The sequence below is a fragment of the Hippocampus zosterae genome, chromosome 2, assembly GCF_025434085.1.
Source record: "Hippocampus zosterae strain Florida chromosome 2, ASM2543408v3, whole genome shotgun sequence".
Taxonomy (NCBI): Eukaryota; Metazoa; Chordata; class Actinopteri; order Syngnathiformes; family Syngnathidae; genus Hippocampus; species Hippocampus zosterae.
This window is the reverse complement of record NC_067452.1, coordinates 12,328,449-12,586,979: the sequence shown is the minus strand read 5'-3', so window position 1 is coordinate 12,586,979 and position 258,531 is coordinate 12,328,449. Positions and strand designations below refer to the sequence as shown.

General features: G+C 43.7%; 8 protein-coding genes and 1 long non-coding RNA gene across 20 annotated transcripts; 4 read left to right on the top strand and 5 right to left on the bottom strand.

Annotated features, from left to right (window-relative positions):
- Nucleotides 1-4,932: 4,932 nt before the first annotated feature.
- tspy (testis specific protein Y-linked) lies at nt 4,933-13,438 on the bottom strand. 3 transcript variants are annotated; one of them, XM_052058070.1, is made up of 9 exons: nt 12,260-12,403; nt 12,048-12,191; nt 11,863-11,940; nt 11,031-11,142; nt 9,969-10,123; nt 9,533-9,609; nt 8,391-8,593; nt 7,840-7,884; nt 4,933-7,745 (listed from the first exon to the last, which is right to left on the bottom strand). In XM_052058070.1, the coding sequence occupies exons 1-9, from the start codon at nt 12,362-12,364 to the stop codon at nt 7,708-7,710; spliced, it is 957 nt and encodes a 318-aa protein (XP_051914030.1). In that variant the 5' UTR covers nt 12,365-12,403; the 3' UTR covers nt 4,933-7,707. The 3 variants fall into 3 exon arrangements, with proteins under 3 accessions (XP_051914030.1, XP_051914028.1, XP_051914029.1); XM_052058068.1 differs by having other exon boundaries at nt 12,048-13,438; XM_052058069.1 differs by having other exon boundaries at nt 8,391-8,578; nt 12,048-13,435.
- A 2,084-nt stretch (nt 13,439-15,522) lies between these two features.
- LOC127596024 (protein phosphatase 1 regulatory subunit 3A-like) lies at nt 15,523-22,379 on the top strand. Of its 2 annotated transcripts, none has more exons than XM_052058161.1 (4): nt 15,523-16,050; nt 16,326-17,123; nt 21,704-21,738; nt 21,814-22,379. In XM_052058161.1, exons 1-4 carry the CDS (start codon nt 15,845-15,847, stop codon nt 21,852-21,854), a joined length of 1,080 nt encoding a protein of 359 aa, XP_051914121.1. In that variant the 5' UTR covers nt 15,523-15,844; the 3' UTR covers nt 21,855-22,379. The 2 variants fall into 2 exon arrangements, with proteins under 2 accessions (XP_051914121.1, XP_051914122.1); XM_052058162.1 differs by having other exon boundaries at nt 15,525-16,050; nt 21,817-22,379.
- A 154-nt stretch (nt 22,380-22,533) lies between these two features.
- zgc:56699 (uncharacterized protein LOC405758 homolog) lies at nt 22,534-28,164 on the bottom strand. Of its 2 annotated transcripts, none has more exons than XM_052058230.1 (7): nt 27,779-28,164; nt 26,512-26,606; nt 26,331-26,437; nt 24,964-25,090; nt 24,825-24,899; nt 22,835-22,889; nt 22,534-22,759 (listed from the first exon to the last, which is right to left on the bottom strand). In XM_052058230.1, exons 2-7 carry the CDS (start codon nt 26,591-26,593, stop codon nt 22,693-22,695), a joined length of 513 nt encoding a protein of 170 aa, XP_051914190.1. In that variant the 5' UTR covers nt 26,594-26,606; nt 27,779-28,164; the 3' UTR covers nt 22,534-22,692. The 2 variants fall into 2 exon arrangements, with proteins under 2 accessions (XP_051914190.1, XP_051914191.1); XM_052058231.1 differs by having other exon boundaries at nt 22,838-22,889; nt 27,779-28,159.
- A 2,246-nt stretch (nt 28,165-30,410) lies between these two features.
- On the bottom strand, nt 30,411-43,471 carry LOC127595932 (protein SOGA1-like). Of its 2 annotated transcripts, none has more exons than XM_052057964.1 (9): nt 42,687-43,471; nt 40,343-40,567; nt 38,769-38,927; nt 37,062-37,133; nt 35,713-36,813; nt 34,493-34,606; nt 33,119-33,168; nt 31,692-32,841; nt 30,411-31,425 (listed from the first exon to the last, which is right to left on the bottom strand). In XM_052057964.1, the coding sequence occupies exons 1-9, from the start codon at nt 43,311-43,313 to the stop codon at nt 31,291-31,293; spliced, it is 3,633 nt and encodes a 1,210-aa protein (XP_051913924.1). In that variant the 5' UTR covers nt 43,314-43,471; the 3' UTR covers nt 30,411-31,290. The 2 variants fall into 2 exon arrangements, with proteins under 2 accessions (XP_051913924.1, XP_051913925.1); XM_052057965.1 differs by lacking the exon at nt 42,687-43,471 and adding an exon at nt 41,172-41,606 and having other exon boundaries at nt 40,343-40,640.
- Nucleotides 42,747-72,240, top strand: LOC127595998 (oxysterol-binding protein-related protein 2-like). Of its 2 annotated transcripts, none has more exons than XM_052058128.1 (14): nt 42,747-42,893; nt 44,408-44,548; nt 47,982-48,096; nt 52,290-52,365; nt 52,831-52,965; nt 58,640-58,737; nt 58,830-59,012; nt 64,260-64,367; nt 64,457-64,546; nt 64,629-64,752; nt 67,994-68,098; nt 68,169-68,292; nt 68,365-68,455; nt 70,905-72,240. In XM_052058128.1, the coding sequence occupies exons 2-14, from the start codon at nt 44,512-44,514 to the stop codon at nt 71,005-71,007; spliced, it is 1,389 nt and encodes a 462-aa protein (XP_051914088.1). In that variant the 5' UTR covers nt 42,747-42,893; nt 44,408-44,511; the 3' UTR covers nt 71,008-72,240. The 2 variants fall into 2 exon arrangements, with proteins under 2 accessions (XP_051914088.1, XP_051914087.1); XM_052058127.1 differs by lacking the exon at nt 42,747-42,893 and adding an exon at nt 44,032-44,178.
- A 1,713-nt stretch (nt 72,241-73,953) lies between these two features.
- Nucleotides 73,954-84,244, top strand: adrm1 (ADRM1 26S proteasome ubiquitin receptor). The gene is made up of 9 exons (XM_052058143.1): nt 73,954-74,198; nt 75,225-75,341; nt 75,415-75,538; nt 77,528-77,614; nt 77,696-77,792; nt 77,865-78,118; nt 82,105-82,262; nt 83,562-83,664; nt 83,831-84,244. Exons 1-9 carry the CDS (start codon nt 73,989-73,991, stop codon nt 83,932-83,934), a joined length of 1,254 nt encoding a protein of 417 aa, XP_051914103.1. The 5' UTR covers nt 73,954-73,988; the 3' UTR covers nt 83,935-84,244.
- A 4,387-nt stretch (nt 84,245-88,631) lies between these two features.
- dock3 (dedicator of cytokinesis 3) lies at nt 88,632-164,923 on the top strand. Of its 4 annotated transcripts, none has more exons than XM_052057917.1 (55): nt 88,632-89,240; nt 98,795-98,878; nt 106,297-106,337; nt 110,432-110,487; nt 111,176-111,232; nt 112,947-113,043; nt 117,109-117,257; nt 120,482-120,566; nt 122,142-122,183; nt 123,028-123,182; nt 123,256-123,337; nt 123,444-123,504; nt 123,801-123,948; nt 125,205-125,293; nt 132,441-132,566; nt 133,413-133,537; nt 133,657-133,819; nt 133,929-134,035; nt 135,159-135,330; nt 135,425-135,522; nt 136,376-136,459; nt 136,564-136,664; nt 136,747-136,828; nt 139,568-139,738; nt 140,278-140,470; nt 140,567-140,694; nt 141,217-141,363; nt 141,455-141,553; nt 141,628-141,722; nt 141,930-142,005; nt 142,081-142,181; nt 143,092-143,150; nt 143,273-143,421; nt 143,514-143,599; nt 144,442-144,468; nt 144,548-144,643; nt 144,989-145,049; nt 145,336-145,429; nt 146,386-146,534; nt 149,055-149,141; nt 149,234-149,338; nt 149,700-149,841; nt 151,797-151,963; nt 153,063-153,149; nt 153,365-153,544; nt 153,611-153,694; nt 154,950-155,066; nt 155,866-156,008; nt 157,116-157,257; nt 158,420-158,501; nt 161,049-161,164; nt 161,266-161,350; nt 161,425-161,505; nt 161,744-161,826; nt 162,466-164,923. In XM_052057917.1, exons 1-55 carry the CDS (start codon nt 89,204-89,206, stop codon nt 163,090-163,092), a joined length of 6,300 nt encoding a protein of 2,099 aa, XP_051913877.1. In that variant the 5' UTR covers nt 88,632-89,203; the 3' UTR covers nt 163,093-164,923. The 4 variants fall into 4 exon arrangements, with proteins under 4 accessions (XP_051913877.1, XP_051913876.1, XP_051913875.1 ...); XM_052057916.1 differs by having other exon boundaries at nt 88,633-89,240; nt 155,884-156,008; nt 161,425-161,547; XM_052057915.1 differs by having other exon boundaries at nt 88,634-89,240; nt 161,425-161,547.
- Nucleotides 89,750-93,155, bottom strand: LOC127596107 (uncharacterized). Its single transcript, XR_007961394.1, has 2 exons — nt 93,099-93,155; nt 89,750-92,832 (listed from the first exon to the last, which is right to left on the bottom strand). It is a non-coding gene; the product is annotated as an uncharacterized LOC127596107 (long non-coding RNA).
- Nucleotides 164,924-167,336: 2,413 nt separating the features above from the next.
- Nucleotides 167,337-235,770, bottom strand: pcbp4 (poly(rC) binding protein 4). 3 transcript variants are annotated; one of them, XM_052058110.1, is made up of 14 exons: nt 235,575-235,770; nt 208,473-208,641; nt 207,288-207,311; nt 202,179-202,211; nt 195,485-195,601; nt 187,173-187,304; nt 185,137-185,265; nt 183,744-183,818; nt 181,817-181,888; nt 178,497-178,538; nt 178,341-178,416; nt 177,129-177,178; nt 170,518-170,729; nt 167,337-168,271 (listed from the first exon to the last, which is right to left on the bottom strand). In XM_052058110.1, exons 2-14 carry the CDS (start codon nt 208,578-208,580, stop codon nt 167,926-167,928), a joined length of 1,416 nt encoding a protein of 471 aa, XP_051914070.1. In that variant the 5' UTR covers nt 208,581-208,641; nt 235,575-235,770; the 3' UTR covers nt 167,337-167,925. The 3 variants fall into 3 exon arrangements, with proteins under 3 accessions (XP_051914070.1, XP_051914071.1, XP_051914072.1); XM_052058111.1 differs by having other exon boundaries at nt 208,473-208,636; XM_052058112.1 differs by having other exon boundaries at nt 170,518-170,687; nt 235,575-235,769.
- Between the last annotated feature and the right edge of the window lie 22,761 nt (nt 235,771-258,531).

The window sequence follows — 258,531 nt, the reverse complement described above, 5'->3', positions numbered from 1 at the left end:
GATACCTTAAAGTGAATTCATTTTGTTTCTAAATTTATCGCATGGCTGAAATCGTGAAAATACTCCAGACCAACGTATGGTGCTCAGCTGTGGACAAAGTATTCAACTGTCTTTCACCGTGTCTGTTTTCTTGATTTTTTTGGGGGGGGCCCGAGCGAAAATTGAGCCGTGTCTGAAGAACTTGAACGCCTTCATTGTCATCACTGGTTTTCCCACACAGACATGATATCCAGGTTGCCTATACACCCGGGATATGTGGTTTCCCTTGAGTAATGATGTGGCCACTTTAGAGTGCCTTGTTGTCAGTCAAGTGTCCCACACAAAGCAGAAGAGCGGAGGTGATTTTGAAACAAAAAGTCCAACTTGCCAAGCAGTGTGAGGATCGCGGATTTGGGCTGGCATTGGAGCACCTTGTTGCAAGCTGTGAGTGCACACGCGTGAGGTCATAAACGTCTGACAAGACAGGGACTTTGACGTGGCCAGCTTAGAGCACCTGGCGTGTAAAATTCCAAAGACATTTTTCTTTTTCTTCCCGGGGACTGAAAAGGTTTGTGCAGATGAGGAGAGAAGACTGGCCTGAAATGTCCCTATATGATGGATGAATGTTGGCTTCTTGTTATTTATCCCTGTAGGCCGACTGCAAGCTGCGGCTGGATCTCGCGCCACCGGACCCATCAATCACTCGAGGCACACATTTGTCCCCTTAAGGGAGAAAAAGGAGAAAAAAAAATCATGACAGTCAATTTTCTATTGACAAATTGCAAAGTGTCTACTCATGCCCAATGGAGGAGAAAGGCAACAAGTGCATGCTGGGAAAGCCGGGTGACCCAATGAGCAAATCACAGGGTAGAGAAAAGATACCGGCTGTTTTCTATCACAACAAACACGGCAAAATTCTTCCTCTAACTTTTATTATCTTACGTGTGAGAAAACATCAACATAAAAATACAAAAGCAGGTGCTTGCTAATATCCTTGAACTTTGGTACACCAACAATTCCGAAAGTAGGGCCAAGTCTTTAACATACGGACGAGACACACCGTCTCGGCCGCTCTCCTCATGTCATATACCGGAGCCGAGATAATTCTTTTTGCAGAGAAAGAATGCATCTTTCCCCCTGAGATGAAGCAGCGTTTGAGTCTCCATATGTCCGCGGGGCCCGCCGCCATCTGCCGACGACACCAGACTGGCACTCTTCCTCCCTTTCCTCTCTGTAAAATGCTTCCAGGAGAAGCAACAGCTGTTGAAGAAGAGTACCGTACAAATAATGACGGGTTAGAGGAAGCTGCTTACTGCACATGAAAAGGAGGGCAGGGAGGATGCGAGTAAAGTTCATCCGACAGCACTCTTGCACAAGTTGCCCACTGCAATGTACGTCCACAACCAAAGGTGGAAGAAGGCCTCGCCTCACATTTTTCACAGAATGCCACGAACGGAGCTGCCTCTTCTGTGACACACCAAAGAAGAAGAGCAGCGAAAGTACGAACATCGCCAGTCAATCAGGTGCCCGGTGGTTGTTTCAATCTTTGGCCAATGCTAAATGCTATTGCGATCTTGTAGTAATGAAAAAAAAAAATCAATTTGAACAGGGAAATCGATTTTGATTTAAAAGATGTGAGTGCTTTGAATCACACCGAATCGTTTCACTTTAAAATGTCCGGTCTTTGAATTTGTTTGGCGCTCTGGATCAAGAATTTTTCCCTCAAAACAACATATAAATCATAGAAAGACATGAATGATGATGTTTGGGAGCTTTTCTTCAGATTTTTGTAGCTTCATCACATACACTGGTGCGTTCTCCTCTGCTGTGTGCCAAATCCTCTGGGCGCAGGCAGCCCAGCCACTTTGCCCTGCCTGTCATGATCGTTGCCTACTAACGCGCTAGTTATTATTATAATTATTTTTATTATAGTACAAGTGGTTAGCGTGCCGACCTCATAGTGCAGAGGTCGTGGGTTCGATCCTAGCTCCTGTGTGGAGTTTACATGTTCTCCTCGGGCCTGTGTGGCTTTTCTCCGGGTACTCCGGTTTCCTCCCACATTCCAAAAACATGCATGGCAGGTTAATGGAACGCTCTAAATTGTCCCCAGGTGTAAGTGTGAGCTTGGTGGTTGTTCGTTTCTGTGTGCCCTGCGATTGGCTGGCAAGCGGTTCAGGGTGTCCCCCGCCTCCTACTCAAAGACAGCTGGGATAGGCTCCAGTACGCCCCATGACCTTATAAAGCAGTTCAGAAAATAGATGGATGGATGGATGGATGGATAGATGGATGGATAGTAAAGGTGTCCCCAGACAGGCTATGTTTAATTTACAGCACTTAATATGCATACAACAGCGTATGCTCCAGTTCTGGCTATTAGGTTTTTCATAATTGTTAAAAGTGTTAAAGTACAAATGTTGGTTTAATCTACAGCCATATTTGATAGCCTGTAGGCTATGCTCAGGTTCAGTCTATTTCAATCTACAACAAAAATAACAATGTTCATTGCTAATAAAGCACCTCCTAATACGTTAGAATGCTTTCTTGACTTGTCCTTCCTCACTGACCACCACGTGACCACAGACCCCGAGGTTCATATGACATATTAAATACCGTCAATGAAATCAAAGCATTTTGTTTTTTCATGGAAAAAAAATGCATGTGTTTCTACGCATTTCGGGGGTTTGTAGAGCCAAACCCTCCAATTTCTTTCGGCCGCGTGGTTTTGCCGCGACGCCGTGAGGGGTGTGCCTTATTTCCAGCTCTGAAAGGTGTCAATCCTACGTTTTGCGCCAAACATGTCTTTTGGAATCATGCCACAAAGTTAAACCTTGGTTTCACACTGGACAGAACAAGTTTTTTCGGAATGTGCCTTGAGACCTGCTTCATATGGAATGTGTTTTGAGATTACCTGTGGTGAATGGGTGAAATTGGAATGAAATTGACGTGATTGAAGAAAAGTAAAAGGATCATGGAAATGAAAAAATAAAATAAAATCCTGAAATATTAAAATACACCTGCATGTGTGTGGACATTGTTGAGGTGTAATTCACTGTCAAATTGGGGGAAGGGGTAAAGGTAACAAATTCTGCAATCTGTTCCTTTCTGTGTGTGTACTCACACGTGATTGGTGGGTGGGTGGATTGTGGAGTGTGTGTGGAGGTGGGGGGGGGGGGGGGGTGTTCGTCAGGAGTGCAGTCATCTGTCTGGTGTGATCGTCTGTAACGGGGCCCAGGCTCAAGCATGCACTCTGCGATCTCCCAGATAAGAGTCATCCATCTGCTGTGTGCGCGCGTTGGGGCCCAGTCAGCTCCTCTTATCATTGCACTGGTCCATTTACTATTTTCCCTCTGCCTTTCCCCCCTCCCCCGACCTCTTTCATCACCTCCCACCCCTATCACCTAGCCTGCAATGCTGCTCTTTATCTTGATTAGAGGACGAGCACACAATCAGGAAAATATGTGCTGCAAATTTGTAAATCTGGGGGGAAAAAATTGCCTGGAGCCTCAAGCCAAAGGGGACACCAAGAAACAGTTGAATTTGGATCGTATCAATGACAACATAACGGCACAACTGCGATTTATTGGGAATCCTCCATGTAGGGCCCCTTTACTGTTACTGGCTGGTGGCTTGTAGCGGGGGCCCTCGAGAGATGGCTCATATCGGTCTATATCAGCAACACAAGACGTCAACATGAGAGTAAGATAGCAGCCAGTGTTTGCAAACTTACCTTTGAAATTAGATGAGGGGTAAAACTGATGCAGTTTGAGCATGTAAAGTGTGTGGTGGTGGTGGTGGGGGGGAGGGGGGTTCTGAGATAATGTAGCGTTTAAGTACCTTCAATATCAGAAAATTATTTTTGTGGATCCACGTGATTTATTACACATTATTTTTTCATTATTTAGGACCGTGTCTGGTGAATCATAGGCTTCTGCAATAAATACATGACTTAATTTTATGGCTTGTAACACATCTTAACAAGAGTTGCCAATAACTATGGAGGGCACCGTACGTGTACTTTGATTCAATTATTGCTTTCAGGTACCGGTATTTTGTACAAGACTGATGCAGCGGGCTTCCAAACAAACAGATGGCGGGCCACAACTGGCCCCCTGGATGTAGCTTGGACACTTCCCCCCCAACACACACACACAGTTATGCTGTTGCCATCCCTGCAGTCATTGGAACAAACTTATGTCCCAATCGATATTGTGCAAGAATTAAGCCTGTTATTAATTTATGATCATAATACGTGGCTGCTCTGTGGTTGGTGGGGGTTGCTGAACGTGGAAGCAAAATACCTCATTTCACATGGTGTAATGAGTTTCCAACATTAGTATTAATAGTATGTGCCCATCGTAGGCTGCATTCCCTGAGTGCTGCTGGGCCTCCAGCAGGACAGATTTTTGTGAGTGGAATATTTATAGCTGTGCATTAAAAGTGGAATCAAGGGTTTAAGTGTACCATTGCAACACTGCTGCCGTTCCTTTGTCTGGGCCTGTCCAAAAATGCCTCGCCGGGAGCTATTTACAGTGGCAGTTTGAAAATGGGAGTGATATCACACACGCATGCCGCTGCACTGGCAGTGAAATCCATTAAAGTGTCACTCTGTTGCTTTTGTTTGATCTCTCTTCAAGAGTGGGGAAGGTGACTTGTGACTTAAATGTCAAAAAGTCATGTCGACAGCATTCATTCAAGAACTCAAGTGTGACAAAAACAGATCTTTATTATGGTTTACTAGATTAGCATTGAAAATTTTAATCTAAAACCTGAAATACTTCAGGTTTTAGATCATCACACCATCACACTCTGATATGTGATACAGAAGGACTTTATTTAAATCAGCACAACAAAGGTGACAAATTACACCACACTGACATCTTGTGGCGACAAGAAATAGACATACTAGTGTCGGGTGCAAATGTAAGTGTAACAACAAAACGGTCAACAGCAAAGTCAAACAACTTCCTACTTTATTGGGTCTGACGCAAAAGGTGGACATGTCGCCCCTAACAAAATGAAAGTAACCAAAGCAACAAAGGACTACAATTTTCTAGAAAAGCACATGTGAAGGTACAGCGCTATGGGAGAAAAATTTTCATGAGCAAACGTGTTCCAGTGCACCCTGAAAATAAGACGCGAGTTTAACACAAACTGTTGCAATGTTTGTGAACACATGGCCTTGTGAGCATATGAGGTGTGACAAAGAAACGAGATGTTCATGATTCAATGCAGATTGGGTAACTGCTTAGATCAGTCTTGCGCAACATTGACATCATTCACCCGCCATTCCCAGCCTCCAATTTTAAAATTGAGACGAGATTATTTTTTCACTGGGGCCTTGACAAACCAGTGACCTGACTTCGAAATTTCGAGATATGAGCCGTCGTTGGGCTGTGGGTTTGTTTTAGTTTTTTTTTTTTGTTGCTTTGAACAACAATTGGAGATACAAATGCCAAATTGTGGCAGTTAACTCACTTGACAACGATCTGCCATGGCAGACGGCAAAGAAATCTTTAAAAAGTAGCTTCAACCTGTGTAATTCACTCCCAGGTCAAAATAAAACAAAAAAGACAGATGCTACAACAATACTCAAAGGCAGACAGCTTTTATCCTCTGCAAAAAACAAAGAAACAAATAACGGTATTCCTGCAAATGACTAAAACAGTGGAGTTGAGTGAAACTCTTCTTCGTTTTTCTGTGCAACAGTGTTATACTGACGTCTGGTGGCCGAGTCGTGAACATTAGAAGGAGCTGCGATGAATCAATCATGATGCAAAAACCAGTTCTTTAACCATCCATCGGCCGAACGGTTTATTCTATTTAATTGGTATTACGTTGTTTTCATTAAAAAAAAATTGGGTGTGAGACTGGGATAAATTAATGGTCTTCCCATTCATTGAAGAAAATTAAAATAAAAATGGGACAATTACTATTTTGGGTTACAAGAGTGGTCACGGCAGAAATTGAACGTGTATACTTTGTTTGATTCTTTGTCAGACTTGTACACAGTTGACAGTTACTGGCTGCCCAAGTTTGAGCACGTTATCATGGTCCGTGGTCTTTCCAGTCTTTAAAAAAAAAAAAAAAAAAGCCAATTCGCCGGGAAAAGCCCACGCTCTTCTGTGTAGCAAAGTCTCAAGTGTTCTCCGACGGTGTCACTAGTAAACAAACGCTCGCATGTCTTCTGACCAAGGCAGAGCCACTGCGAAAACAGGGCTAAAAGCTTGAAGGATGATTTTAGCCTTCATCTCTACTGCCGTTTGAATGTGTCAAGTGTCAGTCAAAGATGATGTTCCGTGATATGAACTGCTGAAGGAATACCCCACGTCGCCCATCATTTACGTTTCAACAGCTGTATAGATTAAAAAGTAGACGACATTGAAATTCAGACATATCAAACATGATGATTAAGAGACCAGATAATTAATTCAGGAGACAAAAATTAATTACATTCCGACTGGATCGCTTCGGGACAGCGCTATCACTAAGGGTGGGTACCGAAGGCAGATACTTTTTGGGGTCTGGACCGATTTGGGTCGGTACTTCTGAGCACCGATTCACGTCAAATCAAACTGAGCCATGTTTAGATTCCAAAGCGCATCTTTCAGATGTAACTGTGCGGGAGCAGAAGAGTTGTCAATTTTCCATGGCGCATTCAAACGCAGCGCATGCTTGCACACCGCCATAATGATGTCACCCACCCCGCAGGCTTTCACACACACTAAAAATAAAAGTTCCGTGTTTGAAGCAAGTGGGACTCGCCTGCTGCCAAGCCAAACAAATACAGTTTATGAATGATATTGTAGTGATGGGAGAAAGCAGTTCAGAAAATGAATGGGTGAACGGGTGAAACCTTGGACTTCCCAGTATGATTTGGTTGAGCATAAATGTACCACAAATTACTACCATGGAGTACCGGGAACAATTTCCATGGACCAAGAATCTAAACCTAACAGGTTGAAATGTCAAAGTACCCATAAGCAAAAACACATAATTGTGCCATCAGAACGCTGATGCTAACATGAATGCCACGGTGTGTACAAAAATGTCAAATTCCACAGAGAAACCCTTAACGCAGGCTGTGAAAACTGCTGTGAACCAACTAAAAAGACAAAATTGCACCTACGGCAGACGCTGATCAAAGTACAACTGGCAATGTCACACTGTGATTGAGTGGCATGTTTGCTGCATTTTATATACCGTGTGGAGGGGGGGGGGGGGACCACGCTGGTGAAAACATTATCTGCTTTTCTTGACTACAGTAGAGTACACATTTTCGTCTTCACAATGCCGAATTGTGAAATCAAGTGTGGGGGGTGGGAGTAAGGGTGAGGGGCATCCCTGAGAACACATTTTGGTTCAGTTCGAAGTGTTCCTGAAATGTGGTGATGATGTGGTCAACATAATTGAATAGATTAGAACAGGAAAAAGAGCCCAAAGGATAACGGCTGCTTCCCATGCCTGTGAGATTCTTGTCGTTTGTGTACTTTGCTAAAAGTCGGCTGCAGAACAACGTTGTCTAAAAGCGATCCTTTTGGGCAGTGTACTGTATTCGAATACACCATAGAAAATCATAAGTCACCTTGCCTTGGCTTTATTAAGTTAACCCTGATTTCAAAAGTAGAGATCATATTTTGGTATATTACAAAAATATGACATTTTGTGCATAACATAACTAACATCCGGAAGATGCTCAGGCATACCCGCTGCTCTTCCTGACTTCCCGTTTCAGGCCGCCTCATCTTCCTGGTCGCTGTCATCCGAGCCTGCCAGGTAAAAGCCAGACACACTATGTCAGTACGGTATTTGGCTTCACCTTGTAAATGAAAGTCTCAAATGAACAGACGACAGAACACTTACCGTCAATCACAATTTCTCCACCTTCACCTTCTTCCTGGCTCTCATCTGAGGAGGATAACGTTTGGAGTTTTGATGAGGAAAACTGAAAGCACTCATTCCACAGTTCCTACAACTGAAGGCATGTTCAATTTAAGGCTTTTGAATTCTGTTTTATATTCAACTTGGGACCAACTTCTCAATGTTCTCAATGTCCCCATGTTGCCAAAATTGCTCAAGTCTAAGTGATGTGCATCTGCTCTTATGAGCACCGCCTCGGGGCGCAACAATAAATCAATAACTAAGCACTTATCAAATTAATTAGATATTTATTTTCATCGTCTAATTATTGAGAGACCTAGTTTAATTTTTAAATGTCCAAATCTCAGATAGATAGATAAACAGAGACAAATAGGTAGATCATATTCGACATGCGTACACGTTTCTTTCTTTTAGTTTATCGACAAATAACTTGGCCATTGGTCTAATGTAAAAATCGGTTATGTCCCTCGAGCACTAAAGTTTGACCACTGCTTCTCTGGTGCTTGTGTGCTCTAAATCAAAAAGTAACCGACCTGCACTCGGTGCCCCTTCCTCCTCCTCTTCTTCTTCTTCTTCTTCTCTTCCTCCTTCTTTTTCCTCCTCTTCTTCCTCTCCACCACTGTGGCCTGGCTCCGGCTCACCAGCTTCCTCGTCCGAGTCAGAGATTACCACACAGTCGTCGCCATTGCTGTGGTCAGCTGCTGTGGCGCCGTCGCCATCACTGGAGGACAACACGCTCAGGTTTATAAGGGGGGGGGGGGGGGGGACCCCACTCAACTGCACAAGTAAATCAGATGGGATTTCTGAACTATGGTGCGCTGCGTGTGAATATCCACTATAATGTAGAATGCAAACTAGGGTATTGTGAGAGACCCTACTTCACTTTATTTACAACACATAATGAAGATCTTTGTATATCTATCTATGGGAATGATATAGAGTGTGAGGCATTGACACTGCATAGAGTAGCAAGTGTAAAATAGGACAGCGGAGACCCCAGACTCTTGACCAGCTGAAGCTGTACATCAAGCGAGAAAGGAGGAAGAATTCCAGCTACAAAACTTCAACAATTAGCCACCTCCGTTGCCAAACGTTTATGGAATGTTCTTAAAAGAAAAGGTGATGCAACACTGTCGTAATAATGAGCCTGTCCCATCCTTTTGGAAATGTGTTGCAGGCATACAATTCAAAGTTGATGATGATTTGCTAAAAACAAAGTCTATCTGTTTGAACAATAAATATCTTGTCTTCACAGGGTATGCAATTTAATATGCATATTGTCATACTCCGTTTTTATTTATGTATAATACCATGTCCCAACTTCATTGGAATTGGGTTTGTCGAAGTTAATTAGATTCTGAAGGCAGGACAATGACATCCTATTCCACACAATAGCAGAAGGTACATACAAATCATCCACCCATCTGTTGCGATTCTTACAACAACTGCGTTCAACTACACAGGACCATGTTTCACACGGAGCAAGTAAAGTGAGAGAAGATTATCATTAAGTTTCAAAAGAACAGTTTTAAACACGCTGAAGAATGCTCTGCGCTTGCCGATATTGTGGGAGACACAAGTTTTGGCCCATGGAAACATTGTGGACACCAAAACGACTCAAATTCCAGTATATGCTCTACGGATGGATGCAGTAAACATTGGGAATGCGACCTACCTGCCGTTCTCTCTGGGCTGCCAGAGAGGCGTGAGGTAGTATCTCAAAGGGTCCCTGTATAGGTCGTCCTTCAGGATCTAGACAATCGCAAAAAGATCAGAGAAAAAGTTCAACCAAGTGAGCCTCCTGAAATGTTTATTCATAAAATGACTTGAGGCACCTGGAATTTACAGATACCTGTACATCCATTTGTTTTTATCAACAATTTCTTTTACATTTGTTCATGCTTAATCAATGCAAATTTTGAAGAATTGTTTTATGACCAGGACGACCACTCAAATCATTGTCCCCAATTTGAATCTGCCAGTCATCCGCCTTCCCAAACATTCCCAAATGGTACTTTATACAAACAAAGTCTAATAACAAGTGACAGGTCATTTTCTTTGTGTTTGCATGCACGACACTATTTGTGAGTGTTGCCAGTTGGCGACCATACCTGCGCGACATCGTCTTGTCCGGGATTACTGTGGTCGCCAAACCAGCTGAAAAAGGTCTGGTAGACGCCACGTGACATCTTCCTGGGTTCGCTGTGGGCCGTCAAGTTGTGACCGCGATTCCACAGGATGGTGTTGGACAAGGACGTTGGAGTTACTGCCAAAATGACATTTTGGGGTGCGGGGGTTAGACAAAATAATAATGGTAAAAGTTGAAATCATTTTAGAAAACAAACTGATGAAGTTAACAATGATTTTACAAATTAATGACTTTAATTTGTTCCATGACCACCAGGGCTGGACAATTATGGAAAAAATTATCATCAGAATTATTTTGACTGCGATCGAAATCGGGATTGATACATCTATTATACAAAACGATTCTGTAACTTCAAAACTTTATTCCACTATGAAACTGAACTACACAAAACATCATCATGGTCTCGTGCTCATTCACCTCGAGATGTTGAACACTATTCTCAAGCACGCTGTTCTTTTTGTCAAGGACAAAATGACTTTGTAAATATCATCTGACTCTCAAACCTTTCGTATTTCCATTCTGCTACATCCACAAACAAACGAAAATTAACCACGTCAAAACAAGATACCTTTGACTTCTATATTGGGCAAAGGAAAAAAATGAACCAAATCGTTGCAGTTCAGGTCAGGCTGTGTGTGTGTCTACTTTTTGTATCTTATGAATCACAACTGCTTCATACACTATTAGAGAATATACAACATATTTGAAAGAAAAAAATGACTTGACTGACTTCCAAATGAAATATTTTTTTAATACAGCAAATAAACAAGTGAGTGAAATAATCATTCTGCTCCATTTGTGATCAGATCGGTGATTGTTTTGTTTTTCTTTTTAACTTGCTGATCAGCCCCAAAACTCTTGATCTCGCAAAGCCTAAATAATACATCTGTGGACACTGTCAAACAATGCTGAACATGATCTTTTTTTGCATGGCATCTTCTTCAATGACGCTGGTGTACCGAATTTTGTGACTCCTTCATTAATTGCCCAGTAAAATTAAAAGCAATCCCGTGTTTATTTGTACCTCCCAGTCCAAGTTGCAGCTCCTTCATGATGATGTTGTTTTGGAAGTAAGGGTTCCGTCTGAAGTGGAAGCGGATCTGGAAACCCACTTTGTTGTTCTTGAAAGTTTCAATCTGATGGAGGTGAAATGTTTTCAGAATAATTGACCAGTGAGTCCCAACTACCTTGTGTCACTTGGGAAATGACTCAATTTCAATTAATTGGGCTGAAAACTGTAAAACATTTCATTTCTGACGCACAGCGTATATTTCTTCTTAACTTTTTACGCCAGGCACCACTTCTAAAAATACTGTAATGATCAACATTAAAATTCCGGAACTTAGCCTGAAGTGGCATCAAAAATGATGTCGAGGTTACAGTCCATAAAAGGCTACTAAAGGTCTATAACAAGCCAAAGTAACATGCACAGTTTGAACATCAACGCTGTAAACAAATGTAGATGAAAAGGGGGGAAAAATGGTCAAAGTGTGTTGCACAAAACAAATAAATAAATAAAAAAGACAGTTCTTGAAGATTATATGTTCGTGATCTTTTAAGTTCTACAGTAATTAAAAGTTCAAAACTAGTGAACCTTACAAACAAAATATCTTCTCGCCCATTTACTTCTGCTATGTGGGGAAGGCCTTTACTGACTGGCTGAAAAGTTTCAATACACGTTATCCACTAATAAGCTTGTACAGCTCGAAAATTCTGAGGGAGCCCCCCCAAGTTGACATGTCAAAATTACCGTGATGCTTCAAACTCTATCACTTGCCCAAAAATAGGTTAATTTTGTGTGCCACTAGTGGTACGTACTTGTATAGGCTGTTCCACAAGAGAACTGTTTCACCTACCTCCAGATCAGTCATGTAGCTGAGAGCATCCTCGTCTGTCTCGTCAATGTGAGCCGAGAGGTGCGGGTGGTTCAGCAGCTGAGGCCTCGGAGTCAAGGTAAAGCATAAACATGTTCACTTACAGAAGGAATTCTCTCAAAGTTGAGCATGCAAGGAGAGAGGGATGGTCTTGGGCGAAAGGATACAGCGGTCACCCAAAAACCGGGGATGTTTTTTGTGATGGAGCGGCGTTGGTCGAGATGGGGCCGCCGCATGCGGCCCATCTTCAGCTCCAGGCGCTGGTGGAGCCAGGCGCTTTTCTTCTCGAGAGCTTCCAGTCTCATCTGAACCTGCGCCAGGAGAGCCACTGACTGTCTCATCTCGGGAGCCATCTTAACAGACACAATGGCACACTCACCGTCCTCATTCTCCTCATTCTCGGACGGGAAAGAGGAGCTCGGTGTGGAAGAAGATCTAGACAAGGATTCATCACCTTCACCCTCGTTTGCGGCATCATCCGCATCTTCTCTGTCTGCTTTGTGTGAGCTCGTGGAACTGTCAGCGGCAGCTGCCCGCGTTTTAGAATGACCTCTGAGAACTTGCTGGTCCCCACGCCGATTGGCTTTGCTCCCCTGTTTGGCTCTATTAGAGGAGCACGGAGTCTCTCGGCTGTCTTCGGCGTCTCCCCCCGTGAGGCTTGCGAGAGCTTCGGCGGCTGCTATTGCCGCCGGGTCAGAATCAGACTGGTCCAAAAGATTGCAGGGATCGGGTCCTGTGCTTGCATCTGCATCGTCCTTCGAATCAGCACATGTGTGCGCCTCGGCCGACTGGGCTTCCTTGGATTTATGCTCAGCCGAAATGGAGTTGTTGACAGGTGCAGAAGTAGGGGTGTGCTGTACACAGTGCGAACTTTCTGCTTCCTCTTCATGCTCCGAATGTTTTTCTTGCCCAGCTACCTCTGTGCTCTCGCCGTTTTTGCATCGCTCCGCGGCATCCTGCACGTCACGACACGCGTCGTCCACTTTCGAGGACTTGCTAGGAATAGAGCCTCCGTCATCCCGGTCCGGTGAAGGACACCTTTTCCTCGATTCGGAGTCGGCGCTCTGCTTGCAGTCCGTCAATTCACTCATGCTGGCGAGCTAGCCAAAGCAGCTAACAAGCTAGGTAGCCCGCGAACACAATTACGTGAAATTTCAACGTACCCACCAACACTCGACTCAACACCACGGATAAGCGTCGTGGTTTCGCGATTGACTTATTTGTCTCTTGACGTAATTTACATCCTCAATGACGTCTGGACAGGATGCAGCTCGCTCGCGGCCTACGGGAAACGACAAGAAGAAGCAGTTACATGCTAAAGCTACTTAGCTCGACGTTACCCATGTCGTGTAACCTCAGTCGGAGGCGACACATTTCCAAGAAAAGGGAAGACGCGCAAGACAAAGACCAGAAAAATAAGATAACTCGCCTAACTATGGTATAATTCCAACGCACGTTCTTAGTTCTGTTTCTTAATCCTTCATTTTAATATCCGCGTTATCGCCGTAAGGGAAAAAACAATGCTGTGATTGGTTCCAGCACGTCGCGCTAAAAGCTCTTGACCAATCGGATTCAAGGGTGTGTTTACTGCCTGATAACCGTGCAGAAGGGGTGTGCGATATTGCAACGTTGGGGATCGCACCTATGTCGATACTTTTCATCATTAACGTGACGCTTCATCACATTGTTAAAACTAAATAGTACATTTTCATTTATTACGTGTTTTGTGACATATTTTCCTTCACCGATGACTATAATCCTGTTTAGAGATTGGGCGAAATGTATACATATAGGTGAATTGAAAGTACTGTACTGCATAATAGTAAACAAACAAATTTCCCCACATTGCCACGTCTGAAATGTATCCTTAAAAATTACAAAGTGCACAAAATTGTCAAACGTAAATAATAATTTTCAACAAGTTCACTAAAAAGGTGTTGTACATTTTTTAATTCTTTACATTTTATTTCTGGTGTACAAAATCATCACTGCACATCAATAAATAAATAAATAAAACAAGCCTTTTTGGGGCCAAGTAGGAGGTGTGTTCAGGATACAACATAACAATAATACATAAGTTCTGCTCTTTAGAGCACCTCTTGAATGGCTTCGAGGAAAAGCTTAGAACTAATTGTAATTGTTCAAATACAATGACAAAAAATTAACGATAACCGAAGGACCCCAAAGCCCTCAGCACAAATAAATGTGATCATATTATAGTATAAGAGTATACAGTATACTAGGGGTGTAATTGATGCATCCATTTAATGGATGTATTGATGTGTCTGTCCTGCAATCTGGGTACATCTATAGGCGCTGGACAACTTTACATCAATACTGGCCACACATCGACACAACATCCTTTTTATTAGTTATTTATCAACTGAATAAATATAATTTTAAAAAATTATAATAATTTCTCAAAATTCCTCCTACATTTATATTTTTTATTGAATTCTCAATGTTATTTTTAATCATCTCTTTTTACGGTAGTTTTTTACTTGTATGTGTTATTTTCAGTTGGGGCCGGCGATTTACATCAAGCATGCAACGTCAGTCATGGAAGCACGGAAGAGTAGAGTTAAGATGAAACAATGCGTAAATTTCCATGGAAACACTTTAGATCTTGCAAGATCGACTTGACAAGACAGTTGTGTATAGCATTTTGCAAATGTCACGTGATATATTTGTCAATGCATTAGAAACAGCAAGAAACTTTATCATTATCTACAACAGCGTGCTGTGCAAGGTACCGTGACAGACCAAAAAAGTTTTCGCTGCCTGATTCATTCAAAAGCTCAGTCCAATATCCTGCTCAAATTATTATTTATTATGACTGAGTGGGTAGAAAAAAGTATTGATGCCGAACCATGTAGAGTAGCTGATAGTTTTGAAAAAGATATGCAAGTTTTGGGGAAAAATGTTACAGCACGCTTACAGTTTTTCTTTATACAGAAAAAAAATCACAGCAGAAGGTTATTATAATGAATGTGAAAATATACAAGTTTAAAAATGTATATTTTTATGTTCCATGAAAGAGAATGTTTAATATTGTTCAGATATCTGAGGCACTTTATCAAAAGGGTTTGTTTACATTGATATTTTAATGCAGAAAAATTGCAATTCAAAAATTACTTTTGAGAATAAGTTAGTGTACAGTAATCCCTCGTTTGTAGCAGTTAATGGAGACCAAAACCACCCGCGATAAACAAAAATCCGTGAAGTAGCGACCAATAAACATGGAGGTCCGCATTTTAAGTCTGCAAAAAGTCCGCAAATGGTCCGTGAGAAGCTGAAAAACACAGAACTAGTTTGTTCTGGTGCACTTTGTTTATGTGAGAATATTTTTTTAAAAACAACTTGTTCTGATATCAATGTTTTTACATTTTTATTTTTTTTTACATTTTGGCATGAGTAAAGCAGAGCGGTTTTTGAAATAAAATCTAATGAACTGATTTATATTGTCTTTATTTGGAGTGACCTTTAATTTGTATAGGTTTATTTCCAGAAAAAAAACATAGTTACTGTACATCATATCATAATCACCTGTATCTATGTATTGAATGGTATTGTAACAAAAGAGGTACAGGTATACAGTAATCCTTCGTTAATTAAGTATTATTACCGTCATGGGTTTTATGTAAGTCATGTCTGTATTTTAGTGATGTCTGTCTTCTGTGTTGGTGAGCCAAAGACTAGTCTAGTACTGGGATCAATATGGTGCTGTTTAAGGGATTGAAACCATGAGATGACTTGCACGCTATCAAAACGTTTCCATTGTTTTGCTAACCGGAGTAACAAGCAATGCTAAATAAGATGATGACAAATGTGAAAAAAATAGTTAGTGGGACCATTTTGAACATGCTGCTGGTGTTTTGTGGCTTGCACAAGACAACGCACTCACAAGTCACATCTCATTTTAGTAGTCAACCGCATTAAAGATTGATCTTAAATAAGGCAGAGAATGGGGAATACTCTATATCACTTCTGCAAATCCGTTGCCATTCTCTGCTCCCTGTTGTTGATGATCCGTTACGGCTGCTGTTCTATTAGTTTTCCACCTCAAAAGGGAGGGAGGGAGACTGAGGGGAGCGGTGGTGCTGGGTGCAGGTTGGGGCGGGGGGCGGGGATCATACCAACTCGAAGACACATTGGCAGCATGGAGATCCGGTAGGTCAATGCTAAAATTAGAGTCCGACAGCGGCCAAAGTTTGATGTTTTAGCGGGGGATACACGATCACAAGGGCTGACAGGACAAGTTTCCCATGTGTGACATTTAACGGCGGACGTTAACCTAGGAGACTGTGTGTTATGAGTCGCCAGTGCGGACCAGTGCCTTTGCTGCTCGATGTGTTATTCTTCTCGAGGGTCCTCGCATGAGCAGAAATGTCTTTTCTAACCATACCGAGTCAAGAGTGTCTTTTCACTCCCATCAAAACTGGTAGGTCACCTGACGATGCACAGGGGCATTTGGCGGATGATGACGACGACGACGACGACGACATTGATGAGGGAAGCGAGGACGTGCGCCTGATCCCAAGATGCTCGCCGGTGCCCAGGAGGCGAGGCGCGTCCATCCACGACGAGACAGCCGAGTACCTGCGTATCCAAGCTTTTTTGTCCCCCGGAAAGCGAGTGTCGTTCGCCGACACCACGGGCGGAGACCTGGTAGACGTCCGCGAGTTCGTAACCTTCGACTCGGATGACGAAGAGGACTCAGGGAGGTGGGACGAAGAGCTGGCAAAGTATGGACCGGCTGAGCGAGAGCCGGTGTTTCATGTGCACCCGGACTTTGAGCCCCGGAGCGGAGGCGAGCTGCTGCGGGTGGTGCGCGCGCAAAAAGTGTGCATCGAGCACGTCGGCCCTGTGGAAGATGAGCCCCTCGCCTTCAGTGGCCTCGTGCGGGTGCTTAATGTGTCCTTCCACAAAGCGGTCTACATCAGGTCCACCATGGACAACTGGGAGACATACTTCGATCACCCCGCAGAGTATGTCCACGGATCCCATGACGGGGACACGGATAAGTTCTCCTTCAAGCTGTCTTTTGCGTCCCCTTACGTCACCCACGGCTCTCGCATTGAGTTCGTTGTCCGCTATGAAACCACTGAGGGGGATCACTGGGACAATAACTCTCATATGAACTACGCAGTGTCTCTGCTTCTGTCCTATAAAGAGGAATTACAGGAGACAGACGGCGAGCAGCAAGAAGTTAAAGGGATCTTGAGACCGCCGAAACATTACAGGTCAGTCAGCCACCACTGATCATTAAAAAAAATTGGCACACATCTCTAATCGGATGTCAATGAAATGAATTGAAGTGCAGTCCAGATGTCTCGGCCTCACAGATAAATAAATAATTAAGGGCGTGCGTTTTTAATGAGGAAAATAGCACTCTGCAATACTGTATAACACAATTAAAAGTAATCTAAAGAAATGAACACTGTGCATCATAATGTAATGCTTCAATTCAATACAGTACTCTGTGGTGCACTTTCTGGTGTGCCCACTAAGGCCACAGGTGGCAGTACAATACAGTCCAAGACCCACTATTGAAGTAGAGTCATCAGCAGTCAAGCTGTTTCTCAATTTGCATTCTTGTCCATTCTTATGTCCTTGTGACCTTATGAAATGTCATCAGTCACGGCCCAAGTCCTGTTCCAACTGAAAGTACACAGAAACCAGCAATGCACAGAATACCTGGAGGTGGTTCATGAGTGGGTACGACAATAATCGAATATAGCTTTGTGAATGTATGACGGGTGGCACAGTGGTCGACTGGTTAGCACATTGGCATCAGTGTAGAGGTGTAGGGTTCGATGCTGAAACCGGCCTTCTCGTGTGGAGTTAGCATGTTCTCGCCGTGCCTGTGTGTGTTTTCTCTGGGTACTCCGGTTTCCTCCCAATTCCAAAAGCATGCATGGTAAGCCAAAGGAACACTCCAATTTGTCCTTAGGTGTGAGCGTGAATGGTTTTTCGCCAACATGTGCTTTGCGATTGGCTGGCAAACAGTTCAGGGTGTACCCCGCCTGCTGCCCGAAGACAGTGTGGATAGGCTCCAGCACATCTGCGACCCTTGTTAGGATAAAAGGATGAAAAATATCGATGCATGGATGAAATGTATGATGAAGATAAAGCACTATATCAGTGCAGTCCATTCACTATTTGAGAAAATCTGGCCCGCTAATGTCAAAATAAAATTTGGATGTGCGTGCGTGCGTGTGTGTGTTCTACCTGGATTAGGTATGCGACAACTGACTCGTTGTTGCCATTTTCGTGCGATCACCTCCGCAGGTCTGTTTTGCACTCCTTTAAAAAAAAAAAAAACCTGGCTTGTTTTATATATATATACATATATACGTACTGTACATACATACATATATATAGATATATACATACATACACACACACGTATATATATATTAGATAGATAGATATATATTAGATAGATAGATAGATAGATAGATAGATAGATAGATAGATAGATAGATAGATAGATAGATAGATAGATAGATAGATAGATAGATAGATAGATAGATAGATAGATAGATAGATAGATAGATAGATAGATAGATAGATAGATAGATAGATAGATAGATAGATAGATAGATAGATAGATAGATAGATAGATAGATAGATAGATAGATAGATAGATAGATAGATATGATGTACGGTGGATTGTCATCTGTCTGTTATTGAACTGAACATGAAATCTTAGGATGTGTCCAAATTGATAGGCTGCGTTGTGATGTCATTTTCAGGGCTCATCTCATTGCTCTAAAATTGATGTTCATTGGTCTTAGCTCCTCTTTTTACATGCGATCATCTCGCAACAAAAATTCCATCAAGGAGGGAGGAGATTGACACAGGATTGAGGTGGGAGGTTCCTTCCTTGTACCTCATCAATCTCAAGTTGTGACAGCAGTTGCCGTTTGTGGATGTTGGAACACTGAGCTACTAGTTGTTTCGTGGTCAACCAGGGTTGCTTGAGTAGTAGCATTCCAACAGAGCCATTATCACATCTCGCCCATGTTATCGCATCTCGCCCATCTCCCCTTTGTTCCAGTAGCCCATTTTTCATCAAGGTGCTCTGGTTCCCCAGCACCTGACGCAGACCTTGTTTGGCCGGGCATCGCACAGTACTGCTTTTATTGTCCATAGAGGGCAAAAAATAAGAGGAAAAAAATAAGAACTACTGTATATGTATAGCGCTGATGCCACTGAACATTTTGAGTGGTTGAAATGTTTGCATGGGCTTCCTCGCATGCAGCCTATGTGCGAAAGTTTTAAGCGAGTTATGAAGCCAAAGGACACGCCCCTGAAAACGACAGTCATCCAGTGGTGAGAGAGGACAGTCAAAACAAGAAAAGGGCAGGTGTCAGTTTCAGCCTCTGCGTTCCCCTTTGCAAAAATGCACCTCTGAACTTTTCCAACTGTCAGCTGTCATTCAAGGATATCAATGCAAGCAGATGGTGAGGAGTGCCAAGCACATAGACTACTCACAGTAAGTTTGAGACTATCGGCTTTTGGGGTGGGAATTTCAGCACGTACTTAAAATGCACATTTCCATTAATTCTAAACTGGAGGGGTTTTTTTTGTTTTTGTTTTTTTAATGCATGGGGCCAACTGTTTCTGTTTCAGTACTTTTTACAAAACTTGCATTTCTAAGAATGTGCTGTGAATGGCAACATTCAAAATGGGTCCAGTCCTTGAATAGACCAGTGAAATTCCCAGTTCAATTAGAATATATATTTAAAAATCTCCCCTTCGTCACTCTGATCAGGTTTTGGCATCACGAGACCAAGACGACAACACCTGACAATTGATCAAGGATTTTCTTGTAAGGGACTGGCCACTGAGGTGAGAGGAACTTCAGTAGCCTTCAACAGAAAAGGGGAAAAGTATTTCAAACAACCACATAGCTTCCTTTGCCTTGGGAAAGTCCATCTTAAAGTTAAAAAAACAATGCCAAACTCTATGGCCAAATTAACAAATCGCCTCAGTGTTTCAGGTGTTGTTGGCATTTAAGCAACACATTTGAACAAACACAAGACCACCAGTCAGGGACATATTCATTATTCTTTGCAAAACATGAATATTAGTGGAGCTTACAGGGCTTCATGGTGGCTGTCTCCATCTACGGTGGACCCTCACATACTGTACTCTGTTCTACCATTCACTGTCACAGACTGGTGGGGTAGGTGATTGGGGGGGTCACCCTTATTTTCAAGGACAATACTTGTTGGGCTAACGATTAGCCCAGTGGTTCTCAATTATTTTCTGTCATGCCCCCCCAAGGAAGAGGAAAACATATCGCGCCCCCCCCCCATGACTATAAATAGTATCATTTGTCTATAAAATTGTTATAAGTACACCTTTGCATAACACTGTATCCTTATTAACGTATAAGATTATAAAAAAACAAAGAAATATGGACCAACTATATGGACCAACTTACAACAAAGAATAGCTTTAGTAACTAGAGCAGAAAAGATTTAAAGTGCATCTGAAATTCAACAATAACATTAAATCCTTAATTTAACAAATATTGTTTGACTGACCATGTCAAACCATATGATACTGAAAAATAAAATTCCATAAAGTCAATAACTAATAATGCATTCGAACTAATCACCAACATTATCTCAGGAGCACAATATTAAAAAGAAAACGTTAACCAGCAAAACAAAAATATATAAAATAATTTGTGCTTTAAAAAAAATCAATCAAAGATGATGTCTGGATTATTGGCTACAATGAGCACGTTTTGTAATGCACGCCTTTTCAAAGCGAGGTTTGAATCAGGACACAGCAACTCCCGGCTCCTGCTCAATGTCGGGAGTCCGGAACCTGTATTTTAGTTTACTGAAGTGGCAGTCACAAAGCGGCATGATTGTTGGCAATATTTGGCACGTTTTCGCTGAAAAAAACTCAAGCAGTTTATGAGCGTGATTGGGATGTCATGTCTAAGTGACGCCTTAATATTTTTTGGCTTCATGCTGTCCGCTACCAAAATTTTTAGACACAGTAAACACATCAATACGCCCCGTCATATTTCCTCCCTGAGAATGCTCCCTGCGCAAACTCTGCCAATGAGAGCGCCACTGCATAGTGGAGATGCAACTGAATGTTATTTTAGGACAGTAAAAAATGAAAAAAAGCATGTTCCCCGAGGTCAAACGCTCCCCCCTTGACGGAGCCTTGCGCCCCCCCAGGGGGCGCGCCCCACTATTTGAGAAACACTGGGTTAGCCCAACAAGTATTGTTTACCTGTTTTTCCACCAATGCATTAATCGTGGGCGTCAATTATAAAGATACACTATATTTTCGCAATTCGCTGGCCCACCCGGTCCCCATCCGTCAATAGCGGGGTTCACTGTATTTCTGTGTTATACTGCCCCCAGGTGGCTAGGGTGCACACAACTGCAGCAATCAGTGGTTTATCAAATGGATGATAGCTAAACTCCATCATCATCGAGTGCTGTTTTCCTTTATTATTATTTTTTAAGTGAACAGATTGACCTCTTTAATTGATTTCAATCGGGAGAGATTTGAAACGTGAGCTTTAAGGTACAAATGTAACCATGAAAATACATAATTTGAAAGCACCACTGGAATGCATTTGTGGTTTATATTGGAATTTGACAATAGCCAAACAATTTTATGAATAGTACAATACATGAATGTAAATTAGTGAAGTTGTATTGTCCGGCTCGGTAAACTCACTTTTTTTTAAAAGTCTAAACATTCATCAAGCCTTGCGTATTGTATTGAAAGTTGTAAAGCATATTTTGCTTTATTGTCTTAATTTGTCTTTTCTTTTTAGTGCGTGCATTGATTTAGACTCAGCCAACGATGAAGGTAAAAGTCCAACTGGTATTTTTTTTGACTGATGAATCTGTGGGGAAAAACCATCTGATGGTGTTTTTTGTGAAGCAGGCGAAAGCAAGAAGACCTGGGAAGCAAGTGAGGCATGAAGGGCCGTGCCCAATTGTCAGACGACCCGACAGCGACAAGGAGGGTAGACCCATCTTTGAAAAAGTGGATATCTTTAGGGACAAATAGTCCTCCCCAAACTTATTTGGATTATGTTGAAATGATCTAAAATTGCATCCACGTGTTTGTCATTCAAGTGTACAGTAGAAGCAGTATGTGCTTTCATTAACATCCCGTTCATTGTCCTTTTGTGTAATACTGAGAGTCTTTTTCCCCATGAGACTTTTTCCCCATGTGTTTACCTGTTGATTTTGCAACCATTTAAATTTAATTAATTGACAAGATTGTTAAACGGCATGAAATCACTGCATCCGCAAGATTGTGACTGAGTGAAAACGTACCAAATAAAAGATTAATTCTCCTAGCAATCAGATCAACCCTTGAATCCCCTATTAGCAGGCAAGGGTTGCCATCTAGTGGTTATTCAATGACAACTGATTTCTTTCATTTAAGCGCCAAACGCGCGCGCGCATGCGCCCACAAATAAATGTATTACTAAATCGTAAGGAATTGCTTCATTTTTTTTGGCCGAATCTGGCAGTCAAACTTATCACGTTATGTAATACCTATAACTTGTTTTTTTCTGATGTAGCAGCAATAAGCTTATGCAAATATATTCATTTTACAGTCAGTGAGGATTAATGATTTCACGATCGCGGATGCCATACAAGATATTTTTAATATAGGAAAAAAAAACACTACAAATGTCAGAGACCAAACAACATTTTAAAAGCAACTGCTTAAAAAGACTTGCAACGATGGAAAAAAAGTGAAAAGTCCACAAACTGGTCTCAAAAGCAACCTATAAAAAAATTCTATCTACCACGGGAGGGATGTGGGTCCACGGAAATTGGCTCCAACAGTCTTGAAGGCCTGAGCTTCTGTTCTATTGGAGCGAGGCAAACGACAATGGCAAATGAAAAACACAACTTTCCCACAACCGGCCATGTGAATGACTTACGACTTTTGAACGACTGTTTGGCCCCAAATAAACGGAGGGGCTGCTTCGTCCAGCTCTGCATAACAAAAAGAATCAAGTCAAAGTCTGAGTGGAATCACATAGCATGTACAGAAAGGCAAAGGCAGTGACTTGAGAATGGAGTTGCATCATGTTTTCTGATTCTTAATTGTATTCCCAACCATCACCATAAAAAAATATCCATATTAGTGTACTATATAAAGGGTGGTTGACTGGTTAACACATCCAGCTCAGAGTGCAGAAGTGCAATGTTCGATTCCGGCTCTGGCCTCCCTGTGTGGAGCTTGCAAGTTGTCCCCGCGCCTGCGTGGGTTTTCCACAGGTACTCCGGTTTCCTTCCACATTCAAAAACCATGCATGGCAGCTTCATGGAATACGCTAAAAATTGTCCCTCGGTGTGAGTGTGAGGGTGGATGGTTGTTCGTCTGTGTGACCTGCGATTGGCTGGCAACCAGTTCAGGTTGTCCCCCCCGCCTACTGCCCGAAGACAGCTGGGATAGGCTGCAGCATGCCCCGCGACCCTCGTGAGCATAAGCAAATCAAAAAATGGATGGATGGACTTTAGAAAACAATCCATTAAACAGAATTCAAAAAACGTTTTTGCCACACGGCATGACCTGAATGGCCATTGTGCTCCACCTGGATCCAGTATAGAACCGACAGATGGACATATTTTGTAGTTCATTTAGACACCAACTCCTCTCAGCTCACCAGTAGAGCACTAATATCAGTCTTTTATACATATAGTATAGCCTCCTGGCTACCAGTAGTTCAAATTTGTCCTCTATAGAGGACATTTGTGAACCTAAATATCTCACCCCAGTGCATCCAATCGCATTAACTCCTTTTGTTACTCTAAAGAGGACATTCAGTGGTTTCCAATGATACCAAATTTGTAGGGGTTAGAAAAAGTAAGAATATGACTTCCCTCAGTGCAAGCACTTTTTATGGGAAGAGGAAAAGTAATACTTTTTATGAAACACGTTTTGTCTTGAAATGCTGTTGGCATTTTATTTAAAAGACTTTTATGAACACGTTAAAGTGTTGTTTGAGTTGTTTTAAGTGTATTTGAGCCTTCTATTCAAGTGTTTAAAAAATGTAGTGGAATTTCAAAAAAAATTTGATTGGACAACATTTTTTTTCCCTGGTAGTTAGGAGGATAGGATTAAGGTCATGATTGACTCGGGAACATGCGGTCATTGCAGACAGAGCATGTCAAGAGCTAAAAAAAAAGTCTAGACCAATAATTGAATCCTTAAAATAGCTGAATTTGTGTATTGCCTGTTGAAATACGCGGACGAGATGGGAAGAAGTCTTGCGCCCTAAGAAAATCAGTGAGCAAGAAAAAAAAAGTGTTACAAATCATTATGCCAATACAAATCTCATCAAGAGTTATATTTGCCAATCTCTAACATTTTCTCACCGCTGAATATCTCACTCCAAGGGAGAAATAGTGACATTTCTTGTTTCACACAAATTTAGGCTTTTAGAAGGCAAACTAGCTTGCTGACCTAAGCGGGGCCAGAAAGAGGATGGACATGTTTCCACTTTTGTCCAACGTTTTGGGAAACTTCCCTCAAGTGAAGATTTTAGGTCAACAAGTTCATTTGCATCTGCGGTTTTCAACATAAAGTGTAACTCTCTGTTTTATGCTTAGTTTGACAGTGAACTTCAACTGGGAGTGGCAACAAACGTCTTAAAGCTTCTTTATGAAAATGTGGTCACTATCGGCCAAAAGTTACGTTCACTGCCACTACATAGCACCTGTGTCGACAATTTTTACTCCCAAATCAAAGTAAAAAAATCTGCCAAATGACAGCTTGCATCTCAAAAATAAGTCTAAAAGAGATCATGAGAGGCATCCCTAACTCGGAAAAACCCACAAGTTGGGGTGATGCATAAGCAACTTACAGTACAACTGCTGTTTACATGCGTGTCATTGAAAAGTGATTGGAACCGTTTTCAATCTTACCATTTTCCCAGTCTTCGGTCACGGCTGCGCTGAACTGGGATCTGACCGGAACGTCCCATTTCCGTTCAGCTCCAACTGCGAGCAAAACGGACATTAAGTCAAAAGCCACACGCCAAACAACACAAAGTTGTCATCTTACCATCCTTTACGCCCACAGAAATCCTGTTGGGGCAGGTTTCAGTGTGGCGAGCCAGCTCATGCCTGGGGAGCAGGTGGCAGGCGTTAAAGGGGCAGGTTTTGAGCTCCTTGGCCAGTTTCGGATGGTTCTGCATCAGTAAGAGATGAGTCGCGGTTAACCTACAATCAACTGTGCATTCAGGCTGATGTCTTTGTGAGGAGAGTAGACGGGCATCTAAAACTTTAAATATCTAGAACAAAACCCTAAACATGAATAATATTCAGACCCACGATAGCAGTTTTACCTTCTTTTCACCTGTCATCTGAGCTTTAATGACACACTTTAGTTGACACATGGTTGTTTGGGATTTTGGCCGACAGTGCCACAAGTCTAGGAAATGAAAAGAATGTCCCACGTACCCCCTGCAATGTGCTCGCGTACCCCTGGTTGGGAAACACTGCATTATAGAACACCCAAGAAAGGGAAAATGGTATTGAACATACTTCAATGCTTTCAAATTCACATTACTGTCTGAGGGAGTTGCATCATCGTTTTCAGCACACCGACGACTCACATGTCCGTAAACAGCAAGAGGAAGGGGAGAGAGAGAGAGAGAGATGCATTTTCAAGATGCAAGTACTGTTATAGTACTACTAGTTTGAGTTTGTGTCAGCTAAAAACCAAAATAAGGTTTGTTGCACACACACTGCGATGTTAGAGTGTGATTGATGTAGCTTCAATAACAGTGCCAAAACGGATTGCGGGGAAGTATGCATTCAAAGTCAACACCAGATTATGTGACGGCAGGAGGTCCCCAAATGTAATCGGCATATTTATAAACAATGTACATGACAAATGGTGAGTTTTGCCACTACGGCATTAGTTGAGTAAAAAAAAAGAAAAAAGAAAAAAACTAGGAATGTTTTTTAAAAAATGCATTTTTGTGGAGTGAAGCCTAAAAAGCCATTTTTTTAATTCAAAAACCAAGTAGCAAATTTCTGAGACTGAGACACCCCACATGCTCTTTTTTTGATTAGGTTTCCTGTTCTATTGTCTGATAACGAGCTTCCGAATTATAAACGAAGGCTTCTTACATACACTGCTTTTCTTGCGCGTGCATTGAACGTCACTCGAGTCGAACCACCGCACCCGAGGAGCAGTGAAGAGCCCTTCTAAATCCGATCAGAAATATTTCGGCTTTAAAAATCATGACTTCAAAGGGCAAGTCACTGATGTCTCAGCAGCGCACACAAGAAAATGAACAGTAAAACAGAATGTTCGGAGAGCAAAAAACGGTAAATACATCGGACACATGTTGTTTGATGTTCATTCCTCAGTGAAAGAATACATCAATACCAACATGTGACTCAAGGAAAAAAACAACTCACCTGCTTGCATTTCAAAAGGTGATAGGAAAGGCGACAAGCCCGGATCTGGTGACTTTTATCGAATGGACACTGCTGAAGTTGATCCGGATCAAAGTTTGTCTTTTCAACTTTAACATGACAACAAATGATCACATTATGTTCACTGTGAATGATGCAGTCGAAGTTGTGCCGTTGTATTTACCGGGGTCTACATCCAAAGTTCTCTTTGATGTGCTGGCCAGCAGAGATGGTCCAGTGCTGCTCCCAAACCTGATGGTGGTCATGTTCCCAGATGGCCTTTGAATTGTAAAATAGTCGGAAATTAGATTTGTTTATGTTGCCAAGATCCCCTGGCAACATTTGTAAGATATTTACCTAGGGTGTAAAGATGTGTTTCTTGACCATTACGTAACTTATTGATATTAAGTTTAAGGATTGGAAAGCGAGTGATGCATCACTTTTTTTTTTAACAATACAATTTGATACATTGGCGATTTTGATCATTATTGATACGGCAACAAGAGCTTTTCTGCAAACAACCCTAAACTAATTGGAGGTAACTCCACATAAACAATGGAATTTTCTTAATTGGATTTTATTTTAAACACAACTCTGCTTTGCCAATACCAAAAAAAAAAAAAAAATCACAAGCGGGTTCTCTCGATATTCCAGCATATAACACTTTTCAGTCGCTCCTCTTTCATCGATAACTGCTTCAGACAACAAAGTGTATACAGGAAAGTACTGAAGATTACACGATTGTCTGTGTCCAAGAAGAAATTTCATCTGTGCTGTATGACATACAGCACATTTCACAATAAAGTTATACTTGACTTGATAGTCTACATTGTCTGGCAGCAAGATAATCCATAGATTTCACCCAACCAACATATCTGTTGAAATTTAAGAAAGTCATAGATACTAATAGCAGTTGTAGTGAATCAAGCGAAACAGGCCATTTGTTTAAACACAAAACCGCTGTGGCATCATTTGACAGAATTTATTACAGATAATATTTACCCCCTATTCTCCCTAGATCTTATTTGGCATTGTTGAATATATTAAAGGTGCCCATGCACAATTTTACTGAGTAGTTAATAATTTTAGTAAAAGTCTACATCTATATACCAAAATACACGCATAATAAACCAAACTCTGTTGATTTTTTCGTATACATCATTTTACAAATTTGTTTGTATGACACGAACATCTCTGAAGATATATAATTATTAAAAATTCTAAAATATAATTAACTTGTTCTCCATATGTTCTTTTTTTACTTCTATTTGATTTTGATACATTTTGTAAACTCCCTGGCGTGTTTTAAGAAGTTCATGATATATAGGTTGGAATATTCTTCAGCATCGTATATTTTGTTCTTGCCAACATCCGTGTCTGTTTGTGAATTTACCTTTCAATAAATTTAAAAAAGCGTCCCCATTTTGAATGGTAAAACGTGCAATACGTACAATCTGATAGTCGACGTGAGAAAATGGGACGAGGTGGCAGAAGTTACCGCTGACACGATGAACGCGACGGACTTTGTTGGATTGTGGCTACACTAATTTAAACAGAAACACGCGAACAATTGATTCCTCTCACAGACTCACAAATTGCACAAAACGATTTGGGTCTTATTCGGTCCGCTTTATGCGGTCCTAAAAGTACATTGCCGCCACCACCTGGACTGGACATGTCACTGCCGTTCCCGTTTTTTATTTTTTCCCCTCCAACCTCAATCCGTTCATTAATCAAGTACCGGTATGTGTACTTCGTCAGTTGACTTAAGTACATATATTCAATTCTCTTATATTTTTTATTTGAGTTAGGGTTACTCTCTCTGTCTCAGGGCGAACCATGAGTAGTCCCCTCGGGCCCCGTCTGCGTGAGGGAAAAGGCATTTAAAAAACGCTCGTCATACTTGCCAATTTTGCTGATTCATGCGAGAGACTCCATATGAATCGTTTTTTTATTTTCATTTTCCGCGAGTGTCACGATTTTACAATGAAAAAAAATTATATTGTGGGGAATGTGAACCGACACCTCTTCGCCAAGTGGGTGGGAGAGTGCTTATTTTCAGCGAAGCCATGAGACAACTCATCCTCAGACGCAGACTGTCAATACAGTACAGTATTTTGAAACAGATTTAACGCCTCCTCGACTGTGTAGTTTTTTTTATTGACCACGGTGACTTCATGTTGTGAACAAATATGCTCTCAATTATTTCACGTTTTACTTTGAAGGATCTGTTCCAACGTCCGGTTTGTCCATTTTATATATATATATATATATATATATATATATATAAAATATATATATATATATCAAGCGGTACAGAAGATGGGTGGATGGATGGATATATATATATATATATATATATATATATATATATATATATATATGTGTGTGTGTGTGTGTGTGTGTGTGTGTGTGTGTGTGTGTGTGTGTGTGTGTGTGTGTGTGTGTGTGTATGCGCGCTGTGTGTGTTATACTTGACTACTGACCAATTCTAATAAAGCAAGAGACTGTCACGCAGATTTTGCCTCCGTTTATCCAGCCGCCTTGAGGGGTGACACGCGGGTATACTGCATAAGCCGCTGACAACACTTCAAAATCCAATGCCACCGCTGGTTGCTATTGAAACCCGGCGTCGTCGTCCCCTGCGTTTCAAATGATTAACATCAACATGAATAGAGCCGCTCTGGTCGCGATATTTGAAGGAATGATGACTCGTAAATATAATCCATTATTTTTCAACACCGCTTATTCTGAATAGGGTTGCGGGGGAGTGCTGGAGCCTCGGGCTGAAGGGGGTCTACACTTTGAACTGGTGGCCAGTCCGTCGCAGAGCACAATAGTGAAACGTTTTCTTTTTTAATACGACGAAATTACAGCATGTGATCTTTCTCTCTCTGTATATATATATATATATATTCCATCATTTGGGACCGCTACATCCACTACAACGGCTATATATATATTCATAGATAAAGGGCAGAGGAAAGCCGTTGTAGTGGATGTAGCGGTCCCAAATGATGGAACATCAGAAAGAAGGAACACGAGAAACTCGAGAAAGACCAAGGGCTCAGAGAGGAGCTGGAGAGAGCCTGGAAGGTAAAGGTGACAGTCGTGCCTGTGGTGGTCGGTGCACTCGGGGCAGTGACCCCCAAACTAGATGAGTGGTTGCAACAGATCCCGGGAACAACATCAGACATCTCAGTCCAGAAATGTGCAGTGCTGGGAACAGCAAGGATACTGCGCAGAACCCTCAAGCTTCCTGGCCTCTGGTAGAGGACCCGAGCTGAATGAGGGACGGACACCACCCAAGGGGTGAGACGAGGATTATATATATATATATTTATATAAAATATAATACTAAAATTGAGCTTCCCCTCCTTGACAGACCAGCATCCGCCACTGATATAGAAAAAATCCTCGTCTCATCCTCGACTTTTGATATTTCGTTTGTGTATTCATGGTGTTCTATTGAACCTTGCCTTTGCAAGTGCTTTTTGTTTTCTGTATCATTTTTCCTGGCTCCTTGTGACCAGCGATTTCAGTTCACACTTTGTCGATGTGATTTTTTCTCAAATAAATATTTCTACAATCACACTTTGTCTGAGCCTGCATTATTCGGGTCAGTCTGAACCTGACAAAGCTCAGGAATATCGAAAATATTAAATGATAAAAACGAGCAGATTTTTTTTCTCCTGTGGATTTTAAAATGATGTCAATCAAATGAACAGACAAAAAGCCTCCCTACTGTGTACATGACTCCCATTGGGCCTCATTAACAATTGTGAATTTTGTGTGTATAATTTGATACACAGATCTGTGATTCGTTAATCAAATGTATGTTCCGACTTGAATTTATTCTTACTCTGCAGACAACTTTATTATTTCTGCATATGCATTGTCTAAAGCGTCAGCGGGGTTTTTTTTTGGGTGCGGGGGTTCAAAAACACATTTTTTTTTAACCTAAGATGGTCAACATATTTAAACAACAGTAATTAAAACGGTAACAAAAATGACTGGAAATGGAAATTTGCTGATTTTACAAAACGTCCATGAGATGGACGCTTCTCCACCATATACAGTATGTACTCACAACCTTGAAGTTTCAATTTAACGCTAAATGTACAATACAACATATGGGCATGTCAGTGAAATAAAACACTCATCTTCACTCATCCATTGCAAGACAATATCAAAAAGGGACCAACAAAATAGAACCTGTAAATGACAGTTTAATGTCATCACTTTAACATTCGTTCCATTCACATATGCCAACGATGACAGAGTTTCTGATTAGAGCCATTTTTCGCTCCTCTTGTGGAGTGAGATCAGGTGTCTTCTTTCAATTTCCTTTTCGTTAGTTATCTTCTCCAATGTCCCTTTCTTTCCATCCAGTTTAATTCAGCCACATTTTTTTTCACAGGAGTCACGGTGCGGATGTCAGGTGACACTACATTGACAGCCTCCGTGATCGAGGCCCAGTTATGGATTTTGTTTGTCATCCACACTCTGGTATAAACCCTTTGAATAAGCGGCATTTTCTTTGCTTACGTCATTGACACAATAACTTCAATTTCCGCCTTGCCGTAATGTCTCTCGTAACTTCAAACCTCCTCGCTGATCTCATTTTGATGCATTAAACGGATGTCCTTATATAGGGGTAGGGTTGATGCAGATCGCAGGCATGAGCCCATCAATTAGAATGAATATGCATGGTGGGGAGAAGAAAATATGCCGCACGTCATGAATCTAATCATGATTTTGCGTGTACACTGAACTTGTGCACAGAGTACCGGTAAGAACATTTCTTTGCATTTGGTCGTAAATGAGGCCCATTGTGAATGAAAGAATTACTCACACCATAAAACAAATCGAACAAAGTCCACCACAACACTCTCACATCAATTCCATCACTTCACCATCTGCCCTCTTCGTTGTGCTGTGAGATCAGCAAACTGATTGTCCTTCACTCACAACTGTGCTCAGCAGTTTGGGATCTTGTGACTTTGCTCTGGTTGGACGTTTGTCGCTGAGTAGATCGAAATGGACGAGCAAAGCAGAAGGTTAGGGTGCTGCCGGAGCTGCAGTCATAATTTCCATCCTGGTTGGAGACACAAAGAGAAGGGATGCGATACTCGTTGAATCTATTTGCTCTGAACCAGCACACGCACACGCAGGTGTGGTCCTGCCTATGGCTCACACTCAGGTGGAGTCGAGTGCACTAACCATCTAGATAAAATGCTCAGGCTGCACCAACTTTTGAGGTGAGGTGAGTGAGGTCAACCAAGGCACATTTGCACAGTGCAAGGGGCATCTATTACAGTGGCACGCAGTAAGGGAGAACTGGGACTATTGTGCTCAACTCACCTCTGCCATGGGAGATCTCAGGCTGTATGTGGCACCATTAATCCTGCTGCTCCGTTTTGGCTCAGTTTCCCTTTGGGCACGATTGACCTCTTCTCTCCGTCTCATGAACCTGTGGTTGACTATCTTGGTGACACCATCGTTCCTCGGCAACGAGGACGCAGAAGCCCTCAAGGGAATGCGCTCTAGGCTGCTTTTCATCTTCTGGGCCGACCCCGGTCGGTCTGCCCGACCACTCACACGGCGTAGAAACTCGGTGACCAAACCCCCTGCAGATTTGTTGGGGGGCTTTAGATTCTGGCCTGGAGGCTCACAAAGACGAGGGCCGAGGTTCATTCCTGCAGCAGGTCTGTGACTCATTTGGCCAGAGTGGCTTTGGTGATTCCACAGCGTTCGATCACGTGTGTGTGCTGTAGTTGTGGAGCTTAAGTTAGAAGATGCACCGGATGCTGATTGACTTCGATACAATTTCGGCGAGGAGGCGGTGAGTCTGGACCTTTCGGTTCTAGTTGTTAGTCTGTCCAGTGAGGTGGAGATGCTACGAGAGCGGGAGGAGACTAGAGCAGAGTTGACCGCCCGAGAGGGGCCGTTTCTCACCGTGACAGGACCCTGGGGTCCTTCGGTCTGCAGGCCGATACTCACCATCAACGGCCTCATATGAGTCTGCGTACCGGAGCAGGCCATATCTACTCCTTGGCCCGCTAATCTTGTTCTGCTCACCTGTGAGCCGCTGTGACTCCCCTGCCTCCAGCCAACAGCCATCTCCTTCATGTCGTCGCTCAGGTTGGCTGAAGAGCCAACACAAAGCATTGAAAAGGAGGTCGGCGGCGTCCACCAGGGAGACTGCGTGTCAGATTCTCTGTCACTTTCGGAGCTTTGCTTAAGCTGAGCTAGCTGGACTCTGCGCTTGGACGGGGGGCTGTAGTAAATGCGCAGAGCTGACTTCTCTGGAGCAGTGTGGCTTTTCTCCATGAACATCTGGTCAAAATCAAGATCAGGGAAGCTAAGTGGCATGATTAGATGGTCCCACGTCTTAACAGGCTGCTCCTGGTCAAGTAGGGCAGCCTGCTGGCTCAGATAACACCAGTTCTTCCTCTTGTAGGCTTGTGGAGAAAACTGGCGCTGAAGTTTCTGCCTTATGGAGCTGCACATTCTGCAAATACAACCAGAGCAATCTCATTGATGTAAATGAAGGGTGTCCAAACTATGGGGGTCACCAAAGCCCCTCTGCCTTTTTTGGAGGGCTGGGAGGGGGGTAGTTAAGAAGAAGCACTTTTCACACAGTCTGTGCTGTTGTTTAAAAACAATTTTCGGTGGGAGGTGTGATCAGTGGGGTTGAGGCATGTTTAATTAATTCCAGGTTAAAAATGTCAAGTGGGAGGAAAAAAACATAGTTTGGACGCCCCAATGTAAATGGAGCAATCACTAACCTGTCAGCGCCAGAGCGTCCCTCAGCAGTGACAACACCAATGACAGCACACTGAGAGGGAGAGAAAAATACATCGTATTGTTAAACATGGAAATGATGTTTTATCCGAGTCAATTTGATTCCCACAAAGCAAGACTGTTCAATACCGAGGACAGGTCATATTGCATTATACATCATAGTAGGTGTTTTTTTAATTGGAAATGGTTACAACAAACTACCCTTATAATGTCCAGATTTGTTATGTCTCTCGAGGTACGTTGTAACGAGGTTCGACTGTATTATAGTAACATAATACAATCGAATGTAAAGAATTAAATGGTTTGCGCATCATCATCATTTCACTGAGACTCATTCTGGTGTCTGCAACTTGGCCACCAAGAGGGATTATTATACAGTCATGAAAAAAAAAAAAGAAGAGTTGCAGTAATACGAGTTGTTTTTTTGAGAGAAAAAAGAATACATTATATGCCTGTTAGTATAGCAGGAAGTGTTGAGGCACCATTTCTACACATTTGAAATTTTACATTTTAGAATTCATTTCAAGTCTTTAAATCTTCCAACGGTCTCACCCCACCTTACCTCTCTGAGCTCCTCCACCTTTAGTTACCTGCCCAGTGCCTCAGATCAGTGACTAAGTGGAGCCTCAGCGGGGATCAAGCTATTGTTTTTCTTTTTGCGCTCAAGGCTCAGATAAACAATCATGGCTGATGTGAAGTTCGCAAGCTGAGCCATGATTGGTCGTCACCTGAGCTTTGAGTACTTGTGATGTCATTTTCAGCCAAAAGCAAATGGCAAAATGTTCATGTTGTTCGTGAAAGATTAACGAAGCTATCAAATTCAGGAGAGCCAAATATGACCTTTTTATTGCCGAAAATGGCAAAATTAGTACAATATCCCTTTAACACTCCGCAGACCAGAAGAAAAAAAGGCTTAGAGTATGAGCACTAGAACAAAAAAAACCCCAAACTTTTAAACAGGAAGTCAACTTAACTTTTCTTTACAATATGTTTTATGCATCCGTGCTACTATAAACACAGCATTTTGATTAACATTGTGTTTGTGGAATATGAATCAAGCATTAAAATCCACCTGTTTTTGTCCATCCCATGGGGCAGCCATTTTGCCACTTGCTGTCGACTGAAAATGACATCACAGTTGCTCCGAGCTCAGGTAAAAACCAATCATAGAGCAAATTGTATTTGAACCCTGCTGGGCTGTTTGGCTGCAGCCACAATAGGAGCTTAGCCCCAATACGCTGGCATACTGTAAGTCCGCTCATGGTGCTTATCGCACTGTCAAGAGGGCGTCCAGCCAGAGAGGCGGATCATCAGCAGGGCTTTCCAATGCATTCCAAAGTGGGAGGAAACGTCCTCACCTCTGTTGCCTTGTTCCGAACACCAATAGCCTGGCCATCATGCGTTTCCTCCTGGAGTTCAACACTGATGCTATGCAACAAATCTTGCAATATGTTCATGCGTTTGGCCTTCACCTAAATCAAATATAGCAGAGCTTTAGCTTATGCTGAACATGTTTAAAGGACAGTTAAACACAAACATTTTTAAAGCAATAATACACAGTATGTACCAGCACTTGTCAAAACACGGTAGCCCGATTAATATTATGTAATAAGAATTAAACAGAATAATTGACTAACTGAAGTGGGGTGCCGTCCTGGACGAATATCAGCAGGAATTACTTTGAACCATTGAATGTCATCTGGAGATGGTGAGAGATTTTGCAGGTGTTAAACGACTGTTTTGTCATCATGCTGTCTGATATTTTTACACAATTAGTTTAATGTACTGAAAATAGCTTGAGAACAATTCTATAATACATATCTGTCACTCTTGAACGCCCCATTGTCGAAGAAGTGTTTACAAAATTACAGCTACGACTACACTGCGGCAGCCGTGCGTGCAGCAAAACTGTCGACTCGGATAGAGTGCCTGGATGTTTTTATCAACAAAACGGGTGAAAAGTAGCTACATTATATACATTTGCGTAAGCGTGTTTTGTTAAAAATTGATCCGTGTAATGCTTTGCTGCACTGAACTATTAGCCACAAAGGTAAGTGGATTCACATTCAGATCCATCTATTAAACTGCTTACGGTAGTCAGTTCATTGTTTTATTTATTGCATCACTCGTCGCTCTAAGACTTTTGAAAAAGAATTTGTGAAGATAACCTAAGCACAGTTGTTTGCTGTTGGAAAGTATCAAACAATTTGGCCGGCATGAGCGCAGAATGACCTGGACGGCTGATGCCTGTGTTATTATCTCATATGAAAGTGTAAAGAAATGTGAGTTGAACAGGTGTGCTGTGATCATCTCAGCACAGAACACCACCACCACAAAGTTCTGTTCCGCCCATCTCGAAATATGTTCGCTGTTGCACAAGTGAAAAGACTTAAAAATGACCTTCGTGAGGATAAGCAGTTGAAAGAACGAGTGGACGGCTGCACTATGCAGATTCATGTAAGCAGCAGGTGATAAATAAGACATGCAATTTAAGAATTGTTGACATGTTGTGATTAGTTCGGTTTGATGGAGAATGGCAGTGTCATATTGAAAAAGCATGCGACGAACCATCCGTTACCTCTTTTGCTTCTAGTTCAGAGTCGTGACACCACTGATGGAGGATCCACAGAATTTTCATGGACAGCTGCGCTCTCAGGTCCCATTTGGACGTCAGCCCTCGTGCTGTTTGTTTTGCTCTTTCATCCACATCGACAGAGAGAACTTGAACGAATTCCTGCTCTTTTGCTGATTCTATGAAACCTTGATTGATAGTGTCCTGGTTGACATATTCTCCACTGAGAGAAGAAAGCATGCAGGAAGCCCATAGGTGACTTTCCTGGCGAGGGGAATTTTTGCCACTTAGAAGCACCTCCATCCTCAAGATAAAAGCCTGCAACATGGCCTGTAGAAGCTCCAGGGCCTCGTTCAAAGGTGCTGGCAAGAATACTGACTGCGTTTTACCATCTGCTGGTGGGGTGAGCGCGCTGGAGGGAGATGAGCAATGGCTGTTTTTTGGTGGCATTTTCATGAGCTGGATGGCGGAACTCAACATGCAGGAATGATCTCGGAGAGCTGCGAGAGTTGCATAATCCACCTTGGTGATTCCTTTCAGGCTGCCGTCAGGTGACTTGTCGCCAACGCTCTCTGATGGGTCCCGCTCGCCCCCTACGGGACCTTCTCTTGTGACGTGACAAGAGGGAAGCTGCCCTTCGGTGTCCACTGCTCCCTTTTCGTCATGCAGACCGCTTGTCATTTTCAAACTCTGACCTCTTTCTTTTCTGTTTTTCCTCAAAGTGGAAGGTGACAGCCGTTCATCCATAACATTCCGATTCACCTCCTCCTCAGCTCCACCTCCGCCATCTCTCTCTCTCAAGTCGTTCATTTCCGCCCGCAGTCCGCGGTTCTCCACCTCCAGCTCGACGATGCGGCGGCTCAATAGCATGGCCTCCTCTTCCACCAGTTTCAAGTGAACTTTGACCTCCGCCTCCCTGGCATAGGCGGACTTTTGTCTGCTCTCAGGCGATTGGGATGCGTCGAGGTCGCCGTAAGCCGAACGGTAGCCGGCTAGCCGCTCGTGCATGACCTCACTCTCAGACACCATTTTGGCAAGTTTCTTGCACATGAGAGCCAATTCTTCCTTGGCGAAGTGGAGTTGGCACTTGAGATCACCGTCTTCCTGCTGTAAAGGCAGGACCATAATCGGAAAGTTTGCTGGCGGGTTACCAAAATATATGACAGCTCCATACATACCAGGGGGGGGCAAAAGTTCATATCACATTTGAGTTTTAAAAGAGACAGATCGACATGACTATATTGTAGACAGAGTTGAAGGAACGGAGCATCCCATATGTGGCCATACTTTGCCCACCTCAGTAGTGTAATTGGATGTTATGCATGTTCTGAAACAAGACAAGAACAAAAACCAACCTCAATCTGTTGAGAGAGCCTTCGCTCGGTTTTACTGGCCGTCGATCTGGTGCTTCGCTTCTTTAAAAAGCTCTAAAATATAAAACAATATGGCGCTGTGATTTTTATGTGATCATTTAATTAATTACATCAAATAAGGCATTCATTAAAATTTCACATTACAATTAAAACAAATCTTTCCAAGTGGCCTGCTTCCCTACACAACCACAATACTGATGCACAAGATGCATTAAGTGACTTGAAATTTATTCTTATCTTTGATCTCTAATGGAAGCAAATTAGGGCACGCTTTTGAGGAAATTATGCAACAAAGACCTGAACAAGTAAATAATATCCACTTGATGCAAAAGAGAGCAAATGTTAGTGTCAACCGCTCCAATACAAAGAAGACTCGTTTGTCACTTAAGCGGTCCCAACAATGATCTTGTACAATTGAAACAGAGTCCTAATTGGAATCTCCTCTCTATGGAGCGCTGGATACGTCTGTGTTCTTTCAAATCGAAGTTCTGCCAACCTGCTGATACATTCTCCACTCAAAAGGTCCAAGTCCCATGACTGAAAACTGAATTTCTATTGTCTCTAATATCTCTATTTTCCAGTCGTCTCAACTACCCAAGTGCGACTTGTCAACGAGAGCGGTTGACGTACGACAACCCTCTCACGATCCAGCCAACGTCACATCACAATACGGGTATGGATCCTGCAATAACAGTGAGTGACAAACAAACAAATGAGAGAATGATGTGGATTTCCATGTGCATGTCAAATTGTTACAAGAGATTTCTGTGTCCCCAGAACTTTTGCCTGCACTACACTTGTATGTACAGTAGACTGTCAATAAAGCTTCCTAAACCTTGAAATGTATTTTGAAATATTTTCATTTTAATAATCCATTTTCATCTTATTCAAGGTAACTCAGCTGAGTAGTTGGGTGTTTTACAGGAATCAATGGCAGAACTCAATGGCAGAGCCAGGAACACATTTTTTCCCTCCAGGACATTTTATTTTGATGTTCGCTGTGATATGACAAAAAGGGTCGCAGATCAGGGTTGCCAATGTTTGAACCGGGTTTGGGGCTCCTAGATGAGGTAGTCTAAGTGGATTTTCCCTGCAAGCAGCTGTCTCAGACTGAGCTCAAGCCAAAGTACAGAATCCTGGATTAAAGAAGACATGTGTCACCAGTGAATAATGGATGCTGACCTCAAGGATGACAACAATGTGGAAACTGCGCCCCTTTTAGGGTCGTAAGAGTTGCCTTTCAGTAAAATAATATTCATTGATGGCTGTAGGTCACTGTGTCAGCATGGCATGCCAACTCCCGCCTTGCTGGATGCCATAATACATGCTGATCCCGATTTAGCCAGTCTTAATAGAAGCAGAAAAGCTCGGGTCTATTTTGGTAATCTCTCACTTGCTTGCACCCTCTACTCGCTTTTTTCTGTCTTCTCGGTTGAGGATGTCAGCTGCGCTCAGAGGTCAGACTTCAGCATACCAGGCGGCTGCACCCACCGGGGCACCAGGCAGCTGCCCCTGCGCTCATATCGAGGCGTCGTCTCATGTGCTTCGGATGAGGGGGGCGGCTGGCTGGGATGGGCGCAGCTGCGAGGGGTCACCATGGGGTTTGTTGCCAGTGACACTTTTTGACTTTGACTGCACACGTCCAGCCAATGCATTGGTTTAGTTGTGCAAAATACAAAAAGGTCTCACCTCTCTGGCTTTTTCCAACTCAGCCTGCAAGACGTGATTGGCCACCTCCAGCTCTTGCGTCTTCTCTCGAAGCATCTCATTCTCCCAGTCCAACTGCCCATTCTTTTTTTGCACTCCTTCCAGTTCGTTGTACAGTCGCAGGGACACGCTCTTTGCAACCTGCATGCAAATCCAATATAGGAAGATTTGGTGTTCCATCAAATAGCTATAAGGAAAAAGTGGAGCTTAGGTGCTTGGTTAGAATTTGCAAGTAAGTCAAAAATGTTGTTGAAAATGTATATGACAGAAGATTAATTAAACTTTCATCGCACAACTGCTTGGTAAAGAATAAAATGCATGTGTTTCATTTCGTTCATTGAGAACCTCATTAGCAACTGACCCAGCTCAACTTCTGCAGATGGCAAGGTGACATAAAAAAAAAAAAACACAGAACAAGCCAACTGCAGTTCAAATCTTGACAGAGTAATTGAATGATTCATGAAAAATGTGCCGTGTCTTGTACCAGCTTGAATTGAATCATTGCTTCTTTTGAAAACGAAAGATCTAATGTGGCAACAAAAAAAAAGTTGTGTGTGTGTGTGAGGGGGGGGGGGGCACATACCCAGGTATGGTGCATTTGTTTTTCCTGCAACGACTCACAAAAGGAAAGATTTAAGATATCCCTTATTTGTCCCACACTGGGGAAATTTACAGTCTCCAGCAGCAAGAATGTGGGTAGAAAGAAGAAAAAACAAACACCGTTCAATTAAGTGCAATATAAATACAAAATGGTTAAATCGCAGTGCTATTTACAATTGTTTTTCACATCATTTAATTATTATTATTGTTGTTATTTTTATTCAGCAGCCTGACAGCAGTCGGTAGGAACGAGCGTCGGTATCTGACAGCAGTCGGTAGGAACGAGCGTCGGTATCTCTCCTTCTTGCAGCGCGGGTGTAACAGTCTCTGGCTGAAGGAGCTACCTAGTGCTGTCATGGCGGGCTGGAGAGGGTGGGAGGGACTGTCCATCATAGCTTTTAGCTTAGTTAGCATCCTTCTGTTGCCCACCTCCTCCAGAGTCCGCACAATTACGCGCAGTAACGGAAGACAAGTGAACTACTGGTGTCTGACCTTAATGGATACTTTCAAAGACACAAAGCATTATATAACTAGCTTCAGTGTGTTTTTGTAAATTTTATAGTGAATCGCAACAGCTGGTTCAAAGAGAATACACAAGTAGTAACTCCAGTCCATCTTGCCAAGAACAAAAGGGGGAGGTGTGAAGTTGACTGCATGCATTTCGGTGGGAGAAAGGGGAGGCAGTGTAATATAATCATGCAGATGCCAACTAAGAAGAATACTGTAGTACTGATACTTCTTTTATCCATCCATTATTCTAACCGCTTTTCCTCATGAGCCACACGGGCGTGCTAGAGCCTATCCTGGCTCTTCTTCTACTACTTTGGGCCACTGGTACCTCAACTCAACTGTATTTACAGAGCAATTTCAAACAGCCATCGCTCAAGGGGCCGATGTATTTGTTGAAGGTATTCTCTATCGGAAAAAGTGATTTTTCTTTTAATCACAGCACCCACCTTGATTTCATGTTCTAGGGTCCTGACCAGCTCCCCGTCCACCTGGCCGGTCTGGGCCACTCTGATGCTGCGTCGCTCGGCCTTGCGGAGACGGTACTGAAGGATGCGGCACGTCTTGTTGGCCTGCTCCAGCTGTTGTCGCAGATCCTGCAGCTGGCGTAACTCCTCCTCCTGGAACATGTCACGTATCTCCAACATCTCGCAGCGCAGCTCCTCCACCTCATCCTGGGATGCACACCATAAGGTGTTTATCTAGCAACACCACTGATAAACAACTGTTGTCAATTTTGCCATTCAGCTTCCTGCTAGAGAACAGCAAGTTTTGCAAAATAAGTACTGAAACCCTGAACAGTTGGACAAACATTCAGTAGTTTAGGCCAAGACAGGTTAAATTGATCTATGACGGTTATAGTAAATTTGAGGTTTATCCTCAAATTTTACCCAGAAGCCAAACATCCTGAGTTTTTGTTGGTATAACAAAAGGGTGATTTGTCAATTAATGGGCGCTGACCCAAAAATGGGTCGCGGACAGCTCATAAAAAAAAAATTACTTGCATTCTTATTTAGATTTTTCTGCTCCAATACAAAGGTGTACAAAGTTTGCACATGGAACACAAACAGGTAAGCGAGAGGTACCTTGTGCTGCCTTGTGATTTAGCGTATAGTTTACTCCATAAGTAAACAGGCAAAGCAGCTTTATTCATGTTTCACGTTTCATCCACAAGGTAACACAATACGCTTCACAAAATTAAAAAGAATAACATTTAAAAGCATTTACAAGCAAAAAGTTTAACCTTCATGGCAAATGCGCCGTCGAACAAGGGTTAACTTGCCATTGTCATAATCCTGTTCTTGTGTTTTTCCAGCAGGTGGCAGAGGAGGGATGTCCACACGTTACCAATGTAATCAGCCTATTATTTCAGGACACCCATATTGTCATGTCTCTGTCGGATAATTCACCTTGCTCACGACTGTCAACAAGTGTTGAATTCGTCAAGACCACAGGTGTCGAACTCCGGTCATGGAGGACCACTGTCCTGCATGTTTTCAAAGTCTCCCTGTTGCAACACACCTGATTCAAATAATCAGATCATCAGCAAGGTCTGTGGAAGCCTGCTATTGAACCTGTTCATTTGAATCAGGTGTGTTGCAACAGAGAGACTTGGAAAACATGCAGGACAGCGGCCCTCCACGACCCGAGTTTGACACCTTTGGTCTAGTCCAGACATGTCCAGCTCAGGGCCTGAAGGGCCATTGTCCTGCCTGTTTTTCAGCACCTGCAACACACCTAATTCAGATGATCAGCTCGCCAGCCAGCTCTGAAGCAGCATTCGAACGATCCTGATGATTTGAATCAGGTGTGTTGCTCCTGGGAGACCTGGAAAACAGGCAGGATAGCGGCCCTTGAGGACTGACTTTGGACAACCCTGGTCTGGACGGTTCATGTTCTTGCTCTTTGTTTTTGTTCCAGACAGGTTTTCTGCACTGGCCATTGGAAGTAGTTTTTTTTCACTGTTGTTATAGTCACGGTTTGTGTATTGTGTGTGAGTTTCTTCTTGGCTATTTATTTCCATATGTTTTTATCCTTTACTTTTTTTTGCAAGCGTTTTTTTGGGGGGTGGCGGCTCATTTTTCTGCTATTGTACCAGTACTCTTTGTTGAACATTTTGGGTCTTGTGAACTATTTTTGTTAATAAACGTTTTTTTGTAAATTCTGAGTTCACATTTCTGGAGTCCAATTCTGTCCGGAGCTTTCTGCAAACCATATAGGTTTTTTAGAATATAGGAGGAAACCGGTGTACCTGGAGAAAACCCACACAGGCACGGGAAGAAACATGCAAACTCTACACAGTGGGCTTGGCATTAAAACCAATGATCGGCATCTCCGTAATATGAGGCGGACATGCAAACAAGTCCACCACTTATCAAATAAATAATCATTTTGATTGACATTGTTTAACATAAACCTGTCTTTATTCTCAGAGTTTCAGCTTCTCAATAGTAAATGTTCTTGGATTTCTACTCTTTGCCTTGATTCAATAATAGATTTGTAAACATTTTCCTTCACTATGGATAGCGGTGATCAACATTTTTGCCAATTTTGTGATGAAAATTACCGACCAAACCAGTAACTGAATCACAACCAATTTGTCTGCTTATTTTCTGCGTTGTCAATTTGAAATAATCCGTTTCTGAAGAAATGAATTGATTTTTTTGTTGTAGATTATTAAAAAAAACACGACTTCCAGCCCTTGAATACAGAGAACAGATGATGCAAGTCAAATGGCTATGTTTCACAAAGAAGAGACAGTGTACTTAATACAACGGAATTGAAGGATCTTACCCGCAAATACTCATTCTCTGACCTCAAATCTTCCACCTCCCTGACCAGGTCATCGGTGGAGTCTACCATCAAGAGGTCCATAACGGCCCCTGAAGAGTTGATCAAAGTGAGGGCTCCTCCAACAGCATCCAGGGGAGGAGAGCAAGCAGTGTGCGCTGTTTTTACGCGCTCTTTGCAGTCGTCTTTGTCGACACAAACCTGCCCCTCGTAAGCTCTCCTGTCTGTCCAGCTTAATTCATTGTCGCTGATGAGACAGTCGCGCTTGTTGCCCTCCCACGTACAATCGGATATTTCCGAGCTGCTGTCGGAGGAGGATTTCCCCGACAAGCAGCCGGAGTCTTTGCTCAGGTCCTCCGACGTGTTGCTGGTGTCGGAGACTTTTCTCGGAGTACCGGAACGTCTCTGGCATTCCGCAACGGCGCTCAGCGGACGTTTCCCCGTTGTTTTCCCCTCTTTCCCAAAGCCACGATAGCCTGTCGATGTTGCTCTTTGCTGGCCACCACCTTGTGTCTCTTCCGAGGCGGGATCATTTTTCCTTCTCTGGACGATTCCCTGTTGGGACACCCTGGATGGCTTCTGGCTCTTAGGCGCATTCTTTCCGCCTCTGTCTCCTTCTCTGTTCATCATGCGACAGTTTTCCCTCTTATTTATTTTATACTAGCAATAGCAGACGACGTTGGCATTATACAAATGCGTTGACACTAATATTGCAAACCGTCACCAATCGCTTTTTGATCGTTAAGACTGAAAACCTGTCACGTTTCCACGTGCTGTATAAGAACGACGGTATTGGTCAAATACGTTTCCGCTTGTTGTTTCAACATTAAAACATTACCCAACTGCAGCAGTGACTACAAAGGTTTATAAAACTAAACTACAACTTTTAACATAATATAAAAACAGTCATTTTGTGTTTGATGACTGTATTTTGTCCCCCTTCAATGTTTGTCCATTGCCGCAGCAAATACAAGCCTTGTTTTTTTCCATTTCATTTCCGGTTTTGTCTTTAAGTAACTTTAACTAAAACTTGACAGTACCGCAACGACTGTACTTAAAAGCTGTACTGTAATGCAAGGTTTTACTTACTATCTCATGATGAAATTCATCCATAACACCGATTGAATAACACAGAAAAATAAGACTACTTTAAGAAAATCAATTTGCCAATCATTTCTACAAAGACCTTGCTTTATTTTCCCGGGAAACTATATGGTAAAGTAAGGCTTTCCTTAACTGTCAACATCAATTATATTACCAAACAGTTTATTGTATCTAGTGAATGTCATATTTACGTTTTGCTTTTTAAATTGACCAACTTAAGACAATAAATAAAAGCACCTTCAAAAGTGTCAACTTTCAGACTACGCTATAATTGGTTAATGCACACGTCAGTCATTGTGTCCTTGCCACCAACTTCCGGCTGTTCAAAGACGTCGATCAAGTGAATTGTCCTCGATTGTTTACCTTTGCGGCTCAGTCATTGGCTAGACAGGTATATTTCAGTAAACTTGATTCCCATTCACCACTCTGGGTTACCTTTTATTTGCTTGGTAATGCGCCGCAAACGTTAGCTAATGTCTCCTGCGCACGTCTAAACTCAGGAGCGCTTGGTGCTATATTGCTAGTTATACTGGACTTGCTATTTTAAAATGATTGTTGGCCGGTAGGCAGCAGTCCCCCTGCCGTCTGTAACAAAAGCGTTGCGTGTGTTTTGTTTACAGTCGCTGTGTTTTGGCTCTCTGCGATGTTCGGAGGGAGTCCAGACTGGGGGGCTCGCTCGCTGGTTTCAACATGACTACTTGAGTGACTGTCCTCTCGACTCACGATGAACAGCGAGGAGGAGTTCTACGATGCCGAGACAGGTGAGGCAAGCTACTCAACAGCTGTCGAGTCATCAAGTTTCTTCAGCACGATACGCTTAATTTCTTCCGCACGTTTTAATGCTCACTAAATTGGGGTAACGCATGTCATGCATACTTCCACCAAATAATTACAATTCAAAATAAGGCAATCAGAATATTCTTTAATGCAGGCAAATATGAACATAACCCCGTTATTCAGTCGTTTGAGGAGTTTAAAATATGTAGTTATCAAAATGATATTTTTGTATGTACAGTGATCCCTCGCTCTAACGCGGTCCACTTCCTGCTGCTTCGCTGTTTCACGGATTTTTTAGTGCAGTTTTGTTCATGCTTTTAAACAGTGAATTGCTTTCTGCAACCTGATTGGCTCAGGCACTGCCCGACGTAAACAGTCTCACACCTCGTCTCTATACAGCTTGTCAAATTTACCTTTGCAAATTTTTAGTCTTTGGTTTATTTGTATCAGTGGTGGATGCTGGTCTGTCAAGGAGGGGAAGCTCAATTTCGGCCTACATCATAAAATGTGCCCGTTTACTTATACGTGAATTCTACTGTCAGTTCCTTTTCAAAAAAATGAAAAAGAAAAGGATGCCTTCACCATAAGATTATTGGCTCATTTCGCTGTCAATCAAAAAGAGCTTCAGCCTCAGAGAGATCATCCAATCGTCATGAAGAAAAGCTGAGCTTCTGCAAGCCCACTGTCCCGAGACTCCCTGAGACGCTGAGCGTCCAATGGGCGGGACAAAACCAGCATTTATCCAATGACTTGTCTCGTTTCAATGCATTGGGACAACCTAATGGGAACTCTTGAGACGCCCAGCGTCCGCGCGATCGACGCTCAGTGTCCACACAGTTTAAAGCACAGCGAAGCTGTGGGAATGAATGCGAACAGTCACGTCGTAACCAGTGATAAGAAGCTGATTTGAACAAAAGTTGAGCGCATTGGAACGCATATTTAGTCAATGACATGTTCACACAATTGTACGTACACACATTAGGGATGTGAATCTCAGCACTGAGGACGATTCGATACACATCACGATCCACTGCCAGCGATGCGATACTTAAACGATACGTGGAATTTTCTGGCGATACGATGCGATACGTTTCACCGTCGTCGCGATGCGATACGATTCGATACAATGCAATTTGTTGCGATATTGTGCAATTAAACATGATGCAAATAAGCAAAGAAAAAAAGCTTTTAAAAAGATGGAATTCAGTATGGTATTACAAAAAGGATACCACTTTATTCCTTATAAACAGTAGAACTTGTAAAACAACTTATTTAAGCCCTTTCACAATTGGGTTTTGTGCAAAGAAAATGTAAACAATTTGGCACCTGAGACTCACAGCTGTTGCTATAGTGTAAACACAAACAGACCATTCTCACTGAGTGTCTTATATGAAATATAATAATATATATATATATGTATATGAATCTATAGCGCAAGATGTCCACCCATCCACTGTAAGTGCAACTCTTTGCGCACTGTTCAGCGACACAGTAATCTCACTTGTCACTTTGTTGTACACATCGGTTATATGTTAGTAAGTGAACACAGACCTGTCTGGCATTTTATACCTGGGTTCCAAAACGTGCACGAGCTGTCTGAAACCCTCGTTGTCCACCACGCTAAGGCTGGAGGTCTTTGCATATGAAATAAGCAGTGGCCTTAGTTATAGCCATTGCGCGGTCACAGTGAGTTGCAAGGGGACTCCCAAAATAAGAGGCAATTTTTTTCTGATCCTGACCTGGTTTACCAAGAGTTTCTCCGGTGTCCGACGAGGAACTGGGCGGGGAAGCGGGAGGGAAACTTGTCGGTGATCTGGTGCCATCGTTTTAAGTGGGTCTGCATATTTGTGGTGCTGCCGTTGTATGGCTTCTTAGTGCGACATTCCTTGCAAATTACGGAGGTTTTATCAAGCTTTCCGTCTTTCTTTTCGAAGCCGTAGTATTTCCAAACATAAGATTTGAATGTTGCGGCTGAATTAAATATAGTAGTTTCCTTGCTGCTGCGTGCGCTAACTTCCATAATGTTTCGCTAGTTGTGTACTGGACTGTATGTGACGCACTGCTACCGTCCGTATACAACACAAAACGCAGAGCAATGATGGTGCATTCATTGCGCCTAGGAAAGGGCAGATGTGACGTTTAACATGAATAAAACGGCGCTTGAATCGGATTTTACCGATACCCATCGATGCATCGTGATGAATCGCGATTTCACCCGTCAATCGCGTCGTACCCAGTGAATGAGCCGATGCACTCGGATCGCGGACGTGCGCATCGATGTATCGATTATTTTCCACACCCTTAACACCTATATTTGATCACTTACTTTTTGACATTTTAGGGGAAGCTTGCAGTCTTAGAGCAATCGCCTCTGCATTGTATACATAGTTCAGTATTGTATAATATCTGTAAAAAAATTAAGCTATCAAGTATAATTTCATTGTCAAATATGCTGCTGTGTGAAATATACAGCACATTTGAAAAGTCGTCCCTCTCACATTTTTTTGCTTTAAAAAAAAATCCTACTTCACGGATTTCACTTATCACTGGTTCTTTTTGGAACGCAATCCCCACAATCAATGAGGGATTACTGTATGTAAAAAAATAAATGCATAAATAAACAACGAAAATATCAGTGAATACTCAGCAACACTTTCAGGCATTGTAACCACTTGCACACACCTCACAACATCTTTAAAATTGCGCTGTATTAAAAAAATATTGTGGCATAAACTGACACTGGACTTTATGAGATTTAAATCACGTCCATTTTCAAATGTAAACGAAGTGATGAACGATATGAGAAGTTTCTACCGATAACCAATAATTTCCTCCTTTGTAGGGCTGATTCCATCCATCCATCCATCCATCCATTTTCTGATCTGCTTTATCCTCACGAGGGTCGCGGGCGTGCTGGAGCCTATCCCAGTTGTTGTCGGGCAGTAGGCAGGATACACCCTGAACTGGTTGCCAAGCAATCGCAGGGCACACACAGACAAACAACCATTCATGCTCTCAACATACTTGGGGACAATACTGTATTGAGTATCCAGTGAACCGAGCATACATGTTTTTGGAATGTGGGAGTTAAACCGGAGTACCTGGAGAAAACCACGCAGGCATGGGGAGAACATGCAAACTCCACACAGGAACGCCCACCATGTCAATCTATCTATCTAGCTTGATATACAAACTGCAAATATATCTACACTCACATTTGAGATTTAATTTAGATTTAGGTCATCATGTAATCTTTATTTCTTGTTTTCTTCTCTGCAAATAAACTTGCCCTGTCTTGCTTTGCTTTGGTGTGATCGGCTTGCTGCCGTTACTTTGTATGCTGCAATGTAGTTCTTCAGAGGCTTGTAAGTGGATATTTGTTGATGTGCCCAAATGAAACGGGTTGTCTTGTCTCAGGGCTTGATTCAGATGATTCCTTGGAGGTCAGTTTCAAGGATGCCCTGGTGTTTGACAGCAGCAATCAAGTCACGGATGGCTGCGCTGCAGACTACGCTACAGTGTGGCGGCGGCGGTGAGGAACCTTGCATGATATCCATCTATCTGGGCTGCAGTTATTGAATATTTCAGTATATCGAAAATTCTATCAAATGATTGGGTACTCTGATAAAAATAAAATATTTTTGCTTGGGGAAAGATATAGAAGACAAAAAAGACCCACAGCCAACTATTTTTCATTTTTGGACAAACACATTTTTCTACTTGAATTCAAACTTTCCTGAGCAGCACACTATTGTCCTCCCTAGACACGGTAGGATTTTAGACAATTCTCTTCATGTTTTGGTCGATAGATTTAGTGACGTCACAACTACAGAAGCGATATTGCCATCTAAAACAGCACATTTGACCAAACCTGGTTTATTTAAAAAGTTACCAGTATGAACCACAACTGAGGCAAAGTCATTGTCACCTATTAAAACCGCCTTTGAAAAGCAATGCACCAACTCTCGTCAGCCTATTTGGGGCACTTGCTTCACGGCTGTCTGTTGTTAAACGCTGCCAACATGCGTCATACAATACAATAAGGGCCGAATTCGAGTTCTTTTGGGTGTCCTTAAGTAGCGATTGAATTTAATTTCAGGACGGCGTCATCTTGTTAATGTCGGTGGATACTGTTTTAATGGCAATATAAAATGGCCTCAACTAAAGTCTGAATGTGAGTGAAGAGACAGCCACAGCCATCAAGCTGCGATGCGCTGCCGGGAAGAACTTCAAAATAAAAGGAACACGAGGAATTGATGTCCATATGTTATTTGGTAAGGTTTATTTTGAAGTTGGCTCTCTCACCACATTGGCTGCATGTTATGATCATGCATAGCATGGGCACTTGTTCCTTGGGTTGGCTTGACTTTTTCCTGACAATGTACACAAAATAAATATATAAATAAATAAACACGTTCCTGTAGCAGAAAAGATGACTTGAGCATTTTTTTGAACTGAGGTAGTCAAATTACTCAAGCATCCATCTATCCATCTTCAACACAGCTTTTTTTTAAATGGCAAAAAAAATCTGCCGATTTTTGCAAAATGTTCTGTTTTGTAGAGAGAATCAGATGCTTAAGTATTGTGATACAGTCAAAATTTCCCCTGTAATGCTTATCTTTGTTATTGTAAGCATGTTGGGACTAAAAAAAACCCACAGGTCTTGAAAGTGTGACCATTATGCTCGCAAATGCTCCGTTTTTTTTTTCATTTTGTGCTCATAAAAATTTCATCCTGTCGCACAGCACCAGTGCATTGCACACACTGCACACAGAATGTGGAACACACGTCAGGTTAAATCCTCCCTTTATCAATTAAATGAATATCCAACTCTGGATGTTTACTTTTCCAAATTAACTGCCATCTAACTTTATCCAGTCCCGTTTGCTTCAAAAAGGACGGCATCCAATTCAGCTCCCTCCTATTCACTGAGGCTTCTACAACCTGTACTGCATTTTGGCAACAGAGATATCGCGCTTGCCTATCTTCACCGGTGCATGTGGAATTGTTGGTACCGGTAATTCTATTGAAAAACACTATGTACATCGATGGTTGGGTCTCAAACTACTCACTTTTATTAAGCATTCGCATGCTTAAACATTCACACCTCTTGCGTTAGGTTAGACGCGAGGTGCACTCAAAACAGAAAAAACAAGTTCCTCGATGCGGTAAATGATAATAGTTACAAATCTCTGAACAATTTGGAATTTCTATCAATCAATAAAAGATGATATACATCAAGAAGACTGATGGGGGTGAGATTACTTTGCTATTTTACTTAATAACAATACATCTTTAGCTAACGCACAAGAGCTGCAGCTGTAAACAAAGGATTCTCTTGAAAATTTACCAGCAAGTAACAATAATTCCACAGAACACAACATAAAATATTGACTGTAATACAACCGTAACAACTATTCCTACAAACGCCTTGTTGGAAGAAGTGGTGACAGATGAAAGATGAGAAAATGAGTCTACATTTACAAGTGGAGCAGAGATGTCATGATCACAGTGTGCATGATGCCACATATGTCTACGACAAGCTAAATTTGAAGGTAAAGAAGAAGCTGTTGCATCCGTTGACGAATGCAGAGATCGGTAGAGTTCTCCTGTCCCGTTTAGATCCACTTCAGTTTCAAGCATCGATGCTGTTCACTTCCAAATACACATCTACACTCCGCACCGACACTCCTCTGCTCATCCTCAGCCCCACCAGCCATCCATCCAGCCTCAGTTTCCCGACTTCCGGAACTACCTTTACATGGTGTCGGGCAAAACGGAGAATCCCCGATCACAGCTACGCAAAGAATTTTTTTTCCTTCTCCCTCTCGGCTCTACTTCAACCCAGAACATATCAGCTCTGAAACGTATCAACAACAACAACCGGCCGCACCAACGTAGACTGTCCAACAGTGTTGACATCTCTAATGAATAAAACGGGGCTATAAAAAATATTGCCCACCACAGGTGCAAAAAACACAAGCCTCACGGCTGTCAAGGGACAACAGCCAAATAACGCAGATATTCCTGCCATCAAAAATCAGTGTTGGAACATGCATGCTGTCGAGAAGGCGCAACTATCAACCATAGAACCCTCTCCTTCGACGAATGTTACACCCAAAACGCTGAGAACAGTCCACAATGGGTCCATATGTAGGACTTCAAACACCGCATGACGTAAACAAATGGAAAAAAAAAACCCTTCAACAAAAATAAGAGCTCTTGAAGACCCGCTGCCAGTTAGGGCACCATCTTGGGAAACACAATGCTTAAGTCACAATTAACAACCATTTATCATAATACCAAATCAAACCAATAAGCTTTCATTCTTACCTCTAGTGGTTGAGATGTCAAATGTTCAATGAGATTTTATATTCCCAATATCTAAATGATAAACTCATATTTTGTGGCCTTTAAGAGAGGAGGGTCCGTCGGGAAGTCGTGCCTCAGATTGAGGGGGAGCAGTGTGGTTTTCGTCCCGGCCGTGGAACAGTGGACCAGCTCTACACCCTTAGCAGGGTCCTCGAGGGTATGTGGGAATTCGCCCAACCAGTCTACATGTGTTTTGTGGACTTCGAGAAGGCGTTTGACCGTGTCCCTCAGGGAGTTCTGTGAGGGGTGCTTCGTGGGTATGGGGTACCGAACCCCCTGATACGGGCTGTTCGGTCACTAAACCACCGATGTCAGAGTTTGGTTCACATTGCCGGCAGTAAGTCGGAATTGTTTCCAGTGAGGGTAGGAGGCTTTGCCCTTTGTCGCCGATTCTGTTCATAACCTTTATGGACAGAATTTCTAGGCGAAGCCGAAGCGTTTAGGGGGTCCGTTTTGGTGGCCTCAGTATTGCATATCTGCTTTTTGCAGATGATGTGGTACTGTTGGCTTCAAGCAGGGCTCTCCAACTCTCACTGGAGCGTTTCGCAGCTGAGTGTGAAGCGGTTGGGATGAAAATCAGCACCTCCAAATCTGAAACAATGGTCCTCAGTCAGAAAAGGGTGGAGTGCCCCCTCCGGGTCGGGGAGGAGATCTTGCCCCAAGTGGAGGAGTTCAAGTATCTTGGGGTCTTGTTCACGAGTGGGGGGAAGGGGGAGCGGGAGATCGACAGGCGGATCGGTGCAGCATCTGCTGTGATGCGGACGTTGTATCGGTCTGTCGTGGTAAAGAAGGAGCTGAGCCAAAGGGCAAAGCTCTCAATTTACCAGTCGATCTACGTTCCAACCCTCATCTATGGTCACGAGCTATGGGTCGTGACCGAAAGAACAAGATCCTAGATACAAGCGTCCGAAATGAGTTTTCTCCGCAGGGTGTCCGGGCTCTCCCTTAGAAATAAGGTGAGAAGCTCGGTCATCCGGGAGGGGCTCAGAGTCGAGCTGCTTCGCCTCCACATCGAGAGGAGCCAGATGAGGTGGCTTGGGCATCTGATTCGGAAGCCTCCTGAACGCCTCCCTGGTGGGGTGTTCCGGACATGTCCCACGTGAAGGAGCCCCCGAGGAAGACCCAGGACACGCTGGAGAGACTATGTCGCCCAGCTGGCCTGGGAACACCTTGAGATACCCCGGGGAGAGCTGGAAGAAGTAGCTAGGGAGAGGGAAGTCTGGGCTTCCCTGCTAAAGCTGTTGCCGCCGCGACCCGGCCCCGGATAAGTGGTATAAGATGGATGGATGGATAGATGGACAAAACATCACATTATTTTTTTTAATTGTATGTATTTATTTATTTTTTAACCAGGGAAACCCTGCCTGCTAAAATGGTCACCAGAAGCAATTTCAGTGTGACAAGCATCTTGAGGAAATGTATTGGCATGGTGAGTAATTGATGTCTACACAAAAAATTTAAACGATCAAAAGCAGTCATAACTTGAATTTTCAACAAGATGTATACCTCGAATAGAATGAAATACATATGCTTATAGTCACCCATCATGCAATTCATTCATTTTGCGAAATGCTGGCTTTTAACCCAACATGCCCAACTGCATCGCTCATACATACTGTATATGTCCCGCAATGACAACAGTTCCTTGCACCTGTTCCTGATTTGTTTCCTCTTGATTGCGTTGTTGAAAATAAACTCTTGGTCTGCTTCTCTGTTCAGTTAGCTATATTTGGGTTGGCTATCACATTTTTGGATCATCAGAAGGACCAAAATAAACGCGAGTAACATTACACAGGAACTGCTCTTTTTCTTTCGGTCCTTTACATTGTACACCGAATAAAAGGGGCAGTATTTCAAAACACTGTCAATGTTGTTTTATGTTGTGTTGCTATAGGAGCTGTCCAAAATAGCCATGCCGATTGTGTTTAATGAGCCACTCAGCTTCCTCCAGAGACTCTCGGAGTACATGGAACATACTCACCTTATCCACAGAGCATGCGCTTTGTCTGACTCCATAGAACGCATGCAGGTATGAACGAATGACTCTAGTGACTGTCAGTTTGTAAACAGTGTTCAGAAAAAAAAGTTAATATCGTGGTGTCTTCAGATACGAGTGACTTGACTTAGTTGTATGAGCTATAAGCCATCATTCATGAGGTTCTACTGTACTTAAAAAAAAGGAATATAAACTGACATTTTTCACCTGACATTTAATTGTTAATGTAATTTAAAAGCATAAGAAAAGTATGTGCATTGTTCATAAATGTAGCTATCAAGTTCGTTTTCATTTAATATTTTTTCCATATCATTTCGCTTTTATTTTTTTGTTTCCGGTAATAGCAAAAGCAACCCACTCAGTGTAATCTTTAAACAAAGACAAAGAGCAAATTGGTAACAAAAGTCAATTTTGCCTGAAAGAGAGTAGGAAGAAGAAAGCTTAATCAATCCCACTCCCATCTATTATAATAATAATAATAATAATACATTTTATTTGAAAGCGCTTTTCATCTCACTCAAAGACACTTTACAAGAGCATAAAAACACAGGATAAAAATGTGCATTTAAAACAAGCATACATAATTTACAAAAGTTCATTTGGATGAACAAAAGAAATATTGGTAAAAAAGATTAAAAGGTATTAAAAGCATAGCGGAACAGGTGAGTTTTTAGGGATGATTTGAAGGATTGGAGGTCAGTACAGTTGCGGATGTGTTGTGGTAGAGCGTTCCAGAGGGTGGGGGCGGCGACAGAGAAGGCTCGGTCCCCCCAGGTTTTGAGCTTGGTCACGGGGATGGCGAGGAGGTTTGTGTTTGAGGAGCGGAGATTGCGGGAAGGAGTGTATTGGTAAAGAAGGTCGGAAAGATAGGAGGGTGCCTGATTGTGAAGGGCTTTATAGGTGAGTAGGAGCAGTTTAAATTGAATACGCTGGGGAACAGGGAGCCAGTGGAGGTTTTTAAGGACGGGGGTGATGTGATCACGAGTGCGGGTGTGGGTGAGTAGGCGGGAGGTGGCATTCTGGATGTAGTGTAGTTTATTGAGGAGTTTGGAGGTTGTACCATAGAGAATGCTATTGCAGTAGTCAAGGCAGGAGGTGATGAAGGCGTGGATGAGGGTTTGAGCAGCGTTGAAAGAAAGTGATGGGCGGAGACGAGCAATGTTTTTGAGGTGGAAGAAAGCAGTTTTGGTGGTTTGGTTGATGTGTTGATCGAAAGAGAGGTTATTATCAAAAAGGACCCAGAGGTTGCGACAGTGAGAGGAGGGGGACAGGGTGAAGTTATCTATAGTGAGGGTAAAGTTGGTGGTTGTTTGGGTGAGGGACAGAGGACCGATTATAAGCAGTTGAGATTTAGTACAGTTAAGAGTGAGAAAGTTTGTTTGAAACCAGGATTTGACATCTGAGAGACAGTTAGACAGGGTGGAGTGGGTTGTTGGGGTAAATGATTTGGTGGATATGTACAATAGGACATCATCAGCGTAGCAGTGGAACTGGAGACCATGATGACGTATGATTTGGCCGAGGGGTAAAAGATAGAGAATGAAGAGAAGAGGACCAAGCACAGAACCCTGGGGGACACCTTGGGACAGTGGGGCAGTGTAGGAAGAGCAGTTGTTTATGTGTATGAATTGTTTCCTGTCTGTGAGATAAGAGTGTAGCCAGGTAAGGACTTTGTCGGTGATGTTTAGGGATTGTAGGCGAGAGAGTAGGATGGAATGGTTGATGGTGTCAAAGGCAGCTGTAAGGTCAAGAAGGATGAGGATGGAGAGTAGGCCGGAGTCAGAGGCGAGGAGGAGATCATTGGTGATTTTAAGGAGGGCTGTTTCAGTGCTGTGTTGTGTGCGGAATCCAGATTGAAATGGTTCAAAAAGCTGGTTGTTGTTTAGGTAGGTTTTAATTTGAGATGTGACTGCACGTTCTATGACTTTGGACAGAAAGGGAAGGTTCGAGATGGGTCGAAAGTTGCTCATAATGTCAGGGTTGAGTCCGGGTTTTTGGATAATGGGGGTTACGGCAGCCAGTTTGAGTGAGGAGGGGACATAGGCAGAGTTGAGGGAGGAGTTGACAATGTTCATGACGAGGTGGGAGATAGTGGGAAAGCAGTGCTTGACGAAGGAAGATGGGATGGGATCCAGTGTGCAGGTGGAGGAGTTCATTGTTGAAATATTTTGGTGAGTTCGGCTATGGAGACAGGTGTGAATTCAGAGAGAGGTGAAGTAGTTGGAGTGATGGATGCTGGTAGGAAGGGAGGGGCGACAGGTGAGGTGGTGAGTGAACTGTAGAGGATGTCGATTTTGGATAGAAAGTGGGATAGGAATGAGTTGCATTTGTCAACGGTGAAAGAGGTTGAAATATTGTCGCTGGGTTTGAGGAGTTTGTTGACGGTGGAGAAGAGAGCCTTTTGGTTGTTGGAGTCGGTGTGGATTAGGTTGGAGTAGTCGGTGGAACGGCTGGAGTTGAGTGCGGTCTTGTATAACTGAAGGTGATCAGTGTAGGCGAGGAGATGAACAGTTAAACGAGATTTTTTATAGAGTCTTTCTAACTGGCGTTTTCGGGTTTTAAGTTTGCGGAGTTCTGGGGTGTACCAGGGGGCTGAGCGAATGAAGGAGACAGATTTGGTTTTGATGGGGGCGAGTTGGTTAAGACAGGAGGAGAGAGTGCTGTTGTAGTAGTTGGTGAGAACAGTGGGGTCATGGGACAGTGGAGGAGGTAGTATGGACAAGTGGTTGAGGACGGAGGTAGAGAAGTCAGTTGGGGAAACGGATTTGAGGTTTCTGAATGATATGGTGCGCTTTACCTTGGGAATGGTGGTAGGGAGGTGGAGGTCCAGAGTGATAGCCAGGTGATCGGAAATGTTGAGGTTGGTGCTAGAGAGTTTTTCAATGGTGAGACCGGTGGAATAGACCAAGTCCAGAGTGTGACCGTGGGTGTGGGTGGGGAAGTTGACATGTTGAGTGAAGTTCAGGCAGTCCAAAAGGTCAAGAAATTCAGAGGCATGTTTTCAGTTGGTATCGTCGATGTGGAAGTTAAAGTCGCCAAGGAGCAGAGTGAAAGGTGAGATAAGTGAAAGCTGTGTGACAAAATCTGAGAAGTCTGATAAAAATGATGGGTTGAATTTTGGGGGACGGTAAATGACAGGAATGACCAGGGGGGAGCGACCAGGGAATTTGAAGGTGATGTGTTCAAAGGACTCAGTGGGTGAGGTGGATATAATGCTGATTTTAAACTCTATTTTATGGACTGATGCCACCCCACCACCTCGGCCAGTGAGGCGGGGCTTGTCGATGTAGGTTTAACCAGGTGGGGTGGCTTGGTTGAGTGAGAAGTAGTCCAGGTGTTTGTGCCAGGTTTCGGTGATAAAGAGGAAGTCCAGGTTATTGTCAGTTATGAATTCGTGTAAGACGAGTGCTTTGTTGTTGAGTGAGCGGGTGTTAAATAGAGCCAGTTGGAGGATTTTGTGGTGTGTGAGTGACAGTGTGGATTGGGGGAGTGGGCGGAGGTTGGTATTTGATATTTTAAAACATTTTCTCTTGTTATCATAGTAGTGCGGGTGTCTGGCTGTGATGATGGATTGAATGGGGTAGATGGCAGCAGGATCAGGATGAGACAGTGATAACTGGGGCCTGTAGAGGGGACTATGGCAAGCTGAAGTGCCGGGTGTTGGTAAAGTGGAGGAAGGGAAGATGCAGGTGTGTGATTTGTGATTAGTCAGCTTGTGGAGTGGTGGACAGCATGCTGGACATTTGCTGCCAGTATTCTGCTGCCTAATTTGTTGGAGTGAAAACCGTCCACCTTTAAAAGGGATGGACGGCGCCAAAATATATCAAAATTGTCAATGAAGCCCACATTATGTGTCCTGTAGGCAGTTTGTAGCCAGGTGTGGAGGCTAAGAATACGGCTGAAAATGCCCACGCCACGGTGCGGAGAGAGTGGGCCGCTAATGAAAATTGATTTCCCGGTCGAGTTAAGGAACTGAAGAAGTTTGTTGAAGTGACCTTTGGTGATTTCTGACTGCCGGTGGGATGCATCAACGCAGCCTACATGTACAATAATTCGATGGACAGATGGTGGGAGTAGATGAAGCAGGCTGGGGAGTTTTGCGAGGATGATGGGAACAGTGGCTCCGGGGAAGCAGTGTGTTGTTGCATTGAAGAATCTGAGGTTTCGGGTTATGGAGTCACCAACAATCAGGGTGGTCGGAGGAAAAAGGGGGCGAAGTGGACAGGCAGGGGTGGGTGAAGGGAGAGTGGATCCTGGCGCAGGTTCAGTCTGTGGCGGTGAAGTGGAGGGGGAAGTGTGGGGGAGTAGACCAGGGACAGTGCGCTGCGGGGCCGGAGTGAACTGAGGGATAGAACTGCGGTGAGCAATGGAGGAGAAAGGGTGGACAGGATTTTCTGACACAGGTTCGTGGGGGGTGGAGCTGGACATGAACCTGGGCTTGGCACCCAGTCGTGCCTAGGTGTCATCTGGATCGACGAGTGGCAGGGAGTCTTCGGGTGCGGGATCAGGAGTGGTGGTCTTGTCAACTGTGGGAGAAGCAGGTTTGGCGGCAGCAGCTGTGTCGGTGAAAGATGGCAACTCTGGTTGTCCAGGACCGAAGATGATTGTGTCCATCTGCAGCTCAGCATCTCGGATATAGTGAAGTGTGGAGATTCTCTGCTCCAGTTCAGCAATCTTTTTGGCAAGGCGGATGCAGCTGCTGCAGCCGGACGTAGAGGCAAGAGGAGGCATGCGTAGAGTATGGTGTAGGTCGACTGGTGTTTTAGCTAGCAGTGGGTGGTCTGGCTAGCAGCGAGTGGTTTGGCTAGCAGCGGGTGGTTTGGCTAGCAGCAGGTTTATTATTCAAATTGCACACATTAGCTACTCTGCTATTATGATACACTGATAAGCAAGTCCCTGGAGAGCAATAACTATTAAATTACCCCTCCCCCACCACACACACACACACACACACACACCCCAAAAAAATTGCTCAGGACTTAGCATGGTGGTGTTAACACTCGAAATTTCAACCAATATCAATAACCAATAATTCCCTGCTGTAAACACACAAGTACATACACAAAATCGCTAAAGAATTAATTGAGTTAAAATGAACTTGGAGCAAACATACCGGTACCCAAGATGGCGACTAAATGAGCATCATCATCTAGTCAAGGCACACTCTCGCTAATATTTTTGTCTCCATATGTCGCTACCACATAGCATGAAAGTTTACCCATCCAGCATTCAGGATGTTTGCCACAAGGAATATTTACCATCATTTTACAACACCAAAGGTGCAATAACCGACAACCCATAGGCCACAATACAACATCAGGTTTTACTTAAGCCTTTTGAATAACTATTATGTTGTTAAAACAATGCGTCAGCAATGCGGCTGCTGATTGTATTAATACGTTTCCAAATAATTGAATGTCTGGCTTTCTAAAATGCTTTGGGAATTGTCTGTTGTAGATAAGTGCCTCTTAAGTCTTCTCTATTTACTATTTAAGGTCAATTTTAAGACCCACTCCTACCCCGAAAATATGTCAGATGAAGTAATGTTTCAATTGGAAATTGTTCACTGATGTCGGCTCAATTGGCAAATTGGGATTTTCGGAGCAAGTCTAGACAGCATCTTGAAGTAAACTGAACATAAACCCCCAACCCCAACCCCATCCCCCCCACCCCACCCCACCCCCAACCCCCGCTCCCATAACAACAGGTTGTTGCTGCCTTTGCGGTTTCAGCTCTAGCATCTCAATGGGAACGGACTGGAAAGCCATTTAATCCGTTATTGGGGGAGACGTTTGAACTCACAAGGTACAAAAGAATGCTTGAGAAGGCTTGTGCTTCCACCTCCCAAAAAGTCAGATTCATTTGGTCTCTTAAATATTTTTTTTTCTTTTTTGAAGAGAGGAAGATGGCTACAGATTGATCTCGGAGCAGGTGAGCCATCACCCTCCCGTCAGTGCCTTCCATGCAGAGTCTTTGAAGCAAGAATTTGCATTCCATGGATCCGTCTACCCCAAACTCACATTCTGGGGCAAAAGTGTGGAGGCCGAACCTAGAGGCACCATGACGCTGGAGTTATTGAAGTGAGAACTTGTTGATATTCGGTTGGAACGATATTACCGCTCTCAGTGATACTGCTTATTGTGCTTTAACGGTATTCTTAATGATCCTCTGTTACCTAAGAAAAACAGTTCTGTGAGCTGAGATGCACATTTTCTATGGGCCATCCTAAGCTGTATATGTTTGTCAAACTTTCTTGTGTTTTCCCTTGACATTTCAATTATTATCTTTGCACCTGTGGCAATGTGTGTTGAGCAGTGACATGTCAATGTATAGTAATCACTTTGTTTTTCTCCAGGCGTGACCACTCAAACCAAGAAGAAGCTAATTTTTGTAGTAGTGTAACGGTTGCATTGAGTGTAAATCCATTAGTCATGCCGAGAGTGCTAACCCAATGTTAAGTACTCCAGCTTGTGCTGCGTGAGTTCATGTTAAGTAGAACCTCTGCAACTTCAAAGCTGTTGATTTAGCGACCTGGGCCGATGACCCGGTGACAGCGTGGCTTTAAAGCCAGAGTTAGTGGGACTCTGACAGCGTAGGAGTTGTCAGCGTTACACCCACACATCAAAATAATGACATTAAAATTATAGGGTTATTTGGCACAATGGACATTTTTATATAATTCTACATATCATATTGCACTGTAATTTGTGGGTTGGTTGACTGTAATGCCAATTCTCCCAGGCCACCAGAGTCTGGGGGCACCACGTTTAGGGAATATTTATCCAGGAAAATGTCAAAAACTCTCTTTGAATCATTCTCACATTTGTGTTTACTAGGTTTGAAATGAGTCCTTAGGTAAATTAAGTACCTCAATATTTAAGAATAGAAAAAAAAAACCCTTTCTGACTCAGGAAATAAATCAAGCCAGCCTCAGCAACACTTCTTCATGGTATTCATGATGATAACATGCCGCCATTGAATTGAGAAGGCTAACATCAAAATAAACCTTACCAAATAATACATCAGAATCAGAATAAGAATCATCTTTATTGGCCAAGTATGTAGAACACACAAGGAATTTGTCTCCGGTATAACACGCTGCATTAGTATTATCGTAAACAAGGACATGACAAATGGGTATGCAAGGACATTTCGTAATGCAAGTGAAACGTAGTGCGGTGGTACCACCCAGTGACAACTGTGAGGCAATGTGCAAAGTATCAAGCAGAGCAAAAGTGAATAGTGGTAGAATACAATACTATGACAGTTTGTACAGTTGGTGCAGAAAATCATTGAACTATTTTAGAGTGACCAGTAGCAGTATTTGTAGTACAATAAGAGTGACTACGTGAGTGACTGTTTAGGGAGTTAATGAGTGGGAGGGAAGAAGCTGTTTAAGTGTCTACTGGATTTGGTGCGCATGGATCTGTAGCGCCTGCCTGAGGGGAGTGGCTGGAAAAGGTGGTGGGCAGGTTGCGGGGGATCCAGGAGGATTTTCCGTGCCCTTGCCTTGATTCTTGCAGTGCGCAAGTCCTCAAGAGTGGGTAGGGCGGTGCCAATGATTTTTTCCGGCGTCCTAACTGTCCATTGAAGTGAACGCTGTGCCTTGGTACACTTTTATTATGAAGTTGTTCCCGGTAGCACAAGGTTGCATTTCTTGACTCACCTTCCTGACTGGAGTTGAGTCCAGTATATTACCATCACAAACTATTGCCACCAACATCAATACAACGCCATCCTGAAGTCATGTTCTGTAGCTAATTAGGGACTTTAAAAAAGCAAATAAATTACCGTGACATGGTGAAGAAATTATTAATGTCATAATGTCATTGGCTGAAGGCAAAACTTCTACCTTTTTGTCTCAGACTGGTTAAACCAAGTCAAGTCAAGTCAACAGTATTTATAGAGCACTTTCAAACAGCCATCGCTGCATACAAAGTGCTGTGCATGGAGCAATTTAACATGCATAATAAACAGTAAGATAAATTGGTAATAAAGACGGTAGAAAGCACCAAACCAGTAAAACCAAGAACAAATCTAAGTCATGCTGAGTCGAATGCCAAAGAATACAAGTGAGTTTTGAGGAGGGCTTTGAAGATGGGCAGCGAGGAGGCTTGCTGAATGTTCAGTGGGAGGTCATTCCAGAGAGAGGGACCAGCAACAGAAAAGGCTCGATCCCCTCTTAGCCTCAGTTTAGTTCTTGGTACTTCTAATAATGTCTGGTCCACAGACCTGAGGCGCCGGGCAGGTGTGTAGGGGCGGATGAGCTCAGAGAGGTAAGGTGGCGCGAGATTATTCTGAGATTTAAAAACAAAGAGGAGGATATTGAAAATCATTCTAAAATGAATGGGGAGCCAGTGAAGGGATGCCAGAGTCGGAGTTATGTGCTCCCTCTTACGAGTACCAGTCAAGAGACGAGCAGCGGCATTCTGGACCAGCTGAAGGCGCTTAATGGAGGACTGGCTGACTCCAAAGTAAAGGGCATTGCAGTAATCAAGCCGGGATGTGACAAACATGAATTACTGTCTCAAAGTGTTCATGTGAGAGGAGAGGTTTTATTTTGGCCAGCTGTCTAAGGTGAAAGAAGCCGGATTTAACAACGGCACCAATTTGCCGATCGAGTTTGAAATCACTGTCCAGTTTAAGGCCCAAGTTTGAGACTGTTGACTTAAGATAAGGAGACAGGGGGCCCAAGTCTACAGGATGCAATGTACAAGGGCCACTGGGACCAAACAATATCACCTCTGTCTTCTTTTCGTTAAATTTCAAGAAATTTTGTGCCATCCAGGTTTTTATTTCTTCCAGACAGGATAGGAGTGGCCTTAATGAGAAGGCGTCTTTCTTGCTCAGTGGGACATAGATCTGGCAGTCATCTGCATAGCAGTGGAAGGGAATACCATGTTTCCTTAAGATGGAACCCAATGGGAGCAGATACAGCGAGAACAGCAGAGGCCCCAGAACACCACATGACAGGGGAGCAGTGCGTGACTCAGAGCAGCCAAGGTTGACACAAGAAGTTCTGTCAGCTAGAAAGGACCTAAACCAATCAAGAGCACTGCCGCCAATGCCCACCAAGTGCTGCAAATGAGTCAGCAGAATAATGTGATCCACTGTATCAAATGCTGCAATTAAGTCCAATAAAACTAGACACACGTGGTCTCCAGAGTAATTTTCCAGGAGGATGGCATTAGAAACGCGTAACAGGGCTGACTCCGTGCTATGCATCGTCTTGAAACCTGACTGGAAGACCTCCAAGATGTTATGTTCATCCAAGAAAAGTTTCAACTGCATGTGCACCACTTTTTCCAGAATTTTGGAAATGAAGGACAGTTTGGAAATGGGGCTGAAACTTGACAGCACATCTGGATCAAGACCAGGTTTCTTGATCAAGGGCTGGACCACAGCATGTTTAAACTGTTGGGGAACTACACCAGAAGAGAGGCTGCTGTTGATGATATCCAAGAAGGATGCGCCAACACTAGGGAGAACCTCCTGAAAGAAGTGCGGGGGAAGAGAGTCGCAAGGGGAGCCAGATGGCTTGGTCTGGCGAACTACATCCTCCAAAAGCGCCAAGGACACAGTTTCAAAATAATTTATTACAGCTGAACATGGAACATGGACAGAGGGGTCAGATGCGTTATTTGAGACCGGAGTCCTAGCTGTAGAGACCTTATCAATGAACAACTGTAGGAATCTGTTGAACATCTCGGGTGAAGAATCCGAGCAAGTAGGCAGAGGGTGTTTGAGTACAGAATCTATCGTTTTAAATAGTGCGCATGGGTTGTGATGGTTAGCTAGAATAAGGTCCGACAGATATTCTCTTTTGGCCTCTTTTACTGTGAGCTGGTAGTTACGCCAACAGTCTTTCCAAATTTGATAAGAGACACGCAATTTGTCTTTTTTCCACTTGCGTTCAGCTTTGCGACACCCCTGCCTAGCTGCGCGGGTAATGTCGTTAAACCATGGCTCGGGTTTAGGTTTTGGGAGCACAGTTTTTGAAGGAGCCACCAAATCCAGGATGGCACTGCATGACGAGTCGAACCAAGAGGTGAGTTCCCCTGTGTTAGACGAGGGTACGCAATGGTTATTAAAGGCATCAGAGAAAGGACTAGCAGTGCGAGGGTTAAAAATTCGGCGTTTACAACTAGGAGCGCCAGATTTCACAGCAGCATGCGATAAAACTATGTCAAATAAAACTGCCATGTGATCAGAAATCACATTTTCAAGGACTTCCAGATTTGACACCGGTAGACCATGAGCAAGGACAAGGTCTAAAATATGTCCTTGTTCATGTGTCGGGCTGGTCACATACTGCACAAAATTAAAAGAGTTGATAAGTCTTTAGAAGTATTTTGCTAGCGGTTTTTCCGGACAGCACACATGGATCTTAAAATCCCCCTTTAGGAGGATATGATCATATCTCAGCCTGATTTCCGCAAGAAAGGTTGAAACGTCGCTTAAAAAGTCTTTGTTGTATTTAGGAGGATGGTAAATGACAGCACAAAGCACCGGGAAAACACGACCAACTTCAAAGAAGGTTGCTTCAAAGCTGGTGGCCGATGTGGTGAATGTTCACCGTTTACAGTTGAAATTGGTCTTAAAGATGCTCACCGTACCTCCACCACGGCCTGATGTCCTCGGGGTATCGAGGAAACCACAGTCAGGTGGCAACAATTCAATCAAAGCGTTGTACTCACCAGTACCTGCCCAAGTCTCCGTCAGACACAGAAAATCCAAGTCATTGGAAAGGAAATACTCTCTCAGAATATGGGTCTTGTTCGTCAGCGAACGGGCGTTTAACAACGCGATCCTTGTGGGAGTAGCAACGGAAGGGATTGGCACTTCCGATCGCCGAGCCCAACCAGGGGTCGCCAACTCCGGTCCTCGAGGGCCCATGTGTTGCATGTTTTAGATCAGGGGTGTCCAAAGTCGGTCCTGGAGGGCCGCTGGCTGCTCTCCCAGGAGCAACACACCTGATTCATATCATCAGGATTGTTCTAAAGCTGCTCCAGAGCTGGTTGATGAGCTGATCATTTGAATCAGGTGTGTTACAGCTGGGAGAGCTGGAAAACAGGCAGGACAGCGGCCCTCCAGGACCGACTTTGGACACCCCTGTTTTAGATGTTTCCCTCCTCCAACACACCTGATTCAAATGATCAAACCATCAGCGAGCTCGGCACAAGCCTGATAACGATCCTGATCATTTGAAGCAGGCATGTTGGAGGATAGAAACATACGGTATGCAGGATAGGGGGCCCTCAAAATCAGTGACACCTGGTTAATCAAACTATCAAAGCATTCTTGAAGATGTTGTGAATTTCTTTCAGACATAAGGAAGCATACACATGGTCCAACCCAATGTGCTGCGTGCATAACGTCATTATAGGAAGGATTTGGATCGAGCAGTACGGAACAGTAGAGATTGTTAACCACAGGTACCATGACAGATATTTTCTTGTAAGCGTGGACGCATTTTCAGCGATTATACTACAGTACTGACATTGTGCTGATGGTGATGATTTAGCACAGGCGAGAAGTGTGTGTTGAACTTCAAACCGGGTGGAATGTTTGGGAAAGAGCTGCACAAAGTGGAGGGTCACATACAAGACAGCAGGTAAGAGCAGTCCAACTTGTTCATGTTCAGTGTGCCAGAAATCTTTAACTGCATCCGGTTTGCATCTGTGCTACTGAACCAGGAAGAAGAAATGCCGCATGATTTATGGCAAATGGACTGAGTGCATGTACAGCGTGGAGCCCAAGGTTTATGAAGCACATAAGAAGTCTAAGAAGGCAGGAGCAGACTCAAAGAAGCTGAAGGAGGTCAGTGTATTTGGAACCGCATTGGCTATATGGAGCTAAAAACACCTATGGTTCCCACGCACACTGGCTACGAGTTTTTATTCGGTGTCGCAACACAGATGTCACGTTCACCTAAAATGCCAATTCTCGTAACAGCCACTATTGTGGCTGCTTTAGAGTGCCTCGTTGGGCGAATGTCATGGAGGGTGGGCGGAAGAGTGAGGGCGATGTGGAGTCTGACGCGATAACCAGTGTTTGGAAACGGACTTCCGGCTGGTATGTCTCCTTTGGAGTGCCTCTTAGTTGCAGCAGTTGTAAGCCATGGATGGCAATTATTATTTATCATATTGCACAAACATTTATACACAAGGTAACAAAAAAATTCTGATGTTCTTGGAAAAAATAGGAAAGACATTTTGTAAATCAATGTCTAAAATACATTAGGGACACACCAAACCATCTCTGATGAAAATTAGTTGTTTTGTGATCAGCTAATTTGTGATCATAAAGCTGTTGACCAGCGTTATGATCAATCATAACGCTGGTCAACAGCTTTATGATTACTCTTCTCAGTAATCGATAGAAAAGCTATTACAGCAATAAACTGCTTCCGATAATTGCTTATCCACTTTTTGCATGTAGTCACTGGTATTTTTGCCCATTTTGCCCATGAGCGTCACCTTTTTCAGGTTGAAGGAATTTCCTTGCCATCACCCTGATGTTGAATTCACTCCACAAATTTGTGTTTGAATTAGAATCAGTCCCTGGGCTGGGCCACTGCAAAGCATTTGTTTTGTGTGCTGACCAGGTTTCTCTGCAGACTACCCAATGTTGTTGAATCTTGATGGACTTCTTGTTTTCATGGTACCATTTACTGTGACTGGGTTACCTGGTCCATGGCTGAAAAAATACTTCCAAAGCATTCCCAGCACCATGTTTTGACAGTGAGGAGTTCCTAGTGTTGAAGGCTTCCGCTTTTTTTACACCAAATGAAGGATTTTTTTTTACGAATAAAAATTAAAATTTTGAATGCGCGAATTCAGTTAATGTGACAAATATCCATGCACTTGAGAATGAGCAATCAATAGCAGAACTCATATCTCCTCTTTTTTCCAATCAGCATATTGAGTTTAAGCATGTGACACAAGCTCTCTGGAACAAAATGTGACCTCCTGAATGACTGAACTTTTTATGAAAACTTTCTTTCACCTTTGATGTACATGCCATGGCGGCCCGGTAACCCAGTGGTTAGCACATCAACCTCACAGTGCAGAGTTACCAGGTTCGATTCCAGTTCTGTGTGGAGTTTTCATGTTCTCCCCATGCCTGCGTGGGTTTTCTCCGGGTACTCCGGTTTCCTCCCACATTCCAAAAACATGCATGGCAGGCTGATTGAACACTCCAAATCAGTGGTTCTGAACCTTCTTAGAGGTACCGAACCCAAGCAGTTCATATGCACGTTCACCGAACCCTTCATTCGTGAAAAACAATGACTTTTTACAAATTCAAGACATAGAAATCACAACAGTCACACATTGCTTACTCAGCAAACTAAATGTCCCGCAGCACTGATTGGACAAGCAATGTAATGTGATCATCTGGAGCCAGTGATGGCCGAGTGGGTGTGTCATAACTAAGACATGTTGAGTCAAGCGTGTCTTAACCCCCATGGCAGAGGCTCCGTCGAACCCCTGGGACCGACCCACCGAACCCCTCAGGCAGGGTGGCCAACCAGTCAGAGACTGAGCCAATTTTTTTTTACTGTTACTGCAAAGAGCCACATCGCGCACGCACTCACACACTCACACACTCACAAGCTCCAGTGGTTACTTACTACTTGGGTCAGCTTGCTACATACTTGACCGAAGATCGACTTTTCAAGCGAAGAACCTCCATGGTCATCGACCCCATTGCGCACGTGCAAGCATATACACAATCACACGCACACGCACGCACACAGGCAGGCACGCACACTGAGATGAGCGACAGCCGGAACTTCATTCATAGAAAGTCCACCTCCCCTCAATTCCTCCTCCCAATGCTCACGCTCGACTTGGGACCAGGCCACTCGGTCCGGGTCGATCGCGATTGACATATCGGTCACACCGACCTTTAATGCTGACTAGCTGAAGCGTTTAGCGCTGAGCACCGTTGTTAGCGCTCGAGCAGTGATTCAGTTGTTATCTGATTGGTTGCCCTGATTGTCAGTCAAGTAACAGGCTCGATGATAGGCTGACGTAGTTAGTTCTGTGAATTTAACACCGTTGTTTGAATGGAAGCGCCACCGCCAAGGCGTTTTCGATGCTTATCATGAGAAAGCCCGGGAGCCGCATTGAACCAGCCAAAGAGCCACATGCGGCTCGCGAGCCGCGGGTTGGCCACCTCTGCCTTAGGGTTCAATGGAACTCAAGTTAAGAACCACTACTCTAAGTTGTCCCGAGGTGTGAGTGTGAGTGTGAGCGTGGATGGTTGTTCGTCCCTGTGTGCCTTGCGATTGGCTGGCAACTTTTTTTTCAGGGTGTTCAGGGTGTCCCCCACCTATAGCCTGAAGACGGCTAGGATAGGCTCCAGCAACACCCCACAACCCTTGTGAGGATAAAGCGGTTTGGAAAGTGGATGGATGAATGGATGTACAAGCCATCAGGTCAGGGATAATTGAAAATTGCTGACTTTTAAATTTAAGAAAGTGTAGGGTAAATTTAGCAATGTATCAAAACCAAGTCCCCTAGTCAGTATGTCTCAATTTCCGATTTATTTGGTACATGACAAAATCAATCATCAGGCGCGTGATAGGAGTCTCAAGCTATAAGTTATTTGATTGTCTAGGCCCATCCGGTCTGGCCGTATCACTCAATGAGCGGTGGACCGCAGCGTCGGACTTGGGAAGACAAAGTCTTTTGCTTTGCTGCCCAAAAATAACATTGCAAAGATTGTTTCTTCTATGACATGTGTTTTTAGTCTTCCATTATGGATTTTGTGGATTCTTTTTTCTTTTCTTTTCTTTTACAATAACATGCAGTGGCATGAGTAGCAGGTAAGGGAAAACATTGTATTTGGTATCTTTAGTGTGCTTCTGCATCCGTTATGTCCTAAGTGTAGTGAGTAGCTCATTGCCAGCACTGATCCATAATGCTTTGCAATGATGTGCATTGTTGCTTGAGAGATCTGTATAATTTGTGGCAAGTGTAGGTGTGTGCCGCTGCTGTTTGCATCAAGTTCTGTCCTTTCATATATGTTATTGTGTGTGGGTGTGGGTATGTAGGGACATAGCTGTGATGGTGAGAATACAGTTCAAGAGACTGTGACTGTGATACCAGGAAGTGCCTTACTCTGGAGGATATCACCACGGCCTCATCACTCGGCACAGGTTAGTGTTACGCACATGCCCACACCATGTAGTTCTCGTGGCTCATGCTAATCCTTGTCATCTCATTCAGATGTACAACTTTACCAGCTTTGCCGTGACCTTAAATGAGCTGGAGCCTGGCATGGAGCGACTACTGGCGCCAACTGACTGCCGGCAGAGGCCTGATATCCGAGCAATGGAGAGTGGAGACTTGGGTAGCATCCGTCTGCAACATCTGGCCAGCTGCGGCTTTTCTTCTGTAGTTCTGACTTTGTGTACTTACACAGACACGGCAAGTGCAGAGAAAGAGCGTCTTGAGGAGAAACAGAGGGCCGCACGTCGAAAGCTATCCAAGGATGAGAAGAAGTTGTCAACCAGGTATCGAACTGTGTGCACTGTGTTGCGTGGATGTCCCTGAATTTCTTAATTTCAATGAAGAGAAGACAGTATTGTGGTGTTTGGTTCCAGTGGCACTTGCACATCCCATCCTGTTGACTGGGGCATCGTATCTTAAAGAGAAGTATCTTAAAATGAACTCTACTTCTCATCTGAAGCCAGCAGTCTCTAACTTGGGTTTTAAATTGGACAGTGATTTTAAATTGGACCAGCAAAGTGGTGCTGTTGTTGAAGCCAGCTTCTTTCATTTTAGGCAGCTGGCTCCTGTATGGTAAAGCCCTTCCTTTCCCAGCAGCACTTCGATCCAATTCATGCCTTCATTAAATCTAGGCCAGATGACTGGAATGCACCTTATTTTGGACTCAGACAGTTTTTCCCCAAGCATCATCTGTTGGTTCAAAATGCTGCTGCTCGCCTCCTAACTGGAGCTCATGAGGATGAGCACATTATCCCAATTCGGTCTTCCCTTAACTGGCTCCCAGCACATCTTAGAGTTCATTTTAAGATACTTCTAATTGTTTTCAAACATTTTAATGGCCTTGGCTTACTTATCTGAGCTCCTCGACCCCTACGCACGTGACCGGTGCCTGAGGTCTGTGGACCAGACGCTACTGTGGAGGTACCGAGGACCAAGCAGAGACTCAGAGGGGATCAAGCTTTTGTTGTTGCCGGTCCTTCCTTCTCTGGAATGACCTTTCATTCAACTTTAGGACAGCCTCCTCCATGTCCATTTTTAAAATCCGTTTAAAGACAAATCTTTATTCTTTGGCTATCGCCCAATATGAGACTGACACTCTTCTATTGTTTTTTTCATGTCTGTTGTATATGTGTTCGTATCATTCATTTGGGTTTGTATTTACTCTTTGCATTTGTTGTTGTTGTATTCTTATGTGATTTGTAAAGTGCTTTGTTACAGCTGTAGCTGTTATAATATGCACTGTATGAATAAAGGTGCATTGTATATTGCATTGGAGTAATAATAATAATATTTGGCTTTACGCCATTTGGATTTTTGGGGCCGATCAGTAAGTTTGTACAAACTGATAATTGATCACCGATTCGATCAGGAGATGCTTCCCAGATTTTGCACTGTATTTATCAAGGGTGCCTCCATTGTCCTCAGGTCTTTACCGGTATATAAATCTGACAAAATAGCAGTAAATCGTTCGGCCAGTCCATCTCATATTCAAAACTTTCTAATGTCATTCTCTGATGGAATATTTTTTAAGCGGAGGTGCCTTGCAGTCGTCGTCACCATATGTCCTCCAGCCACACGACGGTGCCCACTAATGTTCCATTCTGTGGTTCCCTCCACCTCTATGGCCACATACACAATGAATGGGTTTGATGACTGCTAAGTTTAGTGTGAAAAGGGCTTTAAGAGCCGCATTTGGCTTATGAGCCGCGGGTTGGCCAGACCTGATAATAGGCTGTGTTCAAATTCACAGGCTGGGTCCTCCAAAGGCTGCATTTGCTGGTCAGGCAGCATCTCAGCCCGGGACAGAAAGAGACTGGAGCGACTGGTCAGGAAGGCCAGTTCTGTCCTGGGTTGCTCCCTTGACACTCTGGAGGAGGTGGGCAACAGAAGGATGCTAACTAAGCTAAAAGCTATGATGGCCAGTCCCTCCCACCACCTCCAGCCCGCCCTGACAGCACTTGGTAGCTCCTTCAGCCAGAGACTGTTACACCCGCGCTGCAAGAAGTAGAGATACCGACGCTCGTTCCTACCGACTGCTGTCAGGCTGATGAATAAAAATAACAATCATAATAATAATAATAATTAAATTATGTGAAGTAAAATTGTAAATAGTACTGCGATTTATCCATTGTGCTCATATTGTATTTTATTGAAAGATGTTTGTTGTTGTTTTTTTCCTCTTTCTCCTTTCTTCTTTCTACATACATTCTTGCTGCTGGAGGCTGTAAATTTCCCCAGTGTGGGACAAATAAAGGATATCTTATCTTATCTTATCTTATCTTATTTTCGGCAGCATGACGTCAGTTTGGCGTGACTCTACCGCACGTGTTTCCCAAATTCATATGAAGCCTGTCCAAATTCGCCACGGTTTATGCGGTCCACGAATGCGACGTGAGAAGGCGCCTTTCACAGCGATGAAGGACCCAGCCTGCTAATTGTCTTTCTAGAATTTGGAAACCAGGTGCGGTCGAGGTGTGCTGGAACTCAAGTCATGTGGATGAAAATGCAGCCTCCGGAGCCCATTAAATTGGACACAGCCATATAACGTCACACTTCGGTAGCACAGGATGGCTTCAGCGGAGGTTTTCTACGCAGAACAGCCTGATTAAAAACATGAAGTTTAATTTGACTGTTTTTGATAAATGCCAAATAGCTAAGGAGTTTATGAAGCTAGGCGAGGCTGACACACTGACACGAAAATAATTCTCAAACATTTTGCTCACGCCCCTTCAGGTGGTTCCAGCTGGGAGTCAACCCTCACACTGGTGCGGAGGATTGGCTCTACGAGGGCGAATACTTTGACAGGAACTTCGCCGACTGTCCAAACATTTACTGACGGTAGAAGATGTTCTCACTTCATTTCACTCTGCATTTTAAGATAAGTGTGCCGTATTGGACACATCTGTGGTAGCATTTGAACTGATCATGTCCATGCCACCCATGGAAAAGGTTCTCCTAAGTTTACTCTTGTAGATGTTAATCATAATTCCCGCTATACTCGCCTTTGATGTGCTCTCCTAATCATAGCCCACGTGATGTCAATGCTACGCAGCTGTAAAATGATTTGAATCGTAGGACATGCAGTCTGGCCTCCCTTTAAGTTCACACGTGAACCTTCATTGTTACATGTCAACGCACAACCTATTTCTATCAAGTTGCATTCAAATGTCAGGGGTTATTTAAACACATGCTACTTTAATGCGTTACCGAATAAAAAAGCCGACTAACCCGCTCTGAAGACATCATGAGTGTTTTCTCGCAATAGCAAGATGGTTTTCCCCACATTTACGTCCACAGTAAAATGCTATTGTAGGTTGCCACATTCTGATGTAGCTGCTAATGTGTAGATTTTTTTTGCTGAATGCATGGCACTCAAAGCTGATCTTTTACAAATGTCAAAGCCATCAAATATCTTGTGAAATACTGATGTGTTCAGATCAAACTTCAAAACAAAGGGATTCGAAGCATATTGTGTTTTATCCGAAAGCGGTGACTGTATATTTCAGACGTTTTATATTCACACAAGAGCCGTTAATTCTGACGTGAGTGTAAAGACTTCTATCATTTTCTTCCCACAAACAAAGTCCAATGTCAGAATAGGGCTCGAAACTATGCAAGCTGATGCACACAGTTAACCCCTCTGAAATGTGAAAAATTTAATTCCCGTAGGGCTGGATTGAAAAACATTGATGAATCGAATTTCATCTATTTGCTTTTTCATAGTACAATATCAATTCTTAAAAGCCATAAATCAATCCTTTTATTGCGTCTTTTTACTAATAAATTCACATGACTTCTCATGTCATGCAAGATCTTGTCACGAAATATCATAGCAGAATCACTCAAACCAGCTCCAACAAGCTAGAAGGCAGATGTGTGGACGTTTTGGGGGTTTTAAAAAATGTGAAAATAGCCATGAACTTATACTTTGTGAAACGGTCACAAAAAGGTGAATTTCATGACGGTGTTCAACACGTTATTTCCACAGACCGCCCTTGGTGTTGGAATTGATTGAAATTATTTGTTTTGATCAGGTCATGTTCAATAAAGCACACATGATTAATATAAATGCACTGCGTTCTATTCTTCATGTAACTTCTGAAAATGTCATCCATATGAAAGTAAAAATGGTGCCGCGTGAAATCCTTCCTTAACTGAATCGAAAATCAAAGTGAATCGAATTGGGCCTTTGTGTATGTAATCAATTTTGGAGATATGAATCATGAATGCGATACAGCATGCGTATTTACATTGTTTCTGAGCAATAACATTGCTTAAAACGGCAAAGTCAGAGGCTCACTGCCCTTTGCACAGACTGTATTGTTTGATGAGCAACGCTTTCTTGAGTTACACGCACTTTTAACCCTGCAGACACAAGAGGGGCATGATTCATTATGCTTCCTGTTTGCGATGTTGGTTGAATTGAGAATTTATGTTGTCCGTTCAGTGATCATCCCTCTTGACATGACACTCATCCACACACAAACCAGGTATATTTAGGATTAAAAATGTTAATTTAGGATTAATTTTAATGTAAAATATGGACCATGAAAATGAACTGGTCCTGCCGTATGTTGATTACTCTGTATTCTCATAGCAAATAATAAGATGAAAGTGAGAAACATTAATGAACCACTAAAACACAACAAAGCAACACTTAACGTTTTCAGGTACATGTAAAATGTACCTTCTCATATTTTAATTGAAAAAGCATACAAACGTGCGCCTGCGATTTTCTTCATTCTAAGCGTAGTGTATTACTGTATTGAATTTGTGAAATACGTTACAATGAAACATTCGCGATTTTTGAATAATGTGTAGTGATTGAGTTGATCGGAGGGCGGCCCGGTAGTCCAGTGGTTAGCACGTGGCTTCACAGTGCAGAGGTACCGGGTTCGAATCCAGCTCCGGCCTCCCTGTGTGGAGTTTGCATGTTCTCCCCGGGCCTGCGTGGGTTTTCTCCGGGTGCTCCGGTTTCCTCCCACATTCCAAAAATATGCATGGCAGGCTGATTGAACACTCTAAATTGTCCCTAGGTGTGAGTGTGAGCGTGGATGGTTGTTCGTCTATGTGTGCCCTGCGATTGGCTGGCAACCGATTCAGGGTGTCCCCCGCCTACTGCCCGGAGACGGCTGGGATGGGCTCCAGCACCCCCCGCGACCCTAGTGAGGATCAAGCGGTACGGAAGATGAATGAATGAATGAATGAGTTGATCGGAAATCAAAGCACACTTTTTGCACGGTGGAAGTTTGCAGCGCAGTCTCTCAGCCTCACTGAAATGAGAGAAATCGGCAAATCACAATGAAACACGTGACCTTATTCTCCAATCCTACTTCTCCTTGCTCAGCTCGGTGACAGATGTCTCCACCAATCACATTGAAGCATGTGACCATTACAAACCAATCGTAACAAGCTGGCTCGTATCAGCTCTACTTCCGTTTTTGATAAAGCACAGCAAGCAACCGTAAGTAAGAGCCTCTTGGTGTTTTAACACTTGTTTACAAATTTTCTCCACCGAAACGTCGTTTGTTACACTTATAGAATGTAAGATGAATTATAATGCTATATGCTGTCAACATTGAGCTGAGAACAATCGTCTGGTTTCAAAGATGCAGCGTCATCCAGTGCGAGTGCAGTCGAAAAATAGCCAGAATATTTGAAAACAAACAAGCGATCGTACGTACAATACGCGGTAAAGACGTACAAAACGACATTTCTCTCACTTTAATGCTAAAAAAACAGCAATGTTTAGGTCAGTCACGGAAGATCGCCTCTTCGTCTTCTGTACCTTGCAGTAGTCATCATCATCACATCATTATGGCCTCTGGAGCTTTGTTCCCCAGCATGGTGTCCGGCTCTCGCGGCTCCTCCAGTAAGTACCTGGTGGAGTTTCGAGCTGGTAAGATGACCATGAAGGGCAGCACGGTGACGCCCGACAAGCGCAAAGGCCAAGTCTACATCCAGCAGACGGACGACTCCCTCATCCACTTCTGCTGGAAGGATCGCACCACTGGAAATGTGGACGATGTATGTGGCTGTCGGTTTTCTTTAGGGAAGATGTTTGCAAAACGTTTCTTTTAAGAGACACACCTTGCCCTCACGTTTTACTGAAAAAGCACACGCATTCTCTGAGCAAGTAACCTTAGGAAGCAAGCAAGCCAGGATTGGACATAACAGGGAAAGTAACACAAACAAGCACCTATAACAGTGGTCCACAACAAATTTTAATCTTGAGGTGACTGTATGTGTCCCTTATTTTCAACCTGATTCAGAAAACCTCAAGCAGATCAAGTTTCTCAGATATTTTCATTTTATCATTTTTAGGGTTGACCAATAATGTTCAAATACATAGTGATAATAATTAACAATTTAACAAAAATTTGCGAAAACAATTTTTACCATGCGTTGTAATTGATAGCTATAATGTCAAAGGAAAAACAATCCGCCCGTTGCTAAATTCATTCATTCAAGTTAATTCATATCTATTACTAATTTTATAACTATTACATTGTATCATTGTTATTAATATTATGAAAACCTGAGCATCACGGAAAAGCATAAGCAATCAGTGTGTTTGGAGCTGTTCAGACATAGACACGTCCTGTAGAAATTCAATATTAAATTATTAATGTGGTATCAACCTGTCTCGCAAAAATCTGATGGCCTTTGTGAGTGTTCAGATGACAAAAGAGCCATCCAGTTCCAATCCGGACAGGCCAAAAATCAGATTTTGGCTAGCAGTCTGATGACGGTCAAAGTACTATATCATCCCATGCACTGCCACTCACTGGTCAGTCATTGTGATGGCAAACAATTCCTCGAAAGCACATCCCCACATTTTTGTTTACCTGCAACGGTCTCTTAAAATGGAAAGAATGGACAAGGATGGGTGGCACCATAAAGAGGGCACCTGAGCATCTACTCTTGTACCTAATGTAAAGAGACTCATGCAAACAAAACAAGGCTCTAAAGCGGTGTTCCGGACTAGTGACGGTCCAGTCCGGTGGCTACGGTATGAATAGGTTTTCATCTTAACCACATGCTCAAATGCAGGACCTGATCATCTTCCCCGATGACTGCGAATTCAAACGGGTCAGTCAGTGCACCACCGGCCGTGTCTACGTACTGAAGTTCAAAGCTGGCTCCAAAAGGCTTTTCTTCTGGATGCAGGTATACTGGTTGCTGATCTCTCCCCCAACATATCCATAAACACGTGTTGCATACAAGTCTATATTGATTTCAGGAGGCCAAGACTGACAAAGATGAGGAGTACTGTCGCAAAGTGAACGAGTATCTCAACAACCCGCCCATGCCCGGCACTTTGGGTAGCAGCGGCAGTGGCGGACATGATCTGTCCGCTCTTGGAGGTAACGCACAAGTACACACACTTAAACTAACATTGGCTTTGTTGTTGTTATTATTGTTCTGCCCCCCCCCCCTCCCTCCTCCAAAAGAACTATAAATTTTTAATATTGTCCAATCTCAGTTATTGTACAGTCAAACCTCGGTTTTCGTCCATAAACTGTTCCAGAAAACCGAAATTGTTCGAAAACCGAAACCACGCTCTTTTTAAAATAAAAATGTTTTTTGAACACGTCTGCTCACAATGGAAAGCCTCGTGTAAGGAAGGCGAGAGGAGTCAAATGGTGCATTCAAGTGCGCTCAGTTTTTCGAAAATCGAAATTTGTTCGTCATCCGAGGCATAAAAAACTCGAATTTTTTGGTCGAAAACTGAATTGGTCGAGAACCGAGAGGTTTGACTGTAATCTATATATATATATATATATATATATAGATTACAGGGGTTAACTGTGTGCATATATATATATGGACATCCAGGAGTTCTCATCAGGACAAGTTGTGTGTTGTTGTGTAACACAGCTGTGTTGGTAACTAAGCGAATCCTATTCGAGCTAATTTCGTTATACAGTATGTCTTTTATGACTGTTTTGTTGCCATGATTTTTAAACCGCTTATGTGAGTAATTAATGTAGCACTGTTAATAACAGGGGCTCATGCCAACTGGTCATTACTTGTCCAGATATAAGCATGCGGATTAAAGTCCGCTTACTGTTGGAAAGTCACAACAAGGGGTGTTATTTTAGTCAGGCACATTTGTGGGCACCCAGGGGTTCTTATCAGGATGATTTGTATATATATATATATATATATATATTTTGCGCGTCGTCCCGCTCGCAGTCTGTTCTTCCATCTGTCCCTTTTCAAAACGTACCTACTTCACCGCGCCACTGCGCCGTTCAGGCAGTGGCTCACTACGATCGCGCGGGCATCTTAGCGAAAAAATGTTGTCTACCCACAAGCATTGCTATAAAATTGTTAGTTATTTAGTAGAGCTAAATCAGAATCAGAATCATCTTTATTGGCCAAGTATGTAGAACACACAAGGAATTTGTCTCCGGTATAGCACGCTGCACTAGTACATCCTAAACAACAAAATAATTGAACCATTTTAGAGTAACCAGTAGTTTTGTAGTACCATTTTGTGGTGCAAGAAGAGTGACTATGTCAGTGACTGTTTAAGGAGTTAATGGCTAGAGGGAAGAAGCTGTTTAAGTGTCTACTGGATTTGGTGCGCATGGATCTGTAGCGTCTGCCTGAGGGAGTGGCTGAGGGGAGGGTGCGGGGGATCCAGGAGGATTTTCCGTGCCCTTGTCTTGATTCTTGCAGTGTGCAAGTCCTCAAGAGTGGGTAGGGCGGTGCCAACGATTTTTTCTGCCGTCCTAACTGTCCGTTGAAGTCGGATTTTGTCCTTTTTTGTGGCGGCCCCAAACCAAACCGTGATGGAAGAACACAGGATTGATTCGATGACTGCCGTGTAGAACTGTCGAAGCACCTCCTGTGGCAGGCCATGCTTCCTCAGCAGCCTCAGGAAGTACATCCGCTGCCGGGCCCTTTTCAGGATGGAGATGGTGTTGACTTCCCACTTCATCACTTAAACATCTCTTTATTTTCGCGATAAGCAATGAAGATGAACAAAAAGTTGAACCAAGCAACAACACTTTTGTGGGCCGAAGGCCCACCTTACCAGCCTTCTGCAGGAACTAGCTGATGAGCCGCCCGGAGGGCGGCGAACCACCACCTTACCAGCCTTCCGCAGGAACTAGCTGATGAGCCGCCCGGAGGGCGGCGAACCAGCTAGTTATATATAATAACTTCGGAATTTATGTATCTAGAAATGTTTGATGGTATAGGACTTTGAAGACAAAAGCCAAATCTGTGCTACTTTTACTTTTTGAATACCAGTACACATTTCTGTACTTTTAATTCAGTACAGGGTGCGAGTACTTTTGCCACGTTAGCATGCAATGTGTAACATCTTGTGCTTTCATGCAAAGGCGAGGGTGGTCTGCAGAGCCTTCTGGGGAATATGAGCCACAACCAGCTCATGCAGTTGATTGGACCAGCTGGACTTGGCGGCATTGGTATGTCTGATGGAACTTGAGTGATGTCAGAAAAATATTGTGATGTTGAGTTACAAACGAAGCTGTCGGTCCCACTCGCAGGTGGTCTTGGCGCACTTGCCGGCCCAGGGTTAGCAAACCTCTTGGGCAGCAGTAGCAGCAGCAGTAGCGTTCCTGCTGCCAGCAACTCCTCCACAAGGTGTCCAAAGATTACTCATGAATGTGATTAGGCTTCCAGAAGGATGTTAAAAGACTCCCCATTTGCTTTCAGTCCTTCTACTGTGGTCACGCCCACCTCGACCTCCGGCGCCAGTCGCCTCGGTGCCTCCCAGGCATCCACTGCGTCCGTCAATCCCTCAGCCGCCTCTGCAGCATCCCCGCCTGCGAGTACTCCTCCCACGCCCACACCTGCTGCGTCGTCCGCCGCAGCAGGAGCCGTGGCGAGCAACCCAACGCAGCCCATCCAACTTAGAGACCTGCAGAGCATTCTGGCTACCATGAATGTGCCCGCTGGCAGCACAGGAGGTGAGGAGGCCACTGTAGTACTTGAATTCCATCAGCGTTTTCCTGACTCAAATTGAGGTAGAGATAGTGTGTGTACATAGCCCCCCCCCCCACCCCATTGGTCAAGCCAACACTTTTTCTGTGAAGTGGTGAAATGCATTTGAGTGACGAGTGCAGTCCTTTTTGTGTGTGTGTGTGTGTGTTTTAATTTAAATAAATCATAGTAGCCATGTAACGACGCTGCTCTTCCATATTGTCGATAAAATAATAAGGCCAATTGATTAAAAAAAACAAACTGAAGTCAGATTTCAAATTACATACACATGTTGTCAGTGACCTGCATTGGAAGGAATTGCTTTTTGTTATTTTCTGAATGCAGAAGTCAAATATATCTTGTTTTACCATAACTTATCACATTAAAACATGAACCGTGGCATGTACAAATGCAATACTGAAAACTAGGAGGAGAAGCGGCTCGACTCTGAGCCCCTCCCGGATGACCGAGCTTCTCACCTTATCTCTAAGGGAGAGCCCGGACACCCTGCAGAGAAAACTCATTTCGGCCGCTTGTATCCGGGATCTCGTTCTTTCGGTCACGACCCATAGCTCGTGACCATAGGTGAGGGTTGGGACGTAGATCGACCGGTAAATTGAGAGCTTCGCCCTTTGGCTCAGCTCCTTCTTTACCACGACAGACCGATACAACGTCCGCATCACAGCAGATGCTGCACCGATCCGCCTGTCGATCTCCCGCTCCCCCTTGCCCCCACTCGTGAACAAGACCCCAAGATACTTGAACTCCTCCACTTGGGGCAAGATCTCCTCCCCGACCCGGAGGGGGCACTCCACCCTTTTCCGACTGAGGACCATGGTTTCAGATTTGGAGGTGCTGATCTTCATCCCAACCGCTTCACACTCGGCTGCGAAACGCTCCAGTGAGAGTTGGAGAGCCCCGTTTGAAGGAGCCAACAGCACCACATCATCCGCAAAAAGCAGGGATGCAATACTGAGGCCCCCAAAACGGACCCCCTCAACGCTTCGGCTGCGCCTAGAAATTCTGTCCATAAAAGTTATGAACAGAATCGGCGACAAAGGGCAGCCTTGGCGGAGTCCTACCCCCACTGGAAACGATTCCGACTTACTGCCGGCAATGCGAACCAAACTCTGACATCGGTGGTATAGTGACCGAACAGCCCGTATCAGGGGGTTCGGTACCCCATACCCTCGAAGCACCCCCTACAGAACTCCCCGAGGGACACGGTCAAACGCCTTCTCCAAGTCCACAAAACACATGTAGACTGGTTGGGCGAATTCCCACTTACCCTCGAGGACCCTGCTAAGGGTGTAGAGCTGGTCCACTGTTCCACGGCCGGGACGAAAACCACACTGCTCCTCCTCAATCTGAGGCTCGACTTCCCGACGGACCCTCCTCTCCAGCACCCCTGAATAGACCTTACCAGGGAGGCTGAGGAGTGTGATCCCTCTGTAGTTGGAACACACCCTCCGGTCCCCCTTTTTAAAAAGAGGGACTACCACCCCGGTCTGCCAATCCAGAGGCACTCTCCCTGTTGACCACGCGATGTTGCAGAGGCGTGTCAACCAGGACAGTTAAATCGCTCCATGGACAGCACTTTGTATGCAGCGATGGCTGTTTGAAAGTGCTCTATAAATACTGTTGACTTGACTTGACTTGACAACATCCAGAGCCTTGAGGAACTCCGGGCGGATCTCATCCACCCCTGGGGCCTTGCCACCGAGGAGCTTTTTAACCACATCGGTGACTTCAGCCACAGAGATAGGAGAGCCCACCTCAGAGTCCCCAGGCTCTGCTTCCTCTAAGGAAGGCGTGTTGGTGGAGTTGAGGAGGTCTTTGAAGTACTCTGCCCACCGGTTCACAACGTCCCGAGTCGAAGTCAGCAGCGCCCCATCCCCACTGTACACAGTGTTAGTGGTGCACTGCTTCCCCCTCCTGAGACGTCGGATGGTGGACCAGAATTTCCTCAAAGCTGTCCGGAAGTCGGCTTCCATGGCCTCACCAAACTCTTCCCACGCTCTGGTTTTTGCCTCGGCGACCACCGAAGCTGCGTTCCGCTTGGCCAGTCGATACCCGTCAGCTGTCCACCAGCGAGTACCGGGGTTGCCGCCACGACAGGCACCAACCACCTTACGGCCACAACTCAGATTGGCCGCCTCAACAATAGAGGCACGGAACATGGTCCACTCGGGCTCAATGTCCCCCGCCTCCCTCGGAACATGGGAAAAGCTCTGTCGGAGGTGGGAGTTGAAACTCCTTCTGACAGGGGATTCCGCTAGACGCTCCCAACAAACCCTCACAATACGTTTGGGTCTGCCAGGACGGACCGGCATCTTCCCCCACCATCGGAGCCTACTCACCACCAGGTGGTGATCAGTTGACAGCTCCGCCCCTCTCTTCACCCGAGTGTCCAGAACATGCGGCCGCAAATCCGATGATACAACTACGAAGTCGATCATCGAACTGCGGCCTAGGGTGTCCTGGTGCCAAGTGCACATATGGACACCCTTATGTTTGAACAAGGTGTTCGTTATGGACAATCCGTGACGAGCACAGAAGTCCAATAACAAAACACCACTCGGGTTTTGATCGGGGGGGCCGTTCCTCCCAATCACGCCCCTCCAGGTCTCACTGTCATTGCCCACGTGAGCATTGAAGTCCCCCAGCAGAACAAGGGAGTCCCCAGCAGGAGTACTCTCCAGCACACCCTCCAAGGACTCCAAAAAGGGTGGGTATGCTGAGCTGCTGTTTGGTGCATATGCACAAACAACAGTCAGGACCCGTCCACCCACCCGAAGGCGGAGGGAGGCAACCCTCTCGTCTACCGGTGTGAACCCCAATGTACAGGCACTGAGCCGTGGGGCAATGAGTATGCCCACACCTGCTCTGCGCCTTTCACCGTGAGCAACTCCAGAGTGGAAGAGAGTCCAACCCCTCTCGAGAGAACTGGTACCAGAACCCAGGCTGTGTGTGGAGGCAAGTCCGACTATATCCAGTCGGAAATTCTCTGCCTCACACACCAGCTCGGGCTCCTTCCCTGCCAGAGAGGTGACATTCCATGTCCCAAGAGCTAGTTTCTGCAGCCGAGGATCGGACCGCCAGGGTCCCCGCCTTTGGCTGCCGCCCAACTCACATTGCACCCGACCCCTTTGGCCCCTCTCATGGGTGGTGAGCCCATGGGAAGGGGGACCCACGTTGCCTCTTCGGGCTGTGCCCGGCCGGGCCCCATGGGTGTAGGCCCGGCCACCAGGCGCTTGCCAACGAGCCCCACCTCCAGGCCTGGCTCCAGAGGGGGGCCCCGGTGACCCGCGTCCGGGCAAGGGAAACTTCGATCCATTTATTTTAATCTTCATCAGGGGTATTTGAGCCGTGCTTTGTCTGGCCCCTCACCTAGAACCTGTTTGCCATGGGTGACCCTGCCAGGGGCATAAAAGCCCCAGACAACTTAGCTCCTAGGATCATTGGGACACACAAACCCCTCCACCACGGTAAGGTGACGACTCACGGAGGGTTTTCATGTTATTTAGCGAACTACTTCATGTCGAGTTAAAACAATCAAAGTGTATTGTTCGATATTTAAAAATTATACAAGATTGGAACACTGAAGGTGCATGCTGTTATGAAAAAGATTCAGGATCAGCAAAAATTGGGATCAGCAGGTCAAGCTTGTTAAAGATCAGTAAATCAGCCAGAAAATTGTGTGATCGGGGGCAACCTTACTGAAAATGCTATTATAATGCATATTGCTGGTGTTTTGGCTGGAACAACCAAATTTTTTCACAAATCTATACTATTGGTCAGTCAATCCACATGTGTAGGTGCCCCCCCCCCAAAAAATATCCAATCTAAAGTATTGAAAATGGCTTGCTCTCTTTGACGATGCAATGGTAATGGCTGAACGCACGTTCCGTTTTTGGGGTCTCCACAAAAGTGATCATTTTGGAAGCTGTAAGCCTGATGTCTTTCCCCACAGTGGACCTGGCCACTGCCCTGACTCCAGAGGTGATGGCTCCCATCCTGGCCAACCCTGAAGTGCAGCAGAGACTGATGCCCTTCCTGCCCAGTGGGGAGTCGCTGCTCCAGAGCACGGATGAGCTGCAGACCACGCTCAGCTCTCCGCAGTTTCAGCAGGCAAAGTTTTCAATTTGATTTGTTTGTCTGTTTGTTTTAGGAGTTTAGGCAGTCTTAAGGGGTGTTCACACGGCAACTTTTACTCCGGTGTTGCACCGGGGCTGCCCCCCGCAGAGCGTTCTTACGTAAAAAGTTATACCGGTGTAGCCCCTGAACACAGCTTAAACGAATAAAATTAACCCTGCTCAGGAGGTGGTTTAAAAATTTACTCCGGTTTAAATGCTAATTCCTGGGGCATCATCGATATAAAATTGAACATGTGAACGCTACAGGAGTAGACGCGCTATGCGTGAGAAGAGTCTATTACATACGGGTAGAACGCGTTGCTTTCATGCTCTGTTGTACTTCCGTCATCTTTCCTTTCTCTCTCTCATCCTTGTACGATTTCTGATAAACCACAGCGTTGATTTGTCTGGAGAAGTGTAAACCATGGTTTTTCGATATGTCACAAACAAGGCGGGGAAAAGGAAGTACAATTTACTCATGCCCTGCTCAATGTCTCTATGTTTTATTTCCATATTATTACACGTCCGCAGAAACTGCCATGTGAACACAAGTGGGGCTGCACCAGTTAACACGCTTCTCTTTAGTAGGCAGCTTCATATGTGTGAACGCTCCACAAAATTTACACCGGTCGGTGTAAGATATATCACAACAAAATTCATCGTGCAGCACCGAAGCAAATGTTCTTTGGAAATCATACCTGAGAAATTTGAGTGTCTTTTTAAACCGAGGCCAATGTAACCATTCAGTATAGCACCTGGAGAAAACAGGGTTCAGTTTGTGTTTCACCTTTAAGCTGACAATGTGAACAATATTTTCAGTAAGAATAAAAGCAAATCGTTTTCCATTCAGTGTCCTTTCAAATTGTAACATCAAAAATGTATCTTGTGCAAGCAGGGCGTCTCCAATCACAAATCTTGAAGACGGTTTGCTGATTTTCTTACACAAAATTGACAACAGAGGGCAGTGTTTACTTTTCAAATTGCTCACTCAATGACGTCAGGAAAACTACAGTACGACTCGAGTATTCAAACTTCTCATTTGGATACTGTCACATGCTGTGGCATTATTTGCGGACTTTTAAAACTGAAATGTTTCCAGCACTGTTACATCCCTAACTTTTACATATCAACAAATTTGGCTTAAAAAAAAAAATCAAAACAATTATCGCCACACTTGGAAACCTTGAATCAACATGAAATCATGTGCAATTGCTGCCTTGTACATTTCCTCCGTTCCAATTCAACACACATGTTCTCAAGGTAACCTGAAGCTCTTTGGATTTGCTCCCTGCAGGCTATGAGCATGTTTAGCAGCGCCCTAGCATCGGGGCAGTTGGGGCCACTGATGAACCAGTTCGGGTTACCAACAGAGGCTGTGGATGCTGCCAACAATGGAGGTCAGTAGTACACTTCTCGGGACACTGCAATATTAACACTGCATGTGTGCAACTACAAGAAGCATTTTTTCCTCATATAATGCATCTTGACCACTGTCAGCCATAATAAACACTATGATTTTTTTAAAAGTACGATTTATGTTTTGTTTTTCCACTTTGTCTGCAGATCTGGAGGCGTTTGCAAAAGCAATGGAGACCGACACGAAGTCGGATCAGGGCGGAGACACCAATGACAAAAAGGACGATGATGAAGACATGAGTTTGGATTAAACAATAATACAAACGCATTTCTTTAGCGAATGCGATTAGAGTATTACAGCTCCTTCCGTGCATTTAAATAAAGATACAACAATGATTACAATCAGCGTTCTACTTGTATCCTACCCACAAAGAAGCATAAAAGAACACTTGCTGAACAGCAGCACAATGCGGGGAGGTAGGGATAAAGTCAACATGCAATTCTTCCACCTGTGGAAGTAATATTAGAGCTCTGACATTGTTGCATTTAATTATCTGATTGCAGCGAATTCGGGAAATCCAGCAAGTACGGTAGTTCATAAAGTCTGTGCTGAGTGTTTTATGAAACGTGTCGGAGCGTGATTAACTGTAAGCAAATTATGTCACTGTTGATGTATGAAGCCATTCTTTTTTCAGAAGTGCTTCGCATGCTGGTGCAATTCATAAAAATGAAGGTGAAAAAGGTTTACAGGTAAATGGATACAATGTAAACTTTAAAAAAAAGTTGCTGTGTTGGAGCCTGATCAATTGCCTATGCCAAAAATGATTGTTTATCCTTTGTCATTAATCTTCCGAACTGCTTGATCCTCACGAAGGTCACAGGGGGTGCTGGAGCCCATCCCAGTTTTCTTCGGGCAGTAGGGATGTGGGAGGAAACCGGAGTACCCGGAGAAAACCCACGCAGGCACGGGAGAACATGCAAACTCCACTCAGGGAGGCCGGAGCTGGAATTGAATCCGGTATCTGCACTGTGAAGTCGATGTGCGAACCACTGGACAACCGGGCAGCCACTATGATTGTTTAGTTTACTAAAAATATATATTTTTTAAAATGAATATGAAATGTTCTTGATCCCCTGAAGTACGGATAGGTACGTTCATATATCCTCGTCAATACATGAACATGTACATGTAGAACATATTCCGAAAATCACACGATATTCCCTTTTTTTTAACACTGTAATAGTTCAAAACAAACGCACCGTCACATTGGATTTGTGATTTTGTACCACAGCACTAACCACAAATTAAAAACTACACGAATAAACTCCACAAAATATAAAGGCGTCAGCGTTTTGCTGACTGTTTACATGCGGACACTTGAGTACTGAGACTACTTCCACACCAGGAAAAAATACAAACTCAGTATCACATTTTAACGTGATATTATTCACGTTTAACACGACTGCTTATTACAGTACATTTAATTTGGTTAAGTGACTTCTGCCTTCGGAAGAACAAAACAAGTCTAATTCTTTCCAGCTGAGGTCACTCGTGAAGTCCTTTTTGTGTCCTACGAAGCACAAATTTACTCCCTACAACTATGCAGCTTTTCTATCACACTGTACGAGGGTAAGTCCAAAACTACCGCACTTTCTGCTACAGCGCGCTCTTGCGTTTAAATTCGATGCACGTGATTGCGATCAGCTGATATACTGGACTAGCTGGTTCGCCGCCCTCTGGGCAGCTCATCAGCTAGTTCCTGCGGAAGGCTGGTAAGGTGGGCCTTCGGCCCACAAAAGTGTTGTTGCTTGGTTCAACTTTTTGTTCATCTTCATTGCTTATCGCGAAAATAAAGAGATGTTTAGCTCTACTAAATAACTAACAATTTTATTGCAATGCTTGTGGGTAGACAAAAAATTTTCGCTAAGATGCCCGCGCGATCGTAGTGAGCCACTGCCTGAGCGGCGCAGTGGCGGCGCGCAGCGGCGCAGTGGCGGCGCGGTGAAGTAGGTACGTTTTGAAAAGGGACAGACGGAAGGACAGATCGCGTGCGGGACGACGCGCAATATATATATAAGATAGTAGTTGATCGATTATAACAGTCGTTGTAGTACGGGATCGCGCCACACGCAACGCCTCTATGCTTTGTTGTGTCAGTTGATCACTTTTTTCCTTGAACATCTGCATTACACTTTTTGGTTGTTGTCATGGACTCGGTCATAGTGCTCTTCACCCTGGAGAACCCAAGAACCCTTTTCTTCTTTGGAAAATGATGAATCATACATTAAATGATGTTCACGGAACACCCAAATATGTTTTTTCAAATATTCAATGCGTTCCTCCTCGTTTAGGATTAGGGCCAAATTTGACCCTTTGGGATTTCAAATGTTTGTCAAAACTCAATAAGTCTTTCCTCCTTCGGCTGTCCAACAAGCAAATGTCCAAGGCTGGTTTCCTTCTTGGCTGACACCACCACGTTACATGTTACACGTGTTTGTTTCAGTCGATAAAAATGTTTGCTCCACTAGCAGAAGTACCAGTCACGAACAGCGCGCAGTTATCCGATTTTTATGGTCAGAAGGTATGTCTGGGGCTGAAATTCACCAGAGGTTCTGAGCACAATATGGAAACAGGGCGCGATCAAAATGAAGTGTGTACGAGTGGATTGAAAAATTGTCAAGTGGCTGGACCGAGCTTGTTCACGGAGTGGCCATTTAACAATCGATCAAACAAATATGTCACCCGATCGCGATCACCGTTACGCTCAAGTTCCCGCGTGAAGGGAAAATTGCATCAAACTTAAACACAAGCTGTAGCGTAAAGTGCGGATAATTTTTGACTTACCCTCGTAAAAAGCATCACAAGGGCAAGTGTTTAAAAAGATTTAAGATTTAAAAAAATATGCACATAACCTCCTCTCTGAGCAACCACCTTATCGTGTTGTATGGATGGATGGATATTCAGCTTTGCCAGCGACCTCAGTGACAGAAAGAGAAAATAAACGATCCTCTATTAGAATGCAGAAACTAAACTGTATGACTCAAGAGCTAAAAACGGTTTCACTGTTAATGTCCGTTATGTCATTGTTATACTGTCTCTATGTGATCTTACATATAGTGTCCAATAAGGCTCATTCAGGTAGTGTTGAACTGCGGAGACAGAGACACGCGGTCCTCGCACGCGTCTTACTGTTTTAGTATATGATTATTGTTTGTTTGTTAGTGTTTAAAGCGGTTTAAAGCATGAATGGACTCAAGTGGATTACTAACGACCTCAATAAAATACAGTTGATGCGCCTCAGTCAAGAAATGTAGCAAACTACACTAAGATGAACTATATACAATACGTTATTGACATGTGTGACTTTTTTGATTGTCACTGTGTCATGTGATTTTTTTTCAAACGTAAAATATGTGCATTGGCTCACTAAAGGTTGGCAATCACAGCTGTAGTGAATTCCATCTATTCATCCATTTTCTAATAAACACCCTAAGGACCCTTCCAAGGCTGTAGCGATGGTCCACTGCTCCTTCTGAACCTGAGATTCAACTTCTTGATGGAGACTGCTCTCCTTAACAGGGAGGCTGAGGACTGTGATACCCCTGAGTTGGAACACAGCCTCTGGACCACACCCTGTTTTGCCGCATTCGCAGGCACTGGCCCCAATGTTCACACGACGTTGTAAAGGCGTGTCAACCAGCACAGCCCCACAATCGACTCTTTCGGAACTCAGAGCGGATCTCATCCACTCCCAGGACCTTGCCACCGAGGAGCTTTTTAACTACCACAGTGACCTCAAGACCAGAAATAGGAGAACCCAATTCAGAGACTCCAGACCAGGTGTCACCAACATTTTTGAGGGTGAGAGCAACTTCATGTGTACCGATTGTGTGAAGGGCTACCAAATTGATACACGTCTGAAATAACATATTTGTCCAAAATACCTTCAATAATATGAGGATGGGTTATTTTTAATACTTGATGATTTAAATTGTCAGACTTTGATCGTGTTTCGAAATGTCTCACAGTACTGCCAATGTTTGCATTTTTAAATCATAATTTCTACTAGCAAATCACAATGTCCAGGCACTGGCGGGCTACTCAAGTGGTCTTCACGGGCTACCTGGTGCCCGCGGGCACCATGTTGGTGACCACTGCTCCAGACTGTGCTTCTCATAGACACATTGGTGGAACTGAGGAGGTCTTCTCCCCACTGACTCATCTCCTCCCAAAGTCGAGGTCAGCTGTGCCCAATCCCCACTACACCCAGTTTTTGTCCTCCTCCTGAGACACTGAATCATGGACCAGAATTTACTTGAAGCCATCCCAGAAGTTGTTTTCTATCTATCTATCTATCTATCTATCTATCTATCTATCTATCTATCTATCTATCTATCTATCTATCTATCTATCTATCTATCTATCTATCTATCTATCTATCTATCTATCTATCTATCTATCTATCTATCTATCTATCTATCTATCTATCTATCTATCTATCTATCTATCTATCTATCTATCTATCTATCTATCTATCTATCTATCTATCTATCTATCTATCTATCTATCTATCTATCTATCTCTCTCCTGTCTGTCTATCTATCCATCCATCCTTGCAATGCTCTGCTATGCTATACTGTATATGCATGCATATGCTATTCAGATATAGAAGTGGAGGTGGTTTGCACCAATGTCCAAATCACATTACAGCATGACAAAGCATTGTACTGATGGCATGTTGAGGTGACTCAACGGGGGATGTATACCCTCCTCCTACATGAGCGTGGCATGTATAGCACCGACGGGGGGCCGTGGAAGGAGCGGTGCATCCTGGTCTGCGCGCACTGGTTGGAGAGAGCTCGCGCACGCAAACGGGAGGAACTGCAGTTTGTGTGTGTGTGTGTGTGACTGGGGGGTGAGAGAGAGAGAGAGAGAGAGAGAGAGAGAGAGAGAGAGAGAGAGAGAGAGAGAGAGAGAGAGAGAGAGAGAGAGAGAGAGAGAGAGAGAGCGAGCGAGCGCAGATTCGCATCCGCTTGACACATCGGTGTTGACAAAATGAGTCACGTGACCCACACGAAGATGGCGTATCTCACTCTACATTGCCGCCTCCTCTCGATTCCTCTTGCGCCAACTCGGATCTGTTTACGTTGCGACATCGACGTTAACTAGCGTCTTATTCTCCTCCCCTCGCGGCTTACCTTCAGACTCTAGAAGACTTTCTTTCTAAAAATGCCACTGGATGAGAAGATTTTGAAAGCTACCTGCGCTTGACTTGAAATGCAGCTGGAATAACACCTTTGTGGAAACCGCGAGGCACTTGCGCGCGCGCGCGTCCTCAAGCTAGTCACGGAGACTGCATCAGACTGGAGACACGGGCCGGAAAATAATAATTACAAGAAGTGAAGATCAAACGCTGTGTTCTTTGATGCTCCTTGCTCCTCACCACCATTACTGTGCACACCGACGACAGAATTCTAGTGGAGACATGTAGAACATCGTCCTCGTCCTCTTCATCCCATCTTTTTTCTAAACCGACATCATCTGCTGACATCGACACAATGTGGCACAAATAATCAAATATGTGGATTCCTACCGAAGAGGAGAAAATCGGAGTTGGTGAGTCAACTGCACCTTTTATCGTTTATTAGCGACGTTTGTTGTTTTCTAATGGCGTTTCACTAAGATACACCCACCGACACATGCCACTAGTTCATATTAATTCCCTCTGATCAAGCAAATTTCACCCACTGAAAAACAACATCCACTTATAATGGCTGCAGAGCGGGGAGGTGGGGGTGGTATGGGGGTAGATATTGCGTGGGATGATGCAGCCTCCAGTCCGAGCCACCACCTCGGAGATGAGATCTCAGTGTGCTCAGGTGTTGATGGAATGAATCACGCCTGTATTCGCTGCTTGGTTTGGCGGAAATTCGTCCATTTTGCATTTTTACAGCGTTCTATCCACCGGCCAATATGAAGTCGTAAGTGGGTGTATGGTGGCTTTGATTGGCGTTACAACGACCACCAGGGGGCACTCTGACCCTAACAGGTGTACGCGGGGTCTACCTGTAACTTCTCTCCGCTTGGGGCGGGGGGCGTTGCGGGCTTGACCCCGAATCTCTCTCTCTCTCTCTCTCTCTCTCTCTCTCTCTCTCTCTCTCACACACACACACACACACACACACGCACACGCACACGCGCGCGCGCACGCACACACATGCACGCACATATGCTTTCACGCTAAATCGATAGATAGACACACAGATTGACTATTTACCACCTGCACTCACCCACACATGTACAATTTGTTGGTGCAAGATGCTGTAAAAAGCTACAGTCAAAACAAACTCAACAGATTCTGTTATCACTCATGACTGCAATTTATCCAGAGATGAACAATTCATCGAATACATAGCAATGTACTGGAATGCAATTTTAAAATAGAAAAAGTTATTTGAAAAAAAAAAAATCGACAACAAAAATTGCTGCTTCATTTAGGTTGATTGGTAAGGTTTATTTTTTTTATATACAGTGTTCCCTCGCTACTTTGTGGTTCAGTTATTTGTGGTTTTACTCAATCATGGGGTTTTCATTTATGACCATAACTTAATGCAGTGGGGCTTACCTTGCTATTTCATGTTTTAATTTCTAAATTTCTTCCTTCTAAGTGAGACCGGTCAAAATATGTCATTTGTTTTGAGGTTAAATTTGTTTTACAAGAACCTAGATCATGAACATTGGAGCTCGTCGCTCCCCAAATCTCCATTCCCTCATTGTTAATACATTTGAAAATATGCTCATTACTTCACTCAGACCGAATATCAACATTGAATGCCCGTTACCTATGATTCCTCAGGCGACGCTATATTAAAAAAAATCAACAGGAATGTGTAAAGGATATCACCGCATGGGCTCAGGAACACTTTTGAAAACAACTGTCAGTAAACACTGACACAATTGCTGTACATCATGCTTCATCATCAAATATGGGAAAGAATTTCAAATCCAAAGCTTGAACAACTAGTGACCTCAGTTCCCAAGCGTTGATTATTTATTATTAATGGTTGAAAGAAAGGGTGATGTAACAAAGTGATAAATGTTCCCATTTCCCAGCTTTTTTTGGGAGGGGAGCCTGTTGCAGACATAAAATTCTAAGTTTGTGATTATTTGATAAAACAATAAAATTTATCATTTTGAACGTTACATATTTGGAGTGCATTCAATTAAATATAGCTTGAACATTTGGAAATCATTCTATTTTGTTTTTATGAATGTTTAATACAACATCCCGACTTCATTGGTTTGTATTTTGAATACATCTGAGATTGCTGATCGTAATACTGATTATTTTGTTGCTTGTGTTTGATGAAAAAAAATAGACATAGGAAGAGGACCTTTAAAAAATTCTGGCATATTCAATTGTAATTGCAATATTTAAGAAAACAAGAGCAATTTGATTATTTTTCCAAACGTGCAGCTCAAAAATCAACACAGCGGTCTTGACATGTGCCTGCATGTGACCTTTTATGTGCCACCTTTTTTTACTGAAACAAGGCCATGAATTAGATGCCTGTATACAGGTCGCGGCCATGCGCATGTGGCTTATGCACATGATTATGTCACGGCGCATTAAATAATCAAGCAGACTGCTGCGTCACCACTATTTGTAATGGACACTCCGAGGATCAGATGTGATCATGACAGAATGAGCCCTTGCGTTTTGGTGGTAAGCCTAGCTTTCCAAGTAAAGTCTGCATTCACAGTATATATTAAGGGTGTTTTGAGCCGTGGAAAAATTCCAGCTGTTTTTTTGGCGGTCATTTTCGATGATGACACGATTGGTTTTAAAGCATATCATTTGAGTTTTTGAAGATTCATTTTCAGTTCATATTGTCTAATATATTTTTTTTAATTGATGACAGCGGGTGACTGCTTTGCACACCTGTCTCACAGTTTCTAAATTGTGAGTCTCTGGCCTTCTTGCGATGATTTTACGTCTTCCTGAAACTTGTGCATTTTATTTTCCTCCTGCATTCCAAAAACTGTGCATGCTTTGTTCACTGAAGACTCCAAATTGTCCAAAGCAATTTAAGCATGTAAGCCCAGACTTCCTCCACCCCAGCCACTTCGTCCAGCTTGTCCTGGGGGATGCCAAGGTGTTCCCAATCCAGCTTGAAGATATCGTCTCCCTAGCATGTCCTGAATGTTCCTTGAGGCCTCCTCCCAGTGGTACATGCCTGGAACACTTCACCAGGCATGCGTCCAGATGGCATCCAAACAAGATGCCCGAGCCACCTCATCTGGCTCCTCTCAATGCTGAGGAGCTGCGGCTCTACTCTGAGACTCTCTGGATGACCGAGCTTCTCACCTTTTCTCTAAAGGAGAGCCGGGACTCCTTGTAGAGGAAACTCGTTTTGGTCGCTTGTATCCGGGATCTTTTTCTTTCGGTCATGACCCACCACATGTGTGACCATAGGTGAGGTTGGGAACATCATAGATTGACCAGTAAATCAAGAGCTTCGCCTTCTGTCTCTGCTCCCGCGTCACCAAGACGGATCGATACATAGTCCGTATTACTGCAGCCCCCCGTTGATCTCGCGCTCCATCCTCCCCCTTACTCAGGAAATAAACACAATTCATAAAATAAACAAATAAACAAACATGATCCCAAGATGCTTGGACTCCTCCACTCGGGGAAAAATGTCATCCCCAACTCGAAGAGAGCACTCCGCCCTTTTCGATTGAGGAAGGACTGTGGTTTCAGATTTGGCGGTGCTGATTTTCATCCCAATCGCTTCACACTCGGCTGCGAACCGCTCCGCTGAGGATTGAAGATCACCGCTTGAAAAAGCCTACAGTACTACACGATCTGCAAAAAGCAGGACTGTAATTTCAATTTCATCCAACTTAAAACAGTTACAGTTCTGGTGATTTATTCTTGAATAAAATGTTCTCGAACAACAGCAGCCCATTTGTGCGGTTGAAAAGTGTTTTATGTTGGACAGATAGCTTTTTGATATCGCACCTTTTTCTGCATTCCTCCCTTAGGGGCTGTTGTACACTTAGGCAGGAATGTGCCTCATTGGTCTTCAAGCAAGGTCGTTCAGCCACACATTTTAATTTCATGAGCAAGAACAGGGAATCCTTTTTCATGCTACCTCTTCTGATATACAGTGTTCAGGAGAAAATGAATCCTCGTGCTGCAGTCCTGTGGATGAAATTGCATACAGTACATAGTTTAGGGTGCATTGATACAGCAAATTGTTGATGCGGTACTGCAATATAGGAAACTGAAATGTGTTGTCAGAGAAGGCCAACCTGCACCATGAGTTCCAATGTGCAGTAAATGTGACATCAAGGCATTTCAAAATCCCAATAATGTTGTTATTTGCTAATGTGGTGCAGTTGCGCACCTGCAATACTGAACATACCTTAAAACTATGACGCATCAGGTGCATTATTCATCTCAATTACCTGCAATCATCTCATAAAAGGCCCACTGCAACTCTGGGGTGTTCTCGTCACTAATGGATTTCTCTCCACAAAACACACATACGCGCAGACACACACACACACACACACGCACACACACGCACACACACACACACACACACACACACACACACACACACACACACACACACACACACACACCTGTGTAATTCTATTAAATTAAGTCTCTTTCTTTCTTGCATCCTCGCAGGTTTCAAAATAAAGTGTTGTGCATTTTCTCCAGGCTTTAATGGGAATTTCGCCATTGTGATACAAATAAAGGTGTTCTTATCTTATCTTAACATGCTTGATGTCGTTGCTCACCATGTGGTGTCTGAAATCTAAACATTTAGCAGCAAAAAGTACATTTCTGGACAATGTAACCTCTCTTTTTGGGGTCTTTGCACATTAATGCCCACATCAGACTACACGAATGTCGCCTGATTTTGAGCCGACTGACATGTTGCAGACAAAGGAGCCGAATTTGGGTTGTCTTGACAAGTCACAGACTCTGTCGTGTCACATGCTCAATGACAGGCACCTCACGACCAGGACGATGAAAGTCTGGCACGTCACAATTTTTGTTCTTCTGGCCGCATAGTGTGACATGTCCCATGTTGTCCTTTGATTGATCTTTTGTCATAAGTAGGAGGGCAGTAGTGTCTTCCTATTGGTCAGTGCCAAGACTGGACATTACGCATACAATCACAATGTGGTGAACGGTATTCAAAAAGTGACTTGAACAAAAGGGGGGATATTAGAAAGTATACATAGCCTTTCAATTCATGTTAATTTTGCTAAGTGCACAGTAGCTAATTAGCAAACGTGGTGTCATTGAACAAATTTGCTACCCCAAGTTCTTTTTGGGGAACACAAAGTCCACACCGCCCTCTACCCATCATCCAGGAACAGGTCCATAGTCGCGCCTTTTTTATTTTTATTGACCTTTTCTAAACAAAGAAACATGCAAATTACGCCTTCCTCGACATGACTTTGACAGCTGCTTGTCCTGCTTGCCTGATGGACATGTGACGATGGACTGAATCTTAACAGAACCACACGACGATTGGGCGAAGTCTGTTTGGTGAAGGCCTTGTAGTGTAACATCTCGCCCGGTCGCAAGACACAGAATGATATTTATGTGGAAATTTGACAGCCCGACCGTCGTGAATGACAAAAAAAATCATGTTGTTTGAGAAGGCCATAAGTCAAACCTGAAACTCACCTCATCACAAATTTCTGTTTGTCTGAATATTTGCATTGTTTTTTTAGTTTTTTAAATGTGCCTGATAGGAATTGCCTGACTGAGTGTCTGATTACCTGAATGTCACCACCTGCTGAGAGGGCTCTATTTTATTATGCACAACCTTTCTTGCTTCTAAAAGAGAAAATAAGATTTTGAATTAACATATCACTGCAGTGTCAAAGACCTGAGGTCAAATTACACCTGTTCTTGAGACCTGTAGCGCAAAGCACCGGCAGATACTACTAGATATTTGGAATGTTGAAGAAAATTAGAGCCGTGGCGATGTAAGGGTAAGGACGCTTACTTCCTTAGCATCAACACAAGAAACTCAACTTTGCTGTTGTGATGTGATTGGCGCTGCTCCTTTTCGACCAAATGCTTCATACTGCTGTCCTGCTTTTGTTGTTGCCAAAGGCACTGAGAGGGTTAACTAACATTTGCACAGATGCTCTCAAAGTTTTTTCATAACACAGTGAATGACCAGACTTGGGGAACCAAACTAATGTCATAATGTGGTGTTAAGGCTAAACAAATACACAAACAAACAAACAAAACCCCACTCTTGCTTTGTATTTTGAGAAATTCAGCCTTTTTTTGCTGAAGATGATAGCATGTCTAATCCTCCTCAATTCTACCGTTCACGCCTACAGAAAGTGACGTCGATAGGTTCGTTTTATAACGCACTGTATATCTTGGGCCATGATTATTGATGGTTAGATCGACTACTGTGTACAGACGAAAGTTTGTATGATATTTTTGTTTTATCCAATGCACATGCTCTCTCTCAATCCGTTATGTATATATAAATGTGTTCTTACGTTTTAAGTCCTTAAAAATCTGAAGTGGTGAAAATGCGAAACACAGGACTAGGAATTATTTCAGGTGCTACTTCCGTATCACAGCTTTTCTTTATTGGTGTGGGGGTGCGGGTCTGGAGGGGGCATGTTATTTCATTGAATTTCAATACAAATTCAACACAGTAGATTTCCTATTTTTGAACCAAAATTTGGTTTCGTCAATTGGTAAAATGGTGCAGGAGACACCTTGAACCCAATTTTTCAATGCTGCTCACAAAAACGTGATCATGCAACTCAATTGCCGCACAGTCTGCACCAGTACTGCGTGGCAGAGCAAAAGTGCTGTGGTTCTGCGGACTTCCCGGGCATCCTTTAATCAGCGTGATTTGGATGGGCGCTTCGCTGGTTATGTTTAGAGGATATGCTCATGCACTGCAGCTTTAGACACACCGAAAGCATGTTTGCGCAGGTTCTGAGTTTTCTGAGGGAGGCCTCACAAAACATGAATCTCTCATCAATATGCCATCGTCTTTTAATTTTAAAGCGAACCGAACAGACCTCCATCCTTTGACCTTGTAATGGACGCCATGCAGTATGTTGACTTAGGCTCAGCGGTGGCGTGCAGCAGCGAATAGCTTGCCATTTTAAAATATAGTACCCTCATCCTCCAAGCAGTTGCAGTGAAAAGAGCGCTGCAGTTTGTCGCTGGTCTGTTGTCATAGTAACCCTCGACAGAGGAACTGAGCGCTCGTTACTCTGAAACAAGCAGCAGATCCAGCCAGAGCCCCTCCTTATCTTCCTCCCCCTCACTGGGTCCCATGGCTAGTTCATTAGCATAATGATTCACAGCTAGCGGACCTTCAAGGGCCGCCGTTTGTGGGTTTTAACGTTGTCAACGGAGTGCTGTCATTGTTAAACAAGTTTGTTTTCACCGAAGCCTTTCTACTCTGTGTAGCATGCCTCATGTTGCCACTTTACTGTGGCACTTGTTCCCTCAAGAAAAAAACCCAAAACAAAACATGTCCTTAATTTGTGTTTGAATCATTTGTGTGCACGGTCAAGGACTGCATAATGTTGCACATTACAATCAGGTGACACAGAAGACCTATGCAGATGCCTACTCACTATACCCGGGGGTATTATGTAGTACAGTATTTATTTCCTGAAGCCCCATGAGCCTTTGCTTGAACTATGGGCAACACTTTTGGTATGAACCAGAACCGACATTTACTGTACATGTTCACTGGGAACTTTACACGACAGTTGCAGATTTAAGACACACCCGACTCAACATGACAATTAGTTATTACACGCCCACTTGGCCATCTGTGGCTGGTTCATTTTGTGTACAATTTAAAACAACTTACACTGACTGCATGTCTTGAAATTTGATGTCAGTTTTTTTCTGTTTTTAATAAAAGCATTTTTTTTTATTTGTAAAAAAAATTTAAAAATCATATTTTCACGAATGAAGGATTCGGTGAATGTGCACATGAACTGGTTGAGTTCGGTACCTCTAATCAGGTTAAGAACCACTGCTATAGACGGTGGGACAATGAGCAATCTCTAAAGCGCAGAGGCGTATCACTACCTACACAGTGACAAAGTTGCTCGCGTTTATTTACGTCAAAGCAGCCGTCCGTCCCGGCCAAACCGGTAAACGTGTATCAAATTCATAGTTCCCACTTCATGGTAACCACACGAGCTATGTGCTCCAAAAAACAAGTAAAACCGAGTGCATAATAACAGCAGCAACCTTACAGAAGGATCAATATAAAAAACACAGAATTGGTGACCAATTTATTGTGTCTGAAAGTGTTGTCCAACCCCCATACACATGAACTCATATCTAATGTTCTTGTGACACTGCTCTAAAACTTTCAGTGGCACTGCGGTGGTTGTCGCAACGAAAGCGTGAAGTTCGATTCCCGTGTTGTGGCCTTTAGGACCACGCGTACGTTTAGATTTTCCCCCCCCAAAAGATTTTCATCTTAATCCTTCTGTGGTCTTCATCCCTGAGTAGGCGCTAGAAACTGCACCGATTCAACTTCATCTGGTTCTTAGCACAACCGGCAATAGTTATTTATTATTAGTAATACTAATGGCTCCCTGCTACTTCCGTTGTCTTACAGGAAGTCGTTCCTATCATTGTTTCATCATCAGAGTACTTTGGAATAAGGTGCATGAAGCTGTTTGCCCACCCTGCCTGTGTTGGGCTCCAATTTGCCAGCTCAATTAACTAAATATTGCTCACATTACACGCTGTTTAAAAATTAATTACTTATTAAAATGACAACCCACTTCAAGAGTGAGGTTTGTGCCAAGGCAACCTTCTTTCATTGAAAAAATCTTGCGGTACACCACTACCTGAAAATGTGACCCCCCCCCCCCGCTTATTTTAACAATTAACGTGTCATATTGTTACTCTGGCCGTTTTTAACATTGAAGAATGATGTTTCACTGTCGTCCTGCATTCATGCGGCACAAATTCATTTGTCTCTAGTGGTCGAAACACAAAGCAATTGGCTAGCTGTTGCCACCCCTAGCGGCATAGGAGGGTACTACACACGATTACATTCTGGGCGATAGACCACACAGCATACAAATTGGATATTATACAGCGGCACACCTGGCAATGTCTCGCGGCACACCATTGTGCCGCAGCACAGGGTTTGAAAGACACTGCTTTAGACCCTGTCAAGTGAAATCAAAGATTTGTTTCTGAATAAAAAAAAGATCAACGCTGAAAACTTGCCCAGACAGAAAACTTTATTAAACTCGATTGTGGAGATCAAACGGGAAACCGTTTTTTGCCATCTCGGTTTTCCAGATTTTTTTTTTCTTTTGGGGCCGTGGGGTAGGTGGGAGTTAAAACGGCACCCAGTGACATAAACGCGTGAGCATCACTCCTCCCCAACTACATAAAAAAAACTTCAGCACAGAAAGCAAGTGCCACAATTTAAAGAACAACTCAGTGTCTTTATTTAAAATTCCAACCAAGGAGGTGAGGCCGCAATCGAGCCATTCACCCTTCCGCTGGCCAAGTCTCAATACCTGGGGCTTTTCGAGAAGAAAGTCCTCGAGCTGGACACATATGAGAGGAGGGATGCATTAAAAATTGAGCCATAATCCACCAAGAGCATCCTGGTGTTGCACATCTGCTGCTGCTACTGTCGGTTGCTCGGCAGAGATTGGAGAAATTCGATGGCATCTCCTGTGAATCTGTTCAAGCGCTATGCAAACTGGTAGAGGTCCAAGTCTGGAGGGCGATAGGCAGGGACAGTGGTTACTACAGTGGACAGTTTATCATGTTATCAGGTTACAAGGTGCAGGAAAGGGTGAAACAACTTCACTTTGGACTGGCCACCCAGTGCGACACCTCTTTCGTGCATGCATGGCGGCCCATGATGCATTTTACCTCAAACTTGGGGAAAGAATAGACTGCGTGGCGCCGACAGCCATCTGAACTGAACGTAGGACAGGTGGGACTCAATGCTCACTTCATGGTCCATCTGGTCTTTTAGAATTCCCCCCTCTCAAGCACAGAGCTCTGTTACCTGACCTGAAGACAGCAAGGCGGGCTCATCACTCTTTTCTCATCTCTTATTTTGTTTCTCTATTTTTTCCTTTTACAGTTATCTGCAACTTCCGGTCACCGATATGTCAGGCCCTTGTCCTGGAAATCGGGGAGACTGTCCAGATTCTGGAGAAAAGTGAAGGTAAAGTGTTTTCTGCAAGGATATGACAAACAATGGCTCGGCGAATTATGAATTTCTTTGCGTTAAAAGTCAATCTCAGTTTCATCACATCATAAATCATTTTCCCCACATGCTTTTGGTAGATTTTGTGAATGTCACCCTCTAGACACATGGAGGGTGTGGTAGATTGTTGCTTGATCTTGGACACAATCAGGAGCTTCCAGGAATTCCTGCTGCTTGTAATATTGCCGCCAGCGTCTTCTTCGCAGCATCTCTGTCCGCTTTTCTTCTCCTCAATTTTGTGCTACTCCATATGGAAATATTACTTGAATGACAGAACTTAATCAGAGTCGCACTGGCAACAATGCTGTGTAAAACAAACTTAAATGTGATTGGTCAGTCCTGTCTGCAGTTGTCACAAAAGCTGCCATTTTCACAATGGAGAACATGTACTGACTGCACAAGAGACAGTGGAAGGTATTGATTTCAGAGGTGCGGCTATTGAAAATCCTTGGAATCAATTATTTCATCGATTGATTATTGATTAGTCAAGTAATCGATACATTTTCATTTCGCAAGAGAGCTTATTTTTTCCGATTAATCTTTTTGAGCTGATTACAAGTGTTTGTTTGGAATTGTTGAAATGATTGAGGAAACCAAATAAACATCTATTCATCGGAAGGCTTATCCTCACTCGGTTCGTGGGCCAAATACACAACAGCGAAGCTGAAACTCAGAGCTGCTTCTTGGCTGCTGATTCATGCAAACAAAAGGCTGCCAGTTTGATATACGCTTACTAGGCTGGCTCAGGTACAACCACGTCAATTTCAGGTTAGTCATACTACAGTTGGTAATTATATTCATAACACATTAACTTAAGTATTATGCTTTCTGCAGATGATGATTCAGTTACTGCTTTATTCCACATACTGTGTCAGAAAATGAGGACTCATTTTTTGAAGGTTCTTCGACTATTGTAGCTTCTATTCGATGCGCCTAATAATGCAGTGTGCCCGATATATTTAAACCGTTTTAAACTAGGCCATTTATTGAATGTGCACCTTATAATCCAAAGCGCCTCATAGTGCAGAAAAGATGCCATATCTCTCTCTCTCTCTCTCTCTCTCTCTCTCTCTCTATTATATATATATATATATATATATATATATATATATATATATATATATATATATATATATATATATATTCATTTATTCATTCATCTTCTGAACCGCTTCATCCTCATTAGGGTTGCGGGGGTGCTGGAGCCTATCCCAGCTGTCTTCGGGCAGTAGGCGGGGGACACCCTGAGTCGGTTGCCGGCCAATCGCAGGGCACACAGAGATGAACAAAAACAAAAACCCACGCCCACACTTAGGGACAATTTAGAGTGTTCAATCAGCCTGCCATGCATGTTTTTGGAATGTGGGAGGAATCCGGATCACCCGCAGAAAACCCACACAGGCCCAGGGAGAACATGCAAACTCCACACAGGGGGGCCGGAGCTATATATATATATACTACTATATATATATATATATATATAGAGTAGTAGTAGTAGTAGTCCAGTGGTTAGCACGTCGACTTCACAGTGCAGAGGTACCGGGTTCGATATATATATATATAAGTTAGGTGCTGGGGAACCAGAGCACCTTGATGAGAAATGGTCTACTGGAACAAAGCGGAGATGGGCGAGATACGATAACATGGCTCTGTTGGAATGCTACTACTCAAGCAACCCTAGGCAGAGGGGTTACATGCAGAGAATGTGGGCTGAATTGTTACTTCGAAACCCACAGTCATGGTTGACCACGAAACAACTAGTAGCTCAGTGTTCCAACATTCACAAACGGCAACTGCTGTCACAACTTGAGATTGATGAGGTGCAACGCATGTTCCATGGTGAAGGGCCCCAGGCTGCCAGATCAGAGGAGGAGGTCATACCAGAGATTGTGAGGCAAGCCCCAATGAATGCAGATGATGAGATTGGGTGGCCAGCCCCAATGAATGAAATGCTGAGCGAGGCAGCAACTGACCTGAAAGCTAAGATCATGGCGAGAATGAAAGCTGGGCAACCTAGAAACCGATTACAACGGCTATGTGAAGTACCATCTGAAAGTCTCATAGAAAGTGTGAATGCAGCACTGAGGGTGATCCCTACCGTAACGATCACGGAAACCAATGAGCTGATATACGCTTCAGCATCAGTGATCCTTGAGATGCTTGGCTTTAAGAGCAACCATGGAAGCCATGAGATACGTTACCCACCATGGAAAAGACGGTTGGAAGCTAAGATCAAGGCGGCTCGGAAACATGTGAGTCAATTGACGGAGGCCCAGAGAGGTGTGATGAAAAGGCCGATACCTGAGAGGTACATCCAGATGACCATACCTGAAGCACTCGACACTGCCAAACAAAGGCTCCGAGCCTTGTCTAGCCGCCTAAAGCGGTATACGAAAGAGAATGAGGCCAGACGAATAAACAGGCTGTTCGCAACACAACCTGCGAAAGTGTATGCTTAGTGGGAGGGTCCTAACAACAGAGCTGACCCACCAAGACTGGAAACTGAAAGGTACTGGAAAGGCATATGGGAGAAGGAGGTTGCACATAACAGCAGTGCACAATGGCTGGTGAGCCTGAGAGAGGAGCACAGCAACCTCCCTGAACAGAACCCAGTTGCCATAACAGTGGCAGACATACAGGAAAGGGTCTCAGATATGAAGAACTGGACAGCACCAGGCCCGGACATGGTCCATACCTATGGCTAAAGAAACTAACAGCAATCCATGAGCGCCTAGCAGCACAAATGAACCAGCTGCTGAGGGATGGGACTCACTCAGGATGGCTAACCGAAGGGCGAACGATCCTGATCATGAAAGATCCCTCAAAGGGTGCAGTCCCATCCAACTATTGGCCAATAACCTGTCTCTCCACAACATGGAAGCTCATGTCAGCTAAGATAAGTGGAACATGGATCAATACATGAGCGAAGCACAGAAGGGCATTGGTAGAAGTGGAACATGGATCAATACATGAGCGAAGCACAGAAGGGCATTGTTAGAGACACCAGAGGAGCCAAAATTCAGCTCCTGGTTGACAGAACAGTCGCACAAGACTGCAGGTCCCGACTTACCAACCTGTGCACAGCTTGGATTGATTACAAGAAAGCCTATGACTCAATGCCACATACATAGATCACTGAATGCTTGGAGTTGTATAAGGTGAACAGGACCCCAAGAGCCTTCGTTGCGAACTCGATGAGGATGTGGAAAACCACACTTAAAGCCAATGGCAAGCCACTTACCCAAGTGTCCATCAAATGTTGCATATACCAAGGTGATGCACTCTCCCCACTGCTGTTCTGCATAGGACTGAACCCCCTAAGCCAAGTCATCACCAAGACAGGCTATGGATACCGCCTCAGAAATGGAGCTACAATCAGTCACCTCCTCTACATGGATGACATAAAGCTGTATGCTAAGAGCGAAAGGGACATAGACTCCCTGATCCACACAACCAGGATCTACAGCAGCGACATTGGGATGTCATTCGGGCTTGAGAAATGTAGTCGGATGGTGACTAAGAGGGTAAAGGTAGTCCGCACTGAAGGGGTCTCACTCCCTGAAGGAGTTTTTGCAGACATTGGGGACAGCTACAAGTACCTCGGTACACCACAAGCCAATGGGAACCTCGAACTGGCAACAAGGAAAGCGGCTGTGGCCAAATACCTCCAGCGAGTGAGGCAAGTCCTAAGAAGCCAGCTCAGTGGCAAGAATAAGCAATAAACAGCTATGCCCTGCCAGTGATCAGATATCCTGCAGGAATAATAAGGTGGCCAAAGGAAGAGATTCAGACCGCGGACGTTAAGAGCCGAAAGCTCTTAACCATGCATGGAGGGTTCCATCCCAAATCCAGCACCCCGAGACTGTACGCAAGCCGAAAGGAAGGAGGTCGGGGACTAGTGAGTGTAAAGAGCCACTGTCAAGTCAAGTCAAGTCAAGTCAACAGTATTTATAGAGCACTTTCGAACAGCCATCACTGCATACAAAGTGCTGTTAATGGAGCGATTTAACATACACAATAAACAGTAAGACGAATCGGTAATAAAGGCGGTGGAAAGTACCAAGCAGTAAAATCAAGGACAAATCATGCTGAGTCGAACGCCAAAGAATACAAGTGAGTTTTGAGGAGGGCTTTAAAGATGGGCAGAGAGGAGGCTTGCCGAATGTTCAGTGGGAGGTCATTCCAGAGAGAGGGACCCGCAACAGAAAAGGCTCGATCCCCTCTGAGCCTCAGTTTAGCTCTTGGTACCTCTAACAAAGACTGGTCCACAGACCTGAGGCACCGGGCAGGTGTGTAGGGGCGGATGAGCTCAGAGAGGTAAGGTGGCGCGAGATTATTCAGAGATTTGAAAGCAAAGAGGAGGATCTTGAAAATAACTCTAAAATGAATGGGGAGCCAGTGAAGGGATGCCAGAGTGGGAGTTATATGCTCCCTCTTACGAGTACCAGTCAAGAGGCGAGCAGCGGCATTCTGGACCAGCTGAAGGCGCTTAATGGAGGACTGGCTGACTCCAAAGTACAAGGCATTGCAGTAATCCAGCCGGGATGTGACAAAGGCATGAATTACTGTCTCAAAGTGTTCATGTGAGAGGAGAGGTTTTATTTTGGCCAGCTGTCTAAGGTGAAAGAAGCTTGATTTAACAACGGCACCAATTTGCCAATCGAGTTTGAAATCACTGTCCAGTTTAAGGCCCAAGTTTGAGACCGTTGATTTCAGATAAGGAGACAGGGGGCCCAAGTCTACAGGATGGAATGTACAAAGTCCACTGGGACCAAACAATATCACCTCTGTCTTCTTTTCGTTGAATTTCAAGAAATTTTGTGCCATCCAGGTTTTGATTTCTTCCAGACAGGAAAGGAGTGGCCTTAATGAGAAGGCGTCTTTCTTGCTCAGTGGGACATAGATCTGGCAGTCATCTGCATAGCAGTGGAAGGGAATACCATGTTTCCTTAAGATGGAACCCAATGGGAGCAGATACAGCGAGAACAGCAAAGGCCCCAGAATTGAGCCCTGTGGAACACCACATGACAGGGGAGCAGTGCGTGACTCAGAGCAGCCAAGGCTGACACAAAAGGTCCTGTCAGGTAGATAGGACCTAAACCACTCAAGAGCACTGCCGCCAATGCCCACCAAGTGCTGCAAACGAGTCAGCAGAATACTGTGATGCACTGTATCAAATGCTGCAGTTAAGTCCAATAAAACCAGACATACGTGGTCTCCAGAGTCATTTGCCAGGAGGATGTCATTAGAAACGCGTAACAGGGCTGACTCCGTGCTGTGCATCGTCTTGAAACCTGACTGGAAGACCTCCAAGATGTTATGTTCATCCAAGAAAAGTTTCAACTGCATGTGCACCATTTTTTCCAGAATTTTGGAAATGAAAGGCAGTTTGGAAATGGGCCTGTAACTTGACAGCACATCTGTCAAACATTCAAGCTCCATGAATACATCAAGGAGAAGGCTCCAACGGATGACGTACTCAGAGAATGTCTCAGACAATGGGGAATAGAAGATGAGGCGCTGGAAGAGGGACCATCATGGGAGGACAAGCCCCTACACGGGATGTACCACCGGACCATAACTGAGGTGGCCGATCTCAAGAAGTCCTATCAGTGGCTAGAGAGGGCTGGCCTGAGGGATAGCACAGAGGCACTCATCCTGGCTGCTCAGGAGCAGGCCCTGAGCACCAGAGCCATTGAGGCCCAGATATACCACACCAGACAAGACCCAAGGTGTAGGTTGTGCAAAGAGGCACCTGAGACGACCCAACACATAACTGCAGGGTGTAAGATGCTGGCAGGGAAAGCCTACATGGAACACCATAACCAGGTGGCTGGCATAGTCTACTGAAACATCTGTGCGGAGTATGGACTGGAAACCCCAAGGTCAAAATGGGAAACACCTCCGAAGGTGGTGGAGAATGACTGAGCGAAGATCCTGTGGGACTTCCAGATCCAGACTGACAAGATGGTAATGGCGAACCAACCAGATATCGTGATCATAGATAAAGGACATAGGAAAGCCGTTGTAGTGGATGTAGCGGTTCCAAGTGATGGAAACATCAGAAAGAAGGAACACAAGAAACTCGAGAAATACCAAGGGCTCAGAGAGGATCTGATCTGGAGAGAGCCTGGAAGGTAAAGGTGACAGTCGTGCCTGTGGTGGTCAGAGCACTCGGGGCAGTGACCCCCAAACTAGATGAGTGGTTGCAACAGATCCCGGGAACATCGGACATATCAGTCCAGAAATGTGCAGTGCTGGGAACAGCAAGAATACTGCGCAGAACCCTCAAGCTTCCTTGCCTCTGGTAGAGGACCCGAGCTGTGAGGGACGGACACCACCCGAGGGGGAGTGAGATGAGGAATAAAAATTAAAAAATATATATAAATATATACATATATATATATGTATATATATATATATACACACACACACACGTACACACACACACACATACACACACACACAGTGGGCGGCCCTGTAGTCCAGTGGTTAGCACGTCGGCTTCACAGTGTTCAATACTAGCTGCGGCCTTCCTATGCGGAGTTTGCATTTCTCCCTCTGCGTGGGTTTTCTCCGGGTGCTCCGGTTTCCTCCCACATTCCAAAAACATGCATGGCAGACTGATTGGACGCTCTAAATTGTCCCTAGGTGTGAGTGTGGGCGTGAATGGTTGTTCGTCTCTGTGTGCCTTGCGATTGGCTGGCAACTGATTCAGTTGCTGATTCAGGCCTACTGCCTGAAGACGGCTGGGATAGGCTCCACCACCCCCCGCGACCCTAGTGAGGATCAAGCGGTTCGGAAAATGGATGGATGGATATATATATACAATCTCTCTCTCTCTCTCTTTCTCTCTCTCTCTCTCTCTCTCTCTCTCTCTCTCTCTCTCTCTCTATATATATATATATATATATATATATATATATATATATATATATATATACTGTATGTATATATATATTTTTCTTAAACCTTACATTTGTTTCACTTCAAACATTTTTTTGCATACAGATTTGTTTCTTTATCAATTTGAGTCCACATTATAAATCTGTTCAGGTTTTCTGTCGTGACTTTTTTTTCCCAAGCATCTGAATAAGTTGGCATTTTAATAAAACAGAATTTATCGTGTGATGAATGAGAGACAGAATACAATTGGATAAAATATTTTATGGTCCTTTTTTGAAATTCCAGTATGTGCTGTGTTTTTCTGTTAATTTACTTATCTTTCTTTCTTACTGTTATGTTAATTTATAGCTTGTACTTTCTATATGGTTGCACAATAGGTGACCATAGTGCTTTGGTTTAATAACACACCAAAGACAAACCTGTGTGTTTTCGACAGGTTTCACCGTTTTGATTTTTGTCTTGTCCTTCAGGTTGGTACAGAGGCTTTTCAACAAAGAAGCCTTCAATCAAGGTAACTTTTTTTCAAATTGTTATTGTTATTCAGTCAGCAGATGGTGCAGTTGGTGTTCTCATGAAACAGTCTTCAGTCTTCACAGTGTTCTCTCACTTTTTGCGGGAAATAAGTGAATTTCTGCGAAGTAGAGGTTGACGTTTTTCTTTGTATTGATGAGGGCTGTGCATAAATGTGTGGTGACTCGAATTGATTATTGAATTTAGATTTGAAGATCAATGCCGAATTGGAATTTTCCCATTCGAGTCTGAACGGTTCATAGCGTTTGTTGCGTCACAAAGAAATGTTGACCTGCCAAACTCCACGGACGCCTGTGTCACACTCTCACAAACAGACAGTCACGAAAGCCAGTTGGACAGGCAATCAAAGCCTTTGTCTTTAATTGTCGGGCACCGTAGGGTGTCGATGAAACGCTACAGAAATGCACTCGATTTACCCTTATGAACAAATAGGATCTTTCATTTGTTGGATTGTGAGGCATTTTTCAGGAAAAGCATAGTGAGTACCGTAGCCAATTCGAGTTCATACGGTATTTGCTTGTTAACATGAACAGGAATAGCAAACACAGATTCTGGGTGCAAGTTCGAGCTCTCGGAGGTAGTTGTGGCAATGAAGATGATCACGTTGGCCTTTACCGCAAATCTGTGAAGAACCCTGTGAATAATGTGAGGTAAACCCACAAGAGATTATGGTCATCAATGAAAACCCAGCGATAGACTGAAGCCACAATATTTGAACCGTGAAGTAGCATTTCATAGTTAGTTCAACCTGGACTTTGAAGTCAACTGTTGTTCACTTCATCAAACTTAACCGTAACTTTTGTGTGGTGCCCTCGCTTTATTGTTTATTTGTTCAGATCCCCATTAGCTCTTCCCTTTGGCCCCCAAGGCTTAGGCACGGCAAGTCTTTATGCGGTCCGCTTAAAACAACAGTACATACATTTAAAAACATTCATTTGGAAAGTGTCAGAGATTTTCTCGGACAAAGTTAAAGAAATGACTCGGCACACAGGAAAATTGTCTTCAATATCGGCGTAAGCGGATCTCTGAGAGCGAACGATGGTTAGTTGCTCCGCGATCACACTCGCCTCCCTCTCCGCCGGTTCGAACTTTTATTGCAAAATACAAGAAAGACACTGCCCCAGAGATTTGCATAACGCGCCCCCTGGTCCGGCCCCTCGGTAGTGATCTGATCTACCCGAATACGAAAAGTCACAGACTTTGCTGATGACTAATGTCCACCTGGGCGCGACAGTTGTTCCCAAACTGTCTTTTGGTATTCAACAACTCTTTGTTCCCAATTTGTTCATTCCCACTCTGTGATTGAATATAGTGTTCTTCCATCTGTTGGCCCCCCTTGCTTTGATGTGATTACTCAAAAAAAGGCCCGCCGCCCAAACGGCCGACGCCTCTGCGCTGAGTATGTCCGGACATGCCCAAATTAACCGAAACTTTAAACATGATATGATTTTGTTCGTAAATTTCTCTATCAGAAAGAAAATACAAAAACAGTATACATTAAAAAGGAAAGTTGATTTTGAAAAAAAGCAATGGGTATTAAACCCCACATTCCATTTTAACATTTTTTCATAAACAACGGTAAAAATTTCCTTGAACATCCCATAGTTACTTTCCCAAATGTTTCTTTATTGGACTTTTGAATAGTGATTTCACGTGGCAGTTTGATCATTGACAATGGTGTCAAGTATTCCTTCAATCAAGCCCAAATCCAGGAGACTTTGCTTTGAAACAGGGAACTCAATTCCGACATTGTATTTTCCTGTAGGAGCAACTTTTTACAGACCATCTTTATTCAAGATGTGAAGTGGAAAGAAGCAAGGAAGTAGACCAATAGAACAGCATCACCGCGGACCGAAATCAATAACCTGCACTGCAGAAAATACCCAACACATATGAGAGAGTGTTTTCGACAGCTGTAACATTCTTCCATGAGGAATTGCACAGTATACGCTGCAGAGTAGTCTGGAAACCCGACGAACAAGTTGAATCCTGGAAAAGAGAGACAGATGCTTTTGAGGCACGCTCCCCACTGCTTTTAACAGGTGCACGAAGGGCTGAGGCATGATGGGATTCATCTGGGCTTGGTTTAAAGAAATCACAAGAGCTGTCCATTCCCTGGGAATGGACTGTAGGTGTTTGTGACTGCAAGCTGTCCTTGTTCGTTCCCATCAGCTATTTACAGTTCTTACTAATAACCCTCCATTTTGTTGTGCACTCCGCTGCCCACACTGGTTCGCCCCCGTACTCTCCGAGTGCTCACAGACTTAATTTCACTTGCGGTGGCTAATTGCTCACATCTGGCAGATTGGAAAGACAAGCTGCAGAAGTGACATTTGGCACGTCTTTCTCAGCACTATTGTTCTGCGTGTTCATCTTCTGCTTTGTTACCACTTGGAAATGGCAAGAGCCTGATGAAGGCTATTGAAATGGTTTACCAACTCGTTATGTGCACTGCAGTTTGTGAACGGTTTGTTGTGACCTAATAAACTGCTACGAGTCATGAAATAAGAGCGAGAGGGATCCCTCCTTGCCCCCTTTTATTATTTGTGTTATTAGCTAGTAAATTAATAATGACATGTCTTACACTTGACAGTAATTGCCCCTTTCCTAATTATAAATGGTCTCAATTTAGAGCAATCAAATTAAACATACAGTAATCGTGTTTTTTTTTCTAGATTTAGTTTTTCTAGTTTTACTATCTAGAAAAAAAAACAGTGTGTCTAAACAAGTTGTAATGTCATTAGAGTGGATGCTACACGCTATTCATTATTATTAGTGCCAGGCAGATTAACCGGACGGATGATTTAATTGGCTGATTTGAGCTCTTTTTAGCATTGGCAAAAAATAAAATAAAATAAAAAATTGGCCGATTTTTCTCTCTTTTACAAATTAATGTAAAGCAGTCAAATGCTCTGCCTGTAATTCAGATCTTTTTTGTTGCAAGAGATCAGGAGAGAAGTTATTTCATTATTTACATTTTAAAAATGTTATTAGTTTTGGGGGGAATTTGATTCTGCCAAATGTTGGTCTCCCAAAAATTCATATCTGTCATTCCATCTTTCCTATAAATTTAATACATACAATATGTCTGTGTTCAAATACATTTACAATATGTATGAAAAGTTTTAATGTGTCTGAAGCATGTACAAGTGATTTTCGGAGGCTTACACTATCAAAAATGTTTTTAATTTCTTCACGCCATTAATACCGTATTCACGTATGAACTATTTCTATTTTACATTTGCCTTTATGTGCCGTTTGATAAATTAAATGTGTTTAAAGTATGTCTAAGCAATCTTTGTAGACATAAACTATAGATTATTTTCAACAGTATGTGATTCTATAACTCGGTGGTGGCCTCGGCCATCCATTATGGCATTGTCTGCTGGTCAGGCAGCATCTCAGCCCGGGACAGAAAGAGACTGGAGCGACTGGTAAGGAAGGCCAGTTCTGTCCTGGGTTGCTCCCTTGACACTCTGGAGGAGGTGGGCAACAGAAGGATGCTAACTAAGCTAAAAGCTATGATGGCCAGTCCCTCCCACCCCCTCCAGCCCGCCCTGACAGCACTTGGTAGCGCCTTCAGCCGGAGACTGTTACACCCGCGCTGCAAGAAGGAGAGATACCGACGCTCGTTCCTACCGACTGCTGTCAGGCTGTTGAATAAAAAATAACAATAATAATAATAATAATAATAATAATAATAATAATAATAATAATAATAATAATAATTAAATGATGTGAAGGAAAATTGTAAATAGTACTGCGATTTATCCATTTTATGTTCATATTGCATTTAATTGAAGATGTTTGTTGTTTTTTTTTCTCTTTCTTCTTTCTTCTTTCTACATACATTCTTGCTGCTGGAGGCTGTACATTTCCCCAGTGTGGGACGAATAAAGGATATCTTATCTTATTTCTATATCGGGCTTGGAACAGAATTGAAGCAATTAACGGGGATCTTTGTACAGCTTCTATTTTGTAACCCACAACACAGTCACAAATCTGCTCTCCAATCAATCAATAACCTAATCCCGTCACAGTGTGTAACAATTCTGTCCCTGTGTGTGTCCACAGGGTATTTTCCCAGTCAGCTACATTCACTTGAAAAAATCCACAGTGACCAACAGAGGGTAAGCTGCATTTATTTGACAAGATTCTACATGCACGCGTTCCAGTACTAATTGGAGTTTTGCGAAGGTTCATCAACTCAAACCTAAACTGTGGTGTGCTTGCATTCAGTAAAAGTGGTGGAATGAGCCCAAAATATAATGACAACTATTGGACAGGAATTTTCCACTGAAAAACAAGAAGGACACAGCTGCTGGTATACAAGTTATGATCGAGGGCCAGCCTCAGGCAATATTTTATATGACTCCCCTCTCCATTGCCTAGTTATAAGTCTACAAAATAAACTAGTTTGTCATTTTTGGATGCAGCCCACGGATGTTACTCAGCGTCTCCAGAAGTGGGTAGAGTAGCAGTAGAAAATAGCAGCGACTGTATTTAGTGTTTTGCGTGCAAGTGAAAATTTGGCAGAAAGCTCTGCACCAAATTTCCATCTGTGTCGATGCACCTGGTGGAGTGGCAAAGGCAGAGACACATTCTGGGTTCTGCAGTCTTGTGCACGTGGATGCCCGACATATTTCATTGATAAATATGTAAAGAGTGGGCACCAACCCCTCTGAATTATTGTAGAATATGTTCACACCCACAGTGGTGCAAACCTCCATTTTTTAGATATGCCGGCTCGTCCTTGTCTGCGAAATGACCAACAGATTTTGTTTTGTCTAATTACAACTCACTTTTTTTGGCTTACAGTTTGGCCACTAGGTGGCGGCACAGTATTGTTACATCTGAAAGAAGAGGAAAAAACAGGTAGCATCAGCCTTATTTTATTTGAAGAGATTAGAAAGATTATTGAAAGAGCATTTATATCAGGTGTGTCTATATTGTGGGGTGGTGAGCTGGGGTCTGGAAGTAACACCCACAATGGAAGGGGATTTACTGTTCAACTGAACTATATGATAGAGATTCTTTTGTACCAGTGGTGGTCCCACAATTTGAGGATCACTGCTCTTCGAGATTGGCATGGTGGTGGTTGGCTGGTTACCATGTCCACCTCACAGTACAGAGAATCTGGCCCTGGCCTTCCTGCGTGGAGTGCCTGCTCTCCCCGTGCCTGTGTGGTTTTTCTCCAGGTACTCGGTTTCCTCCCACATTCCAAAAACATGCATGGTAGATTGAATGCTCCCAAGTGTCACGAGGTGAGATTGTGAGCATGAATGCCTGTTTGTCTATCTCTGCCTTGCGATGGGCAGGCAACCGGTTCAGGGTATTCCCCGCCTACTGCCCCAAGACAGCTGGGATAGGCTCCAGCGCACCCGCCACACTCGTGAGGATAAAGCAGTTCAGATAAAAGATGGAATTGGTTGGGTGCTATACAAGAATAATGAGGAGTAGGAATGTTTAGTTGCCTTAACTCGTGGAACTTACCAGGAATTCCCTTTCCAGCTGGGTTTCTTCATGTTTGCGCTCAAACAATTAAAAAGTACTGTCGCAACTTTGAAATGTACATGATTCTACTTTTTCGCTCCAGGAGCTGCAATCTGGGAAGTCTGTTTTACTTTCTTGTGGAGTTAATGATGTGATGCATCTATTGCTTTTTCCCAAAGTGTTCCCTGCACTGATAATCACTTAGATTCATGGAGTGAGTGCCTTGCCCCTTGTCATGACAACAGTTGATGCACTGGCCTGCTCCCTACATTTTGGTCTTGATGCTGTGAGAGGGGCACACACTGGTTGTCTCACCACAAAAAAAGTTTCAGGTTCAAATCTCAGGTCAGCTTGACTCAGCTTTCTTGAGTTGACATGTTCTCCTTTTGCTTGCGACTCTGTTTTACTCCAGAGTTGTAACAAGAAAGATGTTCGGTTCGCCTCTGTTGTGACGCTGCGTGAAAAAAGCAAATGGTTTCCAACCAAACCCACAACTTTTCACCTGGAAGCTGTGAATGCATAATTTGCAATTTTCAGTGTCCTAAAATACTTACAGTAAAGACTCATTTTAATACAAGAATCCATTGCAAAGATGGTACAGCACTTTATATGAAGGAGACTGGCTTTGCTCGAGAAGCTCCGCCTCTTTTAGCATTCACAAGTGCATCATAATCAGGTGTGAAATCGCGACGAGCACACAATTTCAGATTGTCATTTTAAGTGGTCATCAGTGCCTCTACTGGACAAAACTAGTAAAGAACACAGTTCCTTTTTTTGAAAAATGGCAGCGACTGTATATTCTGTGCATGGGTCGGACAGGACCCCCGAAAGTTCAGTTCTGGCTTATGAGCCATACCTTTGACACTCACTTGGACTCCATTCCAGTCCTTTGATTGACAGGCAATCAGGGCGGAGCCTAAAGATCTCATAAAACAGACGAAATTGTCATCATCTCCTGACCTGCACACGTGAAATATTTTTGTGAGAATTTGATGACACACTCTCTGCGTCCGGGTGGTTTGACCACTCATCCCTAAATGTGTTTTGTGGTGGTGTGTCTCATGCACCCTCGTCTTCATGCAAATGTTTATGTCAGGTTGTGTGAGACGGCGGTGCCCCTCGAGGACCCCATCATCACCGAGACCACCTCGACACTGCAGGAGTGGGGTGTCCTCTGGAAGCAACTCTATGTGGTGAGTAGCTCTTGATTCATGCTCACATTATCACAAATAGGACAACAAATTCCTCAGCCCTGGCACACACATAACTTACGTCAATTGGGTGGATTTTGCCTTTTCTTGACCAACACCCGACAATCTTAAGTCTTAGAAGATTGTCCTACAAGGTCATCTTCCTGTTTGAGTGTGTCAGTGTCTTGATAATACGGTCCAAAACCAGACCGCCCGACAATCTTATTAACTCTTTCATTTCACAAGACTAAATTAGGCCCCGCCTACCAAGAACGTACTTGTAGGTCTAAGTCTTTTTTTGCGTCATCGAGAGGAGGAGGGTCTGATGCTATCAGTGAATGAGAATAAGCCGTTTGTATTGTAAATCCTGTAAAAAGCGACCAGTAGGTGGCAGTGGTGCCTCACGTGCTTTAAATGCATGCTTTTACAAAAAGCTCTTTTTCTCCGTTTTTTACACAGGAATCACCATTTTCATGAAACATAGCCATTTTGTAATGCCGATTGCTGGAGAATAGAAAAAAGATGTTTATATAGCATTAGAACCAAATATTCTGTGGGCCTTGCAAGATCAGTCAAAACCCAGTAAAACGCTGGGATTGAGGGGGTTGCTCCAGTGAAAATGGCTGGGATTGAATGAGTTAAATATTAGACGTGCTCAGTAGTTCTGACCAAAAAGCGATTGCATGGACTGTGATGGGAACGGAATGCAGCCAATCAAAGAAGTCCTCTAACCGAGTGGTCCCCAACCTTTTTGTGTCGCGGACCAGTTAAGACAAGTACATCAAACAGTGTCATTGTCCTGCACAACAAATGTAGAAGGAAAGAAAATAACAGAGCTCACCATTAAGAAATGGACCAATCAGGAATAGTAATTACGCCTTATAATGTCAACATAACTTTTAAGTTACGCTCCTACATACGACGTTAGCATCATTGCTGCTTGCGAATGTGACTTTCTACTTGAATCATTTGAACAAGTACCACCCAGGTAATCAACAGGTTTCTTGTGTTGCCTTGTTTTTGACGACTTACAATGTGCAACGGCTTCCTCCTGGAGATACCGCTTGGGGAGGAACTTCTCCTTAAAATAGCTTCATCTTGGGAAGTCACGGCTGGCCATCAGCTCTGCATATCGTCGATTTGATACTCATACTTTCTGTACTTACTGCATCTTCTTCCATTGATTGGTGGATTCTGTTTATCTCGTCTTGTAAACCAATGTTAGCAGAGGGACTCGGACTGGCTAGAGTCGTACACACTTCTGCCACATCAGAAAATTTGTTCACAGCCGGCACGTCTGTCTCTGTGTGGCCCCGGTACCCGTCCTCAGAATGGTGGTTGAGGAACCAGTTCTAACCAATGAACAAGAACGCGGCAGTAAATAAAATATATACCCATACCTGATTTCACTTTTTGTCTCAAAGTAGTTTCCCCAGACAGTGCTGTACCTGAAATGATCCAAAGATCACGAACAAGTTTGTATTTCAGGTGATCGAGTGGATTTTGAATCAAATGTATTTTGGCCTGGCCAATGTTTTCTTAGTGAGATCACGGGTGATCACACGAGCTTTCTGTCACCGAGGACTTGTTTCGGAATCGGTGGTGCAAGACAATCTTCATGTGTGTGGTGCTTTGCATTAAGGTAATGGGAGCAGACCGCACACAATATGATCCGAACTGTTACATACCTGATTTTTCATTTTTATATGTGGGGGTGTGTCACTGATCAAGAATCTTTTTAAAATCGCAAAAACCCTCGAATGTAGCAGGCCTGCGCAATAATTGCCAGAGCGGATCTAAGATTGGTGAGCTTTTCTGGGGTGATTTGTAAGCACAACAGTTTTTTTGTTGTTTCGCTTGCATCCGCCGGAGGGGTTTAACGGAAGAGGCTTTTCCAACACGCCGTTCCCCACGCACCCGATCCAACACACATGACCCGGACTCCTGAAAGAGATATTGCCTGAAAGTACAGTACACCTCATTTAGATCAGTCATGACTGTTGCCCTACTTTTTCTTAAGCTATCTATGTGGGACCAGAACTGGGTGCTGGACACAGATAATGGCCCACAGACCTGTCATATCCGATTTCATGCTCTGTCATTCAGGCCCTTGATTGATTTTGGCCTGCTTCACTTACTTCCTGTATCATCTTCACTGACTGGGCAAAAATGATTACTACAAACCTAAAGCATCCTTTATCCAGCTCCAGGGCAGGCGGAATGGATTGAGGCTGAGAGGATACGTTGCTGATATTCTTTTATTTTTTTTAATTGTGAAAGTACATTTTTCTTTTCGGCGACAAAGGAGCCCAACAGAAGGCATCACTACAGTGATTGAACATCCTCCGATGCTCGACGAATGTGAAGCATTTTGTATATAACGCAGGTGTGCCCATTGAGTCGTGGTAGACCGCACACTGATCTCAAGGTGACCGTGAGGTGTGTAGTGAAAAGAAAAATGTCATGACAGGAAGTCAGTGTTGCCAACTTAGCGACTTTGACGCTATATTAGCGAGTACTGTGACCCTCTTGAGCGACTTTTTTCAAAAAAGTGAAAAGAAGTGATTTTCCTTTTTTCTCCGGGGGTAGGCTGATCGAAAAGTAGCCCTTAGGACAAAAAAGGTTGGGCACCCCTGATTTAACGGCACTTGTTTGGCCACCTACCTCCCATGTGACAAAGACCTTGCCATCACAGTTGGTCAGTTTGTGAGATAATACTAGAATGTATCACATATTGAATGTCGATAGACTTTATCTCATTGTTGCCAGTTTGAATTTGCTACATTAGCTTCAGCAATGGGCTCAAGATAACTTTGAAGAATGAACATAATTAGCCCCGCAGACAGGATGCCTGTAAGGGCTCATCAACCCCAAATAAAATCTTCGGCCCTGTGCAGTCTTGGAGAACAAGCAGTATATTATTTAAGCCTTTATAATAAAATATTGTTTCTGGTTTTTATTTCATGAAATGTTGTTTTTTTTTACCTTACAAAATGGAACTGAATATTTAACATTTGACATTTTTAAATCTTGTTTAAGCCTTTCCTCATGGAAGGATTCAAGCAGTGAAAAGATCAGTGATGATTGATCACTTTTGAAGTGTCTAAAACTCTCAAAATTGAAGCTCTAATATGAAAAAAACAACCAGGGGTGGCCGAACACGGTCATGTAGTGGTCTGAGGCCAGCAGGCCACTGTTAATGTAGAGCCCTCCGTGAGTATTGTGGCTCTGCTTAATCTTTGCATTGATGTATAAACAAAATGACAGAGTACTGCAGTTGTATCTTATCATTTGGTAGAACAGGGGCAGATTTATTTGCTTGTCCTTGGTCTGCAAAAAATTAACACCGGCAGGTCGACACCGCAAAGGAATGTTTGTGTTAAAAACCTGTGGGCTGGAATCTCAGTGGCAACACGCAGCCAGTGCGTAGATGTGGCGCCTTTCTCCCTTCGGGCTTCTCAAACCGTTTTCACTCTCTCTCCCCACACGATGACGAGGAGGGATGCTGCCATGGAATGAGTGGAATGAGAGTCATCAGATCATTGAGACTGATGGTGGGGATTCAATGTCCTCCTTTTGATATTAGGGCGTACTTTGTATCGAACCAGATATCGTGAAAATGCTCGATGGCCCCCTAGAGACCATGTAGACTCTTCTCGCCGAAAAGAAGTTAAATGTTACATGCCTGCCAATTTTTTTTTAGATTCAGTGCATCTGAAATTATGCATTCGGGGCAAGTGGAGCAGTGATACACCAGATGCAGCAGATGGTTCTCTAGTGAAAATGCACATGACGTTTTTTGGCTTGTGTTATGGATTTTCATTTAATATGCAGAGTATAAATCATGTTAAAAGTCATGATTTTGCTGTTTTTAATTTAGTCTTTAATTTCTTTTGGTAGCCCTCTGCCTCAAATTGCCCTGACAAACATTTGTCTTGCATTCATTTCAACCATCTTGGCACCTGAAGCGGATTCCAGATAAACCGAATTGAATCGAAGGCTTTGTCGTAGTTCAATTAAAGATTCCCCTCGTGTGTACTAACCGAGACTTTTTGGCTGATTTCACAGAAACATAAGGTTGATCTGTTCCACAAGCTGCGTCACGTGATGAATGAGCTCATCGACCTGCGTCGGCAGCTCATCCAGGGTCACCTTGCTCAGGACCAGACCCGTGAGATCAAGCGGCACATCACTGTACGCCTTGACTGGGGCAATGAGTAAGTCTTACCTTCACTTAGGACATCATTATCACATGTCTTAAAATTCAGTAGATGCATAGATACATTATTCATTCTGTGAGGGAAATTACATTTTCACAGCGGCAATATTCACAATCACACCAATAAAAAAGGAATCATCGCAGAAAAAAAGTGTGTGTGTGGGGCGGGGGGCATGGCGGCAGACGCACCATCGAGCTGGATAATAGAATTATGAGTTCAATTTCAGCTTTCTCACATCATAAAAGCATAATAATCGAGAAAAACAATGTATATGCAAGTTCCTGCATTGTGCAAGCCCCTTGATCGTCCGGGTGTTACTTATAGCAAGCCTGCGACGCATGCATGCACGGCCACGCCCCCCCCCCGCCCCAGTGATCGTGCTTTAAAACGTTTATTAACGCTTCGATCAGAGTTTACTGTCAAATGAACACACGATAAAAAGAATTACACACATTTTATATTTAAATCCAACATGGACTTGGTTTTAGAAACATTGCTGGTTTATTGCTGTCACGTTGCATGGTGGTGGTGGACCCCAAATTAGCAGGCATGAGAGAGGAGCAGGGTGTATTTGAAGAGTTGAATTTAAAACAACAAAACTAAATCCTAAACAAAGTCCAAAGTAACAAACAAAAACCATGGCAGAAACTAAAAACTCTCAATAACAAAAACATGACCAAAACAGGACTGAAGCTATAACATAACATAATGAGCTAAACAAGTAAATATGACTGAAACAAACATGAAAGTAGCAAGAAGCAACAGCAACCAACAGCGCATGACAGTAGCAATAGCAACAATGACCCGACACTGAGTCTTCGGGCAGGAGTCCTTTTATACAACTAATTACCAAATGACCAACAGGTGTGCAGCTGCCGGGCGAGCCCTACAGTGCCACCTGTTGGTCCCTAAACCGAATCATGACAATTGCATGGCAGGAACAGCATGTTGGTCATTCCAGAATTGGGGGACATTTTGCCTTGAACATTTTTGGAAAAAAACGCTTTCCTCTTCTTCTACCATGCCAAAAAGAATAAGATCCCAGGCTTGCGTGCATATCGTGGGATGCATGTTCCATGAGTCAAAATTCTTATTTCAAACATTATGTTCATTAAAACAAACGTTCCCACGGTTTCAAGAGACAGTCATGAAACAATGACTGTCAAAAAATGAAATGAAATCTAAAATTCATTTTCACAGTTATATTTGAGATTTAATTTGGTCATGGAGGTGTGGGGATGGTCGAAGATAAAAATGGCGCTTTATGGCATACTCCAAATTGGCTAGCCATTCTTACATATTATTATTATTACTTTTTTTTTTAGATTTGGTCTCAGGACAAGTAAATTTCCTCAGAAATTTCATGTTTTAATATTTTGTATGTGGATTATTTAAAATCTGTCCTCAAATTCTGGAATGACCGTGAGTTCTATTCTCAACTGTGACAATACAGCATGTATTGTATTGTATTGTTCTATTTTTTGCTGTTGTTTTAATATATTACTAGCTGGTTCGCCGCCCTGCGGGCGGCTCATCAGCTAGTTCCTGCGGAAGGCTGGTAAGGTGGTGGTTCGCCGCCCTCCGGGCGGCTCATCAGCTAGTTCCTGCGGAAGGCTGGTAAGGTGGGCCTTCGGCCCACAAAAGTGTTGTTGCTTGGTTCAACTTTTTGTTCATCTTCATTGCTTATCACGAAAATAAAGAGATGTTTAGCTCTACTAAATAACTAACAATTTCATTGCAATGCTTGTGGGTAGACAGCATTTTTTCGCTAAGATGCCCGCGCGATCGTAGTGAGTCACTGCCTGAGCGGCGCAGTGGCGGCGCGTAGCGGCGCGGTGAAGTAGGTACGTTTTGAAAAGGGACAGACGGAAGGACAGACCGCGTGCGGGACGACGCGCAATATATATATATAGATTACTATGCTTTTTCGAAATTAATTTTCTGGTGGTTCTTTCAAATTATATTTAAAGTTGGAGTTTCGGTCGTTGAATAAATCGCTTTGACATCAATGAATAATCGTGTTTATGAATCATTATTTCAGTATCAATCAAAATACCCAGAATGGTTTTGTTTCATAATTGGACACATCCACATTGCTGTGTTTCACTAGTTATTAAGCAACCCTAAATATGAAACACTTGAGCTCATATACTTTGTACACCATAGTTAAGTTGATTCTTGTAATTATGTTGTTCATCTTCAAACTGATCAAAGGAAGTTACGCTCAAACTCCATGATGAAGCATTAGTCATCTTAGTACATCGAGACTGATGAAGCATTTTCCTCACTGTCTGTCCAAACCCGTTTTCGAGTTGTGTTTATATACGAGCGCGTGTCAAGCAGATTCAAGTCAGGGCACTTCTCCCTGGAGGAACTGGTAGGCCATATTCTGTCTGCTGCCACTTCTCAAATCTCACTGAGCAATGACAGACATCCATAACCCAAATAAAGACTCAAGTGGAGGGGTGCATCTTGATGGAGGCGGAGCTCAATTTAGCAATGCTGGCATTCAGATTTGCCAAATCTGAAAGGAGCGATACTTTGAAATGCATCTTTAGGTTTGGATGACAACATTCAAAATGTTGTCATCAAAGGAGCTAACTGTGGTCGTTAAGGTCAGTGCATTGCAGGGCGCACTTGGCATGAGATTTGGCGTGATCTCATTTCATGGTCAACATATCACAGCTGTTCATTGAGGCTGTACATGATGTCCAAGAATAGGATTGTGTTCGTCAACAAAGCTGCAGTACATGCGCAACTGTGGTGTACTTTCAGAAATGAAACACTGCTTTTCGTCACATTTTGGAAAATTTTCATTATGACATGACAGCACGGTTTATCCAACTTTAAAATGACAACATGCTACGTTATAGTGACACTCCATGACAAACAAGGCCCCTTTTCTGCGATAGCAAGACAGCACAAAGCCACAATTTCTGTTCCTTGATTGGGTTCAGGTGCGGTGATTTGTTGTACAGCACACCCATGTTGCTTCGAGGGGGGTTATCGTGATGTCTGTCATGATTGTTGAGTCCACTGCTAATAAAAAGGAAAATCATTTAATCGCAAACATATTTTGAACATATGAAGGATGTATTTTTGACTTAGACTTGCTTTCTCCGAGTAACACAAAGTGTATTCACGTCCTTTGATCTGCGGCAAAAGTACCTCGGTCATTGCAATGTGACATTGCTGGACTGTCATTATTTCTCTCTCATCAGGCACCTTGGCATAGACCTTGTGCCCAGGAAAGAGTTTGAAATGGTGGACCCCGACCAGATCAGCATATCCGAGCTTTACAAACTGGTATGTTGTCCTGAATTATTCTTGAACCGTTGCATTTTACACAAACCTACCCCATGAATAAGTAAATGCAATAAATTAAATATGTGAATGAGTGCTCTCTAAATTATAAAGTATGCCGTTTGCCTGCAGAATGTATAGACTACGTCTGCAGCATTACTCTGTGCGTGACTGAAGACAGAGTTTACTGTATGTGATGTAGGCTGTGTAAATAAGTGGACCAAATATCAAATCATCCAGAAGAAGGTGACTCATGAGAAGGGGCGCATTTGGCTGTTGGAACAGCCTCCTGTGACCTGTCCTGTATGCTCCTTCCAACACCATATTGAGAGTGTCCTTCACTTGCAGGCACGTGACTTTTGCAAGCCAGCAATGCAGATGTAATGTCAAGTGACAGGAAAATACTACGGCTGAACCATTTTGAAAAAAATGGTTCCCCTGAAGCCTCAATATTCTGATTTCTATTTAATAAGTGAAAATTTTAAAGGTCCTCGTCCCTTGTATATAATTTTTGTTTTGGTCTTAAAGGTTAGGCTTACACCAAAATAAAGGAAAGGGAACCATGAATTAATATGATGGAAATAATATGAAAGCCACTGTATTTATCTACTTTAATTAATCTAACACACACACACACACACACACACACACACGTACGCACAGCCCCCTATCTCTATCTATCTATCTATCTATCTATCTATCTATCTATCTATCTATCTATCTATCTATCTATCTATCTATCTATCTATCTATCTATCTATCTATCTATCTATCTATCTATCTATCTATCTATCTATCTATCTATCTATCTATCTATCTATCTATCTATCTATCTATCTATCTATCTATCTATCTATCTATCTATCTATCAGCGAATAGGGGGCGGGACTATTTGTTACCACAAACACACACACACACACACACACACACACACACGAGCCTTCCAGTTGGGACCAAAACAAAGTCGTTTAATTTCTTTTAACTTCCTGCCTTTGTGATTTAATAATGGCATTGTACTACAATGTCTTCTTTGAACCTGATTAATTGTACAGGACTAGAAGATACTCAAATTAATTGTTTGCTTTCTCAAAATCTACCAAGCGATTTATGTTAAATGGGGTACAAGATATTGACTATCCAGTATCAGGTTAAAAATTGGACTAATAACTTTCTTCTATTTTTTTGGCAAACTATTTATCACCTGCATGCCCCATCAAGAAAGTTTGCAGTATGTCCTTGTGAAAAATGTAATTAATGAGCACAAGCCTGTTTTTGGCAATACTCAATGCTCTGGCACCTTTTTAGGTAGGGGAGAGAGAGAGGCGCTCTTTTGGGCTGCTGTGATGTGTGTGGGCGATAGCGGCATTGTCCTCGTCCCTCCCACACGTCGCTTCTTTTAGCGCTCGCTGCCACTCTGCGCCGTACGTAGGTGACGAACGTCCCAGTTCAAATATAGGCAAAAGCCATGAGCTCGTGCTTGTCTGGACCTGCGATGAGGGAAATACGTTCAAAGCTTTTGCGGGAGGAGACAATGCCTTTCTTGGTCTCGCTTGTGACCTTCACTCTTTTTACTTTTAGCATGTATCCAGCAGACACTGTGGTCAGCAAAGCACAAACCAGGTAAACGCAACTCAACATTTTTTTTTTCATTTGTTGTCCAGCAACGGCAATAGAGGGCCATTTGTGATCGAGTTTTTAAGGCAAGTAGTGCCGTCGGAGCCGTTACTCTGTGGATGTTTTTAGCTGAAACTTGTCAGCCAATCTGACCACGGGTTCCTTGAGTAGCAGACCAAACGAAAGGGCCGAGATGTGCTGAAAAGTGATCAAGGTTTACGCCTTTACCCTCATCTGAAGGTGTTTCCGAAGGCCATTTTTCCGACACTCCGAAACCTTTCATCTGATTATTCAAATTCTTGGTGTGTTGGACTCAAGCTCAAGTGGCCATGCCAGGCAGGCTCATCCCTTTGATAGACTTGTTCTTGTCACATTTCTACTTTGAGTGTCGAATGAATGACTACGGAAAGATTCAAAGCTGCCCTGGCAACCTTCCATTTTTTTCTTGGAGCACCCCCGCTTCACGTATATGCTGTTTACGCCGATGGGGATCACTTGGAGTGTAAACAGCGTGTCATTACAAATAACAGTGCAGTAGAGTGTGGACTGGAGTGGACAGCAACTCGACTCAACAGCTGTAATTTAGATCAGCGCCCAAATGTACGGCGTCACAGCTACCTCTGTTTGAAATCCGTCTCTACGATGGATGCGTAATTCATTCAGGAAATCCAGGAACATATCCAAAAATGACCCTCTTGCAATGTTCAAACATCAAAAACTGCTTCTGGATCCACATCAAAATTTCACGAGCCCCTACTCCATTGATCGCCATTCTACTGGAGCACCACTGAATACAGAGTTTGACTTTACTCGCAGTAGTAGTTCCCTGAGTTTCTCCTTTTCTTGCCAGGCCGATAACGTGAGACAACGCCACGGCGACAGTTGCCGTGTCCCGGTGTCACACCACCTCTTCATCAATCTGAAGAGCTTCACTTACAACAGTATCAGCGAGGACGCTGACGTCTTCTTTTCCCTGTATGACACGCGAGAGGCCAAACAAATCAGGTAGACGCACGCCTGTGGCACATGACTGGATGAGTGCAATGAACACGGATCAGTAAACGTGATGTCTTTGCAGTGAAAAGTTCATGGTGAAACTCAACAAAAATGGAGGACCAAAGAATCCCGAGAAAGTTGATCGTCTTTGTGCACTCTTCACGGTAACGCTTTCCCCTTTCCACCCATTCCATTCAATTCAATTCAGGAGGCTTAGAAGCAACCGTGAATTTTTTGTTTTCACTCTGACTTTTCCATGTTGCTCTGCAGGACCTAAGCAGTAAAGACTTGAAGAGAGACCTGTACATTGTGGCACATGTCATGAGAACTGGTACGGTATTAACCGTGTGTTAGGGCTGCTCAGTTCAACACATTTTAATTAGGATCGTCGTTTTGGCTGCCATTATTCAATGAACTTTTCTGCATATCGTTTAAAAATACAGATGCTGACATTATGAAAAACTTGAATTCATAATCGTGACTATATTCATCAAAATATTTGGGAGCGTTTGTGAATCATTTTGGCCATGATTGCGCTACCCAACCATGTATGCAATTATATTTATTAGTGTCCTCGCAGTGAAGTTCTTTTTTAAATTTATTGTCATTTTTTGTGGCTTTCCTCAGGTCGTATGCTTCTGAACGACTCAAAGAAAGGCCCACCTCATGTGATGTACCGACGGCCGTATGGCTGCGCTGTTCTTGCTATGAGTGACGTTTTCCACACCATCACTGACCTCAAAGAGGAGAAGGACTTTGTGCTCAAAGTTTATACGTGAGTCTCGCAGCACAACGCACACACACTTGTACGTGAACACCATTTCCAATTTCTGAAGAGTCTTGGCATTGCCGCGGAAGACCTAGAATTTGGTGCTATTTCTCGCGCCACATAAACGCCATTGTCTCTGTGCCTCAGGTATCTTTGTTTGTTCCCCAAAGTGGATGCCACATTCCACAATGCAATGCAAAAGCTGCACTGCATTGTGAGAGGATTTGGCCATTTTGAGCTCGTAGGAAAGACACTGCACAGTAATTTGCTCACACACTTGCTGTTATTTGCTCATCTTAAATGTGTTTTCACCTGTTTCTATATTGCACATTTATTTTGAACTACATTGTAATGCAGCTGAAAGGGAATGATTACATTTCCATTCGTTTCTATTGGAAATATGACCTCGTGTGTGAATGTTTCGGAATGAATGATGAGAACGGGGTGACGAAACGAATCAGGTTTGTGACCCGAGGTTCCATTGTGCAATGTATTGTTTCTTTAACATTTTTGGGGGTTTAGTTGTTCCCCGTTACTACTCCGGTGCATTTCCACAATTTTGCACTCCACAGTTCTCAGTCTCTTTTTATGTTTTTCAGCAATCATCTTCAAATATTTATGATGCATTTCCAACCAAATCTCTGTTTTTGCTGGTTGGCAGGGTCTTCAAGAAAGACAAAGGCAGGGCACCCTGCACAGATCGCTGAGCTTGTGTGCCAATCAAAATGATAAAAACAGCTCAGCGTTTTTCATAGTTTCTCAACTGTGACAATATGCCTGCTCTCGGGCAGAGGTCACTGAGACGCGCTATATCAGTCACGTGGTTGCGTTTCAGGGGATTTTGTTTGGAACAAAGGTCTCCAGAACAAAGAGCTGTTTTAGTGGATCCCTCTGCTAAGGCAACGGGTCCTTGCTTTTAAAACGCAAGCCGTGATTCAATGCTGTGCTGCCTCCAAACTGTCGGCTCCTATAAGGCGCCTTCCTATGCGTTTCCCCGTGTCTTTCCCAGGGGCCTACAGGCCCACAGTAATGAAAAAGACTGGTCGAGAGCCGGCTGTCAGCTTTGCTTAGTGCTCGTGAGCGTTGGGGCTGACGTGCTACTTGATAGCAACTCCCCCATGCTGCTACCTTTTCTCCAGGAGGAAATCAGCTCAGGGACACATGCTGTTCGTGCAGTTCCCATGTGCACAATTTCTCCTCGCCCATCTGTTCCGCTAATGGCTTTGCTGCCAACTGCCCTACCTGCCTGTTTTTCTCTCCAGATGTAACAACGAAAACGAGTGGTACCAGGTCCATGAAAACATCATCCGCAAGTCCAACACCAAGTATTCAGCTCCCAGCACCAATTACGGTAAACGCCACGCTTCTGAGTATGCATTGCCTCCATTGTAGATGCCATCACTGTTTTTGCAACATATGGTGTGATCTTCACCATGTGTTTTTTTCTAAACCACATTATGAGTCATTTATACCTCCCTCTGTCACTAGTTGAAATTTAGTTAAAACAATGACATTTGGGATGTATGTACCCATGCCATTTTTTTTCAGATCCAATAGAAGGACTTACATATTAATACTCGCTAGTTCCAAGTGTTGATACTTGATAATATCGCAAGGTTTTGCAGCTGTGATGAAAATGTGTTTTATTGCTATTACGTATGTTTTTTTCAAACATGGAATACGTTTTACTCGGATATAAAACTCCTGAGAGAGTTACTGACGTTTTAACATTCAACAGTTATGTGGTCCATCCATCCATCCATCCATCATCTACCGCTTATCCGGGGCCGGGTCGCGGGGGCAACAGCTTTAGCAGGGAAGCCCAGACTTCCCTCTCCCTAGCTACTTCTTCCAGCTCTCCCCGGGGGATCCCGAGTCGTTCCCAGGCAAGCTGGGTGACATAGTCTCTCCAGCGTGTCCTGGGTCTTCCTCGGGGTCTCCTCCCGGTGGGACATGACCGGAACACCTCACCGGGGAGGCGCTCAGGAGGCATCCGAATCAGATGCCCAAGCCACCTCATCTGGCTCCTCTCGATGTGGAGGAGAAGCGGCTCGACTCTGAGCCCCTCCCGGATGACTGAGCTTCTCACCTTATCTCTAAGGGAGAGCCCGGACACCCTGCGGAGAAAACTCATTTCAGCCGCTTGTATCCGGGATCTCGTTCTTTCGGTCACGACCCATAGCTCGTGACCATAGGTGAGGGTTGGGACGTAGATCGACCGGTAAATTGAGAGCTTCGCCCTTTGGCTCAGCTCCTTCTTCACCACGACAGACCGATACAACGTCCGCATCACAGCAGACGCTGCACCGATCCGCCTGTCGATCTCCCGCTCCCTCCTGCCCTCACTCGTGAACAAGACCCCAAGATACTTAAACTCCTCCACTTGGGGCAAGATCTCCCCCCCGACCCGGAGGGGGCACTCCACCCTTTTTCCGACTGAGGACATTGGTTTTAGATTTGGAGGTGCTGATTTTCATCCCAAAAGCAGGGATGTAATACTGAGGCCCCCAAAACGGACCCCCTCAACGCTTCGGCTGCGCCTAGAAATTCTGTCCAAAAAGGTTATGAACAGAATCGGCGACAAAGGGCAGCCTTGGCGGTGTCCTACCCCCACTGGAAACGATTCCGAGTTACTGGCGGCAATGCGAACCAAACTCTGACATCGGTGGTATAGTGACCGAACAGCCCGTATCAGGGGGTTCGGTACCCTATATCCACGAAGCACCCCCCACAGAACTCCCCGAGGGACACGGTCAAACGCCTTCTCCAAGTCCACAAAACACATGTAGACTGGTTGGGCGAATTCCCACATACCCTCAAGGACCCTGCTAAGGGTGTAGAGCTGGTCCACTGTTCCACGGCCGGGACGAAAACCACACTGCTCCTCCTCAATCTGAGGCTCGACTTCCTGACGGACCCTCCTCTCCAGCACCCCTGAATAGACCTTACCAGGGAGGCTGAGGAGTGTGATCCCTCTGTAGTTGGAACACACCCTCCGGTCCCCCTTTTTAAAAAGAGGGACTACCACCCCGGTCTGCCAATCCAGAGGCACTCTCCCTGTTGTCCACGCAATGTTGCAGAGGCGTGTCAACCAGGACAGCCCCACAACATCCAGAGCCTTGAGGAACTCCGGGCGGATCTCATCCACCCCTGGGGCCTTGCCACCGAGGAGCTTTTTAACCACATCGGTGACTTCAACCACAGAGATAGGAGAGCCCACCTCAGAGTCCCAAGGCTCTGCTTCCTCCAAGGAAGGCGTGTTGGTGGAGTTGAGGAGGTCTTCGAAGTACTCTGCCCACCGGTTCACAACGTCCCGAGTCGAAGTCAGCAGCGCCCCATCCCCACTGTACACAGTGTTAGTGGTGCACTGCTTCCCCCTCCTGAGACGTCGGATGGTGGACCAGAATTTCCTCGAAGCCGTCTGGAAGTCGGCTTCCATGGCCTCACCGAACTCTTCCCACGCTCGGGTTTTTGCCTCGGCGACCACCGAAGCCGCGGCCCGCTTGGCCAATCGATACCCGTCAGCTGCCTCTGTGGTCCCACAGGCCATAAAGGCTCGATAGGACTCCTTCTTCAGCTTGACGGCATCCCTTACGGCTGGTGTCCACCAGCGAGTACGGGGGTTGCCGCCACGACAGGCACCAACCACCTTACGGCCACAACTCAGATTGGCCGCCTCAACAATAGAGGCACGGAACATGGTCCACTCGGGCTCAATGTCCCCCGCCTCCCCCGGAACATGGGAAAAGCTCTGTCGGAGGTGGGAGTTGAAACTCCTTCTGACAGGGGATTCCGCCAGACGCTCCCAACAAACCCTCACAATACGTTTGGGTCTGCCAGGACGGACCGGCATCTTCCCCCACCATCGGAGCCTACTCACCACCAGGTGGTGATCAGTTGACAGCTCCGCCCCTCTCTTCACCCGAGTGTCCAGAACATGCGGCCGCAAATCCGATGATACAACTACAAAGTCGATCATCGAACTGCGGCCTAAGGTGTCCTGGTGCCCAGTGCACATATGGACACTCTTATGTTTGAACAAGGTGTTCGTTATGGACAATCCGTGACGAGCACAGAAGTCCAATAATAAAACACCACTCGGGTTCTGATCGGGGGGCCGTTCCTCCCAATCACGCCCCTCCAGGTCTCACTGTCATTGCCCACGTGAGCATTGAAGTCCCCCAGCAGAACAAGGGAGTCCCCAGCAGGAGTACTCTCCAGCACACCCTCCAGGGACTACAAAAAGGGTGGGTATGCTGAGCTGCTTTTTGGTGCATATGCACAAACAACAGTCAGGACCCGTCCACCCACCCGCAGGCGGAGGGAGGCAACCCTCTCGTCGACCGGTGTGAACCCCAATGTACAGGCACTGAGCCGGGGGGCAATGAGTATGCCCACACCTGCTCTGCGCCTCTCACCGTGAGCAACTCCAGAGTGGAAGAGAGTCCAACCCCTCTCGAGAGAAGTGGTACCAGAACCCAGGCTGTGTGTGGAGGCAAGTCCGACTATATCCAGTCGGAAATTCTCTGCCTCACACACCAGCTCGGGCTCCTTCCCTGCCAGAGAGGTGACATTCCATGTCCCAAGAGCTAGCTTCTGCAGCCGAGGATCGGACCGCCAGGGTCCCCGCCTGTGGCTGCCGCCCAGCTCACATTGCACCCGACCCCTTTGGCCCCTCTCATGGGTGGTGAACCCATGGGAAGGGGGACCCACGTTGCCTCTTCGGGCTGTGCCTGGCTGGGCCCCATGGGTGTACCCCACCAGGCGCTTGCCAACGAGCCCCACCTCCAGGCCTGGCTCCAGAGGGGGGCCCCGGTGACCCGCGTCCGGGCAAGGGAAACCGAGATCCATTTATCGTAATCATCATAAAGCCCCAGACAACTTAGCTTCTAGGATCATTGGGACACACAAACCCCTCAACCACGGTAAGGTGACGACTCACAGAGGGGCAGTTATGTGGTGTCTGTCTAAAAAATGCAAAAGTTCATACTTTAGATGAGAGATGATGAAGAACGTCGTCTTTGAACATGTCATGTTACGTCTGTGTGTTAACTAGAAAATAACATTGAGTCAAGTTACATTTTCTAATATTTATATCGCGCTTAATCACAAAAACTTCTCCGAGATATTCACGTGCCGACGGTTGACATCCGTTGATCTTTCCCCCCTAGCAGGTCAAAGAAAAACTCAAAAACCCCATCAGAAACCCTGGCCGCGGATGGGGGAATCCCCATTCCAAGATGACCAGGCTGCAATGGGTGATGATTGGGCAACATTTAACACGGGGGTCGGCAACATGCGGCTCCAGAGCGGCTCTTTAGCGACATCTAGTGGCTCCCTGGAGCTTTATAAAAAATGTTTGAAAGTCAAGTCAAGTCAACAGTATTTATAGAGCACTTTCAAAAAGCCATTGCAGCATACAAAGTGCTGTACATGGAGCAATTTAACATGCACAATAAACAGTAAGACAAATCGTTAATGAAGGCAGTAGAAAGCATCAAACATTTTTTTTTTTATAGAATCAGAATCAGAATCATCTTTATTGGCCAAGTATGTAGAACACACAAGGAATTTGTCTCCGGTATAACACGCTGCACTAGTATCATCGTAAACAACAAAATCATTGAACCATTTTAGAGTAACCAGTAGTTTTGTAGTACCATTTTGTGGTGCAAGAAGAGTGACTACGTCAGTGACTGTTTAAGGGGTTAATGGCTAGAGGGAAGAAGCTGTTTAAGTGTCTACTGGATTTGGTATAGTAGGCTAATAAAGCTCAAATGGATATAGATACATGTTGCAGCTCCGAAAAAGGAGAGCTGTGGTGTTTTTTTTTTAAACGTATACTTTATGCTTTTAACAATCTCGACAAACAGGCACGTCTGCGTCCGACTCGTTCGACTCAAGAGGAGTTCAAAGAGAGCCTCAGAAAAATGGAAATTAATGATCACTTCACTGACACTAAGAAAGGCGAAAATAATACACCAAAAGAAAAAAAATCAAGCGAGGAAATTACAAAATAAATTCTACTGGGGCGTTTCTGAACACACAAAGGAATGAATAACATTAACAATTCTGAGACATTCCAGTCTCCTACATACACACAGCATGTGTTTCCTTCATTGTAAGTTTTATCCAAGGCTTTTATTTTTTTTCCGCTCCAGACATGTTTTTTTTTTGTTTGTTTTTTTTTGTCCTATATGGCTCTTTAAAAATTTTGGGTTGCCGACCCCTGATTTAACACAATATGGTGCTATCCAATATTTGTCAGAAATATCTAAGAGTTCGCTAAATACGATGAAGTACTGCAAGAAGACGCCTTTGGAGAAGTGGGTCCTCCTTAAAACCCGGCCCGGTTGGTAAATGAGGAAATCTCCATAGCATTGCCTCCAAGGAGGTTGTCCACACCAGATCAATTGGAGCAGAATTTTTTCAACATCTAATTGGATCACCATTACCTACGCTGCTTTCCAAGCCGAGGAGATGGGGGCACGAGAAAGCGAAAGAATGGAGGTTCAACTAAATGATAAAGTCACAAAAAAAGTTGAGTTTTAAACATTTCTTCGAAGGTAGCGGCTCTAATATCCATGACTAAGGTGTTCCAAAACAAAAAGCTCAAGAACCTGCAGACTTCTTTTTGGCTCTCGTGATCACATGAACAAAGTTTTTGGGATGGCAACATATGGCCATAGGAAGGTGCTAAACTGTGTAATATTTTATGAAAAAGTCCCAAAACCTTGAAATTGCATCTCTAGTCAACTGGGAGCCAATGCAAGTTGGTTAATGTCAGGCCATGAATTACAGGGTGCATGTAAGAATTAAAACCAAGAAAGTACTGAGCCTGAAATACCAAAACAGTCATGAAGTCATTCTAATATGTTATGATCGACGGTGTCAGTGCTAAGCTAGAGTAATAATAGTATTGATGAGCTGTCGGAGTCCATGGCTAGTGGAAGTTCAATGATCATTAGTCACTTTGGCAGGTGTTGTCTCAATAGAGTGGCCGGCTCTAAATCCTGACTGGGGAAATTCAAATCGATTGTTTGTGGCCATGTAATTTTTTGTTACGATATTGCTTTTTCAATAATTTTCACGATAACATTTTGAAATTGGCCGATAATTACATAGACTCTCCGAGTCGCTTAAGTCACTGTCGAATAGCAGTGTTCTTAAAAGCTGCTGCTCGGATGCTACATGAGGGTGATAAATTAATATTTAAGATGGAACAGCCTAAAATCGTAAACAATTCTTAACATAGTTCACAAGTTCAACCAAGCGAGTTATCTGTTTTGCCCCAATTCCCACTTGTGTGAGATTTTCAAGAGATACTTTTGTAAAATGAGCGAGGACTGTTAGACATTTGTCATCCTTGATGCCCCTTTTAACACCATTCACAGCAGCAATCGGCTGGGTTTTTGGAACAGTGTCCATAATGAGCTGAGTCTTCTGAGTCAAAAATTGCATATTGAATCTTTGAGATGAATGGCAGGAGCTACTGGAAGTTGCGTTAGCATTACCATATAAGCATTGCCATCAAACAAGTATTTCGGGTTGTTTTTATTGAGACCGATTATTCTGGAGAAATAATTCATCTTGGCTAAAATGAGAACGTCTTTATGTTTCAGCAAGCTATCACACCATGCCTGATGGAAGACTTTGAGTTTAGTCACATGGTAATGGTCAGACATAGCAGTGGTAGACAATCATCTGTGGTTGCTCAGCCTCGGGTTCGTACCTTATCTAAAGTATTACTATTTTAGGCATTGCTTCACCTCTTATGTGTGAAAGCAAAAGTATCAATTATTGTCTGAAACGCAGTGGTAAGTGGTTCAGAGGAGAAGATTCATATGAATATTAAAGTCACCTATCAGAATAGTTGTGGGTCGAATTTCAAAGAGGCCGTCAGAGCATATTGGCAAATAAGGGCTACAGTCCTGCCCTTCTTGTGAAGACGTTGCCCGTTGCTCATCACCCGGAGCTCGAGAAACTTGTTGCCTGCCCCCAATAGTCTGCCGTAGCCACTCGTGGAGTTCATTTATTATGCTGGGCATGATTTGCAGTCTGCAGTATCGCAGTGTGTTGTTGAAGATGAAAAGTTTTGTTCGTGTTATTAATAGAATAATTCAGTCCCAGAGATCTCTTACTGTGCTCGTAATGCCCATTTGATAACAGAGCTGCAGCAAACCGATAAGCTCATCAGTGCCCTCCCCGACGAACTTGCCTCTCACAGTAACATACAATTCACTCAAATCTGTCAGCATTTGCGGGCACTGCCAATATTTCCTTCCTTGCGTTATTGCAAGATCTTTCTCAGCCTGCTCCGTCTCATCTGCTTGATCGCACCTCATGTGTCTAGTCACCCTTCTGTCTGTCATGTCCTCCTCCTCACTCTGACTGATGTCCTTTAAATAACCCTCTGTCCTACCTTCTCTGCCCCCACTTATCTTCTATCCCTCTGCTTCCCTACTTCCACTTCTTCCCACAACCCACTTTGCTCTCAGGCCTCATCATTTCTCTGCAGCTGTTGAGGGGCGAGCTGGAGCAGATCAGACGGGAGAACCAAGCTGTGTTCAACCGAGCCCTGGCACTCACGCGGAAACTGGGTTTTCCAGATGTCATCATGCCAGGTAAGGATCCCAAAGAGCAGTGGATGGATGTATACTGGGCACAGAGATTCATCGAGCAGGCTGGAGACCAGAAGAGGAGGGCAGTGGAAGGTCAAAGATCAGTTTACACAGGATGCTGATTGACAGAGGAGAGGAAAAGATGAGGAAGGGACAGGAAGCACCGTGAATGAATGGAAACAGGAGAGGACCGCACAGTACGAACACAATATTGACAAAATATTTGGTCATACTTTTTGAACAATTATTTAATCAATCAATGGCTTGTGTAGTATTTTAAACACGCACATGTCTGACCCTTTAGTCCACTGACTTAATGCTAATGCTAACACATCATGTTATGGGAAATGCAAATGTAAGCCTTTCAGCTATTTCATTGTGATACAGAGAATGGCTGGATGTTTTTGTGTCAGAGGGCTTTGTTTTTATAAAGTCCAAAATCGCAGAGTACCATGTATCTCAAGGCGCCATTGCACATTGACATGATTATGATTGCGCTTGTGTTCCCTAGTTTTGTAATTTGTACTAGCTTCTTGTGTGTCCCAATGAATCTTGCATCTCAAAGCACTGCTGAATATCTATACAGTACTACAATATTTGAGACGCACCTCACATGACCGTCAAGTCCTTTCACCGGTTGGCCCAAAATACTTCCCACCTTACCCCGTTGTGATTCATGCCCCAAAGCAAGCCACTTAAATATGAACAACTCGTATCAGTATCATATTGTCCCGCATTGGCACTCCAAGTAAACATTGCATTACAATTGACGTTGTCAATTTGCACGGTTCCGTAATCTGTAATCTTTAGCACATTGTTTCATTTTTCTCTCCGTTTGAATCCTCACAGGTGACATTCGCAATGACTTATACTTGACCCTGGAGCGAGGCGAGTTCGAGCGGGGTGGCAAGAGCGTCCAGAAGAACATCGAAGTGACGCTCTATGTCCTCTACGCCGACGGGGACACTCTCAAAGTACGACGCGTGTTAAATGTGATTCATTCAGCAGATTTCCATACCATTAGTCATGACAAGGACGTTAGTTCTCCCTCAGCATCCACTCATTACTTGCCATATGCCTCCTTCTTTTGCAGGACTGTATCAGTTTGGGCAGTGGGGAGCCCAACATGACTGACTATCGCTCCTTTGTCCTCTACCACAACAACAGTCCTCGTTGGAGTGAGATGGTCAAACTTCCCATTCCCATAGATCGCTTCCGAGGCTCCCACCTGCGCTTCGAGTTCAGACACTGCTCCAGTGAGTCAACCTCGATGGGCCAGTGGCGGCCGTCGCTCTTTTCATAGGCCTCGTTAGGCCAGAGTGGTTTATGAAGCATGTTGCTGACACCTACAGTATGTCATTTCAGCGAAAGACAAAGGGGAGAAAAAACTTTTTGGCTTTGCTTTCACTCCCCTTATGAGAGAGGATGGGACCACGCTGTCGGACGAGAGCCATGAGTTGTATGTCTACAAGGTGAGGTCTCGTCCAACGGAAAGCAGCCGCAAGAAAACGCGTCATGTTTTCCATCCGGTTTTCTCATTAGATTGTGAAATAACCAAGGCTTCTCAAACGACCTAAGTCGGGATCAAATTCTCCAGTCAAACAATTTACAGTTCAAACCAGATGCGCGTTAACAGCACCTGATCAATTTTGCATGCTAACATCCATCCATCTAGTCATTCATCTTCTAGCTGTAGCCTATCCCAGATTGAGCAAGAGGCGGGAGATACCAATGACTGGTCGCCAGTCAATTACCGGCATATGTAGACACACAACCAATCGCGCTCACACCCATCCACCACTCTGATCCGCGTGTCCACACAAGGGTCGCTGGCCAGTCACACTCTCATTCACTTCAATTTCAAATCAGTTTTATTTTGAGATGGGAGAGTCCCGCTACCAGGTATCGCTCTTGAGGTGATACTGGCCTTAATTTTAGGTATTGGCTAAAAAACAAAAAAACAAAAAAACAAAAAACAAATCCGACATTGAGTAAATCCTCCCCAGCAGTAGTTGCCGCTATACTGTGACAGTTTGACACTTCGGCAAATCATGATCTTGGTCAGAAAGAGTGAGTACTGTCACATTGTATTGTTCTGAACACAAGTCGCTAGTCTTATTTATATCACACCAAATGACAAAAGAAGATGTTGTCTTAGGGTTGTGAATGCAATGGAGCAGATCTAAAATCACACGGCTCACTTGCTAAAAGCTCCTCCTCTCACATGAGCAAGCAAAAGGCGACCAAGGTGATTCGGTTTCTGGTTTGATTCGTAACGTCAGAAAATCGGCAGTAAAGTATTGATAATTGTTTATCAAAGTTAAAGTTGATGTTCTCAAATGTTTTATTTGGATTTAACTCAAAGATCATCAGTCTGAAATCTGAGAATATTTCAGCGCAGCGCCGCTACTGTTTGCTTGTTTGTTTAAAACAGAAGTAAACCAAAACTTTGTAAAGTGTGTCCAGAGGGCATTGCTTTGTGCCACTTGTTTAGTTATCGAGCTTTGGCAAGTTGTTGTAATGCGTCGCTTCCTCTGTGCTTGTGTGGGAGACCTTTTTCCTTAGAACGCCTCTTGTCTGTCTGTCTGTCTGCAGTGTGATGAAAGCGCCACCTTCAGTAACCAGGGCCTGTACCTCAGCCTGCCCTGCTGCAAGGAGGATTTCAACAGTTGTCCCAACCTGCCAGCGAATCTGCCTTTCCAGAGGAGCCCAAAAGAAACCTTTTGGGTTTCCACCATACTCTGCTCCACCAAACTCACGCAGAATGGTAAACATTGCTTGCTCTGTTCTGTATGACGCAGTGTTTTTAAAAAAAAAAAAAAAGTTTTTTTAGTTGAATTTGGTTGTGTCTCCACTCTTAGTGGACCTGTTGGCCCTTCTGAATTGGAAGACCCACCCAGACAGGGTTCTGGACATCCTCGGTCGACTGCGTCAGATTAGCGGAGAGGAACTTGTCAAGGTCAGCGCTGTCAAATATATTCATTACCTGCTAAAGGCAATTTGGCCTCCGCAAAGCTGTTAAGTGTATTAATTGAGTTTGACACACATTTTCTACGGCATTAACCTTCAGCAGCTCTGGCATTTCATCTTATTGGGCCAATATTAAATATGACTTCACTAATTGTGCACCTCATGATTAAAAAGCGAGAGAATTGGACACAGTCGACGAATTGGCCTCAGCTGCATTATCTTTTTTTTCTTCTTTTTTTGTATAAGGAAGAGCCCTATTGATATAGGAAATGTGACGTAAGATGTTTGGGGCGAACGAAGTGAAAGCTTAATTGTCAACTGACCTTTAATGCTTTCGTCTCCTATAGATCCAATCAATGACCTTACAATACATTAGACAAAGCGTTAAAACACCTTCATGTGCTGTGCAAGTGTTTTTTCATCGCTCGGGCATTGTTGCTCAACACACACACACACAGCAAATACAGATGGAAATAAAATATAATACATACAAATCGTCTTCCCTTCAATGTCTATTCGGCAAGCCTCCTCGCTGCCCATCTTCAAATCCCTCCTCAAAACACAAAACTTCTTTGGCATTGGACTCAGCATGACTTAGATTTGTTCTTGGTTTTACTGTTCGGTGCTTTATACTGTCTTTATTACCGATTTGTTTGACTGTTTATTGTATATGTTAAATTGCTCCATGTACAGCACTTTGTATGTAGCGATGGCTGTTCGAAAGTGCTCTATAAATACAGTTGACTTGAGTAGAGTTGAATCTATATTGTTGCTCACCCTTCCGGTATTTTCCATGTACAGAACTGGCTGTGCGAGAGAGTTTGTCCTTTTTATTCCTACAGTTCCTTCGAGATCTCCTGGATACGCTCTTCTGTCTTTTAGATGACAACACAGATAAATATGGACCTCTAGTTTTCCAGTCTCTGGTAGGACAATTACAGCAAGACAAGTCCAATGTCATAATTTTACAGTTGTTTATTTTTGCCATCATGTATGGCTAATTCTGTCATCTACGTTATGTGTGTTTCAGGTATTTATTATCAACTTGCTCAGGGACAGCCGTTTCTACCACTTCCGCCCCGTAATGGACTCTTACATTCAAAACCACTTTGCTGGAGCTTTGGCATACAAGTACAGAAACCTTTGCTACCTCCTTTAATAAGTCATTCATCGGAACAAAGTTGACAACATGATTCTAACAATGTGCTTGCAGGGAGCTTATTCGATGCCTGAAGTGGTACATGGATCGCTCGGCTGAAGTTGTTCGACAAGATCACATCCAGGAAGCCATGAGGGTAAAGGTTATACTATGCTACCTGATGTGGTTCACTCGAGGACTCGATTTTCGCAGCCGGTGCATGCGGAAATACTGGCGTGTGTTCGTACTGCTGCAAGCCTCTCTGTGCTTGTTTCGCAATTTGCCTGACCGTTCCGCACCAAGCTGGGTGTTCCACTATTGCGAGGGCGTGTCCTTTGACAAGCGTGCATCTGACAAGTTGATGGCAGAAAGTCAACTTAAGCCAAACTTTACGCCTTCTGGGACCTCTTTGAAGTCTGGCGCAGTATGTAGACTGCTGGTTTCATGGGATTTTGGTGAATTTGTCCGGGGCACAGACTCTCAAATTTAGAGGTTTTAGTAGCGTGGCGGTGCCCATTACGTCGATCGTGATTGGATGGTCAAGAGAGTGTGGATGGATCCCATTCCAATCAGTGCCAGCCCTCCCAGTTTTATGCTATTGCTGCCAATCAACGGCAGTGAATGAATTTAAAAAAAAAAGAGATGCCTACCGATTGTGATGAAATTTCCCACTTAATTGCTGTAGAGCGTGTCCAATCACACGCCTGTCGCATGCTTCACTGTGCATGCGTATACAACAGCCCTCTCTGACTCTAGCTCTAGCAAACTAGGAAGTTGCCTTATTCGTCCCCAATTGTTTCGTGTATTCTAAACCTTAAACGGGGGTCGAGTGCTTAGCGCGTCGACCTCACAGTGCAGAGGTACCGGGTTCAATTCCAGCTCCGGCCTTCCTGTGTGGCGTTTGCATGTTCTTCTTATACTTGCGGGGATTTTCTCCGGGAACTCCGGTTTGCTCCCACATTCACAAAACATGCGTTGCAGGTTAATGGAAAACTTTAAATTGTCCCAAAGTGTGAGTGTAAGCGCAGACGGTTTTTCTTCTCTGTGTGCCCTGCGATTGGCTGGCAACCGGTTCAGGGTGTGTCCCTGCCTGAAGACTGCTGGGATGGGCTCCAGCACACCCCGTGACCCTTGTGAGGGAGGATAAGCGGATCAGAAAATGGATGGATGGATGGATAGAATTCCGAGTCCAAGTAAGCCGAGCACTTCCATTTAGTGTGGGAAGATTTAGACTGTGCCAGCCATGAAAATGAGAGCTCAGAGAGTCTTTCTTGGGCTGTGAATTGTATGGAAACAGGAAATGGTCAAAGAAAATAGCTTCATAAGGTGTAATGCGATACCTCTGGAAGTGAGTTTGCTCGGATCGTTGGGGCACACAAACTCCTCCAACATGGTCATGGTGGGGATGACCTAACCCGAAACAAGTAAATTACTGGTTGGTACAACCACTTTACAAATAATCCAAATTGAACTCACTTCCTTACCGTTGGATACTGCGCGGACTCGACCCACACAGTTGGGTGTGCCCGCCATAAATTAAAAAAAAATATCGTCATCTCTCAAAACATTATTTTCAATCTGTCTCAAAATGATAGACTAAATCTCTTTGAAGGACGGTAATGCGAGCCCCCCCCCCCAGTGCTTCGAGCAGCTTTGTCCACTCAAACCCAACGTTGAGCTTCTAAGAATCACAACACACCCTTTACGAAATGGCTGAAATAATAGTGCTTCCTTGATAGGTGGACAAACATCCAAAAGACTAATGTAAAGTATCACTAAAGGGGGTTGTGTGATATCCGAGGGACAATGGAACAAACTGTGACAGAGCTTAACTAACTCCTATGCCTTGTCTTTTGAAATCTATTCATTGTTTCTTACTCCCACGTACCTGTACATCAAGGAGAATAAGAGAGAATATACTGAAATCACAAAGAGAGTAGTCATTTGGTTTCCATTCATGCTGTAGACGCACTCTGCCCGTACTTTCTGTCTCTTGGCGTCCAGGGAAATATGTGTGGAGCTTCATACCTTTGTCGTTTCGAGTGCTACAGCCGAGCATTTGCCCATTTTTTCCAATTTTTTTTCTAAACGTTAAAATATTCAGGAAAATGAATAGAATTCCACACCACTGAAAGCGAGTGAAGAGCTGCAAAATGGCGCTTGGAAAATCATGTGACTGCTTACACCCAATCCGGATCTGTAGTGGTAAGAAGCGGCAAGAACATAAATCGGCCGGACTTTGTATATCCAACGCTGTACAGGTGGAGATACTATACATTCAAAGGTCTCAGTTCATCTAAACACCCAGCAATCGGTGAATTTCCCGCCGAGTAGAGGTAATATATAATAAATGAATACAGAGTTACACATAAGTGGTTCCCGCGCCTCTAAACACTTGCGAATCTTCATAAATCCAACTTTTAAAATGCAACATGACGAATAAATACAAAGCTGAAGATGAAGTTATGGTCACAAATGAAAATATGCGATAGAGTGAATCCGCAATAACCGAACCGCAAAGTAGCTAAATACTGTATAAGCACTGCGAGATACAGTAGATGTTATTTGGCTTTGGCATTAAGCTCGCAGACTGAAAGTTGCACGTTGTTGTTTTATGACAAAGTGGAATTCTCCTCGATGTCAATGTTAAATTCATGTTTAATTTCACAGTAAACCTTCGCTGGGAGTGGCACATAACAACTTTCTGACTTCTTTTTTTTTTATGGACCGTTTACTATCTGCTAAAGTGCTGCTTGTTGTGAACTGCTTGTAAGGCAAAATATCAGCCAAACTATGACTCTCATCTCAAGAAATATTCAAGTCACTCATTTGGCTTTTTTTCCAGATGATGTCAAGATGATTTGTTTGGAAATTGTCTGTTCACTTCCTCCCTTAGGCTCTCGAGTACCTGTTCAAATTCATCGTCCAGTCCAGAATTCTGTATGCACGGGCCACCTGCGGGATGGAAGAGGAGCAGTTTCGAGCGAGCATCCAGGAGCTCTTTCAGTCCATCCGCTTTGTGCTGAGCCTCGACAGCCGCAGCTCAGAGAACCTGGTCTTCACGCAGGTCTGAATGGAGGCCGGCGTCGCTGTCTGCGTGCAGACCTTACCTTCTCTTTGGAAGTCTTGTTTATCATCGTTTACATTTTTCCATTTGTTCACTCACTCCCAGTTTACATTGATGTTCCATTTCTTAAATTTTATGTTGTTTCACTTTTTTTTTAAATGGTTTTCTGTTTCATTCTGTGCATTGTCCCATTTTGCCCCTCTCTTGGCTTGATCTTGGAGGGGTGTGACCCGCTGCATGTCTCTGTGGTAACGCTCCAGGTCTGTCGTCAGACTCAGTAAGTCACAACATGATGCCTTGGTCCCACAACTATCAGACACGGTCTGCCATTGAGGTTTATCTTCGCCGCCCCTTCTCCTGTTTTGACACTAAAGACCAGAGTAGACATAAAGTGACGGCTTGTTTTAACATCTTAAGAGAACCGGAGTATAAATAACTGTCACCTAACCCTTGTAACAGAGGAATGTTTGACATCTCTGTGTCATCTCTTGAGTTTTTGAAGTGTTTGAACATCGTCCTTTTCTTTATTCGTCTACTAGGCAGCTTTGCTGAACAGCTTCCCTGATATCTTTGATGAGCTGCTGCAGATGTTCACGGTTCAGGAAGTGGCCGAATACGTCCGCGGAACCCTCGGAAGTATGCCCAGCACTGTTGACATTGGCCAGTCGATGGATGTTGTCAAACTGCAGTCGATCGCGCGCACCGTTGAAAGCCGTCTTTTCTTCTTTCCTGGTGAGGATTTGTCTGTACAAATTCCCAATGATGACATCACAGTCCACCGATGCATTTGAATTCAGTTGCATCCTCTCTCTGTGGCGTTTCCTTCAGAGTCTCGAAGCATTTTGCTACCAGTTGTTCTGCACCACATTCATTTGCACTTGCGCCAGCAGAGAGAGCTCCTTATCTGTTCTGGAATCCTTGGCAGCATCTTTTCCATCATCAAAAGCAGTTCTATGGTATGGTGCATTGTCAAGCAAACAGTCGGGCTATCCATTTCAGTCAGATTCAGCCGTCAAACAATTTAGCTGTCTTGACAGTGGTTCTCAAATACTCCCTAAAGTTACAGAAATGCTTTTAAACCTATAAAGTACTCAATGGAAGTTACCTTTATGTGCTTCAATTTAAATTCCTCTTATACTCTGAAATCTGCAAAATGCTCCCCGAGCGTGATCTAAATACTCATGATGTATTCATAAATCACCCTAAATGCTCCTAAATATGCTTATAGGAAAATAAGTCTACTTGAGTAATGATCAAAAAAGCTTTACACGTAAAAAAAAGAAAAAATTAAGCTATGCCTGAATGAATTTTTGAAAAACAACAATTCAAAGTGATGAAATAAGTCATTTCTTCCTATACCACTAGAGGGAGCATACCTAACTCCAGCGGTACTCGGACCACACTTTGAGAATCACTGGTCTCGAATGTGAGCGGTGTCTTTTCAGATTGCATTATCATCTTAACTCGTCCACCCTCAGGAGTCGTCTGTTCAGGAGGAAGTGGAGATGATGGTGGAGAGCCTCTTGGACGTGTTGCTCCAGACTCTGCTGTCAATCATGAGCAAGTCTCACTCTGTGGAGACAACCAGAGGACAACGTTGCCCCCAATGCACCGCAGAGATCACGGTCAATACAATAAACCCTTCTCATGTGTGAATGAAACAATTTTTTTGTGCATTTCAAGGACCCTACCAATGTGTAATTTTCTCTCCTCTAGGGGGAGTACGTGTCCTGTCTCCTTTCTCTGCTCCGACAGATGACGGAGATCCACTTTCATCATCTGCTCAACAACTTCCACAGCAAGGAGGAGCTCAAAGTGAGGAAACCGCATACATATCTGAAATATTTTGCCTCATCCCTAAACTCCATGCTACACTTGTTCATCTCAAGGAGTTCCTGTTAAAGATCTTCTGCGTATTCCGCAACCTGATGAAACTGACAATCTTCCCTCGAGATTGGAGTGTCATGAGACTTCTCACCAGTCAGTGAGTCTGACTTCTTCCTTTGTGATGTGCAGTCATTGTGCCATCATTGATGGTTCAGGGACACGGACTGCTATTAAATGAGACTCTTTTCAAATTCCTCTGTTGTGAAGGTTACACTTGTGCTGCCATCCCTGTCATCTATTTTTGGTAGCTACCTTTTTGATTTTTGCAGGGCTGACAGTGACACGCTTGCTTTGTTTTCCGCAGCATCATCGTTGTGACAACGCAGCTTCTTTCCCCGGCGCTGCACAAGAACTTTTCCGAGGCCGATTTTGATTTCAAGGTGCGTCTGTCTCAATACACCCAAACATCTGTTCCATTTCCGTGACGTGCATTGCTCTTTGTTTTCCTTTGTTAGGTGTGGAACTCCTTTTTCAGCCTGACCGTGCTCTACATCAATCAGCCCAGTCTACAGCTGGAGGCGCTTGGGCCCGCCAAGAGAAAGAAAGTTCTGGACAAGTAAGCAAATTCCATGTAGTTTGCAGCCTTTCCAATTGCATACGGATCAATAATACAGTGACGTGCCTTTGGTGTCCTCATCACAATCAAGGCCACTTCATACTTTCTGCGTAAATATTGTCAGCAAATGAGCCATTTGCGATGAAGACAGCGCGCCACCAACTTTTGTGACGATGAAAAACACCCTCAGCGGCGCCTGCTTTGCACTGCGCTTCTGTGAAGAGATGCGCTGGTGTGCCCGTTCATATGATTCTCATTTAAAGGTATAAAATACCACCTCGATGTAACGGACCCGGAATTACATATTTAACGGACAGAAAATACTTTCCAGTCCAGTCAAAACACCCCTTTGGACAAGAACTGGCTAATTCAGTTTCAGAATTGGCAACAGTTGGCAGAGAACAAGCAAAGACCCGTCCATGAGTTTTCGGGTTAAAGAACACATTATTATACAGTAGATGAGAGCGGCCCCACAATCATACCGATGTGTCGGTCATGTTGCTCGGGGCAACTTTCCTATCAAAGGACATACATGGCGGATATCTTAGCAGGGTGAATGTCCCATCAAAGGTAATGGTCATTTTGGACTATATTTGGGTGTCTTTCGGCCAAGGCCACGAAAAAAGTGAAGTATTAGGCAAACCATCCCAAACATACTGTTGTCGATGTTGATGCCGCCCCCTATTCCAGGATGCCCCTTCAAAAATTGCCGTTTTACATGTCCACTCTGCTATCATTGCATTTTTAAATATACGTGGAAATTTGATTCATACGCATTTACGTGTCATAGCATCTACTTAACACAATGACTATGAAATTAATGGAAAATGTCAGAAAATTGGAAAGTCTCAAAAGCACCTTTTGATGAAATCGACCCATATGTTGATGATGTTCTCATCCCTTTCTGCAGGTATGGAGACATGAGGGTACTGATGGCGTATGAGCTCTTCAGCATGTGGCAAAAATTAGGTTTGACTCATACCGTATATCATTCCCATCATAAACGCACATCACGATGCAGCTCTAACTCACAACAAAAGATATAGGACAGCTTTTATTTATTTATTTGAATGATTTTTAATTTTATTTAGGTGACAACAAACCCCACTTCATCCCAGGAATGATGGGTCCCTTCCTGGGAGTCACCCTGGTCCCTCAGACTGAAGTTCGAAACATCATGATTCCAATTTTCCATGACATGATGGACTGGGAGCAGAGGAAAAATGGAAACTTCAAGCAGGTCATCATGCCGTTTTTTCATTGCCGCAGTTGTCTAGTCATAGCAAACAAACCCACGCGATTTGCTGGATTGTGCCTGTGTATTGTTTGTAGGTGGAGGCGGAACTGATGGATAAGCTGGACAGCATGGTGTCGGATGGCAAAGGCGACGATAATCACAGGGAGCTCTTCAGCCTTTTGTAAGCGTCAACCTTGCTTTATCACTTTCAATATTTTCATAAAGGTCATCCAACAAACGTATCTATAAATTTTTTTTCTCCACGTTTCATGGACCATCACTCCTGTAGTTGTTTGCTATGGATCCACTTTTGCCCTCGCTGATTTGTTGGTTTGCTCTCTGCCTCTGTGTGGTTCTTCGTTAACCCTTCGATGCACCCTGTAACTTGATGACATGATAAAACTGTCCACTGGAGTAACCGCTGTCCCTGAAAGGGTTAAGGCCCAGACAATTGTAGCACTGTATATTTGTCTCTCGGTCCCGGGCTCTTCCTTCCACTGTGCGTGAAATAACAAGAAAGTTGCGAGAATGAAGCCCGCAGTTGCCGTTGGTGCTGTTTGTTGAAAAATCATTCCATAAATGGTTGGAAAAGTCAATAAATACAGCGCCAATATCTGGTAAGTTGGAAATGCTGAAGACAAGTTGTTGTTTTTGTTCATTGGCGTTGCCAACACAAGTGCATATCAAAATAAGAGTGTTGCGTACTTTCCATTTTATTTTGAATTCATAAACGCCGCGAGGGCCGGCCAAAGATTGTGGATGGGTCGGATATTTCCTGCGGGCCCTCTTTTGCCAAGATGTGCTCTAACCTAACCTGTTGAGACAAACGGCTGCCCCACACCGAGTCTTCGGTCCGCTCGAGATATCTTCCCAAGAGGGAGTTTTTGCTTGCTTCTCTCACCGGGCGCTTTCTCATGTGGGGCTACCTTGGCCCTTTAATTCAGTGAGGCGTGTGCTTTGAAGCCTGCTCCATGTATCCAATGAAAATTGGATTGAATGTTCTTTTTGTCTATTTTACCCCAGGACCCAGTTGTTTGGACCTTACCCAAGGTGAGTTACAGAACTGCCACAGAATTTGGAGTTCAACTTGCAGCCTCACTAAGGACTTGTGGCCGTTGTTTGTGCTCAGTCTACTGGAGAAGATAGAGCAGGAGACCTGGAGAGAGACGGGCATCTCATTTGTCACATCGGTCACAAGACTTGTGGAACGACTGCTGGACTACAGGTATATTCATGGTCACGGGCACTGCATGGGCAACAGAACTGGGACACATTTATTCTATTCATAACAAAAAGTCTGTCAAAATGGAAGAAACGATAGTTGTCCCACTTGAAGGAGGTTTCACTCTTTTGGAAGTGAGCGAGATTTGCTTACCTGAATGTGTGCAGTGTGCAAAATGAACATATGCAGCAGTTTGTTAAATGAACTGAATTTTTAAACCAGCTCATCAAATTGAAAAAAGACGACAGGACCTTTAATGCAATAATCCTGAAGAGCAATTGTTGTGTCAGATGATTTGAGACTGTTTGATATATTTATTTCACAGCACTGTTTATTTTGTTTGTTTAGGGACTGCATGAAAGGAGATGAAGTCGAGAATAAAAAAATGGGTGGCTCTGTCAACTTTATGGTGAGTCATCATTTTAATAGCATCACTCTCTTCTGTTCACATGTTTAAATGTAGTCAATGTACATTCCTATTCGTAGTTTGTAAGGCTACTTTTGTCTTCTCAGTTTTGACTCTGATTGTCATTAGCTTTTGTTTGTAAATGTTTCTAAGTGCTGTGGCTTTGCTTGTGTTCAGCACACCGAGTTGCCTTGTGTCTGGAATGTGCTGTATAAATAAAGTTGCCTCGCCTGTGTCCCCACGCTGTTGTTTTAAAAAGACCTGTCTTCACTTCTTAACTCAAACCCAGAACTTCTACAAATCGGAGGTCAACAAGGAGGACATGTACATCCGTTACATCCATAAGCTGTGTGACATGCACCTCCAAGCAGAAGACTTCACAGGTAGTGAAAATACTTCCTCAATTGAGGCACTCGTTTTGGTGCAGAGTTGCCGGCGGTTTGAATTTGTTGTCGCATAAAACATTTTAAGATAAGATATCCTTTATTCGTCCCACAATGGGGAAATTTACAGCTTCCAGCAGCTGTAAATTTTATGTGCAGGGTATGAATTTTGGCTTTATTGACTGTCGGCTTTACAGTTGAACTCGAATTCAATGCTCCTTTGGAGGCGCAACGCTTTTACAGATGATGTGCTCCCCTCACATGCAGTACATACTGTTGCAACCCTTGCACATTCTGTGCTTTCCTACGGTCTGAGGAGGCCATGAAGGTGTAACGCGCGGGGGATTTGTGATGGCCAGCAGTAATCCTTTTTGTTTTTATTAAAAAGTTTGATTCTCGCTCGCCGCTTGGCCTTCTTCATTCTGTAACGGTACATCACGCATACCGAGACGTGAGTGTTGCCACCCAAAAAATTCTCTGTGGCAAGACTCGCAGCAGTGTCTGACTTGAATCCAAAAGTTCCCTTCTCTGCACAGCTCTACCATACAGTAACATATAAAATATGCAGTATGCGTTTTTGTGAACAGAACTTCAGAAGAGGTTGTCGGTAAATCTAAAAAACGAAATAAATAAAATAAAAATGCGCCATGCAGCGTACTGTACTAAAAGTCGGCTGCAGAGGGGACAGAATGTGGCAGATACAATTTCATCTGTGTGGCTGAACTTTGCTCCTTTGCTCATTAATTCAATAAAAGACAGTTGCTACGCTCCAGGCGGCTTCTGACATCTGCTCACAAAAACATGGCCCGAAATGTCGGCAAAGTTCCGGGATGCTCTTGCGACCAAACTGTGCAAGCTCTCTGACATGTGTCGCAGATTGTGACACTCCAATATGAACATACTGTAGTGCGCATTTTCTCACACTTTCATGCTGAACTGTGTGTCCTTGCTGACAGAGGCCGCATTCACCCTGTTACTGTACTGGGAGCTGCTCCATTGGGAGGACCGCCCCCTGAAGGATTTTCTCCACTATCCCTGCCAGAGCGAGTGGCAACGCAAGGAGAACTTGAGTCGAAAAATCCTTCACTACTTCAACAAAGGCAAGGTAAGGCAACCTTGAGCTTGAGCACACCGACAATGGAACTTTAAATGTGCGGGCCTTAAGTACAACAAGAGACGGCTAGGTGAGACAAGAAAATGTTTCCCAAATCTCGCCTACAGATGAACTATTGGCTGTTACATAATTATATTTACCTGTTTACTTTCAAACTTAGCTTGTAGTTATTATGAGTGACGACATGTTTTGTTGTTTTTTTTCTCTTTCTCCTTTCTTCTTTCTACATACATTCTTGCTGCTGGAGGCTGTAAATTTCCCCAGTGTGGGACGAATAAAGGATATCTTATCTTATGCATTCTACAGGGTCTGACATTAACAGTGGCCCAATGGCCCAGGGCTGCTGCGGTTACAAATGCAGACTGGGCCATTACAAATTTCAGAAATACATACAATTAAATCAATACAATCTTTAAAATAAAATACATATAATTAATATAATAAAGAAATAAAAGAAACATTTTTTCTTACAAAGACAAGCCCGGTGGTCGAATGGTCAGCGCGTCAACCTCACAATGCGGAGGTTGTGGGTTTGGTCCCAGCTCCGGCTTTCCTGTGTGGAGTTTGGATGTTCTCCCCGTGCCTGCGTGGGTTTTCTCTGGGTTCTCCGGTTTCCTCCCACATTCCAAAACCATGCATGGCAGGCTGATTGAACACTCTAAATTGTCCCTAGTTGTGAGTGTGAGCGCGGATGCTTGTTTGTCTCTGTCTGATTGGCTGGAAACCGGTTCAGGGTGTCCCCTGCCTACTGCCCAAAGATTGTTCCTGAATTCCCCCCGCCAACCCTTGTGAGGATAAAGCGGATCAGAAAATGGATGCACGGATGGAAGAAAAGACAAACAAATGGAGAACAGGAGAACCGATCATAGCTGCTTTCTGCTGTTTGCGTCAAGGAAAGCTTTCTGCTACTTGTGTGAATAAGGAACAGTGTCAAGTATCCTTCTCACAACTGAACTGCTGAGGCAGACCAAGAGAGATATGAAGAACAAACACAGGGGTCGTCTGTCAGAAGGCGTCGTCTTGCCTCATTACAACGCAAGGCCTCACACAGCAGCCCACACGGTGCAGACCATTAATGAGCTGGGCTGGGAACTGCTCCCGCATCCCCATTACAGCCCAGACCCTGCCCTTTCATACTTTCACCTGTTTGGTCCCTCACAAGCGTTCACAAGAGGCACCGAGTTTGAAAGTCACAATGAGGTCAAAAGTGTTGCGAGCGACCGGCTGAGACATCAGTCCAAAGATTTTTATGCTGAGGGAATATGGAAGCTTGTGCATGGATGGGAAAGGGGGTGTGACAGTGCTGGCAGGACCTGTATTTGAAGTCCTCACACCTAAAAAATTCACCTTATTTATTGAATCATATTTGCAATATCAACATTGTTGTTTGCTTTCACAAAAGAGTGCTGCATTTTGATGATGACGTGAGATCTGCTGAACACATTTTCTTAATATTACATTGCAGTATTACTTTTTGAGTTGTTAGGTTTTTTTTTCATAGTACAGATGTTGATCCAACTTTTGCAACAGTACATAGGTCAGAGTCTCTCCAAGATGGATCTGTCAAAGTTTACAAGCAGGTGTTGAGGGAGCTGGGCTTGATAGCAGTCTTTGAAGCGCTTTCCGCATCTGACGACGATTAACCGAAAGTTGCAGTCATTCACGAGCTCTATTTTGGAATGACAATGGAACAGTGGTACCATTTTATACAGGATGTTCTTCTGTCCAGAAAGCCTCCTTTCGTTCAATCTGCAATACGGGTCGAATATCTGCTGAAAATGTGATTTCCTCCCGACAGTCTATCTTCCCAGGCTGGGATTCATCCACAAAATGTCATTATTTTAGAGGGCTCTGCACTTTAGTGAGACCAAATCCCCTCGGAGCAACCGAGAAGGAAATTGTGGCAATATTTGACCAATCAGACTGTAGTGCTGCGAACCAATGCACCACTGTGCTACCACTGGTACATCGTAGATCGAGTATAGAGTACTGTCGTAGGTATGTCACGAAAAAACGGTTTGAACCGGAAAACCGTTTTTTGATTTAAAAGATGCGAGTGCATCGAATGGAATCATTCCTCTTTGAAATTTATCGAATCATCTTTGATTGGAGAGATAGATCCTAGAAGGGAATGGCACATACAGTTTTGACAACTTCTTTCTTTCAAATGTGGGTAAATGACAACAAAAAAGTTATCGCTTCATACCCTCTCGAATACAGCCGTACCATATTGAATCGAATTATAAGCTCACTGAGTCGCACCAAAGTTAATGGTTCCATTTTCAAATCGAATTGTCACACATAACGTATCGAAAACTGTATGGAATCGTCTCTTGTAGAGGGATGCACACGCCTCCTAAATAGGTTAGGTCACCTACATGGTTCCACGAAAATGCTTTCTTGGCTCGGACGCTGAGATTTTTGATTTATTTTTACATCTTTTTTGCTCAGAGTCCCCATATTTCTAAATGAACGTTAAGAATTCCTTGAACTTTCCTTGGATTCTTGCAGTGTTGGGAATACGGCATCTCTCTGTGTCGGGAGCTGGCTTTCCAGTATGAGACATTATATGATTACCAGAGCCTCAGCTGGATACGGGTAAGTCAAGTGTGTGCGCTTCCTTGTGCTCTTGTTGCCAAAGTATTCACCCAGTGACTTTGCCATTTTCACCCCATGTTATTCTATGGAAGAAAATGGAGGCAGCCTACTATGACAACATTATTGAACAGCAGCGGATTGAACCCGAATTTTTCCGAATGGGCTTCTATGGCAGGAAGTTTCCCTTCTTCCTCAGGGTAAGTCTTTCTGAGGAAGAGAGGACGTCGTTAAAGGCATTAAAGTTCAAATTCAAGTTTTTTTTCCCCCAATGAATATGTTTAACTGCAGCATATTAAATTTACAGTATGTCTGATAAACATAAAGTGATGTGCCCCCGCCCCCACACACACTCACACATTTCTCTGTATGAGGCCCTCAGTCAAAAAAAGTTGAGATATCTCTGTTTTAAATGAAAAGAGCATTTTGCATTTGTATACTCTATACTCGACATACTAATACTTTTTGTATATTTCTGAGCCTACTGTTCAAAATGCTCCTTTAGCCACTTTGTCCACGTGTCACTCTCGTTCATGTGATGGTCGCTTTGCCTCTTTCCAGAACAAAGAGTTTGTCTGTCGTGGCTATGACTATGAACGGCTGGAAGACTTCCAGCAAAGGATGCTGGGAGAATTTCCGCAAGCAATCGCCATGCAGCATCCCAACCAACCCGATGACACCATCCTGCAGAGTGATGCTCAGTGTATCCCACTCACTGCCCTATGGCCAAAATGTGTGTTTTTTTCCCCTCCCGCTGCAGTGTTCTTTTTCTGTTTTTGTCGGATAGTGAATCATAGAGGTAATGTTGTAATAGTGTCACAAAAAAAGCAACATTCAAATACATAAGAGGGTGATATAACTGCATAACCAAAATGTACCAATGTCAAACTTACAGTGGATATAAAAAGTCTTCACACCCTTGTTCAAATGCAAGGATTTTGCAATATCAAAATTGAGACCAAGATAAATCGTTTTAAAAGGCCTTTCAACATTCATGTGACCTCTAACCAGTGACGTTCAAAACTCAGGCGAGTACTTGTAATTAAAGTGCCTTCTAAGTAACCACCCACCCAAATTTCATCTATTCTCGTAGGCTTGACCTGATAATCATGTTTTTTGTAGCAGAAGACAGATTTTTTTTTGTGGGGGTGTACGTTCACGAACATTGACTGCTATTTCAAGCTGTTCATAATTCCTTCCACCTTTCTAAGGCCCTGTTCCAGTTGGATAAAGAAAGGCCCCAAAGCATGACGCTGCCACCATTGATTGCGCTTCACCTTTAGGCATGGCTGTGCCAAAACATTCCTTTTGGAATTATGGCCAAAATGTTTAGCCTTCACAAAATGTCTCAAACACGAGTAGGAAAATGGTCCAAGGTAGAACTTTTTAGCCATGATTCCAAAAGGTATCTTTGGCTAAAACACAAAAAGTCAAGCAAAGCTGAATAGAAGAGCCGAATTTGATTCAGGGTTGACCGGAGGTGCTTTAAAAGGTGTCAGGTGTGTGTTGACTCCCATTAGACGTGACTTTGAATGTCAGCAGTCAATTCTGAACACAGTCAGGGAGACGGTTCTCTTTTTGGCTCTAAACAACACCAAAATGGACAGAAATGTTTAACCTAAGTGCTTTAATTGCAGACTTTCCTCTTGTGAATTCACAGTTCACTCAAATCTGGTGAACATTATAGGAATTACAACAGTTTGTCTGTGTGTTTTTCACTTTTAAAGAGACCAATTTTACCAATTTTAGACACAAATTTAATGGGACAGACTTTCTCCTCGTTGTAACTTGGTTACAAATCGTTTGCACTCAGTTACGGCTTGAATTCTGCAATGTATCATTTGACATCAGCGACACTCCCTGATGATGCCCTGCCAGGTCTCGACTGCAACTGATCTCACTTGTTCTTGGGTCCGATTCCCTTCAATTTTGTCTTCAAAAATGAAATGCATGCTCACTCGGATCCATTGCATAACTTCTATGCCTTCTAAAACTTCTTGGTTGCTTTCGCAGTACGCTCGGGTCATTGTCCACCTGCGTTGTGATGCGTCATCGTCCAGTGAGCATTTAGCTGAACATGAGCAGATAATAAGATTGCTCGAAACATTTCACAATTCATCTTGCTGTGCGGCGGCCTGGTGGGCCAGTGGTTAGTGCGTCGACCTCACAGTGCAGAGGTACCGGGTGCAATTCCAGCTACGGCCTCACTGCGTGGAGTTTGCATGTTCTCCCCGGGCCTGCGTGGGTTTTCTCCGGGTACTCCGGTTTCCTCCCACATTCCAAAGCAGGCTAATAGAACACTCTAAATTGTCCCTCGGTGTGAGTGTGAGCGTGAATGGTTGTTCGTCTGTGTGTGCCCTGCGATTGGCTGGCAACCGGTTCAGGGTGTCCCCCGCCTACTGCCCGAAGACGGCTGGGATAGGCTCCAGCAACCCCCGCGACCCTTGTGGGGCTAAACGGATCAAAAATGGATGGATGGCACAACTATTTCCAGGCCACAATGTGTGTGTGTGTGTGTGTGTGTGTGTGTGTGTGGACCCGACGGTCCAATGGCTATAAAGACGACAGTAAATCAATCCAAGTACTGTAATATTGTAGTGTACGTTCTGCCTTCGTGCCTCCTGCCTGTCTGTGTGTTCCTTGACACGTTGCTTGAAGATTTGCAGATCTATGCAGTGACTCCAGTGTCAGACATCTCAGATGTGCCTCAACTGGAGCGAGTGCCCGAGAGGATCAAGAGCTTCTACCGCATAAACAACGTCAGCCGCTTCCACTATGACAGGCCTTTCCACAAGGGCCCCAAGGACCGCGAAAATGAGTTCAGGGTACGGTGAGGAAGTCGCTCTCGGAATTTAGATGTAGCACGACTTGAAACGCGTGGCTCCTCCAAGTGAGGCCCAGATGCTGCAAAATTAGCGATCACACCACTCTGTGGTGAGAAAGGAGAACTTCATGCAGCAGTGTCTGACCGTGACTAAGTGCAGTGCTCAGCAAGTACAAGACAGCTCCTTTGGAACATAAGGAGTTTTAAATCCAGTTCTCAGTGAAGACAAAAACAATTCAAGTCAGAATTTTCATGATGATTAGACTCACCTGTAGTTGTGGTTAATTGAGCTGTACAGGCATCCCTCGCCATTGTACACACTGCATCCCAATATTTAAAAATGTTCATCAAAGAAGCTAGAGTGTATCGTGTAGCACAACATCACGACTATGATCACCAACAAAATGTAAAGCATTGGCGTTTGCCACTGAGAGAGACAACAGATGGTGAGAACAGGTTGTCGTTCGCAATGCTGCCATGCCTGCAGACACAAATGTCGAAAAAGTGTCTGCAGGTGTTTGACATTTAAGTTATAATGCTGTATTGCAAAATTAAAGCTGAATATGTCCCCAGATAGCAACATCACTTCAACAAGTATTGTAATTGTGGTGGGTGAAGATGCCGTCACTTTAGTCATCAACACTGCAGTGCAATCTAGCAAGCAAACATTTTTGTCGTTGGGAACGTGATATTTGGATTCATGTTTAATCAGCATCCCTTATTGAAATGATTGGATGCCCTCCTCTCATCCTATCAAAGAAGGTAAAGGACAATTTGTAAATTGTCATTCAAATTGTTGATTCAATTTGGATATGGCCATTATTTCACTCCATACATATGGTACATACATAAAGTACATGCATACATATTACTCACGCTTTACAATTACTAAGTTCATAAACTGCATGTTTTTAGAGGTGCATGCAGGACGCAGTTATGCCACATTGACCTAAATATGAAACCGAGAGCCTTTCACGTCAATTCTTCAGTGCGCTGGTGGATTGATGTGGTGCTGCCCATTTCCCCACTCTTACACAGTGACCACAATGTGAGCCACGACGCCAGGTGTAGATGTCTCTCTTGTCTGCTTGATCCAACAGAGCCTGTGGATTGAGAGAACCACGCTGATCCTCTCCCGCCCTCTCCCGGGCATCTCACGCTGGGCCGAGGTGGAAAGGAGAGAAGTGGTGAGCAGCATCACTGTGTGTCGTATTTACTGTAACTGTGTCTGTTCTCTAGGCTCTTGAATCATCCTTTCCTTCCTTATCAGATAACGCTCCTTTTTTTGTATTTTCCTTGTTAGTAGGATCAGGAAAAATATACTGTATATTTTTGTGTTTCTCTGTAAAATTCTGTTGCCTGAAATAAATGAGAAAAACCAAAACAATAATTATACTTGCAGGTGGAGGTGAGCCCTCTGGAGAATGCTATCTACGTGGTGGAAAATAAAACCCAGGAGTTGCGCACTCTGATCAGCCAGTACCAGCACAGACAACATCACGGCAACATCAACCCGCTCAGCATGTGCCTCAACGGGGTCATCGACGCCGCGGTGAATGGCGGCATCGCCAGATACCAAGAGGTAGACACCGAGCACCAGCTCATGTGTGGAATTGTCTTGACCCTTTGACCCTTGCTTCTTCAACAGGCGTTTTTCGACAAGGACTACATCAGCAGTCACCCTGAGGACGCTGAGAGGATCACGCACCTCAAGGACATGATGCAGGAGCAGGTCAGACTGAGCTTCCAACCCTCCCCAAAAGGACAATATTTTTTGTTGTCTATATTCTAACAAGGAAAAATGGTACTGCCGTATATCGTACTATATTTTAAAAAATCATTAAATGCGTGTCCATCTCTCAATTCTGATATTTTTGCCAATATGTCACATGCAGCTCATTTTCTTGAGAAATTCTTCTAAAGAACTTCAAGTGTGGAATGCCACTCCCAATTGAGCCTTTCTGTCAAACTAAACATCAAACCAATTACACTTTGTGTATTTAAAACAAGCATATCATTGAGCCTTTCAGTCCGCTAGTTTGATGCTAATGCGAAATTGATATTACATTTCAGAAACATACAGAATTTACAGTAACATGTTATTTATCCTCTGGGAAGAAAACAATATTAGTGTCTTACTGATGAGCTGAGAGAGGCATTGCTTCATCTCTATGAACAGTAAATCTGTTTGTCGATCCTATACTGCCCCCAGATGGCCCAGCCGGGCACACCAGAGGGAGCAGCAGTGTGACACGAACTGTTTAGTACAGGGGTGCTCAAACTTTTTGGATCGAAGATCTACTTTTCGATCAACTAACCTCGCGGGATCTACCCTTACCCGCACGTCCGCGCACACACACACACACACACACACACACACACACACACACACACACACACACGGACGCTCTGATGAGAAACAGCCTGAAACTGAGGCATGCGACGCACTTTTGCAGCCTGTTAACTATCTTAGCTCACACGTACCATTTTAAAGTGCTTCCCTGGGCCCTCCTAGATTCCTATTCTTTGCTCGTGCCCTCTGTGAATTGTACACGAAGCAGACTCTGAATGAGAATAATGACGATAAAAGATAAAGTGCAACAGTTCTGATCACAGCTGCAATTGCAGACTGCTGAGAGCTAACAACTGCCGGTGACATAATCACGCGCCACCGTGAATTCAAGATGCTGCTTTATTTTATTTAAAGCAGATTCCTGCTTTATTTTATTTTTAAATATTTATTTTGTGAAAATGAAACTGATAGGATGATTAGGGTGCAGCGTACATTAACACAAAAAAAGACATTATTAACATGTACAAACACACATGTTTGTTTTTTTTCTCCTCGGATCTACTTCGGACCTGTCTTAGATCTACCGGTAGTCCAGGATCTACCTAATGAGCACCCCTGGTTTAGTACTTTCATTCAATTGAGTTATGTTTATGAAAGGAGTAGATTTTCCACATTTGTTGATTTCCTGCTGTAGGTCCACATTCTTGGGGTGGGTCTGGCTGTTCATGAGAAGCTGGTCCACCCGGAGATGCGTCCACTGCACAAAAAGCTAGTGGACCAGTTCCACATGATGAGGACTGGGTTGCACCACGTGAGTTACGGCATGGGACAGTTAAACACCTTGACATTTTTTGGTTTTCTCCCTAAATGCAGCTATAGAATACTGGTTTCGCATAGCACCGTGCAATTAATCAAATTTTAATCGTAATCACCTTTTTGGCTGGTACAGTTAACCCGGGGGTCGGCAACACGTGGCTCCAGAGCTGCATGCACCTCTTTAGCGACATCTAGTGACTCCCTGGAGGCTGATAAAAAATGTTTGAAAGTGGAAAAATGTTTTAATAGTAGGCTATAGCTCAAATAGATATAGATACATATCGCAGCTCCGAAAAAGGAGAGCTGTCGTGTTGTTTTTTTTTTTAAACGTACACTTTATTTATGCTTTAACAGTCTCGACAAACACAGACGCGTCTGCGTCCGACTCCGAGACTTGAGAGGCGTTCAAGGACAGCCTCAGAAAAACGGAAATTAATGATCACTTCACTGACACTAAGAAAAGCGAAAATAACCAAATGCACCAAAAGGAAAAAAAATCAAGCGAGGAAATTACAAAATTAATTCTACTGGGACGTTTGTGAACACACATCAAAGGAATGAATAACATAAACAATTCTGAGACAGTCCAGTCTCCTACATACATACAGCATGTGTTTTCTTCATTGTAAGTTTTATAGAAGGTTTTTCTTTTTTTGTGGTTCCAGATACATTTGTTTTTTGTTTTTTGTGTCCTATATGGCTCTTTCAACATTTTGGGTTTCCGACCCCTGGGTTAATCTGATCGTCACATTTTTACACTATTGACATGTGAGTGGTGTAAATATTCAGAGTAGTATATATTTGGGACACAGCAGGGTGTGCCCGGCGTGGACCGTTTCGGCCCTGCTGGCTGCTCCGGCGTCAATTCTACCAGAGGCGTCCTCTCCTCCCACAGCCACATGAGCCCTGAGAGTCTGAGGCTCATACACAGACACAGGTCAGTCACCAAACACACACCTTAGTTCATCTGCAACATATGCTGAGCTCAAATCTCTCCTGGTATTCAAATGAAGGATTTGCGGAAATTTCATTCACCCTTAAAACAGAATAGTCCCTACATTGCGGTTCCCTTTTTGTGGATCTCATGGGATTCTGCTGCATTTTTTTTCCACAAATGCTGTTTCTGCTGAATCGTGTTGCAATAACCGCGAGACAAGAGGAAAGTGCGTAAAAAACAAAAACATGTCGAAACAAAGGTTAGGATCATTTTGCATGTAATAAAAGATGCTAAACTGCAATGTAACTTTTCCAAAGGACAACTGGCTTCATTTCAGGGTTGGGAGGGTTACTCTAAAAATATTTTCTAATAAAGTTAGTAGGATCAAAACCTGTTACAAAAATCTCATGAATAATGAAATACATGTATCATAAGTCAAGTAATGTATTATCAAGTAATTATTCCAAAATCTAAAAGACAAATACGGACTGAATCGATTAACACACACACACACACACACACACACACACACACACACACATATATATCACGATCTCATAAATGGTTTAATATTCATGTTTTGTTTTGTTTTAACATGGGAAGAACCTCAAAATTGTCAGATGTGCTAACCACTTGTTCCATGCTATTTAGCTTTATACCGGGGTTTAAAAAACCTATTCCACATGACTCAGCGGGTCATACCGCGTGGAAGTGGGGGGAATAAATGGGACAAATTAAAGGGCAACATTTTTTTCAATATGCTGAATGTGTCCCTGCTTGTCCAAGCATGATATTTATTCCTGATAAATCGATCAATATTGCATTAGTGAATTAATGTCCATAGCGCTGTCGATAAGAATCGATGTGAACTTGCTCTTGGGCTCGCATTACGAGCTTCATGGCTCACCAGTTGTCTGGGTTTGGTCATGTAACGTTTCCAATGTGACAGAATGCCGTCAATTTTGGTGGACTGCAATGTGGATCACATGTCAGCCCCCTAACACGAATGAGTTCATGAACATCATCACCTACAGTATTGATGTTCTGCAGGGGGTTTTTTCCTCAAGAGAGTCCCAGATTTTCTCTTAAACAAATTGTCTCGTGCAGCCCTCTGAACCTACAGGGTTCGATCCGTCACTCGTCCTCCTCGCTGTCCTCTCACACGTCGAGCGAGACAGGAACAGGAAACTTGGCCATAATGACGGAGGGTTTGATGGGGGATCACCCAGAAGAGGCCATACACATGCAGGTAAGGCTTGAAATCTAAAAAGTGCACTTTCGTGTTCTCAATTTTATTTAATGATTCTTAAACACTGATGCTTCATTCGGGTGAGAGGTTTGGAATACAGTGATACCTTGACTTGTGAGTTCTGTGACTACGCTTATGAAAACACTCATCTCAAATTATTTTTTGGCAATGAAATGTATGGAAATTCCATTCATCAGTTTCAGCCTTCACTACAATCAATGTTGAAGACGTGGTTTGATTTTTTTAAGGAAATAGCATTCTTTAATATTATACTTCATCAAAATAAAAAGTAAAAACATACAGTGATGACATAAATTGAATGTAAAGAAATGAAACAGTTTTTGCATTAATTCAATGGACGTTGTCCTGCTCCCTCTGGTGTATGCACCACCTGAGGCAGGAAAATAGAGCCATACCGATATACTCTACTGTAAGTCAGTATTAGTCATCTTTTGCAGAGGATAAGGAATATATGACTGTTACTGTTATATTGTCTGTCTCCATATGTTGCTGCACTGTTGTATCACAATCTGTGGGACAAATAAAGGATATCTTAATTGCACTGCATTAAGATGCTATTTAGTGTTAGCCTTATGCTAGTGTAGTGGACAAAAAGTTTGTTTTAAGTACACCAAGTGCAATCTTTGGTTTATGTTTAATTTGACTGTGAACTTCAACTGGGAGAGGCAATAATCATCTTGAAGCCTCTTCTTTTTTCTTCTTTTTTTTTAACTTTTCACCATTGTTCAAAATGTGTCTTATTTTGAAATTAGGTGGTGTTGAGTTCACTGCCACCATACAGCACCCGTATCGCAAGTATGCACTTGTAAGTCAAAGCAAAAAGACAAAAAAATCATCCCAACAGTGGCTGTTTTTTTTTTCTTTTTCGAAAAACTCGCAAATTGTTTCACTCGTATCTCAGGGCACCACTGTGCAAAAGTAGAGATTTCTCATCACTGTCAGTGCTCCAGCAGCCTCATCTCTCAAACCTTCAGGGGTGACCTGTCTGTTCAATTAAAACCAAATACTGAATCTGGATGACACAGCACACTACACTGACACTGCCCATACTTGCTGTCGGGATTCTGTTTAGGAACTTATCTTTGGTTATTCCCTGAACGACAATCTCATTCCTGCCTTGTCCATGTATTTTGCTTTGCAGCCGAGCCCTTCATCCTCCAGCCTGAGCTCGATACGTTCCAACTCCTCCCAAATGATAAACTCTGCTCCCTCGAGTGCCAGAGGTATGTAACTGTATCTGGTTGGAAATGCTTCTTTGCGATAGTCTCGCATGATGTGGTCGTGTATTGTATGACAGTCACTGTGGAAATAAATAACAATAATCCAGTTTCCTTATGCATGAACTGTATACTGTACATACCCTACATACATTTACTGTGTACCTTTTCATCACTTGAATTATTTCCCTATGGACTAACGCTTGGCTACCGTGGGTCGTTTTATAAAAGCGTATTGCTGTCACAACAGGAAAAAAAACACTTATCATGATAAATTTGACTTCCCTGTTCTATGCAAAGCAAAATGAAGCAATTTTTTATTTTTTTGGTTCAGGTCACTCAAGTGTTTGTGTCTTCTTCTCAAACACTATGAGGTCCTCTTTTTCTAGATTGCTGCCCGTGTGGTCGGCGTAATGACTGGCGCAACTTTATTTCAGTGTCTGGACAGGTCCAATCTAGCATTTTTGGGGCCGTTTTGCACCTCATTGGGCGTTCCGGCACACTGAGCTGCCGCGACCCCCGACACACCTGGTAATTTGGTCACAGAAATAGACTACACTCGGCGCAAGTCCATGTTTGTGCTAGGGCAGGTCTAGTTTAGCGTGTGTGTGAATTTGGTAGCCCGCGCTGCGCATCACCAGGTGTTCTGGGAACCGAGGTTGTTTTCTATGACACGGCCTCTGGCACAGATTTGGCTTCAAAAGGTAGACGAGAGTTTAGATTAACAAAAAGCAGGTCTAACTCAAAGTGTAGGTAGTATAATGCAATTTATCCAGCGAGTCTATTTTTTTTCTCCACAATTTATACTCGGGCATTCTGTACTCTGACCTTTTTGGATTTGAATCCAAGTGAGAGATGCCACTCGGATTGGCCAGGAAAAGGCTACTTCCATCCCACAATGGCGCAAATGTCTCGTTGCACCCAATTCTACATGTGCAATGTCTAGCAAAACACCAAACGAAAGAAAACGCCACCCGTGCTCACTAGGGATGTGAATCTCAGCACGGAAGACGATTCCATACACATCACGATCCACTGCCAGCGATGCGATACTTAAACGATACATGGAATTTTCTGGCGATACGATGCGATACGATTCACCGTCGTCACGATGCGATACGATTCGATACACATTAAGTTCAAATCAATGCGATCCGATACGATACAATGCAATTTGTTGCGATATTGTGCAATTAAACATGACGCAAATAAGCAAAGAAAAAAAGCTTTTAAAAAGATGGAATTCAGTATGGTATTACAAAAAGTATACCACTTTATTCCTTATAAAGAGTAGAACTTGTAAAACAACTTATTTAAGCCCTTTCACAATTGGGTTTTGTGCAAAGAAAATGTAAACAATTTGGCACCTGAGACTCACAGCTGTTGCTATAGTGTAAACACAAACAGACTATTCTCACTGAGTGTCTTATATGAAATATAATAATAATATATATATGTATATGAATCTCTAGCGCAAGATGTCCACCCATCCACTGTAAGTGCAACTCTTTGCGCACTGTTCAGCGACACAGTAATCTCACTTCTCACTTTGTTGTACACATCGGGAATATGTTTGTAAGTGAACACAGACCTGTCTGGTATTTTATACCTGGGTTCCAAAACGTGCACGAGCTGTCTGAACCCCTCGTTGTCCACCACGCTAAGGCTGGAGGTCTTTGCATATGAAATAAGCAGTGGCCTTAGTTATAGCCATTGCGCGGTCACAGTGAGTTGCAAGGGGACTCCCAAAATAAGAGGCGATTTTTTTTCTGATCCTGACCTGGTTTACCAAGAGTTTCTCCGGTGTCCGACGAGGAACTGGGCGGGGAAGCGGGAGGGAAACTTGTCGGTGATCTGGTGCCATCGGTTTAAGTGGGTCTGCATATTTGTGGTGCTGCCGTTGTATGGCTTCTTAGTGCGACATTCCTTGCAAATTACGGAGGTTTTATCAAGCTTTCCGTCTTTCTTTTCGAAGCCGTAGTATTTCCAAACATAAGATTTGAATGTTGCGGCTGCATTAAATATAGTAGTTTCCTTGCTGCTGCTTGCGCTAACTTCCATAATGTTTCGCTCGTTGTGTACTGGACTGTATGTGACGCACGGCTACCGTCCGTATTCAACACAAAACGCAAAGCCATGATGGTGCATTCATTGCGCCTAGGAAAGGGCAGATATGTGACGTTTAACATGAATAAAACGGCGATTGAATCGGATTTTACCGATACCCATCAATGCATCGTGATGAATCGCGATTTCACCGATACCCATCAATGCATTGTGATGAATCGCGATTTCACTCGTCAATCGCGTCGTACCCAGTGAATGAGCCGATGCACTCGGATCGCGGACGTGCGCATCGATGTATCGATTAATATCGATTATTTTCCACACCCTTAGTGCTCACAGTTAGATTGCACTTTGTGCTGCAAACAAAAATAGCCCCCTTGGCCTTATTTTTTCACAGTACCGGTACTTTAGAGTTATGTAGCCATGTGGCAGCAATACACCTACATCCCCTTCACATTTTACATGTACCGATTCTTGCCGTCACAGGCTCGCCCTCCTTGCCTGACAAGGCCAAACACAACAGGGAAGTGATGATCCTGCTGCCATCCCATCGTGAAAGGGCGAACAATTCCATGTACTACAACATGGCAGAAAACGGACAGGTAAGCTGCAATGTGTCCAGTTCATGTGAGAGACAATCATTTTGTTGACCATTTCCAAAACCAGCTCAGCCTCTTGACACTGTATTTGTCCTCTTGTCCAGAATAACCAGGTGCAGCGTGCCTTACTGCAACAAGTTAGCCCCTGCAAACCGTGTGCAGATCCTCACATGACGCTGCCGGAGAAAGGTGCACCACAAACCTCGTGAAATATTTCATTTGTGTTATTTGCAAGCATGATCACCCTTTTCTTTTGCCTGCAGTGTTTCCGAATGTGAGCAACAGCTGGAACCTGGATGGAGAGAACAGGGACCAGGTGTCCTACATGCCAACTTCTTCTGGAGGTATAATTATGCCCCCCGTCCCTCCTCGATCTTTCCCGCCAGGTAATGTCCTGTTTACAGCACGTTTTGCACAGCCCTTTTTTCGTGACATAGAGCATGAGTCAACATGCGTTTGCCAACTCCTGATTTGGGGCCAGATGCTTGGCTGTATGAACCCGAAAATAGAAAATCCACACGGTTGTGCTTAAAAAAAAGAAAAAAAAAGAAGCTTTGTCATCCATGATATATTTTTTTCTAGGACACTTCCTGATGCACTGCGATGCATTTAACTCCCAGAACAGTGATCCTCCACCTGCCCTGCCTGTGCGTTCACTTCGAAAGGTACAAATGTGGGAGGGGGATTATGATATTGAGGTGTAATTGTATATACAGGGTGGGGCATAATTTTCAATACATTTCATCTTGGGCAGCCTTTTTTAATTATATCGTGTGCTGAATATGATTACCATCATTTTCAAATTAGTTATGTGTTTTTCACTGTTGATGATTTTGCAGAAGCACTTTTGAAGATATGCTTGTCATAGCGTTGGTGATAACTGGATTATTGGATGGATCCAGTCAGACCTTTTGGAGCAAAAAAAAATAACGAAAATGGCATTCGCATTTTTATGAGGTTTTCTTGGCTTTATTTATTGATTTATTTTTACATTTAAACAAGGTAAAAGTTTCGACACGATTTATCTTGTTCTCATTTTGACATCACGAAAAAAGTTGCCTTTAATACAGTATCGACTTTATGGTTAGAAGGTTTTCTTCATCCCCTTGCGTTCACTTGCTCGACAGATGCCCATTTGTCATCTGCCACAACACCCTTTTCATCTCCAGTGGCGACATCCTCATCAAGGCACTTCTCAAATCAGTTTTTGTCACAATGATGAAGGCGTGGCTGCTCTCCATGCAGGTTGAGTTGTCCTTCACGCGTTCTGTAACAAGTTGTGTTTGTCTCTGGTCTCCCTCCAGTCACCCCTCCACCCAATTCCCGGTTCCCCCACCAGCCCTCAGTCGGCTTTGGGGGGCAGTAACTCCACCCTGTCCGGCAGCGCCAGCAGCGGCGTTTCATCCCTGAGCGAGAGTAACTTCAGCGGCCAGTATCCCGATCCCGGCCCCATCAGGAATGACGCCTTGGAGCCGCTGCCCAGCCACCTGTGGTCGCCTCCCGACGAGTACCTGGCCTCTTCCTACCTGCACATTCACTACGGCCCAGCAGAGGTGGACTCGGTGGACCCGGTCCGCCCCTTCCACTACCGCAGCCCTACCTCGCACCCTCACGCCCACCCTCACACTCACACTCACACTCACACTCAGGCTCACGCTCACTCTGGGCTGGATGGCCACTCCCACGGGCCGGCCGCTCACCATCACCCGCCCACCCACGGTCCTCATCACATCCCCTATCGCAGGCCTCAGCCCCCAGCCATCCCGCCCAAGCCCTACCTGAGGGAGGGCTGCATCCCGGAAGAGGACCTGCAGCCTCAGCCCATTCCGCTGCCCCGCAGGATCTTCCACTCCCCCCACGGCCACAGGGATGAGCAGGGCAAGCACGCCTGGGAGCAATGCATCAGTGAGGAGCACGAGGAGGCGCAGTGATCCCAAAAGGGGTCTTGCCTTCATGTGCACGGAGTGGAAGTCCGGAAGGAGAGGATGGTCCCTTGCTGCATTTGCCATTCAGTGCGCGCGGGGGGCGACGGTGGTGCGCGCCGCACATCTCGACGTGTTTAAAATAGAAAATGAGCCATCGAATCAGAGGCCAGAAAAAAAGATCTTGATTGTACACAGTTGTACAAGTTGTCCGTGAGCATGTTTTCCATTTGAGAATAATTTGACAGCCGTTTTGTGAAGTCTAGCGACCGTGATCACGCCTGTGCAGGATGAACTCACAACGCAGCGTCAGGTGGTTGTTCTTCACAGTGATGTGACTTCTTCTGCTTTCAACGCTTCACATACAGCAATTGTTATTTTGATAAATTTGCTACACGCTTGTGTTTTCAAAAGGCGTCATACGTCCATTCCACTGTTAAGTGCTCCTTAATAGTGTCTCATGACCGGAATGACGCGCTGTTTTCCGTGTCACGGCTAAGACGTTGAACGGGTTGCGAAGGTCGGACCGCCATCTCAAGGGACTGACTATTCTCCATCCGTACCATGCGTATGGAAACCCACGTGAATGTATTCCAGATGATCTACTTGTACAGCAAACCTCAAATTGCACACCTGATTCTTCAGATTATTTTTTGGATTTGAGGCTTTGTTGGGGACCTAAAGCGATAGGCGGAGCGCAACGGCTGTGGAGTGACAGGCCGTCTGGAACGAGTCACTCCCCAAAAGCGTCATGTTCTCCGCGAATGAAGGCTGCAAGGACTCTTCACTTCACACCTTTCTCTGTCACGCTTTCTGCTCCCCTCTCCTTAGCCGTATCAGATCCTGTTAAGCAGTGAGGGCTAAACCTGGATGATGACACTGTCAAGCCCCCGACGCACTCAGAAAGTGTTGGAATCGCCTACTTGCCTTAAGTGCAGTCACATACAGTTTGACCTCTCATCTGAACTGGAAGCTCTTCTTTGTGTTCGCTCCCTTGTCGAAAAATGGACCCGCTCTGTGATGCTTTTCTTTTTTTGCTATGGTTTCAGGTTGTGGTGGAGTGCCGATCATTTCTTTATCCTCTCTGCGACTCTTCTCGGTGGTGGTCTATGACGTGAAAACGAGTCATGTGTTTCAGGCGGAGAGCGGGCGTTGTTTGTTTCAATGCGGTGGCTGGGAAGGTGATGTTGAGGTGTTTATTTTTTCTTCTTCATCGCTTGCTTTTTAATTTGGCAGGCGGAGGCTTTGTCTGACTACACATTTCCAGCTGACTAGACGACATCTATTTTTGTATGTGAGATCATAAGTGGTGTGAGCTTATTTGCAAAGGGCCCTCGTACCGCACACGTTGCTGTACTGTATGGAAATCAGCCTGTGGTAAGAGAGAAACACCATGCGAGTATCGACAGAAGAGAACTACACAATGAGTCGAAACTCAAAACTACCGGAACAATTACAATTTTCCAGTGTAAATTCTGTTCCTGTACATACCGCGGTATTGTGAGATATTTTTGAGAATTAATGCAGACATCCCCGAAAAAGGTTTATCGTGGTTTTGTGTATACAGTCCATGTACTCCAGAGATCAATGTAATTGATAACTATCTATAATTGGTGTTTGAAAAAGGAAGAATTCATTAGACTGTGGCCGTCTCCACCCTTCTTGACTATGAGTCTCATATAAATAATTTATACACTTTTCAATGTGCTTTCCTGTACATATGGTGTTAGCATGATCGGACAGTGTTTGGTTGTAAAAGTGGTTTTCCTACTCCCATAACTGCTGTGGTATGGAATTCATTAACAATGCCAAACAATAAAGACAATCTTTTATCACCATCCCCAACTGGCACCCCCTTTGTCTTTGCACGGCTAAGCGAAGTAGCCTGACCTCACCAGTAGGCGGCGGTATTAGTATTCAAGTCCTTGTTCAAATACTTTTGAGCTCCTGAAAAGGGAGGTACTCTGCATAATGGCTGTAATTCATATCCTTTTGAAGAATTAAACCTGAAAGTCTGTCCTTCAATCAAACATTGTCGGTTGTTATTTCAAGCCTGTTGTGGGGGTGTATGAAGTTGTGATCAAAACCTGATGTCTGTACCTCTGTACCTTTTGCTATGTTCAACTGCTAAATATGCTCAGGCACAGCGTGATGAATTTCATTTTTTAACATGATAAATTCAAGTTCATCCCTTTGACCGCCAGAGTCAGTGCCTTCCAGCACGGAATAATTTATGGGGGGGGGCGTGGCTCAGAGGTATAGCGGGTCATCCACAAACGGCAGGGTCCAGTTTTCAAATCCCAGTCTCTCCGAGTCACGCGTTGTTGTGTCCTTGCGCAAGACACTTCACCCGCCGAGGCTGCGGTGCCACTCACACTGGTGTGCAGCTCGGTGTGAGTGTTCGGTGGTGGTCAAAGAGGTCATAAGGTGCACACTGGCAGCCAGGCTTCTGTCAGCCTGCACCAGGGCTGCTGTGACTACAGACACACTTTACCACCACAAGAGTGTGAATGTGCGAGTGCCTGAATAATGTCTCCATTGTTAGCTTAGAGCAGGGGTGGGCAATTATTTTCCCGGGGGGGCCAAATGAGAAGCAGAAAATATTGTGGAGGGCCGGGCCAAAAGTTAGAAATAGAAATAGAAAATAAAGAAGATAGCACAATGTCTTTGTATGCCAGTAATGATGTAACATTCTCCTCCACCATCACACTCAGCACCGGTTCTCCTCAAGGATGTGTACTGAGCCCCCGGTTGTTCGCGCTCTACACATTTGACTGCTCTCCGACTCTTATTAGCGGTCCAGTTTGCGGAAGGTTTTTAACATGATAACAATCAAACCATTCTAGGAAATGTTCATTTACTCGAGCCACAAGCAATTCACTCTGAGCATGGAAATTGCCAGAATCGCACCGAGTAAGAATCGCTTCATTGTTTTTCAAAGTCTCGCAGATTTGAGTTTCTGACTCCAGGCGTCTCCTGAATGTTTCGTACTTTGTTACCTGCTTCGTTTAATCAGATACATATCACTGTGTCTCTTCCATGGTCATTACTCTCTGCCTCTTTCTTCGTCTTCTCCTCCCTGTGCTCTGCAACTTGAATTAACTGCGCCACCTGGTGTTGAAATACCTGTCATTACAAGTCCAAACAAAATGAATGCAATCAAACCTTAATTGTGCACCATTCTTCAGTGGCCCGGTTTAAAAAGACCAAGGGGACGGATCTGGCCCGCGGGCCGTAGTTTGCCCACCTCTGGCTTAGAGTGTCCATTGTCCACAATACCACCATACGAATCTGATGCCTTGTTATTATTATTTCTAACACCAGTGAAGTAACAAAGAATCGGCAAACACAAACCTCACAAAGAAGCCTTGAAAGGCCACACCTACAGGGATGAAGATCGGTGACATCCACGGTATAAAATCTGGAGAAAGTGCCAAGCGTCGACAAGGAATAAGCAGCACAGATGTCTTACAAGGATACCCACCTCAGAGCGGCCAAGACATGGCAACAGCAGTCTGATTATTGTCACGTCTCATAATTCATCTCAAAGTATGCAGCTGGCCATTATGAATGGATTTGGTCACGACATGGGTGAAGCCAGTGGATGCTGACATTCTTGTAATATTTTAATATCTGAAACATGGCTAACAAAACCGGTTACAAATGAAGATAATTACATCGATGGCTACCATCTTTTTCGTACTGACAGACCAAAAAAAGGTGTTCTGTATTGGGCTGGTACTTTGGTCAAATCCAAATGTGCTACGTTTGCTTTGCCTAAATTGATTCGCAAACAACCGAAATTCTTGCCAGTGAATGAAAACATTTCAGAAGATAGTCTGTAGTTGCTTGTTTTTACAGTCGATCTGCAGAGTAGTAACTTCTCCAAATCAGGGGTCACCAACTCTGGCCCTCGGGGCCCCTGTTCTGCATGTTTCAATATTTCCCTCCTCCAACACACCTGATTCAAATGATCAGCTTACCAGCAAGCTCTGCTGACGCCTGATAACCATCCTGAAGGGAATTTGAATCAGTGTTGGAGAAGGGAAATATCATGAAAAAATAGGGGCCTCTGAGGACCGCAGTTGGTGACCCCTGGCCTAAATGATTACACAATTGTTTTAACAGGCAATCTGAAGTGGGACTGGCTCAAGTTGGGAAACGTTTTTGTGACTCCACCTGACTCAGTTGATTAAGAAAGTGTTCTCCACTACACCCCGAACATAAAGGCCAGTTCAAGTACATCAAACACGTCAGGAAAAAAAGAAGTTTAATACATGTAACAATGCTAATAAATAAGGATTAAACGAGTGCACAATCAAAATAAAATCCAACAAAATGAATGAAACACTGAGCAGTCAAGTACAGTACCTTAAAAAGAAAATCCCCCCAGACATTTACAAATTTTTTTGGAAAAACCTCCAGAGGCAAACATAGACATTGTATAAAAGCATCATACAGTAGCGTATATTCTCATTGGAGTATAACTTACAAATTATTGAAGGATAAATACTTATGGCTAAACCTCCGACGTGAGACACACATGCAAAAATGTGTTTCGACATGTGTCTCTCAGATGAGCTTCAAGCCCTTGTACACATTTGAAAAGATCAACAACAGTGAAGTGACGACGACGGCAGCCCATCTATTGACGTGAAACTCACATTTGACTTGTATATCTGTAAATGATTTTGAAAAGCTTTACTCCGTTGGTCTCTTCTCTGTTGGTGCATCGCAGAATCAAAGTCAAGGGCATGTCTGCCGAGGGATATGGCTACATCGGGCGATTGCGGTAAGAACACCCTACATCATCGGTCCTTCCGTCGGCTCCACGTGGTGTCATCAGTAGGGGGCAAACTTCTGTCTCTCTGGCTTTTTGATGCAGTTGGCTGAGGAGATTTTTGCCGTGTAGGCCGCCAGAGTGGTGTGGGACGGCGCCGCCGTCACCGCCACGGCCGGGGCGGGGCTGGACAGAGTCAGAAAGGGGACGGACTTCATCCCCAGCAGGCCCGAGAGGGGCATGGCGCCGTACGGGGCGCCCAGGACATGAGCCGAGGTCAAGGCGCCCACGGTGGCCAAGGTGGGAGCGGGCGAGGCGGCCTGGGACGCCGGCTGGGTGAAGGCCATATTGAGGTCAACGGGAGTCGCCATGGTGGAAGCCTGGGCTGTGGATTTGGCCGTTTCTAAACTGCGAGGGCAGACGGGAGCGTGCACAGTCACAGAGACAGGACAGGGAATTATTTGGTTGCTCCAACACTGACATTGAAGCTGGGTACACACACAAAGACAAGTGGGCTGTTGTTGTCCAAACTTGACTTTTTTTTCAGTTGTTAATCCAAAATGAATCTTTTGAATCTAAAAGAGGAGAATACTGAAGAATATTCCAGCATATATCCAACATGTCCATTCAACAGATGCTGATCCTATTCGAGGCATGAGCCCAAGTCTGAACCATGCGTTTGCACCCCTGGTGGTGACTACCAGTTCAGAAGGTGCTCCATTACATATGCAGCAGAGTCTGCATTTTAAATGTAAATGGGATGAACGATCAGGTTCATTTAATCACGGCAATCATGTAATTGGATGAATTGTGCAGCCCTATAGTTGGTAGTGCTGAATAACGTGACGGCTCCAAAGTCCAGTTTGTTCTTTGCACTCCAGTTTTTCTCAATTTTTTCCTCATTGCAATGAAATGCCTTGAATCAGTTTCAGCCTCCAAAAATGTTCATGATGTGATTTAAACGAGAAAATGCCATTATATTACTATCATTTATAAAAACACAGTTTTGGTCACACTTTTTCCCTCACTTGTGCACTACTTGGCCAGCTGGGGGCAGTGTAAGACAGGCAAACAGATAAACAGCACTGCACGAGACTAGAGTCTCAGCTCTTCTCTCAACTTCTCAGTAGGGCAGTAAAACGTGTTGTTTCTCGCAGAGGATAAAGAATACATCATGTTAGTATTTTTATAAGGCGTGTCTACTTGTGTTAAAATATTTCTCGCTTTGAGGATAACAGCACCAACATGTAGATGCTAATTATTAGCCTGTGTGCCTATGGAGCTTCCCATTTCATGTTAAAATTCAGGTAGTGAAGAGGCTGTGTGGTTACTTTAAATAGAAGAGAAAACTCTTTGGACAGACTTGAGCTCTGACAAGTAAAGTATCCCCTTCAAAATAAAAATAAAAATATAAAAAGATCAGACATGTTTTAAACATTTTTTTTTTTAATGGTTTGGATGGTAACCAGACATATGGGTGGGCGGGCTGTTGATCTTGGCAGATTTTGCACACTGGGTCCATTTCAAGCTGAGGGAATGCTCAAGATTTGTTTTTTCTCTCTTTCAAAGTGGGAGAGAGGCGTGCGAGAGTGCCAACATCACCCAATCAGTGTTCATTAGTTGGTCGGGAAATTGTGGGATAATGCATTTATAATCCTGGTATACACACACACACACACACACACACACACGCACACACACTCCACTCACACACACACACAACATGCCTTACCTTATTGAAGGCTTTTGTTCAAGTGCCAAACCCTTTTTTCTTTTTTTACTGTTTTGTTCCCACCATACAAAAAAAAAAACAACCTCATTTTCATTACAGCAATCTGGAGTCTCACTGGATTTATCAGGTGAAACAATTTCCTTATTAACCCTCCCATGCACTCTGTAACTTGATAACATGATTAGCTGTCCACCGTAGTAACCGCTGTCCCCGTCCTTTCTGAACTCTGACTGTAAATTTCCCCAGTGTGGGACAAATAAAGGATATCTTTATCTTAAAGGGTTAATATGAAATATTAATCATAAATATTAATGTCATATACAAATATTTATTGCTGTTTTTCTGTACAGAAGTGTATTGTTGTGAACCCCCCCCCCATGTGATAGGCTTAAATATATTAAATAATAAGTTTCTCTTCTTAACGTGATAAATTTCATGCCTTTATGTGATAAATTTCATGTTTTAACATGATAAGTTTGACCGCCGCATTTGGTCAAATGAAACAAAGCAATTTCTTTGGTTCAGGTCACTGGCGGAGCCCTCTATAGATGTGCAGGTTTTCTTTTTACAATCAAATCTTTTAAAACTCTTTTACCGAGGAGCTTAGTAAACCTTTACTAGGAAAATTTAACATTGACCTTTTTATTCTACAGAACAAATTCTAGAGAATAATTTCTCATTCATGATCATTAGTTGACTAACTGGAAAACAGAGTCATGTCCATGTGAGCTACATACTAAATATTTCATTGCTTCAAAACATAGCTCAGTGCTTCTCCTCTTTCCCCGGGGGTCAATTACCGGCCATGCAAGGACGTAGGTCATTATCACTTATGACTACAGTGTGACCTTTGGACCGTGCATCCCCACCCCAGCTCCCCAGACTTACTCTGTGATTCATTCGATTACACATTTGCCCTTACCAGGAGGTAATGAGGTACTGGGCCAAGTTGATGCTGACTGGGGTTCCTGTGATGGTGACATGGCGGTCACTTGTCCCGTCCAGCTGGCTGCCAATCTTGATCTGGGCCCCCGACACCTGCCTGATCTCGTTGATTTTAGTGCCCTGACGGCCAATGATGGAACCGATCAGCTGAGAGAGAAGAGAGCGACGGTGAGACAGAGCGCTCACGTGCTGCAAAGATGGATGATTCGGTGGATAACCAGGGGGAGGATTGGCAAGGAGGACATGAGTATAATCGTAAATGATCCCATTTTTTGTTGGGTGTAATGGCAGCAATGATTAAAAAAAAGAAAATAAAGAAATACAGTGAATAATTATAAGGAAAATAGAAGAATTATTAGTATCAATATTGTACTTTATAATTGCATAGAAGAAAAAAAGAATTAAACAGTTTGCGCATCATGATTATTTTATTGCAGCTGCTTCTACTAAATATTACAGTCATGCAGAAATGCTCGAGGTGACTTGGTGAGACGCAGCAATATTAGTCATTTTTCACAGTGGATAAAGAATATATGCTTAGGAATATTGCTATATTGTCTGGTCATTGTTTGCCCTGATCACAGGGTTGGACCTGAGGGCCGACAGATTAATCGGCTGCCTGAATTAATCGATTTACTGTGACTGAAGTTGCTTTTTTTGAAGTGGGGGTAAAAATTGTTAACTGTTAAAATTGCTGTTTTTTTGTCAAGTGCGTGGAATTGAGCACACTGCCACCATACAGCCCTCGTATCTGAAATCCGACCGATGACGGCTCACATTTTGTAAAACTTAAATTGGTCAGTTGTATTCTAGGTCCGCGATGATCTCGCAAGCAGTGTTATAAATCCTCAAAATAATAGTGTGCCCCAAATATATATAGTATGGGATGTGTGTCTGTGGTGGACAAAGCAGACGGATGCCTAAAAATCCAACGAATCCCAGCTGGAAACTATCATCATGAATCAAATTGGCAGACATCAGGAAAACCACTTCAAATATTGCAATATCATGGTTTGTCCTCAAGTGAGTTGTTCATCCATCCATCCATCATGAGTGTCAAAAGCATTTTTTTTTACCCTTGCGGGACCTGGCTTAATTGCCTCTGAGTGTGCACAGGCCAAAGAGAAGACAGAAGGCACATTTGCCTCTCATTAATCTGAGTGGCTAAAAGCTTATTGATTTCTCTGAGTGGCGGCGACTTCCCAAACAAATCACTTCCCAAATGAACGCCAGTGAGACGCATCTCCACACTAATGGAAAACATGATGGAAGAAACAACTCAAATATCTATTAGACGTTTCCCCTCAGCCGGAGGAGACAGCTGGAGACTAGAATTGTGTCGACTTCCAAAACACATGTGCGCATGTGCCGTGTTTCACCCAAAGTGGAGCCCGGCTTACTCCCAACAATAGACATTGGACTGAGGGTGGGTATCAGCTCAAGTGTAGAGTGCCAGAGCTCAGTGGCAGCTATATAGCAGAATGGGGGGTTGGGGTGGAGACATTGATGGAGTGCTTGAAGTATGTGTGTGTGTGTGTGTGTGTGTTTGTGTGTGTTGGCGGCTTAGCGGCGCCTGACGCATAGGCCGAAATACACAAACACACGCGCCGCCCATGGCGCGCTTGTTCCTGCGTTTGCCATTCCTTTCGAGAGAGGTAAGCAGCCTGTCGGGCAAAGACCGATTTGTCACACGGCGGTCCGCTCGCTCTGTCTGTCTGGCTATTCTTGGCTCGGGGAGTAGAGGGGGACGCAGACCATAGGCTGCCTAAAAAGAGTAACTCTGGAGACAATGGCCAGCACGGTGCCCAAATCGCAGATAACACCTCCACCCACTGAGACTCGCAATCTTCTCTGGCCTTTCACGACAGCTGTCAATAGACGCCAGCTGTCAGCAGGTTTGGTGCAAATGACAGTGGCATTCCTTGGAAAAGCACAAGAGCAGGGATGGGCAACAGGCGGCACAGGCTCTTTTGATTCTTTTTTTTTTGTGACTGTCATAGACTACTTTTTTTTAAATATATTTTTTTGCAATACCCGTGTTTACAATTAAATCGCACACCACTGCCTGCTGTATAGCTGCCACTGACTCTAGTTGTGTATCAGAGAACAGCGAGGGAAGATCAAGAAAGTATTGTTTTTCAGGATAAAGCAGAAAATAAATTATCTGTGCACTGAATCTAAATGCAAGCCTATCTGCCTAGTTTGCTTCAAGACACCATTAGCCATGAAAAAAGTCACCATTTCAACACTGATCTCAAAAGTACACAAACGACAGTGTTTTATTTTTTTTCCTCCCTGGAACCGCTGACAGTTCGTTTGAAGTGAATGAGCACTAGTTACTATATTTACTCCACCAGAAACTCGGATACTGTATATTCAACGCTTAATGGTGTTACAAAAATGTATATGATGGGTTGGAGAAGTGGCGTTGTGACAGATGGCGGACTCACCATGCAGACGGACACATTGGGGATGAACTTTACTGCTCTTGACTAAACTGTGTTCACACAGCCCGCCTAATAATTGGGGGATTTTGAATGACATCTAGGACAAACACTATAGAAATCATCTTAAGATCTTCAAGTGAGTTGATTTTTGAAAGCATGCACAAATGTCGTCATTGAAATTAATGTTGGTTTGCTGTTCAGTAGTATTGTGCCATCTCTGAATAAGAATTTTTTGCAAGAGAGCACGGAATAAAAAACACAGTTCATGGTTATTTTTTGTTGACTTGAAAACCTTTGATTTTTTTAGAAAATGCATTGGAGCCTTAAAACATATGAAGCTAATCTTCCATACATTGATGTGATCAACCATCCGACGTGCACATACCAGAGGGTATTTTGTTCTTATTTAATTTTATACACCTGGTTGAGGAGGGTGCACGATGATGCGGTGCCCTGGTCACGCTGATGAAAAATTGTGGCTCCCTCCATCATTCAAGTTGCCTAGCCCTACTCTAGGGTGTACACAATGCTCGCTGCAAGCGTATTGCCGCTGTATACAGTGTGTCATCCACTTCCTGCTGAGCTAGTCATTGGAGGGGAGGCAGGAAGAAGGATGCGATGGCAGAGCCTGCGCAGCCGTTTCTCTTCTGGCAAAATCTTTGCAGTGCTTAAACACGCTATCCTTTTCACCGTGTGTAAGCACTTTCTCGGTGCATCAGTGTTCATTGCACGGAGCAAATTGTGCGTGATGAGAGTGGGGGTTAAGGGAACAATGGAAACTTACAGCTGTTCCTGTCACATAGAGAACTGATATCCCTCATTCCATTGCACTGTATCACTCCCTGTGAGGGTTTGTTCAAGGAAAAAAACACCCTTCAGAGTATTTTAGAAATGTGGCTGGAAGTCTGAAGGCTTGCGACTGTACTCTGCACAACAGTGCAAGCTGCAATCATCAATCTAGCGCTTGTTTTTCCTCGGCTCCTTGAGACGGTGAGCAAAATGAGTTTTTCCTTTGTAAACAGGCGGAAGGTTCAAAAGGCGCAGGCTAGAATTTACTGGGGTTTTCGAGGGCAAACTGTCGGTAGCAAAACAGGAGCGGCTTGAGGTACACGTTTCATTTCTTCTATCATCACTTATATCTTAAAACACTCTCTCAAATGAGGCTTTCCCATTGGGATGAATGAAGATGCCATTAATTCTTTCTAGCCCCCCTTCAATCCCAAAACATTTGATGAGGCAAAGGAGTGCTCCATGATATTTTACTTTATCAAATCAATTGAACATTAATAAGACCCAATTAAATGGAATAAAAAAAGAATTCAGCATTTTTTTTTTTTGTCACACGGCATCTGGTGTGCCATTCTTGGTCACCTGCAGACAGTATGAGGCAGGCTGGGGATATACACCAATTGAGGCATTAATTATGAATCCCACTTAGGAGTCCTGCCTGGATACAACAGCCATTCATATTACAGCATGGCGTGTCCTCCCTAAAACTTCCTACGACTAATAATGTTTCATTGAATCCTCTCCTCTCTCAGCTCATCAGTAAAGAACTAACGTCAGTCGTTCTCCGCACCGGGTAAAGACTATCCCGGATAAGTGTGATGACTGTTATTGTCTGTCGATATGTTCTTGCAGCACCGCTTGTGTTCGACCGATGTTTAAATGGTTAAAACACTGCAACATTGATGCTATTTATGTCAGCATTAAGCTTGTCATCTGACAGGTGGTTATTTAGATCATTTTTGTTCATTATTTGACCGACTGCTGCTTATTGTTAAGTGTGATCGGTTGAGTTCACTGCAGGTTTCCATATTAACTGTGGGCCATAAGCCGGGGGCACGAAGTGACCACTCACTGACACTGGCCCAACCAGGAGGGTAGAAAAACCGACACATTTTCTGTTTTTTTTAATGTTTAATATTCAATATTTTTTTCTCATGTAAGGAAGGACTAAAGGCCAAAAAATGTGAAATTTTCGATATTAGAATAGATTTTATACAACAAAAAGAAAATTTCACATGCAAAAATGAATATTAAAAATAATCACTGAATTTGATGAATTGTATAATGAATATTGCAGGCTAGTGCCAATTCTGGCACGGCCACCACAGTGGCCACTGCCGTCCTGCAACAATACAGCCCCCACCCCCCCAAAAAAAGGCTCATATCCCAAAGTTGAGTCTCTTGTATCTCAATTTTGGAGTGGTTCAAATTCTGTCTGTCAACTTGGGATGGAAGCTTAATGTCCTTATAAAATGAAAATACTGTACATGTCTTGTATTGATTCACCACAGGGTAGTAAAGTGTTGTCAACAACACTGCCAATTTTGAATGATAAAAATAGTACAGTGGTGCCCATGAGATGTTCATGGTAAAAGCTTTCAAGCTTTAAATTATAATTCAAATTTTTTTGTTTGTTTTGCTTTGACTTGCATGCACAAGCTCTCAATTTGAGCGCTAGATAGCTGTGACATACATACTTCACAAAAAGCATCACTTGGGGAGATGCTATGAAGTATACTTCAAAAAAAGGTTTATAAATGTTTACTGCCACTCTCAGATGAAAGTTACTCTCAAATTAAACATAAAACAAAGTGAATTACACATTTGAAACAACCGCATAGCCTCCGCAACCTGAATGCCAACGTTCACTTGGAAGCTCCTAACATTTATATTCTATGTGGCGGTATTAGCATTGGACATCTGAAAAACAAATGGTACCTCAATACGTAAACAGACCAAATACCAATATTCACTGGTGTATATTATTTATCCTTTTGGAACAATGACTAATATTATTGCCGTCCCGAGAAGCTGAGAGAGGAGCTGCACCTTCATGACAACATATCCACGTCTGTTTTATACTGCCCTCAGGTGGCAAAAGGGCGCACACCAGAATGAGCAGCGTGTGCAACAAACACTGTATAATTCTTTTTAATCGTATGTCATAGGGCTGGGGGGAAAAAAATTCCCTGGGTGATCAATGGAATATTCAATTGGATAATACACTCCCCAAAAAATGTACAAGACAGAAACAAATATTATCTAATTACGTTATTGTATGTTTACATAAAGTGCAGTGTAAAGTACAATTTTCCCATTAAAAAAACAAATCCCTCACAAAGATGCAATACAACAACATGCAGTCGTTGGTGTCAGCAATAGCTGTTTTGTGAACTATAATACAGGATATTAAATCAGATCAAAACAAAATTCCTGGAATTGTCATAATCGAAAATATATTTAATAGCTTTTCTTTGTGATCATACCTGCAAACTAATCAAAAATGTCAACATATTCTTCTCGGTGTGGGTGCAAAGAGCTGTAATTTAGAGCTAAATGCAAATAATCGCTAATTCTTCACTTAAAGATATCCCCAATGACTGCCCAGTTCGCATCTACCCAAAAGTAAACTCTTACCCTTTGAAGCTACTTATTTGTGACCCAATTTCCACAGACTTATTTCCTCCGTGAGCTGGAGCGAGCTTGCGGCAGAGGAAAGTCAGAGAAAGATGCGGCAACACAATGGTGGGTTTGATCCTTTCATGGGATTACGCCAAATGTAAAGAAACCAGGCAGACTCCTCCTTTAATCTTTTATCAACATTTTGTTACCAAGACGATGGGTTTCTTCTCACGCTCGATGTTGTAGTAGGTTAGCATTAAATTCACAAAGTGAGATTTTCTTTGTTTTTTTTGTTGTTATTTTTTAACATTTATTTTTAGAATAAATAATGATGAAGTGAATCAAAGGGCTGGAATTTGTGCGCTCAGATTGGCTAACCAAAGAGGGAAAGGATGTTGGTCTGCTTCCTTATTGGCTGTTTTGACAGCAGACAGCTTCTAAGTAGGTCAGAGAACATGAGAGGATTTACACGACACTCGCGGGAGCCACTGGAAGACACTGCAATGCAGCCCAGACAGTCACGCAAAAGGATCCGTATCAGATCAAATCCCTTCAACCTTGGGTTAAGCTGAGGTTAAAATAATGAGCGGAATTAGCGAGGAACCTCTGTGCTGAGGAACCATCTCTTTTAAAGTCACATAAGTAAGCAGGGGGTAGCGGAGTCGTATTTTCTGGCCAAATATGAAGTCATAATACTAAGATCAATCAGAAAAAGAAAAGGTTCACTTACATCGTTGGGAATAAGTAGCTCCTGAGACGTCTGAGCGTTTGCATCCATTCCTGACGAGAAAATGCACGAGGATCAAACTCCCAATTGTCTAAATCGTCTGATTTCAGCCTCTCAAAAGTCACGATTCTGATTTCTGTAGTCCTTCGTGACAGCAGCCTCACTATCTTTGTGTTTAATCGAAATAGACATTTCCAAGCGACCGCTTTTACTTTGACATTTTCCCTATTTTCTGTCACGTAACAGAGCAAACCAGTAACCGAATCATGAGCACTTCATGGAAACTAATAATTGTCACTTTAAAGGGACACTTTACTAATTCCCACCACTGTCAGCAGGAAAAAGTTAATATCTTGACTTTGACAGCTTAATTATTTTTCACCATTAGAAATTCATTTTGCCACTTGCTGTGGACTGAAAATAACAACTGCTCAGGGCTCAAATAACGACCAATCGCGGTTGAGTTTCCGAACGTCACATGAGCCGTCTGTGATTGGTTGTTATCTCCAGAGCAACTGTAACGTCATTTTTGGTCCACAGCAAGTGGCAAAATGCATTTCTAATGGTGTGAACTGTACGTGAAAAATAATGATGTGTTCAAATTCATTCAAGACAAAATGTAAATGTTTAACTGCTGAAAAGAGCAAAATAAGTCAAGTATCCCTTTTTTGTGTGACAAAAATAACCATTCTTTGCGGTCACAAAACAACACGTCTCAAATTTACATGTAAACCTGAAGCAGGCTCAGATGTGAATATGAAACTCTCCCTTTTAATCAGAAGCCAAGAAGTAGCTCTCAATTTGGAAAAAAAAACATGTTTTTCCAAATTGAGAAAAACACGGGGGAATCCATCACTCCCCTTGGAGTAATATTGCTTCATTGTTGTGTCGCTGGTTTCGCTATAACCACAAATCCACAACAATAATCTGACAATAAACAGCAATCGGGGGACAAATATTTTGCAATGAAATTAATTGATTGAAAATAATCCATCATTTCAATCCAACAACAAAATCGGATCAATTATATTTTATTATTGCATTGTTTTAATGCCGCAGTTCTATCTGCCTCCAAGCGGCCACTGGCAGATTGTAAAATCCCATCTCATTCTTTGTATTTTAGGGTGAGATTCCCATTGAAATGATTACTTCAGTTGTTTGAACACAGTTTTGAAAAGCAAAGAAACAGTTGTTCAGCGATGCTGTGGTCCATACCAGGGATGATCGTTGTAGCGGGCTGGGCCACCGGATTGAGGGTTTGCTGCATGGACAGTTGATGGAGCTTGGCCAGCTGAAAATGGAGTACGGTGAGCATTAGAAGGTGTCCACCCTTTAACGGTGGTTTCCACTCAGCGTATTGTATCCACTCACCTCCGAGTGTGGAATGCCATATTGGTTTTGCAAAGTGTAGGCCTGCAAGAGAGCATCATCCCGCATTAAATAGATTGCAGCAATAAAAGGCAGCAGGCGGGCAATGACTGCGCACTCTTACTGGAAGAGCCTCACCGCTCAACACGCCCATCGCGACAAACTGGTGTTTTCCCGACCTGAGTTTTTTGCACCCTTTTCATTACATTTCTGTGAGACATTTCAAACGCCACAAAAAACTACATTTAGCATGCTTCTCATCCGCTGTCGCGTTGTGCTGCACACATTTTAGGGTGCTTCACCCACATTCTTAAATGAGCTTATCTGAGAGCCATCGTTGAAAGATTTAGCTTGTGATGTTCAAAGACTGTTAGTGAAGCTGTACATGAGAAAAGGTGCAATCGTGTTGGCATTTAGCTCACGTGGTTTATTTTATGGTTGTTGCTGTTGGTGCATGGAGGGAAAGTAAAAATGACAACAAGAACCTTTGTAATGCAGTGTGTGGTAAAGTTCTATTGTTGTGGCGCACTTGCAGTGTCAGAAGAAGGATGGTCATCATTAAGCAATTCATATCTTTTTCAACGTGTCAGTCAACCGATCCACATCATGCATTTTAGTTTTAAAATAATCCAAATGTTTGGAACTGTAGTTGACAAAACAACAAAGGCAATTAAAACAAAACAAAAAACAACAACAACAAAACAGTTTGCGAGAGTCTAGAAAGAAAACATGACACTTTCTATCCACTGCGGCACAACATTTTGGCCACTTGCACAGTAAAATACAGTATCAGCAAATAACACAATCATATAAGCAAAGATAATAACGTTCACTTTTGAATGGCACGAAAAGAGAGGCATGCATTTAACTGCTGTGGTACTTTGAGATATGAGTTGTATTTGTTCCTGGACCATGCCCGTAACTCCACACACTTGAATCTCAAAGCATCCTTTCCCATTGAGATGAATGGAATTACATTAATCTGTTCCAGTGTCTCCCAAAAAAACTCCCCCAAAAAACCCCAATGTGTAATGTGTTATTTTCATGGGGAAAAGGTGTTCTATATGATTAGATTCTATAAAAACATATAGTGATTATATATGTGTGACACAATAACAGCGCTCACAGTCATCTATTCTTCATCCTCTGCAAAGAATGACTAATGTTAGTGTCGTACTGATGAGCTAAGAGTAGTTGAGACATCAAAATTAACAGTACAATCATCTGCATGTCTTGTATTGCCCCTGGTGGCCAAGGCGAGCACACCAGAAAGAGCAGCACAAAGGACATTCAACTGATGTAGATGTGAAACAATAAAAAAAGTGATTATATTGTTACTGTGCTCCAATTTTATGTAATTCTATTACAAACTACAACAATTTGTCTTTTTTTGGGCAGTGGGAAGGCTGGAACGGATTATTGGCATTTCCATTAATTTCAATGGCCAAAGATAACTTGCGAAATAAGTGTCAAATCAAATGCATATCTCAAGGCACCATTGTCAACAACTTGATTTGTTCATCGTATTATACTCAACTTGCATGTCTTTGATGACATTGTTGTCATCATGACATGCCATTGTAAGAAGTCATGTAATGTAAAGCCACAAAAAGAGAAGCGAACCCGGTGTTGGCCCACACCATCCATCAGCCCCCAGCGAGCCCCCTCCCGCTCTGCCGTGTAATTAGTGCGGCTGGTGTCTATGCAGGTCTGCATCAATATATTTCTGGTCAGAGCAGAGAGCACTCAGCTTAACTTAATTCTGCCCGACGCCAGCAGTCTACCCGCTATCAAAAGTCCATCCATGGCCATAATGTGGAGATAAGAGCTCGCCCCGTGAATGCATCATTCGGGCTGCCTTTATACTCCAAAGTACCAAACAACGACAAGTAGGACAGCAAAAAGATTGCTCTTTCATGCACTATTTTTACTCCCGTTACTTCTGCAACTTTTGGTGGGTAATAACATTTTTAATTGACTTCATTACCTTTACTTGAGTGACTTTGAGGTCACTTTTGGGTTAAACAGTACGTTATGGCAACTGACGTTTTACTTTGACTTGAGTACAAAACAACAACAAAAACAACAACAACAAATCAGTGACTCGGTACGTCACTGCATATTTTTACCCTTAATAGAGGAAACATTTGGAGGTCTACTCTTTAACTTTACTGGAGTGATATTTTTCTCAAGAAGTGGTTCTCAAACTTTTAACAGCAAACACCACCTCACAAAATACTTGTGGTGGCACTTCACAAAGTGACACCACAATGACTTATATAGTATATCAAAACGGAGGCTCTAGCCCTAAAAGGTATGTCTGATAGGTTTGAATTCAATGCAGAACAATAAAAACAAATATTATAGGACTTACAATTATTCACTTAACATTTATTAACTGTATATCGCCCCAATACAGGACTTAAAAGTTCAATGTGACTGAACTGTAATTCAGAAATGTACTGTACTGGATTAATTAATAGTAATAATAATACCCTAGTGAGGATTAAGCGGTTCGGCAAATGGATGGATGGATAATAATAAGACCCTGTTTGAGCATTTAATTCATTTATTTTTTGGTGTACCACTAGAGGGAGCGTGCTTACCGCCAGTGGTACTCCGACCACACTTTGAGAATCACTTTTCGAAAGTAACAGTATTCTTGATTCTGAATGTTGACTACTCTACGCAACTCTGTTTATCAACATTTTAATTTTTTATTCAAAACATACTTTTCTAGCATCCATAACTGATCTGTATTTCACTGGCATTGGGCCAAAACTTTCCAAGTCCAAATTTGGTGCGTTTACTATCTGCATATATTTCTTACAAATCTACAATACTGGTCAGTCCACGTGTGTGTGTGCTCTTTTATTGTATCCATTATAAAGTGTAGAAAATGGCTTGCTCACTTTGACGATACGATGTTAATGTTTAAATATCATGGCGTCTTCTGAAAATTGATGATTTCGGAGGTACAAGAATTCTGCCCAACGCCTGTGGTTTGCTGCTGCCATAGAATATAGGCATATTTCTCTGTGTGCTGCATGCTGTACTCCCCCCCCCCCCCCCCCCCAAAAAAAAAGAAGTGGCAGAATCATGTTTCAGGAGGGCTTATAGCGCTTATGACATGCTGGAACAATAGCTGCAGCTTCCACTCAGCTGTTGTTTTTAATGCCACATGCCGGAGGATGGACCGTTTAAATTTGGACTCGCCACCCGAGCTCCTCCACAGCCCCCCAACTTTTGGAGACGCAAGCTCATTTGTCGAGAGAGATTGTTTGAAACTGAAACAACAAGAATTATTCTTAGACTTGACGTACCTGCTGCAGGTCAAGGCCACCCTGGGTGACTGAGTACAGAGGGTGGGGTGTGAAATCGGATGCTTCAAACACCTTGAAATACATGTGAGAAAGCAAGAAAAAATTCATTACCACTGATAGGAATTCTTCTTCTTATTGTGCGTCACCAAAAAGCGTTACTCCAAATATATATCAGCTGGGCGGGTGCAATTTTTCTCTACGTGTATCAAAATCGGTGAGGGTTCCTGAAGCTGCTGTTCTGACTTTTTAACACACCTAACAGGCTTATGAGCAATGACTCATCCACAGAGCCTTCCTCTCTCCTCTCCGTTCTCCCCCTGACAAGTAATACAAACCTCAATTATCACTGCGCGGCCGTTATTAAAGCCATCTCTCACTGACCTGCGGGGTTTAATTTGAAAGCCTATTATGAGGGATATCGCAAACATAACACTGTTCCGTAAAGCGAAAAACCATGTCAGATGCTGACAGCTATGTCGAGTATCTGCACGCCGCTGTGGCCTGAGGAGACGGCAGGTCTCCGGTCTCACTTGCTAATCTTGTAACTCACTGCATGTAATGGGAGTGTGGGTGTATGTGCCTTCCCCAAAAGCAGCATCCGCACGCGCACACACACACACACACACACACACACACACACACGCACAGGCACACGCACACACGTGCAAATCCTGCACTCCCGCAAAAGTGTGCCTTGCACGCGTGGGTCATGGAGTTAAACGTCCAATTTTAATTAAATTCGGTGCTACAATTCTACTGAAGAATTATGGGTGGGGGGGACCTAGAAACTCCTGCAAATATGGATGAAAAATAAAAACAATCTGCGCCCCCTAAAAACGATACATTAGCTCTCTGAGAGGATCAATAATTTACTGGAAAGTGAATTGAAATCAGAGATTTGTTTCAAAATGCATTATACATGTTTGAGGATTATTACTGAAAGCAATTCCAAAGACTGTCACGATGTCATAGCGACTGAAGTGAAAATGTCCATTTTCTTGATTTCATGGCCGTCGTTCATTGCAGTGTCCACAGCTCCCCATGCCCTGTGTCCAATATTGTTGAAATAAATGACTATCGTCTTATTCTTAGCCATTTGAGGATAAGTCGTATATGAGAAACAAAATTCATGTGGCATGAAAAATAAAACCCAGAAGGTAAGTCTTTAGCCACCCATAAGTCACCCATTTAATTTATTTGTTATAATCAATGAAGCAAAGATAAAAGCAACAATGCTATGTCATCACCTCAACACACTTGCAAAGCAGCCAGTCAGATTGCTCTGATGCCATCCTTAGTCTGCTCACATATGACGATATTAAGTTTTTTTTTTCCTAATGCTTGGCTCCCCTTACGACGACATTTATAACAGTATGGTGAGCTTGGTCATTAATGATTTGTAGTTGCTTGAATGGCAGTCATCAGAGTCCGTCTAGGTTAAACTGACTCCGTCATCCAGACCGTGTCCAAAAGAAGTTTGGGCACCGCTCATCTATTACACTTTTATTGATGGTCGTCAAAGTGTGTTCACTTATGAGCAGAGAATTCTGGTGAAATTACTTTTATTAGATTTAATTCATACAGAATTGACCCCCCCCCTCTAAAAAAAACATAGTGTCTTTCAAAGTATTAAATGTGCTCGCAGGAGGCCTGCACATGTCTTGACTGTCTGACAACACATCCCAAGTACAGTTTTATGTTTTTTTCCAAATGTATTTCAATGACATCACAAGTCTCAAGAAAATCCCATGCATGATTTACAGCCAGCCTCAGACTTTACACACAAATTGCCATGAAATGCACAGTCTGGCTGTGTCACAGGTCTGGGTAAGAGAGTGCACATAAGTGAAAGGCAAGAAAAATAAATAAACTAAATACATCGTTTTGTTGCTCAACATTATGCAAGTGTGTCAGTGTCCCGACCCACCTGATTGCCCGCGATGAGAAGGGCGGCTGGCGAGGGGCTCGGCCGATAGGGGATGGTAGCGCCCTTGGGGGGAGACTGAGGAGCCGCAAAAGAAGAAGACGTGTAAAGACGCAAACCTTTGAGGTGAAGCTACGTGCCAACAGTGAAGCTGCCAGGGCCCCGAGAGCCGATGCTGCACGCTGCGCTACATTAAAGCACAATAACAATTAATGATGTTCTAAACTGCTAATGAGCTTTTTCCTCTGGGTTTCTTTTGTTCAAACTGGTCATTCATTGAATAACTGGAGCTCTGCAGACGATGATAGTTTGGAACTTTTGTTCCCTTCAGCCGCCGCCGTGTTGCCTTTGTGAGGAAATCAAGCATCCCCTCACTGGGAGACGTTCTGAGATAAAACCCTTCAAAGGCCATAGAGAAAAGGAGTTGATGCATTGCGCGCGACACGGTTTAATGTAGATATCTTATCAAGTTAACCACAGAGTTGATGGTGCTGTTTATTTTATTTTATTTTTTAGGTTATGGGGGATTTAAAAAATGTAGAGCATCTTTCCTGCTGGAGCAGCCACAGCCAATGCTTTGTATAATTTTGCATAATTTAAATCTCAGAGCCCAAAGCAAGGAGCCGCTAGTGCTGAATCCCAATGCAGCTTGCTTTGAAGAAAGCCCCTGCAAACTGGATCAAACTAGCAATTAGTCAGCAAGGGCCAGCTGTAACACAGAAACAAAAAGGACTTGTGCACTTCTATGAAGGCACAGGAGGAAAACTGTGCGTGGGGTTGTTTTTTTTCGTATCTCCACTCCCGTTTCCTCAAGAGAGCTGTTGAGCCGGCGTCTAAAAGTGGACAGACTTTGCTGTAGGCCACTTTCCTTTGTTGTGTTCTGCAGTGTCACGATCCCCGTCTTCCCCACGAGAAGAGAACTTTTGGACGCCTTGTGACTATCACCACATCCATCCATAAAGCGCTACAGTTCATTGTGGTGTGACACAGCATAATTGAACAACTTCAACAATGTCTGTGGGCTTTGAAAGAGATGAACAATTTGGACACATTTGAAGATCACATGATGGTTATGAACGACGGAGACTTTAAAATCTATTTTAAAAAGGAAACCTTTTTCCCAGGACGTGAATCAAACATCCACATGCCTCAGTGCTTATGTGTCAGAGCCTTGCTGGCCCTAATGTCATAACACTGGTTTTATATATTTTTCGAAGGATCACTTTACTGTCTTTCAGTGATTACTCAGAATGTGCCCTGTGCGATGGGAGTCGTGATGGGTGTGGCCGTGCATTGTTTTTGGATGAAAAGTGCATTCGAAAATAAGTTTGCTTGAGGCTTGTTTCCCCCCTCGCCTCAGACAGGTTGAGCGTATGGCATGAGGGATGTTTCCTACCTCCAGGATCACCGCACAGATGAGTTTGACGCACTGGATTACAGAGTCCTGATTCCCAGATATCGTGACTCCTCGCTCAGTCGAATTGGGCAGCAAATCCCCCGCGACCTGTATCTGAGCTCCGGTGCTCTGCAAATGATAGGGGTGTTTCAAAGGAAGATGAGGTTGATGAGACAAATTGTACTGACACTAGCCCAGCTTCTCGACGTGCGTCGTCGCCGAGATGATGACCTTCCAGGTCGGTGATTAAGGAGACTGACCGTGTTGCAGTATGTTCGGGGAAGTGAAGCACAATGCTCTTGATGATTCTGCTGCTGAGGCAGACTATAAATTTATCATGCGGCTGATGTCACTATCAGACTGTGGGTTGTTTAAAAGGCACAAAAAAAGCAGTGCAGAGAACTGCGGAAAATTTTGTCAGGCACTGCCAAGATCTTAAACGTCCTTGGCAATAGATGTATTAATTCAACCCAAAGGCTTCACATGGACATGAAATGATGTCACATGTTCAATCTCCATAATGTGCTGCAGTGAATGGTGAATTTCAATTATCATTTTAATCAATTGTCTCATTACATTCCCGTGTCAATGGTTGTAATGATCTGAAGCTCTAATGAGGCACTCTCCAAAGAGAACACGGAGCATACCTGCCGAGCAACCACACAAGAGCATTGCCTTTATGTGGATATTTCAAGCATGACATTATTAGTGCTGATGGGCATAGATGCAGCTTTAGGTGCATCAGTCTATTTTCGACATGACTGTATACCACTCATCCTCATTTGGGACACAAGTGAGCTGGAGCCCCCCCAGCTGAATTTAACTCATTCACTCCCAAAGACGTTTTTGAACGTCTTGTCAGGCTTGGTCCAGAATTATCTGGTACTGAATGAGTTAATGGACCTACGTCACAGGCGGAGATGTTGCAGTGACTGTCCCCGCGACTGCAGCCGCGACTGCCGTGACACCTGATATTTTGCTGCGACTGAGGAGACCAAAATATTTTGCCTTCCCACCACACGATGTCTCGCAGAGACCAATATGCCGGGAAGTTGCTGCGACCTATCTGTGACATCGCTGAGATCCTGTACCTGAGCGAAGGTGTCTCGATTATTATGCTACGCCAACGTGGGGTCAGTCACGTGGTCTAGTAGTTCATTGGGTCATTGCGTTGACGTTGCTGCAAAGTAGCAGAGACATCTGACAACAGATCTCCCTGAGATGAAGAAATTAGTCTCCACTGCGTCTCAGAGACCTGATGGAAAATTGAAAAAGTCTCGAAAAGGTTTCTGAAAAGCTCAAATATTGGTGACCCGGCTAGTCTCCAGGAGATGACGCAAAGACAGAGATTCGAGTTGCCATCAGGTCGCCAACTAGTTTCTAACTATTTTCCAGGTGGTTGGGCTGGGCTCTTCAGGCAAAAAGCAGGGTCCAACCGGGATGGTCGCCGGTCAGTCACAAAGAACATAGACAAACAATCGTTTTTGCTCATATTCACACCTATGAGGCTTCAATTGACTGTAAATTTTTTTCTGCTGCATTTACATGACTGAGTGATTCTGATCAGGACACCAATGTTTATGTCCTATACTGATAATGATCCACATGCACCACTGTCATACTAAACTGCGTTATCTAAGTGCTCGGAATGAAATATGAACATGTTCCACATGAATGGACAGTAATCTATCTTGATCATCCTTCCTCTGCAGTTTTGCAATACACCAACATTGTTTCGCAATGCACAGACTAATGAGAGCTGTATTAATAAAATGTCTGCCTTTATATAATAGTACATAGTAGTGCTCTGTTTTAATTTACATGAACTCAAACCACCGCAAGAAACACAGTGTTCAAATAATGACAATATACACAATAATGTTATTTTTTACATCGCTTGGATTGAAATGGGTCATGTTTACTTGAGGTATAATTACATTGGCTTCAATGCGATGCGGCTGATCTGGGACTTGACCAGGGGTATATCCATTTCTATTCCTCGGCTTGTTCATTCTATCGACCGGGAAGATGGTTACCTCTCTGATCTCCTTTATCTTCACCCCTCCTTTCCCGATAAGAGAGCCACACTGGCTGGCGGGGATGACAAGCCGCAGGGTGACTGGTGGCTTGGAGCTGATGGTGCCGTTGGCCACCAACGCTGTCAGGTCCTGTCAGAGACACACGGCAACAGTCAGCAGGAGAAAGAGAAGAGAAGAGAAATTAAGACAGTCAGTCCAGGGGGCAAAAAGACCATCCAAGCCATCCAAGAAACATGTAGGGAGAGATAAAACCACACAAGGTTAATACACGACTTTGAATCCAGATCATCTCATTGTTCACGTTGGGCTTTTGCTCCTTGACCAAGGCAGTAAAGCACATGACAGTCGTGCAGACACAAATGAAGAATCTTCTGCTACTGTGATACAGTGAAATGTTGTAACTATATGCATTTTTTTTGTCAAGGACAAACAATTCCTATGAGTCTTGTGATCTAAAAGTGTTGCTCCACCATTTGTGTTTAAATATTAGTTGGCTAAAGGTTTCTAAAACCATGCCTGTCGATGCTAAGGTTAGCGTGTCAGTGATATTTTCCATCTATGTTAGTGTTCAACACTTGCACATGTAAACCTCTGCTTCACTGTACAATAATCAAAACAGAAAGGATATTTTAAAAATATACTCCTGGATGTATTATTTGTCAGGATGCTAACTTGGCAGAAAAGCACAAAGTAGTTTCAAATAATCCAAATCACTCCCACAGAACTTTTAAAAGTGACAAAATGTCACATCATCGAAAAAGTGGCAAAGCGAGAGCTGTTTCAAATGTTTTTATTCATACTACACCCCATCCAAATTGAAATTATAATTCAAAGGTTGAATGAAGAATCAGCGTTTAATGAATGTGCCTTGAGTTGTGATGTCACACTCAGCGTGAGGCCAGTTGAGAGCAATTAAGCTCTCAACCCCGAAGAGCGAAGCCAAAGAACCACAACCACTCAAAATCAAACTCCCACTTTCAATGTGTCCAAAAGATCTTCTTTCCAAAGAGAGCCAATCTGGATATGCATATAGTTTGAATTTCACAGAGAACACATTTTTAAGGGTCGGTAAGAAAGATGTCCTTTTGGGGAGCTCATATTATTTCAGCATTTAATGACTGCATTCATGAAATAAGTAAAGATACAGAATGAATTAAAAGGCCCTTGTAGTATAAAGAAAAAGCATATATGAGGTCAGAACCGTCTTGAATTTTTTAATGAATGTTTTTTATTTCCAGCAAAGCCAGCAAACATCAGGAGTGGGTGGAGATTGGCCTTTTAATTAATGAGAAGAGCAACTCTGTGAACCTTTGAAATGGAAATACACTCTGCTGTCTCGCTTTCTCTCATCGCTCAACGTGCAGCTGATGTGGGACAAGAAAAATAAAGCGAGGGCCGTTTGGCAATAAAAGTAGTTTGTCTCATGGATGTGTGACCTCAAGAGATCACATCTCGTTAAAGTAACTTAAAAATCACTTCCCAATCACTGAACTTTAAAGCCCCCAATGCAGCTTAAGATGTGTTTCTTTGCATCTATTTTTAGCCTCTCCGACAGGGCGCTCTGACGTCGCCTTTTGTTAGAGGAAGAGCACAGCTTGTCTGTCATAAGACTTTCTTGATTTGCTCTAAAAATATGAGGCACGTATTGATAACTTTAACCATCCCAACACTTTTTATGTACTTCAGTGGTGGAAAGGAACCCAGTACATGTATTTTGTTTCTGTAGCTACTTCCGCTTCCTGTGCTTTACCTGAGTATCTTGTTATTTGAAAACAATATCGCCACTCTCTACTACTTCTGATATGCAGTTTTTTTTTCATTGTATGATTTTTGTTCTTGCTGTTGTTTTGCTCATACTGGACCCGTTTTCATTTCAGTCCTGATTGTCCTCTCAGAGTTTCGCTAGCAGCACAGTTGCATCCAGCATTTTGTTGTTGTTTTTTTTCCCTTCTCGATCTGAGCATTTTTGAAGTGCATAAAAGAAGGGAATTAATTTGTGTGCGGTTTATTGTTTGCGTTGTGCAAAGTTATCAAAATTAGTCGCACTAAACATTATCGTTTATTAAATGACGTTTACTTTTTTTGTTGAAACGGCGTCATCTGGTTAGCACGCCGGCCTCACAGTGCAGAGGTGCAGGGTTCGATTCTGGGTCCGGTCTTTCTGTGTGGAGTTTGTATGTTTTCCCCGTGTCTGTGTGGTTACTCCCATATTAGAAGAACATGCGTGGCAGGTTAATGGAACACACTAAATTGTCCCCAGGTGTGAGTGTGAGCGTGGATGATTTGTTTGCGATTGGCTGGCAGCCAGTTGAGGGTGTCCCCCGCCTAATGTTCGAAAACAGCTGGGATAGGCCCAGCACGCCTGCGACCCTCGTGAGGATAAGCGGATTAAAAAAAAAGGAAGGATGGATGGATTTACTTTTTTTTTGGTACTTAAGGACGTTTCAGATCTTTTAAAACTTGCACTTAAAGGGGGCATTTTTCATACTTGTTAAACCTGCCAGTATAAGCCTGACTGAACCTCATTGGTGAAATTATCTGTGAAGAACCCCCCCCTCCCCCCTCCCACATACACACACACACTGTACCTTTAATTTGATTCTTCAGAAACCATGCATGGGTGGTAAACAACCAATATCAGACAAAAGTCGTGACTGACCAGGTGTTGTTCATTTTCCATGAACCTGTTACCTTTACTTGTACTGGGCTTTAGGAGCTTTGCTGAAACTAGAGTGGAATATCCACCTTCCTTTAGCAACAAAACTTCAAAAGAAGGAATTGGACAGATTCAGAGACAAACAAAGGTGAACCCTGACGCTCATTTCAGCTGTGGTTGGACAGTTCAGAGGATTTAGAACAAATGAGGAATTTGCAACATGTCTGCTCAACAGGTAAGTTTATTATCTGTTTTTTAACATTTCTTTTTGTTGAAGATATGTTCCCAAAAAATAAAACTTCAAAACAGTAACATTTAGGGCTCTCTATTTTTGAAGCCTGTGCATTTACCCTGTGGCAGATCTTGATTTTCATATGAGCGCAAAACTCTCTGTGCGTGTTTGCCAATTCGGCAGACCAGATTCCGTCAAGCCGGGGCAGGCCAGTGCAGCAGGAAGCCTGTCTTGGAGAGGCAGCTGGAGGAGTGAATGCCTGCTCAGACCACATCGGTCTAGACCAGGGGTCGGCAACCCAAAATGTTGAAAAAGCCATATTGGACCGAAAAACAAAACAAAAAAAACAAAAAATAACGATGTATGGAGCTGCAATAAATAAATAAATAAATAAATAAATAAGCCTTATATAAGCCTTTAAATGAAGGCAACTGCATGCTGTGTGTATCGATATGAGCTATATTTATATATATCTATCAAAATGACTAAGTCGGCTAGGAAAACACAATGAGCCTTCATGATAGAAATGTGTGTCGCAGGCTATGACTCAAATTTTCGTCGACAGAAATGTTGAAATTTAATATTTATTCTCCACATTTTTAATGCACTGGAAAAAATTAAGAATGTTTGTCTCATGTTTGTCCTCCTACAGAAAACATATTAAATCAGACATTTTTGAAAAAGCTCCAGTGAGCCACTAGGGCAGCACTAAAGAGCCACGGGTTGCCAACCCCAGTCTAGACAAATGGCTTAAAAGCGACATATTTCTTTCATAAATATGCATCCAGCCTGCGTAATTGCCAACAACGAGTCTCACCCTCCTCCTCACATAGTTTACACCACACCCCGCAGGTGAAAATAGAACCCACATTGTCTCATGAGCACCCTACCCCCTAAAGGTGTGGCTTAAAGAAAGAAGTTTAAATAAATGAGTTGAATGAGTACTTATACTTTCACCAGTTTTTTCAAGTATCTATATACCTACAAAAGGAGAGTGTGAGCAACTCTGCCACCTCTTCATCACAACAGCAAGCAACACGCACAGGCCTACATATACACACACATATACACACACACACAATGGTTGCAGTGTTTAATCCCTGCGTCGTGTTGCATCACAGGCAGGATAAATTGCCCTGATGACCCAAGATTATATTGCCTCCATGACACCTGAGAACAAATAAAGCTGTTGTTTGATACTCAAGTATGGGTCTGCCGTTATTAGTGCAAGTGCAGTTTGAGATTGCATGAGCGTACCTTACAAGGCCCTCTCGTGTTTTTTGCATTGCACAAAAGAAGCGTAGGCGCTCTTTTGCTAAATGAAAATGTGCTAATGAGACCCAAACGATACAAACACTCAGTGACCAGCAGGCGAATGACTTCCTTTGTTTAATTTTTCTTTTTTATTAAAGTCGGGTATGGTGGCACACATTGTGTCAGTTAATGTGTTGCCATGGAAACTGAAGTGTTTCTTCTGCACACAACTTTGATTAGAGGCGAGTGAGAAAAATCTTTGAGTAGAACCGCTGTACCTGTTTTCTCATTATTGTCGACTGTGACACCATTTTAATTAGAGATGGAGGTGCATGGTCACCATGGAGACAATTGCCATTCTATTACTCATTGGTAAACAAGATCCATTCAGTGGCATACCCTACATCTTGTTTGATTGATCCAGCTTTAATGATTGATCATGTAAAAACTTATTGTCAATTCATCTTGAAGGAATCACGGCTGTATGAAGTGCGCTACTTGATTACGAACAGCAGAAGCGCTGTTGATTTCATCGCAACCAAAGCTGCAGAAAACAAACTGGACAACTGCATTTCATGGTAACATTATGTCAAGCTGGGTGCCAATATTTTTCTAGTCAAGTCAAGTCAACAGTATTTATAGAGCACTTTCAAACAGCCATCGCTGCATACAAAGTGCTGTACATGGAGCAATTTAACATGCACAATAAACAGTAAGACAAATCGGTAATAAAGGCGGTAGAAAGCACCAAACAGTAAAACCAAGAACAAATCAAAGTCATGCTGAGTCGAATGCCAAAGAATACAAGTGAGTTTTGAGGAGGGCTTTGAAGATGGGCAGCGAGGAGGCTTGCCGAATGTTCAGTGGGAGGTCATTCCAGAGAGAGGGACCAGCAACAGAAAAGGCTCGATCCCCTCTGAGCCTCAGTTTAGTTCTTGGTACGGCTAATAATGTCCGGTCCACAGACCTGAGGCACCGGGCAGGTGTGTAGGGGCGGATGAGCTCAGAGAGGTAAGGTGGGGTGAGATTATTCAGAGATTTGAAAACAAAGAGGAGGATCTTGAAAATAATTCTAAAATGAATGGGGAGCCAATGAAGGGATGCCAGAGTAGGAGTTATATGCTCCCTCTTACGAGTACCAGTCAAGAGGCTAGCAGCGGCATTCTGGACCAGCTAAAGGCACTTAATGTAAGACTGGCTGACTCAAAGTAAAGGGCATTGCAGTAATCGAGCCGGGATGTGACAAGGGCATGAATTATTGTCTCAAAGTGTTCATGTGAAAGGAGGTCTTTGATACAAACTACACATCCATCCCTTTTCGATAGCACGTATCCTCACGCGGGAGATGGCTTAGCTGGGTCCTATTCTAGCTGAGCCAGAAGACAAACTGAATTTGTCACTAGTCACAGGACACCCATCCATCCATCCATTTTCCGATACACTTTATCCTCACAAGGGTCGCGGGGGGTGCTGGAGCCTATCCCAGCCGTCTTTGGGCAGTAGGCGGGGGACACCCTGAACCGGTTGCCAGACAATCGCAGAGCCACAGGACACATGTAGAAAAAATAAGTGTTTACACTCACATTCACATGTTTTGGGAATGTGTGAGGAAGGCAGACTAAAAACCAAAACAAAGCACACAAGCTTTGGCAGTGCATGCAAAAAAATGACAGCACTGTCCATCAAAGACACTCTCCTTGATGAGAAATCTATATCAGTTCCGCTTCAATTATTCAAGCACAATTGGAAATATGTACGGTAAAACATGTCTCATCGCATTTAAGAACGCCCCAGCTACTTCCATCCATTTATCCATTTTCTGATCTCCTTTATCCTCACAAGGGTCTCGGGAGGTGCTGGAGCCTATCCCAGTGCTTTTCAGGCTGGAGGCGCGGGGGACACCCTCAACTGGTTGCCAACCAATCGCAGGGCACACACAAACAAACAATCATCCGTGCTCACACTAACACCTCGGGACAATTTAGAGTGTTCAATCAGTCTGCCAGGCATATTTTTGGAATGTGGGAGGAAACCGGAGTACCCGGAGAAAACCCACGCAGGCATGGGTAGAACTGCGCTCGCTACTTTTGCATTCTAATTGGACCACATCTATTTCTATTTCACAGATCCTAAGGCATCCAAAGCCTACAGCGTATAGTTTTTACATGACTGCATTCTTCTGGAGAGCCACAAAAGCTCTTCAGTCAAGTTGTGAATCGTTGCTTGATACACTGGCTGCATAAGTTACAGTATGTACTGTATATTTGTCTGAATCATTCTGTAACTCGCTGCATGTGTCTTACTTCCCAATGGATGAACTATTGTCTGTTAGAAAAATACAAGGGCTTGTCTGCTTATGAGCTTGTAGCAAACAGGGTTCAGGCGGCATGCACCAGGGGTTCGTGGCATTGACAATATCCTGTATGTTTTTATATGTATTTGATTTTATTTTGCCTTGTTTGCAGCCAGGACCGCATTGCAAAAGAGAAGATGTTCTAAGATGCCTTACTGAAAAAAAAATAAAGGATAAATAAATAAACAAACACACAAGATAAACATAAAAATGACTATACTCAAATTACAAGTTAGGTTGATAAAAGTCGCCAGCTTTTTTTTAAATATACATAATGGGGATGATTCATTTAGCTTGCAACTATATAAATAACGTAACTAAAAAAACACCAAATAATTGACTTATTACTATTAAAGGACAAACACATATATCAGCAAATGATAATTCATGTAATTAATGTAATTCAAAAGCTTCGTATTTTTGTCTTGAGCTGCTACTTTACATCTGTTCAAGTGTTTTTCACCATTCTGAAAGCACATCAAATTCTCGGGAAAATAATATCCCCCCCTCCCCTCTGTGTTCAGAGGCTAATCAATAGCGCTGAGAACACATTAGTGACGCTGATGAGATGACGTTCAGGAAATTATTTTTGTATCATATGCGGAAAGAGTTTTACGTTCTTGATTTCCTCCACTTTATATCAGAGGCAAATGATTTAATTTCATCTTCGAGGTACTTTGACAACTTTACAAGAATGTTTTAATGGTTACATCCAGGTGAAATTTTAAATCAATACAAAACACATCCTTTTATTTTTTGGTCTTATTTTTGTTTGGACAAATCGCGAGTGCGCCGATAGAAAGTGGGAACAAGATAACAGGTCCGGACAAAATAACCTGTCATGTTCTGTTTTGTGGATTTGGGTTTTGATTCCATTTTAGCTGTCATGTTTTCATTGTGTCCCTTTGGTCAATGTCTGTCCTGTTAAAGTTTAATTGTGTTTATCAACCTTGTGTCAACCAATCAGCTCCCCCCGACGCAACGTTTCTTCTCCGGGTGTTGCTTGTTGTCTCATCAGTTGCTCGCATTTCCCAGTTGCTTTTTGTTGTTAATGGCTCATTGCTGTTTTTGATGGTGTTTGTTTGCTTTCTTGATCCACCGCAAACACATAAATCTGGTGTTGTTTTCCTTTCGTTTGTTTGAGTACTTTGGTGCACTTTTGGATGTTTGTTATGAATAATCAGAGCATCTTTTGCTTATTTTGGAAACTTAATACCCTGCCAAAGTGTGACGGACTAAACCGACCACGACCGGATCCAGCAGGAAGCACACGCGGTCGTCCATCACGTCACTAGTCTGCCTGCTCTCGTCCTTGACCACACCAACCCTCGTGTAAGTCCTCGTGCCTTCCCCTCCAATTTCCTTTCACCAGTGTTATCTTGTCCTCTGAGTGGCCCCACAATGTTATGTCAATGTGTTTTTGGGAATCTGATTGTGAAGATGTGACCGTGTGACCAGTCTCATTTAAGATCAGTTCTTTCCACACACTTGAGGCCCTGCTGCTAGTTTGCTGCATGAGCTTGTTACCTTTTTTTTTTTTTTTACGTTCGGCGTGTTGGTGCCAAAACCTGTGATTGGCAATTAATCAACCTCAAGCAATAACCGTCAATGCGGAATGGTGAAATTGAAGAGTCAACTAGTTCCCCCATAGTTTTCTTAAAGCAAAAAATAAAATGTATCCTCACCCTGGTTGACAAATCCAATTAAAAAATAACCCTCTAAAACACCTCTTTCCAAATGGTATATGACGGCTTATAGATGCCGGTTAAGCAGCTGAGGACTCTCATTACAACATGAACAGACGAGAGCGCTACCTCTTCAAGTTTGTACGTGATCATGGTGAAAGCTCGGAAGACACTTTCTGTGGATCCAGTGATGGTGATGATCCTCTCGGGACAGGAACCTTCTGAGATGTTGACCCGAGCACTGCTCTGTAAGTGCACAAGTAAAGAAGAAATCACACTCGTAACTTGGCTTGAAATGATGACTTCGTATGATGGGCAATGTTGTTTTGGCCTGCATTGTTTCTTGTTGGTTGACCAGCAGGTTAATTGAAAATGACGTGTGGAATGGAAGCTGGAATGATGATGTCATTAAACAGGTGCTTGTATCTGCTTCAGTATGAAAATGGGTTCCAGAAGATAATGTGCTGTGCATGTGCTGCTATCACGGTTATTCTACTAAATCACTAATCCTCACCTCACAAGATGGCAAAGTCATGTTGAACTATGGCAAATGCAGACACACATGCAAGAATAAGCACTTTATGTCAGAGGTGTCCAGACTCTTTCCGTTTGCGCATACAGAAAAATTGAAGGTTGAAAGGGACAATTTTAAATTCTACTTTTTCAAACACGCTAACGTCGGTCAAGAAAGCAACTATACTGTAGATGGTTTGTATTGTCGAGTTAATTTCATCAGCTTTCTGTTAAAGGTGTTAAGGCAAATTGTTGAGGATTTTTCCAAGTTGTTGGGGTGGCCAACAGCCGTCCATCTCACAGTAGTACTCAGTAGTATCCAACTCTGCACTAAACAGAAGCCGAATCCTATCTCCACATTCGAGTCGAGTCAACTTTGTCAAATGTGCTCTATGTGCAACATACAGCACAGAACCCCAAAAAGAACAAACTGTAGTAAAGTGACCATTCTCCAAACAGTTTATTGATGATCATTAATGTGATGTCGTCTTAAGTCAGCCGCACATGAAGAGCACAAAGAGGAAGAAACTATTTTTGCCCCTAAAACTGAATTGTCTTTATTCACCGGTATTTTGGAGACCAATTGTGTTATTCTCAATCATAAATGGTTTATTTGTATGTTCGAAGATAGAGAAAAGTTCATCAGTGTAACAATAAATACATTAGCAGCACCTTTGTGTCGTATGTGTTGTGTTGTGTTACTTTGTTCTTCTACTTCTTCCTTTCATAACTTTGCTGCTGTGAATTGGGAATTCCTCCATTGCGAGAATAATAAAGGATTTCTTTTCTTATCTTATGTATCTGACCCTTCTCACTCTGTGCCCAACTGCACCTTTTTTAAACTAACCTCAAGCTGCCTCGTGTCAAAGGTCATTCTTAGTTTCAGTGTTTTGTTTTGTTTTGTTTTGTTTTTTTGGTCATGCCGCAGGCCGCTGATGCATACGTGGCATGCAACAACTGTATTTTGGACACCCCCGTCTTATGTGGTATGCCACACATTTAACATTTTACAGCGGTAGAACACTCAATTATGGAAAGCAAATTAGCAGGTACATTGTCTCGAGTGAAAATAAAACAACAGTTGCACAGTGGGCACGCACACAAGACACGTCTGAAAACTGGGAATGACTTCCAGTGTATCAACCAGGAGGCGGATTGACAAAGGGGAAAAGAATACTTATGGCAGGGGTGCCCATTAGGTAGATCCTGATCTACCGGTAGATCTGAGACAGATTGCAAGTAGATCCGAGGAGTCTCGAGAAGAAAAAAAACAAACAAACATTTTTGTGTCTTTGTACATCTTAGTAATGTATTTTTTTGTGTTAATATACACTGCACACTAATCATCTTATCAATCTCATTTTCACCCAAAAAAATAATTAATAAAATAAAGCAGGTAAATCTTAAATTTATGGTGGCGCGTGATTACGTCACCGAAGGTTGTTAGCGCTCAGCAGTTTGCAATTGCAACTTGTGATCAGAGCTGTTGCGCTCTATCTTTTATCGTCATGATTCTCATTCAGAGTTTGGTTCGTGTACAATTCACCGAGGGCACGAGCAAAGAATTGGAATTCAGGAGGGCCCAGGGAAGCATTTTAAAACGGTACGTGTGAGCTACGATAGTTAACAGGCTGCAAAAGTGCGTCGCATGCCTCCATTTCAGGCTGTTTCTCATCATGGCGTGCGCATTTGTGTGTGTGTGTGTGTGTGTGTGTGTGTGTGTGTGTGTGTGTGTGTGTGTGTGTGTGTGTGCGTGTGTGTGTGTGTGTGTGTGTGTGTGTGTGTGTGTGCGTGTGTGTTTGTGTGCGGTAAGGGTAGATCCCGGGAGGTTAGTTGATCAAATAGTAGATCTTCGATGGAAAAAGTTTGGGCACCCCTGAGCTATGGTGTATTAACTGTATCAGCAATGTTGTTGTGTATTGTCTTGTATCATAGCGAGCTGAGTTTAATTTGAGCTTTCAGATCTGTACACTAAATATTCCTAAATCATTTTTACACTTACATTTATATTGCGATATAAGGTGTACTTTATTCCATTACCATAAAGGAATCCAATTTGATATGAATGTTAGGCCAATGCAGTGTCTAGCACAATGGTTGATCAAGAAAGAAACAGAACGCCGCAAGACAGCCTTTCGAGTGCAGACGCTGCTCTGGGAACCTTTTTTGCGTTATACATCTTCTGCCTTCATTTGCTCCCATTCAGCGTCCTTGATTTCAGGGTTTCAGTCATATGAACGCTGACAACATGGTGCGCTGTCCTCTGTGCCGATTTCTCCAGTGAGTCATGCTCCCACTGTGACTGCGCGACCCACTGGGGGGTGGGGAGGAGGATGACAGCATGATACTCATCCAGTTCGTAACATAAGCCGAAAGTGGCTGGCTGAATGATGGCATGGTTGGATGACGACCAGCAGTTTTTTTACGGGGCTGTGTTGTCGCATGACTTCACAGTTCTCGTGTTTATCCATCCATCTTGTAAAGAACACAACATAAAACCTTTGCACCTCGAGAGCAAATCAAATGTACCTCTGTGGCTTTGGACTAATTACGTTGTAATACAAGTTGAAACAACACATTGGATAAGCTGCGCCCTTGGAATTTGTGAAGGGATTCAAGTGGAAAACTGGCGGTGGTCAACATGAAACAAATGAGTTAGCAGATTTGGTGTGCGAGTAGCTTGATAAGAGACAAACAAAGGAATTGAAAATCACAAATACAGAGAATGGCGTTTAGTATTATATATACATATGTTTTTTTTTTCATTGATGTCATGAGAACAGTGACATCGTGTCCATAACGAACACGACTCACACCCCTCCGTGAGTCGTCACCTTACCGTGGTGGAGGGGTTTGTGTGTCCCAATGATCCTAGAAGCTAAGTTGTCTGGGGCTTTATGCCCCTGGCAGGGTCACCCATGGCAAACAGGTTCTAGGTGAGGGGCCAGACTAAGCACGGCTCAAAAGACCCCAATGACGACAAAAATAAATGGATCTAGGTTTCCCTTGCCCGGACGCGGGTCACCGGGGCCCCCCTCTGGAGCCAGGCCTGGAGGTGGGGCTCGTTGGCAGGCGCCTGGTGGCCGGGCTTACACCCATGGGGCCCGGCCGGGCACAGCCCGAAGAGGCAACGTGGGTCCCCCTTCCCATGGGCTCACCACCCATGAGAGGGGCCAAAGGGGTCGGGTGCAATGCGAGCTGGGCGGCAGCCAAAGGCGGGGACCCTGGCGGTCCGATCCTCGGCTGCAGAAGCTAGCTCTTGGGACATGGAATGTCACCTCTCTGGCAGGGAAGGAGCCCGAGCTGGTGTGTGAGGCAGAGAATTTCCGACTGGATATAGTCGGACTTGCCTCCACACACAGCCTGGGTTCTGGTACCAGTTCTCTCGAGAGGGGTTGGACTCTCTTCCACTCTGGAGTTGCTCACGGTGAGAGGCGCAGAGCAGGTGTGGGCATACTCATTGCCCCCCGGCTCAGTGCCTGTACATTGGGGTTCACACCGGTAGACGAGAGGGTTGCCTCCCTCCGCCTTCGGGTGGGTGGACGGGTCCTGACTGTTGTTTGTGCATATGCACCAAACAGCAGCTCAGCATACCCACCCTTTTTGGAGTCCTTGGAGGGTGTGCTGGAGAGTACTCCTGCTGGGGACTCCATTGTTCTGCTGGGGGACTTCAATGCTCACGTGGGCAATGACAGTGATACCTGGAGGGGCGTGATTGGGAGGAACGGCCCCCCCGATCAAAACCCGAGTGGTGTTTTGTTATTGGACTTCTGTGCTCGCCACGGATTGTCCATAACGAACACCTTGTTCAAACATAAGGGTGTCCATATGTGCACTTGGCACCAGGACACCCTAGGCCGCAGTTCGATGATCGACTTTGTAGTTGTATCATCGGATTTGCGGCCGCATGTTCTGGACACTCGGGTGAAGAGAGGGGCGGAGCTGTCAACTGATCACCACCTGGTGGTGAGTAGGCTCCGATGGTGGGGGAAGATGCCGGTCCGTCCTGGCAGACCCAAACGTATAGTGAGGGTTTGTTGGGAGCGTCTGGCGGAATCCCCTGTCAGAAGGAGTTTCAACTCCCACCTCCGACAGAGCTTTTCCCATGTTCCGGGGGAGACGGGGGACATTGAGTCCGAGTGGACCATGTTCCGTGCCTCTATTGTTGAGGCGGCCAATCTGAGTTGTGGCCGTAAGGTGGTTGGTGCCTGTCGTGGCGGCAATCCTCGTACTCGCTGGTGGACACCAGCAGTAAGGGATGCCGTCAAGCTGAAGAAGGAGTCCTATCGAGCCTTTATGGCCTGTGGGACCCCAGAGGCAGCTGACGGGTATCGACTGGCCAAGCGGACCGCGGCTTCGGTGGTCGCCGAGGCAAAAACTCGAGCGTGGGAAGAGTTCGGTGAGGCCATGGAAGCCGACTTCCGGACGGCTTCGAGGAAATTCTGGTCCACCATCCGACGTCTCAGGAGGGGGAAGCAGTGCACCACTAACACTGTGTACAGTGGGGATGGGGCGCTGCTGACTTCGACTCGGGACGTTGTGAACCGGTGGGCAGAGTACTTCGAAGACCTCCTCAACTCCACCAACACGCCTTCCTTTGAGGAAGCAGAGCCTGGGGACTCTGAGGTGGGCTCTCCTATCTCTGTGGTTGAAGTCACCGATGTGGTTAAAAAGCTCCTCGGTGGCAGGGCCCCAGGGGTGGATGAGATCCGCCCGGAGTTCCTCAAGGCTCTGGATGTTGTGGGGCTGTCCTGGTTGACACGCCTCTACAACATCGCGTGGTCAACAGGGAGAGTGCCTCTGGATTGGCAGACCGGGGTGGTAGTCCCTCTTTTTAAAAAGGGGGACCGGAGGGTGTGTTCCAACTACAGAGGGATCACACTCCTCAGCCTCCCTGGTAAGGTCTATTCAGGGGTGCTGGAGAGGAGGGTCCGTCAGGAAGTCGAGCCTCAGATTGAGGAGGAGCAGTGTGGTTTTCGTCCCGGCCGTGGAACAGTGGACCAGCTCTACACCCTTAGCAGGGTCCTTGAGGGTATGTGGGAATTCGCCCAACCAGTCTACATGTGTTTTGTGGACTTGGAGAAGGCGTTTGACCGTGTCCCTCGGGGAGTTCTGTGGGGGGTGCTTCGTGGGTATGGCGTACCGAACCCCCTGATACGGGCTGTTCGGTCACTATACCACCGATGTCAGAGTTTGGTTCGCATTGCCGGCAGTAAGTCGGAACCGTTTCCAGTGGGGGTAGGACTCCGCCAAGGCTGCCCTTTGTCGCCGATTCTGTTCATAACCTTTATGGACAGAATTTCTAGGCGCAGCCGAAGCGTTGAGGCAGTCTGTTTTGGGGGCCTCAGTATTACATCCCTGCTTTTTGCAGATGATGTGGTGCTGTTGGCTCCTTCAAACGGGGCTCTACAACTCTCACTGGAGCGTTTCACAGCCGAGTGTGAAGCGGTTGGGATGAAAATCAGCACCTCCAAATCTGAAACCATGGTCCTCAGTCGGAAAAGGGTGGATTGCCCCCTCCGGGTCGGGGAGGAGATATTACCCCAAGTGGAGGAGTTTAAGTATCTTGGGGTCTTGTTCACGAGTGAGGGCAGGAGGGAGCGAGAGATCGACAGGCGGATCGGTGCAGCGTCTGCTGTGATGCGGACGTTGTATCGGTCTGTCGTGGTAAAGAAGGAGCTGAGCCAAAGGGCGAAGCTCTCAATTTACCGGTCGATCTACGTCCCAACCCTCATCTATGGCCACGAGCTATGGGTCGTGACCGAAAGAACGAGATCCCGGATGCAAGCGGCCGAAATGAGTTTTCTCCGCAGGGTGTCCGGGCTCTCCCTTAGAGATAAGGTGAGGAGCTCGGTCATCCGGGAGGGGCTCAGAGTCGAGCCGCTTCTCCTCCACATCGAGAGGAGCCAGATGAGGTGGCTTGGGCATCTGATTCGGATGCCTCCTGAGCGCCTCCCTGGTGAGGTGTTCCGGGCATGTCCCACCGGGAGGAGACCCCGAGGAAGACCCAGGACACGCTGGAGAGACTACGTCACCCAGCTGGCTTGGGAACGCCTCGGAATCCCCCGGGGAGAGCTGGAAGAAGTAGCTAGGGAGAGGGAAGTCTGGGCTTCCCTGCTAAAGCTGTTGCCCCCGCGACCCGGCCCCGGATAAGCGGTAGATGATGGATGGATGGATGGATGGTCATGAGAACAATTGTTGCTTACACTCATCGTGATATCATCACTATGAGTGCAGATAGCATAAGTGAGATTGGGGACGGTCGGTGATGAAATGTGGCGATTGCAGCTGCAAGTGGTGCATACCGTACCTCTTCACGTATTCGTTTCACAGTCTCTCCTTTCTGGAATAAAAACAAAATGAAAGGCAGCTTTAAAGCAGATTCATTTGTTAAAAAATCCAAAATAAACCTTCAAATTCCTTAACTTTGAGACATGTCTCATTATTCAGAGCAAATTAACATCAAACCTGATTGGAATTTAGCAGAATGTTATATTGCACTGTTCTGATGCAACAGTGTGTCACACACACACGCACACACACACACACGCACGCACGCACACACACACACACACACACGCACACACACACACACACACACACACACACACACACACCAGCATTAGACACATTTTGGGAGAGGAGGATGTGTGACAGCTATAATTGATGTATATGCTATGAAAGAAGGAACTGAAGACCTTCCTTCCAGAGACAAAAACATCAAACAAGTTCATACTTGTGTCACCTTCATCTGCTTCTCCTCAGCCGAGTCATACAGGGCTCCATTCTCTTCTCACTCATGACATTCTTTCTATGGGCTCCCTGACCAACTCCTTCTTACATCTTAAAAACAAGATCATGTCCCATATTCTTGGCATGCCACGAAGTCCTTTGTGAGTCTACTTCATTTTTGCTGTTGATGAGGGGAAAAATGAGAAAGAGAGAAGGCGCTCGAGTGCTATCCAGTGCTCGATAGATGGAGTACAATACGATTCAAGAAAAAGTACATTTTCTAGTGGAACGATTTGTTCCATTCAGTGGGATTCTATGTTAATCCAATATATGCTGTATATTGATGTTAATGCTGAGTGAAATTATGGGAAATGTTGGAAAACAAATTGAAAAAGGTCCAAGTGTATATGCTGAGAAACCTTAGATTTCACTGGATGCATTAAAAATTTGTGGGAGGAAAGAAAGTAGCCAACATTTTATGAGGCAGTTTCAGATGTTGAATCCAAATATCGCATTCATTTTTCTTCTATTTTGTAATTTGGCATTGAAAATCTCTCTCTCTCTCTCTCTCTCTCTGTATATATATATATATATATATATATATATATATATATATACTGAAAAAAAAAATCCTCATCTCACCCCTCGGGTGGTGTCCGTCCCTCATTCAGCTCGCGTCCTCTACCAGAGGCCAGGAAGCTTGAGGGTTCTGCGCAGTATCCTTGCTGTTCCCAGCACTGCACATTTCTGGACTGAGATGTCCGATGTTGTTCCCGGGATCTGTTGCAACCACTCATCTAGTTTGGGGGTCACTGCCCCGAGTGCTCCGACCACCACAGGCACGACTGTCACCTTTACCTTCCAGGCTCTCTCCAGCTCCTCTCTGAGCCCTTGGTATTTCTCGAGTTTCTCATGTTCCTTCTTCCTGATGTTTCCATCATTTGGGAATGCTACATCCACTACAATGGCTTTCCTCTGCCCTTTATCTATGATCACGATATCTGGTTGGTTCGCCATTACCATCTTGTCAGTCTGGATCTGGAAGTCGCACAGGATCTTCGCTCTGTCATTCTTCACCACCTTCAGAGGTGTTTCCCATTTTGACCTTGGGGTTTCCAGTCCATACTCCGCACAGATGTTTCGGTAGACTATGCCAGCCACCTGGTTATGGCGTTCCATGTAGGCTTTCCCTGCCAGCATCTTACACCCTGCAGTTATGTGTTGGATCGTCTCAGCTGCCTCTTTGCACAACCTACACCGTGGGTCTTGTCTGGTATGGTATATCTGGGCCTCAATGGCTCTGGTGCTCAAGGCCTGCTCCTGAGCAGCCAGGATGAGTGCCTCTGTGCTGTCCTTCAGGCCAGCCCTCTCTAGCCACTGATAGGACTTCTTGAGATCAGCCACTTCAGTTATGGTCCGGTGGTACATCCCGTGTTGGGGCTTGTCCTCCCATGATGGTCCCTCTTCCAGTGCCTCATCTTCTGTTCCCCATTGTCTGAGACATTCTCTGAGTACGTCATCCGTTGGAGCCTTCTCCTTGATGTATTCATGGAGCTTGGATGTTTCATCCTGGACAGTGGCTCTCACACTCACTAGTCCCCGGCCTCCTTCCTTTCGGCTTGCGTACAGTCTCAGGGTGCTGGATTTGGGATGGAACCCTCCATGCATGGTTAGGAGCTTTCAGGTCTTAACGTCCGTGGTCTGAATCTCTTCCTTTGGCCACCTTATTATTCCTGCAGGGTATCTGATCACTGGCAGGGCATAGCTGTTTATTGCCCGGGTCTTATTCTTGCCATTGATCTTAGGACTTGCCTCACTCGCTGGAGGTATTTGGCCATAGCCGCTTTCCTTGTTGCCAGTTCGAGGTTGCCATTGGCTTGTGGTATACCAAGGTTCTTGTAGATGTCCTCAATGTCTGCTATTGTTCCTTCAGGGAGTGAGACCCCTTCAGTGCGGACTACCTTTCCTCTCTTAGTCACCATCCAACTACATTTCTCAAGCCCGAATGACATCCCAATGTCGCTGCTGTAGATCCTGGTTGTGTGGATCAGGGAATCTATGTCCCTTTCGCTCTTAGCATCTTAGCTTGGTGATTACTTGGCTTAGGGGGTTCAGTCCTATGCAGAACTGCAGTGGGGAGAGTGCATCACCTTGGTATATGCCACATTTGATGGACACTTGGGTAAGTGGCTTGCCATTGGCTTCAAGTGTGGCTTTCCACATCCTCATCGAGTTCGCAACGAAGGCTCTTAGGGTCCTGTTCACCTTATACAACTCAGTGATCCATGTATGTGGCATCGAGTCATAGGCTTTCTTGTAATCAATCCAAGCTGTGCACAGGTTTGTACGTCGGGCCCTGCAGTGTGTGACTGTTCTGTCAACCAGGAGCTGATGTTTGGCTCCTTTGGTATCTCTACCAATGCCCTTCTGTGCTTCGCTCATGTATTGATCCATGTGTCCACTTATCTCCTCCGCAATGATGCCTGACATGAGCTTCCATGTTGTGGAGAGACAGGTTATTGGCCGATAGTTGGATGATCAGGATCGTTCGCCATTTGGTTAGCCATTCTGGGTGAGTCCTATCCCTGGTTCATTTGTACTGCTAGGCTCATGGAGTGCTGTGAGTTTCTTTAGCCAGTAGGTGTGGACCATGTCACGGGCCTGGTGCTGTCCAGTTCTTCATATCTGAGACTCTTTCCTGTATGTCTGCCACTGTTATGGTAACTGGGCTCTGTTCAGGGAGGTTGCTGTGCTCCTCTCTCAGGGTCACCAGCCATTGTGCACTGCTGTTATGTGCAACCTCCTTCTCCCATATGCCTTTCCAGTACCTTTCAGTTTCCAGTCTTGGTGGGTCAGCTCTGTTGTTAGGACCCTGCCACTGAGCGTACACTTTTGCAGGTTGTGTTGCGAACAGCCTGTTTATTCGTCTGGCCTCGTTCTCTTTCGTGTACCGCTTTAGGCAACTGGACAAGGCTCGGAGCAGTTTTGGCAGTTTCGAGTGCTTCAGGTATGGTCATCTGGATGTACCTCTCGGGTATCGGCCTTTTCATCACACCTCTCTGGGCCTCCGTCAATTGACTCACATCTTTCCGGGCCGCCTTGATCTTAGCCTCCAACCGTCTTTTCCATGGTGGGTAACGTATCTCATGGCTTCCATGGTTGCTCTTATAGCCCAGAGTCTCCAGGATCACTGATGCTGAAGCGTATATCAGCTCATTGGTTTCTGTGATCGTTACGGTAGGGATCGCCCTCAGTGCTGCATTCACACTTTCTATGAGACTTTCAGATGGTACTTCACATAGCCGTTGTAATCGGTTTTTAGGTTGCCCAGCTTTCATTCTCGCCATGATCTTAGCTTTCAGGTCAATTGCTGCCTCGCTCAGCATTTCATTCATTGGGGCTGGCCACCCAATCTCATCATCTGCATTCATTGGGGCTTGCCTCCCAATCTCTTGTATGACCTCCTCCTCTGATCTGGCAGCCTGGGGCCCTTCACCATGGAAGCTGCGTTGTACCTCATCAATCTCAAGTTGTGACAGTCGGCATATCATTTGTTTTATTGTCTCTCATCATTGTATGAGGTAGGCATTAGCGTGAAGGATCTTGCCCAAGGACCCACACTGGATGGTGTCATGTGCTCATTTTTGCCCCAAGCGGGATTCGAACGACCATCTCCCGTATGCCAAACCGATGCCTTACCAACTGAGCTATCCAGCCACCGATGTATACTGTATATATGAGCATCGGCATATATATATGTATACGTGTATGTATATATACATACACACACACAGTATATCAGTCCTTATCCTGTATTTAAAACAAAAATTGATTATTAAAGGAATGATTAAAGTTTAGACTTCTTCCTATTCCTTTTTGAACATCCATGTGTAAGTGTGCATTTCATGCCTATATAATTTATATTTTCTTGTCTCACAAGGGCTTATACTTATATTAACAGTAGCGGTATGTTTATTTTTTAATTATTTTGTAGGTGTTCGAAACAATACTGTGAAATATTTTCATTCACCATAGTCTGGCGTGTAATAGATCAGAAAATAGCCCAAAATGTTGATTATTGTTTGAAATCGCATCACTGTATGTCAAGTTCACACTGTACAAGCGCAAAGCGAACTTATAGCATATTGCAGCATTCACTGAGGCATCATTCTTTTGGGGAGACTTTATATTGGTACAAATCTATGTCCCGCTACCTTCTTCTATTGATGCAGGTGTTGTATTACAAGGCAGCGAACTGACACCACGAGTGCCCACCAGGGGCCACCAGGAAAGCATCCGTGGAGTTCAGTTTCGTCAGAAGGCTTGCAGTCAATATGCTAATGATTTTTTTTAATCTCTCTCTCTGTCTCTCTCTCTCTGTCTCTCTCTCTCTCACTCTCGCACTTTTGATGGATTGCTGTGTTGCATTAGGGATAATGGGGATGGTTGCGTCGTTGGTTCGAGGCAATAAAATTTGGCTGAGGATATTCCAACCAGCAGGGTTTCTGCTGACTTCCAATAAAAGGAGGCCAGATGGGAGAGCAGTGTGGTTCTAGAAAGGTTTGTGAATCATAAAAGGTACCAATATGACTAGGCTTAATAGAATCATGGAAAACGCAAATCAAGGTATCACTCAAAAAGTGAAAATGATATCAATGTAGAGCGGAATCACAAAAATGAAGTTTACCTTTCCTATGATGCTGCCAACCTCCTGTAATACAAACATACAGAAATACAAATTCAGAGCATCAAGCAAAACAGAAAAAAAGTCTGTCGCAGCTGCCTGTTTTTGATATTCAGTACAGATCAGTAATTCAGTTGCAAAATTAATGTGTTTAGTAGGAGGTTTCAGTGCCTGTCTGATTTGTGGTTCTACGGGCAAGGCGCCGTTCCAACAGCCGAGTGGCCGTGGCATTGATATTTCATTGGCCTATGAATCAGTTATGAGCGAGCCCCACATGACCTCTGCCAAGCAACAAGCCACCGTGCAAAATGGAAAGAATCCAAGAGGTGCTTTGTTCTACAATGCGGGCTATGCTCCACGGCTAAAATTCTAGTCCACTTGTGAGTAAGGTTAGGTTCCAATTAACGAAATAACTAAAACTGAAAAACATTTTGTCAGCGAAGTAAAATTTAAAAAACATGTTTTAAAAAATATTGAAACTACATTTTAAGTTGCTAAAACCAAAACTAGATATATTTATATTCACCATGTTCATCGTTTTCATCTTTGTCACATATGAGTTTTCGGAGTTGAAATGTAAATGTATTTTTTTTTTCGTGTTACTATAAAGCCATGCGGAAGAAGAAAGATTGAACAGTCATTTTGTGAATTTATTGTATCTTGCCTTATTTGAATGCACAAAACTTACTCTGACCCTTTTTTCAGGCAAACAATGCATACACACACACACACACACACACACACACACACACACACACACACACACACACACACACACACACACACACATATATATATATACAGTATATATATAATATAATAATATAATATAAAGTAATTAGTAAACTAAAAGAAAGAGTTTCAGAAATATACACACTAATAAAACGAACACACGAACTGACTAAAGTCAACTTCATTGTCAAACACAGACGAACAGAATTAGATGTCAATCGAAAATAAAAATTAACCATAATTAAACATCTCAAACTATTATAATGCTGCTTGTGATGTTTCATATCATATTTGTCGTCTTAAAGACCAATGTGCTCGGTGGCCTAATTTCCCCTCGAAAAAGTCAAGCCAGCACAACAGTTTAATTGCGTGTGATTTCATTCAAACAATTGTGTATAATTCATGAGGCAGATGGAAACTGTGCAGTACATGACATGAAGCAGGCGGCCTTTTTACCTTTCCATGCATGAGCAGTCGCAATGTGAGGGTCACTCCCAAGCCCCCGTCTCCAAAATCCTGCTCACAGTTCATAGTGATGTGGGAGTGGCACGCAGGGAGACGCATGAACAAGGCTCATTCGCTGGTCACGCACTCAAACCAAAGCCGGCGCTCGCTCAGTGCTGCTCTGAAAAGAAGGGAAAATTAATTCAACCTTCATCCACTCAGAATGCGAGCATGCATCCAAAAACAAGAATTTGCTGGTATCCTTTAGTTTCAAGTATTAGAAAATAGTCATTTCGTAATGTGGCAATAAATGAATGAATATTATCATGCATATTATTATTATTGAAAATAAACGGGTCATTTTTGTGTTATATATATATATATATATATATATTTTCACACACACACACACACACAAACAAATGAAAACAAAAGTTACTGATGAATACATTATTTTAGGCCATAATAGGAAAGACACTCAAGAGATCTGTTTATCGCAATTGCTTGTGATTGATGACACTAGTGTGGCCTGGACTACTACACTACTGCTACTGGAGACACATTCCTTGTGTGTTCTTCATACAAGAAAATAAACTAATTACTGTAAATGGCGGTACACTTCAAATGTCAACTAAACAACTTGTCAGGGAAAAATCATTACAAATATCAACTTTTATTTCTGAACAAATGTATTCAATACAATAAAATACAATAGTGTTGGCTTCTCTGAAAAAGACTTCTTGCACAGCGGTAAAAACAAATTCGGCTTCGCAGAAACAATGGGAGCAAAACTGAAAATGAGCTCTCAGATGCATTTGATTTAGTTCTCATAGGAAAGACATGTAAAGCAATCGGCAAAAATCCTATTCAGTCATTTCAGAAAACATGCTGCAAATAATGAAATGTTGTTTAAGACATATAATGGTCAAGAATGTTTGGCCTTAAGATTGCGAAGAATACCACTTTAGAACAGTTTTTTTCTGACAGAAATGATTACCTTTCAAAGGATATTGATTGCCAAAAATCCAATCACTCATCCATCCGTCTACCCTCCTCACGAGGGTCGCGGGGGGTGCTGGAGCCTATCCCAGCCATCTTCGGGCAGTAGGTGGGGGACACCCTGAACTGGCTGCCAGACAATCGCAGGGCTTACATAGACATACAACCATTCACACTCACACTCACACCTAGGGACAATTTTTAGCGTATTCAATCAGCCTGCCATGCATGTTTTGGGAATGTGGGAGGAAACCCGAGTACCCGAAGAAAACCCACGTAGGGACTTGCATGGGGAGATCATGCAAACTCCACATAGGGAGGCCAGAGACGGAATCTAACCCTGCACCTCTTTCCTGTGAGGCCGATGCGCTAATCAGTTGACCACCGGGCCGCGCCAAACAATCAGAAAAATTTGACAGATTTTCTATATTTGGAAAGGTTTGCCTTTAGCATCACTGATCAGGTTATATCACAAGGAAGCATATGTTTTTATTTGATCAAATTGACTTCCGGGGCTTCCATTTAGTCTGCTTTCAAATGTTTTGTGTGTATGTGTATAGATAGATATGCGCACGCGCACATATATTTACATATTGTGGGTTTTGGAATTCAAAATGAAATATCTTCCTTCTTACTTTGACTGATGCTGATGGAGATTCATAATGAAGCCCCCGGTGTGGACAGGATATTGAGCAGGAGCATTGGCAGTGTGCGGAATATTGCATGTGTTTTCTGAGGCGAAGAAAGCAATGGGAGCCTATCATGTTTATGCTTCTATTACGTTGAGGCGTTGATTGCCATCAGATGACCTGTAGCAGGGGTCACAAAGGAAGACCATATGAGTTGCTCACCACCGATGGTCCATTTTGATTTCTCTCTTGAAAATATAAACACCGGAATGGAATTTTAGAAATAGATCTTGAAAATCCACCCATTATCTGAACGGCTTATCCTCAAGAGATAGCCTTAGCAAGATCAGTGACTTCACATGCATTAACATTGATAATTAGCAAGAATAACCAATTGGGTCTTTTGCATGGAATTTGATCAAAAATGGTAAAGCCATCCCCCACTGAATTTCATTTTGAAACGCATTCATTCAACTGATATGAGTGTTTAAATGATTGGCAGTCGCTATAATTCAAAAGGTAATTGTTTTTTCAGAAAAAAAAAAAATTCTAATGTGATAATTTTACACTTTTATGGCCAACATGTCTTCACAGTCATGTGTCCCAAATGACCTTTCACAATGTTTTTTTGAAGATGCTACTGTAATAACATTTTTGGTATGGGATCTTTCTCCGATTGCTTGCTATGTCTTTTCTGTGAAAACCTACCGGTACATCTCTGCAATCACTGTTTTACCCTGTTGACACTCTCTTGAACAATACCAACAAACAAAGGGTTGGCTTGAGTGATTTCAAAGGTAGTCATGCATCAATTTGCTGTGTACAAGTAATAATACAATGAGATGGTGAAACATTTATTCTGTTCCACTTGGCCCCTCCGAGGGAAGACGAAGATCAATAACGAGTTTAACAACCCTGGTTGAATGAGGAGTTAGCCTCATTCATGCACTTGCATCTGCAGAATTGGGAGGGCAACTCATAGAAATTGTGCACCTCACCTGGTGTTCGATCAAAAAACTTATGCTAAAATCATTTGTAATTTTTAAGATTTTTCTCACTCTTAAATCTTGTCGTTCAGATGACATTTGCATTGGACTGCCATTAAAATCTTTTTCTCAATTTTCTTGATGATCATGGCAAACTGTTTGAGTCGCTGATGGCGGTACACTCGCCAGACGTGTGTGTGCAGCGTCGGCTCTGTTCCCACTCAGTGACGGGGTGGACGCGGGTGTGAATGGTTGTTTGTGTCTATGTGTGTCCTCAGACTGATTGGCGACCAGTTCAGGATGTTGTCTGCCTTCTGCCTGCTGGGATAGGCTACGGGAAACCCCATGCAACCCTGTTCAGTATCAGTGCTGGAAATGGATGTATGGATGACTTTTTGAAAAGAGGACTTGAAGCATGGCTGTTTCAGCAAGGGAGGCATTCACAAATACTGCATAAAACCAAGGCGGCATTTTTTAAAAAAAAAAAGCTAAATTAGAAAAAAAGAAAGGTCTTTACTGTTATTCAGTGAATTATGGGGCGTAATTAAGTGCATCGTATGAGTAAAAGTCTTTCAGGTAGTTTATTTGAAGGGTGTGAGTCAAACTGTTAGCCGTTCGCTTTAATCAGTACCCAAGAAGTCGATCCCGGTTGCTGATATTTTCAGACTCCAAATGACATTGAAGCACTTCTCCAGCTTATTTCTTTACTTTCTTCAAGGAATCAAAATGTAGTTTGCATGCAATTTACTTTTTGTTCTTTTCTTAATTGTAAAACAGTGCTGAAGCAGAAGAATTTCTTTGGCTGGTGGGCTGCGCCTCGAAGCCAATTCCTCTCATCTCGCAACATTTTTTTCAATCTCCACCAGGAATTAACACGTAAATCGATGCGCTAACACCGGCACAAACCGCTATGCCTACGAAGAACTTTTCATAAATCCGGCTTAACGCATGTTAAAAAGTTGTTTAAGTGGGCGTTTATTTGTTCAGTCCTCATGAGTTGCCAATTGTACATGAAAAAAAAATACAGTCTGTGAAAAAAACAAAAAAAATCAGCCGTCTTTTGTGCCTTGAATCCGATGCTTTTCCAGGGTCAGTGCATATTGCACACTCGCCCTTTCGTAACATATTTGACAAAAAAAGCTGACAGAATGCGAACAACACGGACTTGTTTGTAACAACTGTCGGCGAATCAGGCCCATTGTTTCTTTGTGCTGTCGGTTCAGCGGTATTTGAAGGAAAGTAATTCAGAGAAGCACAATAGGGAGTGGAGGTTTTGTCCTTTGGGAATATAGGATGTCTGTACTCCATTTCAAGGCAATCCATTCAATAGCACTAAAATGAGAGGCAGCGGATTTTATTGGCAATTTAATGACACTCGGTAACAGTAAGCTGTCTTGTCGGCCTAATCAAGGTCACTTGTTTGCCGAGCATATCCTGAGCAAACTGGCCCTCTGCTGACTCTGCTGCACATGCTCTGGTGTGTGCGCGCTTCATAAATCGGAATGCCGTCAGTAGATGCAGTGAGCTATGCGAGGAGATCATGTTTAATAAATGGGCATTATTTGAGATGAGATCCAACTCCCGGGAGACGCGTTGTAGGCCGCTTTATTGCTTTTGCTTAGTGCACAAGGCCATTACGGCTCCGTTGGTTTATTTATGCACTTGAAGCGCGCGGAGACACGCTCAGATGCCCGCACACATCCCTCTTAAGATGTCATAAAGCTCGACTGCCTGTGTGTGTGTGTTTATTCCTCCACGGGACAGCGTGGCGTGCCAATTTGTCGGTAAGCAGTAAACGCGGCGACGAGTCGTTTGGATGGATTAAATCGCGGCAAATTAATCGTGCTGCGCTTTTTCTAGTGAGAAGCTCGGACTTGTGACAGTCAAAAGTCCATCCCCGTGTGGTTTTCATTTATTTGAAACTTAGGTCACGGCCTTGATGGGAATATTTGCCGGCTGCTGAGGTACAGATAGGAGGCCGAGTGATCGTGAATTTATCTTGTGGTCGTGTGATTAACACACATGTTCTGAGCAAGCACATTTGTGCAATCCGTGGGTTAACTTCATTATGCTTAGGCACCAAAAGGCCATGGCTCATACATAAGTGATTTATAACATTAAGGTTAATGGTTGCAGTCATCAGTATGTACAGCTCTGTGGGTTGACAACAAAGCATGCGCTTTGTGTCCGAACGAGAGCAGTGAGCATCTGAACTCCTCATTTACAAAATTTTAAGCAGTGGCAGCAGCATTCCACAATGGACAGAGCCTCATTGTTCTCAAGTAGAAAAGAGAATAAGAAAAGCCGAGACTGTGGCGTCGCTGTTACGAGTCACCACCAATGCGTCCCGACATATTCCAGAGATGATGAGAAACCAAACGCAGCTTCCGGAAAACATTTCTTCATATCAGCAATCAAGGCAACATAAAGTCTGTCAGCCTCCTTTTGTTGTGCGCATATCATGTGATCTCCTTTTTGCGCAGCACAACAAATAAGATTTGAATTCTAATTACGAATATCATTCATTCATCTTCCGTACCGCTTGATCCTCACGAGGGTCGCGGGGGGTGCTGGAGCCCATCCCAGCCGTCTCCGGGCAGTAGGCGGGGGACACCCTGAATCGGTTGCCAGCCAATCGCAGGGCACACACATAGACGAACAACCATCCACGCTCACACTCACACCTATGGACAATTTAGAGCGTCCAATCAGCCTGCCATGCATATTTTTGGAATGTGGGAGGAAACCGGAGCACCCGGAGAAAACCCACGCAGGCCCGGGGAGAACATGCAAACTCCACACAGGGAGGCCGGAGCTGGAATCGAACCCGGCATAATTACGAATATGCATCATAAATTTGATTAACAATAAATTTAAGGCAGTCAATCTCAATCTCCTTTCACCACCTGAAAAAATATATAACTCGTCAAGTATCACCACAATAGCTCAAAATGAAAACACCGTCGTGTAGTAGGCATACGCGTTCATCTAAAATTCCTAAAATGTCTGTATAATATATAATTTCTTGTCAGCGACTGTAACATTATGCACAGTTTGAACATGAACAAAAGCGTAAAGTACGGGAAAAGAGAAACACTGAACTTCAATAATTACTCATTTCAAATATATGACAGATGAAAGTTAAAAAGTTGATTGAGAATGTATTTGAAAATTAAACAGTTATTCAGAATTAAATGGATAACTTGCTTTTCCTCTTCTTAAAAGTTACAGCTGAATTGTGTTTAGATCTACTGTACTTGAAAAGTAAAAATGTACTGTACTTAATTTGAAAACACTGTCTTTAAAAATAAAAGTTTGAAGACAACACCCGTCTCCAAGCTTCGTATCTGTGTAGGTATTGTCCATTCACCAGCCACGATATTTGGTATAGCTGTACAAAGTAAAAGATGACAATAGTGTGACAAAAACTGTCAGTTGGCTATATACATGGTTGGAATACTTAATATTACTTGAAGCACTGTTATTTGAATTCTTTGTACTTTACGGTATTCCTTCAAAGCTGGATGCACTGTTTTGTTGATAACGCAACAAAAACTTGAACCAGTTAGCTTAACGTGTGTGTGTGCGTGCGTGCGTGTGTGTGTGTGTGTGTGTGTGTGTGTGTGTGTATGTTTGTGTGTGTGTGTGTGTGTGCGTGCGTGAGTACACACACACACAATGCTATACTGGGTAGACAATGTTTTCCGTATTGCATAGGACTAGTTTTACCTTAAGGTCTGACTTTAGAGTTTATATGCGTGATCGTTAGTTATGCTAAAGGATACTGAATTTATCCACATAAAAATGTTGAACTGGATCTCCTTCTGTGATTACTGAGGAAAGCCCACATCAAAGTTGCACCGAGAGCTGTTTTTTCTTCCGTTACATTTGCTTTCTGGAACATCCATAGCAAAGAAACTGCCAAGATTCAAAGGAACTTTTACAACTGCTTTGTCTGAGGACTCCGCAGCCCACACCTGTTCCGAGACAAACACGTCCCTGGCGTCAAAGAGACGACTGAGCGGGCAGGCTTGTAGCGAATGCACAGTCCTGACCAGTATGGTAAAAGACGCTCTCAGGATTCCCCTCTGCATATAGAACTTAAAGGAGATCGGCCAGATAGAGTGTTTGTTTGGTGAACAGGCGGGGTGTCCCCAGGGTGTCGCCACATGCAGAGCATTACGTGACATGGTGTCAACGTGAGTACACGTGCGATGGCGACGGCATAAAGTGAAATACCATTCTCGCACATGCCCGCGCAAATCCCAAACCCACTACCGTCACATACACAAATAAAGTGCATACATTCAGCTGTTGGGATGAAAGAAGCCAACAATTCACACACTATGTAGCACACGGGAAGCAGCTAGTGGAAATACAATTCGGAGAACCTTTGATCCAACATTAAGTCATGCTGGTCGGCTATATTTTCTCCATGCGATCAGTCATGATCAGGCACAATGAAATGAATAAAATCAATTCTTTTTTGGGTCACTTAAAGCTTAAACAGCAAACAGTTACAGGCAAAATTTTAAAATGGTTTGGCAACACTTTGTCTTTCAGCATTTAGTGTGCAACAGAAAACATTTTCCAAGTGGAAAAACATTAGGAAATAATTCACTGATGAAAGAATTAAGTATAGAAGCAATATAATGAGTGAAGATGCTTGCTCTGCATAATTTATGTGTGCTGCCCTTTACAGTGAAATCACACTTCTTCGACTCCATTATTTTCTGTGCTCTGAAGTGATTACTTCAAAGTAAATTCCAGCAACACCTTTCTTGTGTCAAAACGGATCACCTTTGACAGAATTGCATTTGAAACGCGTGATGTCCTGTGATCAAATTCAACTAAAACAGGAGCTGATGTTTTTCTTATTTGAAAAAGTTTCCCAATCAACATGACATTGACTCAAGAAATGTGTCTGCCCACACCCAAATGCTGAATCGTACCCAAAACCTTTTCTCCTGGTTACCCTTCTGGTGGCTTTAAGGCCATGTGTTGTGCACTGCTTGCTATCGGCACTTGTTGCTAACGGTGAGAAGCAGAAGGTGTTGCCGTAAAAGTAATATCATGCTCGGAAGCAGCAGCAACGCAACGCAATAATCCACCACCATTGCTCTAAATGTTGGCGGTGTTCACGCACGCCCACGTGACAACTGGGACAGCCACGGCAGCGTCTCAGGTCAGTTACATATTGGATTGAGCTTCCTCTAGTGTTCAAACTGTGAAAGGACATCACGGTGTGATTCCGATGTTTCACAGCATTTTCTGTTTCATGAGAAAATAATCTGCTCCAGTTGTATTCGATTCCATTATTTTCCTTTTTTCATCCATTTCTTTTGATGACGCTAGCTGCAATATATTTACTCATATCCTGCTTTGATTAGCCGACTGGTAAGCAAAAACCTCTGGTGGACCAATTTAGCACATGTGCATTACACAAAACGGTCATCCAGAAATAGGACACGCGACCACAATGGCAGACAGTGCGTGCTCTCTGAACTTTCAATTACCGGTAATTCATTGCATCTGATTGATGTATTTTTACTTCCACGTTCAAGTGATACATGTCCAACTGTGCTTACAAATACTGAACTACTGAACATACTTCATCTAGCACACGTCAGTATTGAGATGAAAGCAATAGCACGGCAGCAAACAAATATTGGAAGCATATTAAAAAGCCAGTAATGAAGATTTTTTTTCCCCCCTCAATATTATGTGAAATACTAGGGATCCACTGACAGCAATACAGTGCTGCCGTGAGATAAGAATGTGTTGTTTGAATTTGTTGCATGAACACAATCGTAAATGTCTCTCCCGGTGGCAGTAATTTAGAATGCTTCCAATCGGTTTCGGTCTACTTCGAGAAAAAAAATTGTTTTTGTGTTTTCAATAAAGAGAAATCTATAATGTCGCCCTTTACAAAATACGTAAGAGTAAGAATAATGTGAAAAACAAACAATCGGTTCATTTGGCCCACCTTGGCCACTGGGAGGCACTGCAATAAGGTCACGCCGACACAAATGAAGAAAAATGGTTTTAGAACAACTACAAGTGACTCAGTTCGAATAATTATATTTGGACGCCTAAGAATCTGTTTGTAAGTGTTGCCCCACTGTTTGGTTTCAAAAAAGCATTAAGTATAATTTCCGAAGACAAAGCTTTGTGCATGTTTAAAATACACAAAGGGTAATTATCTGTATTTTCTGTTTGATAAACTTCAAATGGGAGTACCGGTGAACAACTCGAAAAAAAATGTTTTTGCCAAGCTGCTTTTTAGTGTCAAGTGAGTTGATTTGATTTCACTGTCATCGCTGTCAGGTTTACGCCCCGAAGTTAAAACAATAAAGTGTCTGGATGATGTCAGCATTATACTCTACCTCTGTATAGCATCAATACTCATAAAAGGTCTCTGCCGCGTTACATGCCGATAGCATATTACCAGCATGACGTACTGTATATCTCCTGGGTATGTCAGCGCTGTGTGTGGAGATGCTTGAATGACAACGGTAACAACACTTTCAGGCAACTGCAAATTATCCATCCATCCATCCATTTTCCGATCCACACCTCACAAGGGTTGCGGGGTGTTCTAGAGCCTATCCCAGCCGTCTTTGGGCAGGAGGCGGGGGACACCCTGAACCGGTTGCCAGCCACTCGCAGGGCACACAGAAACAACCATCCGCGCTCACACTCACACCTAGGGACATTCAGCTTGCCATGAATGTTTTTTGATGTGGGAGGAAAGCAGAGTACCCGAAGAAAAACCACGCAGGCCCGGGGAGAACATGCAAACTCCTCATAGAGAGGCCTGAGCTGGACTGCGCTGTGAGTTCGCCGTGCTAACCACTGGAGCGGGGCCGCCACTGCAAATTATGCTTTGCAAAAAGCACGTTGTACTCCTCGAAAGCTGACTCAACTCCGAGGTTTTGCAAGACCTGTCGCTCGCACCGTTCCCAAAGGCACCATGTGATGAGCCACGTTTTTTTATGACGGTCCGGAAAAGTTGATAATTAGGTCTTTGAATCTGTATTTTTTTTTTTTTACCACGAAATGTGCTGATAATGTGATTCCGTTAATTGTTTTGAGCCCAAACCGCAATCCGTGTCACCTCTGAAGTGGCATCTTGCGAATGAAAAAAAAAAATGGGGGGGGTGGTTTGGGGCGGTTGAACTAATTTGCAGCTTTGGTGAGGATGAATCTGTTTTGTAAGCGCTCGGTGCAGCTTTGTGTCAGTTTGCTGATATTTAGTTTAATTCAATGATATTTTAATATCCTTTGTCATGTAATTATTGCTGGGTTGCTACTCAGTGCTGCCAGTATTCTTGTTTACAGTCGCGGTCATGTAGTGACTGTTTATCATTGAAAGTTTATTTCTTTCTGCTCTGTATTATGAAAAAATTTACTTGGGGAATGAACATTTATATATGAATAATTTAGTTGACATATCATTTAGTTGCTATACAATCATATTCGAAATAGACAAATCATTGACTTTGGTTTATTTTGGAATATGGGATTTATTTTGTTAGTCCGTCATGTCAGTGAATTATGTGGATCCACATTTCAGTGCCGCTTGATTTCGAAGACATCCGATTGGACTTATTGGTTTATTTTTGCTCACGGTGCTATGAGGTTAATACGATCATGGGAGAGAAATAATCGGAAGTGGGCCACTTGAAGAAAAGTTGCCTGAATCCAGTTTTTGGGTGCATTTTTGATGAACAATTTTTTTGCTGGCCTGGCACACAAAGTTCATATTCATGAATACGTTTTGCAGATTGTCAACGTTTTCGAGCAAACCTTAAAGACGTTTCTGTTGTTGCAGCCGAAAGCTCGGCTTGCATATGTGAAATGACACAATGAGAGCATCTTCCCCTGCGACTTCGACAGTGATGGAGACACAAACAACCATAAAAAGAGAAAGCAAATGAGAATTCCATGAGTACTTTTGTGCTTGGCTTTACGGACAGACGTTAGTTGCTGTTGTCTCGCTCAAATTTAAATGAGATCCCCCAAGTGCAAACGCGCATGCACACAGCTGACACACAAGGGTACACACACACGTTAACAAATTTGACTGACATTTGCGAGTCCTGCCTGTACCTTGGAGAATTTGCCAATGAGCTCACTTGCACAGCAGCCTTATCTGAAATGCCGACAGGTCCGACTTCATACAGACGTTACTTGATCAAATGAGCGAGATTTCCTTTTGACGAACAATCCAAACGGTGTGTTTGGATAAGCTTGAATCTCGTGGTGGCTGCAATGCCAGCCAGGATTCATCCAGAAGGTTGGAATCGGAGATGTGCATTTGAATTCTTAAGGGGGATCTCGAAACTCTTATTTGTTAACGGCCTGGGATCAATTCATGCATCCACAATACCTATTGGCATATTTAGATTTAGATTAACTGAAATGTATTTCAAACGTGCAACACAAAACAAAGAAATGACAATTTAAGAAGTTTGATCCAAAAAAACTACAGTGGATATAAAAAGTCTACACACCCATCATTGAATGCTAACTTTTTATCAAACATGTTTTCAATGTCCAAGATAAATCAATTCCAAAGCGGAAATGAAAGTGACCTGCTACCAGTGCAACTCATTAAATTTTTTATTTAAATCAGGGAAATAAAAATGAACTCCTGCGAAAATGTTTTTGAATTTGTAATTAACCACTTACATTTAAACTCATTAATTGGAAGTCAGCACACACACCTAAATTATTTAAAGTGCCCTTCATCCCCAAATAAAGTCCCGATATTCTATGAAGCTTTTTTTCTTTCCATCAGAATCCTGAATGTTTTCTGTTAACCCAATCTCCTCATATTTCCTCCACGTTGAGCCAAAGCATAATACTGCGACTACCATGCGTCACTGCAGGTCTGTTGTTCTTTGGGTGATGAGTAGTGTTTGCAGAAACAAACTTGAACTTTCTAAATACATGTGGAAAACGTGTTACGGTCCAGTGAAACAATGTCAAATTTTTAAGTCGGTGGAACACAATTTGAAATGATTTCTCTTGGTTTCATTTTTTTATAGCCATACATACAAAACATAAATATGCATACATTCTACATTCACATACACGTACATAACCTAAATCTACCCATACACATATCCAAATGCGCAACCATTAAATCTCCTAAGACTTAACGACGCTGTCAAAAGGGAAAAGTACCATAATCTCTCCAATGAGCTGGGATGTGAAGAGCTGTGAAACGGGAGACGCTTGAAATGAAAAGAGCAGTGCTTCATCTCTAGTAGCGTCTGTCGAGGTTGTGTCACATGTAATGGGAGGGGTCAGTCCTTGGCAGGAAGGGGCCCATCCTCCTGATCAGACCTTGGCGTCATTTCGAGTTGAAGTATAACCATGTCAAAGCGAAGCGCGTGTCAGCCGCAAGGCCCTCCGGAGACCCTGTGACTGCTTGCTACTCCCTGTGCCTGATGCTGTTTGAAACACTCTCTCTGTGTAATATTACTTGCAGCAACAGCACAGGATATACATAACATTTTGTCACTGATTTTAATCTAATTCAGCTAAATGAGCATCTTGTGTTTATACAATACAATACAATACATGCTGATTTATATAGCGCTTTCACAACAGCGGCAGCTGTAACAAAGCGCTTTACAAAACAGTTAACATAAAGTAAAATAATAAACACAACACATAGCATAAAACACGGACAGTCGTGCAGTCCTAACCACTTTTCCGTCACACGCTTTGTTGTTTGAAGCAGTTTGAGATGAAAGAGGAGAGAATCAAAGTGTCCTTTAACCAGTGGATCAGAGACGTCATGCTCAAAATGTGCACACGTCGGCTACAAGCTAAGTTTCAAAGTCAACAAGAAGCTGTAGCATCCATTGACGAAAAAAGAGAATGGTTCACTTCTCCTGTCCCATGGAAATCCATTTCAATTCCAAGCGGCGACTCACGGTTCCAAATACGCATCGGCGCTCTGCGCCAATGCTCCTCTCTCCTCATCCTCAACTTCAGCGGCCATCCATCCAGCCGCACCAACGCCAACTGTCCAACAGCGCTGACATAGCCACTGAATAAATCGGGGTTGTGAAAAATGCTGCCCATTACTGACGCAAAAAACACAAGCGCCCCAGGTCTGTCAAGCACCGACAGTCAATGGCGCCGATATTCCTCCCAATCAAAATCTGTGCTAGTACAGGCGTGCTGCCGAGAAGGCGCAACCACCAAGCACAGATACTGCTCCTTTGACGAATGTCGTGGCCAAAAAGCGCTGAAAACAGTCCATATCAGGTCCAAAACAATGAAACAACAAACGTGACAAAACAAAAGACAAAAACAGCAAAAAAGAACAAAAAAGCAAGGCTCTTGAAGAGCACTTGCCGAAGGCTGCCTACTCGGGCGCCATCTTGAAAAAAAAATATATATATGTGTGTATATATATATATATTTTTTTTTACATTATATATTAGATTAGATTAGATTAGATTAGATTATAATAACCATTACGTTGAAAAGGCCAAATTTGTTCAAGCGCTGTACCAAGGTTATTATGGTTAACAAGTAACAAGAAAATTCAAATTGAATATACTGTATATATATATATAAAAATAACTGAAACTATAATGGTAGCAAAAATGCCCTTCATTTCAGACTTTGTCAATTCATAAGCTTTTGTCGACACAAGTCAAAAGACGGTTAAAAAATTGTGTTCATGGAATAAGAATTAAGCAGATTAATCCATCCGTTTTCATCAGTCTCAGGGCGCCGCCATTTTGTCCTTTACCGCCGTCCATCAAAAAGTGTTTGCAGTTTATTTGTTTCCACAAGTATCTGGATTCACAAAGCAAAAATGTACTACGCTCCGTTCACGTTCGCTCCCAAAAATAAAAGTGCTCAAATTTGCGTTCATTGAACACTGCCAATTGAACTACATTGAAAAAATATACAATACAGTACTGGATTAATAAAAACTCCAAGACACCAGTTTGATTTCATTTAGTTCAGTGGTTCTGTCACATTCCACTAGAGGGAGCCGGCCTACCCCAGTGGTACTCGTAGTCTATTCAATAAAATCCGATTTCAAATGGTATGAACTTATGCTAAATAGCCACTTGATCACATCCTCCCCTATAGTAAAAGTGTGCCGGAGCTTATAAATATAGAGCACTGTCAAGTTAGATGAAGCTCCTCAATTTCTCCCTCATGCCCTCCACTCTCTTATCTCGACAAGAAAAGATTTCTCACCGTTGTTGCAACTGTCGTTCCTTTTTTTAGCCGCGTGTTGACAGCCCAGAAGCTCGAGATTCTTCAAATGACTGCATTTGCAAAGACTACCTTATCTCCTCCACGTTGGGCGGATCAATACTTCCTTCCTGTCATTACACCTCGTAGTCACATCGGGCTGTCAGTGACGCAGCCCGACCTCTGCTTAGGCTCAATCCGCATACTTAGCAGTGAGTGGATCCAAGATGGCTAATGAACAGTACGATAATGGACACACTCAATGGCAGTCAATCCTGCGCCATCGGTTTCTGCTTCTGCCAGGCTGCAGCAATATTTTGACGCAAGGAATATCCTTGAATGCCCACACTTGATCTGAAGCCCCCCCCCCCCCCCCCACTCATCGAGAATTCATGCAGTGGCTCTTACCGTTAGTTAAATCTGTTTTTTCCTGAGCCCGTCCTGGTGAAACGACACAAACGTGCCGATAATAAACCTTTTGGGTTATTCTGGGATGTCATTTGTTATCTCCTGAGTGCTTCCAGACCCACAGTCAGTGGCGTGGTCTGAGCCTAAGGCACGGTACACACATCAAGACAGTCGGGCTGGATTTGTCCCGATGTTTCCCTCTCCTGACCAAGGACGTCAAACGCCTGGCTAGTGTATTTGATGTCTTTTGAAATTGTCTTATAAAGTTATCCTTCTGACCGAGGTGTGATAAGAGTGGATCTCTCCCGTTAATTAGCATTCTGTTCTTTGTTTTTGAGAGATCATGTGGGATCACTCAACATTTCCGGCACGGAGGATTTTGTCTTGAGATCGATGGTTGGATGGAATCTTAATTTTTGTGGTTCTCTAACATGTTGATATCGAAGCACAGTACACACTACTTAATACAACCACAACTGTTAAAATCTTTATTCTGTCACAGTACAAAAAAAACCCAAACATCTTTTATGATTCAAAGAATTCTTATGTGTGTACTTTGTCTTCTGGCTAATTCTGGATGCCAGTCGTTATCCGCTGAGTACTTCCAGACCCACAGTCACTGACGTTGAGCCTTGCTCACTCCGCGCTTGCTCTTGCATGAGGCATGAGTCAACATGTCATGTATCATTTCCTACTCGCAATTTTATCCCCAAATGAGTTTCTTTATTGTAGATGTCTTAAAAGCAGGGACATCTGGTTTTGGATGGAAAACCAGTTCATTTTTTTCCTGCGGTCTTTATCACCATTCATTCAGATGTTGAATTTTCTGTTTATTTGGCTTTTCCTTGACTTACAGTAGAAGTGCGTGGGTTCTTCTTCCTAAGAGTACTTTATATCCTGAATGGTTGTTGGCATGGCGGAGGAAACACTTTGTCAGGATATTAACTTGGGCTTTTATCCCATGGCTTTCAGTGGATGAAGGTCACACTGTATCTGCAAAATGACTTTCCTCTCTATAGCTTGCTTTCATCCCTGCTTCCCTCCCGTCCTCCACAGCAGAACATGAGTCAGAGAATCTGACACCTCGCGGGGCACAGAAGGAGAGAGGAGATGGGAGGAGGTCGTGGCGGCAGAATGGAAGCAAATGGAGAACGATAGATGCACAAACGGGACTGCTGGAAAGGGAGCGAGGAGTGGATCAATATGTCACCGAAAGAGGTAACCCGAGACATTGCTGCTGCTTCCTGCAGCGCTGTATAAAAATGGCAATTAAGAGAATCTACGCGCAAAATGGTGCTCGACGCTCTTGCTGACTGCACCATAAATCACAGGTGAAGACACTCCTTCTACACAGGCGCATAATTATCATCTGGACTTCAGCGGGACCGTGCACTTTGGTATTACATAAACTCCAAAACAAACCGAGCACAAACCCAAAAATAGTGCGGTCCCCGCTAAATATTTCAGGCACTCGGCAGCTGAAGGGCGTGATAAAAGGAGTCTCTCGTCATTGCCGCCTTCCACAAAGACCCACCGATGCAGATGGCCGCTTGAAAGAAGCCTGTGCAGCACACACAAATTGGGAATGCTGTTAAAGAGGTCGTCTTTTGGTGTTACTTTTTATTTGATCCAATTCTTGTCCGGTACGGACCCCGTAAAAGCCGCTCCTCGAGGGGAGGAAATCAAATCCTGAATCTCGTGAGGCAACAAAAATTGAGACAAGGAGTGTCACGCGGGCCGCTGGTTCAAGACAGCATCATCTTTTCATAGCGAGGCTGCCCCGCAGCGCTGTCAGCCACCGGCTGAGGCGTAAGAAGAGCGGCGAGGGGTCACAACGCCTTTCAAATAAAGAGTCCCTTCATTGCTCAACATCACAAAATGATAGGCACTGTTTGCCGGCGCTGCCAGATGACAAAGCGGGCGTTCATGTGACCGGATTCCATGCACGCCCTTCTTGTACAACAGAGCCCATTTCATGCTGGAACACAGAAATAAGCAGTGCAGCCTTTCCATCGACCAAATGGGAGAGAATGAAGACCGAGGGCCCCGAGAGTTCAGATGTTATGAGATAGCAACAAGCACAGGCTAATTGCTTCAAGGCAGGTTAATTGCTACGCGTGATTGATCTCAGAGTTTGGAGAGGAAATTAATTTGTATGGTCACAAAGCCACCAAGACCTTTATTAAATCCTCTCAATGACACTTCACACAGACAAATACAGAGTGCTCACCTTATAGACTAAGCTTGATAAATCATGGGACATGAAAACAATTGTTGTCTTTCTTGCTCCAAACACCACCACAAAGAATTTGAAATGAAACGAACAAAATGTGCTTCAAGTGTATTCTTTTCAGCACTACTTGGAGGGGATTTTACATACACAATCCCAAATCAAGCTTGAACTGTTTAATGAATCGACAATTAATTGAGGATCAATTTAATCGGCAACCATTTTAATAACCGACTAATCGTTTCGAGGTATTGTTATATAATTGTAAATAAATATCCTATGATTGCCATATAGCGCTTCATGAAAGTATCTTTTATGTTTCATTAAAATAAGACATTTGCAAACATCTTCTTATAATTGCAAAAACAATGACCAAAATAGTACCGGAATCAGTTTCAAACGGTGACTACAATTTAAATCCCGATCATGTGATAGTACTTCATTGTGCTTTCGATGTTGTTGTTTTACCACTAAACAATACCAAAACGACAACAGTTGGTTAATAAATACAGAAGCTTTTTTCGCGAATGACACTTGAATGCAAAACAAAATGTTATCCAATTTATTGAATGAATAATGTATTCCAAAAATATTCGCTCATTCCAGCCTTCAAATCATATTCAGTCAACCAAAAGCCTGAAACCTGGAATGAATCAATGGCATAACCAGATGCTGAATTGTATCCTTGGGGATGCTTTGCCAAGCCTCGACTGAATTTGTCTTCACATCCGACTTTTTGTTGCTTGGGGCATTTGCCCTTCAATTTTGTCTTCGGCAAGCCAAATACATACTCAGTCAGATTTAGGTCAGGTGATTGATGTGGATATTTGCAAAACTTATTTGCCTCCAAAAACTCTTTAGTCGCTTCCCCAATTTGCTTCGGGTCATTGTCCCTTGGCACTCTGAAGCGCCGTCCAATGATTTCCGACACATTTTGGCTGAATGGGATTTCATCCGGCTGCTTTTGTCAGCAATCGCATCATCAATTAATATAAGGTTAAGCTGACCCCCATATACACCCACCTGGCCATGGAACAGCTCAACAGCCGATTTTCCTGTGACCGTATTTTTTCTCTCTTCCAAAGTGGGAGGCACATATACAAACTGATTTAAGACCAACGCTTTTCGCCTGATTTGAATTTAAATACCCTCAAATGACACCCACAAGTCTGAGTTTAAAGCGCATCTTGTTCTTTTCATTGCAAATACATTCTGGTGGTGTTTAGAGCCATGTCCCAAAAGTGTATTTGGAGCATCTGACTGGATGTCTCAAGCAATTTAGCAATCCTTTGACATTGATTTGGGCTGAAGATGCCAATAGTATGAATGAAGCCGCAGTCTGTGGATTTAGCCGTGTAAACAGTTTTGGTCCCCTGCCTTGTTAAAGTGCTAAATGACGCTTTGCCTGTACGCTCCTCATGAGTAGAGAGTGATTGTTCTCTCTCTGCAGTGCTCTTTAATAGAGAAGAACAGCTGTACCAGGAAAAAAAATGGCCACCAAAAATTATAGCACACGCAGGGTGTCTGTTTGAGACCATCAGGCAGCCAAAACTGTGGTTTAGAATACTGTTTCCCAATCTTAGATGGAGCCTTTTTCACATTATGTATGCCGCACCGAGAAAGAAAATCGCTGCAAGATTATCAATACTGAAATAGTGTTGATTTTCTCACAAGTGGAATGGACTTAACTCCGTGAAATCTGGGCCTGTTTACTGGAACACAAAAATGATATTCTCTCATGAGGCCATAACTCCATCGGTTGTATGAATGCCACGGTTCGTTACAGTACACAGCTTTCTTGTGTGTGTGTGTGTGTGTGTGTGTGTGTGTTTGTGTGTGTGTGTGTGTACGTGCATGTTTTCAAAATGGAATAAAATGCAAATAAGCAGGGATCAGGGAAACAATAAAAATAAAAGATGGCCACTCGTATCTCAACACGCCATTGTATTCGTAATTAACAACTAATACATTTCAAAGCAAAGAAGGAAAATGGAATAATCTCCCGCAGAACCCCCGATGATCTCCCAAAGCCCACATGTTGTGAATCACAGTTTTTAGGTAGATGAGCATGCTTATTGGCAGCTTCCAGACGCTGGAGCATCACGTGACAGGTCTGGCCTGTGTTATTTATGAAGCCTCTCAGTCCCTGCCTTCACTCTGCAGCACAGATGCAGGTGGGGTTTCATTATTGAAGATGCTCTTCCACTTCTTATTAGATCTCCCCTTCTCAGAGTGCATTACGGAATTGCATTTGGAGAGTGGGCATTGCAAGAGGGCCTGTCTTTGTAGCCCTGGAGTGCATCCTAATGACGTGTGTGCAACATCAGCCAACAGACTTTTTTTTTCTCCAGGCGTACATATGTGAGTATTTAAATCAAACAGTGTGCAAAATATATATTTTTTGTATTGATCTCCATGTGCAGATGGGAAGATGTAAAGATGCATGCTGAGGTCTTAAAAAAAAACCACGCAAATTTTAACCAAATAATGAAGCCATAAGATGCGTCGAGTCCAACCCTAAGTAATGCACAATTATTCAGTTGTGTCCTACTTCTTTCCACTTTAGTTTGAGTGCACTTGCTGCAGGCTGGCAGGATATTTGCAAGATTCATGAAGCATCTCCAGGCTGTGAGGACCATGATTCTCTGCATCAATCAAATGGTCCACTCCCAGCTGTTTATTGATTCTATTTTACTGACTCTAAGAACAGTGTTGCGCTTAATTAAATAAAAATATATAGAGTGAGAGAATCATACTGTATGAATGTGCAATGTCAAACATTAGCAAGTGAAAATAGCAATTAAAAAACATGTCCTCTTGATCTTCATAATGGATCAAGCCTGACCGCAAATTATTGCCATTCCCAAAAACTGATAACTGACAAGAGTAACTATTTAAATGACACAGATTATAAACTCTGATCTCAAAATAGCATTTCAAATGATTAAAAAAACATACAGCACAGTAAAAAGATGAACCACTAAGAACATGCAATGAATATTACATTGTACGTACACATCTAGAACTCTGTTGGTGATGATGATAAATAATTAAGTGCTGAGCTAGAATTTCTTTGACAACATAAGGTGTTGTGATGGATTCCATTGGTTTCAGAAGCGGAGCTATGTGGTGTCCAGCAGTGGCCATTGCCACCGTTTCTCACTCTCCCCACGAGCTAAAGCAGACATGGGCACCACCGTCTTATTTATCTACTCCCACTGTCAGTCACTAAACCAATACAGCGGATGCTAGATCTGTGATTGGGCTCTGCCCCCCCCATATTTATATATATATATAAAATAAAAAAATCCTCATCTCACCCCTCGGGTGGTGTCCGTCCCTCATTCAGCTCGGGTCCTCTACCAGAGGCCAGGAAGCTTGAGGGTTCTGCGCAGTATCCTTGCTGTTCCCAGCACTGCACATTTCTGGACTGAGATGTCCGATGTTGTTCCAGGGATCTGTTGCAACCACTCATCTAGTTTGGGGGTCACTGCCCCGAGTGCTCCGACCACCACAGGCACGACTGTCACCTTTACCTTCCAGGTTCTCTCCAGCTCCTCTCTGAGCCCTTGGTATTTCTCGAGTTTCTCATGTTCCTTCTTCCTGATGTTTCCATCACTTGGGACCGCTACATCCACTACAACGGCTTTCCTCTGCCCTTTATCTATGATCACGATATCTGGTTGGTTCGCCATTACCATCTTGTCAGTCTGGATCTGGAAGTCCCACAGGATCTTCGCTCTGTCATTCTCCACCACCTTCGGAGGTGTTTTCCATTTTGACCTTGGGGTTTCCAGTCCATACTCCGCACAGATGTTTCGGTAGACTATGCCAGCCACCTGGTTATGGCGTTCCATGTAGGCTTTCCCTGCCAGTATCTTACACCCTGCAGTTATGTGTTGGATCGTCTCAGGTGCCTCTTTGCACAACCTACACCTTGGGTCTTGTCTGGTGTGGTATATCTGGGCCTCGATGGCTCTGGTGCTCAAGGCCTGTTCCTGAGCAGCCAGGATGAGTGCCTCTGTGCTGTCCTTCAGGCCAGCCCTCTCTAGCCACTGATAGGACTTCTTGAGATCAGCCACTTCAGTTATGGTCCGGTGGTACATCCCGTGTAGGGGCTTGTCCTCCCATGATGGTCCCTCTTCCAGCGCCTCATCTTCTGTTCCCCATTGTTTGAGACATTCTCTGAGTACGTCATCTGTTGGAGCCTTCTCCTTGATGTATTCATGGAGCTTGGATGTTTCATCCTGGACAGTGGCTCTCACACTCACTAGTCCCCGGCCTCCTTCCTTTCGGCTTGCGTACAGTCTCAGGGTGCTGGATTTGGGATGGAACCCTCCATGCATGGTTAGGAGCTTTCGGGTCTTAACGTCCGTGGTCTGAATCTCTTCCTTTGGCCACCTTATTATTCCTGCAGGGTATCTGATCACTGGCAGGGCATAGCTGTTTATTGCCCGGGTCTTATTCTTGCCATTGAGCTGGCTTCTTAGGACTTGCCTCACTCGCTGGAGGTATTTGGCCGTAGCCGCTTTCCTTGTTGCCAGTTCGAGGTTGCCATTGGCTTGTGGTATACCAAGGTACTTGTAGCTGTCCTCAATGTCTGCTATTGTTCCTTCTGGGAGTGAGACCCCTTCAGTGCGGACTACCTTTCCTCTCTGAGTCACCATCCGACTACATTTCTCAAGCCCGAATGACATCCCGATGTCGCTGCTGTAGATCCTGGTTGTGTGGATCAGGGAATCTATGTCCCTTTCGCTCTTAGCATACAGCTTTATGTCATCCATGTAGAGGAGGTGACTGATTGTAGCTCCATTTCTGAGGCGGTATCCATAGCCTGTCTTGGTGATTACTTGGCTTAGGGGGTTCAGTCCTATGCAGAACAGCAGTGGGGAGAGTGCATCACCTTGGTATATGCCACATTTGATGGACACTTGGGTAAGTGGCTTGCCCTTGGCTTCAAGTGTGGTTTTCCACATCCTCATCGAGTTCGCAACGAAGGCTCTTAGGGTCCTGTTCACCTTATACAACTCCAAGCATTCAGTGATCCATGTATGTGGCATCGAGTCATAGGCTTTCTTGTAATCAATCCAAGCTGTGCACAGGTTGGTACGTCGGGACCTGCAGTCTTGTGCGACTGTTCTGTCAACCAGGAGTTGATGTTTGGCTCCTCTAGTATCTCTACCAATGCCCTTCTGTGCTTCGCTCATGTATTGATCCATGTGTCCACTTATCTTAGCCGCAATGATGCCTGACATGAGCTTCCATGTTGTGGAGAGACAGGTTATTGGCCGATAGTTGGATGGAACTGCACCCTTCGAGGGATCCTTCATGATCAGGATCGTTCGCCCTTCGGTTAGCCATTCTGGGTGAGTCCCATCCCTCAGCAGCTGGTTCATTTGTACTGCTAGGCGCTCATGGAGTGCTGTGAGTTTCTTTAGCCAGTAGGTGTGGACCATGTCCGGGCCTGGTGCTGTCCAGTTCTTCATATCTGAGACTCTTTCCTGTATGTCTGCCACTGTTATGGTAACTGGGTTCTGTTCAGGGAGGTTGCTGTGCTCCTCTCTCAGGGTCACCAGCCATTGTGCACTGCTGTTATGTGCAACCTCCTTCTCCCATATGCCTTTCCAGTACCTTTCAGTTTCCAGTCTTGGTGGGTCGGCTCTGTTGTTAGGACCCTGCCACTGAGCGTACACTTTCGCAGGTTGTGTTGCGAACAGCCTGTTTATTCGTCTGGCCTCATTCTCTTTCGTGTACCGCTTTAGGCGACTGGACAAGGCTTGGAGCCTTTGTTTGGCAGTTTCGAGTGCTTCAGGTATGGTCATCTGGATGTACCTCTCGGGTATCGGCCTTTTCATCACACCTCTCTGGGCCTCCGTCAATTGACTCACATCTTTCCGGGCCGCCTTGATCTTAGCCTCCAACCGTCTTTTCCATGGTGGGTAACGTATCTCATGGCTTCCATGGTTGCTCTTATAGCCCAGAGTCTCCAGGATCACTGATGCTGAAGCGTATATCAGCTCATTGGTTTCTGTGATCGTTACGGTAGGGATCGCCCTCAGTGCTGCATTCACACTTTCTATGAGACTTTCAGATGGTACTTCACATAGCCGTTGTAATCGGTTTCTAGGTTGCCCAGCTTTCATTCTCGCCATGATCTTAGCTTTCAGGTCAGTTGCTGCCTCGCTCAGCATTTCATTCATTGGGGCTGGCCACCCAATCTCATCATCTGCATTCATTGGGGCTTGCCTCCCAATCTCTTGTATGACCTCCTCCTCTGATCTGGCAGCCTGGGGCCCTTCACCATGGAACCTGCGTTGTACCTCATCAATCTCAAGTTGTGACAGCAGTTGCCGTTTGTGGATGTTGGAACACTGAGCTACTAGTTGTTTCGCGGTCAACCTTGACTGTGGGTTTCGAAGTAACCATTCAGCCCACATTCTCTGCATGTAACCCCTCTGACTAGGGTTGCTTGAGTAGTAGCATTCCAACAGAGCCATGTTATCGCCTCTCGCCCATCTCCGCTTTGTTCCAGTAGCCCATTTTTCATCAAGGTGCTCTGGTTCCCCAGCACCTGACGCAGACCTTGTTTGGCCGGGCGACGTCTGAGCCGGCATGTCATTCGTTTTATTGTCTCTCATCATTGTATGAGGTAGGCATTAGCGTGAAGGATCTTTCCCATCGAACCACCATCTCCCGTATGAATGGTTACTTCGTAACCCACAGTCACGGTTGACCACGAAAACAACTAGTAACTAGAGGCCCAGATATACCACACCAGACAAGACCCAAGGTGTAGGTTATGCAAAGAGGCACCTGAGACGGTCCAACACATAACTGCAGGGTGTAAGATGCTGGCAAGGAAAGCCTACATGGAACGCCATAACCAGGTGGCTGGCATAGTCTACCGAAACATCTGTGCGGAGTATGGACTGAAACCCCAAGGTCAAAATGGGAAACACCTCCGAAGGTGGTTGAGAATGACAGAGCGAAGATCCTGTGGGATTTCCAGATCCAGACTGACAAGATGGTAATGGCGAACCAACCAGATGTCGTGATCATAGATAAAGGGCAGAGGAAAGCCGTTGTAGTGGATGTAGCGGTCCCAAGTGATGGAAACATCAGAAAGAAGGAACACGAGAAACTCGAGAAATACCAAGGGCTCAGAGAGGAGCTGGAGAGAGCCTGGAAGGTAAAGGTGACAGTCGTGCCTGTGGTGGTCGGAGCACTTGGGGCAGTGACCCCCAAACTAGATGAGTGGTTCCAACAGATCCCGGGAACAACATCGGACATCTCAGTCCAGAAATGTGCAGTGCTGGGAACAGCAAGGATACTGCGCAGAACCCTCAAGCTTCCTGGCCTCGAGCTGAATGAGGGCCGGACACCACCCGAGGGGGGGTGAGACGAGGATTTTATTTTATATATATATATATATATATATATATATATATTCATTCATTCATTCATCTTCCTAACCGCCTGATCCTCACTAGGGTCGCGGGGGGTGCTGGAGCCTATCCCAGCTGTCTCCGGGCAGTAGGCGGGGGACACCCTGAATCGGTTGCCAGCCAATCGCAGGGCACAGAGAGACGAACAACCATCCACGCTCACACTCACACCTAGGGACAATTTAGAGTGTTCAATCAGCCTGCCACGCATGTTTTTGGAATGTGGGAGGAAACCGGAGCACCCGGAGAAAACCCACGCAGACCCGGGGAGAACATGCAAACTCCACACAGGGAGGCCGGAGCTGGAATCGAACCCGGTACCTCTGCACTGTGAAGCCGACGTGCTAACCACTGGACTACCGGGCCGCTTATATATATATATATATATATATATATATATATATAAATCCTCTCCACTGCTGTTATGTGCAACCTCCTTCTCCCATATGCCTTTCCAGTACCTTTCAGTTTCCAGTCTTGGTGGGTCAGCTCTGTTGTTAGGACCCTGCCACTGAGCGTACACTTTCGCAGGTTGTGTTGCGAACAGCCTGTTTACTCGTCTGGCATCATTCTCTTTCGTGTACCGCTTTAGGCGACTGGACAAGGCTTGGAGCCTTTGTTTGGCAGTTTCGAGTGCTTCAGGTATGGTCATCTGGATGTACCTCTCGGGTATCGGCCTTTTCATCACACTTTTTTTTTTTTTATTATGGCAACAGTATCCATCCATCAATTCTCCATATGGATTATCCTCCTGACAGGTAGCGGGAACACTGGAGCCTATCCCAGTCAATTGCAGGGCACAAATACAATCATTTGCGTTCACAAGCACACCAAGGGACAATTTAGGCTGTTCAATTAGCCTGCCATGCATGTTTTTGGAATGTGGGAGGAAACCAGAGAACCCGGAGAAAACCCTGGCAGGTACCGGCAGAACATGCAAACTTCACAGAGGGAGGTCAGCGCCCATATTTCAACCCAAGACCTCAGAATTGTACGAACCAGTTGGTCACTGTGCTGCCGTGGCAACAGTATACGATGCCAAAATAAACTGCTTCAGCAAGCGAAGTACCTGCTCAATCAGAGGTACATGCTTAATCAGAGTCACGTCTAAACTGCTTCAAATCAAGCCATTCACCATATTCGCCGATGCTATGAATTACACGCGCCGTGAAGGCCAACTTCAAAATAAGAGCGTGAATCAAGGCATTGTTGTCCATATATTTTTTCCTCCTAAAAATAGCTGCTTGCGCAAGCAAGTCGATGTTTTAAAGTTTATTATTATTTTTGTAATGAAATCTAAGAATATAAAAACCGGCAAAATTACGCACATTTAAAATCTAAGCAAGTTTTGATTTTTTTGGGATTACAGTAGTTTACCTTTTTGGAACTGAGAACAACTCCTTGATACTGATTAATGCAAAGGGCTATCAGTATGCAATAATAATAATGTTATCAACAACAATTTAACTCTAGGAAACATAAATATCAATATATCAGATCTCTTCAAGTGAACGTGTTCACTTCTCTGACATTCCTAGGACATCACAATGTCCCATCAATGGTGAGCTATTTTTAGAACAGGCATGTGTAGCACCAGGCTGCTGACCCCTGCTTTTACACAGTATTTCACCACAACTTTATTTGCAATTTGCGAATAGGAAAATGCAGAATTGTCAAATATGATAATATAATAACCCACTCACTGTGCTAAAATATTTCAAACTGACAAAATATTGATATAATAACCGCTGGATGAAGATGGCCTAGATGCATGTTCTCATTTACTTGCAGTACTATATGTTTAACATGCAACAATCAAAAGAAAATCAAATATAATCTGCAGCACGACTTGCATTGTGTGCATGTTTTTTTTTCTCCAAAAGAATCCTAAGCAGCTTTGAATGTAATTTGGAATATAGCCTCACTAGACAGCTTATTGTACTCGAATAAAGGTGTCAAATGTGCAGTCTGTGGGCCAATTCAGGTGGCGATGAAGAACATATCAACTGCAATTTTTCAATAAAAATTAAATGTTAATGCTAATTTTGTCCACTCGAGGGCACACAGAAAACCATGTAAATGACATTCAGAAATATGTGCGATTCAGGATTTGATGCGTGATATTGATGCTCCTGTGAAGGCAAAAAGATGCTAGCGCGCTTCATACGAAATGCTGTGCCACATTTGTCCTGTGAGTGAAAAATGCAGTTCTGTAAAAAACTAATACGTCCTGTGGATATATTATAAGAGATTGAAAATTGCAAAATGTCAGTCAACAGTTTCAGTTCAAAAGTGGTTGTTTGGGTTGGTTTGTTTTTTTTCTTGCATTTTAACAACTTGTATGCATTTTAATTTTTTACAATTATGAGGCAGGGCTTTTTCTGAATAGTTCCCACTTAACTGTTTGGATGGCACGATGGATCACCTGAGGTTGCTAAATTTTTCAAATAAATGTGGCAATTTATGGTGTGGCCCAGAGAAGTAAAAATAGTGACATCGAACAACCCACGCATCAAACACGAAACTCTGCCTTTACTAATCAAACGAACTGAGTTTTTTTACTTCATGTCCGTGCAAGATCGAGCAATTGAAACAAAAGCACTGTGTATGATACCGTGCAGTCCCACTGAAAACATCAACTACAGGATTACCACGGAAAGTGACTTTAGTTTTGCTTTGGTGTCTTTCTTCTTCTCAAGGCAGCTTTCCTATCCGGATGCAGCACTAATGCAATTGGTTATGTCGGTGAATAATTGTGCTGTCACACAAGTGGCTGCCTCAGCACCAGCCGGGCGGGCGCCTTCACGGGCGGACTTGAGCTGAAAGATCTTTGTGTTCGGATTCTTCGGAACCGGCTCGCCCAGCTTCCATTATCCTCGCACAACTTACCGATGGTGTTAATCACTCACTCACTCACTCACTCACTCACTCACTCACTCACTCACTCACTCACTCACTCACTCACTCACTCACTCACTCACTCACTCACTCATTCTAACTGGGAGATTGTCGCGCGCGGTGCATGTGTGCTCTGACATTCAGCGAGGATGCACAACAATGCGCCCACGCATGCTGAAATGTTCCAGTTGAAAATCGGCAATCGCCTCGTGAAATGCATCACACGGTGTCAAGTTGGACAACAACGCACACACACACAAAACGCGTCGTCTTCGCTGTACCTGTATGGATGCGATCGGTTGGGGGCTCCAGTTAAAGAATCGCCATTGGCCGGAATTCCTCGGGGTTTGTATCCACATGAGAGTCCACGACCACAGAGCTGCACGGCTGAGAGTGGACGAGGAGTGCACGGAGGCAGTAACAGGGACACGACCACTCAGCTCACGGTGATGGAGAGAGAGTGAGACAGGCGGTCCGCGGTTAAGGCTGGGGGCTGGGGGGTGGGGTGGGGGGCTCCCTGCTCGCAGCCACCCCCACCACGCTGGCCTGCGCTCTTCTCCCTCTATCCTCACAGGACATCTGCTGGAGGACCAGATATATGGACATTACCACAACCTATAAATGACCACGTTTTTTTTCAATGTTCTTGTTTGACATTCATATGAACTCCCAAGATCTTTTGATATACAGTAGTGACTTTTTTGTAGCTCTGTGATTTTAAGGATCGCTTGAATACGGCACTGTTTAAAAATATGTCAAAATAGCAATAAGCACATCATGCCAAACTCACTGATTGAATTGTACTTAATTTTATCAAGAAATCTGCATGGCACGTGCTCTATTGAAGTTTTGACGTTTCGGAAAAAAGGTGAACGTGCGTCATCTAGTGTACTTGCATGAGCATCGCACCTACTGTGTCACACTACAAAACCATTGTCAACAAATTGTGTTATTTTTTAATCAGAAAACGAGCACTAGTATACTTTACTCTAACGAGGCAGTGACTCGCTTATATACGATCATATGGTATTAAAACGGAACTCAAGGTAAAAACATTTCTTCGAAATAATATACTCTTTGTGTGCGTACGAATTTGGGCATTCGAAATAATTTATTAATAGAGTAAGAATTAGATAGATTAAACCACCTGTTTTTTGTTCGTCTCACGGCGCTTCCATGTTATCCTGTACTGCTCTCTGCTGTGTTTGGACTAGCGGGGCACGTAGTATATATAATTGGGAAGAAAATGTTGGTCTTTTTCAACATTTTTGTCACATTTTACCCTTCAGTTGTGCTGCTCGGTTTACTCTGTGTGTGCGTGTGCGCGTTTGTGTGCGTGCGTATGTGTGTGTGTGTGTGTGTGTGTGTGTGCGCGCGCGCGCGAGACTTGGTCACATGGGGACAGTATAAACAACGTAGAGGTGCAATGCAGTAGAGGCTCAGTTTCTCTCTTGGCTTTGTCAGTAGTTGGTCATGCTAGTAACTCTTCGCAGATGATAAAGAATAAATCCTTGTGAATATATCATTTTGTGGTGTTTACCCGTGCTGCCACCGACCTCACGTTGATGCCAATTGTTAGCCCATGCACTTTCAACTTTCCAATTGTATGTTTGTATTCAACTAATGGACATTATGTCATTGGTAACATACACTAAGTGCAATAAAATGCTTGAAGTCTTTTTTAAAGCATATCTACAGCTTACGAACGAGATATGTTCCGAACGATCGTTCGGAAGGTGAATTCGTTCGTAAGTTGCTTCAGGAATACGCAGCTGCTGCTGATCCTCGAGCCAAATGGTGGGAAGTTTCTCCATCTTTTCTAAGATTTTCCCTCTTTTCTTGCTCATGATCGTCGATTGCATCGGCACTGCACCTTTCACGTGTTCCATTATGCGATGTTTCTGTTTATAAATGGTACCGATGGTCATGTTGTATGTACGTGCAACTCTCACCATTTTCTCACCCGCATCAAGTTTCTTCATTATTGGCACTTTCATTTGAAATGAAATGACTTGCCTCTTTTTTACACTTCCACTCTCACGAGAAGCCTTTCGCTTTTCACCAACCATATTGAATAATGGATGCACGAGATATTTAACAACTGGGTGGATGCTGAGCAAGCTCTCACAGCGCCTCACGTCGGTATTACCGGCGGAAAGAAGCACGACAGTACCTGTACTCGAAAAAAGGCGCGCAATACAAAATCTAACTTTTTCTTTTCTTTTCCGACATACCCGTAAATATCTTCGTATGTGCCGTTGTTCGTAACTCGGATGTTCGTAAGTCGGGCAGCGTCTGTACTCATTATTTTTGCCAAACTGCCACATGTCGTGAATTAATTTGAGTCGCTTGCAATATTGCATTTGTCGTCCAACTTTAAAGTTTAGTTTCAGCAAAAACAATATAAATGTTTTGGTTCAGGGTGTACCCCCCCCCCCCCCCCCTACTGCCCACCTACTGCTCGAAGACAGCTGGGATAGGCTGCTGCACACCCATGTTGACACCTAATTGATCATGAAATTAATCAACACCTATTCTGATAATTGATTAATCATTTAGAGATTCACGTAAAACTAGCTGTACAAATTGAAATTTCAGCCTCTCAACAGTCAAATATTCTCAGATATCTGTCTTCCTCCATCAAAGCAGCATTTAAAAATAAGACATTTGCAAACAACCATTTTTGTTTTTGAAAATAACAACATTTTTGCATATTTTCTGACACATTACAGCTCAAACCAACAGCTGAGTAATAGTGAATTTCAATCCATCCGTCCATTTTCTAGTGATCAAATAACCTGCCAAGCGGTTTTTCGGAATGTGGGAGGAAACTGGAGTACTCGGAAGGCTGGCACCGGAATTGCACCCTGCACCTCTGCACTGTGAGGCAGATGTGCTACTCAGTCCACAATGTGCCGCCCTCATATTTTATTTCTGGTGAAAAAGAGCAATCGTTTTTTTGCCGTGGCCGGCAATCGGTCAGTACAGATGAAAGGTCCGTCAGTCCGTCGCTGCCTGACTGACCACCGAAGAAACATGATTGGTACAGATGGAACACTGATGGAATAAGCATGGACGGAAGCGGTTTTTCACTAACTGGATCAGTTCCAATGACCATTTCAATCCGTAATTGACAGACACCCCTTTCGCTGACAACTGTCAGAAACATTTACCATGTATCTGCCTCAGAAGTGGATATCAAACTTGTGACCTTTCCTTTGCATGAATCAGTACTCAAGAATGTCCAGTCCTCACTCTTGTGATGTTGCTTATTTGATTTTGTTTGATTGTTAAACAATATAACAAAAACAATAATCACATAATCACTTAAAAACAATCGGGAAATAAAAGATTTCGCAGAAAATGCATGTTTATCCGATTATTCGATTGAGTAATTGATTCTAAAAATATATGATAGTAACAGCTTCCTTGTGCTGACTGATGTAACCTAAGCTACAGTGGATATAACCCCCCAGCCCCTCCCCCCCCTCTCTCTCTCTCTCTCTCTCTCTCTCTCTTTCTCTCTCTTTGTCTCTCTCTCTCTCACACACACACACACACACACACACACACACACACACACACACACAAACACACGTTGTATTGTTTTGTGTTTTTTGTTATTGTAAAGTGTCCTTGGGTGTCTTGAAATGCGCTTATAAATAAAATGTATTATTATTATTATTATTACATCAATTGCTATGCCTTGTAATACCAAGTACTGACTGTACTGTATGTTCTTTCAACACTGACGATATGTTTTTAATCAGTAGAGGGCACTGTGTGCTTTCATAGTCTTTCTGCAATGACATCCCATCCATCCATTTTAGGATCGGCTTCTCCTCACAAGGGTCGTTGGTGGAGTCTATCCCAGGTGTCTTTGTGCAGCAGGCGGGGGACACCCTGAACCGGTTGCCAGCCAAGGGAACTCACACCTGCCATGCATGTTTTTGGAAAGTGGGAGGAAACCGGAGTACACGGAGAAAACCCACGCTGGCACGGAGAGAACATGCAAACTCCACACAAGAAGGCTTGAGACGTAATCAAATCCGGTACCTCCGCACTGTGAGGTAGATGTGCTAACCATTGACATCCCATGTAAATGCATGAACACTCTTGATGGGTACAAAGACGGTGTGTGAATCACGGTGGGTGGCATAAACATTTAATCAAGGAATGGTAAAACACAACATAATTAATGGTAGTTAATTGTGGTTCCGGACAGAATCGGATTCTACAAACGTAGACTCGGGAAAGTTGATCTACCAAGAATATTGCATTCCAAAAAAGAAGCGCGAGGCCGACAAAGTACAAATAACGACACAGGACAACAAGCCGGGAATAATGCGAAGAAAACAAAAAGCGCTTGCACAAGACAAGAAGAAAATCACAAACAAAAATACTTTGAAATAAAAGTACAAGAAAGACCAGACCGTGGACATACTTAAACCGCCCAGAGAACTACTCACTTGAATAACGAATAACATAAGCAAAGGCAAGAGCCACAAAAAAATTGAGTGAACACTGGCGCGTTTTGGCTGCCGCTGCTTGTTTTGTGTTTTTTGTTACTGTAAAGTGTCCTTGGGTGTCTTGAAAGGCGCTTATAAATAAAATGTATTATTATTATAAAACAACAACCTTTTGCATTCTTCATTTGAAAGGCCTTTACTGTAGCCACTTTTTAGTTGTTGTTTCTTTCTGGGAGTTTCTCCTTTCGGGCTCCTCTTCAGGATGTAAAATGCAGGCTCTATTTGATGGTGATGAAGATTCTCACGATAAGTTTGAATCCACTTTTCTGTCAATAACCACATACGAACGTTTTGTCGACTTCAGAATTAATTTACCTGCTCCCATCACGAGTTACATTATCAATAAAGACTTTAAGAGAAGAAATATACACACCATATCTTCATGACAATAAATCTGCACCTTTGGGTGACAAATCATTTTTTTTCTTGAGGAAGCAGATTAGTGGCATTTCCATTTAATGATCACATTTTTTGTTTTGAGTTACAAGCGTGGCCCCAGAACAAATTAAACTGGTATCTCAAGGCGCCACTATACTACAGCACTAAAAAAAAAGCACTAAATGAAAGGCTGCACTTATGTACAGTATGTACTGTCAAGTTCTCGCCATTGACACTGAAAGTCAAACATGGAAATCAAATGAAAGTACAGTAGATAAATGACGCATGCTGTGAAATATACTGTAGATCTCCTCCTTACCTTGTTATCTGGGGAACACATTGCACGTCTACAGCTCTACAAACGTCTCTAGTTAGAAAAATGAAAGACGACACAAAGCCAATAGCAATATTATCACTGAGCCCCGGGATGTCTCTCTTCTACTCGCAAACTGTCACGCACAAACGAACATGGTTTCACTTTTCCTACATGAGATCACCTGCTATTTGTCTTGGCATAGCAATGGAAGACATAATGGGGAAAGGCAACGCAAACTGATTGAAAACCTGCATTTTTTTCTTGTTTTTTTAAAAATTCTCTCCATTTTAGATCACTTTTAAAGCAAGCAAGAAAGAAGTTGGGCCTGTCGGTGTGAAAAATACATATTTGCTAAAAAAAAAAAAAAAGAGGGACACAAATGAAATTGCTTACCCTGACAAAAGCAGCGTTTACTAAAGACGTGCATTTGAATGCAGGCTACTGGTGTATATGAAAAAGGACATTTCCATAATCTTTTGAAGATATATGGCTTCCCTTTCAAGCAAATGTAATCATTTGAACAATGGAGGTGAAGGAGACGTTTGTCCAGAATGGAGATGGAATACTAATAAGAGATTTAGAATTAAACAGCTTACACAACACAGAGCATGCACAAGTGTTTTTCTGTTTGTTTGGGATTTTTGCGTGCGTGTCTGTGTGCGTGTGTGTGTGTGTGTGTGTGTCTGTGTGTGTGTGTGTGTGTGTGGACTGAAATCTTATTCATTACAGACAAACAACAAATTGCTATTTCATTCCAAATTTTCATAAGAGATCAAAATACAGTGTTCCCTTTGAGTCCATCCTATCTATTCTACCTTTTTTAAAAGTCAAAGCAGCATTGCGGCATATTTGTATGAAAGCTAAGTCAAGCATAAAAATAAATTCACATTATACACTGCGATCATTTGTGGTGTTAAAAAGAGAACGCGCACATGAACGGATTTTGCTGACCATGCTGTGTCCGTGGCAACTCAGGTCTGAGGACTCCACTGCAGTGTTGGCAGCCATCTTGGTTTTAGTGTCTTGCACAAAAATGTTTATTCGCTTTGGTTACATTTTAAGTCATTTATCTGTGTGCTAGTTTGTATCAGAAATTAAGAGGGTCGTTTGAACTTAATTCAAATGAACCTTTTTTTTCCAAGATGGCGCACGGATAGGCAGCCATCGGCAAGTGCTTTCAAGAGCCTTGCGTTTTTTTGTTGTTGTTTGTTTTTGTCTTGTTTTGTCACATTGTGTTGTTGTTACGTCATGTGGACCTGATGTGGACTGTTTTCAGCATTCTTGGCCATGGCATTCGTCAAAGAAGAAGAATCTGTGGTTGGTGGTTTCGCCTTCTCGGCAGCACACGCGTACCAGCACTGATTTTTTGATTGGGAGGAATGTCGGCCCCATTTGACTGTAGTTGCTGGATGTCTCCAGGGCGCTTGTGTCTTGCGCCTGAAATAGGCAGCATTTTCACAGCCCCGCTTTGTTCAGCGAAAAGGTCGGTGCTGGTGGACAGTCTGCAGCTGGATGGATACATGGATTGAGGATCCGACGATGAGAAGAAAGGAGGGTCAGCACAGATCGCCGATGCGGATGTGAAACCGGGAGTCGCGGCTTGGAATTGAAGCGGATTTACATGGGACAGGAGAAGAGAGCCAATCTCTCTTTTTCGTGAATGGATGGTACAGCTTCTTGTACGTGTGACAGATGTGTGCACATTGCAGCATGAGGTTTCATCCACTGGTGAAAAAGGACACTTTTTTTCGGTCCGCTTTCATTTAGAACTGCTTCAGACAACAAAGTGTATGCAGGAAAGTGGTTAAGAGTGCATGACTGTCTGTGTCTCATGTGTTGTTTTGTATTATTTCGTCTTTTTTTTGTTAACTTTTCTTTTGATAGCAGCGCGGACACCCGCAGCGGCTCCTCTTGTTTTATGTTGAGAGGGAAGAATTTTCATCTGTGCTGTATGTTACACATACAGTACATTTGACAAGAAAGCGTATCCAATCCAATTGCCGTGATGTGCTAAGCATGCATTTGGAAAGTCTCACATAACCATACGCTAACATTTTGTCCAATCGTTTCTTGTCAAACAAAACTCACAGACATCTCGTCATCTTTTAATCATCACAAGAATTACAACAATCAATTTCTTGTGAGGAAAGAACACACTTTTATCACCACAGTACCCTCTGCTGGGTTTGTCATAATTAGGAAATTAATCACGCTACATGACCGCTTGTGGCTTTTTTTTCCCCAGTTTCAGTTCATTTGATGCTGCACACTGCAATTGCAATGCATTGCGAATACTCTTGAGACAGCGCTGAAATAGTGCAGTGTATGTCACCGTGTTCACTTTTCCCAATCAAACCCAGAAGTGACACGTGACATGCTGGAAAATATCTTGCATGTCAAGCTGACACACATACAGTACGTTCGCCTGCAAAGATAATCTCCTTACGGCCTTACAACCTCTGATTCGGTTCCTTACTGTTGGTCAGTCACGACAAACCAGACTGTAAAATATGGGCTGAAGAGTGAATGACAACTGTTTTTTTTTGCAATGGGCTGTCAGCACGGTGCCCTTGAGCAAATATGTTCAAGAATACAACATTTAATAACAAATAGCAAGTTTTAAGCAGCAAATAAACAGAAACATAAAATGAAAAAAATGCAATCTGACATTTGTCCTTGATAAATTCTCATTATTTACTGTTGCTCTGGACTGAAGCAAGTCAAACATTTCGACGAATCACAACTTTGCAACATTATGTTCAAGTTTCCCTCACGACAAAACCAACACATTTTAAGCCTGTTATTTACAAGCACCATATGTTGTTTCAGGATAAAGATCAATACATTATCGGATCGCTTTCAATCAGAATAATCTATCTTGGGCAGTGGATCCATCCATCCATCCATCCATTGTCTAATCCGCTCATATTGACGAGGGTCACGGGCGTGCTGGAGCCTATCCCAGTGGTCTTCACCCTCAACTGGTTCCCAGCACTCATAGACTACTCATAGACCATTTGCGTTCATGATCACACCTTGGGACAATTTCGAGTGTCCAATTAACCTACCCTGCATGTTTTGAAATGTGGGAGGAAACCGGAGTACCCGGAGAAAACCCATGCGGTCACGGCGAGAACATGCAAACTCCCCTCAGGGAGGTTGGGACTGGATTTGAACCCATGACCTCCACACTGTGAGGTGGACGTGCGGGTGGGACTTGTGCCCAAATTGTTGACTTTTATTTAGGCAGTTAAAAAAAAAACATTCATTGAGATGTACAGTACAATCTCTTTTGCGAGAACAACATGGCCAAATAGCAGTCAGAGTTATCGCATACCTGTCATGCTTCTGCAAAACAAGCAAAACAATGACAGGTATCTACACCTGCGCTATATTTGAGATTTATCAGTCACTTCAAATGGTGGCAGTTGTGGGTTCACTCACATCGACTATGAGTCAAAATATGAGTGGTTAATTAATACTGAACATAGCCACATCCCCCATACCTATAAGAGGAAGTGCAAAACCGTGTGCTAACACCTTCTTTCAGTTGTTTATTTATATTTCCATACTCAACACTTTTTTTTCCCATATTTACAAGTCACCTTGACGGTGAAAACGTTTTCCAATTACGATATTTATCCCGGTCACATTTTCTGAAAAACCTGCCATTTTTCAAAGAGGTGCAGACTTTTGAAATCCACTGCAGGTTTGTTCTAAATATGTATTTGTATTTGGGAAGATTTCATGTCAGATTGTGCTGTTAAAGCGTTCACAAAGAAGGGCAGATGAGATCATGGCAGATGTGAGACAAGGCTCCCCTGCAGGCTCCATCCTCAAAGGGGCTCAATGATAGTGTGTCACCCAAAGGTGCAGACACAAGCGGCGATGGGAATGTCATGGCGGCCTGACGTCTCGTGTTGTGGTGGGAAACTGCCTGCAGGCAGCAACTCAATCTGATTAGTATAGTGGAAGGTGTGGAAGAAGCTGGCATTCATTTCAGGGAGGTGCAAAACAAGGACCATAAAAATGAACGGAAATGGGTTGTAATTAAAATGCGTAAATTTGCCTGCGAAATGCCTTTGCTGTTTTCCGAGTGGGCAACCATATGTTCACAAACCAGTATCACGATTCACCTATTGAAATGTCTTGACTTCATTTGAGAGCATTTCTCTCATTTAAATGTGTGCGATTTTGTTCCACACACTGCTCTGCAACTAAAGTAGTGTGTGTAACAAGTATATGGTTAAATTATACTCGACGTATTTTTTTTTCTTACCTTGTTTTTTTTTTTTGCGTCCACAACAAGTTCTTTGATTAATCACATGTCCCCCTGAAATAGCTGCTCATCTTTGAGGAGTCATTCAAAACTACACTTTTGTCATTCAAAACTACAGCGTTTTGGATTTCTTCGCTTGTGGCTAAAACTGTGGCGAGTTGCAGAGTAAATGATTATGATTTGTAATTGTCATCATATTACGTGTCGTCAAGCTTAACACTCCAAACGCTGCCATTATTAAAATATCAATTGAAATGAGAATTTTAAATAGAGTCTATTTGCCAAACAGAACACAAGCAATTTGCTGACGGAACCATGGTCTCAAGTGAAGGTCTAACATCTGCTCAAAATTTTTAACATGAGTCAAAAACGTCAACCACTTATTTCACTGTTGTAAAAGCATGTTAATTTATTTCTTAAAAAGGTGTGGGAATTTGAATCATTTTTAACAGCATAACACCTACTTTCAACAATGTTTGGTAAAATGGAAGATCTCAACTAAAAACGGGGACGTTTCATATCGACTCATAGTGTTTGGTGGATTTGATTTGATTTTTCTGAACAGAAAAGTAGGAGAACGGGGAACTCAAAGGGAGCCTCGTAATATAATTCTCTATCTAAAAACAACATGAAAGGCTTTGTCGGAGTCTCAAGTATCAACATACCTTCAAAAAGCGTCTGATCTTGAAAGGGTAAAGAAGTCATGCGATCTCCCCTGAAGCACAATGCAGTTCTTGTGCATTTGAGCACATTTACAGGGCAACAAATCATTTAAAAAATTGATGGTTGCTTTTAGTCCCTTGTAGATCAAAGACTTCTGCAATCAAACCTGAAATGTGCAATTAAAGCCATTCACTCCCAGGGACTCATTTTTGTCTTTTAAGAATCCAGACTTTCAATCCGAGGCAGCCGACGTACTTTAGTATCTTTTACATTTATTCATGTGGGAGGGTAAAGGAGGGCCTGACATTGAATGAATGACGTGACACGATTCAGTCACCTTACAATAAACAGTAAAATGAAAAAAAAAACACATTAATGACTGAGATACCTACGCAAATTACATTTTGCCTCGTTGTCCGGCGGTCTGTTTTTGATTAACTAATTATAGAAGCATCATTAGTTATTCTTTTGATCATATGCACCCATTCGGTAACATGCATCCACAATGGAAGCTAACTTGCATGGCAAATGAACAACAGTGTAGATTAGGGCCTGTGATATATTAAACCTCTCCAGATGACGCTGTACTGAGTGGAGCAAAAGTCTGACTCACCGAGAGCTGCGATGAATTCCTGTTCAGATTTTGTCCTGTTGACATTTGATCGATCGAGTCATCCTTAAATGCCTATTGCTGTCTGATCAATGTATTTTATCTTGGGGCTTGGGCGAAAATGCAGATCTTTCAGTATGTGATATAGCTGAAAAGGGGAGATCAACTCCTTTTGACTGCTGTTTCCTCGATAATTGCCTGTCGTCTCAATACTTTGTGTGTGTAAATTAACAGCAGCAAATGCCAGACGATAACACATTTTGCTAAGAAAAAAAAACATCTAAAATCGAGGGAGTGTTTACACACCAATACATGGCAAATTACAAAAATTCGTCACATGATATGGATGTTCGCTGGTGACTTGTGGTTGTGAAAAAGGATCATTCGTGTATGATATATAATGTCTAATGTTACAAATGTATACATTAACAGAATTTTCGCTGCTCATCAAAAATCGCAGTAGCCCACGAATGGATTTGTCCCCAAATGGGTGAGGGCGAGGAACAAACAAACAGACACAAATCAAAACAAATATGATGTATTTTGTTTGGAAATAAGCACCCCAGATGATGTGTATTTTCCGAGTATTTTTGAAAGCAAGTCTTTACTTGCCACGTTGCCATTTTGCAACACTCTCACCACACAACGATGCATATCTGGGCCATTGTTTTTTTGTTTGTTTGTTTGCTTTATGATCACGCGGCAGGGACTTTGTGTGTCATACCAGGAAGTGGCAACAGCTCCAATCAGGCTATGAGTGTTGACAGCCAAAAACCTTTGCAAGGCCAGAGAACTTCTCTTTACACACAAAAAAATAAACAAACAAACAACCACCCTCCCCCAAGAAATCTGAAATGACCAAATTACAGAGAGGATAACACTTCATTTTTTGAGCGTGAATACCAACAAATCAGGAGAGTGCATCATCCATGAATAGAAAGAACATTTGATTTTAAATGATGACCCGGCGCTCAGTCTAACATACTACCTGTGTGTTATTCCCGAAAAATTAAGGTACCGGTAATAAAAATTCGGGAAACAACATATTGAGCTTCATGATTTGGGAACCTCAGAGCACAGAGACAAAATATCCTCAGGGTTTTGTTTGCTCGCACATGCCTACACACATTCCTGGAATGTAGAGAATGGTGCACAGGCGACAAGTGTGGCCTTGTATTCGTGGCTCTCTCCCCTGCCCACCCTGTAGATTAGCCCCTTATCTGTTAAATGAGACAGTGCAGACACATTTTGTTGCCAGGCCTTTGGCCTGGAGGCCACACACTCTCTGCTCTGAGAAGTGGGCCGTGTCACAAAGTCTCCCTGAGCCAAAGTAAAGGTGAGGAGACGACCTTGGAGCGGCTCGTGGGTGGATGTACTGAGCTATACAATGGGCAGCTTTGGATACCAGTGTTTGGCCTCCTTCAGTGCTGAGAATTTTTTTTCCTCTTGGGCAACACTTCTCATAGTGTTGCCCAAGAGGTTGCAGTATGACTGCGACAAGGAATTTGAAATGATACTGGCCGTCTGGTTTCAATTCAAACCTTCCAACATGCAGTAGCACCTGAATGTATGCGCGGCTTGGGCATCGATAGCCCTTGAATCTCATTCTGTCCTATTCATCTCTTCTACACAATGCGAAGAGTTTGGCAACAAAATACTTCCTTGACGTCTGACTCATGGTTTTATCTGGCCGGAAATGAGAGGCAGAGGTGCCTGCACGTCACTGCTTTATTCTTTTGCACTTTATTACAGTTCACGGCCATTTAGTGAGAGGGAACAAACCCAACGTGATTCTTAAAGTGTTTTTCCTCACAGACATCCCGTCTGGTTAATAATACAGGGCAAGGTGTTTATTAACTTCAGGAGACGTCAGCAGTAACCAGCGCTCTGCAAAGGACATACTTGCATTTTTACTACTTTCAGTGGGTTGAGTTGAAGAACCAACATGGATGGTGCTATGGGAAACAAATGCCAATTTGTGTGCTGCAAAGTGAAATTGAGTTCAGATCTGTGATACCATGGTTACATTGTTGTGGGTTTGATGCGATGTGGATTTTTTTTTTGTTTAATCGTTTCGCAGACCGAAAGAACGAGATCCCGGATACAAGCGGCCGAAATGAGTTTCTCCGCAGGGTGTCCGGGCTCTCCCTTAGAAATAAGGTGAGAAGCTCGGTCATCCAGGAGGGGCTCAGAGTCGAGCCGCTTCTCCTCCACATCGAGAGGAGCCAGATGAGGTGGCTTGGGCATCTGATTCGGATGCCTCCTGAGCGCCTCCCTGGTGAGGTGTTCCGGGCATGTCCCACCGGGAGGAGACCCCGAGGAAGACCCTGGACACGCTGGAGAGACTATGTCACCCTGCTGGCCTGGGAACGTCTCGGGATCCCCCGGGGAGAGCTGGAAGAAGTAGCTAGGGAGAGGGAAGTCTGGGCTTCCCTGCTAAAGCTGTTGCCCCCGCGACCCGGCCCCGGATAATGGATGATGATGGATGGATGGATGGATGGATATCGCAGATTATTCGCCAATTCACTTGATTTTACTCTGATTGTTTTTTCACACTGACTGTCAGAGATGGGAAGAGAGGGACGGAATGGACGCTCATATTTGGGACGGAGGATGATGACCGAGACATATTTTTAAAAAGCACGGAATAAGCATGGACGAAAGTGGGTTTTCGCCTGTCTCTTGGTTTCATTGATGGCCAATCTTTTCTGCAACAGCCAATCACGACATGACTGAAAATAAGGTTCGGTAGGCAGGCGTATACACGATGAATACATCAACGTTTGCATGCCAGAGTCGTGTACATTATTTTTTGGTATGTGTGTTTTGTAATTTATGGACAGCGTGTTTCTCTCGTGAACTGACATAAACTTTGTGAAGAGGAAAACTCCCTAAGATCCCTAATACTTGGGCGATCATTCTAATATTTTTGGAGGTTAATGTGAGCATTAGTTTTGGTGATCATCGATCTCAGTTTTGGCACGTTAGGCGACGTTCAGATTCCTACATTACGAGTTTGGAAATCTAAATCTAACCTTTTCTTTTCAATTCTGGAAATGTTGTGTCACGTTGCGCGGTGGTGGTGGACCCCAAAAAACAGGCAGGAGAGAAGAGGAGGTTGTATTTGAAGAAGTGTATTGATAAAACACAAAAAACTAAATCCCAAACAAAGTCCAAAGTAGAGAACCAAAACCATGACTGAAGCTAAAAAACTATCAATAACAGAAACATGACAAACAAACAAACAAACAAACATGACAGTAGCAAAAAACAACAATGACCAGACAATGAGTGGTCGGGCTGGGAGTCCTTTTAAAGCACTAATTACCTAATGACCAACAGGTGTGCAGCTGCAGGGGGAGCCCTACAGCGCCCCCTGTTGGACCCAAACCAAATCATGACATGTTGAACCGGGTGGAAGCAATATGTCAGCCCATCCGCCATATTATATGTGGCTTTGATATGAGATGCACATCTCGTCTCTGATCCACTGGTGATCGGACACTTTGTCCTCTTGCATTTAAACAGCTTCAAACAAGGCGCATGCAGGAATAGTGGTTCCGATCACATGACTCGTATTTTGTTATTTTATGTTCACTGTTCCATAAAGCGTTACTGCTGCAGCTGTTGCGAAAGCGCTATATAAAGATATAAAGATGTACTGTAGTGTATTGGGTTATATTGTATCATATAAATAATATGGTAAAACCGGGCTAGGATAACATCATTCAATTAAAAGCAAACATTCCATATTAATCCAGTGAGTTTTTGCTTGATGAGGCATCTCCAAGGAGCAAGCATATTTACAATTTGCTTCACTTTATCACATCCAGTTCGGGTCTGCGGCGTCAATTTACAGTTGTCGCAAAAGGCACCATTCAAGATGGGATTGGCAGTGCTATGTATGGAGCAAAGTAAATGCTGTCTCGTCTGTAGGGTATTAATTGCCGACCCTCAATGCCGCTCTCCCACGGCATCATGCAAGGATGCTTTTTTTTTCGGGGAGGGGAGCGCGGACTGGGACGGAAGCGCTTTCAAAGGATGAGGATGGACTGGGACGGAGGACGATTATTATTTGAACAAGGCGGCGGCACGATGACGGAAGGATCCTCAGGTCGCGGACGGAGGACGCACTGACAAAATAGGCTAACGTGCCCATTTCTGCTGACTGTTCCTCTGGACTTGTATCACAATAAGCATGTATAGCTGAAATATTCACAGAGTGCCTTCACTTATTCTATTGTATGAATGGCAAGAGGTGGGTGAACAGCTTTGTTGTACCAGTGACATCCACTTGGAGATATTTATTTGTTACACATTTTAATATGTCACCGTCAAAGATAGAAAAACAAAACAATAATAATTTCAATCGCAATACAATAACAATGATACGAATTCATTTCCAATGCGCTGAACTGAATTTCACCTTGAACCTAATCATACAAGATATCATGGATTTTTCTAAGAGCCAACGTATACGAACTGAAAATGGTGATCCAGATGGTGAAGATACAAACCAAACCTTGAATATTGTGAACCATTTCGCCCTCAGTTAGACACAGCTGCTTATACACTTTCAATCGTTTTATTGAACAAAAGGGAGCAAAATACAGGCAACACAAGCACATTCTTATACGGGGGATAACTCTACATGGTAATTTGCTGACATTCAACACTCTGTCTGACACTCAACAGACTCAGCCCGCCATTTCAACAGACATTATTTTTGCAAAGCATAATTTGCAGTGGCGGCCCCACTCCAGTGGTTAGCGCGGCGAACTCACAGTGCAGTCCAGCTCAGGCCTCTCTATGAGGAGTTTGCATGTTCTCCCCGGGCCTACCTGGGTTTCCTCTGGGTACTCCGGTTTCCTCCCACATTCCAATAACATGCATGGTAGGCTGATTGAACGCTCTAAACTGTCCCTAGGTGTGATTGTGAGCGTGGTTGGTTGTTCGTCTCTGTGTGCCCTGCGATTGGCTGGCAACTGATTCAGGGTGTCCCCCGCCTACTGCCCGAAGACAGCTGGGATAGGCTCCAGCACCCCCCGTGACCCTAGTGAGGATCAAGCGGTTCAGAAAATGGATGGATGGATGGATACATTTTCCCTATAATTTTATAAACAAACTGAGTGAGTGACCAAACCTGATGCTTTGTTCACGTCATTTCTTTGTATTGCAACCACTCATGCTGCCGTGATGCGCTGTTGCCGTTCCTCATGAGCCAGAGCTTCGGAGACACTTTGTTTCTTTCTCTCCTCTGTGGGTTAGCCTGTGAACACTGATGATTTCTAAACTTGCTGATGTCCTCTTAATTTTTCTGAAAGTCATTAGACTTGGTTGTTCCTAATAGCAACACGATTGCCCTCGTCACAGCGGCTATTAGGGTTCTTTCCTCAGGCTACCACTTAGCATGAGATCTGCTTATGAGCAACACATTTAACATGTAGTTTGATCTGCCTCTGGTCAATGATACATAACATCGTAATGACCAATCCCATATAATTACCTTTGAGGTCTCTGACTTTAATTAAGTCACATAACAGAAAACTTGCAATTATTGGAAGTGACTGTGATTGTTTACAAGATGAAACAAGATTGTCAAAATGACTCAACCGTTGTTTTTTACGTTCAAGTGAAAATGAGTGTCTTTTAAGTATCACACACCATAGTGTGTTGTTAACAATCAAAGTATGTTGTTAAGAAACTGCCAAATTGTAATGATTATATATAAAAAAAAAAAATCACCACAAAATGAAGACTCTACATCAGGGGTGGCCATTAGGTAGATCCTGATCTACCGGTAGATCTAAGACAGGTCCCAAGTAGATCCGAGGAGTGTCGAGGAGAAAAAAAAACAAACAACCATTTGTGTCTCTTTGTACATGTTAATAATGTATTTTTTTGTGTTAATGTACACTGCACCCAATCATCTTATCAGTCTAATTTTCACCCAAAAAATATTTAAAAATAAAATAAAGCAGGTAAATCTTGAATTTACGGTGGCGCGTGATTACGTCGTCAGAGGTTGTTAGCTCTCAGCAGTCTGCAATTGCAGCTTGTGATCAGAACTGTTGCGCTCTATCTTTTATCGTCATCATTCTCATTCAGAGTTTGCTTCGTGTACAATTCACAGAGGGCACGAGCAAAGAATAGGAATCTAGGAGGGCCCAGGGAAGGACTTTAAAACGGTACGTGTGAGCTACGATAGTCAGATAGACAGGCTGTAAAAAGTGCGTCGCATGCCTCCGTTTCAGGCTGTTTCTCATCAGGGCGTACACGTGTGTGCGTGTGTGTTTGTGTGTGTGTGTGTGTGTGTGTGTGTGTGTGTGTGTGTGTGTGTGTGTGTGTGTGTGTGTGTGTGTGTGTGTGTGTGTGTGTGCGCGCCTGCGTGCGTGCGCGCGTGCCGGTAAGGGTAGATCCCGGGAGGTTAATTGATCGAAAAGTAGATCTTCGATCCAAAAAGTTTGAGCACCCCTGCTCTACATCATGCAAAATCAGCTGTCGGTGTGAAACCATGCTCAGCTGGTATACTGATGTGACCTTGTTTAGCATCTTTCTTACGCCTACACACCCCTACATGTTTGAGCCATGAAAATGTTTCCTTAAAGCCTCTGTTTGCTGGAATAAATCCCCCTGGGTTGTCGCAGTGCCTTTTCATGCCGTAACGACGACGCATTCTACAGCGGTCACGCCAGCGCCAAGTCCGTTTGTAATTCTGACACTGTTCACCTTTTTTGCATGTAAATACTAGAAGGCTGCATCTCTCTGATAAAAGACGATTCAATGCATTTTGTATATACGTGTGTATCACGTTATATACGTGATACACACATCTTAATTCAAGAGGGGTCATCATGCAATATGATAATATGAAATATGAATATGAAAAATGAATATGAAAATTCATTTTTAAAAAAAATATGAATGAACTAGACCAGGGGTGGGCAAACTACGGCCCGTGGGTCGGATCCGGCCCGTTGGTCTTTTTAATCCGGCCCGCCGAAGGTTGGTACACAATTAAGTTTCGATGTAAATGATTGCATTCATTTAATTTGGACTTGTAATGACAGTCATTTCAAAGCCAGGTGGCACAGTTACTTGAAGTTGCAGAGCACAGGGAGGGAGGTGGAGACGACACGGAAGCCCACAGTAGCGCCAACTCAAGCAACTCCCGCTCGATACGACGGAATAAGTGTGACTGGGTCTCTGCGTTGCTATTTCATATATATCATTGGATCCAAAACAGCGACATGCAAGAGACTCTTTATTGCAGTGAGTTTTACTGGAATTGCGAATATTTTTACGTCCTGTAGATCATGGCATCCAAACGAAGAGGAACAGTAATGGCCGCGGAAGAGAAAGTGAAGTGTATCTGATTAAACGAAGGAGGTTACAAAGTACGAAACATTCAGGAGACTTTTGGAGTCGGAAAGTCTCAACTCTACGAGACTTTGAAAAACGAGGAAGCGATTCTTGCTCATTCTGATTCTGGCTATTTCCATGCTCAGAGTGAATTGCTTGCGGCTCGATGGACAGTTGAGTAAATACACGTTTCCTGGTATGGCTTGACTGTCCATCCATCCATCATCTACCGCTTATTTGGGGCCGGGTCGCGGGGGCAACAGCTTTAGCAGGGAAGCCCAGACTTCCCTCTCCCTAGCTACTTCTTCCAGCTCTCCCCGGGGGATCCCGAGACGTTCCCAGGCCAGCTGGGTGACATAGTCTCTCCAGCGTGTCCTGGGTCTTCCCCGGGGTCTCCTCCCGGTGGGACATGCCCGGAACACCTCACCAGGGAGGCGCTCAGGAGGCATCCGAATCAGATGCCCAAGCCACCTCATCTGGCTCCTCTCGATGTGGAGGAGAAGCGGCTCGACTCTGAGCCCCTCCCGGATGACCGAGCTTCTCACCTTATCTCTAAGGGAGAGCCCGGACACCCTGCGGAGAAAACTCATTTCGGCCGCTTGTATCCGGGATCTCGTTCTTTCGGTCACAACCCATAGCTCGTGACCATAGATGAGTGTTGGGACGTAGATCGACCGGTAAATTGAGAGCTTCGCCCTTTGGCTCAGCTCCTTCTTCACCACGACAGACCGATACAACGTCCGCATCACAGCAGACGCTGCACCGATCCGCCTGTCGATCTCCCGCTCCCCCTTGCCCCCACTCGTGAACAAGACCCCAAGATACTTGAACTCCTCCACTTGGGGCAAGATCTCCTCCCCGACCCGGAGGGGGCACTCCACCCTTTTCCGACTGAGGACCATGGTTTCAGATTTGGAGGTGCTGATTTTCATCCCAACCGCTTCACACTCGGCTGCGAAACGCTCCAGTGAGAGTTGGAGAGCCCCGTTTGAAGGAGCCAACAGCACCACATCATCCGCAAAAAGCAGGGATGCAATACTGAGGCCCCCAAAACGGACCCCCTCAACGCTTCGGCTGCGCCTATAAATTCTGTCCATAAAGTTATGAACAGAATTGGCGACAAAGGGCAGCCTTGGCGGAGTCCTACGCCCACTGGAAACGATTCCGACTTACTGCCGGCAATGCGAACCAAACTCTGGCATCGGTGGTATAGTGACCGAACAGCCCGTATCAGGGGGTTTGGTACCCCATACCCTCGAAGCACCCCCCACAGAACTCCCCGAGGGACATGGTCAAACGCCTTCTCCAAGTCCACAAAACACATGTAGACTGGTTGGGCGAATTCCCACATACCCTCGAGGACTCTGCTAAGGGTGTAGAGCTGGTCCACTGTTCCACGGCCGGGACGAAAACCACACTGCTCCTCCTCAATCTGAGGCTCGACTTCCTGACGGACCCTCTTCTCCAGCACCCCTGAATAGACCTTACCAGGGAGGCTGAGGAGTGTGATCCCTCTGTAGTTGGAACACACCCTCCGGTCCCCCTTTTTAAAAAGAGGGACTACCACCCCAGTCTGCCAATCCAGAGGCACTCTCCCTGTTGACCACGCGGTGTTGCAGAGGCGTGTCAACCAGGACAGCCCCACAACATCCAGAGCCTTGAGGAACTCCGGGCGGATCTCATCCACCCCTGGGGCCTTGCCACCGAGGAGCTTTTTAACCACATCGGTGACTTCAGCCACAGAGATAGGAGAGCCCACCTCAGAGTCCCCAGGCTGTGCTTCCTATAAGGAAGGCGTGTTGGTGGAGTTGAGGAGGTCTTCGAAGTACTCTGCCCACCGGTTCACAACGTCCCGAGTCGAAGTCAGCAGCGCCCCATCCCCACTGTACACAGTGTTAGTGGTGCACTGCTTCCCCCTCCTGAGACGTCGGATGGTGGACCAGCATTTCCTTGAAACCGTCCGGAAGTCGGCTTCCATGGCCTCACCAAACTCTTCCCACGCTCGGGTTTTTGCCTCGGCGACCACCGAAGCTGCGTTCCGCTTGGCCTGTCGATACCCGTCAGCTGCCTCTGGGGTCCGACAGGCCATAAAGGCTCGATAGGACTCCTTCTTCAGCTTGACGGCATCCCTTACTGGTGGTGTCCACCAGCGAGTACGGTGGTTGCCGCCACGACAGGCACCAACCACCTCACGGCCAAAACTCAGATTGGCCGCCTCAACAATAGAGGCATGGAACATGGTCCACTCGGGCTCAATGTCCCCCGCCTCCCCCGGAACATGGGAAAAGCTCTGTCAGAGGTGGGAGTTGAAACTCCTTCTGACAGGGGATTCCGCCAGACGCTCCCAACAAACCCTCACAATACATTTGGGTCTGCCAGGACGGACCGGCATCTTCCCCCACCATCGGAGCCTACTCACCACCAGGTGGTGATCAGTTGACAGCTCCGCCCCTCTCTTCACCCGAGTGTCCAGAACATGCGGCCGCAAATCAGATGATACAACTACGAAGTCGATCATCGAACTGCGGCCTAGGGTGTCCTGGTGCCAAGTGCACATATGGACACCCTTATGTTTGAACAAGGTGTTCGTTATGGACAATCCGTGACGAGCACAGAAGTCCAATAACAAAACACCACTCGGGTTCTGATCGGGGGGCCGTTCCTCCCAATCACGCCCCTCCAGGTCTCACTGTCATTGCCCACGTGAGCATTGAAGTCCCCCAGCAGAACAAGGGAGTCCCCAGCAGGAGTACTCTCCAGCACACCCTCCAAGGACTCCAAAAAGGGTGGGTATGCTGAGCTGCTGTTTGGTGCATATGCACAAACAACAGTCGGGACCCGTCCACCCACCCGAAGGCGGAGGGAGGCAACCCTCTCGTCTACCGGTGTGAACCCCAATGTACAGGCACTGAGCCGTGGGGCAATGAGTATGCCCACACCTGCTCTGCGCCTTTCACCGTGAGCAACTCCAGAGTGGAAGAGAGTCCAACCCCTCTCGAGAGAACTGGTACCAGAACCCAGGCTGTGTGTGGAGGCAAGTCCAACTATATCTAGTCGGAAATTCTCTGCCTCACACACCAGCTCGGGCTCCTTCCCTGCCAGAGAGGTGACATTCCATGTCCCAAGAGCTAGTTTCTGCAGCCGAGGATCGGACTGCCAGGGTCCCCGCCTTTGGCTGCCGCCCAGCTCACATTGCACCCGACCCCTTTGGCCCCTCTCATGGGTGGTTAGCCCATGGGAAGGGGGACCCACGTTGCCTCTTCGGGCTGTGCCCAGCCGGGCCCCATGGGTGTAGACCCGGCCACCAGGCGCTTGCCAACGAGCCCCACCTCCAGGCCTGGCTCCAGAGGGGGGCCCCTATGACCCGCGTCCGGGCAAGGGAAACTTCGATCCATTTATTTTAATCTTCATCAGGGGTCTTTGAGCCGTGCTTTGTCTGGCCCCTCACCTAGAACCTGTTTGCCATGGGTGACCCTGCCAGGGGCATAAAAGCCCCAGACAACGTAGCTCCTAGGATCATTGGGACACAAAAACCCCTCCACCATGGTAAGGTGACGACTCACGGAGGGGGGCTTGACTATTATCATGCTAAAAACTTTCCACAAACTGGAACGCTAATAAGAGAGAAAGCAAATTCCATAACACTAACTATGGGCATCGAAGACTTCGAAGCGTCCCGTGGCTGGCATCAAAAATTCATTGCGCGACATCAGCTGAGCAATGCTGTCATGTGTGGTGATCGAGGGGAGGTCACGTCAGAGACAATGAGTGAGTGGAAAGAAACCACCAGGTCTTTTACTCGTGTCATTTTGTAGCAAATAGTCCTAACTTTGTTATATTTTGTCACCTACTTGTACCGTATGCTGCAGTTGTTGGGTAATATATTGTTGCACTTTGTTGCTTGTGCTCTCACATGTATGTTGTTAACATACTTGGACGTTCATACAGGACATATACCACAGTTGTTTCACTGTTCTCATAAAAAAAAAAAAAAAAAAAGGTATTACTTTAATGCTTTTGTTCTGCTGATGTTTGTAAGGACTGTCAACATATTCCATTTTTTTATATGAACCGTATCTTGTGCTGACCCGGCCCACCTGTCAAATTTAGAAATCAATGTGACCCCTGAGCCAAAAAGTTTGCCCACCCCTGAACTAGACCAATACTGCAAACTTGAGTGTTACCTTCCAAGTGTCACGTCCCGTGTTTGCCAGCAGGGGGCAGGCTTCTTGCCTGCCGCCTACACACCTGTCACCCATTGGTGACTGATTACTCAACCTTTATTTGGACACTTTGGCAGTCTACTCACTGCCGGAGTATTCCACGCCGTGCCAAAATTCTCTAGCCCAATTCCCATTTTTATTATTCATTGCCTCTTAGCCTTGTGGCTGTTATTGCGCGTCGTTGTTCCTCTTGCGAGTGAAATTTATATCATTGTCTAATCAGACCCTCCTTGCTATTTTTTTCCGCAAGCGTTTTCTGTTTTTCTCTTTATTTTATCCCTGGTCCTTATTTTGACCAGCACTTTTGGTTATTCTCCCTGTCGGGTAATTTTGTGTTCGTATTAAAGACTCCTTTTGTTCTCTGACAAAACCTCTTTCTGTGTCTGCTATTTCGGGGATCCACTTTCAGTTATTTTGTTGTACACGAAGCGATTATTCTGTCGCTTCGGGTACAACGTGACACCAAGAGACATGCATACTGTGTACACATATAAGGTGATCTTATATGATTTGGTACACTGCATTGACATCTTTCCATTCTGAACCGATTATCACATTCAAATCAGTTTTAGGTGCGCCCCTTGTAATTACCCTCAGATTAAAACTGAAGGGCTGCAGGTTTACTCACACATCTCTGAATTAGCTTTATAGGGTCTTTAACATGAATAGGATGCACGCTTCTCTGTAATAATTTTTGTCTGAGTAAACATGCGCAGGTGATGTTGCCTCTCGGAATGTTATTTGTGCTGAGTTGCTGGAACGGATGACCCGGAGGCAAGCGCAAACATGAGCGCCACAGCAAATCGGTCTTCCTGCCCTTTTATCAGCTCAACATAACAAGGGAGGTGAAAGCAAACAGACAGCGCACAGAAACAAAT

What these genes read in the sequence shown, in the direction of transcription:
- dock3 (XM_052057915.1), top strand. Translation starts at nt 89,204, where the DNA reads ATGTGGATTCCTACCGAAGAGGAGAAAATCGGAGTTG. An exon ending in TATCCGAGCTTTACAAACTG is followed by an intron (nt 120,567 to 122,141) that starts GTATGTTGTCCT and finishes TTTTACTTTTAG; the next exon opens with CATGTATCCAGCAGACACTG. An exon ending in ATGAGACTTCTCACCAGTCA is followed by an intron (nt 141,723 to 141,929) that starts GTGAGTCTGACT and finishes TGTTTTCCGCAG; the next exon opens with CATCATCGTTGTGACAACGC.
- zgc:56699 (XM_052058230.1), bottom strand. Translation starts at nt 26,593, where the DNA reads ATGACCACCATCAGGTTTGGGAGCAGCACTGGACCATCTCTGCTGGCC. An exon ending in TTCTGTGGGCGTAAAGGATG is followed by an intron (nt 24,900 to 24,963) that starts GTAAGATGACAA and finishes TTTTGCTCGCAG; the next exon opens with TTGGAGCTGAACGGAAATGG. An exon ending in GACCGAAGACTGGGAAAATG is followed by an intron (nt 22,890 to 24,824) that starts GTAAGATTGAAA and finishes TTTGTTATGCAG; the next exon opens with AGCTGGACGAAGCAGCCCCT.
- adrm1 (XM_052058143.1), top strand. Translation starts at nt 73,989, where the DNA reads ATGGCCTCTGGAGCTTTGTTCCCCAGCATGGTGTCCGGCTCTCGCGGC. An exon ending in TGATCTGTCCGCTCTTGGAG is followed by an intron (nt 75,539 to 77,527) that starts GTAACGCACAAG and finishes TTTCATGCAAAG; the next exon opens with GCGAGGGTGGTCTGCAGAGC. An exon ending in GCCAGCAACTCCTCCACAAG is followed by an intron (nt 77,793 to 77,864) that starts GTGTCCAAAGAT and finishes ATTTGCTTTCAG; the next exon opens with TCCTTCTACTGTGGTCACGC.
- tspy (XM_052058068.1), bottom strand. Translation starts at nt 12,971, where the DNA reads ATGAGTGAATTGACGGACTGCAAGCAGAGCGCCGACTCCGAATCGAGG. An exon ending in GCTGCAACTTGGACTGGGAG is followed by an intron (nt 10,124 to 11,030) that starts GTACAAATAAAC and finishes TCATTTTGGCAG; the next exon opens with TAACTCCAACGTCCTTGTCC. An exon ending in GGAAGGGGCACCGAGTGCAG is followed by an intron (nt 7,885 to 8,390) that starts GTCGGTTACTTT and finishes TATCCTCCTCAG; the next exon opens with ATGAGAGCCAGGAAGAAGGT.
- LOC127596024 (XM_052058161.1), top strand. Translation starts at nt 15,845, where the DNA reads ATGGGGAATACTCTATATCACTTCTGCAAATCCGTTGCCATTCTCTGC. An exon ending in ATTGGCAGCATGGAGATCCG is followed by an intron (nt 16,051 to 16,325) that starts GTAGGTCAATGC and finishes CAAAACTGGTAG; the next exon opens with GTCACCTGACGATGCACAGG. An exon ending in AGACCGCCGAAACATTACAG is followed by an intron (nt 17,124 to 21,703) that starts GTCAGTCAGCCA and finishes TTTTCTTTTTAG; the next exon opens with TGCGTGCATTGATTTAGACT.
- pcbp4 (XM_052058110.1), bottom strand. Translation starts at nt 208,580, where the DNA reads ATGCGTCTCCCTGCGTGCCACTCCCACATCACTATGAACTGTGAGCAG. An exon ending in GACTGCTCATGCATGGAAAG is followed by an intron (nt 207,312 to 208,472) that starts GTAAAAAGGCCG and finishes TTTGTATTACAG; the next exon opens with GAGGTTGGCAGCATCATAGG. An exon ending in ATGGCATTCCACACTCGGAG is followed by an intron (nt 178,417 to 178,496) that starts GTGAGTGGATAC and finishes CTCCATTTTCAG; the next exon opens with CTGGCCAAGCTCCATCAACT.
- LOC127595932 (XM_052057964.1), bottom strand. Translation starts at nt 43,313, where the DNA reads ATGATGAACAGAGAAGGAGACAGAGGCGGAAAGAATGCGCCTAAGAGC. An exon ending in GGCTCTCTCAACAGATTGAG is followed by an intron (nt 36,814 to 37,061) that starts GTTGGTTTTTGT and finishes CTGCCTTTACAG; the next exon opens with CAGGAAGACGGTGATCTCAA. An exon ending in GGACGCTCTGGCGCTGACAG is followed by an intron (nt 32,842 to 33,118) that starts GTTAGTGATTGC and finishes TTGTATTTGCAG; the next exon opens with AATGTGCAGCTCCATAAGGC.
- LOC127595998 (XM_052058128.1), top strand. Translation starts at nt 44,512, where the DNA reads ATGAACAGCGAGGAGGAGTTCTACGATGCCGAGACAG. An exon ending in GTTCTACGATGCCGAGACAG is followed by an intron (nt 44,549 to 47,981) that starts GTGAGGCAAGCT and finishes GTCTTGTCTCAG; the next exon opens with GGCTTGATTCAGATGATTCC. An exon ending in ACTCAAAGAAGCTGAAGGAG is followed by an intron (nt 64,753 to 67,993) that starts GTCAGTGTATTT and finishes GTGGGTATGTAG; the next exon opens with GGACATAGCTGTGATGGTGA.